At 40.9% G+C, this 288,358-nt stretch overlaps 3 protein-coding genes, 1 long non-coding RNA gene and 1 other non-coding gene across 8 annotated transcripts; 3 read left to right on the top strand and 2 right to left on the bottom strand.

Annotated features, from left to right (window-relative positions):
* Nucleotides 1–10,967: 10,967 nt before the first annotated feature.
* Nucleotides 10,968–27,220, bottom strand: LOC150041602 (uncharacterized). Its single transcript, XR_016533855.1, has 3 exons — nt 27,008–27,220; nt 26,278–26,337; nt 10,968–11,003 (listed from the first exon to the last, which is right to left on the bottom strand). It is a non-coding gene; the product is annotated as an uncharacterized LOC150041602 (long non-coding RNA).
* A 23,506-nt stretch (nt 27,221–50,726) lies between these two features.
* Rbmx (RNA binding motif protein X-linked) lies at nt 50,727–55,902 on the top strand. Its single transcript, XM_090326658.1, has 10 exons — nt 50,727–50,911; nt 51,630–51,784; nt 52,114–52,245; nt 52,448–52,554; nt 53,177–53,348; nt 54,008–54,160; nt 54,345–54,459; nt 54,542–54,667; nt 54,755–54,837; nt 55,502–55,902. The coding sequence occupies exons 2-10, from the start codon at nt 51,754–51,756 to the stop codon at nt 55,810–55,812; spliced, it is 1,230 nt and encodes a 409-aa protein (XP_090182784.1). The 5' UTR covers nt 50,727–50,911; nt 51,630–51,753; the 3' UTR covers nt 55,813–55,902.
* Nucleotides 52,295–52,367, top strand: LOC150041601 (small nucleolar RNA SNORD61). The gene has a single exon (XR_016533938.1). It is a non-coding gene; the product is annotated as a small nucleolar RNA SNORD61 (small nucleolar RNA).
* A 40,335-nt stretch (nt 55,903–96,237) lies between the features above and the next one.
* Arhgef6 (Rac/Cdc42 guanine nucleotide exchange factor 6) lies at nt 96,238–225,520 on the top strand. Of its 4 annotated transcripts, XM_090326542.1 has the most exons (21): nt 96,238–96,316; nt 133,809–133,893; nt 136,669–136,790; nt 138,258–138,459; nt 150,879–150,949; nt 170,941–171,035; nt 177,987–178,082; nt 180,540–180,662; nt 198,206–198,344; nt 202,477–202,536; nt 205,839–205,985; nt 208,866–208,952; nt 209,731–209,809; nt 210,977–211,122; nt 213,088–213,213; nt 214,733–214,753; nt 216,220–216,313; nt 217,367–217,444; nt 221,031–221,130; nt 224,033–224,087; nt 225,302–225,520. In XM_090326542.1, exons 4-21 carry the CDS (start codon nt 138,261–138,263, stop codon nt 225,440–225,442), a joined length of 1,857 nt encoding a protein of 618 aa, XP_090182668.1. In that variant the 5' UTR covers nt 96,238–96,316; nt 133,809–133,893; nt 136,669–136,790; nt 138,258–138,260; the 3' UTR covers nt 225,443–225,520. The 4 variants fall into 4 exon arrangements, 3 of the variants coding, with proteins under 3 accessions (XP_090182668.1, XP_090182669.1, XP_090182667.1); XM_090326543.1 differs by lacking the exon at nt 214,733–214,753; XR_016533839.1 differs by lacking the exons at nt 96,238–96,316; nt 133,809–133,893 and adding an exon at nt 223,310–223,365 and having other exon boundaries at nt 136,714–136,790; nt 225,302–225,332.
* Nucleotides 225,521–238,086: 12,566 nt separating this feature from the next.
* Nucleotides 238,087–251,825, bottom strand: Cd40lg (CD40 ligand). The gene is made up of 5 exons (XM_090325691.1): nt 251,628–251,825; nt 249,491–249,622; nt 244,530–244,587; nt 242,028–242,090; nt 238,087–238,963 (listed from the first exon to the last, which is right to left on the bottom strand). The coding sequence occupies exons 1-5, from the start codon at nt 251,781–251,783 to the stop codon at nt 238,587–238,589; spliced, it is 786 nt and encodes a 261-aa protein (XP_090181817.1). The 5' UTR covers nt 251,784–251,825; the 3' UTR covers nt 238,087–238,586.
* Between the last annotated feature and the right edge of the window lie 36,533 nt (nt 251,826–288,358).

Below are 288,358 nucleotides of genomic sequence, written 5' to 3'. Positions count from 1 at the left end.
GGGTACCAAGACATGTGAAAGGGTATCAATGTATGTGAATTAATGCACCTTCTATCTGGCAAATATCATGTAACCCTTTTACTAATTACAATAAAAAAATAAAAAATAAAATTAAAAAAAAAACCCAAGGACAGTGCTCAGGCCCTGAGCTCATCCCAGGACTGGGGGTGGGGGGAAAGAAGAAGAAAAAAATTTAGTACCATGGCAGATGGTTAAATTGTGCAATCTCTTAAAAGGCAAGTTGCCCAGGCTTTGCATGGTAATTGTTGTTAGGTATTAGTTCCCTCCCTCTCTCCCATGTCCCCCTCCCAAGACTCACCGGACTCTACCTTCAGGCCTGTAGCAAAGAATCCCAGCATTCCAAAGCACAGAACTAAGCCCTTTTTTGCATGTGTGGTTCTTCACCGCAACCATGGAGGGTTGACATTTCATCGCAATAAAGAAATCTAGATGTACGTGTGATACGGAGGCACAGAAAAAAAAACTCATTCTGGTTGGTCATCAAGTCTGAAAAATCTCTCCAAGATGCTGTGTACAAACCCGTCTCTGGGCTTCTTACCCCAACAGGGGTTCCAATGAAGAGAATATGACCAGGAGAAAGAGGTTCACTGATGACATAATCGCCAGCTTCTCGTCGGCTTCTAAGGAAGAGTCAGTTCAGAAGCAGAAAGAGAAATGACGTGTCAAGAATGTGCATCTGGCCAATCGGGGTGAAGGGGCGGGAACATACATGTGCGGCAAGCAAGCGCGGCACTTCCTTCGTAATATACCTTAAGAAGAAAATGTATATATCCTGCCAAGAAAATATGGAGATCCTTGAGATCATTTGTGGCAAGCTATAACTGGACGAAGCTCCAAGTCTTGCTGTACCCTTCTCGTGGCCTCCTCAGCAATCACAACTAAACAGCCACCCTCCTCTGCTTCCTGTACCACTGCAGCCATCACAATAGAAAACAATACTTTGCACATACCAGCACCCACCAGCAGAGGGCACAATATGTCAATCCACCTCCTCTAGCTCCTTGAGGAAACAGATCCTTTCTCTTTCCAGCCACCGACTATGCCCTACCTACTCTCTTACCTACTTCCATAGGTCCTCTACCCCCCATGGCTCACCAACTACCTTCCATACCACCCCTCTTCAGCAGCCACTAGAGCTGCCCATCAAGGTTTATCAAACTACCTGCACATACCATTATTCATTAGTAGATGGCAAAAGAAGACTGTTCATACAACTCTTGCAGCCACTTGTTTTTTTGCATATTGTTTTGCTGTTACTTTTCTTTTCCCAGCCTTGAACTCAGGGCCTGAGCCCTATCCTTGGGCTTTCTCAAGGCTAGAGCTCTACCACTTGAGCCACAGCCCGACTTCTAGCTTTTTTGCTAGGTATGTGTTACCAAGAAATCAAACCCTGTACTTTGTGCATGCTAAGTGAGCAACAACCCCTTCCACTTAAGTTTAAAAAAAAAAAAAAAGAAGGGGCTGGGAGTGCGATCTACATGGTACAGTGCTTACCTGGCATGTACGATGACCTGGGTTTGATTCCTCAGTACCACATATATACAAAAAGCCAGAAGTGGTGCTGTGGCTCAAGTGGTAGAACACTAGTCTTGAAAAAGTCCAAGGACAGTACTCACGCCCTGAGTTCAGTCCCCAGGACTGAGAAGAAGAAGAGAAATACCAGACTGTGGCCCAGTGTTGAGTGTTCACCTAGCATGCACAAGGCCCTAACTTTGATTCCTTCATACCACATACACAGAAAAAGCCAGAAGTGGTTCTGTGGCTCCAGTGGTAGTATGGAATCCTTAAGAAAAAGTGCTCAAGGACAATGTCCAGGCCCTACTTTAAAGCCCCAGAAATGTCCAAAAAAAAAAAGATGGGGCTGGGAGTTTGGCCAATGGTTAAAGTGCTTGCCTAGCATGCACAAAGACCTGGGTTCAATTCCTCGGTACCACATACATAAAAAAAAAAGCCGGAAGTGGTGCTGAGGCTCAAGTGGTAGAGCTCTAGCCTTGACAAAGTCCAAGGACAGTGCTCAGGTCCTGAGCTCAAGCCCAGGACTGGCAAAAAAAGAAATAAAAAGAAAAAAAATAAAGAGAAAGAGAGAAAGAAAACTTTTTCTTCTTTACCCTCACTCTATTTTCTTCTATACCCTTCTCAATTTCCAGTCCTGCCATAACTTTCTATGGTTTCTACCAAAGTAGGTTGAAGTGACCTACCACATTACTCCCCCTACTACCTCTTCAACAAGCAGTGAGGACATCACATCAATAAACTAAAACTTACAAATTGGAGACCAATGGTCCACACAAGTAATCCTATATACTGAGAAGACTTAGGTCTAAGAATCACAGTTGGACTCCAGTCCACGCAGTAAAGTCTTGGAGAGCCTTATTAGGCTGTCCAATTAACCACAAGTTAAGCAGTAAGCTGGTAGCTCACATCTGTAATCCTAGCAACTGAAGTGATGATTCTAGTTAAAAGCCAACCTATGCAGGAAAGTCTGTGAGACTCTTATCTCCACATAACAACCAAAAAACAGGAAATAGAGCTGTAGATCAAAGTGGTAGAGTGCTAGCCTTAAGGAAAAGAACACAGGGACAGAACTCAGGTCCTAAGTTCAAGCACCACAAAATAAATAATGGAAGTGAAGCTGTGCCTCAAGTAAAACAACATTCATCTTGAGCAAAAACAGCTAAGATTATAAGACCCTGAGCACAAAATAAAATTCTCACATATTAACTAGCCATCATGCTGAAAGGCAGATGTCGAGAGAGCAGATTGGTCAGGCTAACATTCTGTACGTCTAAGAAATTCCTAGCCCCAGACCACAAATGAAAAGCACTGCTCTAGGGGCCGGGAGTTTCCTTACCGGTAGAGTGCTTGCCTAGTGTGCAAGAAGACCTAGGTTTGATTCCTTGGTACCACATACATAGAAAAAGTCAGAAGTGGTGCTGGGGGTCAAGTGTTAGGGTTCTAGCCTTGAGAAACTCAAGGACAGTGCTCAGGCCCTGAGCTCAAACCCAGGATTAGCGAAAGGAAGAAAGAAAGAAAGAAAGAAAGAAAGAAAGAAAGAAAGAAAGAAAGAAAGAAAGAAAGAAAGAAAGAAAGAAGGAAGGAAGAAAAAAGAAAGAAGGGAGGAAGGAAGGAAAGAAAGAAGAGGGAAAGAAAGAGGGAAAGGAAGGAAGGAAGAAGCACTGTTCTAGTACAGAAGACAGAATGCTCTTGACTGCTTTCTGCTGTGCAAGTTAAGGGACAGTATGCAACTACTTTCCCATAGAACTTTGGGGACCATTTTTTTATGCTTATCTCTTTCCTTTCAATTGTTGTGATAATGTATAGAGGGGTTTCAGTTATATTTGTCAAGGAATAGGTGCATTACTCCTCATACATTGATACCCCCCTCTGGTGTTTTGGTTCCCATTTCCCTCCTCCCACGCCCTCCCAATCATCTTGTTTTCCCTTTGGAGACACTTTCATAATAACATTTCTTCTGGGTTGGACTATATCTCCTAAAACAATAAATTGATGACTAAACTCTCAAGAACTGCCTATAAAACTTTGTTGGGAAATGTCTCTACAATAATCATGTTAAGATCAGACAGGTAGAGAAAGCCCTAATCTAATCTGACAAGTGTTTTATGACATGAAGAAGAGAAAAACACCCACAGGGAAAATGCAAGATAACCACTGAGGCAGAGAGATGTGAATGGTGCAACTGCAAACCAACGGATTCCAAAGATGGTAACCGCCAGAAGCAAAAAAACAAACTTGCCACAGAGGGTCTCTCAGTCTTCCACTGAACCAATGATGCTAACACATTCATTCAGACTTCCAGTGTCCAGACTGAACACAAACTCATTTAAGCCTACAGATGGTGGCTCATGTATATAATCCCAGACAGTTGATGAGGCAGATATTAGGAGGATCACAGTTCAAACTCAATGCGTGCAAATAATTTGGAAGATCACCTCTATTTCAGCCCAATAGCTGCATAAAATGTAGTATGCCTGTTATATAGCATTGTGGGAGACTAAAGTCAGGAAGATTACGGTTCCAGGGGAAAAACAAGATTGTCATATCCATCTCAAGAGAAAAAAAAATAAAAAGAGCCATGGTTAAATATTCTTGTCATTCCAACTACACCAGAAGGCATAAAAACAAGGATCACAGTCCAGACTAGATCAGGTAAAAAGGTCTGCAGTCATGGCTCAAGTGGTAGAATGCTTACCTAGCAAATGTAAAACTCTAGGTTAAGTATTTTTAAATGACAGGCACTGGTGACTCACGTCTGTAACCCTAGATACACAAGAGACTGAGATCCAGATAATTTCAGTTCAAAGATAGCCTGGAAAACATTGGTGAGAATGTATGTCAAAATAACAAACAAGCCTGATGCCAGGGGTTCATATCTATAATCCTAGCTACTCAAGAGGTTGAGTTCTAAGGATAGAGGTTCAAAGCCAGCCAGGGCAGAAAAGTCTGTGAGACTCTTACAGTTAATTAACTACTAAGAAAATAAAATTGAGCCAGAAGTTTTGCCTAGTGGTAGAGTGCTTGCCTAGTATGCACAAAGCCCTGGGTTCAATTCCTCAGTACCACATACATAGAAAAAAACTGGAGGTGGTACTGTGGCTCAAGTGGTAGCGTTCTAGCCAAGAGAAAACCCAAGGTCAGTGCTCAGCTGAGCTCATGCACAGGACTGGCTAAGTAAATAAATAAAATAAAGCTGTAAAAGATGTTGTGGCTCCAAGTGGTAGAGTACTAGCTTCCAGCACAAAAGCTCAAAGCCCAGGCACTGTGTTCAAGCTTCAGGACCAACACAAAAAATTACTGAAGGCATGGCTCAAATGGTAGAGTGCCAGCTAATCACACTCAACGTCCTCAGTTCAAACATTAGTACTACAAATACACACATACATATATAAATTTATTTGTTTGTTAAGCTACTCTGTTACTGATATCTTGTTTTGTTACTCCACGTCTGGCAAATGAATACAAAATTAAGAACATAAATTTTGTAAATTGCCATTTCCTGGCTCTAAGAGCATACACAAGTTATTTTGGTTTTTTTGGTTTGTTTTTTTTTTCCAGTACTGGGGCTTAAACTCAGGGCCTGAGCTCTGTCCTTGGGCTTTCGCAAGGCTAGAGCTCTACCACTTGAGCCACAGCACCACTTCCAGCTTTTTCTGTTTATGGGGTGCCAAGGAATCAAACCCAGGTCTTGTGCATGCTAGGCGAGCACTCTACCACTAGGCCAAACTCCCCACCCCATACACAAGTTTGTTTGTTTTTTGTTTTTTTCAAGAAGGAAATCTTTATATACAATCACTGACACTTAGATTTTAGAACATAATTAAAATTAGCTTAAGGGTTTGTATGTCATAGATACATATTAATCTATGTAATAAAACATTATGTCTATAGAGTCATAGGTTTTTATGTCTATGTAGTTGTGTTTATATTTCCAACAACATGTCCATAGCATTGGGTATGCAAATATTGAGTCCTCGCTCTTGTACTGTTTGGATCCAATAGCCACATATTAAGGATACCATGTGCCTTTTGTTCCTTAGGTCTTGACTTGTCTCACTCAACATGATTTGCTCTAGATTCATCGACTTCCCTGGTAATGCCATTATTTTATCTTGCCTGTTGGCTATGTAGAATTCCATGGTGTGTGTATGTATGTGTATATATATATATATATATATATATATATATATGTCACATTTTTTTTGTATCAATTCATCTGCAGTAGGGCATCTGGATTGTTTCCATCGTCTGGCTATTGCCATACACAAGTTTGTTTGTTTGTTTGTTTTTGCTAGTCCTGGGCTTGAGCTCAGGGCCTGAGCACTGTCCTTGGACTTTCTCAAGGATAGAGCTCTACCACTTTAGCTTCAGCACCACTTCCAGCTTTTTTCTATATATGTAGTACTGAGGAATCAAACCCAGGTCTTCGTGCATGCCAGGCAAGCACTCTATCACTAGATCAAACTCCTGGCCCCATACATAAGTTTTTTAAACCACTTTAAGCCTCCAATTCCTCATTCACTTTCTCATTCCAGTTCACTTAATATGAATTGCTGAGATTGAATACAATCATGCATGTAAAGTACATAGTCAACTGCTTTAACAAATGTTTGCTAATGTCATCTTAGCCTTTGGTTCTTAGTCAATTTGACAATGGTTTACTGTGGTAGTAATAATAATGGAATAACCTTAGCTATTCAAAAGGCTGAGAGCTGAGTATCACAGTTTGAAGCACCCTAGACACACAAATCCTTGAGATTCCATCCCCAATTTTCCAAACAAAATACTGCACTGGAGGTATCATTTGAGCAGTAGAGTACCAAGCATGAACCTGAAAGCCGAGGGAATATGAGGACCTGGATTGAAGTCCCAGTGGTAACACACAGAGACAGACAGACAGAGACAGAAACCGAGACCGAGACCGAAAGACAGAGAGGAATACAGATGATCCTGTGGACTGAATCAAAACTAGTTTGGTGCATAGGTCATTCCTACTTACTAAAGCACTGTCTCAAACTGCAAAACTACGAACAGGCAAAAATGTATGTTAGTTAAGTTAAATAAATCATGGCACAAAAAAATAAATAAATAAATCATGGCATAACAAAACGGAGAAATAATATGTAGCTCTAGTAGGTTTATGAAATATACCCATGGATAAATGCTGAGAAAAGAATAATGCAGCGTAGTGGTTAAAGGATATAGCCTCTGAAGTCAGACTGGCCAAGTTCAAAGGTTAGTTATATGCTAATTAAACCTGTGAGACCTTGCCTTGAGAATGCAAGCTCTCAGTATGCCAGGCATCTTTCCTACAACGTAGACATAGTAATAGTAATTATCCTACTGTGGGCTAGAATATCCTACTGTGACACACAATAGTTCTTAGTATAGCATATAAAGAGTTAAAGCCAGGGCTGGGAATGTGGTTTAGTGATAAAAGTCCTAGCCCAGCATACATGAAACCCTAGGTTCAATTCCACAGTAGCACATACACATAAAAGCTGGGCTAGGTGCGGCGGCTCGCGTCTATAATCCTAGGTATTCAGGAGGCTATTATCTGAAAATCAAGGTTCAAAGCTAGCTTGGGCACAAAAGGACCTGAGACTCTTGTCTCCAATTAACCTATAGAAAATAGGAAGTGGGGCTTGGCTCAAGGTTAGGGAGGTAGACTTGAGCTGAAGAGCTCAGGTACAGCTCCCAGGCCTAGTTCCAACCCCAAAATCCACAAAGAAAGAAAGAAAGAAAGAGAGAGAGAGAGAGAGAGAGAGAGAGAGAGAGAGAGAGAGAGAGAGAGAGAGACAGACAGACAGACAGACAGACAGACAGACAGGAAGAAAGGAAGAAAGAAAGGAAGGAAAAAAGAGCCGGAAGTAAAGTTGTAGCTCAATTAATTGTGCTAGCCTTGAGCAAAGTAAACAACTCAGGGACAGTGCCCAGGCCCTGAGTTCAAGCCCCAGGACTGGTGAAAAAAAAGAGAATTAAAGTCCTTGCAGATATGTATGTGCTACTACTGAAGCTTAAACTCAAGGCCTTGAGCATTTCCTTAGCTGTTTGCTTAAAGCTAGAACTCCATGGCTTGATCCAAAGCTCCACTTCCCTGTTTTTTTTTTGGGGGGGGGGATGAGGTTAATTCAAGATAAAAGTCTCTTGAGGGGCCAGGAGTTTGGCCTAGTGGTAGAGTGCTTGCCTAGCATGCACAAAGACCAACATTCGATTCCTCAGTGCCACATACATAGAAAAAAGCCAGAATTGGTGCTGTGGCTAAATTGGTAGAGTACCAGTCTTGAGAAAAAGTCCAAGGAGAGTCCTCAGGCCCTGAGTTCAAGCCCCAAGACTGGCCAAAAATAAAGTTTCTTGAATTTGCGTCCTGGGCTGACTTTAAGCCATAATCCAAATTTCAGCCTCCTTACTAGCTAAGATTATAGTATAAGCATGAGCCTGCAGCACTGGTTCTACCTATTTTCTGAGGCTCAAAGGCCTGGGTGACACATTAGCTAACGTTTACAAAGGGCTCTCAATATTGAACACTGGGGATGCATTACTCTATTTCGTCTTGATCCCTGACATTCCCAGGTGAATGGACATGTATGAGATCTCTACACTGTAACTGAACTGCTGGCCCTGCCATATGGCAGTGCACTTGGTAAAGGGGATCCTGACACAAGTTTGCCGCATGCCACCAAAGACTGCTTGGATGCTGTACTAACCAAGGAAAGAAAAGAAAATTGTGGCCTGGGCCAGGAGTTTTGCCTAGTGGTAGAATGCTTACCTACCATGCACAAAGACCCAGGTTCAATTCCTCGGTACCATATACATAGAAAAGCCGGAAGTGGTGCTGTGGCTCAAGTGGTAGAGCTCTAGCCTTGAGGAAGCCCAAGGACAGTGCTCAGGCCCTGAGTTCAAGCCCCAGGACTGGCAAAAAAAAAGTTATGGCCAGTGGGGAGCAGTGGCTCACGCCTATAACCCTAGCTACTCAGGAGACTGAGATCTAAGGATTGTGGTTCAAAGCCAGCCTGGGCAGTAAAGTCTGTGAGACTCTTATCTCCTATTAGCCACTAGAAAACCAGAAGTGGCTCTGTGGCTCAAGGGGTAGGACGGTAGCCTTGAGCTGAAGAATTCAGGGACAGAGCCCAGGCAAAAAAACCTGTGGCAACAGACCAAGTCTAAAAACAGTATAAAGGGGCCAGGAGTTTGGCCTAGTGGTAGAGTACTTGCTTAGCATGCACAAAGACCTGGGTTCGATTCCTTGGTACTACATACATAGAAAAAAGCCAGATGTGGTGCTGAGGCTCAGGTGGTAGGAGCTCTAGCCTTGAGAAAGTCCAAGGATAATGCTCAGGCCCTGAGCTCAAGCCCAGGACTGGCACCAAAAAAAAAAGTAAAAACAGTATAAAGCATACATTTCTATCAACTCATAGCTCCAGGAATTTTAACTTGAGAATTTCTTTTGAAGATGCTGCAATATCACCTTCTCCAAAGTCATTCTAGAAAAGTCAAAATCCTCTTTACAGAAAATCATTTTGATCCTAGGACTCAAATTATCCTATAATTTTCCAGGAAAATGGACATGTAACAAATCATATAAGACAAAAAAGTTGGGGGCCGGGAGTTCGGCCTAGTGGTAGAGTGCTTGTCTAGCATGCACGAAGACCCGGGTTCGATTCCTTGGTACCACATACATAGAAAAAAGCCAGAAGTAATGCTGAGGCTCAAGTGGTAGAGCTCTGGCCTTGAGAAAGTCCAAGGACAGTGCTCAGGCCCTGAGCTCAAGCCCAGGACTGGCAAAAAAAAAGACAAAAAAATGGGGCTGGGAAAGTGCCTTAGTGGTAGAGTGCTTGCCTAGCATTTATGAAGCCCTCGTTCCATTCCTCAGTACCACATACACAGGAAAACCCAGAAGTGGTGTTGTGGTTCAAGTAGAATGCTAGCCTTCAGCAAACGTAGCTCAGGGTATGGGGCCAGGAGTTTGGCCTAGTGGTAGAATGCTTGCCTAGCATGCACAAAGACCTTGGTTCAATTCCTTAGTACCACATACATAGAAAAAGTCAGAAATGGAGGTGTGGCTCAAGTGGCAGAGTACTAGCCTTGAGGAAAAAGCCTATGGACAGTGCTCAGGTCCTGAGTTCAAGCACCAGAACTGGCAAAAAAATAAAAGGAAAAGAAATAAAAAGAAAGAAAAAATGGCACCATGACCAACCAGGAGAGGGAGCTACAATATTTTAGATACCAAAAAAATGAATATTTCTATTTTTGATGAGGGTAATGGTACAGAGGCTTGAAATCACAACCTATGTGGTACCCTTTAACTTTTTTTCCTAGTCCTGAACTCAGGGCCTGAGCACTGTCCTTGGGCTTTCTCAAGGCTGGAGCTCTACCACTTGAGCCACAGCACCACTTCTGGCTTTTTTCTATGTATGTGGTACCGAGGAATCAAACTCAGGGCTTTATGTATGCTAAGCAAACATTCTACCACTGGGTCACACTCCCAACTCCATGATCCTTAACTTTTTCCACTCAATGATTGCGCTCTACCAGTTGAGCTACTCTTCCATGTCTGGCTTTCTCCTGGTTAACTGGAGATAAGAGTCTCTTGGACTTCCTGCTCTGGCTAGCTTCAAGCCACAATCTTCAGATCTCAGTCTCTTGAGTAGGATTATAGGCATGAGGCTCCAGCACCTGGCTAGAGATAAGATTTTAAATTGAGTATATTTGATGTATTTTTATAGGGCTAGGTGCAGTACTTCAAATGAACATAGGAATTAAATCCTTCATGCAAACCCAAGAATTACAAACACAATAAAATATAGTGACACACACTTGTCAACCAAGCATTCATGCAGTATCACATACACAGAAAAATCCACAAATAGCACTGTGGCTCAAGTTGTAGAGTGCTAGCCTTGAACAAAAGGATGCTCAGAGACAATACCCAGACCCTCAGTTCAAGCCCCAGGACTACCACAGAAAGAAAAAGAAAGAAGCTGGGCAAGGTGGCCAGGAGGATGAGATCTGAGGATTCCAGTTCAAAGCCAGCTTGGGCACTAAAAAGTCGTGAGACTCTTATCTTCAATTAACCACCAGATAACCGGAAATGGATCTGTGGCTCAAGAGGTAGGATGATATAGCCTTGAGCTGAAGAGCTCAGGGACAGTGCCCAGGCCCAGAGTTCAAACCCCATGACCAACATAAAAAAAAGAGTCTGCCTATTGTCTTCAGCTGACATCACAGAATTTAGGCTAGGCACCACAGCAAGTATCTAGAAAGAGCCCTGCAATGTCTCTGAAAAGACCAAATTCAAACTTCAGGGAGGTCAAAAACACTAGAATTTGTGGGACAGAGTATCAGAGAGAAGAGAGTTGTACCCAGAGATGTATTTGGAGATACATACAGGATCTTCTTATCTGATCAGTGTGCCTCTAAGTGACACACTGCCTCTTCTCTCCAAACTCCAAGGCTTTAGTAAATCTCTGAGGAAAATAAATTGGAATGGTATTTTGTCAGTAGAGGGCGCTAGAGGGATACTGTAAAGAACACTTTTGTTTTCCTGTTGCTATGCACTCCCCACAGATTCTTAGGCACACTGCAACCAACAAGGAACAAATGGACGCAAGTATCACAACAAAATGAGAGAGATAAAAAGACATCATGTGATCATGTGCCTCCTAGTGAAAGAACCTTATTTTGTCAAAGAAACCAAACCTGAAATCAAATCAAACTGTTGGATCTAGGTATTAATTTGCAGGCAACAGTTCAATGATGGATTGAACTGAATAGTGCAGGGATGAACAGGTAGAGAGCTGTCTAGTAAATGCAATGCGAAAATGTGTGCCTTTCAATCAAGGTTCTATGTAACAGAGAATTCACTACTGAATTTACTTTCTACTTTTCACTGTACTTGAAAATGCTCTTAATAATATGTGCGTGCACACACACACATATACACAGAGTTAAGTACACTGGGTACATGTGCCTCACACCTGTAATTGTAGCTACACAGGAAGCTGAAATCTGAGGATCACACAGTTCAGGCAAGAAAATCTATGAGCATGTTACCTCCAATTAACCACCAAAAAGCCAGACATGGAGCTGTGCCCCAAGTGATAGAGTGCCGGCCTTGAGCAATGAACCTGAGCAAGAGAATGAGGCACTGACTTCAAGTCCTAATACCAAGATAAAAATTAAAATAAATACTAAATAGCATTTAAAAATTTGTTTATTCTACCTACCAGTTGCACCTGTATGAGTATTTCCTAAGACAAGAATATACAGATTATTCAGGGGCAAGGATTTTGGCCTAGTGGTAAAGTGCTTGCCTAGCAAGGACAAAGACCCAGGTTTGAATCCTTGGTACCACATACACGAAAAAAGGCAGAAATGGTGTTATAGCTCAAATGATACAGTGTTAGCCTTGAAAAATCCCAAGGACAGTGCTCAGGCACTGAGTTCAAGCCCCAAGACTGGCAAAAAAAAAACAATATACAGTTTATTCAATATTGACTATAGTGTATTGAGTGCCTACTAGATATTAAACAGTGCTCTACAAAGTTTATAAGAATTACTTATCTTCTCAACAACCCTGTGTGATATAAACTATTATTAGTTCTATTCTGTCATAATCTTGAGATGTAAAGGGATAGTCAATAAGCAGTAATAAAAAATAATTGAGGCTAGGCAAGGTGGCTCACGCCTATAATCTTAGCTACTCAGGAGGCTACGATCTGAGACTCAAGGATCAAAGCCAGCACAATAGGACCTGAGATTCTTATCTCCAATTAAACTCTAAAAAAAGGGAAGTGGGGCCAGCCCAGTGGCAAATGCCTATAATCCTAGCTACTCAGGAGGCTGAGATCTGAGGATCAAGGTTCAATGCCAGCCCAGGCACACAAAAAAAAAAAACCCGAGACTCTTATCTCCAATTAACCTCTAGAAAACTGGGAAGTGGGGCTTGGGTCAAGGGTAGGGCAGTAGCCTTGAGCTGAAGAGCTCAGGGACAGAGCCCAGGCCGAGTTCAAGCCCCATGAACCCCCCTCGCCCCCCGCCAAAAGAAAATTTGAGAACAGAGATCGTGACTAGACGTTTTAAAAATTATTATCTAAATTAAGCATCAGTTACTCATGCCTATGATCCTAGCTATTCAGGAGGCTGAGATCAAGGATCCAAGTCTGAAACCAATTCAAGTAAGAAAATCTGTGAGATTCTTATCTCAAATTAACCACCACAAAGCCAGCAGTGAAGGTGTGGTTGAAGTGGTACAGAGCTAGCCTTGAACAAAACAAAAACAAAAACCTTCAGGGACATATCTAGGCCCTGATTTCAAGTCCCAAGAACAGCACAAAAAATAAATAATGATCTACATAAACAAGGAATGCTAGAAGGTGTTAAAAAGTACAAGCGTGGCCCGGGTTCAATTCCTCGGTGCCACACATACATAGAAAAAGCCAGAAATGGTGCTGTGGCTCAAGTGGTAGAGCTCAAGCCTTGAGAAAGCCCAAGGACAGTGCTCAGGCCCTGAGTTCAAGCCTAGGACTGGCAAAAAAAAAGTATAAGCATATGGACTGGAGTTTGGCCTAATGGTAGATTGCTTGCGTAGCATTTACAAAGACATGGGTTCGATTCCTTGGTAGCAAATACATAGAAAAAGCAGAAGTAGTGCTGTGGCTCAAGTGGTAGAGTGCTTGCCTTGAGGAAAGCCCGAGGACAGTGCTCAGGCGCTGAGTTCAAGCCCCATAACCAATAATAAATTAATTTATTCATTAAAATAAAACTGGGATGTATTACAGAAAAAGCCTTACTCCCTATACTTTATGTTCCTCACTGTATGGATTTTTACAAACATATTAATTATGGAATTATGAAAATTACAGCGTTAGGCTCAGAATGTGGCTTAGTAATAGAATGCTTGCATAGCATGCATAAAGCCCTAGATTCAATTCCTCAGTACCACATACACAGAAAAGGTGGGAAGTGGCGTTGTGGCTCAAGTGGTAGAGCAGTAGCCTTAAGCACAGAGAGGCTCATGGACAGTGCTCAGGCCCTGAGTTCAAGCTCCAGGATGGGTGGGGAGAGGTGCTAGGTGTTTCCATGGTTAGGAGGTGAGTTGAGGGGAATCTGAAGATAGAGATAACATAGCCCCACAGGGTTTGTTAATACTAAAAGTAAGTCCTGTTAGTTATGGGCTTAGCAATCTTAGCATCTCAAATCCAGAAACAATACATTTCCATAGGCAAAAGATATGAGCAGTGAGTTTTTAAAAGGAGATAGCGGAAGGCACAGGTGGCTCATGACTGTATTCTTTGCTACTCAGAAATCTGAGATCCAGAGGCTCAAGTTTCAAGGTCAGCCCTGGTAGAAAAGTCCTTAGACTCCATCTCAAAAAAAAAACCCTAAATTTTTATGGACTTTTAAATCTCTTTCCCAGCACGTTACTTGACTCTCTTGTACTTTTTTTTTTCAGTAGTTCTTCAAGATATTATTTTAAAACATGACATTTAGCATCTTAAAACAAGAAAAGTAGCCAGGCACAGTGGCTCATGCCTATAATCCTAGCTACTCAGGAGGCTGAGATCTGAAGATCCAGGTTCAAAGCCATCCCAGGCACTAAAGACTGTGAGACTCTTATCTCCAGTTAACCACTGGAAAACCAGAAGCGTTGCTGGGGCTCACGGGGTAGGGTGGTAACCCTGAGCTGAAGACAGGGACAACGCCAAGGCCCAGCATTCAAGCCCCACAACTGGGGGAAAAAAAGTAGAAAAAAAAGAAGAGTTTTACCATTAAATTGTGATTGGTGCTAAATGTCCTATGTTTCATTCGTGATGGTTGTAAAACAATATGAGCATGACTATGGAATTTAAAATCAAATGCCCCATATTCTGAAATAACTTTTAAACCTCGAGCTGATTCATAGTTCTAATCAACAGTCCTAACATGATTTTGAACCTTGAAAAACTTATTAAGGCTCATGAAGAGCTTATCTTTATGAAATACATCTAGCTATATTTACTGCGAGAGAACTTAAAATGAAATTACCTTTAAAACAGAAGAACATAGCAGTAGGGGGGATTATTCTGATTGGAACATAAATACATACCTGTATAAAATGCCATGTGAAGCTTGTTGGTACAATTAATATACACACAAAAAAATAAGAGTGGGGAGGGGTGGGAGGAGGAAAAATGGGAGAAAAATATGGGAAGGGGTGACAATTTTTAAAAAGTAATATACCGGGCCAGGAGTTTGGCCTAATGGTTAAAGTGCTTGCCTAGCATGCACGAAGACCCGGGTTCAATTCCTTGGTACCACATACATAGAAAAAGCCGGAAGTGGTGCTGAGGCTCAAGTGGTAGAGCTCTAGCCTTGAGAAAGTCCAAGGACAGTGCTCAGGCCCTGAGGTCAAGCCCAGGACTGGTAAAAAATAAATAAATAAATAAATAAATAAATAAATAAATAAATAAATAAATAGTAATATACCCACTACCTGATGAATGTAACTATAACTCCTCTGTACCTCATCCCAACAATAAAAAAGAAAAGAATGACAGGGCCGGGCGCGGTGGCTCACTCCTAAAATCCTAGCTACTCAGGAGGATGAGATCTGAGGATGAAGGTTCAAAGCCAGCCCAGACACAAAAGAGCCTGAGACTCTTATCTCTAATTAAGCTCTAGAAAAACTGGGAAGTGGCGTTTGGCTCCAGGGTAGGGAGGTAGCCTAGAGCTGAACAATGCTCAGGCCCAGGGGTAGGATGGTAGCCTTCAGCTGAAGAATTCAGGGGCATCAGCCAGGCCAAGTGCAAGCCCCATGAGCCACCAAAAAAATGACAGGGCTGGGAATGTGGCCTACTGGTAGAGTCATTGCCTACCACGCATGAAGCCCTGGAGTTCAATTCCTCAGTACCACATACACAGAAAACAACAGAAGTGGTGCTGTGGCTCAAGTGGTAGAGTGCTATCCTTGAGCCAAAGAAGCTCAGAGTCAGTACCCGGACTGAGTTCAAGCCCCAAGACTGGCAAAACAAATAAATACATACATACACAAATACATAAGTATATAAGTAAATGAAAGAATCACATGGCCGTGAGTTTGGCCTAGTGGTAGAGTGCTTGCCTAGCATGCATAGAGACCTGGGTTCGATTCCTCAGTACCACATACATGGGAAAAAAAGCCGGAAGTGGTGCTGAGGCTCAAGTGGTAGAGCTCTAGCCTTGAGAAAGTCCAGGGACAGTGCTCAGGCCCTGAGCTCAAGACCAGGACTGGCAAAAAAAAAAATGACAGTGGGGCAGGCTCTTTAGGGAGGCAAGAATCAGGGAAAAGGGTAAATGGAAAAGGTAAATGAAGGTGAATGTAGCCCAAGTACGTTCCATGCATACATGAGAAAATAGAACAATGGAAGTTGCAATGTTTTAAGAAACCTCGGTGCAGGGAAAACAAGATGAAGGGGCTGCGAATGGTGGGGTGTGTTGTATGCATGTCAAATGAAACCACCTATCAGCTAAGAAAAACAATCTTAAAAAGGAAACACAGAAGCATACATTTCATTATCCCTCAGAGTAATGACGTCATCACACTTCATGTAACCTTGGAAAATTCCACTGTACACTCATAAAAGAATGAAAGAGAAGCAAGAAGCAGGCAAATAAAAGAACTTGGTGCTATTATAAAAGTAGGCTTGATTCCCAGAGTCCTTCAACATTCAGAGACAACCACTACCACCAACTCCCTCTGAGATTGACTAGTCTACTTATGAGCAACACAATAATGAATGAAACATACTGTAAATGACTTGGCTGAATCTTCCTTTAGTTTTGCAAGGAAAAGTTACCTACATATATAAGGAAAAGAAGATGACAGCAACATTTATCTTACAATGATTAAACTAAACTAAATATACAAAAAAGTATATTTAAGCTGGGCACAGTGGCTCATGCTTGTAATCCCAGCTACTTAGAAGGCTGTGATCTGAGATTCATGGTTCAAAGCCAGCCCAGGCACTAAAGACCATGACTCTTATCTCCAATTAACCACCAGAAAACCAGAGGTGGCGCTGTGGCTCAAGGGGTAGGGTGAAGAGCTTAGGGACAATGCCCAGGACCAGAGTTCAAGTCCCACCACGGACAAAAAAATTAATAATTTAAAAAAATTATACTTCTATTTATAAAAGGGAATCACAAAAGCTAATCTCTGACTGGACTTTACTTTTTACTTAGGCAATTTTAGTTTAAAATCCTACCAATATCAACAAAGTCATTGTGACTCATGCCAACTGGTACTTTCGTCATGTGTGTCTACTATGATATCATATATATATATATATGGATATATGATAGAAATTTAGAGTAGTAAATGAAACCAATTTGTGGTATAGCGTTTCTATATTTACATGAAAGTAAATGAATAAAATCTCAGTAGCTGCAAAGCACTGGTGGTTTCTGCCTGTAATCTTAGCTACTAAGGAGCCTAACATCTGAGGATCATGGTTCAAAGCCAGCCCGGGAAGAAAAGTCCCTCTGAGATTCTTATTTCCAATTAACTGCTAGAAAACTAGAACTGGTGCTGTAGCTCAAATAGTAGCGCACTAGCCCTGAGCACTAAGAGGCTCAGAGACAGAACCCAGGCCCTGAGTTCAAACTTCACAATCAACAAAAAGCTAATCCCCTACAACCTGCAACTTCAGGGAAATTATTTTCTTTACAAATAAACTATTAACACCAGGAGTGTGGCCTACTGATAGAACGCTTGCCTAGCATGCACAAAGCCATGGATTCGATTCCTCGGTACCACATATACAGGAAAAGCCTGAAATGGTGCTGTGGCTCAAGTGGCAGAGTGCTAGCCTTGAGAAAAAAGTGTCTAAGGAACAATGCTGAGGCCCGAGTTTCAAGCCCGAGTAACTGGCAAAAAAAATGTTAACTAAAATAAGATATACATAGGGGAGCATTCCAATAGGGTAACTGCTTTGAACAATTAATTTACAGTTTAACAAAATGAATACCAGGAAGCTGGAACATGTGTTAGTCCTGGGGGTAGTGAGGTCATCAGGAGGAAGATAGATGAATGGAGACAGGAAAGGTTAAGTCAACACAATCACAGTAGTTAAAAGAAACCCAGCATTGCTGCCAGCGGTTCAATAGACTGCCTGAGCCAGCCAGCAGTAAACAGGGATTCCTGACCTTGGGGGTGAAGACTGGGAAAAGAAGAAGACAAAAAAGATGGGGTCGGGAGGACTACAGCCCAAGTCAGCAGCCCATAACTCCAGCTTAAGGCAAGCTTAAGACTGTGGCCGTGAGCTTAAGACTATAGCGCTGTTTAAGTTCCAATCTTAAATACCTTTCTTAAAACCAGGACACTGCCAGGGGTTACATTCATACAAAACAGCGATCAAGGCCAGGAGTTTGGCCTAGTGGTAGAGTGCTTGCCTAGCATGCACGAAGACCCGGGTTCAATTCCTTGGTACCACATACATAGAAAAAAGCTGGAAGTGGGCCGGGAGTTTGGCCTAGTGGTTAAAGTGCTTGCCTAGCATGCATGAAGACCCGGGTTCGATTCCTCGGTACCACATACATAGAAAAAAGCATGAAGTGGTGCTGAGGCTCAAGTGGTAGAGCTCTAGCCTTGAGAAAATCCAAGGACAGTGCTCAGGCCCTGAGCTCAAGCCGAGGACTGGCCAAAAAAAAAAAAAAAAGCCAGAAGTGGTGCTGAGGCTCAAGTGGTAGAGCTCTAGCCTTGAGAAAGTCCAAGGACAGTGCTCAGACCCTGAGCTTAAGCCCAGGACTGGCAAAAAAAAAAAGAAAAAAAAAAGCGATGAAGTCTCAAATAGGTTAAATGAGAAGCGATTAACACAGCCCCAAATCATGATAACAGCTTACTTCCTTGTGTACTCAATTGTGCAGGTCCAAGGTCACTGACCCCATGCTTGGTCCCCAACAATAGGCCTTCAATAGGGCTTCTGTACCTCCAACCGCTTTATTGCTATGTCTCTAGCTACACCCCATCAAATCTCAAGCTTTATGCCATATACTTCCTTAGCTACTCAGTCTCTCAATCAAGCCTGCTGGGGTGTGTGTGTGTGTGTGTGTGTGTGTGTGTGTGTGTGTGTGTGTGTGTGAGAGAGAGAGAGAGAGAGAGAGAGAGAGAGAGAGAGAGAGAGAGAGAGAGAGAGAGAGAGAGAGAGAAAGAATTGTGTGTGTGTATTTGACTATTTGACAATACTGGGACCTTTTCACTCAACGTTGATTCTTTATGTCTCCACTTCTACCACTTCTGCCTTTTGCTAGTAATTTGGAGATAAGAGTATCATGGATTTTCCTGCTCGGGCTGCCTTTGAACTGTGATCCTCAGTTCTCAGCCTCCTGATTAGCGAGGGTTACAATTGTAAGCCGCCAGTGTTCAGCCTAAGTTCTTGATGTCTCATTTTACTACTACATTTAGCAAGCATTTCATACCAAACAATACAAACATCATCTTGCATGTATTTAAGTTCAACATTTTAGTAAAATTCAAGTCAAAAAATCACATACATTTCCACAGATTTATTGAAACTACTTTTAAATTAAACTGTACATTAAGTTGGATGCAAATACCATATCTACCAGTGATAATGGTAATTCAGTTTTATTCCTAACTTCAAAAAGTAAGCTTGGCATGTTGTTACAGTATTTCACTTTGTTATCTGATATATTGGATATATGCGTATTTGATTATTTGAAATTGGATAGCGAAGGGGGGAAAACAAGATGAGGGGTGGGGGTTGGGATGAGGGAAATGGGGACCAAGACATGAGAAAGGGTATCAATGTTTGTGAAGTAATGCACCTTCTATCTGGTGAATATAATGTAACCTTTCTATTAATTACAATAAAAATATATGAAAAAAAAGGAAGCTTGGAAGTGTCAGTGATTGTATATAGAGATTCCCTTCTTGAACACTTGTTTGTTAAACGTGACATTTGAAATATGATATAAAAATCAATGTTAATAAATAATAAAAAAGTAAGGTTGGGGGCCGGGAGTTTGGCCTAGTGGTAGAGTGTTTGCCTAGCATGCACAAAGACCAGGGTTCAATTCCTCGGTACCACATACATAGAAAAAAGCTGGAAGTAGTGCTGTGGCTCAAGCAGTAGAGCTCTAGCCTTGAGAAGGCCCAGGGACAGTGCTCAGGCCCTGAGCTCAAGCCCAGGATTGGCAAGAAAAAAAATAAGCTTGGGGCTGGGAGTTTGGCCTAGTTGTTGAGTGCTTGCCTGGCATGCACAAAAACCCAGGTTCAATTCCACAGAACCATATACAGGGAAAAAGCCAGCAGGGGTGCTGAGGCTCAAGTGGTAGAGCTCTAGCCTTGAGAAAGCCCAAGGACACTGCTCAGGCCCTGAGTTCAAGCTCAGGGACTGGAATGGGAAAAAAAAAGATGGGCCAGGAGTTTGGCTTAGTGGTAGATTGCTTGCCTAGCATGCACAAGGACCCAGGTTTGATTCCTTGGTACCACATACATAGAAAAAAGCTGGAAGTGGTGCTGAGGCTCAAGTGGTAGAGCTCTAGCCTTGAGAAAGTCCAAGGACAGTGCTCAGGCCCTGAGCTCAAGCCCAGGACTGGCAAAAAAAAAGAAAAAAATGTCAGCTTGTGCTAGCCTTGAAGAAAAAAGCTGAGGAACAATGCTGAGGCCCTGAGTTCAACTCCCAGGACTAGCACAAAAAAAGTAGGCTAACTGGGAGTGGTGGCTCACACCTCGCTACTCAGGAGGCTGAGATCTGAGGATCAAGGTTCAAAGCCAGCCTGGGCACAAAAGAACTTGAGACTCTTATCTCCAATTAATCTCTAGAAAACGGGAAGTGGGGCTTGGTTCCAGGGTAAGGCAGTAGCCTTGAGCTGAAGACCTCAGGGACAGCATCCAGGGTGACTTCAAGCCCCATGACCTACCAAAAAAATAAAAAGTAGTCTTGCAGAAATAAAACAACAACAACAAAAAAGTCAGCTTGCATTTTTTTGCTTTATTTTCCAGTTCATAATATTCAACATTAATTTTTTCAAATGTTTGTTTTATTAAAATAAAACTGTAAGGCCAGGAACTGGTGGTTCACACCTGTAATACTAGCAACTAAGGAGGTGAGGATGTGAGGATCACAGTTCAAAGTCAAGCAGGCAGTAGAGACCATAAAACTCTTACCTGCAATTAATCACCAGTAAACCAGAAGTGGTACAAGCTCAAAGTTGTAGACAGTGAGTGAGCCTTGAGCAAAAACGCTCATGGACACTGCCCAGACCCTGAGTTCAAGTCCCATGGATGACAAAAAAATGTAAAGAAGCAATTTAAAATAACAATCAACTTAGTTACATGTTGTAAGTCATATGTCACAAAGTAAGTGACTTACCTCTCAGGTTAATTTTTTCTTCAAAAGTGTGCTAACATTCTCAACATCATCTCCTCTCTGTATGAATTTACAACTGAAATTATTAATCTAGATATACAAAGAAAAATTCTTTCTTCACTAGACAGAATTTCCCTTATTCCATAGTATATGCCATGGTCTGACTATGTTGTTCCTCTAAACTTATGCAAAGTGTGTGTGTGTGTGTGTGTGTGTGTGCGCACGCGCACGCTTGATACTGGGGCTGTAACTGAGGGACTCACACCCTTGCTTAGCTTTGTTGCTCTAAGGCTAGCATCCCACCATTTGTGGCATAACCCCATTTTTGCCTTTTGTGACTATCTCAGGAGGCAGAACCTTTCTCTTACCTGTAATCCTAGCTACTTAGGAGGCTAAAATCTGAGTATCTCCACTCAAAGTCAGCCCTGAGAAGAAAATCTGTGAGACTTTTATCTCTAATTAACCTCCAAAGCCAGAGAGTAATGGAAAGTGTGACATTGTATGAAAAACAGGCATTAATCACCTGACTTATATAACTGTAATCCCTCTGTATGTCACCTTCATAATAACAATTTAAAAAATAGACAAGAGGCTGGGAGCTTGGCCTAATGGTAGAGTACTTGCCTAGCATACATGAAGCCTGGGTTTGATTCCTTGATACCACATACACAGAACAAGCCAGAAGTGGTGCTGTGGGCTCAAGTGGCAGAACATTAGCATTGAGAAAGCTTAAGGACAGTGCCCTGGACCCGAATTCAAGCCCCAGGACTGACAAAAAAAGAAAAATTAATTTCAACATAAACCTCATATCATGTACAAAAATATTAAAATATGGGCAACAGACTTAAATTTATAGGAAAAAATATATTATAAAATGTAGCAGGGAGGCCGGGAGTTTGGCCTAGTGGTTAAAGTGCTTGCCTAGCATGCATGAAGATCCGAGTTCGATTCCTTGGTACCACATATATAGAAAAAAGCCAGAAGTGGTGCTGAGGCTCAAGTGGTAGAGCTCTAACCTTGAGAAAGTCCAAGGACAGGGCTCAGGCCCTGAGCTCAAGCCCAGGACTGGCAAAAAAAAAAAGTAGCAGGGAGTTGGGCCTAGTGGTAGAGTGCTTGCCTAGCATGCACAAAGCCCAGGGTTAATTCCTGGTACCACATACATAGAAAAAGCCAGAAGTGGTACTGTGGATCAAGTGACAGAGCACTAGCCTTGAACAAAAAAAAAGTCCAAGGACAGTCCCCAGGTCCTGAGTTCAAACCCCAGGACTGGTAAAAATAACAAAATAAAATATAGAGAAAACTTTATATGATAAAAAAAGTATACTTTACCTTGGGCACTAATGGCTCACACCATAATCCTAGCTACTCAGGAGGCCGAGATCTGAGGACCAGGATTCAAAGCCAGCCTGGGCATGAAAGTCCATGAAACTCATCTCCAATGAAACACCAGAAAACTAGAAGTGGCACTGTGCTCAATGTGGTAGGGCGCTAGCCTTGAGTTGAAGAGCTTAGAGATAGCGTCCAGGTCCTGATTTCAAGTTTCAAGACTGACAAAACAGAATAATTTATAAATATGTAAGAAAAATAAAAAATAACTAAAAATACTTTAAAAGAAAATCTCCAGGGAAGTGGATCTGTGGCTCCAGGGGTAGGGTGGTAGCCTTGAGGTGAAGAGCTCAGGAACAGCGCCCAGGCCCAGAGTTCAAGCTCCATGACCCACAAAAAAAAATAAATGAAAGAAAAGAAAGAAAGGGCCAAGAGTTTGGCCTAGTGGTAGAGTGCTTGCCTAGCATGCACGAAGACCCAGGTTAGATTCCTTGGTACCACATACATAGAAAAGCTGGAAGTGGTGCTGTGGCTCAAGTGGCAGAATACTAGCCTTGAGGGAAAAAAGCCCAAGGATAGGGTTCAGGCCCTGAGTTCAAGCCCCAAGACAGGCAGGGGAAAAAAAGAAGGAAAACAAAGAAAATGTCCAGGACCTAATGTTGGATTTAACAACAAAAGTTCAATAAATATAGAAAAGGAAGAATTAATAACTAGATTTCATCAAATGTTAGACTCTGTGCTTGGGAGGCCTCTATCAAGAAGGTGAACACAGCCGGGTATGGTGGCTCATGCCTGTAATCTTAGCTACTTAGAAGGCTGAGATCTGAGGATCAATGTTCAAAGCCAGCCTGGGCACAAAAGGACCTGAGACTCTTACGTCTAACCCCTAGAAAACAGAAGTGGGGCTTGGCTCAAGCCAGAAGTGGTGCTGTGGATCAAGTGGTAGAGCTTTAGTCTTTTTTTTGTTCTTACCAGTCCTGGGGCTTGAACTCAGGGCCTGAGCACTCTCCTTGGGCTTTCTCCTTAGGTTAAACTCCCAGACCCTAGAGTTTCAGTCTTGAGAAAGACCAAGGACAGTGCTCAGTCTCTGAGTTCAAGCCAGGACTGGTAAAAAATTAAAAAATCACCTTAGTATCCTCATAAGGAGAAGGTATTATTCCTTTTTTCCTTTTCCAAATAGCACTTGTCCAAACTTTTCAGATCTTTCCTCTCCATAGTCTGGACAGAATTCAAAGCTGACATAGAAAGAGTTCAAGGAAAAATTTAAAATGAAGAATACAAAATCAATCTTGTGTAATTCACCTTGCCTCTGCAGTTACTGCGAATGCTTCTAAAACAGTCACATAGAATGTGTTTACTTGTGACTGTGTCCCTCATTATATATTCATCTTTAAATTAAGCTCTATATTCATTGTTTAAATGGTCTCATTACTACTATTGGGTTTTTTTTTTTTTTTGCCAGTCCTGGGCTTGAGCTCAGGGCCTGAGCACTGTCCTTGGACTTTCTCAAGGCTAGAATTCTACCACTTAAGCCACAGCACCATTTCTGGCTTTTGTCTATGTATGTGGTACTGAGGAATCCAACCCGGGTCTTCATGCATGCTAGGCAAGCACTCTACCACTAGGCCAAACTCCCGGCCCCCTACTATTGATTTTTTTAAAAAATAACTAAACATAGTTCAAATAAAAATGATACTTTCTGCATTAAACTTAAATAAAGATATGTGAGTACTAGTCTTCAGCCTGTACTAATCGTGTGTGTGCACCAATGCTAGAGGCTTGAACAGCCTTCAGCTCTTCGTTGGCTTTTTCACTAAAGGCTGGTGCTTCATCACTTGAACTATGCATCTACTTTTGACTTTTCGCTGGTTAGTTGCAGACAAGAATATAATGCAAGTCTGGCCTTACACTTTGATCTTCTAACCTTAGCCCTCCTCAGTAGCTAAGATTACAGGCATCAGCAACCTTTTTTTTTGTCTGTCGTGGGACTTGAACTCTGGGCCTGGGAGTTGTCCCTGAGCTCTTCAACTTAAGTCTACCTCTTGAAGAGTCTCATGGACTTTAGTGCTGGACTGGTTTTGATCAAGGCTCGTATTATACCATTTGAGCCACAGTGTCACTTCCAGGTTTTGTTTTTCTTTTTTTGGGGGGTGGGGAGGGAGGGGAACATTGGAAACAAGAATCTCATGAGAACTTTTCTGCCCAGACTGGCTTTGAACTGTGATCCTCAGAGCTCACCCTCTTGAGTAGCTAGGACTACAGGGGTGAGCTACCAGCACCTGACAGCAATCTTCCTTTCAAATAAAAACACTCAGCTGGGCACAGTGGCTCACACCTGTAATCCTAGCTACTCAGGAGGCTGAGATCTGAGGATCAAGGTTCAAAGCTGGCCCAAAAGGACCTGAGACTCTTATCTCCAATTAACCTCTAGAAAATAGGAAGTGGGGCTCTGCTCAAGGGTAGGGCGGTAACCTTGAGCTGAAGGGCTCAGGGACAGTGCCCAGGCTGAGTTAAAACCCCATAACCCACAATAAAAAAGAAATGAAAACATTCCAGGAAATGTAAATAATATGTTTTTTCTTTGAAGTTGTTTTCTGCTTGTCTTGTTTATCTGTCTTTGGGAGGTAAAGGGGGGGCACAGAAGGACAAAGGGCGAACAAATGCAGGAATGGTACTCACTAGACACGAAATTGAAAATGGACTATACAACTTGTGGGTGGGAGCTGGGAGCTTGGCCTAGTGGTAGAGTGCTTGCCTTGCATGAATGAAGATCAGGGATCTATTCCTCGGTACCCCATACATAGAAAAAACCCAGCAGTGGTGCTGTGGCTCAAGTGGTAGAGCTCTAGCCTTGAGAAAGTCCAAGGACAGTGCTCAGGCCCTGAGCTCATGTCCCAGGATTGGCAAAAAAAAAACCTTGTGGGTGGAGATGGGGAAAATATAGAAAGGGTGAGGGAAGATTTGATATTATCCCCAAAGAAATGTACTCATAGGGCAGGGAGTTTGGCCTAGTGATAGAGTGCTTTCCTAACACGAAGACTTGTGTTCAATTCCTTGATACCACATACATACAACAAGCTGGAAGTGGTGCTGTGGCTCACGTGGTAGAGCACTAGCCTTGAGAAAACCTAAGGACAGTGTTCAGACCCTGAGTTCAAGTCCCAGAACTGAAAAAAAAGAAAAAAGAAATGTACTCATTACCCGAATTATGTAACTATTTTGTACATCACTTTTTGTGTGTGTGAGAGAGAGTCATGGGGCTTAAACTCTGAGACTGGGTGCTGTCCCTGAGCTCTTCAGCTCAAGGCTAGTGCTCTACCACTTTAGCCACTGCACCACTTCCAGTTTTCTAGTGGTTAATTGAAGATAAAGAGTCTCACAGTATTTAGTGCCTGGTCTGGCTTTGAACTATGATCCTCAGATCTCAGCCTCCTGAGTAGCTAGGATTACAGGTGTGAACCACCATGCTCACTGTACATAACTTTTACAATAACAAAAAAAGGAACGTAAAAGAAATTTAAGAGGGGAGGAGGTGGGGAGAGGGAGATGGGAACAGAAACATGAAAAGGGGTATCAATGTGTGTGAAGTAGGTAATGTACCTTCTATCTGGCGAATAAAACTGTAACCCTTCTATTTAATTACAATAAAAATATATGAGAAAAAAATTAAAAAACAAAACAAGTGAATTAGGATACTGTTTAAACATTAATCATTTTAATAATGTAATCATTTTCCTGCTATATATATGATAAATTACATTTCTTGATATAGCCACAGCTTTTGTTTATTATGTATAAAAACTTAAGTCAGTTTTGGGGCCGGAAGTTTGGCCTAATGATAGAGTCCTTGCCTAGCATGCCCAAAGACCCAGCTTTGATTCCTTGTTACCACATACATAGAAAAAAGCTGGAGATGGTTCTGTGGCTCAAGTGGTAGAACTCTAGCCTTGAGAAAGCCCAAGGACAATGCTTAGGCCCTGAGTTCAAGGCCCAGGACTGGCAAAAAGAAAATGTTAAAAAAAATCTTGTCAGTTTTAACATACTAATATCATGCTATACTTACCTATCATAGTGCAGCAAAGATTCAGGAGTCCAATCTATTCACAGCCATTTCTACTGGGACCTAAGAAGAGGAAAAAAGTATTCATTAATAACACAAAGTCAAATGACACAGAAATTGCACTATGCGTAAAGAAGCAACCAAAAGTTAATTGGATCTACTGCTTCTATCAATTTATAACTGTATACTTAGATATGTATTATTTTATAAAGTTATAAATAACAGTTCTAAATTCATAGTTATAAATATTTCACACAATATCGCTGTAAATTCATAACATTTCATTTACCTAGCATCAGTGGGTTCTCTGCATGCATCAATTTTCAGATACCATTCCTAATCTTTCTTAATTATAGAACCCATTCATAATATGTTCAAAGGTAAGGCTCTTTGTGCTAGAAAAGCAAACACAGTCACCAAGTACTGTGTTTAGTCTTAAGAGTCCTCTGAAGCCCTATCAATCAGATTTAAGGGTTTGATTTCATTAAAGCTCCCACCATACAGTGTATTTCTGGAGTCATTTTAACTATTTTCCTACGATGCATTCTAAAATGCCCTTTATTCTTTTCTAGCATAGACAGAGTACAATGATCATCATTTGACCTTCCTTGATGATTCAGGGTCATGTTGGACATAGATCATTGCATCTGCTTTGGTTCTGTGATATTCTCAGAGTCAAATAAAGTCAGAACAGCTATTTGTTCCAAAACTAAAGGCAACAATAGCAACAAACCAGCTAAGCCCTTGGTGCACACATTCCTCCTTTTACACATAAAGACCGAAATTCCTTTGTGAAATGTCTCTTTCATTCAGTTGTCTGTTGACTCTTCTTCCTTCTTTTTTTTCCTCCCACAATCTTTTGGAGAGCAAGCCTCCTATTTGTGAAACAAATAACCAGATTAATTTAAAGTATGTCTCAACCAGACTCAGGTGGCTCAGCCTGCCGTCTTACTTACTCAGGAAGCAGAGACCTGGAGACTGTCTCTACAAGACAATCCAGTAGACAAATCGTTGAGATTCTTGCTGGAAGTACCTGGGCACCAGTGGCTCATACCTGGAATTGGAGCTACTCAGGAGGCTGAAATCTGAGGATTGCAGTTTAAAGCCAACCAAATATGAAACACCTTGAGACTCTTAGCAACTATTATTAATCACAAAAGGCCAGAAGTAGAGCTGTGTAAAAACCATTGCCCACAAAAGCTCAGGGACAGTGTCCAGGTCCAGAGTTCTAGCCAGGACACCCCCCCCACATACACACATACAAAGCTAGAAGCAGAGGCCTGGCTAAAGTCAAAAGGGTGCTAGCAAGTGATAATAAAAAAGCAAGCTCCAGTAGTAGAATGTATGCGTGCATGCGCGTGTGCATACACATACACATACATACACACACACACACACACACACACACACACACACACACACACACACAGCATGACCATCCTAGCATCTGTTCTGAATCTTCACAGGACAGTTTTGCTTACTTCAGTCGATCTCACCTATATTCCTGGTAGTCGACTAGAATGGAAATTTTCAACCACAAAACCAACAAAACTTGGGTAAATACTTTATCCTTCCTCCAAATTCCATACTCTGCTTTCAAAAATAAACATCTGCTATCAGTTTTACCATATGGTTAGTTTTTTTTTCTAACGAAGTAGATTTAGAAAAGTATCAAATTTGGAAACAAATATAAATAGCCTTACTTTGACTCTGTAAAACAAGAGAATTTTAACTGCATTTCATGCAATCTAATCAGAAATTTGCAATTAGTGCAATCTAAACAGAAATTTGCAACAGCAACATAAATCAGTTCTACTTTTATAAATGCCAATAGGCAAAAGTTTTGGGTTTTTTGCCAGCCCTGGGGCTTGAAATCAGGGCCTGGGCAATGTCCTTGAACTTTCTCAAGGCTAGGGCTCTACCACTTGAGCCACACCACTTACGATCTTTCTGTATATGTGGTACCAAGGATTCGAACCCAGGACTTTGTGCATGCTAGGCATGCACTCTACCACTAGGCCATACTCCCAGGCAAAAGTTTCTAAAAGAGGTTGGAGGGGCCGGGAGTTTGGCCTAGTGGTTAAAGTGCTTGCCTCTCATGCATGAAGACCCGGGTTCGATTCCTCGGTACCACATACATAGAAAAAAGCCGGAAGTGGTGCTGAGGCTCAAGTGGTAGAGCTCTAGCCTTGAGAAAGTCCAAGGACAGTGCTCAGGCCCTGAGCTCAAGCCCAGGACTGGCAAAAAAAAGAGGTTGGAGGCATGGTTCAAGTGGTAGAGCATTAGCCAAGCAGGCAAACCATGCAAGTGGATGGCCCTGAGGGTAAGTCCCAGTACCACCAAAAGCAATGTGCCTAAATGGAAAAAAACAAGCATGTCCATCAATTTTTCATCACTGTGACAAACATACTTGCCATGAACAAACTTAAAGGAGGAAGGATTTATGCTGTTCATAGTGCACAGACCATGGTTCTGTAGATTCACATGGAAAAAGTATTTGATGCACCTCAACATTTTTGTAGAAGTCAATACATACTTCAAATTACTTTTCAAAGGTCCACTTTAACCATTAACACAATCTAAACATGATCACCAAGGAAAAAGCAGAAAAAGGCTTGAAGACAGAAATTCCACAGAACAAACAGATTACTCCCTTTAATAAAACTTCTAAAGGCAAAAAAGCCAGTTAAAGATTATCTAGAGCTGGTGTGGTGACTCACAGCTTTAATCCTAGTTATTCTGGAGGCTGAGATCTAAGGACTGAGATTTGAAGCCAGTCCCTCACTAAAGTCCCTAAAGTCTGAGACTTTTTTTTTGTATTTTTTATTTTTTATTGTAATTAATAAAAGGGTTACATGATATTTGCCATATAGAAGGTGCATTAATTCACATACATTGATACCCTTTCACATGTCTTGGTACCCTTTACCCTCCCCCCCACTCCCCCCAAGTCTGAGACTCTTATCTCCAGTTATCCACTAGAAAATCAGAAGTGGTGCTGTGGCTCAAAGGGCCTTGAGCTGAAGAGCTTCAGGACAGCACCAGGCCCAGAGTTAACGTCCCATGACTGACAAAAAAAAATGTTATCTAGGGGGCATAATCATGGGTAAGAATTTTAACAACCTTTTAATAGGGGTAGAGATTTTCCAGAGTTTAACAGACCAGGGACAGTGCCCCAGAAGACACATGCACATACTTGAAGAAATACCTAAATCAGACAACTCCGTCCAACCGGTCAGGGTAAATGCAAGACCCTATAAGAAAAAAATTGTAGGGCCGGGAGTTTGGCCTAGTGGTTAAAGTGCTTGCCTAGCATGCACGAATACCTGGGTTTATTCCTCGGTACCACATACATAGAAAAAAGCCGGAGTGGTGCTGAGGCTCAAGTGGTAGAGCTCTAGCCTTGAGAAAGTCCAAGGACAGTGCTCAGGCCCTGAGCTTAAGCCCAGGACTGGCCAAAAAAAAAAAAACACGCAAAAAAACAGAAGCAGTGCTGTGGCTTAAACGTCGTTGAATGCTAACCTTGAGCAAAAGGAGTATGCCCAGACAGCATTAAAGCCACAAAACAGAGATGGGGGGGGGGGTCTTGGCACTAGTGGTCACACCAGTAGTAGTTCTAGGTAGTCAAGGAGATGAGATGTTACTATGGCAGTTCGAAGTCATATATATAGGCAGCAAAGCCCTTGAGATTAAATGAGTGTAGTTGCACCTCAAGTGATAGAGTGCTAGCCTTGTGCAAAACAGGTCAGGGGCAAATTAGGCCCAGAGTTCAAACTCCACGATCTGCACAAGAAGCTGGAAGAACTGTGGCAAAGCATCATCACTGAGTATCCAGGACATCGATTCAAGTCCCAGTACCATGTCCTTAAAAGGTGGAAGGGGGCCAGGATTTTGGCCTGGTGGTAGAGTGCTTGCCTAGCATGCACGAAGACCCGGATTCAATTTCTTGGTATCACATACATAGAAAAAAGCCAGAAGTGCTGTGACAGAAGGGGTAGAGCTGTAGCCTAGAGAATGTCCAAGGGACAGTGCCCAGGCCCTGAGTTCATGGCCCAGGACTGGGGAAAAAAATGGAAGGGTCAAAGTATAAAGCTATAAGAGAGAGGGGAGAAACAAGTCAAGGAGCATGTGCATAAGAAAACCTACAATGAGTGTATGTTCAGAAAGGGAGATGATGTAAGGGGGACAGGAAGGGACGGTTGGCAGAATCTCTGAGACAGAAAGGAGTTTAGGGAGGGAAGGGGATGTAGGATCAGCCAATGAGGGGAGAAGTCAGAGGTATGATGAGAGGACAGCAGAGGGAAGACACAGGGAAAGGTGGCTAGGCAGGCCTGGGGATACAGGAGTGAAAACTCAAGAGGGCGATCAAAAGGAAAAGGAACCAAAAGGATTGAAGAAAAAGAATGACCTTAGAAGCAAAGGCGGAAATCGAAGGGGGGAAAAGGGAGGGGGAGGCGAAGCTGCTCAGAGGATGTTGGCCGTGGGAGAGGAAGGGGTGGGGTCAGAAGCGAAGTAGGAGAGGGGAAAGGCAAAAGCCCCAGGAGAGAAGGGGCGGGCCCAAAGAGGAGGAGGAGGAGGAGCCTAGAGGGGTGGGTCTGGGAAGGAGGAAGAGCTGGAGTTGGGAAGTTAAGAGTGAGAGCCCATCACCCTGCAATGGGAGAATTTAAGGCCTGGGTGGGAGCCAAGAGGCACAGAAAGGGAAATCAAGTGAAAGGCTCACAAACTGAGAAAGCCGGAAACACACCCTCAAAGAGAATATTTGTATATCAAGACCGAGTGCTCAAATTCTAAACTCTGCCTTCCGCGCTGACCCCTACATCCAACCCGCGTCCCCTTTCTCATTCCCCTCAGGTCCTCACCTGATAGGATCCAGTCTGTCGACCCGCCTCATCGAAGTTAGTCATGGCCACTTTGGGGGGGTGGGGGTGGGGATATAGAAAAATCCTTGCAGCCTGCATCTTGAAACCCCAATAGCAGCCCCAACAACCATCTCAGCCTAGGGTCGGGGAGCAGGAGCGCCCACTTGTTCTTTTGCACACACACACACACACACACACACACACACACACACACAAAGCAACGTTTTCGGGGCCGCCTCTGACGCTCGCTGACAAGCACCTGAGCAAGATTGAGAGCGGGGAAGGGGAGGAACAGTTGTCAGGGCTTTCACCCTGGGCAGTTAATAGCCTCCATCCATTTGTGGCGCTAGAAGTCCCGGGAAGAAAAGCCTAGTAACCTGGTTGCTAGGGTGTCTTGTAGTTTGCGGACATGCGGAGTGCGCATGTGTGGAAATCCCCGCGCGCCGTTTGGCGCCACCCTCCCTATCCGTCCCCCATTCCCCACCCCCACCTTCCCATGTACTTTCCCGCGATTTGAGAAAGGCTAGGAGCTTGCAGCCAGCGCTGCATTGCTGAGTGGAGGAAGCAGGCTGTCCTGAGGTTTTAACATCCGGCGGCAGCGAGGTCGGATGTCAATCTCACGAGGGGTACTATTACCCCCACTCCGATCTTCTTTCTGCCGGGGTGGGGGGATGGGAGTTTGTGATCGGAGCACAGTAGCTATTGAAACGCATCTCCTCTGAATTCCATGTTCTGTAAATTAAAACGCACTCAGACTTTCAAACACAAAATGTCAGATATTTAGATGTTTCCATACTTGTGCTAAAGACATTGCAATACTTTAACATTAAATAACTTTGTGTTCTTCCTTTCTTGTGGGCTAGTCCTGAGGCTTAAACTCAGGGCCTTGGCACCTCCCTGAAGGTTGGAGATAAAAGTCTCCTGGGGCTAGGAATGTGGCTTTGTAGTAGAGTGCTTGCCTAGCAAACTTGAACACCTGGTTGGATTCCTCACTAACAGAAAAGGCCTGAAGTACGGCTGAGGCTGAGTGGTAGCGTTGAACAAAAGAAACTCAAAGACATTGACAGGCCCTGAGTTCAAGCCACAGGACTGGCAAAAAAAAAAGTCTCCTGAACTTTCCGGCCTGGGCTGGCTTTCAACAATGATCCTCCACTCTCTGCCTACATCATACATAGAATTGCAGGCATGAGCCACCAGCCCCTGCCTTGTTGTTTTATTTTTTCTTTGTGAGCTCACACAATTTTTTAGCATCAATTACTTGTACAAAACAGTTTGACTTTAGCATGCCCATTTATGGATACAATGCTGAATACCTTCGCCCTCTCCCACTCATCCTTCCAAACCACTCTCATCGTGTTTCCTTGTTCCATTTTCACACATATATATGTATATATGCATATATACATAATGACTATATCCACCCTCTTTACTCATCTCTGCTCTTCCTACTAGTCCTTATACTCCAATCCAGACATGGTTCAATTTCTTGATTTTCTTAAACTATATCCATCACCATAGCATCTCATACTTGCATATACCACTTTAATCAGGTGTATGAGGGTACATGGTTGTGTTTGTGCAGCTTGAATTATATTTCTATTAGCACTGATCTGGAGAATTGAAGAAGGAAAGCAGGGGAAAAGACCAAAGAAAAGGGATTTGCTTTAAGACCTAGGAAGAAAGTAAGAACTTTATCTTGAGACCTCTGTAAGAGTTCTTATCATCCTGACCCTTCTACTCCTCATAGTGTACTATGATGTTGAGGGCTTACATTTGAACTGAGGGTACTGAAGGTTTTTTAGGACAAAGATAGTAGAAGAGCTTAATGGTTTTCGCCCTTGTACCTCAAGAGCTTTGCAGAACAAGAGATCATTTGTTCAGGCTGAGACGTGAGCCTTTCTCCAAGTGCCTTTCCTTCCAAGTTCCCACTCTCAAGAGGTCTGCAGTTCCTGGTGATTGGCAGGAGGTGATTCAAAACAGAACAAAGCATCCAGCTGGCCCTTAACATGCAGACATGTAGAAATGGAGTGAGTTAACTCTTGGATTACACACATAGAAAAAGCAGCAGGAGAAATGAAAGAAAATGTAAGAACAATCAGAAATAGGGGAATTGTGAAACTGAAAAGATTGCTCTTGAGTAATAGAATTGGAGCAGTTCATATAAAGATTCTCAGGTCCAGACAAGAGTTTTAGAAGGACTGCCTTTGTAAAGAGGGAAAAAAAAACAGAAACTAGGGAGCTTGGAAGTAAGTAGTTACAATTGTAAAAAAAAAAAAAAAAAGCACAAATAAAGTCTGTGTTTCATTACTGTATAATCACTAATCACTAATCACTTGGCCTGTCACTGGATGGAAATGTGTGTGTGTGTGTGTGTGTGTGTGTGTGTGTAAGTGTACACATACATGTATTTTTTTTGCCAGGCCTGGGGCTTGAATTCAGGGCCTGCGCACTGTGGCTTTATGCATGTTAGGCAAGTACTTTACCAGTAAGCCACCTTCCAAGCCTATACGTGTATGTGTGTGCACATTTTTTTATGTCGGTTGTGGGGCTTGAACTCTGGGCTTGCGCTGTTTCTAAGCTCTTCAGCTCAAGACTATTGGTCTACAACTTGAGCCACAGCACCACTTCTGGTTTTCTGGTGGTTATTTGGAGATAAGAGTCTCACAGACTCTAGTTCCCAGGCTGGCTTTGAACCATGATCCTCAGATATCCGCCTCATGAGTAGTTAGGATTACAGGCATGAACCACCAGCGCCCAGCTTACATGTTGGTAGAGTGCTTATCTAGCATGCATGAATTCCCGGGTTCAATTTCTCGGTACCACATACATACAAAAAAGCCAGAAGTGGTGCTTTGGCTCAAGTGGTAGAGCTCTAGCCTTGAGAAAAAAAATCCAAGGACAGTGCTCATGTCTTGAGCCCAGGACTGGCAATAAAGAAATAAATAAATGGCTCTTGCTAACATTTCTGGCCTGGGCTAGGACCAGGGTAAGATACTTGAGCTGATCATTAAGCCCTACAAACTGCAAAGGATCTGTGACCCCTCCCTCCTTGTAGCTCTTCACACAGCTGCATTGGCCAGTCTGTAACCCTCTTCTACAAGAGAAAATCATCCTGGTGTCACCAGCAGTCCACACCTGGAAGCCCCAGGAACAGACCCAGTTCAACCAGGGGAGGGCCAAGGCAGGCCAAAGCCTGATGAATGAATGGCCACCACAGATTACTCACCTGATGTGAGCAATTACACAAACTTTCAGGAGTGTGGTGGCCCATTGCAGCATATTCTATGTAGTGGATAGCTCTAGGAATTTTCCTCCTTACCCTGCAGCAAGATGCTGAAACCTCAGGGCAGCTTTGTGTGTCATCACTGGGCCTATGAGAACAGCAAATACAAATTCTGGCCAATTTGCCAGCTGCTTCCAGTGCACCTTATGTTGCATACAATTAAGGACAGTTTGATTTCCTTGCCAATTAATATGTGTCTGTTGTTTTCCAGTGTGTTTGGGTTTTGTTTTTTGGTTGTTGTTTTTTTTTTCCAATTTTTGGTGCTTTGTTGTGCAATCCTGAATAGAAGGATAATAGTGGGTTTCCTTACCTTGTTCCCCAGTCTTAAGGGAAATATATTCTGTCTTCTACCACTAAATGTGATATAAACTGTGGGATTTTTCCCCAGTTCTGGCCTTGAACTCAGGGCCTGAGCACTGTCCATGGGCTTTCTCAAAGCTAGAGCTCTACCACTTAAAAGCCACAACACCACTTCCAGCTTTTTCTATGTATGTGGTACTGAGGAATCAAACCCAGGTCTTCACATATGCTAGGCAAGCACTCTACCACTAGGCCAAACTCCTGGCCCCGTGGCTTTTTTAAAAATTGCTGTCCTTTATCACATTAAGCTCACTTTTCTTCTCAGTTTGCAAGAGTCAGCGTTCTTTGGCTGTGACAAAATACCTGAGATAAATGACTTAAAGAATGAAAGACTTCAACTCGATAGGCTGAGATCTGAGGATCATAGTTCAAAGCCAGCCTGGGCACTAAAGTCCATGAGACTCTTACCTCCAATTAATCCCTAGAAAATGGGAAGTGGGACTGTGGCCCAAGGCGTAGGGCAGTAGCCTTGAGCTGAACAGCTCAGGGAGAGCCCAGGCCCAGAGTTCAAGTCCCATGACCCACAAAAAAAAGAATGAATGAAAGACTTATTTTGTAGCCCTTGCTTTTAAGAAATTTCACTCTATTCTCACTTGGGTCTGTGTTTCTGAGCCTATGGTAAGGCGGTTGGTATACTTTAGTGGAAAGGTATGAGTGCATTACAAAGCAGAGGAAAGCTGTTTACCTCATTTGAGCCAAGAAGCAGAGAGCAGGAAAGGGGCCAGGAATAAGATACGTCCTCTAGGGCATATCCCCTGTAACTAGGCCCTACTTCCTAGATTCTACCAGCAGCTGCAAGTACAATAACATTATGAATCAATTGAGTCAGGTGCCTGTAGTTAATACCTGTAATCCTAGCTACTCACAAGGCTGAGTTCTTAAGATCTCAGTTCAAAGCCACCCTAAACAGAAAAGCCTATGACTCTTATCTCCAATTAACCAGAAAAAAAAGCATGAACTAGGGCCGGGAATTTGGCCTAGTGGTTAAAGTGCTTGCCCAGCATGCATGAAGACCGGGTTCCATTCCTTGGTACCACATATATAGAAAAAGCCGGAAGTGGTGCTGAGGCTCAAGTGGTAGAGTTCTAGCCTTGAGAAAGTCCAAGGACAGTGCTCAGGCCCTGAGTGCAAGCCCAGGACTGGCAAAAAAAAGCCTGAACTATAGCTGTGGTTCAAGTGGTAGAACAGTACCCTTGAATGAAAATCTAAGGAACTAAAATAATGAGAATCTGCTTTTTATTGCCAGTCCTGGGGATTGAACTCAGGGACTGAGCTCTATCCTTAAGCTTTCTCAAGGGCAGCACTCTACCACTTGAGCCACAGCAGCACTTCCAACTTTTTCTATGTATGTAGTACCAAAGAATTGAACCTGGATCTTCATGCATGCTAGGCAAGCACTCTACCATTAGGCCAAATTCCAGGCCCCAAGAATCTGCTTTGTTCTCATAACTCACTACTGCTCCTATGGCTTGGCCCACCTTCAACCCTTCCCCTGGGGAATCTTCTTGAAATTTTCCAGCTCAAGTCTCCAGCCTAGAATCTTAATCTAAATATGAAAGCCCACACTCTCCTGCCCTCTCCCACAGAAGTCTGAGAAGGCAGGAGATTTGCTCAAACAATAAGTTCCTCAAGCAAGAGGCCTATAACATAAACTTGCCAAACTCTTTGAGCTGGAGGCAGTGACTCATGCATTATTACCCTGTCCCCTACCATGATCCTACTTAAATCTATCGACCCAACCCCTTTATGCCTCAAGTCTCCTGACTCTCCTTAGATCACCATAGTTTCCCTCTTCAATTTTTTTATTAAAGTTGATCTGTTCTGTTGAGGTTATTTACTGCTCTTTCTTTATTCTAATAACTTCTCTACTTGGTTTCCTAACAGGAAGGTGCCTCGGTACGAACAAAAAATAATTGTGAGTCTACTGGTTGATAATCCCCTGACAAAGTCACAACCTTTGTGATCTAATCATTTTCCAAAAGGCTATCTCCTTGTTACCAAACCTTTAACACATTATTAGCCTTTAGGGTAGGGATACTTCATGTTCAATCCACTGCTTTGATTAACATACCAACTATTATTTCATGTCACATTCCTAAGGACCATATCAGGTATGCAAAGTAGTTCCTGATCTTACTTAATTTGTGTTTGCTCACACCTAGAAAAATGATATGATATGTAATAATTGTCAAATTTAACAGTAGTAAAAGGAAGTATAAAGTGAATGGTGATTGTGTGAGGTGCCAATGGCTGATGTCTGTAATCCTAGCTACTCAAGAGGATTCTCAGGACTGCTGCAATCTGAGGATAACACTTCAAAACCAGGCCTCCACCAAAGTCTATGAAACTCTTATCTCCTATTAACCACCAGAAAACCAGCAGTGGCACTGAGGTCAAACCCCACAAAGGACAAAAATGAGTGAATGTTAATAAAAAAGAGGGCCAGTAGTGTGGCCTAGTGTTAAAGTGCTTGTCTAGCATGCATGAAGCCCTAGGTTCAATTCCCCGGTACCACATACACACACAAAAAAATCTAGAAATGGGGCCGGGAGTTTGGCCTAGTTGTAGAGTGCTTGCCTAGCATGCACGAAGACCTGGGTTCGATTCCTTGGTACCACATACTTAGAAAAAGCCAGAAGTGGTGCTGAGGCTCAAGTGGAAGAGTTCTAGCCTTGAGAAAAAATCCAAGGACAGTGCTCAGGCCCTGAGCTTAAGCCCAGGACTGGCAAAAAAAAAATCTAGAAATGGCGCTGTGACTCAAGTGGAAGAGCACTACCCTTGAGAAAGCCCAAGGACAGTGCCCAGGCCCTCAGTTCAAGCCCCAGGACTGGCAAAAATAAAATAAAATAAAAAGATCCAGGTAAGGGGGCTGGGAGTTTGGCCTAGTGGTTAAAGTGCTTGCCTAGCATGCATGAAGACCCGGGTTCAATTCCTCGGTACCACATACATAGAAAAAAGCCGGAAGTGGTGCTAAGGCTCAAGTGGTAGAGCTCTAGCCTTGAGAAAGTCCAAGGACAGTGCTCAGGCCCTGAGCTCAAGCCCAGGACTGGCAAAAAAGAAAAAAGATCCAGGTAAGGTGGCTCATGCCTGTATTCCTAGCTACTCAGGAGGTTGACATCTGAGGCTCAAGGTTCAAAGCCTCCTGGCACAAAAAGACCTGAGACTCTTATCTCCAATTAACCTCTGGAAAATGGGAAGTGGGGCTTGGCTCAAGGGTAGGGCAGTAGTCTTGAGCTGAAGAGCACAGGGACCATGCCCAGGCCCAGTTTAAGCCCTAAGCCCCACCCAAAAAAATAATAATAAAAAAATAAATAAAATAAATTTTTTGGGAATATGGCTTAGTGGGTAGGGAGCTTGCCAAGCATGCATGAAACCCTGGGTTTTATTCCTCAGTACCACATAAACAGAAAAAGCCGGAAGTGGTGCTCAAGTGGTAGAGTGCTAGCTAAGGGACAATGTTAAGGCCCTAAGTTCAAGCCCCAGGACTGCCAAAATTTTTCCTTTTATGATGCAGCTATTAAGTTTCCAGCTGCATCAATTAAAGAATTCTTCAGAAACCAGCAAATAAATGACTGTGTAAATAAAATATGGGAATGTCTGGGGAGGAGCTATCTTTGGGAATGGTACCCAGAGATAATAAAATATGAAACTGGTAAGCCAGGTGTGGTAGCTCACACCAGTAGTAATCCTAGCTACTCAGGAGGCTGAGATTTGAGGGATCAAGGTTCAAAGCCAGCCCAAGCACTAAAAGACTTTAAAACTCTTATCTCCAATTAACCAGTAGAAAAACGGTGCTATGGCTCAAGGCTATGGTCACAGCCTTGAGCTGAGGAGCTCAAGGACAACACCCAGGCCCATGGGCAGGGCGGTAGCCTTGATGTAAAGAGCTCAAGGACATAGTGCAGGCCCAGAGTTCAAGCCCCAGGACTAACAACAAAAAAAAATGGAAAACTGGTCATGTGTTGAGTTTAACAAGTTTACAAAGGAACAAAGAGTGATAATTTATGAAAGCACAAAGAACAATGAAACCTCTCTTGTACAACTAATGTATGCTAATTAAAAATCACTTTCATGTGACAAACCAACACTGGTGACTCATGCCTGTACTCCTAGGTACTCAAGGTTGAGGTCCATGAGCATGGATGGAAGCCAGCCTGTGCAGGAAAGGCTAAAAATTCCTATCCAATTAACCACCAAAAGGCCAGAAGTGAGTTGTGGCAGAGTGCTAAATTTGAATGAAAAAAGGGACAAAGCCCTGAATTCAAGCTCAAGAAAATTTACTAAAAAACATAGTCCCGGACTGGGAGTTTGCTGAGTCTCAAGTGGTAGAACGCTAGCCTTGAGGAAGCCCAAGGACAGTGCTCAGGCCCTGAGCTCAAGCCCGGACTGGCAAAAACAAACAAACAAACAAACAAACAAACAAACATAGTCCCACACTGGCATAGCGTGGTGGCTCACGCCTGTAATCCTACCTACTCAGGAGACTGAGATCTGAGGATCCTGGTTCAAAGCCAGACCAGGTACAAAAGGACCTGAGACTCTTATCTCCAATTAACCTGTAGAAAAGGGAAGTGGGGGGCTTGTTTTACAACCAACCGAGAAAAGAAAGAGAAAACCTGGAAGTGAAGATGTGGCTTAAAGTGGTAGAGTGGTAGCCTTGAACAAAAGAATTGAGGGACAGGAGCTGGGAATATGATTTAGTGGTAGAGTGCTTGCCTAGTATGCATGAAGCATTCGGTTCAAAACCTCAGTACCACATAAAAAGGAAAAGCTAGAAGTGGTGCTTGGCTCAAGTGGTAAAGTGTTAGCCTTAAACAAAAGAAGCTCAGGGGCCAGGAATTTGGCCTAGTGGTAGAGTGCTTTCCTAGCATGCACAAAGACCTGGGTTTGAGTCCTCAGAACCACATACATAGAAAAAGTTGGTGTTGTGGCTCAAGTGGCCTTGAGAAAGCCCAAGGACAGCACCCAGGCTCTGAGTTTAAGCACAACTACTGAGAAGAAAAATAGGGAAAGGAGCCGGGAATGTGGCTCAGTGGTAGAGTGCTTGCCTAGCATGCATGAAACACTGGGTTCAATTCCTCGCTACCACATAAACAACCCAGGAATGGCAAAAAAAAAAGAAAGAAAGAAAGAAAAGAAACTGGAGTAGCAGTAGGGGGAAGGTGTCCCTTGGTGATAGAACATATGGCTAGCATGCCTGAGGCCCTGATTTCTATCCACAACACTATAGAAAAGAGAAAAAAAGGGTAGGGGTTGCTGAGAGTATGGCCTAGTGGTAGAGTGCTTACCTAGAATGCATGAAGCCCTGCATTCAATTCCTTGGTACATGTACAGAAGAAACTGGAAGTTCAAGTTGCAGGATGCTAGCATTGAACAAAAGTGCTCAGGAACTGTGCCCAGGGCCTGATTTCAAGCCCCAGAACTGGCAAAAATTAATAAATAGGAAAAATAAGTTAATGATTTGCTATACTGAAAGGTATTGAAGGCAAAGACTGGAAGCCCAAGCCTATAATCCTGGTACTCAGGAGACTGTGTTTTGTTTTGTTTTGCCAGTCTTGGGGCTTGAACTCAGGGCCTGAGCACTGTCCTTGAGCTTTCTCAAGGCTAGCACTCTACCACTTGAGCCACAGCACCACTTCCGGCTTTTTCTGTATATGTTTCAGAAGAATCAAACCCAAGCCTTCATGCATGCTAGGCAAGCACTCTACAACTAGGCCACATTCCCAGCCCTAAGTATTGAAGCTAGGATGGGCAGGAAGTCAATTCAAATCCTCCAGACTCTTCTCTTCAATTAACTTGCAAAAAGTCTGAAGTGGAGCTGTTGCTCAGATGGTAGCAAACATAAAACAGCCTTCAGGGAAAAAGCTAAGCCACGTCACCCAGCTCCTGAGTTCAAATCCCAGTACCCCAAAAGGTATTGAATCTGGGTGCAGTGGCTCACCCTTAGTTACTCAGGCGGCTGAGATCTGAGAATCCAAGTTCAAAGCCAGCCCAGGCACTAAAGTCTGTGAGACTCTTATCTCCAATTAACCACCAAAAAACTGGAAGTGGTTCTGTGGTTCAAGGAGTAGGGCAGTACCCTTGAGCTGAAGAGCTCAGAGACAGCACCCAGGCCCAGAGTTCAAGTCCCACAACTGACCAAAAAAAAAAGTATTCAAGTCCTAATGTTAACCATGAGAATATGGCTCTATTTAGTGTAGGGTGTGTGTGTGTGTGTGTGTGTGTGTGTGTGTGTGTGTGTGTGTGTGTGTGCATTCAGGTCCCACTACTAATCCCAGTAGCTAGGATTACAGGCATGAACCCACTAGTGTCTGTCTTAAGTGCTTGAATGTATTAGGTTCAAAAAGGAGAAAAAGAGTAGACACAGCACAGGTTTATTAGAAAAATTCTGCAAGGGAAGTACCTCCAGCCAAAGTTAGATGACAATCTGAAGTATTTATAGTAGGCCTAAAAGAATGCTACAATTGTCCAGTGGGGGGTGGCTCAAAAGTAACTAATGGCAAAAACAATTGGTGGGAACCAAGTTCCCAGCTGGGGGTAGGAAGGGAGAATATTACCAATGTTTATTCCAGGTCCAAACTGGGAGTTAATTTTGGACTGGTGCTTGCTGCTGTAGTTGCCTGGTCTGGAAGAGAGGATAACGGGGGAAGAGGCTTAGGGAATCAAGACACTGCTGTGTGGGGCCTCAAAATAAATAAGGACATCTGGCCATTTGGACCTAACAACATTTGTATTTGTATTGGTGTCTTTTAAGACATCTTTTTTTTTTTTTTTTTTTTTTTTGCCGGTCCTGGGCTTGAGCTCAGGGCCTGAGCACTGTCCTTGGACTTTCTCAAGGCTAGAGCTCTACACTTGAGCCTCAGCACCACTTCCGGCTTTTTTCTATATGTGGTAACGAGGAATCGAACCCGGGTCTTCATGCATACTAGGCAAGCACTTTAACCACTAGGCCAAACTCCCGGCCCAAGACATCTTTTCATAGTTATCACAGGCCAGCCCTTTCCAGGATGGCAGCTGGCAGGTGCAGCTCTTGAATTGACACTTAGTGGAGATGATTAGAGAGGAAGGAGATAAAAGGATAGCCCCACCTCTGAGGGAAAAGGGAAATCAAAAGCTGCTCCTGGTTTAGCCTTTCAGAGTCCAGAAGCCATGCACAGCTACAGAGGAAAAAAGTTTCCCTTGTTCTTTTCTACAAGAAAGCAGTGGAACCTCCCAGGAAGCCTTTTTAAAAATCTTTGTTGCCAGTTCTGGGACTTGAACGCTGGGTCTGGGCTCTGTTCTTGATCATTTCTACCCAAGGCTAGTGTCACATCTCCAGCTTTTTGCTGGTTAATTGGAGATGAGAGTCTCAGGTAGTTTCCTGCCAGGGCTTGCTTTGTCAAAGTGTAATCCTCAAATCTCAACTTCCTGAGTAGCTAGGATTACAAACATGAGCCACTGGTGCCTGACTGTCATGTCTGCTTTATAACAATATACGGCTCCAATTCCTCTGTAAAATAGAATTTGAGGCACAATGGTTCAAGCTCATGTTGTAAGGTGAGAATAGAAGCCACATTTTTTAGGGTTCGAATCTTGGAGTTTTTATTAAAAGGCCAGGAACTGCATGGTGGACTCTTGTCTCAAAGACCAGCAGCCAGAAAGTACACTTAACACAATGAGGAAACAGGCCGGAGAGGAAAGAAACAACAAAAACAATAGCAACAAGCCAATTCAGCTCTGATGGGGAGCTGAGTTGGAACTTCATGGTGACCAGACAACATCCAGGAGACAGGACACAGGACGTGAACTTGGAGACACGTGGTGTGGCATCCTGGCGCCTAAGCTGTCTGGGCCTAAATTGGGTCAGGGCAGGGGGCAGGGTTACAGGAAGCTCCTTGTCTCAGGCACTGGTCCCACAGTTGGAGTAACCTATCAGCCAAGTGCTCACCAGGCAGGGGGGGAGGGGGGTGGGGAGAGCTTCACCTTCCCCCTCAGGCCTTGAAGACCTGCATTCTCCATATGCATTTCTCTGAAGCAGAGTCTTCATCTGCATTTAATGAATAGCCTTTCATCTCTGGGCTTCTCTGCTCTGGGTAGAGAATTCCCTCCCAGTGAGAGAGGGCCCCAGGATGGCTGAGAGAAGTTAACTTAGGCTCAGCTTCCTTCTTTCACTTACAAGCTCAGCACTCAAGAGGCTTGGAACAGGAGCATGATGAGCTCTGGGCCAGTTTGGGCTTGGACAGTGAGTTCCAATCCAGCTTGACTATATAATAACCTGAAAAGAGCAGACATAGAGACTGATCTGAGGTTTGAACTCAGGACCTGTGCTTACTAAGCAGGTACTCTACCACTTGATCCACAGTTGCACTTTATGCCTGTGACAGTCTGAGGACAGGTGCAGTCCACCACTCCTTTTTATTGGTACAAATGGGGTCTTACAAGCATTACTTTTGACCAGTCTGGCTTTAAACTGATCCTTTTTATATTTACACCCCCCTCTTTTTTGCCAGCCTTGGGGCTTGAACTCAGGGCCTAGGCACTGTCCTTGGGCTTTGTCAAGGCTAGCTCTCTACCACTTGAGCCACAGTGCCATTTCCAGCTTTTTCTGTGTATGTGGGAACAAGGGCTTCATGCTTGTACTGCCAAGCCACACTCCTCCTGGCCCCTGATATTTACTTTTCAAATGAGTGGGGAAAAAATGTCCTAAGTGACTACAGAAATAAGAGAGTAAAACTGGATGCCAGCGACTTATATTTTTAAATTTACCTGCTCACATGGCTGAGATCCGGATGATTGTAGTTTAAACCTAGAGCCCATCTGCAAAGTAGCCAGCCTAGCAAACATGAAGCCCTCGGTTCAAACCATATCATGACACAAAATAATAATAACTGAATTGACCAACATGTGAATATAGAACTCTGACAATACAAAATTTTCATTTGGTATTGTTATGGGGTCAGGAGGAGGGGATTCCACATCCCTCCAAGTGGGGATTCCACATCTCGCCAGAGTCCACCACACAGAGACAGTCTCATATAAAAAGGTGAATTTATTGAGGAAGTAGATGGTGAACTGACCAGCCAGGGACGCAGTGCAGACTCGGGAGCTGACACTGTGACCCCGAGCAACTCTCACGCTGGGTTTTTAAGGGCAAAACCCATGCGGTCAAGCCTGGTGGGATATAGGTGGCTGATGGGATTGGTACATACACAGAAGGGCCATAGAGCCAGCTCCAGCCACACACAGTAGCCAATAGGGTTACAGCCTAGTGTTTGAATTTACCTATCACCTTAGTTGGAGTTGGCGCGCAAATTGGGCAGGTCTCCACACAAAGCAGGCCCCCCCTCCACCCAAGTGCATATCCCTCCTCATGGGGGGGTGGGGATGAGGTCAAGGTTGCCCCTCCCTAGAAGGGCAAAGGTGGTTGGGCTGCTTTACCATTGTTGACCTTCCACAATGGAGTGGGGAACTCTTAGGCATTCGGGATGGTGCCAGTCCCTGCTCCCCTTAACAGTATTTATGATCATGAATTTTACAATAGACTCTATGTACCCAACTGTGTTGTTCCAACAAACAGATAAGGTGAGCTAACAACTTCATTCAAGTCTGAGTTTTGCCACCTTAGAATCTCAAAAAGCTATCAAGAATCCCATACCAAATCCCCTGTCACATGTCATTCATAACATCAGCATTAATAGCTAACAATTATAGTCCTCACTATGTTCTAGGAATTGCTCTAAATGACTTGTAAATATTACTTGTTTAATGTTCATTCTCCCTATATATACTTTTATTTTGGCTTTTTAATGGTAAAGAGGTTTGAATTCAGAACCTTGTACTTGGCTAGGCTGGTGTTTAACATTTGACCCATGCTCCCAGTCCCTTTATGTTTTAGTTATTTTTCAGATAAGGCATCATATTTTTACCCAGGCAGGGCTGACTTTGATATTCTTACATACCTTCCTCCATAGGTGGGATGACAATCAAGTACCATTATAAGCATTTTTAAAATTTATTTTTATTTTTTATTGTAATGTATAGAGAGGTTACAGTTATATTCGCCAGATAGTAGGTGCATTACTTCTCACACATTGATACCCCTTCTCATGTTAAGCAGTTTATTTGTTGAGATTGAGTTTTGTTAATCCCCCCCCCACATTGGCCACCAAGTGTGATCCTCTTAATCCTGTGGATCCTGCCGAATAACTAGGGAGGATTGTCATGAGCCATTTTGTCCTGCCCTATAAATACTATTGTTATCCTGGGGCACCAAGAAATCACGGATTGCCCCATTTTTCTTCCAACTAGAATGTAGCGGAGCCAGACACTGAGTTCTTCATCACGTCGGCATGCTAAGCATATTTTTGTTGCAATTCAGAACCCGAGCTCCATCCCTGAACTTCTTTGAACAAGGCTATCACTACTGCTTTGAGCCACTCTACTATTTTTGAGTGGTCAATTGGAGGTAAGAATCTTACAGAGACTTTTCTGCCCAGGGCTGGCTTGGAACTGAAATCCTCAGATCTCAATGTCCTGAGTACTTAGGATTACAGATATGAGCCGCCAGTGCCTAGATCTAAACACATTTCAGATCTATTCACTTCTCCATCTTCAGGATCATTATCTTATACCAAGGGAAAAAAAGTCAATTTCGCTAAAAAGTTTAAATTTAGTGATGGGAATCTGTTTTGCTCTCATCACACAATATTGATCTCGCTAAACTTTCCCCCAGGGGATCTTCCTGAAATTCTCCAGGCTAGAATCTTAATCTAAATATGAAAAGTCACTCCTCCTGAAATTCTCCAGGCTAGATTCGTAATCTAAATATGAAAACTCACTCCTCTACCCTTTTACCCACTCTGGAGATAGGCTCTTGAGAGACTTAGCAGGAGACTTGCTCAAACAATAAATTCCTGGAGACAGAAGGGCAGCATCAAATGGAACCCCCTAACTACTTGTGACTCTGCCTCAAATGACTCCCTGCTGAACTTCCTCCACCCCTGCCCCCATTATGCCTCCTGTCTCCTGACTCTCTCAGTTTACTGTGATGTCCTTCTTCAACTTGGCCTTAAAATTTATTTTGACTGTTCAGTTTGCTTTCTGCTGTTCCTTTATTCTAATACATTCATGATTCAAGTTTACAAACAGGACTTAGGGACCCCTTTAGAACATCTTACAGGGCTGCGAATGTGGCTTAGTGGTAGTGTGCTTGCCTAGCATGCATGAAGCTGAGTTAGATTCCTCAGTACCACACACACAGAAAAAAAATGGAAATAAAAACATTAAAAATAAAATAAAAAGAGGGGGGGTGCTGTGAGCTTGACTAAGTGGTAGAGTGCTAGGCTAGCATGCATGAAGGGGAGGAGAGAGAGAGAGAGAGAGAGAGAGAGAGAGAGAGAGAGAGAGAGAGAGAGAGAGAGAGAGAGAGTAAGAGTAATAAGCAAGCAAGCAAGCAAAGAAGAAAAAACATTTTACTGGAGAAGACATTGCTGGCTTGGCAAGCTGAAACCAGCCTTTGAAAATAAAGATGTCCGGGAGTGTGGCCTAGTGGTATAGCACTTTAAAAAAAAAAAAGCTCAAGGATAGTGCCCAGGCCCTGAGTTCAAGCCTATTCCCAGGACTGACAAAATAAAATGAAATGCCCTGCCACCTCCTCACAAGCTTAGTTGGTATAGTGGGTATTGTGATGTCAGTGACAGACTTAACTGAGAATGACACATTCAGGTGGGACTCAGAAGGCCTTCTTTGATGGAGTAGTTGTTCTATACTTCATTTGCATAGGGCAAACAATAAGAGCACAGCTCCTGACATAAAATCCCCTACTCCAGCTACAAAGGAGAGAGTGGCAACAGCTTTCCATCGAGTTACATCTTTTTTGAATAAAGTTCTTCCCATTCACAGGTGGCTCTCACCCAACTATTGCCAAAAACAGTAATTTTTATTATATATATATATGTCAGTTGTGGGACTTGGACATTGGGCCTGGGTATTGTCTCTGCTCTTCAGCTCAAGGCTACGGCCCTACCGTTGAGACAGCCCCGCTTCCTGTTTTCTAGTGGTTAACTGGAGATAAGAGTCTCAAGGACTTTAGTGCCTGACTGGCTTGACTGGCTTTGAACCTTGATCCTCAGATCTCAGTCTCCTGAGTACCTAGGATTACAGGCATGAGCCACCATGCTGGCTTTTTATTATTATTATTATTTTTTTTTGCCAGTCCTAGGGCTTGAGCTCAGGCCCTGAGCCCTGTCCTTGGATTTTCTCAAGGCTAGAGCTCTATCACTTGAGCCTCAGCACCACTTCCGGCTTTTTTCTATGTATGTGGTATCAAGGAATCGAACCCGGATCTTCATGCATGCTAGGCAAGCACTTTAACCAGAAGGCCAAACTCCCGGCCCCTTTATTATTATTTTTATTTATTACTTTATTGTTGTTTTAGAGGTGATACACAGCCCAGTTACCTTTACATCAGGTGATAAATGCATGTATTTCCTTTTAACAATATTTTTTTAAAAAAACTTCATTATGGAGAAATAAGTAGTAAAATTCTATTTTATTTAGTCAGACAGATCCAATCTAGACACTGTACCAGCCATGGTGATAAAAGAAAAAAAGTTTAATTTCTTGCTATTGTAGCTAAGTAGGCTAATCTGGTGGACAGTTACTTAGAGTGTTTCTTGCTTTTTGTAGCTACGTCGGCTATCTTCTGAACAGTAGCTTACTTAAAGTGGTTTGGATAGTTTCCCAATCTCTAATCACACATATTCTTTTTCTCTTCTCCTCCTTTGTGCTTCACATGAGATAAACTTTTAAAGAGTGCATTGGAGGGTTATCTTTCCATAGTTGGGAGAAGAGGCCTAACACTACATCTTTTTCATGGAAAATAGCCAGTATGATGGGGGAACTTGAATTTACTCATCTTAAATTGATCCTAGTTTACTTAAGGATGGGTTATTTCTCTAAATGGAACTAAATGAAGCTTTTATAACTATGGAGGTTTGGTTTTCTTAAAAAAATTTAGTAAAAATTGTGTTTTTAAGTTGCACTTTCAAACAAAGATACCAGTATTCATTGAATACCTAACTCTGTGCCCATGCCCATCTCATGCTAACATAGGAACTTGGTGGTCAATCAATGGGCATTTATTTAGCATGGATTTTATTGTAAGCTTACTTAGTTGTGAAGCAATATTGCTTAACTCAATCTATCAATCACTGAGAGGACATCTACATAGAAACAATGAACCGAAGGGAAAAATTATCATAAAGAAAATCTGACTACAGGGCTGGGAATTTGGCCTAGAGCTAGAGTGCTTGCCTAGCATGTACCTTGAGAAAGCCCAAGGACAGTGCTCAGGCCCTGTGTTTAAGCCTCAGGACTGGCAAAAAAAAAAGAAAGAAAAGAAAAATCTGACTACATTTAATAGCAACTCACAGGTATGAGTAGAAGTAGCCAAGGAAAATTCTTGAAGATCCCTGGAGAGGATAGATGGGATTCAGAGATAACTTGGGGGGCCATTGTGAGATTTATTTATTCACGTTCCTATTGGTTCCACTGGCAAGTAATTGTCATTCTAGAGAATTTGTCCATGTATTTCACTGCCTAGCCCAATATAAATTAGTAACATTTTGCCAAATTTCCTACTAGTTATTTTCTCTCCATATTTAATATGTTTATATTGTGTGATGTCAAGCCATTTCTTCTCACCTGATACTAATCATCTCATTCATTGTGATAGATTTTTATTACTGTCTCTAAAGTGACAATATAGCAAACAGGTCTGGGACCAGGAGCGTGGCCCCAGTGGTAGTGTACTTAGCTAGCGTGCACGAAACCCTGGTTTTGATTCTTCACTACCATATGCACAGAAAAAGCCTGAAGTGGTACTGTGCCTCAAGTGATAGAAAACTAGCCTTGAGGAAAGCCCAAGTGCTCAGTCCCTGAGATCAAGCCCCAGGACTGGCAGAAAAAGGAAAGAAAGAAAAAAGATCTGAAAATATGTGTACTCAAAAACAAAGAAGAGCCAACTCAACTGTGAGAATCAGGTGTTCTCTGTCCTCACATGTCGAACTTGCTCCTTCACAGCTGGTTTAGTAAGTGGTTATTACTATCTGTCCAGTAATACCAGATGCATTTGTGTTTTTCTTCAATTCCTCCCCAGGTACATCCTGTCTGTCCTAACCCATTCGTGCCATTATAAGAAAATACATTTAACAGTATGCCTTATAAACCACATCAATTTAGAATTTCTTTCTCATATTTCTAGAGGGTGGAGGTACAAGCTCAAACAACCAGCACTCTTTTCTTGGCTTACAGATGGTTTCTTAATGCTGGCACTTTTATAAGGGATCTGTTGATGTAATCCTTTCCATAGATACCACCTCCTAATATGGTCAATTGGGGCTATAAGATTATTAACAAAGGGGCCGAGAGCATAGCCTAGTGATAAGAGTACTTGGGTAGAGTGGACAAAGCCCTAGGTTCCATTCCTCATTACCGCATACTAAGAAAAAGCAAGAAGTAGTGCTGTGGCTCAAGTGGCAGAGCAAAAAGTGTCCAAGGACAGTGCCCAGGCCCTGAGTTCAAGCCCCAGAACTGCTGAAAAAAGTTTTTAACAAAGAAATGATGGGGGAGGGATATAGATACCTACAAGATAACACTACATGAATCATTATCAAATTTAGCAATTTTGTCTCCACTCTCCCGGTTGTCCACGGCTAGCATCGTAGTTCAAGTTAGTGTCTGCTATATCTGGTCTTCTTCCATGGTTTTGTGGGTGTGTGTCCTGGATTTCACACTTATCTCCTTAAGACATTTTAATAGGCTCTCGGGTCTTGTTTAACTGCTTGCTCATTTTATGTTCGGTAAATCCCTTGGGCCCTGGCCCTCTTTCTGTCACTGGGTACACCAAGGTTTTTCCCTTAACTCTGGGTTTAGAGCTCTCTTGAAGCAAAATTCCCTCAGCTGTTCCCAAGGTGTCTTCTTTTCCTTCAGCTGAGTTTCCCGGCACCTTTTCAGTTATGTATTTCGGGATCTAAACTAATTCAGTTTTCCTAATTTTTGCTCAGTAAGTGTTGTAGTTTACTTTTTCCTTGGTAGTGGGTGTTATCTGCAATTATTCTGTTCATTTATGGTATTTTTTAGCTAATATTTAAAGAAATATATTTTTAAAATTCATTTTCTCCCATCCAGTGTAGTAGCATGGGAAGAGTTTAAAAAAAAAAACAAATAAAAAAAGAAATGTCTACTTTTAAATTTGATTTTCAGGGAAACAACTTTTCATGCATGTTTGGAACAGACACTAAAAGAACTACTCATCATTTGGCATTTAAAGGGAACTGGCATCCTGTGCTTTTATTTGGTAAACCTGAAAGCCTTAGGAAGGTGCACCTGGCACTTATCTGACTTGTTTTGGTTGCTATTCGCAACATTTAGGTACAGTTTGTCATCTAGTAATTATTCAGCATATTGTTTTGTAAAATGAACTCTGCATGCTGTTTCCTAAGTTTTGTTCTTAGTGGGAGGTTTTTCTTGGGGAGGGGGGAAGAATTCTCCTGGTTTATTAAAATTTCTTAAGATCATTTTGGTTAAAACTTCTTTTGTTTTCTATTTGTGCAAAAGTGGCAGAGTGCTGTTTACCCTATTGCTCTTACCCTTTATGGAAAAGTCCAAAGTAAAGTTTTGCAGCTTTCCGGGTTCACTTGGACGTTTGATACATTTTACTTTTTAAGCTCGTGCACCATTTTAGCGGAAAGCAAAATCGCGCCTTTGGGGAGAATAGGTGGGGGGCAGGGAAGACGGTTAGAATTGGGCGCCGGCTTAGACCGCTCTAGAGTCCTGGGAAATGGGAGGGGTCAATGGTGAGTGACATAAAGGTCCGCCAATGAGGAGGCTGGGAACGACTCCCCCCTCCCTTCGTGTTTCAAATTCTAAGCTTCGTTTCCATCCGGGTTCTTCAGCCTCGTTCCCGGGTAGTATAAAGTTTGCTGTCTCCTTTGTTCGCCCTCGTTGCGCAGTAGTCCTAGCGGCATCTCCGTTCGGTTCCGGGTCTCGGCAGCTGCCATAAAAAGAAAACATTTTCTTTTTTTTTGATACCGTGTTGCTTGGAAGGTCCGGTAGGCGAGCCCGTAGGAGCTTGAGCCCGTCGCCACCCCCTCTGGTACGTGTCTCGTTTCTTTGGTGTGTTTCTCGCGTACTTGCCACGTTACAGCTTTAGATTATCTCCGTGGAGATGGGGGTGGCGGGCGCCATTTTAAGAGACCCGAAGGTGCCGACCTATAGAAAGGTGAGCTGGTGAGGAGAAGGCACTAGGGGGTTCCGTTGAGGGGCGTGCCTGGTGAAAGTTTGTGTGTCGCCTGCGGGAGTAGGGGCGGAGGTCAGCGCTTTGTGGGCTTGGCGTGGGAGCGACCGCGCCACCGGCTTATCTGGCCGGGTTAGTGCGGCCGCCCGCGTGGGGCGTGCGGATTTGGCGGCAGATTCCCCGGGTCAGTGGCGGCACCCGAGAAGAAGCCTTTTCACTCTTCTCGATCAGTGTTGGTTTAAAAAAAAATACAAAAAAAAACTTAGTTTCTTGATTGGTTGTGGGTTCTGGGTTGAATCCAAGTGTCGCCATTTTGTCTTCCACGCGGTTTTTATACAGGAGTCTTAATTAGGTTCCGCTGCGGTTGGGGGTGCGTTTGAGAATTGGAAACGCGCGTTTGCGTTTGGATACTTAATGGGAAGGAATGCTTTTAATTTTTCAGTGTGGCACTAATCCGTCTGTGGGAGTGGGAGGGGGTGGCGGCGGCGGTGGTGGTGGCGGCGGCGGCGGCGGGGGGGGGGGGGTTGTTTGGAAAAGATGAGGCAGAACTTGGCTCAAACTTCGGATCTTTGCTTAGACTTCCTAGGAAATCGTGTGGAGAAAAAGGAGAGCCTTGAGAAAAGGGGCTTGGTGTTAAGTTGCTGCATCTGGCCAGTGACCTTGAATGAGTCCGTAGTCTTTTAAAACCCATCACTGCAGGAATGAGGTGGGGTTGGGCGAGCGAGACTTTTGGTGAGTAAGTAACTAAATAACGAAATCTAGGCTGGAGAGGAAAATGTACGCTTTTAAATGTTACATGGCTGTTAATGCTAACCTTTTTATAAAAAAAAAAAAGCCGCGGGGAATTTCAGGGTAAGGGTAAATTTACAACGACGCGTGCAATCTACTTGAATGTAAAGTCGCTAATGTAATTTTAAATGCGTTCCTCAACTATGTTTGAGGACTATTGCTATCTTTGTTGTAAAGGGTTTTTTTTAGTACAACAGGAGCTACTATTAAATTGTTGAATAACCTCCAAAGAACTTTTCCCCGGGATTCAATAATGTTCTTTTTTAAAACAGAGTATTACTCACCAGGGAAAAAAATGGTTGAAGCAGATCGCCCAGGAAAACTCTTCATTGGTGGGCTTAATACAGAAACAAATGAAAAAGCCCTTGAAGCAGTATTTGGCAAATATGGGCGGATAGTGGAAGGTGAGTTAATCTAAAGTATATTGTAGGTTATTATAACAATTAAAAGATAGCTATGATGAATATAAATGCACTGATCTAATCTGACGTGATAAAGTATTTGTCCTCTAAGAAGTTCTGAGCTTTCTCTCTACAGATTTACTTTTGTTACTTGTTTAAATTATTACAGTTTAACCGCTTTTTTTTAAACTTAATTTGTTTTTAGTACTTTTGATGAAAGATCGAGAAACAAACAAATCAAGAGGATTTGCTTTTGTCACATTTGAGAGTCCAGCAGATGCTAAGGATGCAGCCAGAGATATGAATGGAAAGGTGAGAATTATCTCCTTAATGAGTAGCACTGCTTATCTCCAAAAAGTTTTGTCCTGGGTTTTAAATGTTCCAGAGCCATTCATAATAGCTACTTCTACTATTTTGTAATTCGAGAAACAAATTTAGTATCCAGAGTTAGGAATTATACTCCTGAGTCTTTAAGCTTCAAGATAGTCTACACTTAACTAGACTATCTTGGTATCTATAATATAACTTAGATTTTGGCTTATTACTTTCAATGACAACGTCATTACCTGTGTGGCCTGGTTTTAATTTTTATGAACAGTACAATAAATCCACCTATTGCTGTTGAGGTCATTTTTTTTTTTGCCATGCTTGGGGCTTGAACCCAGGGCCTGGGCACTGTTCTGATAGCTTCCTTTACTCAAGGCTAGCATTTTACCGCTTGAGCCACAGTGCCACTTCCAACTTTATTTGTGTGTATATGGTACTGAGGAACAGAACCCAGGGTAGGCTTCATGCACGCTAGGCACACTTTGCCTACAACTAAGCCACATTCTCATCCTCAATTTAACCCACTCAATAAGTATTTTAGGAGCCAACATAGGTCATAGAGTCTACAAAGTCCTTTTTTAAGACTTAATATTTAATTTTTTTAAAGTCCTTAGATGGAAAAGCCATCAAGGTGGAACAAGCCACCAAACCATCATTTGAAAGTGGTAGACGAGGACCACTTCCACCGCCAAGAAGCAGAGGTCCTCCCAGAGGTCTCAGAGGAGGAAGAGGAGGAAGTGGTGGAACTAGAGGACCTCCCTCACGTGGAGGACACATGGGTAATGACTTGTGGGGCTGGGGGTTAGGGAACTGAAACTATTCTAGTGTGCATACTTTTTAAAAAGTCACCCTTGAAAATTAAGAACATATGCCTCATCTATTAAAATGTTTGTGGATTAGGAAAAACAACATGATAAGCCCCGAAATCAGTGTTAGTTTATATACTATTACTGAAAGTATGTTTTGTAAGGAAAGTTTCTTTTTTTTTTGCCAGTCCTGGGCTTGAGCTCAGGGCCTGAGCGCTGTCCTTGGACTTTCTCAAGGCTAGAGTTCTACCACTTGAGCCTCAGCAGCACTTCCGGCTTTTTTCTATGTATGTGGTACCGAGGAATTGAACTCGGGTCTTCATGCATGCTAGGCAAGCACTTTAACCACTAGGCCAAACTCCCGGCCCCGGAAAGTTTCTTTTGAGGAGTCATAGGTGTTAATATAAGAAAACTGAAATGGTTTTATGTCTTGGTCATAACATTAGGAGTGCCTTTATTCCATTTGGGGCTAGAAATCAAGCCCTGTGCTTTGTTATTATAAAATTTTTCCCAATTTATAGTGACTTCATATTTAGTCTTATAATCAGTTGTAAGTACCACTGCAGAAAAGAATTTTTTTAGTAGTGTTCTGGATTCTTGTGACAATGTATATATTTTTTATTCTAATGTAGATGATGGTGGCTATTCCATGAATTTCAACATGAGTTCCTCCAGGGGACCTCTTCCAGTAAAGAGAGGACCACCACCACGAAGTGGGGGTCCTCCTCCTAAAAGATCAGCACCTTCGGGACCAGTTCGCAGCAGCAGTGGAATGGGAGGGAGAGGTAAGTATTTGAAGTAATACATGCTGCCACTAACAACAAAAAAAGTGCTGTTGCATTGAAAAATTGATTCCAGGTAGTGCAGTTAATGAGCACCAAGAGGATGATGTTAGTAGGAAATTTAGAGAAGAAAATTCCTTATTCTGGCTTTTGCCTTTAACTAAAGTTTATAAAATTCCCTCCCAAGCCCCTGTATCACGTGGAAGAGATAGTTATGGAGGCCCACCTCGAAGGGAGCCTCTGCCTTCGCGAAGAGATGTTTATTTGTCCCCAAGAGACGATGGGTATTCTACTAAGGACAGGTAAGAACATACTACCTTTTACTAAGAACGTTGATGGTTGCCTCATCCCCAAACATAAATCAAATTACTTTTGATTCTGTAGCTATTCAAGTAGAGATTACCCAAGTTCTCGAGACACAAGAGATTATGCACCACCACCAAGAGATTATACTTACCGTGACTATGGTCATTCCAGTTCACGTGATGATTATCCATCCAGAGGCTATAGGTAAGTGGTTGGTTCCATGCTTGATTGTAAAATTACCATCAGAAAGAAAGATGGTCTGCTACTTAAAACCTTTTGTTTCCAATTTAGTGATAGAGATGGATATGGTCGGGATCGTGATTATTCAGATCATCCAAGTGGAGGCTCCTACAGAGATTCATATGAGAGTTATGGTAAGATACTGTTTAAGGGTCTTGAATATCACCAGCTTGAGATTTTAGGTTCATGAGCTGGTTTTTTTGTTTTGTTTTTTTGTTTTTTTTAGGCTGCGTGGTGCTTGCATTTAAAGGGACCTTTGCTTGCATTTAAAGGAATAACTTTATCAGCTGGGCTTTTCCTAGTTTTGTGAAGGGCTTTGATTTTTTTCCACTTTATTTTATTTTTAATTTATTTTTTCCTTTGAGGCTGTTCGCTTGCTTTGGAGGGGATTTTGCTTGCTTAAGTTGGCAGCCTTATATGTTTTCCCCCAACAGTGAAAAGACAATTAAAAACATTTTTATTAACAAGATGAAATGTTTACCATTGCAATGACGGAAACTCTACAGTTCACAATTGCAACTTATCACTGGAAAGTGGCTGAGTGTCTACTGTAAAATAACAAGCTGTCTGGAATATCCTCTTGAAATACACCGTCTTCAGTCTTTTCAAACAAACATTAAAATCCATTTCCATGTCTCAGCAGATGAGCAAATCCCCGTTATGGCCAGCAATGGTAGAGTTTAAAACGTCCCAGTTAAGAAAGTAAACTTAGAATACAAGAATTCTGTAAATTCAGTTTAAATGTTGTATATATACAATTTATAGTGTTGCCATATTACCTGACCATTGACCCTGCAGGTAACTCACGTAGTGCTCCACCTACACGAGGGCCCCCGCCATCTTATGGTGGAAGCAGTCGCTATGATGATTACAGCAGCTCACGAGACGGATATGGTGGAAGTCGAGACAGTTACTCAAGCAGCCGAAGTGATCTCTACTCAAGTGGTCGTGATCGGGTTGGCAGACAAGAACGAGGGCTTCCCCCTTCTATGGAAAGGGGGTACCCTCCTCCACGTGATTCCTACAGCAGTTCAAGCCGTGGAGCCCCAAGAGGTGGTGGCCGTGGAGGAAGCCGATCTGATAGAGGGGGAGGCAGAAGCAGATACTAGAAACAAACAGAACTTTGGACCAAAATCCCCCCGTTCAAAGAAACAAAACAAAAAGTGGAAACTATTCTGTCATAACCACCCAAGGACTACTAAAAGGAAAAAAAATTGTGTTAGCTTTTAAAATTTTTCCTGTTAAGTTACCCTTCATAATTTTTATGTTCTTGTGAGGAAAAACAGTTAAACATGTTTAATTTTATTTGTTATTACAAGTTGCTTTCAATAAGCAAATGTTAAGTGTGTTTAAGACTTGTGCTAGTATTGTAATTTTCCAACTTAAAGGCCACATCCTATCTACTTTTCCCAGTAAGTGAGGCAAGCAATTCTCAGATCTTCCGCAAACATCTAGTAGCCACCTAGATGTACATTGGTCTCTATTGAGAGATGAATCATCCTGCCTATACAGATAAGCTAGCTCTTAGAGGGTGGTCGGGGTACACTCCTCTTAGGATTTCAGGGTGTCTTCCAACTGAAATCTCAAATGTTCTCAGTATGAAAAACTTGAGATCAGGTACCTATGTTAGCAAAGTGCTACTCTCCCAGTAAACCCCCCCCCCCAAAAAAAGAAACAAACCAACAATGGATAATGCTGGCCATATAGTGTCTTTTGACATTTCCTTAGGAATCTGCAAGAGCCTCCCTTTCCCCTCCCCCAGTAAGACCATTTAAGTGTGTGTTAAACAACTACAGAATACTAAATAAAAAGTTTGGCCAAAACCAACCATGAAGCTGCAAACGATGCTTGCTCTTACTGTTTCAAATTTTTGCAACTCTGTAGTGTCTCACTTTTAAAGGAACAGCTTGATTGCAAAGGAGAAAATAGATAAGCAATGACGTTATCTCCAACTTCCTAAAGGCTTATGACTTCTAAAAAGTGAATCTATCAGCATTCCACATCAGATTTAAAGCATCAAATGCCTGTGAAACAGCAAAGATGGTAAGCAAAGCAAACTAGTTTTTCCGTCTAAGTCAAAATTGAACACTTAACCTTCCTCATAGTACAGTGAAACATACTGTACTTCATGGCAATGGAAATGCCTTCTAGATTTAAAAAACTTTTGGAAAAGGAAATGTTCAATAGCATATTAGAAGTCCTCCCAATTCAACACTTGGATTTTTAAAAAAGCATGTATGACACTTAAAGGCCTTAATACAGCTGTTTACCAATAACACTTGGGATTGGGAGGGGGTATTTTTCAAAAGTATTTTCAGTGAAGACATTTAAACATGCTTCATGTATTTTACACTTTTTGTTTCAAATTAGTCTTTTAGCCAATATAAGAAATGGCTTAAGTTTGGGGTCTCCTTCACTACCCCTAAAAAGCCATTGCAAACTTGACCTTTAGTTGGATGCCTGACTTGTTTTTAGTTCTCTGAAACTACAGTGTATGGAGAAAATGTATTTCAAGTGGTCTTTAAAAAGCAAAACCTGAGGCAGCATGACCCAGGTCCAGCCATGAAGTTGAAAAAGATGCTCTTGAATATAATAAACTTGAAGACCTCCAACTAAAAATCCTTAATACTGCACTTCCTTCAAATAATGTTTTTTCCGTTCAACTTATGGATTTAACATGGCAGTGCACCATTGGAACAGAATGAGAATCCATAAGCCATGCAACTTAACCATTTAAGCCATTCCAGTCCATCCCAAGCCAGTGAATCTTCCACCACTTAAGAGAAGTAGTAGAACATGAAGTAATGCATTAAGCTGCAAGTCTGAACATAGCTTTCCTTTCTGGAAAAGATGGGAGTTCTAGGCAAATGTTAAAGCATTTCCTTAAGAGAAATAACTATTTTGTATTTAATGTTTGCAGGTTGAACCTTATAGGCATTTTGGTCATGGAGTGCTGGTTTATTCACAGTAGATAAAGCTGGCAGCAGGAGAAATGAAATGCTAAGGTATGGTTAGAAGAGATTGTCCTTGATTTTATTTAGTGCTCTGTCCCACTCAGTAGCTGAGATGTTGGTAACCTCTTTGTTTTTGTCATGGGGCTTGAACTTGTTCCTATGCACTGCACTGTCTGAATTTTTTCCTCTCAAGGCTAGTGCTCTACTTTGAGCCACAGCACCACTTCCAGTATGGGAGTGGTTGGTTAATTGGAGTTAGGAGTCACAAACATGCCTGTCTAGGCTGGCTTCAAACTGCAATCCTATCTTTTTTTGGTGGGGGGATGGATCATGGGGCTTGAGAACTGGGCCTGGGCACTGTCCCTGAGCTCTTCAGCTCAAAGCTACCACCCTACCCCTAGGCTTGGGCGCTCCACCTTTGCTCTACAGTTCAAGTCTACCCACCCTACCCTTGAGCCAAGCCCTTCCTGTTTTTTTTCTAGGGGATAGTTTTAGGTCTCAAGGTCCTTTTTCTGGCTTTAAACCTTGATCCTCAGATCTCAGCCTCCTCAGTAGGTAGGATTACAGGCGTGGCTCACAGCCGCCCTACATCATATCCACTAAATGCCTGGCTTTGTATTTTTTTGTAGTATCCTTTGTTGCAAGGGAATTATGGCCAGGATACCCCTGGCTCACGCCTGCAGTCCTAGCTGCTCAGGAGGCCGAGATCTGTGGATCGCATTTCAAAGCCAGCCTAGTTTAAGTCCATGAGAGACTCATTTCCAGTTAACCACCAGAAAACCAGAAGTAGCAGTGTGGCTCAAGTGATAGAACAGTGACCTTAAGCTGAAGAGCTCAGGGACAGTGCCCAAGCCCAGACAGAGTTCAGGGCCACATGAAGTTCTTTTAGCTTGTCAATTTTGATTGCAGTGAGGTTACTTATATTTCCATTTGTGTACCAGTCATCCAATATTCTTAGCTGTTTGTAAACCTATTGCTAATATCTTCATAATGTGACGGTATTTTTGGACTGGAGCTGTGTAGTTAATGCTTTGGTAGAGAGGACATTCTTGCTCCCAGGCACACTAACAGTGCCTGTTCTTTTGCACAGCCACAATCTGAACTGACTAATTACTCTTAGTTATTGCAGGTTCCAAGTTTGAGTCAGGTAATTTTACTGACATAATTTTAATATTACAGAGTTGGTGCTTAAGTACCAAGTATGGCTGCCTTTTTTTCTAAAATCTTCTGAGCACATACTTTTGTTCACAGTTGAAGCAACAAATTTAAGAATGGAGGGTGTGGGGGACTTGGCCAGATAGAATACCTTGTAACCTGATCTTGTGCTTTTTTACAGAGTTGTTGAAGCAGAAGAATGCTGATAATCCCAACAGCTGCAAAACAGTGTTCATCACAGTTGGTTTGGTGCAGGCAATAGATTTTATTTTTGTCTTTGAGGGTTCTTGTGGATCTGAGGGAGGCATCTGTGTTGATTAACACTCAACTAGGGAGTGGTACTTAAGATTAAGTGGAGGAAGGGTAACAAAGAAGTTGGTAAGTGGAGGTACCCAGGAAATTTATGTGGCTCTTCATGACAGTTTTTAAAGCTTTCATTTTCATTTTGTTAAAGTTAAGGAGTCAACTCTACTATCCAAAACTAATTACCATTGCATATCAGAATGTTGAATTATGTGCTGGGGCTATATATTTTATGTGTCTAACCATACTGAAGCACTCTGGGTTTATTAACCACCAGCACTGCCAAAAAAAGTTGATATGCCTATCAGAAAATGGATAAGCTTAAGTGGTATGTTATATCCAGAAGTCTGGTGAAATATTTGGTGTTAGCGTATCAAGAATAAGTAGTTGTACAACAAAACTAAAGAGGGAGGAATAATGAGAAAAGAAACTCAACTGGAAACATTGCTGAGATGATAGAAAGCACACTTGAAACTGGAAAGAATATCAGTCCATTTGTTTATTGTTTCATAACCTTACTTTATCTCCAACTCCCAGTCACAGAAAGAAATTGTTAGGGAGAACAGTTCCAGTTAATACATTGAAAAATAGTCACTAATGTTAAGTGCTAATGTACTCGAAAGGGAACATTTGAGTTGCTGAGTTAAAGGAGGAAGCAACTCAGCTTTGAAAATTTTTTGCATAGCAATTTAAATAACTGTCACATTTTTAACATTTGTGATTGGGAAATAATGCAAAAAATTTAACCCTCATTGGTCATCGGGCTGTGAGGGTATTGACCAATTTCAGCAGTTGTGCTTAAATTGCTATCTTAGCTCAAGCCTTCTGTAATCTTGATTACTTGAGTTAGATGCTTCTAGGAGGACCTTTTGGCTCTTGAGATTTTATTTAGAGGTAGATTATTTAGATTTCTTATAGTGTAAAATAGAAAAACTAATTGTAGTAAGTGTGAATACTAAATTCACAGCAAACAGTATGCTTAAACAACTGATCAGTGGTTTACTGATCCAACAGGCTTGATTAATTCTCCCATTGGGGAAAGAATTGGATCTTTTTGCTGGTGTAAAGGAATGATAAATGTTTTCCTTGTTTAGTAGTTAAACATAAAACTTAGGTATTATATAAGTCACTTTTTGGAATGTTTTTGTATTGAAACCTAATAAAACTTTTAACATGTATTTTGTGGCAATGGATTTTTTATTTTTGAATTTTCTGAAATGATAAATATATAGGCTTTTACTTTCAATAAGTCCTTTCTCTTGCTGGCCCTTCATTGGTGGTATGGGGACCTGGTCATTGCCTGTGACTAGGTTTTATTGGAGAAAGAACTTAACATATGTTAGTAATGGATTATGGTTTCAATGAATAGTCCTAGTACAAAGGAAAGGATAGCATTCCCAGAGTCTCACATAGTGGTTTTATCTCTTTTTAAAAGCTGCTTTTTTATTACTAGTCCTTAAACTCAGGCCTGTGCACTGTCCTTGGGATTTCTCAAGGCTAGAGCCAAAGCACCACTGCTGGCTTTGTGTATGTGGTACCAAGGAATGGAACTTGGCTTCATGAATGCTAGGTAGGTCCTTCTACCACTAGGTCAGGCTCCCTGCTTTAAATGCTTATTTCTTTAGGAACCAGGAAAGATGACAAAAGTATGTTTACTTAATACAGTGACTTTGTCTTTCACTGAAGCTGTTGGTACCACTCATAATGTCCTTTTATTTAATACCTGCATACAGTCTTGTTTTTTTTAATCTGTAGTTGTACAGAGGGACTTCATGTGAACATATTGTCTCCATTTTTGCCAAAAAGTTGGATTTTTCTACCACCAGAATGCAGGTGTGTGCCACTCATGGCACCTAGTTATTTAGTGCTTTTTTTAGATTTTAGCTATAAACAAAGATATGAATGCTAAGTCACTATGTAAAGCAGGTATAGACTTGCTTGATTGGAGAAAGTAGTTGTAATTGATTCAGCAGTTCATGCTTTAAGGTTACCATTTGGTGACATTTAATCTAGTTCTTGTATGTGGACTTAAATTAGTATTTTTGTGAGGACCAAGGATGAGCAATGCTTTGAGAGGGTATAATGAATACAGAATTAGATGCTAAATTATGGTGAACAGCATAGACCTTGTGTGTCATTTACTCAGCCTTGAGAATGGCTTATATCGGGACACTTTTTGGTTGGTTATGGGACGAGCTCTTCAGCTCAAGGCTACCTACCCTTGAGCCAAGCCCCACTTGCCAATTTTTCTAGGGGTTAGTTGGGGATAAGAGTCTTAGGGGTCCTTTTGTGCCTGGGCTGGCTTTGAACCTTGTTCCTCAGATCTCAGCCTCCTGAGTAGCTGGAATTATAGGGGTGGTCTGTCTCACTTAGCACTTGCAGCTTTTACTATGTGTGGTAATGAGGATTGAACATGGGTCATCACATGCTAGGAAAGCCATTTGGATACATGCTGTCACATAACATGTTATCCTTCTAGCCAGCTTTTGCTATGTATGTGCTAATGAGGATTCGAACATGGATCATCGCATGCTAGGCAAGCACTCTACCACTAAACTCAGCTCTTTTTTTACATGTATTCTGGATACACCCTGTCAGATAACATGTCATCCTTCTAGTCAGTTGTTGGTGTTGCCTCTTTTGTTTCCCTTGAAGTAAAATGTAATACTATGAAACCTTGAAAATGGCTTAAGGATCAAGACTGTCTATGATCATGTAGATTTCTTTTGGCAGGCATTGGTGGCCCAGGCCTGTAACTTAGCCACTTAGGTTGAGATCTCTGGATTATTATTCGAAGCTAGCTGGTACAGGACTCATGCCCAGTTAACCACATAAAGGCCAAAATTGGAGCTGTTGCTCAAGTGGTATTGTACAAGCCTTGAACAAAAGCTCAGGGAGCCAGGCACTGTTGCTCATGCCTGTAATCCCTAGCTACTCAAGAGGCTGAGATCTGAGGATCACAGTTCAAAACCAGCCTGGGCATAAAAGGCAATTAACCTGTAGAAAACAGGAAGTGGGTCTTGGCTCAAGGGTAGCTAAAGAACTCGGGGACAGTGCCCAGGCCCAGTTTAAGCCCTGTTACCTACCAAAAACAAAACCCCCAAAACTTAGGGACAATACATCCCTGAAATGGAGCCCCGTTTTTGGTACACAAAAGCTTTTCTTTAAACATTTGTCGTTTGAATTCATGGTAGGACTCAATCCGTTTTGAATCCCATTTTTTTTTTTTTGCCAGTCCTGGGCTTGAGCTCAGGGCCTGAGCACTGCCCTTGGACTTTCTCAAGGCTAGAGCTCTACCACTTGAGCCTCAGCACCACTTCCGGCTTTTCTGTATGTATGTGGTACCAAGGAATTGAACCCGGGTCTTCGTGCGTGCTAGGCAAGCACTTTAACCACTAGGCCAAACTCCCAGCCCCTTGAATCCCATTTTTATAATGTGGCCAGGAATGGAAATTTGTTTTTAAATACAGAAAGCCATTTGTGGGATTTTTTTCATTTTTCCTGGAATTCATTTCAATAAGTATAAGATGAGGTATTTCACCTTTATGTTCCTCCCCTAAGTAGTGGAAACACTACCACTAGGCCAAACTCTGGCCCCTAACACTGATATTTTTTACATTGTAATTCAAATGTCATGTTTAACAAATAAGTATTCAAGAAGGGGATCTATATGCAATCACTGGCACATAAATATAAGAACAATTAAGCTATGTCTGTCATAGATACATGTTGATCTATATATCAATATATCTATAAACATCCCATCATAGAATTATATGTCCACGTAGCTATACCAAGTCATATCAGTGACCTTGAGTACCGGAGTATGGAGTCATGGCTCTTGTATTCTTTGGCTCTGATATCCACATATCAAGGAGACCATGCCTGGCCTATTCACTTTTATTTTAATACGTACTTTTTTCTGTTTTGGGGGGTTTAGGGCCGGAACAATTGTCCTTGTGCTTTCTCAAGGCTAGAGCTTGACCACTTGATTCTGTACCACTTCTGGCTTTTTTATGTTTGTGGCACCAAGGAATCGTTTGTGCATAGTAGGCAAGCACACTACCACTAGGCCAAACTCCTGGTCCCTTTTTTCTTTTTAGGTGTGTTTGTGACCACCTACAGCATGCTGAAACTTGACCCTATGTAGAATTCTAATGGCAAGTAATGGTGATTGTAGAACTGTGGGAAGCTTAGTCTTTCAAGGAATTGCTCCAGGCAAGGTTGTGCCAGGGTTTATGAGTAGGCAGCTCTAGACATTGTAAGAAGAGCTGCTTCTGTGAAGAGGGGTGACTTAGAATGATGTGAGATTCAAGATAAACAGTTGCTTCTGTAGCCCTACTTCTGTCTCTACAAAGTTTTATTGCCATTCCTCATCAACACGTGCCTTAGTTTCCTTGTGAGAGCCCTGCATAGACTCGACTGTTATTGTGAGTGCTGTTCACAGCTATTCTTTACTATTACCGCTAATTATGACTAAAAGAAACAGGACTTTTTCTGGGCCTGTCTTTGAAATGCTCTTATTCTGATGGACTTGTGCAGAGACTTAATAGACCTAAGTTTGTAATCCTTTTCTCTGTAAACAGTCAAATGAACTTAAAAGAATACTAGTCTATGTGGTTGCCATTATTGTATTAAGTACCTCAGTCACTTGAGGTCTTCAGGCATGTATTTCAGTTGGCATTTTATGAAGCACAAGAGACAGTGGTTGGATGTGATGTTCCATTATGCCAGAGATCACAAGAGGGCATTTCATATGTGCAAAGAATATTGTGCTCAAGTCCAAAAGCACGAGTAAACCAGAGTCAATGTTTTTTTTGGGTGGGGGGCTTAAACTGAGGGCCTGGGCACTGTTACTTAGCTTTTTCCCCTAAGTCTTGAACACTACATTTAAGCTACAGTTCTGTTACAGCTCTTTGGCAGTTAGAGATGAACCTGTCTGGTTTCAGACCATGATCCTTAGATCTCAGTCTCCTGAGTAACTAGGATTACAGGCATGAGGCACTGGTTCCTGGCTCTCTTAACATATTTTTGTGGGGTTGTATGTTTAGGTGACTTTCTTCTGACTGTTCTGTAAATACCAACTCAGTATCAAGTCTGCGTTCAAGCAGAAGAGAGAAACCACCTCATATTTTTTGTGGGGGGGGAGTGGGTCTTGGGGCTTGAACTCTGGGCATGGGTGCTATCTCTAAGCTCTTAAGCTCAAGGCTACTGCCCTACCCCTGGGCCTGGGTGCTTTCCTTGAGCTCAGTCAGGGCTGGGAATGTGGCTTAGTGGTAGAGTGCTTGTCTAGCATGCATGAAGCCCTGGATTTGATTCCTTAGTACCACATAAACCAAAAAAGCTCGAAGTGGTGTGGCTCCCAGCTTTAAATAGTGAATTTTTTTCTTTTTAATTTTTTTATTGTGATTAATAGAAGGGTTACATTATATTCAAGCAGATAGAAGGTGCATAACTTCACAAACATTGATACCCTTTCTCATGACATGGTCTCCATTTCCCTCCCACCCTCTCCCTGATCATCTTAACTAGTGAATTCTTTCCAGGCTTTTAGGAGTCTGACTCCATTACCTCCAATATCTACAACTACTACTTCCCTTCTTATCACCACTCCTTTCTGAAAGCAGTACTGCTGTTCTGGTTTGTGTGTATGTGCAGTGTGTCTATTCTTTCATGATTCAAGCACTTTCTTGTTCTAAAAGCTTTGTGTTTCTTCAGCATGGAAAATTTCTCAGATACCCATTTAATCAGCTCCCTCTCTTTCAATTTTTTGCTCTTATTTGCCACAGTGACACTGACATTACCTCATTTAAAAGTGTAGTCTAGGGCCGGGAGTTTGGCCTAGTGGTAGAGTGCTTTCCTAGAATGCACGAAGACCCGGGTTCAACTCCTTGGCACCACATACATAGAAAAAAGCCGGAAGTGGCGCTGAGGCTCAAGTGGTAGAGCTCTAGCCTTGAGAAAGTCCAAGGACAGTGCTCAGGCCCTGAGCTCAAGCCCAGGACTGGCAAAAAAAAAAAAAAGTAGTCTAGGCCAGGAGTTTGGCCTAGTGGTAGAGTGCTTGCCTAGCATGCTCAAAGACCCAAGTTCGATTCCTCGGTATCACATACATAGAAAAAAAGTCAAGTGGTGCTGAGGCTCAAGTTGTAGAGCTCTAGCCTTGAGAAAGTCCAATGACAGTGCCCAGGCCCTGAGTCCAAGCCCACGACTGGCAATAAAAAATAAAATAAAAAAAGTGTAGTTTACTTGTCCTACATCTACCATGTCTCAATTCCATTGTCCTACTCTTTTTTTTTTTGCCAGTCCTGGGACTTGAACTCAGGGCCTGGGCATAGTCCTTTGATACTTTTTGCTCAAGGCTAGGGAACTACCTCTTGAACTGCAGTGCCATTTCTGGCTCCTTTTTGGGGGGTGGGGTAGGGGAGGACTTGAACTCTGGGCCTAGGCACTGTCCCTGAACTCTTCGGCTCAATGCTCTCACCGTATCCCTTGAGCTATCCTGTGACTTCGAGCTTTCTAGTGGATATTTGGAGTCTCACAAACTTTAGTGTCTGGGCTGGCTTTGAAACGAGATCCTCAGTTCTCAACTTCCTGAGTAGGATTATAGGAGTGAGTTCCCACACCTGGCTTACTTGGCTCTTTCTGTGTATGTGGTACCGAGGAATCAAACCCAGGGCTTCATGCATACTAGGCTATGCTCTGGCCCCTCTGCTCTATTTTCTCCTGTAAATCTTGCCCCCCTCCGTTTTTTTTTTTAGCTAGTCCTGGGGTGTGAACTCAGGGCTGGCCTGAGCATTGTCCTTGGGTATTCTCAAGGACAGAGCTCGAACACTTGAGCCACAGTACCACTTCTGGCTTTTTCTGTGTATGTGGTGCTGAGGAATTGAATCCCTGTCTTGGTGCATACTAGGCAAGCACTCTACCACTAGGCCAAACTCCCGGCCTCATTGCCCTTTTTTATATAACATATGCTTAAATGTGACTTGAGTATATCCTTCAGCTGTTCAGGCCCTGAGCTCATGCCCAGGACTAGCAAAAAAAAATTTAAAAAAATAGTCATACAAAATCTGCATGAGTATAAAATTTATGAGAATGTGTGGCCATAAGGTACATAAAAAGAACTGTATAAGGCCTTGAATTAGGGCCCCAGTACCAGTACAGAAAAATCTGAAAAAACAAAAACGAAATGGGAGCCCATGACTGCTGGCTCATGTGTATAATCTGGGTAATTAAAGAGAAATGAGATTTGAGGTCCATGGCTCAAAAGGCAGCCCAGGCAGGAAGGCCCATAATACTTTTATTGACAGTTCACCATCAAAAAGTTGCAAGTAAGTCGGGTGCCTTGATTCACGCTTGTAATCCTAGCTACGCAGGAGGCTGAGATCTGGGGATCAAGGTTCAAAGCCAGCCCACGCACTAAAGTCAGTGGGACTCTTATGTCCAGTTAACCACTGGAAAACAGGAAGTGGCCCTGTGGTCAAGGGGTAGGCCAGTAACCTTGAGCTAAATAACTAGGGCCAGGGCCCAGGCCAAGAGTTCAAGCCTAAGAAGAATGACAAAGTTGCAACTGAAGATATGGCTCAAGTGGTAAAGGACTAGCCTTAAACAGAAAACACTAAGGGACAGGGCCCAAACCTTGGCCCAACCTCAATAGCAGCACACACAAAATTCCTTAGTGTAAGATTTGTGACAATTTTATTTTTTTCCTAGTCCTGGGGCTTGAACTCCTGACCTGGGCACTGTCCTTGGACACTTTTCCCTCAAGACTAGGCTAGCACTCTGCCACTTGAGCCACAGTGCCACTTATGGCTTTTTTTTCTGTGTATGTGGTTTCGGGGAATTGAATCCAGGTACTGCTAGGTCACAATCTTGGCCCATTTTTTCAGTAGTAGGGCTGGAACTCAGGGCCTCTGCATTTCCCCTGAGCTTCTTGATGCTCAAGGCTAGCACACTACCACTTGAGCCACAACACGACTTCTGGTTTTTCAGTGGTTAAGTGGAGATAAGGGACAGTCAGGGCTGTCTTTGAATCAAGATCCTCAAATCTCAGCCTCTGATTAGCTTAGATTATAGGCATAAGCCATATGCACCTGGCAATTTGTGCCTTTTATAAAATTAATTCCCAATAGATCTAATTTAATATAAAATGGAAATAATGTCACACTTTTAGAAGTGTGACAAAAATGTTCTGGATCAGGCCCTGGAGTGTGGCCCAGTGGTAGAGTGCTTGCCTAGCATGCACTGAGACCCGTGTTTGATTCCTTGGTACCACATACATAGAAAAGCCGGAAGTGGCTCAACTGGTAGAGCTCCATCCTTGAGGAAACAGTGCTCGGGCCCTGAGCTCAAGCCTGGGATGGGCAAAAAAAAATCTTTTGGATCAAAGGCTAGGCAAAGAGCTGTGTGTGTGTGTGTGTGTGTGTGTGTGTGTGTGTGATGTTGGTCGTGGGGCTTGGACTCTGGGCCTCGGTGCTGTCCCTGAGGTCTTCAACTCAAGGCTACTGCCCTACCTCTTGAGCCACAGCACTGCTTCTGGTTTTCTAGTGGTTAATTGAACATAAGAGTCTCACTGACTTTAGTGCATGGGCTGGCTTTGTACCATGATCCTCAGATCTCAGCATCCTGACTAGCTGAAATTACGGGCATGAGCCACTGAGACTGGCCCAAATGTGTTTTAATAGATGAATGATTAAACAGAATATACCCATCTAATTTAATGTTACATAGGAATAAGGATAAATAAGAATGAATTGATATAGCTACCTTTAAAAATGTCCCAAGGTTTATGTTGAGTAAACAAAAAAGCCTTAAAAGTCTGCTTAAGATATGATTTCATGACTGAGCAGTGGTAATTTACACCTGTAATCCCAGGTATTCAGGAGGCTGAGATCTGAGGATCTTGGCTGAAAGCAAGCTTGTGCAGGAAACACCATGAAACTCCTATATCCAATTAAGCATCCAAATGCCAGTAGTGAAGGTACGGATTAAGTGGTAGAGTGCTAGCCTCAGTAATGTTATGCACACACATTCACACATGCACATGCCTGCACACAAAGAAAAATCACTGAAATATTTTTGTGGTACTAGAGTTTGAACTCAGGACCTTGTACTTTATGGACATTTTATCTGCTGCCTTTTTTTCTGACAATTCTGGGGCTTGGACTCAGGGCCTAGGTGCTGTCCCTGAGCTTCTTTGTGCTCAAGGCTAGTCCTCTACCACTTGAGCTGCAATGCCACTGCCAGCTTTTTCTGAATAGTTTATTGGAGATAAGAGTGTCAGGGACTTGGTTTCGGGAGTTTGGCCTAGTGCTTGCCTGGTATGCACGAAGCCCTGGGTTTGATTCCTTAGTACCACATACATAGAAAAAAGCTGGAAGTGGTGCTGAAGCTCAAGTGGTAGAGCTCTAGCCTTGAGAAAGTCCAAGGACAGTGCTCAGGCCCTGAGCCCCAGCCCAAGACTGGCAAAGAAAAAGAGTCTCAGGGACTTTTCTGCCTGGGTTGGCTTGGAATGGCAATCCTCAGATCTCAGCCTCCTAAGTAGCTAGGTAGCTAAGCAAAGCCTAGCTACCCTTTTCTTTAGGTTTCTTTTAGAATGGGTCTTGCTTATTGCCAGGGCTGGCCAGGGACCTTGATTTGAAGCTGGGTCCCCATGCCTCATGCCTATAATACTAGCTTCTCAGGGGCCTGAAAGAAGGATGAGAGTACATACCAGCTTGAAGAGAAAAGTTTATAAGACTATATCTCCAAAATAACACAGGAAAAAAACAGGGCTGGGGGTATAGTTCAAGTGGTAAATTACTAGCCTAACAAATACACAGTCCTGAGTTCAAATCCCAGTACTGTGCACATAAACTCCACATCAACGCAAATATTACACTGGAGCAAGTAAATGATACCAGTTATCTGAAACCTCAGGATAAATTCAGTAGGGTTTGGGAATGTGGCTTGGTGGTAGAGAGCTTGCTTAGCATACATGAAGCCCTGGGTTAGATTCCTCAGTACCACATACACAGGAAAAGTCACAAGTGGTGCTGTGGCTCAAGTAGTAGAGCACTAGCCTAGGTCCAAAGTTCAAGCCCTAAGGCTCACACACACAAAAAAGATATTTGCCGGGAGTTTGGCCTAGTGGTTAGAGTGCTTGCCTAGCATGAAAAGACCTGGGTTAGATTCCTCAGTACCACATACATAGAAAAAAGCTGGAAGTGATTCTGTGGCTCAAGTGGTAGAGCTCTAGACTTGAGGAAAGCCCAAGGACGATGCTCAGGCCTTGAGTTCAAGCCCCAGAACTAGCAAAAAAAGATAGGCCTTAAAAAAATTGAGAAATCATGCTGGGTGCTGGTGGCTCATGCTTGTAATCCTTTCTATGCAGGAGATTGAGATCTAAATATTACAGTTCAGAGCGAGCTTGGGCAGGAAAGTCTATGAGAATTTTTTTGTGTTTTCTTTTTTTGGTAAGAGATCGAACCCAAAGCCCTGCACTCGCTAGGCAAGTGCTTTGTCACTGAGCTACATCCCAGCCCCATTGAGACTAGAAGTGGCATTGTGGCTCAAAGTGGTTGAGTGCTCATCTTGAGTCATAGAGCTCAGGGACAGTGCCCAGGCCCTGAGTTCAAGCCCCATGACTGGCCAAAAAAGAAACTGAGAAATTATTCAATAAAGAATTTAAAAGCTACACTAGAAAATGCATTCTGTGTGAAAGAAGGCATTAAAAGAGGTCAGTTTAAAAAAAAGTAAAAGAGGAACAGAAAAACAAGAACAAGACAAAAATATTAACAAAACAGCAAACATATGTCTAACCATACCAGTAATAGTGGACTTTAAAGGAATAAAACATGTAATTAAAGGAATATAGTGCCAGAAAAAAAAGCTAAAATCTAAGTGCTTGCTGTCTTTAAGAGATATACATTAAATCAAAGACACAAAGAATTTTTTTGCCAGTCCTGGGCTTGAGCTCAGGGCCTCAGCACTGTCCTTGGGTTTTCTCAAGGCCAGAGCTCTACCACTTGAGCCTCAGCACCACTTCCGGCTTTTTTCTATGTATGTGGCACTGAGGAATCGAACCTGGGTGCTTGTGCATGCTAGGCAAGCACTCTACCACTAGGCCAAACTTCCAGCCCCAAAGACATAGAGAAGTTGAGATTAAGAGGATGAAAAAAGCTGGGCACCAGTGGCTCACACATCTAATCATAGGTACTCAGGAGGCCGAGGATCAAGGTTCAAAGTCACCCAGGGCAGGAACGTCCATGAAACTCATCCCTAAGAACTAGACCTGTGGTCAAATGCTAGGCTTGAGTGAAAAAGATAGGCAGCATAACCCAGGGCTTGTGTTCGAGCTCTAGTACCAGCACACACACACAGAAAATGATGAAAAAGGTATTATATGTAAATAAGCATACTAATATTCCTTTTTTTTGTCAGTTGTGGGACTTGAACTCTGGGTCTGGGTGCTGTCCCTGAGCTCTTCAGCTCAAGGCTAGCTCTCTACCACTTGTGAGCCACTGTGCCACTTTCAGTTTTCTGGTGGTTAGTTGGAGATTAGACTCTCACAGGCTTTCTTGCCTGGGCTGGCTTTGAACTCCAATCCTTAGATCTCAGTCTCCTGAGTAGCTAGCATTACAGGCGTGAGCCACCAGTACCCTACACATACTAATATTTCAATGTAAATTCAAGACAAAAATTTTATTAGACACAAAGGATATTTAATAATAAAGGTCAATTTATTAGGAATATATTATAAACATATAAATAAATGTATATATACATAGTCAACCATAGAACCCCCCAAATACAAGAAATCTGACAAAGATAAAAATATACTGCTTAAAAAGATTTTTTTTTATCACTCAGTAATGGCTAGAACAAAAATACTGAAAACAAGTAGCTGATAGTATCAGCCAATTTTTTTTTTGCCAGTCCTGGGCTAGCTCAGGGCCTGAGCACTGTCCTTGCAGTTTGTCAAGGCTAGAGCCCTACCACTTGAGCCTCAGCACCACTTCCAGCTTTTTTTTTCTATGCATGTGGTACCAAGGAATCGAACCCGGGTCTTCATATATGCCAGGCAAGCACTCTACCACTAGGCCAAACTCCTGGCCACTCAACCAATTCTTTCTAAGTAGAATTTTATATATACTTCTCAAGTGTACCTGGAACTTTCTCAATGAAACTTTCAAATAGGTAAATGGGCACATGAAAATATATCCAACATTTGCTAGGGGCATGAAAATTAAATTCAAATTGTAATAAAGTAGAGAAGTTGGAACCCTCAGACAGTACTGATGGAAAAGAGTACAGCCTCTGAAAAAGTTTTGGCAGTTTTTCAAAACTTTATAAAGTGACCATATGACTCAGCAGTTCCATTCTAGAGAAATTAAACAATGTGCTCACTGACAGTTTATGTGAATAGCTGTGCTTTGCACCTGAAAGCTCCTCTAAAGGCCTATATAGTAAATGGTCCCTATCCCTGGTAGTTGATGGAACCTTTAAGAGGCGGGGTCTAGCAGGCAGTCTTCTGTTCTTTGGGGAAATGCCCTTGAAAGGGGATATTCAGGCCTCAGTTCTTTCCTCTTTGGCTTTCCTTTCTTAAAAGGAGGTGAATGGTTTTGTCACAAGCTGCAGCACAGGCTCACAAGTAACAAGGCAACTAATGTCCTACAGATACCTTCAAAACTATGAGCCAAAACAAACCTTTACTTTTCTCAAATATAATTTTTATTAAGGTGTTGTAGTACAGAGAGTTTACAATTCTATAAGTCAAGAAACAGTTCTTTCTGGACAATTCATGAGTTTTTTTTTTCTTTTTTAGCCAGTCCGGGGCTTGAGCTCAGGAACTGAGCACTATCTTTGGACTTTCCTCAAGGCTAGAGCTCTATCACTTGAGTTATAGCACCACTTCTTGCTTTCCTATATATGTGGTACTGAGGAATGTAACCCCGGTCTTCGTGCACGCTAGCCAGGCACTCTTACCACTAGGACAAACTCCCAGCCCACTCACTACTTTTTTTTGCACTGATTTAAGTATGTGATATAGTACCAGAAAGTTAACATGCAGATGGCCACATCATCCGTTGTTTTTTTTTTGGGGGGGTCATGAGGCTTGAACTCTGGTCTGGACGCTGTCCCTGAGCTCTTCAGCTCAAGGCTACCACCCTACCCTTGAGCCACAGCCCCACATCCCTTTTCTAGTGATTAATTGGAGATAAGTTTCTCATGGCTTTGTAGTGACCCAGCTAGCTTTCAACTGCCATTCTCAGCTCTCAGCCTCCTGAGTAGCTAGGATTACAGAATTACAGGCGTGATCCACCTTGCCTGGCTTTTTATTTTTTTTTATTCTTTTAAATAAAAGCCAACCATTAGAAATGACCAAAATGTCCATTAACTGGTAACTGAATAAACAAAATATTATAGCCATATCCCCAGTAGGATATTATTTATTAGTGAAAGAAACTATAGAGGGATGGGGAGCGTGGCCTAGTGGGAGAGTACTTGCTTAGCATACACTAGGCCCTGGGTTCAATGTCTCAGTACTGCATACACAGAAAAAGCTGGAAGTGGTGCTGTGGCTCAAGTGGTAGAGTGCTAGCCTTGAGAAAGCCCATGGTCAATGCCTAGGCCCCAAGTTTAAGTCCAAGGACTGGCCAAAAAAAGACAAGAAAAGAAACTATAGATACACACTAGCACAGATGAAATTCAAACATATTCAGAAGCCTGTAGCAAAGACTCCATATTTTATAATTCTGTTTATATTAAGTGTGTAGAAAAGATGAAAACAGACTGATTATTGCCTAGGCTTAGGGCAGTGGAGATTAATTATAAACAGACATGAGCTATGTCAGGTTGGTAGGAAGTTTGTGGTGGATTATTATGATGACTATATAGCCCTGTAAATTTATTTAAAAAATTTACTTGAGTAGTTAGCATAGTGAATTTTATAGTTATGTAAATTATACTTCAACAAAGCTATTCTTTTTTGCTGTTGTGGTACCTGGCAATATAAAGCTATTTTTAAAAACAGCTGGAGAACATGCAAATATGATCAATATCACTATTATGGAAATGCAAATTAAGATAATAATTTCATTTCCTTTGCCTATATACCCAGAGGCAGGATTGCTGGATTTTATAGTCATTTTATTTTTTGTGGAACTACCATACCATTTTTCCATAATGGTTTTACTAATTTACTTTCCCATCAATTGTGTTAAAAGAGTTCCTGTTTCTACACATACTCACTACCATCTGGTATTTTTTTTGCCTTTTTGCCATTCTAACTGGGGTGAAATCTTATTGTAATATTTATTTGCATCTCCTTGAAAGTTAGTGATGTTAACTGTTTTTACATATATCTATGAGGGGGAAGACATCATACAATGTCTTTTTTTTTGGTCAGTCCTGGCCGTGAGCTCAGGGCCTGAGCACTGTCCTTGGACTTTCTCAAGGCTAGAGCTCTACCACTTGATCCTCAGCACCACTTCCAGCTTTTTTCTATGTATGTAGTACCGAGGAATTGAACCCGGGTATTCGTGCATGCTAGGCAAGCACTCTACCACTAGGTCAAACTCCCAGCCCCTCACCTTGCTGAACTTTTACACTAGAAATTCAATATTGCTTTTTAACTTAAAGTTTCCATGTCCAAGATACTCTTAGCTTAACAGAAATATAAAACATTTATCTCCTGCAAGATCTTAAATACAGTTCATGCTACCAATATTTTTGTCAGCAGGGCTGGAGAATCTATTTTCTGTAAAAGTACATTCGGATATTTGTAGCAAAGATTTTTAAGTAATGCACTTTCTATCTGGTGAATATAATGTAACCCTTCTATCAATCACAATAATTTTTTTTTGCCAGTCCTGGGCTTGAGCTCAGGGCCTGAGCACTGTCCTTGGACTTTCTCAAGGTTAGAGCTCTACCACTTGAGCTTCAGCACCACTTTTGGCTTTTTTTTTTTCCTATGTATGCGGTGCCAAGGAATTGAACCCGGGTCTTCGTGCATGCTAGGCAAGCACTCTACCACTAGGCCAAAGTCCTGACCCCAATAAAATTTTTTTTAAATATTAAAAAAAAGTGAGGCGAGGAGGAAGAAAATTAAAGGCTCTTTTTTTTTTCCTGTGTGCCTTGAACTCTGGGCCGGGGCACTTTTCCTGAGCCCTTCGGTTCAAATCTACCCCCCCTACATTTGAGCCACAGTGCCACTTCCAGTTTTTCAGTGGTCTCACGGATTTTAGTGTCCAGGCTGGCTTTGAACTCAGATCTCAGCCTCTGAGAAGCTAGGATTACAGGTGTGAGCTACTGCACCCGGCTAAAAGCTTTCTTTAAAAATTGATTATTTGAGGTTTTCTTTAAATTTTGTATTTTGGGGGGGGTTATTGGTTTGTTTGAACTCCTTATAAATTCTAGATTTATTTATTTATTTAGCCAGGCTGGAGGGTTTGAATTCAGGGTCTGGGCATTGTTCTTGAGCGTTCTCAAGGCTAGTATTGTGCCATTTGAACCACAGTACAGTTTTTGGCTTTTTCTGTTTGTGTGGTACTGAGGAATCTTACCCAGGGCTTCATGCATTCTAGGCAAGCACTCTATCACTAGGCCACATTCCCAGCCTGTGGTTTCTCGTATTTTGTACTGTTTCTCTTTATTGTGCTGGATGTTGCCTTTGTAAAAAGTTCTAAACACCCAAGGTTAATTATTTTTATGTAATCCACTTCCCTATTTTTGGTTTGTTTCTTGTGCTATGGTATTGTGTGTATGTGCATGTGTGCATGCGTGTATGCATGTGCATATGTATGTGTGTTCATGTACCAGTACCATGGATTGAACTCAGGGCCTCAAGTTTGTTTGTTTTATTATGATTAAGTGTGACAGTTATTCTTAGCAATTATCACAATCGCTTTTTTCTTTTTTGCCAGTCCTTAGCCTTGAACTCAGGGCCTGAGTACTGTTTTTGGGCTTTCTCAAGGCTAGAGCTCTACCACTTGATCCACAGCACCATTTCTGGCTTTTTCTATGTATATGTGGCACCGAGGAATTGAACCCTGGTCTTCGTGCATGCTAGGCAAGCACTCTAACTAGGCCAAACTCCCAGCTCCCATAATCACTTTTTTTTACTTTTATCATACTAAGCATCATTCTAGTCTACAAAATTTATAGATGTTGGAATTTGCAAAACTCTCTAGACTTACATAGAACAAAATTTTAACTCATTGAATATTGGCAATGAAACCAATTGGATGTTATATACATGTTTGTTTGTTTTTTGGTCGGTTGGGGGGCTTGAACTCAGGGTCTGGATGCTGGCCCTGGGATCTTCTGCTCAAGGCTAGCACTCTATCACTTTGAGCAACAGTTTCACTTGAGGATTTGAGTGGTTAGAGCCCCCAGTAGGGGGAGAAGGGAGTTGGGGCGAGGACAATTGGAGAAAAATGAAGGATTGGGTTAACTATGTTAGACAAGAGATTAACTCATTATTTTATGTATGCAAGTGTAACTCTTCTGTATATCACCCTGACAATACAATTAAAAATTTTTAAATGAACCACTAGTTTGGCCTAGTGGTAGAGTGCTTGCATAACAAGCATGAAGACCCGAGTTTGCTTCCTTTGTTCCACATAAATGGAAAAGCTGGAAGTGGCCCCGTGGCTCAAGTGGTAGAGCTCTAGTCTGGAGAAAGCCCAAGGGCAGTGCTCAGACCCTGAGTTCAAGACCCAGGAGTGGCAAAAAAAAGTCTGTCCCTGAGCATTTCAGCTCAAGGCTACTGCCCTATCCCTGGAGCTAGGAGGGTAGCACCCTAGCCCTTGAGCCAGTGTCACTTCTGGTTTTCTAGTAGTTAATTGCCCAGGCTGGCTTTGAACCTCGATTCTCAGCTATCAGCCTCCTGAGTAGCTTGGATTACAGGCGTGAGCTATGGCACCCAGTCATATTCTTCTATTTTATGAAATATCCACAATAGGTGAATTCAGAGAGACAAAGTGATTGATTGCATGGCCCTTATGTTTGATAGAAGGGGTTCCAATAAATTAGTTCTCATGGAGCAACAAAAATATTCTGAGGGGGGCCGGGAGTTTGGCCTAGTGGTAGAGTGCTTGCCTAGCATGCATGAAGACCCGGGTTCGATTCCTCGGTACCACATATATAGAAAAAAAAAGCCAGAAATGGTGCTGAGGCTCAAGTGGTAGAGCTCTAACCTTGAGAAAGCCCAAGGACAGTGCTTAGGCCCTGAGCTCAAGCCCAGGACTGGCAAAAAAAAATATTCTGAGGGCCGAGAGTATGGCTTAGTGGTAGTGGTAGAATGCTTGCCTAGCATGCATGACTCCCTGGGTTCGATTTTTCAGTACTACTACGTAAACAAAAATCTGGAGGTGGTGCTGTGGTTCAAGTCGTGGACTACTAGCCTAGGCCTCTGAGTTCAAGCCCCAAGACTGGTCAAAAATAATCCTGAAACAGATTCATGCTGGTAGTTACACCAGTTGGTAAATTGACTAAAACAAAAGGCAATGAAATTATAGACTTGAAATGGATGCATTATATGCATCAAGTTGAGAAAACAAACTTGTAGTGACAGTTAAGAGCCTATATGGTTAGTGTTGTTTGTTCACATTCCCTTTAACAATGTCTGTGGTTGCGTGGCTTTGGAGAATATTTTCTTTGAAAGGCCTGCAACTTTGTCCCTCTGACTCTTACAGAGAAGACTGCTTTCAGGCTAATGAAGCTGCTTAGCTTGTACATACAAAGAGCTGACAAGGCCTGCAATTTCCATTTACCAGTAACCAACCGTGCCACCCTTACCCAAAAGCTCTGGACAGTAATTGGTATAATTTTCCAAATCCGGATTTATGATCTGCCTTATAAATCTAGCATCCTTATATTCTTGCTGTTCTCACTTATAAACATCAGCTTCTACAAATCCTTTTGTATATAATTCCTCTCCTCCTTTAGCATGTCAAATACTTTTCCAATCATTCCATATTGAAGTTTGACCATATTTTGGTTGTGGTTGCCAGGAAAAGAGGTGACAGAAACTGAGAAGGGTAGGCATTGACAATGGTTCATTGGAGTTCCTTTTATGATTTTTAATCAAGTATGAACTGTTTTCCTCTGAAAATTGTAGAACTTACAGAGACATAGAATTATCTGGAGGATGTTAAGATTCCAGGACTCTCCATGCCTCCACCCTAGTTCAAGAATCAGGGCCCTACAATTTCATCAGGTCTCTGATTTTGAGGTGGGACCCAGTGGAACTGAAATCTTGATTTTCTCTGCTTTTTCTTTTTCCTCTTTTGATTTGCTGCTCAGTCTAAATTTTAGCTCAGTCATTTATCTGGCCACAAAAGATAAGAGCATGTTTAAACTCTGCCAAGACTTCTGGCATCCAACTTTAATTTTGGTTGCACTGGAAAAGGATCAACAAGGGAAGGAGACGTGTGTGTGTGTGTGTGTGTGTGTGTGTGTGTGTGTGTGTGTGTTATGTGTATCACCAAAGCATCAGCTACCCAATAAATGCTGCAGTCTACATAATTACTACTTACTCATACGTTTCATTTGCTAGGCTAATACACCCTTATTTACTTGTATCCTACTTTAGTTCACCACAGGTGAAAGTCTTAATAATTATACAACCAGAGAAGGCAAGGAACCATCTTGGTGACAGTAGAGCCAAAACATAAAAGAAAGGAGAAATGTTTATTACCTACATGTAAGGAGAGCATGGACTTATGTTCATAAAACACAGACATTTTATTCAGGAGGTCCTGTAAGTCTTCATATAGGAAAACATGTTTCCAAATGTACCCATTCCAAGTATGCTTAGGTTAAAGTTGTAATTTCGAACGGAATGATGGCAGATACAGGAAGTTTTATGTTTTTGCTTTGTGTCAGTCCTACGTCTTGCACTCAGGTCCTGAGCACTGTCTCTGAGCATTTTTACTCAAGCCAGCTCCATTTCTGGCTTTCTGATGCTTTATTAGAGATACGAGTCTCGTGGACTTTCCTACACAGGCTGGCTTTGAACTGCAATCCTCAGATCTCAGCCTCCTGAGTAGCTAGGATTACAGACAGGTGTGAGCCACAGAAAGTTTTTGACTGAAAATATAAGGACACTGAGAAGGAAGTTTTCTGTAGGATTTTAGTCCTTAAATGTTCCTCTTTGTTTTGTAGCTAACTTACCAAACACTCCAACTACTACTAGTAATGGAATCATCAGTGTCAAGAGATGATCAGATAACTCAATTCTGGAATCTTATCATTTTGTTCATTAAATGAAGACACACACCAAACTGGCATAGAAGAGAGAAAAAGAGAAAGGAGAAAGAGCTTTTCATTGAAGGGGACCAGCATGTGCCAGTTAGGTGCCTGAAGAGCCAGTACACAGTTGGTACATTGTAGGGATTAGGGATTGTGACTTGGCAGTTTTTTGGAAGGGATCTGAGCATGCACTATGTTGCCACCTGTGGGTGAGTGTGAAATGTAACCCGTAGGTATGAAACCTTTAGTAGGAATTCATTGTAGAAAGGTCAGGCTAAGGGCACATACTTCTTGACAGGTGCTTCATTTTGGTTAGAACTGATCCCTAGAGAAAAGTCTTATATGTAATCTGACCACTAATCCCCCCCCAAGGGAGGAGATAGAAACTCAACTCTGTCTAGCATTCTTTCCCTGCAGCAAACTTACATTACTTTGTTTTTACTTACTGGGCCCATTTTCCAAGTATCTTGTCTGAGCTCTGAAGTATATATTTTTTTGATCAGTCCTGGGACTTGGAGTCAGGGGCTGGGCGCTATCCCTGAGCTTCTTTCACTCAAGGCTAGCACTCTACTACTTATGCCACAGCACCACTTGCTGCTTTCTCTGGTTGTGTGGTACTGAGGTATAGAATGCAGGGCTTTATGCATGCTAGGCAAGCACTCTACCATTAAGTCACATTCCCAGTCCCATATTACTTATTTTTTTTGCCAGTCTTGGTCTTAAGCTCAGGGTCTGAGCACTGTCCTTGGACTTTCTCAAGGTTAGAGCTCTACCACTTGAGCCTCAGCACCACTTCCAGCTTTTTTCTATGTATGTGGTACCGAGGAATCGAACCCGGGTATTCGTGCATTCTAGGCAAGCACTCTACCACTAGGCCAAACTCCTGGCCCATATTACTTATTTTTGAATGCATGCTTGTAGTGAGTTGTTCCTTTGTGTCTACAGGGGAATTAGATTCTGTTCTGTGATATGTATCAGATTCTGCTTTCAATAATGAAACTTTCCTTTTCTCTTTTATTCTTTTGGTCGTTGTTGGTTATGGGGCTTGAACTCTGGGCCTGGCCGTGGTGCCTGAGCTCTTCAGCTTAAGGCTACCACCCTGTCCCTTGAACCACAGCCTCACTTCCCATTTCTTTTTTTTTTTGCCAGTCCTGGGCTTGAGCTCAGGGATTGAGCACTGTCCTTGGACTTTCTCAAGGGTAGAGCTCTACCACTTGAGCCTCAGCGCCACTTCCGGCTTTTTTCTATGTATGTGGTACCGAGGAATGGAACCCGGGTCTTCATGCATGCTAGGCAAGCACTTTAACCACTAGGCCAAACTCCCAGCCCCTCACTTCCCATTTCTTAGTGGTTAGTTGGAGATGAGAGTCTCATGGTCTTTAGTGTCTGGACTGGCTTTGAAACTCGATCCTTACATCTCAGCCTCCTGAATAACTAGGATTACAGGCGTGAGCCACTGGAAACTTTTCTTTTTCTTTCTTTTTTTTTGGTGCTAATACTAGGGCATTAGGACAGTGTAGGCACTGTCCTTTAGCACAATTTGCTTAAAGTTGGCACTCTACCACTTGAGCCATGTCTCTACTTCTGTTTTTTGCTAGTTAATTAGCGATAAGAGTTACAAGGACTTTTCTGCCAGATCTCATCCTCCTGAGTAGCTAGGATTATTGGCATAAACTGACAAGTTCTGACCAGATTACTTGTTGAGATGGGGTCTTGCTAAGTTGTGCCTGGGTTTAGCTTCAAATTTGGGTTCCCCTAGTCTCTACTTCTTAACCTCATGATCCTCTCCATCTCAGAGATGGGTTTATCAGTATGTGCTACTATGCCTGGCCCCTTTAGTGAATTATGTTTATGTCATTAGGGATAGAACGAGGGCCTTGCACATGCTAGGCAAGTGAATTGTGTCCTCAGCCTTTGAGTCAGGATCTCACTAGGTAGCACATGTTGGCCTTAAACTTGTAATCCTCCCTCTGCCTCCTGAGTGCAAATGTGAGGGCGGGATCCAGGTGTATAAGTTGATTTGGATAAATTAACACATGATTGCAGTTTCTCAGAAGAGTAATCCTAAAAGGATGTGGATAGACAGAAGCAGAGAAAAATAAAGGAAATAGGAGAATTAAAGACACTTTCTCTTGTATGGAAATATCCCCACTCCGGTCTCTGCTCTGCACGCTCCCTTCTACATGTCCTCATCTCTCTCTGCCTACAAGTGACACTCCCCCTCTCTCCTCCTTCTTGCTTCCTTCTGCTTGCCTTTTCTACTTCCCTTTATCTCTTCCTTTTTCTCTTCTTTCTCTTCTTGCTTAATTTTGGTTAAGAAAGTTGGCAGGCTAAAGTGGACACCAGTGGCTCATGTCTGTAATCCTAGGAACTTAGGAGGCTGAGATCTGAGGATCCCGGTTCAGAGCCTGCCTGGGTCTGTGAGATTCTTATCTCCAGTTAATCACAAGAAAACCAGAAGTGGCGCTGTGGCTCAAGTGGTAGGGCAGTAGTCTTGAGCTCAAGAGCTCAGGGACAGTGCCTAGACCCAGAGTTCAAGTCCCATGAGTAAAAAACAAACAAAAAGAATGCTATATAAGTGAATCACACAGTGTATACACTTTTTTGATACTGCTTTTTCCCTTCTCAGCACAATTGGTTTGTTATCCATCCATTCCTGTTTGTTGTTGAATAGCATTGCATGATGAGGCTGTAGTGCCGTTTGTTTACTAATGGAGGAACATTTAGGTTATTCCTAGTTTTGGGCTGTCACAAATGAAGTTGCTATGAATATTCATGTGCAGTTTTCTATGCAAGAATGTTAAAAATGTAATTACTAGGTTATGCAGTCCTTCTATTCCTTCTTCCCTTCCTCCTTTTGCCCTTCCTCTTTGTATTCTTCAGTGCCTGCCTTTTTTTCTGTACTCTGGGTTGGAATTCAGGTTTAGGCAGGCATGCTACTACTTGAATGATAATTCCAGCCTTTTGTGCTATTGTAATTTTCTTTGTGTGTCAGTACTGGAGCTTGGAATCAAGACCTCACACTCTTGCTTTGCTTTCCTGCTCATGGCTGGCACTATACCACTTGAATCAGCTCTCCAGTTTAGCATTGAACTTGTTAGTTGGAGATGGAATGTCTCAGATTTGTCTGCCTAGGGTAGCTTTGAACAGTCAATCTCTCTAGTTCTCCTCCTTTTTTCTTTTTTTACCAGTCCTAGGGCTTGAACTCAGGACCTGGGCACTGTCACTGGGCTTATATTCCCACCAGTAATATGAGAGTCCAGTTTCTCTGCAGTCTCACCAGTTCCTTGAGTTGTTACACAAACTCTTGGTAGGACGATAAACTAGCAAAATCACTATGGAAATTGGTATGGAAATCTCTCAAAATCTCAAAGAACTACCCTATGATCCAGGGATATCACGTGTGGACAGTGACTGAAGGGTCTGTAAGTTAGTATACAAAAGAAGCGCTTGAGGCTTGGAGTTTGGCCTAGTGGTAGAGTGCTTGCCTAGCATGCACAAAGACCTGGGTTCGATTCTTTGGTACCACATACATAGAAAAGCTGGAAGTGGTGCTGAGGCTCAATTGGCAGAGCGCCAGCCTTGAAGGAAAAGCCCAAGGACAGTGCTCAGGCCCTGAGTTCAAGCCCCAGGACTGGCAAAATAAAAAGTGCTTGAACACCATACTCATTGTGTTAGGAAGAACATGGGATGTTGGGGGTATCATGTAGTAATGACACTAACTTGAAAGGAATTCAGCACGGCAAAGTTTATTTCTACATAAGGGTACACCATCAGCCAAAAATCTGCAAACATGCAGACAGTGCAAGTAGGCAAGCAGCACCCTCGTGTTTTTTTGTTTGTTTGTTTGTTTGTTTTTTGTGAGTAATGGGGCTTGAACTGGGCCTGAGCACTGTCCCTGAGCTACCACACTACCCTTGAGCCAAGCCCCACTTCTTGTTTTCTGAGATAAGAGTCTCAGGTCCCTCTTTATTCCCCTACGAAGCAGGCTCCACCCCTCTGCTCACATTGGCTAAGCTTAGGTTCACATCTGTAAAAGGATGTGGCTTAACTAACAGGAAATAATTAAAATCCAGGGGCTTCTAACTGGAAGTCTTACTTAAAAAAGTGCTCTGGTATGTATACCTATAGGACCGTGTTGAGGTGATTAGAAAGGAGGAAGGAAAAGAGAATGTTAAAGGGTGAACAGTACTAAAGTACATTTCGTATGTAAATGAGACAAAACTGGTGTTTGGTGTCTGGTGTTTGCTTACCAGTAGAGTGCTTGCCTAGCATTCACAAAGACCCGGGACTGATTCCTCCGTACCACATACATAGAAAATGCCAGAAGTGGTGCTGTAGTTCAAGTGGTAGAGTGCTAACCTGGAGGAAAGCGAACGGACAGTGCTCAGGCCCTGAGTTCAAGCCCCAGGACTGGCAAAAAAAAGAAAAACTTGCTGAGAGCTGCTAACTAGTAGGGGGGAGGGAAATTGATTAAAATATGGTATATGTATATATGAAATATCATGGTGGAGTCCCTTAGAACAATTAGCATATACTTTTATTTTTGGCCAGTCCTGGGGCTTGAACTCAGGGCCTGGGCACTGTCCTTGGGCTTTCTCAAAGCTAGCACTCTACCACTAGAGCTGCAACACCATTTCTGGCTTTTTACTTCCGGCTTTTTCTGTGTATGTGGTAATGAGGAATCAAACGCAGGGTTTTCATGCTAGGCAAGTACTCTGCCACTAGGCCACATTCCCATCCTTAGCATGTATTTTAACAAAAATGAATGTTAAGAAAGTGAAACAGCTGAGTACTAATGGGAGAAAGGGTAGGGTGAATATGGAGGATGAAGGAGGGCAAATTCAGTCAAAATACTTCATGTACATGTGTGAAAATGGAGCAGGGAAGCTAGTTGAGAATGTGTTGGGAAAGAGACAAGAACAAGCATGACAAGGAGTGAGTCTGCTCAGAGTACAGTGAATGCATATATGGATATCTCAAAATGAAAACCTCTTGTACAACTAATGGTTAAGAAAAACTCAGGTTTATTGAGAGGTAATTCACATAGTCCACAATTAAGCTATTTTAAGCGTATGATTCCATGGCCTTTTGTATTTGCAAGTGTTACACAACCACAGCCAAATCAGTTTTAGAACATTCTTGCCACTCTTCCTCCCCCCAGCTCCTACACACAAAACCCCCTTGGACCCCTGGGCAATCCCTCCTTATTCTCCTCAGTTCTCATGACACTCCTCACAAATTCTTGTTTCACCTTCCATCTCTATGGTTTGCCTAGTCTCAGCTTGTGAAATAGGTAAACTCACTAAGCAGTGTCTTGTGTCGAGCTTTTATCACATGATATAACATTTTCAGGCCTTTTCCATGGTGTAGTGTACTTGTATCTGTACTTTATTTTGTGTGACTAGTATTATAACAGCTCATATTTTCATTAGTACCTGAGGAGCATTTGAGTGACTTATAAATTTTTGCTGTTATTGATAATGCTGTTTTTTTTCTTTTGTGCTGATCCTAGGGCTTGAATTCTGAGCCTGGGTTCTGTCCCTGAGCTTTTGTGCTCAGGGCTAGCATCCTATCACTTTGAGCCACAGCTCTCCTTCCAGCTTTTCTATCTTAATTTTTTTTGGTGTTTAATTAGAGGTAAGGGTCTCACATACTTTCCTGCCTAGACTGGCTTCCAACTGCAATCCTCAGATTTTGGTCACCTGAGTAGTTTGGATGATAGGTGTGAGCAACTCGCACCAGGATCATGATGGTTTGAATACTGGTACATAGTTTTCTGTGAACATATTTCTATTTCTTTGTGTTTTTATTATTATTATTATTTTATTTTTACTTTAAAGATGTTGTCCAGAGGGGTTATCATAAGTGAAGATAAAAGTACATTTCTTTTTGGACAATGTTACCCTTCTCTTGCTCCACAATTTTTTTTCTTTTTTTTAATTGATTGTGGGACTTGAACTCTTCTGGTAGCTCAGGACTGTAATTCTAGCTACTCTGGAGGCTGAGATTTGAGGATCAAGGTTCAAAGCTAGCCCGGGCACAAAAGGACTTGAGACTCTTATCTTCAATTAACCTCTACAAAATGGAAAGTGGGGCGTGGCTCAAGGGTAGGGAGGTAACTGAGCTGAAGAGCTCGGGGACAACACCCAGGCCCAGGGGTAGGGCGGTAGCCTTGCGCTGAAGAGCTCAGGGACAGTGCCCAGGCCGAGTTTAAGCCCCATGACCCACAAAAAATAAAATAAAATAAAATATTCTCATGGACTTTACTGCCCAGGCTGGCTTTGAATCCCAGCCTCCTGGGTAGTTAGGATTACATGAGTGAGCCACTGCATCTGGCTAACATTTTATTTCTTTTGAAGTAGAATTGGTAGACCAGAAGATAGATAACTCTACATTTTTAGGACATACGAAAGTTTTCTACAGCAGCCTCGTCATTTTACATCTCCACGAGCCAAGTAGGGGGGTTCTAATTTCTCCCTGTCCTCACCATTACTAGTTATTATCTGTCCTCTTGATTACAGCCATCTAATGAGTGTGAAGTGGAATCCGGTTGTGGTTTTGATTTGTATTTCCTTGATTGCTAATGATGTTGAACTTCTTTTCATTTGAAGAAATATCTGTTCAGTTTGCTCATTTATATAGCCATTTACTATGAATTCTTTAGATTTTGTGAATGTAAGTCTTTTTTTTTTTTGGCCATTCCTGGGCTTGAGCTCAGGGCCTGAGCACTGTCCTTGGACTTTCTCAAGGCTAGAGCTCTACCACTTGAGTCTCAGCACCACTTCTGGCTTTTTTCTATGTATGTGGTACCGAGGAATCGAACCCGGGTCTTCGTGCAAGCTAGGCAAGCACTTTAACCACTAGGCCAAACTCCAGCCCCAAATGTAAGTCTTTTATCATAAGGTATATGATTTGCAAATGTTTAAATATTTTCTTCCCATTCTGTGAATGGTCTTTTAATTTTATTTTAATTAATTACTTGATTATTAATTTATTCAGGTTCTGATTCTTGAACTCAGGGCCTGGGTGTACTCCCTTTTCTTTTTTTGTTATATGATTTTGGTCGAGGCTAGACCATTATAACTTGAGCCACAGGTCTACTTCTGGCTTTTTGGTAGTTACGTTGAATAAGACTTTCTTTCCCAAGCTGGCTTCAAACCACAATTCTCAGATCTCAGCCTCCTGAGTAGCTAATATTACAGGTATGAGTCACCAGCAGGGGCTATTAATTAATTAGTTAATTAATTAATTTATGTTAGCTCTCTGTGTGTGTGAGCTCAATTGCATGAGTGCATGCATGTGCCAATACTAAGGCTTGAACTCAGGGCCTGCAAACTATGCCATAACTGTTTTGTTTAGAGTTGTCACTCTACCACTATGAAATGTTGCCATGTAATTAATTAGAGATAAGTGCCTTTTTTTGGTGGGTCTTAGAGCTTGTGCTCGGCCTGGGTACTGTCCCTGAACTCTTCAGCTCAAGGCTACCGCCCTACCCTTGAGCCAAGCCCCATTTCCCATTTTCTAGAGGTTAATCGGAGGTAAGAGTCTCAGGTCCTTTTGTGCCCAGTCTGGCTTTGAACCTTGATCCTTAGATCTCAGCCTCCTGAGTAGCTAGGATTACAGGTGTGAGCCACTGCGCCCAGCTGAAGATAAGAGTCTTACAACTTTTCTGCCTTTGTAGCCACAGTACCACTCCCAGCTTTTTCTATGTATGTGATACCTAGGAATCGAACCCAAGTCTTCGTGCATGGTAGGCAAGCACTCCACCACTAGGCTAGGTTCCTGGCCCCTCTAGTTATTATCTTTAGTTAAGTAGCTATTATAATTCACTGGCATCTAGCTATTATTTTTTTGGTCGGGTCAGGGGCCCTACCCCTTGAGCCACAGCCCCACTTTCCATTTTCTAGAGGTTAATTGGAGTCTCTTGTACTTTAGTGCCAGGGCTGGCTTTGAACCTGGATCCTAAGATCTCAGCCTCCTGAGTACCTAGGATTATAGGCATGAGCCACCGTGCTGGGCCAGCTATTATCTTTAAATGGTTAAGAAAGGCATATGAGTTCAACATGTCAATTTATGTGTACAGCACATCTTGATCAACATCACCCCTTCCATTTTTTTCTTCTATCTATCCCAATCTTACCTGTACCTCCAAATTTCCTGCTTCCATTTTTCACAAATACATATTGAGTATTGTAACTATACTTTCCCTGGCATTCCTCTCTCCATTCATCTGTCCCCTCCCCTCCATGTCCTACCTGCTGAGCTAAGACATGAATGGAGTAACTGAACAAGTGAGTAGGAAAGATGCTTGTCTAGTAAACAAGATTTTTGGGTTCATAATGGAGGCAGCAGAGAATTTAGGCTGATGACAACATATAAAGTGTACCCTTGCTGCTGATTTGCTATAGTGTAGAGGAAGTGCTTTTGGAAGATAACAAAATGTGTCAATTTCAGTTCAAGACAGAAGCCACATAGAAATTTAAACAGAGAAAGTTTAAGGAATTAACAAAAACAGGAGACTGAAGTGTTGAGGGATGGGTTAGTGAGAAGAAAAGGGAAGTATGAAGGAATGGGGAGTGAGAGCAGATGTAAGGTAGAATAGCTGGTAACATGGCGATTCTGTGTAACATTTCATACTCCTAAGCTGTAATAATCCTCCTGTCCATCCAGGCCTGAAATCCAGGTCTTGTTAGAGAAGTTGTATAATGCTAAGTCAGTGGAACTTCCTGGAAATAAATTCCTCTGCTCTGCTCTTCTCTGCACAAGGGAATTGTCTAAATAGAGACCACTTGACTCCAGCACCCTGGTATTGCCAGGGAAGGTTGCTGTCTGGTGTGCTTTGGGGAAGCCAGTGCAGCACAAAAATCACGCAAGGAAAGCTGGGAGCTCAGCGAGAGCTTTGTGGAGGGACCATACCAGAAACAGGAAGTGAAGGTTCTTCTTCCTTTATTATCTCGCCACTAGAAGTTGTTGATAAAATTAAACATTGTAAGCCGGGTGGGGTGGGTCATACCAGTAATCCTAGCTACTCAGGAGGCTGAGCTCAGGATCCCATTCAAAGCCACGCAGAACACTAAAGACCTTGTGACTCTTATCTGCAATTCACCACCAGAAAACTGAAAGTGGCCCTGTGGCTCAAGGGGTAGTGCGGTAGCCTTGAGCTGAAGAGCTCAGGGACAGTGCCCAGGCCCAGAGTTCAAGTCCCATGACTGCCAAAAAGAGTTTAACAGTCCACCAGGGTACTAGTGGCTCATGCCTGTGTAATCCTAGCAACTCAGGAGGCTGAGATATAATCATGGATGTTCAAAGCCAGCTTGGGCAGGAATAGTTGAAGAGACTCTTATCTCTAATGAACCGCAAAAATCCAGAAGGTGAGCTTTGGCTCAAGTGGTAGAATGCTAACCTTCAGCAAAAAAGCTCAGAGACAGTACCCAGAGCTGAGGTCAAACCCCAGGAGACACGCACACACACACACACACACACACACACACACACACACACACACACACACATATATACACACACACACTTTTACATTGCATCAACTAAGAAAGCTTTTTTCTTTTTTAAATTAAAGGTCATGTTCACAGAACAGGCATAAACATGATCTAAGAGGTAATAAAATTGTAGGCATAGGAGGCTAGAGAACTAACTGGACTTGGTGTTCGTTTGGTTTTCATGTGGATGTTAAAATGAACTAGAAAACTTGGTGCCAGTGACTCACACATAGTACTCAAGAGGAAGATCATGGTTTAAAGGCAGCCATAGCAGACAAGTTCATGAGACTTATCTCCATTTAACTACCAAAACAAAAATCCAGAGTGGTGAGGCTGGAAAAGTACCTTAGTGGTAGAGTGCATGCATAGCCTGCAGGAAGCCCTAGGTTCCATTAACAAGTACCACATAAACAGAAAAGGCCAGAAGTGCCACTGTGGCTCAAATGGTGGAGCACATAGCCTTGAGCAAGAAAAAAGCTTAGAGATAATGCTCAAGCCCCGAGTTCAAGCCCAGCACAAGCAAAAAAAATCCAGAGTGGAAATGTACCTCAAGTGGGAAAGTGCCAGCCTTCAGCAAGGCCCATGTTTAGCACCCAAGCTGAGTTCAAGCTCCAGTATTAGCACCAAAAATAATGAACTAGATATTGGCAGAAAGTGGATTAGAATAGAAGGTTATAAATCAAAGCATTTCTGTAAATATGACTTTAGTGTATATTCAACAGAATCAAGTGGGGGACCATTAAATTTTTCTTCTTATTATACAGGTGATGTACAGAGGGATTACAGTTATATAAATAAGTTAGGTAAAGAGTACATTTCATTTTCTTCACTTTTCCCCAGTTTTTCCTTTCCTATTCTACCCATAAGGATATTTTTATTGTTATCGTTGTTGTCCTAGGGCTTGAACTCAGGGCCTGAGCACTGTCCTTGGACTTTCTCAAGGCTAGTGTTCTACCACTTGAGCAGCAGCATCACTTCCAACTTTTTCTATGTATGTGGTACCAAGGAATTGAACCTGGAACTTCATGCATGCTAGGCAAGCACTCTACCACTAGGCCAAACTCCTGGCCCCCCCACCCATAAGTTTTTTTTTAATTAAAGAATTTATTAATATTGATTTTTGCATCATATTCCAAATGACATGTTTAACAAACAAGTATTCAAGAAGAGAATCTATATATACAATCACTAGCACTTAGATTTTAGAACATAATCAAAATTAGGCTGAGCCCACCCATAAATTTTTTTTCATATATTTTTTATTGTAATTAATAGAAGGGTTACATTATATTCGCCAGATAGAAGGTGCATTACTTCACAAACATTGATACCCTTTCACATGTCTTGGTCCCCATTTCCCTTCCCCCCACCCCCACCCCTCATCTTGTTTTCCCCCCTTCCCTATCCAATTTCAAATAACCAAATACGCATATATCCAGTATATCAGATAACAAAGTGAAATACAATATGAGATAACCAAGGGACAGCAAAAGAGATGAGAGATAACATAGTACATTAAGGATAAGAATCACTCATTATATGGCTTTTGTTTCTGTATCCTAGAGGTCCTTTCATTTAGCATCATACTGTATGGCCTTATGTATCTAGGTTTTGCTCTACTGCAAATCTCTGCTTGGAGAGCCCAAGGTTTCTACTGATTATGACAAATGAGGGAAACCATTGAGCCTAAGTTCCTTTGAGTCTGGCTTACTTCACTTAATATGATTTTTTCTAAGTCTTTCCATTTCCTAACAAATGGGCGATGTCATTCTTTCTGACAGCAGCCTAGAATTCCATTGAGTACAAATACCACAACTTGTTGATCCACTCATCAACTGAGGGACATCTGCCCACCCATAAGTTTTATGATTCGTTTTCACATAGTGTCTAGTAAGTACCATTGCTGCATTTGTTCACCCCCCCACCAGTTTTCTGGGGGACTTTTTTTTTTTGCCAGTACTGGGGCTTGAACTCAGAGCCTACGCAATGTCCTTGAGTTTTCTCTAGGTTAGCGTTCTACCACTTGAGCCATAGCATCACTTTCAGTATTTTCTGTGTATGTGGTATTGGGCAATTAAACCTAGGGTTTCGTGGATGCCAGAAGAGCACTCTACCACTAGGTCACGTTCCCAGCCTCTCTGGGGGACTTTTATAAGTACAGATTTCACCTCTCTGCTAAAGAACTTCTGCACGAGAGACCTGGGAATTGAGCCTTAAAATCTTCTTTTAAGAAGTGTGCTCTAGGGGCTGGGAGTTTGGCCTAGTGGTTAAAGTGCTTGCCTAGCATGCATGAAGACCCGGGTTCGATTCCTCGGTACCACATACATAGATAAAAGCCAGAAATGGTGCTGAGGCTCAAGCGGTAGAGCTCTAGCCTTGAGAAAGTCCAAGGACAGTGCTCAGGCCCTGAGCTCAAGCCCAGGACTGGCAAAAAAAAAAAAAAGAAGTGTGCTCTAGCAGATTTGAAATTTAAAAATGAATCAATTATGAACATTTTAAATACATAAAAGTAGATAGTATAACAGGTCCCAGTGTACCCAACATCCAGGTTTAACCTTATTTCCCGAGGAGCTTCTTGTTTTGAACAAAGTGTTACCTTTTTAGCTCAAGTTCCACTTTCATTCCTTTCTTCTGTGTCACTCCCAGGAGGTGAGCATGATGAATATTCTTGTTTGTCAGTTGGTGCTTTAGGCAATGAAGAGCTTTTGAGGGGGTTCCAAGCAAGAATATTAACACTACAGGTGTTTGGAGAAAACACCTCACCCAGACTCTATGCTAGAGATTTAATTAGGAGAGACAGCAAGAGGAGGAAGGTTCAGTGGCTCTGAGGGTGTATAGTCTTATACTTTTGTTATTTTTTCCCATAATTTTCTGCTATCTATCTATCTATCTATCTATTTATCTATCTATCTATTTATCTATCGGTATCATCTGTCTATTTATTTATGTACTTCACTCTTGGGTCTTGATCTCAGGACCTTGATACTGTCCTTGAGCTTTTACAAGGCTAGTGCTCTACCATTTTTTTGCCAGTCCTGGGCTTGAGCTCAGGGCCTGAGCACTGTCCTTGGACTTTCTCAAGGCTAGAGCTCTACCACTTGAGCCTCAGCACCACTTCCGGCTTTTTTCTATGTATGTGGTACCAAGGAATCGAACCCGGGTCTTTGTGCATGCTAGGCAAGCACTTTAACCACTAGGCCAAACTCCAGGCCCAGCTCTACCATTTGAGTCACAACACCCCTTCCAGCTTTTTCTGTGTATGTGGTACTGAGGAATTGAACCCAGGGCTTCGTGTGTGCTAGGCGAGCACTCTACGACTAGGCCATGCTCCTGGCCCTTATTTTTTTTTCTTGTAGGTCATGGGGCTTGAACTCGGTCTGAGTGCTATCCCTGAGCTCTTCAACTCAAGGCTACCACCCTACCCTTGAGCCAAGTCCCACTTCCCATTTTCTTTTCTTTTCTTCTTTTTTTTTTGCCAGTCATGGGGCTTGAACTCAGGGCCTAAGCACTGTCCTTGGACTTTCTCAAGGCAAGAGCTCTGCCACTTGAGCCACAACACCACTTCCAGCTTTTTGCTATGTATGTGATATCGAGAGGAATTGAACCCAGGTTTGTGTGCATGCTAGGCAAGTACTCTACCACTAGGCCAAACTCCCGGCCCCCCACTTCCCATCTTCTAGAGGTTAATTGGAGATAAGAATCTCAGGTGCTTTTATGCTTGAGCTAGCTTTGAACCAGGATCCTCAAATCTCAGTCTCCTGAGTAGCTGGGATTACAGGCGTGAGCCACCGCGCTGGCCTCCTTTCTATTTTTTTAGTGGTCCTGGGGCTTGAACTCAGGGCCTAGGGAATGTCCTTTAGCTTTTTCTGCTTTAGTCACACCTGCAGTTTCAACTTTTTCGTGGTTAATTGGAGATAAGAGTTTCAAGGACTTTTCCTCCCCTGATTGTCTTGAGGCCATGATCCTTAGGTTTCAGCCTCTTGAGTAGCAAGGATTGTAGATAGGAGTGAGCCAAGAGTGCCCGGGAAAGCCTGCTCTTTATGTTCCTCTGATCTCTACTATTTATTCCACTTTATTTCCCTAGTTATCAGTTACTATCCATCCTTACTTGCTTCACAAGCCAGGTCCATTTTGAGTCATTTCAATTAGATGCTTGGCATTACCCTGGAATCCTTTGCTCTCTCTCTCTCCCCCTCCCCCTCCTCCCCTCTCTCTCCTTAGTTGTGGGGCTTGATCTTTGGGCCCTGGCGCTGCCCTTGAGCACTTCAGCTCAAGACTAGCACTCTACCACTTGACCCAAAGCACCACTTCTGGTTTTCTGGTGATTATTGAAGGTAAAAGTCTCATGGACTTTTTTTTCTTGGCCATTCCTGGGCTTGAGCTCAGGGCCTGAGCACTGTCCTTCAGTTTATCTAGATTATGTGTGTTATATCAAAAGTGTAGGCTGGGAGTTTGGTCTAGTGGTTGAGTGCTCGCCTAGCATGCATGAAGACCCAGGTTCGATTACTTGGTATCACATACGTAGAAAAAGCTGGATGTGGTGCAGTGGCTCAAGTGATAGAGTTCTAGAATTGAGACAGTCCAACGACAGTACCCAAGCCCTGAGTTCAAGCCCAGGACTGGCAAAAAAAAGTGTATGTTTGATCAAAATCTATTGAATGAATGGAAGCACGGGCCGGTGAAGCCTGTAATCCTGACTACATAGGACACTGAGAACTAAGGATCACAGTTTGAAACCAGTCTAGGCACAAATGTCTGTGAGACTCATCTCCAGTCAGAAAGCTGGAAGTGGTTGTATGGCTCAAGTGGTACAGCACCAACCTTAGATGGAAAAAGTCAAGCAAAAACTTGAGGGCCTGAGTTCAAACCCCAGTACTGGCCAACAACAACAACAAAACAAATCAATGAACTCATACGTTTTAAGTGTGTGCCATTCACTATGTATCAATTTCATCTCGACAAAGTCATAACAATCATTTGCAAGGGAAATGTCTATTTGGCTGCCGTAATAACAAGCAAACAAAAAGTGACTGTTATGATCAGGTAATATCTATATCAGGAACATCATCTGAATACATTCATTGTTTTCATTTATTACCTCTGAACATGTTCAGTACGTACCAGACACTGCTTGGTGCCCAAGACAGACAAGAGGCTTGCTGTAGGAAGCTTCTACTGTGATGGGACAGATAGATCCATAAATAATATCAGTAAAATGTCAGAGGTTGGTATGACAGAGCAAAATGGGATAGTGTTGAAAATGTTTAGTAAGATTCTAGGAGCTGAGTGTTTTGTAGTAGATGCCTGCAGCTGTATTAAAAAGGTATTGACAAGGCCGGGAGTTTAGCCGAGTGGTAGAGTGCTTGCCTAGCATGCATGAAGACCCGGGTTCAATTCCTTGGAACCACGTACATAGAAAAAAGCCAGGAGTGGTGCTAAGGCTCAAGTGGTAGAGCTCTAGCCTTGAGAAAGTCCAAGGACAGGGCTCAGGCCCTGAGCTCAAGCCCAGGACTGGCAAATAAATAAATAAATAAATAAATAAATACATATATAAATAATATATATATTTAAAAAAAGGTCCTGACAAGTGAGGAGAAGGTAAGAGGTGGCACTGAGACCATCAATAACCCTCCTCCATCATGTACAGAAGTCTTCCCCCATGCATTCTCTTTTTCTCAGCTTTATGACTTTAAAAAGTACACCAAAAGAATAACTAACCTAATTAAGAATGGGCAAATGAATAGTTTTCAAAATGAATGACAAAAAAAAGTCCTGACACTTAGCAACAAAGAGCTGTGACTGTTTGGATGGCTTCCATATATCAGGATAGGTAACCATAAAACCACTATGTATTTATCCACATAAGGAAGTATTATGGAAGTTGGCCTTATTATAAATGTCTCAATAGTATGACTATTTTAACTGGTGCAGAAAATGTTTGAGAATAATAGAGAATTCTTGTTATAGACTAGTTTTATTTCCAAGCAGCATTTTAATTGCAAAGTGTTTTTTGTTGGGAAACATAAACCATCCAGTTTGTAGTGTAGACAAAGGACAAGTACTCTTTTGTTCACAAGTATTCTGTTTCGAGTGTATTTTATTCACTTTATGTGACTGTGTCTGAGCCTTTGCTTAGGATACTGCAGCTGGATTGTGTAGTGGAACCAGGTCCAGAAAAAGAATTGCTAAAGAATGCAAGTAAACAGGATGTCAGATGTTATCCTTAGCCTATTTCCCTAAACATAGCTTTTTGGCTGCAAACTAAAATGCCGTTCTCCTAGCTTCTGATTCTACACAATGATGGCTGACAGCAGGCACAATCTCATTTGCCTGGCACATTGTCACCATGCGACTCAATGTGTTTTGCAAGGAGGGATGGTGACACATACATATCTCTGTGTCTGAAGACATCCGGCCTTTTCTTGGGGGAATTATCATAGTCTCCCTAAGTCTTCGAGCTTTCTTTTGCCAGCATGTTTCCTGAGAAGCTTAGATCTAACAAGTGCCAATTGGCATGTTTTTCCTAACAGAAGCCAGATTATCACTGGGGCTAGACTGTATTGACAGCATTTTCCCAGACTGACCCATGACTATCTCATTTCCAAGGTCCCCTGAAGTGTTGGCCCACCTCTGTTTTCCATAAGCACTGGCTTCCTTTTCTCTCCTTCCTCCTCAGCATCCTCCTCACTTCCTTTATAGCTTCTTGTACTGTTTGGACTTCTGAGGCTGTGCTTTGGTGTGTGTGTGTGTGTGTGTGTGTGTGTGTGTGTGTGTGTGTGTGTGTGTGTGTGTTCCTTTTTATTTTTTTTAAATCCTCATGAATTTATTTTTCAGTCTTTGAACATAAAAATCAATGTTATCCTGGAGTTTTATGTCGGTTTTTATCTCTGTCTACATCTTTGATTAAAAAAAGCCCTCATTCTGAGTGGGTCTTACGGTTGTTCAAGAAAAGTTTTTTTTTTAAGCCTTTGCTGTGCAAGTATCAGAAGAGAACTCATAAAAAGGAAGAGAAGAGCAGATGCAATCACGGATGTGGCTTCGTACTTGCAACTGCCCCAGATAGTTTGTCCTAAGAGAGTAGACTAGCCTCCGGAATGAATCCAGAAGAGCGAATCGTGACATGGTTGATATCTTTGGGAGTTTTGGATTCCCCCAAAAAGACCATCTGTGATCCGGAAGAGTTCTTGATGTCTTCACTGAAAAATGGGGTAGTGCTTTGCAAACTGCTCAACAGACTTCAGCCTGGCTTGGTAGAAAAGGTAAGGCTAATTTTGCAGAATCTTTGGGGTTGTTTATTGCAAAGCAGCAGTAATGAAACTCTTTAAGATGTTTTTCTGTTATCCAACTAATGGAAATTGTCTGCTTTACTCTCTTTCTAAGCGTTGGACCTTCTTCCTGTATTTGTAGGTCAAAAATATCAGAAAAATTAAATGTTAGTCACTGCCCTACCCCTGAATGCTACTACAATTTTATACCACTGTTAAACCACTGGCAACAGAGAAACGGAAAGTACTCATATGACAAGTGTGCTGGGTTGTGGAGATACATGTTACATTTCTCCATGTCACAGACATGTTTGGAACTTGAAGTGTACATGAGTCTGTATAACAGTTTGCCTAATAATATCATTTTTGTCTTAAAAAAAGTTGAACTATTGAGGAAGGAACCAGTTAGGAACAAGAAGAAAGAATCCAAAATGTCACACATGGTTTACTGAGAGACAGAGCCAGACAGATCAAATATAGGTGTTAAATGCAGCATGCATTCAAAATGAAACTAACCTTGGTCTCAAAGAAAGTCGAATATTGATATTGTAAGCCCATCATCTCAACAATGGATAACTTCTACAGTGGGTACTTTAGGTAAGCTTAAAAACAGTCCTACTATTATTTTCTTACACACTACAAAATGTGACTGTGATTCGAGCACTTCTTGCCTTCTTGCATTGGTTTCTACTTTTTTTTATTGATGAACTAGATTTACTTATAATGTTTAAACTTGAGAAACAGATAAATTAGTGATCGAATGGCGCAAACAGCCCAAATGAAAAAAAATATCATCAATAAATTATCACGGGGAGGGGAGAGGAAGGTAATAAATATTGCTTTCTTGCTTAAAAGTGAGAATGAAGCTAAAAAATAGTATCTAGTTCTCTGTAATTGGCTAGCACCACACTTGGCTGAAGGTATGAGAAAACATTTATGATAGCTTGGTGGCATTTGAAACAAAAACCAACCGTTTAGCCAGTTACATCACTTCCTTTAGTGGTTATTTCTCTTCCTGGATTAACCGTGCTTCCCTCTAGTTATGAGCAAATGGTAACTTACAGTTTGCTTTGACATAGGATGACCATCTCCAAGTGACATTTGACTATGTTTCTCTAGTACTGTCTGGAGCCCCAAACTGAAGCCAGCTGCCTCAGCAACATCAATGAATTCCTCAAAGGATGTGTCTCTCTGCAAGTGGAGGTGAGCCTACTCAATTGGCTTGCTTTTTTTGCTCTCCTTAAACTCTGGACAAATGAGAGTTGAGATTAACGGTTCACAGTGGTGGGTGCTTGTGTCTGTCTTTTCTAAAAACCAGTTCCAAGGAAAACACAATCAAAATCAAACATAATGTCTTTTACCTAGGTGCCTGTGGCTCATGCCCATAATCTTATTATTCAAAAGGCTAGGATGTAGAGAATTGAGGTTCAAAGGTAGCCCTGGCAGAAAAGTAGGCAAGATTCCATCTTTAATTAAGTAGCACAAAAAGCCGGGCTACAGGTATGGCTCAAGTGGTAGAATACCACTTATGAGCAAAAAAGCTGAACTGGCAAGGGTCTGAGTTCACCCCCACCACCACATTTTAAGTACAGCATCCAAGCCCTGAAAGCAGGCTTCAGGTGACAGATCTTTTGTAAGTATACTTCCCTAATAAGGAGAACCCCAAAATGGGCCACTGGCTGCTACAAAGGCTTACTGTGATACCCCTGAGTTGGGACGTGAGGAAAGGGTTTTTGTTACTCTTTACCATTAACACCTCTAAATAAAGGCCTTAGAAAACTAAAAGAAGGCTTGGCATTGGTGGCTTATACCTGTAATCCTAGTAGTAGTAGTATTTTGAGCAGGGATTCAAGCCTTAAATTTCTTGTTTCAATCTCAGTTTCCACTCATGAGTGGCTTCGTGATGTTAGGCATGTTATTTAAATACACTTCTATACCTTGATCTCCCCATCTGTAAAAGAAGATTAATGCATGGAATTCACATGCTCTTTTATTTATCTATTTTTTTCTGGCTATTGCTGATGCTTGAACTCACTCTCTGGGCACTGTCCCTGACTTTTTTTTTTTGCTCAAGGTTAGCATTCCACTACTTGAGCCACAGGGTCACTTAAAGCTTTTTCGGAGTAGTTTATTGGAGCTAAGAGTCTCATGACCTTTTTTGCCTAGGCTAGCATTGAACTGTGATCCTCAGTTCTCAGCCTACTAAGTAGCTAGGATTGTAGATATGAGCTACTTTTTGCTTGGCTTCTGGATTTTTTTGTCTGTTACAGGGCTTGAACTCTGGGCCTGGGCACTGTCCCTGAGCTCTTCAGCTTAAGGCTAGCACTCTACCACTTGAGCCACAGTGTCACTTCCAGTTTTCTGGTGGTTAATTGGAGATAAGAGTCTCAGGGATGGGCCTGGAATTTGGCCTAGTGGTTAAAGTGCTTGCCTAGCATGCATGAAGACCCGGGTTCGATTCCTTGGTACCACATATATAGAAAAAAAAAGCTGGAAGTGGTGCTGAGGTCAAGTGGTAGAGCTCTAGCCTTGAGAAAGTCCAAGGACAGTGCTCACACCCTGAGCTCAAGCCCAGGACTGCCAAAAAAAAAAAGAGTCTCAGGGACTTTGTTGCCTAGGCTGACTTTGAACCGCAATTCTCAGATCTCAGCCTTCTATGTAACTAGGATTATAGGAATGAGCCGTTAGTACCTGGCTCCTTCTGGATTAAAAAAAATAAGCATTTTAAAATTGCTATTATAAAGGAGATGTTACCATTTTGTAAGTCACGTAATGAGTAAATTTCTTTTTGGACAATGTCACCCCTTTGTTCTCGCCTAATTTTTCTGTCCCTATACTTCTGGTTTTCTGGTGGCTTATTTGGTAAGTGTCTCACTGATTTTCTTGCTCAAGCTGGCTTTTTCCAGGAGTCTCAGATTTCAGCCTCCTGAACAGCCTCCTGGCATGAATTCTCCCATTTTTAAGTCCTCACAAGAGTGTTTATAACATACAAAGTGTTCTTCTAATTGTAGTTATTTATTACTTCTACCAGTAGCCATAGTTTCTTTACCCCTGATAAAATTGCCTTCCTTCCCAGTTTTTCCTAGTTAGCCCTAGTATCAAGCTATACCTGTCTCAGAATATCTTATTCTAGCCTTCCTTGTTGTCCAATCTGAGAGTGCTCTGTCTCTCTGAATCTCTATATATTTCTCAGTCTTTGGGAGTGGATGTGGCTTCAAACTATTTTTTTTGCCAGTCCTGGGGCTTGAAATTAGAGCCTGAGCACTGTCCTTGGGCTTTTTTTTTTCTCAAGGCTAGTGGTCTGCCACTAGAGCCACAGCACCACTTCCAGCTTTTTTTTCATATTTTTTATTGTAATTAATAGAAGGGTTACATGATATTTGCCAGATAGATGGTGCATTAATTCCCATACACTGATACCCTTTCACATGTCTTGGTCCCCATTTCCCTCCCCCCACCCCCACCCCTCATCTTGTTTTCCCCCCTTCCCTATCCAATTTCTATGCATGTGGAACCAAGGACTTGAACCTGGGTCTTCATGTATGCTAGGCAAGCATTCTAACACTAAGCCAAACTCCCGGCCCCTTCAAATTATTTTATATCACATAGAGAATGATGTCTATTATGAAACATATTTAGTCTTTTCTTTTTAAAGAATTCAAATAAAAACATAATGAAGTTTCAAGTGATTTCTGTGTTTGGAATCTTGCAGAAGGTACACTGAACTTTACAGTGCTAAGAATACTAGATGAAACAGAAGTAGCATCTGGGGGCTGGTATCGTTGAGGATTTTTCTGATAATTAAAGCTTACTCATTTAAGCACAAATGCTGAAAATGTTTTCATCCACTTTGGGTAGAAATTTTACTAAAAATGTTTTCATCCACTTTGGATAGGAATCTTACTGAAAAGTGTATCATGATTTTCATTCTTAAAAATATGCACTGAGCCGGGCACAGTGGCTCCCGCCTGTCATCCTAGCTACTTAGGAGGCTGAGATCTGAGAGGATCAAGGTTCAAAATCAGCCGCACAAAAGGACCTGACACTCTTATCTCCAATTAACCCCTAGAAAATGAGAAATGGGGCTTTGCTCAAGGGTAGGCTGATAGCCTTAAGCTAACAAAGCTCAAGGACAACGCCCAGGCCCAGGGGTAGGGTGGTAGCCTTGAACTGAAGAGCTCAGGGACAGCACCCAGGTCGAGTTCAAGCCCCATGACCCACAAAAATATGCACTGAGCATATTTTTATCTTTCTGTGTCCCTATCCCTCTTTCTGTCTCTGACTCTCCCTCTCCCTCCTCTCTCCCTCCCCTCTCCCTCCTCTCTCCCTCCCCTCTCCCTCCCCTCTCCCTCCCTCCTTCCCTCCTTCCCTCCCTCCCTCCCTCCCTCCCTCCCTCCCTCCCTCCCTCCCTCTCCTCTCTCTCTCTCTCTCTCTCTCTCTCTCTCTCTCTCTCTCTCTCTCTCTCTCTCTCTCTCTCTCTCTCTCTCTCTCTCTCTCTCCCTCCCCCCCCCTCCTAATTTGGGTCGACCAAACATGATAAGAACGTTGGAGTAAGGCAGTATGTGGTACTGTGTTTACACACATGACTTCTTTAGATTGATAGATGTGAGATAGAGTTGTAGCTTGGTCATTTACAGACTGTGTGACTGTAATAGTTACTTGGCATGTGTATGATACTGTTTCCACATCTGGATAAAGGAGACATAACATCTACTGCGGGGATGGGGGGTATTATTTTTTCTGGTTGTGGGACTTGAACTCTGAGCCTGGGTGTTGTCCCTGAGATCTTCAGCTCAAGACTACTGCCCTACCCCTTGGGCCACAGCCACACTTCCCATTTTCTAGTGGTTAATTGGAGATAAGAGACTCAAGGTCTTTAGTGCCCAGGGTGGCTTTGACCTGGGATCCTCAAATCTCAGCCTCCTGAGTAGCTAGGATTACAGGCGTGAGCCACCGGGAGTTATTTTAAGGATCAAATTAAAGGATGCATCTAAAGCACTTAATAAATCACGGTATATAAATATGTACACTAGCTGATTACTGGTACATGATTACTAAGCCTTCTTTGTACTACTGTTCAAAAAACTATGCCTGTAAGGAATATATAGTACCCAGAACCCTGAATGAGAGCTCATTAAGGTCTGTAGCTGAAAAGTGAACTGGGAAACTCCGAGTAGGCAGGTGTGTTGAATAGGCAGTGTCAGGTTTCCAGGTAGGTAGGAAACAGAGCTAAGTACAAGAGAGTGTTGGAACCTTTCCTGAGAGTGTATGCTTCAGCCCAAAGTGCCTAGCTTAGTGCCCTGCATAGGACATACCGATTGCACTCCTGTTGACTCTATCAAACTCTAAATGTACGAAGCCAGGTGCCAGTGGCTCACGCCTGTAATTCTAGCTACTCAGGAGGCTGAGATCTGAGGATTGCAATTCAAAGCCAGCCCAGGCAGGAAAGTCTGAGAAACTCTTACCTCCAATTAACTACCAGACAACTGGAAGTGGTGCTGTGGCTTAAGTGGTAGAGTACTAGTACTGAGCAGAAGAGCTCAGGGGCAGTGCCAGGGCCCAAACTTCAAGCCCCACAGCCAACATAAAAAAGCACACAAAAATGGGCTGGGAGTGTAGCCTAGTGGTAGTGCTTGCCTAACATGCATGAAGCCCTTGGTTACACATTCACAGAAAAAAGCCAGAAGTGGGGCCATGGCTCAAGTTGCAGAGTACTAGCCTTGAGCAAAATGTATCCAAGGCAGTGTCCATGCCCTGAGTTCAAGCCCAGGACTGGCAAAAACAAAATCAAAAACAAAAACAAAAAAATATACACACAAAACAAAACAAATAAACTCCCTTAAATATATGAAAAGCAAGAAAAACAGATGGACTCTCTACAACACAGACCACAAGATTAGATGTCTAAGAAAAACTGCCAGCTTGAGGCTGGGGTCATGGTTCAAGTAGTAGAGCAAGTTTCCTAGCAAGTATGAAGTTCAAATCCCAGTACCACATACAAAAAAAGATTACCAGGTTAAAATGATCTCTTTGGAAACACAGAACTGAGTCACAGATAAAGAACCATACTGACAAATTAAAGGTTGCACTGTGGGACTTGAACACACTAAAATTTTCCACCCACTGAGTGGCCTTTGGCCTTTTCCAAATGAGCTCCATCTGTGTGTGGGCTATGGCTGAAATGGGACTCCAGAGTTCACATAGATAGTAACAGACAAGGGAAGTCAGTTGAAATAACTGATCTTTAAAATACTTCTCTACTTTGTCTCTCTCTCTCTTTCTTTTCTCTTTTCTTTCTTTCTTTTTTTGTGCCAGTCCTGAGGCTTGAACTCATAGTCTTGGTACTGTCCCTGAGCTTCTTTTGTTAAAGGCCAGCACTACTATTTGAGCCACAATGCTACTTCTGGCTTGTCCGTTTATGTGGTAGTACTAAGGAATCAAACCCAGGGCTTCATGCATGCTAGGTAAGCACTCTACTGCTAAGCTACATTCTCAGCCCTATCTTTATCTTTTGAAATACAAGTTGTTGTTGTTGTTGTTGTTGTTGGTGGTGGTGGTGGTGGTGGTGGTGTGTGTGTGTGTGTGTGTGTGTGTGTGTGCTGGTACTAAGGCTTGAACTCAGAGCCTGGGCACTGCCCCTTACCTTTATCTGCTCAAGTCTGGTGCTCTATTACTTGAACCACAGATCTGCTTCTGTTTTCTGTTTTTTTTTTAATTGATTAGCTGTAGATAAGAGTCTCAAGGGAGACATTTGTGCCTAGGGTGATTTTGAACTGTGACCCTTAGATTTCAACTTACTTAGTAGCTAGTATTATAGGCACGAATACCAGTGCTTTACCCAAGTTTTTCAATTTTGATGAAGTCACATTCAACTATTTTTTGTTTCGTTGCTTATACTTTTGGTATTATCTAATAACCCCTTTCCTAATTAAATGTAGTGAAGGCTTACTCCTGTTTTCTTTTCTTCCTTCTTTTCTTTCTTTCTTTCTTTCCTTTTTTTTTTTGTTTTCACCAGTCCTGGTTCTTAAACTCAGGGCCTGGGCACTGCCCCTGAGCTTCATTTGCTGAAGGCTAGTACTTTACCATTTGAGCCACAGTGCCACTTCTGGCTTTTTCTGTGTACGTGGTACTGAGGAATGGAATCCAGGGCTTCATGCATGCTAGGCAAACACTCTACCTCTAAGCCACATTCCCAGCCTCATCTGTTTTTTGTTCTTTCCTTTTTCTTTTTCTTTTTCTTTTTGCCAGTCCTGGGGAAACTCCTCAGGCCAAGGTAGGGTGGTAGCTTTGAGCTGAAGAGTTCAGGGACAATGCCCAAGCCCAGAGTTCAAGTCCCACGACTGACAAAAAAAGCCAGGTAAGCGGAAATCTTAACAGGGATTGTATTCAATCAGTAGGAGAACATAGCCATCTTAATTTCATTGGATCTTTGACTCTACAAATATTGAATGTCTTTCCCTTTATTTAGGTTTTCTTTAGTTTCATTCAGCCACGTTCTGTAGTATTTTTTTGGCCAGTCCTGGGGCTTGAACTCAGGGCCTGAGCACTGTTCTTGATCTTTCCTCAAGGCTAGTGCTCTATAACTTGAGCCACAGTACTACTTCAGGTTTTTTTTCTGTATATGTGGTGCTGAGGAATCAAACCCGGGTCTTTGTGCATGCTAGGCAAGCATTCTACCACTATGCGAAGCTCCTGGCCCCAAAATTATTTTCTTAATTTTTTATTTTTCCTTTCCATGGTACAAAATACAATTGATTAAAATTATTAATATATGTTGGTTGTTCAAGGAGGTTTTATTGTCCACTTCTGTCCATATACCCAATGCATTCTAATCACGCAACCCCTTCACAATCTCCCTTTTTTTCTTCTTAAAAAAAAACAATTTTAGCAAGTTTCATTATTCTATTTTCATATATACTTGTAAAGTGTTTTTCCCATATTTACCCTTCTTTACCTTCTCTGTTGCTCTTTTCTGGCATCTACCCCAGACCCCAGTCCTGGGCTTCAGCTCAGGGCCTGAGCACTGTCCTTGGACTTTCTCAAGGCTAGAGCTCTTACCACTTGAGCTATAGCACCACTTATAGCTTTTTTCTATGTATGTAGTGTGGAGGAATCAAACTTGGGTCTTTGTGCATGCTAGGCCAAACTTCTGGCCCCCAGCAGAGGTTTTTATACTTTACTATCATTTATTTTTTCACATTTCAGTATATATTAATTGTACAAATGAATTAACTTCTCTCTACCCATCCTCCTTAACCCCATATTGTTCAATAACTTCAATGGGTCTCTTTATGCTATCTTCATATAGACACAGTGTAATTTGATATTATTCACCTTCCATCATTCTGTTTCTTTTTCCCCCAATCCTCCAGTCACACAGCTACACTCAGATTACAACTCACTCACACAGACACAGACACACACACACACAGACACACCCACATGCACATGCACACATATCTAATATGTGCATATATCTATGCATAACAAATTATGCACATTTGCTATTATTCTTTTTTCTTTTTATTAAAGAAATGATTAACATTGATTTTTATATCATATTTGAAATGACGTATTTAACAAACAAGTATTCAGGAAGGGAATCTCTATATACAATCACTGGCTGTTAGATTTTAGATCATAATTAAAATTAGGCTGAGGGTTTGTATGTCATAGATACATATTAATCTATGTAATAAAACATTATGTCTATAGAGTCATATATTTTTATTTCTATGTAGCTGTGTTTATATTTTTAATACCATGTCCAAAGCATTGGGTATGCAAATATTGTGTCCTCGCTCTTGTACTCTTTGGATCTAATAGTCACATATTAAGGATACCATGCACCTTTTGTTCCTTTGGTCTTGACTTGTCTCACTCAACATGATTCACTCTAGATTCATCCTCTTCCCTGCAAATGCCATTATTTTGTTTTGTCTGTTGGCTATGTAGAATTCCATTGTATATATATATATATATATATATCACATTCTCTGTATCCATTCATCTGCAGTAGGGCATCTGGATTGTTTCCATCGCCTGGCTATTGTGAATAGTGCAAAAATGAACATAGCTGAGCAGGTGTCCTTATCATATCCTGGGTCATGCTGTTCAGGATAGATGCCCAGGAGTTGTATGGCAGAATCGTAGGTAAGGTCTATTTTCAGTTCTTTAAGAAACCTCCACACTACTTTCCAGAATGGCTGAACTTGCTTACAATCCCACCAACAATGCAGTAGGGTTCCTTTTTCTCCACAACCCCACCAGCATCTGTCATTGTCTGAGTTCAAAATCTTGGCCATTCTTGTTGGGGTAAGGTGGTATCTTAGGGTTGTTTTTATTTGCATTTCCTTTATGACCATGGATGATGAGCATTTTCTCCTATGCTTTTCTGGCATTTTAATCTCTTTTTTTGATAAGTCTCTCTTTAATTCCCTTGCCCATTTAGTGATTGGTTTGTTGGGTTTGGGGGAGATTAGTTTCTTGAGTTCCCTGTAGATACTGGATATTAAGCATCTGTCTGATGTATTATTGGTAAATATCTTTTCCCAGTTGGTTGCCTGTCTTTCTACTTTAGTAGCTATGCTTTTATCTGTGCAGAAACTTTCTATTTTTAAATAGTCCCATTTATTGAGTCTCTCTCCAATCTGTTGTGACCCTGGAATTCTGTTCAGGAAGTTTTTGCCTGTGCCTATGAGTTCCAGTGTCTCTCCAACTCTATCCTGTAGCAGTTTCAAAGTTTCCGGTCTGATATTGATGTCTTTGATCCATTTTGAATTAATGCTTGTGCATGGCGAAAGGCTAGGGTCAATTTTTAGTTTTCTGCATGTGGCTGCCCAGTTTTCCCAGCACCAACAATTGAATAGGCTGTGTTTTTTCCACTGTGTATCTTTGACTCCTTTGTCAAATACAAGTTGACTATAGGTGTATGGTTTTATTTCTCGATCTTCTGTTCTGTTCCACTGGTCTTCTGGTCTGTTTTTTTGCCAGTACTATGCTGTTTTTGTTATTATGGATTTATAGTAGAGTTTGAAGTCTGGTATTGTAATACCACCTGCATTGCTCTTTTTGTCTAGAATTGTTTTGGCTATTCTAGGTCTTTTCTTGTTCCATATGAACCTTTGGATTATATCTTCTATTTTAGTAAGAATGTCTTTGGGATTTTGATGGGGATTGCATTGAATTTGTATATCAATTTTGGCAGTATGGCCATTTTCAGTATATTGATTTTCCCTACCCATTAGCTTGGGATGTCTTTCCATTTCCTGGTATCCTCTTTAATTTCTTTTATTAGGCTTTTATAGTTCTCATTAAATAATTCCTTTACATCTTTAGTTAATTCCTAAGTATTTTATTCTTTTGGGGACTATTGCAAATGGGATCATTTTCTTGATTTGGTCTTCTGTTTGTGTATTGTTGGTGTACATGAAGGCTACTGACTTTTTTTTTGCCAGTCCTGGGCTTGAGCTCAGGGCCTGAGCACTGTCCTTGGGCTTTCTCAAGGCTAGAGCTCTACCACTTGAGCCTCAGCACCACTTCCGGCTTTTTTGTATGTATGTGGTACCGAGGAATCGAACCCAGGTCTTCCCGTTTTTTAGAGGTTAATTGGAGATAAGAGTCTTAGGTTCTTTTGTTCTGGGGCTGGCTTTGAACCTTGATCCTCAGATGTCAGCTTCCTGAGTAACTAGGATTACAGGCGTGAGCCATGGCATCCAGCTTCTGATCTGATTTTGTCCTCGTCAACATCCCATTGAATTTTCTCATGTTCTTTTTCTTGCTTTTATTTTTGAATCTTCTTTTGTTGTAGAAATGGAATTATTGTGTTAAATTTTTTAATTAAAAAATAGAAATGATTTTATTTATTTTATTGTAAAGGCCATTGAAGAGGCAGTTACAGTTATATAAGTAAGGTAATGAGTACATTTACTTTTTTTATTCTTTTTTTCTTTTCTTATTGTAATTAATAGAAGGGTTACATTATTTTCCCTAGATAGAAGGTACATTACTTCACAAACATTGATACCCTTTCTCATGTTTTGGTCCCTATTTCCCTCCCCCCACCCCCACCCCTCTATTGTGTCGAATTTTGATAGATAATGTCAAATTCCCCTACAAAAATGGTATTCTGAGTTTCAATCCCATTAGTAGTGTAGAAAATGACTTCTTTCTTAGGCCTTTGGCAATATTATTATGTTTAATGTTTACTAAATATTAAATGGTACTCTTTTGTATGTTTTGTCTTACATGTCATGATTTCGAATGAATTTGGATGTCCTCTCCTTTATAACCTATTTCTAGTTTGTCAACTCTTCATATCATTCCTGTTTTCTTACAGAATGGAGAAGTAGGGAAAATGTTCTGTCCTCAAGCAACAACTTCCTAGAAGTTTTTTATGGAGCTGCCCTTATTTCTAGGTAGTAGTATTAATGTGACCAGGAAGTCTTTCTAGTACAGCTATAGTTTTCCTTGGTGTGTGTTGCCTTTCGATTTAGTGGAAATAGGGGGCCCATGCAGTTCTCATTTATTGGTTATATCTGGTGATGTACATTTCTGCCTGCTATGTTTTGGCAGCAGCCACCTGACTGGGTCTGGGTCAGTTCTAGTCCTTGGGGTTTTCTTCCACTTTGCAGTTAGTACTGCCTTCCCATTGTCAGGAGCATTTTACCATCTCCTATGCTGCTTCTGGGCCTAGGTAACTTTGTAAAAAGATGTTTTGTTCATGAAAGGTCTATTGAATGAATCTGAGATTCAACATATAAGATTCCCCTGTGTCTGTCTGTCTCTCTTCGTCTTCTTCCTTCTTTCCTTCCTTCCAATACCAGCTGGTAGCAGTATGGGATATTTTTTCTGTGCCCCCACCCCCTCACTCCCTCCTGTCTCCCTGAGTCACTCCATCTGCCTTGTCACAGGAACAGCATGGGTGCACTCCCTAAATTGAGTCCTCTGGGACAGATGATTTGCCATTTCCCAGGGGCTGCTTAGCAGGGAGGCATTCTGGAAGTAAGACAGCTCTGCTGATAATCATGAGTCAAGTGTAACTTACTCTCCTAGCCAATTCCCGTTCTTAGAGAGCTGGCCTCCTTGGAGGCCAGGTACACAGGCCAGGTGACCAACAGTTTCAGTAGACTCCCATCAAGCCCAATAGCTGCCATTAGTGTGAAATCATAGTCGTCAACTCTAGGCCTCAGTCAACTCATCTGTAAAATGACAAGCCTAGAGTAGGGATTGTGAAATGTCTAATGGTCTCTACAGTGCTCTTGATTGGCCTATTTCCATTAGTTTCTGCTGGCTAAAGCTTTGCATATTTAGCTGCTCAATTTGACTAGTGAGTAGACTAAAGAGGATTTTGATAAGTTATTTTCTTCTTGTTGAGTAAATCCCACACCCCTAATGGAATTTCCAGGAGCTAATTAAATGTTATCATGACTCTGGCCACCAGTCTTTTACTGACTGCATTATATTTCTGTAAACACTTGACTTCATAGCAGGTGACAAATATCCCTCATTTCTTAGGATGCTTTTTATTGTCTGACAGAATATTTCATTTGGGAGCCTATTGTGAGAGAACCCAGGAAGGGAAAGAGAGCCATGTGAAGGGCTATGGAGTGACTTTCTGCTTAGGTGTCACCTCCCCATTAGGCAGCTTGCACACGAATGGAGGAAGAGGAAATTGGCCACCACCGGGATCAGCTAGTGTGCGTGTCTGGGTTTTGCGCCTGAGGCTTTGGCAGGCCAGGTGCCCATAGCCCTGGACATGGGACTGAACTGGGCGGCAGCCACATGCGCAGTGGGGCTGCCGTCTCTCCACCGCAGCTTTTGCTGCTGCCACGGATACCCTGGGCTGTCGCTTCTGCTGCTGCTGCTGCTTCTGTTGCTTTGCCCTGCGCCACTGTCACTTCCAGTTCCTACTTCTGCGATCCAGGTCCGGGTCACTGCTTCCTCACTGTTGGCTGGGTCCCTCCAGGCCCTTCTCTCTCCCAGGCAGTGCCTCGAAGCTGGAGGAGGTCAGAGCAGACAGCTGAGAGGGGTCGGGAGGAGCCTCAGGGACAGGCTCTGTGGGGAGCGACTCCCCTCCATTAGTCGCCTTGAGTGCCCTCACTTGGCTCCCCGCACCCCCAGATTGGATTCTGTGGTTCCTTCACCCTCTGCTTGATCAGCTTCAGCAGAAAGAACTTGAGAGCAAGAATCTCTCTTAAATAAAAAAAACAACAACAACAAAAAGCGATTCCCTGGACTGGAGAGGTTGCTGGCGCGGCCAGGCGCTGTGCAGAGTTTGGAGACGGGCGCCCCCTCTTCGCTTGCGTCCAGGAGCAAAGTTGCAGCCGCCCCTCCCCGCTGGGGCGAGCCAAGCTCAGCTCTCCAGTTTCGCTCTGGTGGCGGCTGTGCGTAGGGAAAGGGTCCCAGCTCTGGCTCGGAGGGGAGATCAGCTCCTGCAGCCTTGGCACAGGCTAACCTTTCCGCTCGGACCCTGTGACACCGAAGGGCGAGCCGCTTCTTCCAGGAGCTGGTGGCAGCGGCGGCCGGCTGGAGGGAGCAAGCAGCGGAGGACAGACAGGAGGGTAGCAGCTGAGCCAGGTGACCTGTCTGGGGACTTGGGGTCAGGGGAAACGGGAGCCTGGGACTGGGTGCCAGAAGCCCCCCCCCCCCCCCCGAGAGCTGTCCTGCCTCCTCATTGCAGTGATTCGCAGACCCAGCCATGGGGTCCATTCTCTGTAGGGCCTCTCTGGTTCCTTGAGCTCCTGGGAGCTGGTGGGGGGGGGGTGTTAAGGGGCCGAGGATGCAAAGCTACGACATGCCAAACTTAGGGGTGAGTTGTCCAGTTCCGGCTTCAAGGTTTGCATCAGACCAGATGCTGATTTCCTGAACCAGAGCAAGACTTAATGGCACTATTTCTAAAACCAAAAGGATGCCCGTCCAAGCCCAGACATTCACGCATTTGGGGATGTTTTACCCAGGTCTGTCGCAGAGATGGTTTGTGGATGGAAAAGAACTGTACTTTTTCAGTGTTCCAAAGTGTTCTAGTTAATGTGTACTTTTCATTTTGCAGTCATTTAGGAACCCAACAGGTATTCTAGCTATTTTGTTTCTTAGCTTTACAATAGAGAACCCTAAAGTTTATTTGGCTCTTAAAATTCTTTCTATTTTTATTTCTGCTGTTTGGGGATGTAAAGGTGATTTATATGATTTTTCCCCTTAATAAGTCATTGGAATAAAAATATAATCAAGGAATTTATTTTTTCAATGCAAAGAATGCATATCATTTGATCAGTACAAAGCTCATATTAACAAAAAAAGAACCTCATAGAATAGACTGCTTTCACTTAGTGGTCTGTAAACTATTAATACTATTTAAAGGTGAGATTGTAAGGTCAGAAGTGCCTTTTCTAACTTACATTTGCCTGGAAAATGAGTTTGCCCTTGAACTTCCTGTCTTAATTTTGACATTGGCTATGGTAAGAGGATCTCCAATGACATCATTGGCTTGGACTTCAGTGGAGGTATTCCCAAGGATTTCTCTTCAGCATTATGTATTGTGGTACATGCCAGGCCATGCTGCAGTTCCTTCTTACATAAGCCAGCTTCGGGCTGTGTAGTCTCAGGGTATGCTCTAAGCAGTTAAAACAAAAGAGTGTCTGTGTCACTTTCTGTGCAGTCTCCATGCTCAGGGAGATGGTTGGAGTTTTGGCCAAAGTCAATTTCCAGCTTGTATTCTCAACTTGCATTTCTTTGGTGCTTAGGTTTTTGAAAGCCTTCTGGAGTTAACTCAAGTTTGTAAAGCTGACCAGTAGTAGAGTCCAGTCGCTCAACCTGGATTTCTTCCGTTCAGCCCAGATTTTTGGGACTTGTTGTTTTCTCTAAAACGTGGCAATTGTGTTCAAAAGTATTTCATCTGGTACATTTTCCAGCCACTAGATCTTCGGAGCTATTAACTCGTTTGGAATTCATTTTGTCAACTCCCATTTTCATCTTGTCTTTGCTTGTACAAGGTTAGTGCTGTTGTGAGGGGCAAGAACAATAGCAAAGCTTTCCCATAGCATCTGTGGTTTGCATTTACCACTATCTGCCTCTTCACTAATCCCACTCAGGAATAGCAGCCAAGGCCCAGACATTTCAGATATTTACTTGACATCATTAGTTTCAGTGTGACATAAACTTCAGTCTTTAAACATTCATTCATTCATTCATTCATTCATTCAGGAGGAGAAATCATGGAGCATGGATTTTGTTCATTTACCATGGCATGTTTGTTGGTCATTGGGCTTAGGAACCTACATGTAAAGGAGGAGGGGTTGAGTAGCTACAGTTTCTCCCTTACTTAATATGTTTCAGGTACTGTACTAGGTGCTTTAACTCCACTACTTTTTTGTTGTTGGTTGTGGGGCTTGAACTCTGGGCCTGGATGCTGTCCCTGAGCTCTTCAGTTCAAGGCAACTGCTTTAGCACTTGATGCACAGTGCCACTTCCAGTTTTCTGGTGATGAATTGGAGATAAGAGTGTCTCGAACTTTTTTGCTCTGACTGGCTTTGAACTGTGATCCTCAGATATCAGCCTCCTGAGTAACTATGATTACAGGCACCAGTGCATGGTCAACGTACTTTCTTTCATCTTCACCATAATCATAGTGAGGAACTGAGGTCTAGGGCTGATCCTGATGAGTGCTTCATATGGCCAGTGATTACACTGTAATCAAGAATGCCCTTCACTCCAGAAAATGGATCTCCTTTGTCAAAGGCCAGATTCCTGCTTGCCAGAAGCTATTGCTGAACCTAGTGTATTGATTTTTCAACATAACTGAATATTACAGTCTGCAAAGGTAGTACCTTTTGGTTCTGGGATTGAACTCAGGACCTCAGACTCTTGTCTAGCTTTCTTGGTCACAGCTATTTTCCCACAGTGTTTTACCACTTGAGCCATGCTTCCAGTCATGCTTTTTCCTGGTTAATGGTAGACTGAGTCCTGTGACTTTTTTTATTCCTACGCTTGCTTTGATATATGTTCCTCCAGGTGTGTTTTCTGAGTAGCTAAGATTACAGGTATAAATTTCTGGTGTTACTGGAGTGTTTAAAAAAAAACACAGTTATCAAGGAATCTCATTATCCAGAGATTCAGGCTTAGTTGTTTTCAGTGAGGCCTAGTCATGGATATATATATATATATTTTTTCTAGATTTGTAATTTGTATTTAGGAAATTGCATGAATAGTAAGTTTGATGAGACTTCATAAATTGAATTTACCCATGTAACCCGTACACAGATGAAGAAACAACAGTAGCAGCATCCAAAACCATCCTGTGTCTCTTCCCATTCACTACCCCTTAATAGGAACTCTGCCAATGTGACTTCGAAAGTGAATTTTTTTCTGTTTTGATCATTTTTGAGAGTGGAATTATATGTAGTTTATTTTATGAGGTTTCTTTCTCTCAGCATTATATTTGGATTAGTTATCCATGCCATTGCAGGTATTAATAGTTCATTCTTTTTTTTTTCAGTCCTGGGCTTGATCTCAGGGCCTGAGAACTATTCTTGGGCTTTCTTCAAAGCTAGTGCTCTACCATTTGAGCCATAGCACCACTGCTGGCTTTTCTATGTAGTGGTACCAAGGAATCGAACCAGGGTCTTCATGCATGCTAGGCAAGCACTTTTTCACTAGGCCAAACTCCTGGCTCAATTCGTTCTTTTTTTATTGCCAAGTAGCATTCTATTGTATGGATATGCCATATTCTGTGTTCTAGTCATGCACTGACAGACATCTTGATTGTTTCCAGGTTTTGTTTTCCATGTTTTGGTTGTTATTAACAATGCTGCTTTAAATGTCCTATGGGTCTTTTACAGAACATACATCCACAGTGATAGCAAATTTATGTGCAGCAGGGAAAGTACTAGGTTATGATGTAATAATAATATATATACATATTCAGTAGGAGGTAACTGCTAGATTATAATGTAATTACACACACACACACACACACACACACACACACACACCCATACACATATGTATTCAGTAGGAGGTACTCCTGGACAGTTTTCCAAAGTTGTTAAGACTTATGATTATGTTTTGAAAGTTCTAATAGTGATAGGGATGTGCATCCAGAATTAAGAATCATTTCCCTGCTTTAAATTTTAGCAATCTATCTACTTCAAATACTGACTATTTGACTGAAAATCATTAAATAGCAAAACAGATACTAGCTTTCTTTTAGCCTCAGACCTTCTAGATAAACTTCCCTTGTGGATCAGGCAGCTGTGTCCATTCCCCCACAATCCTCTGCGTGAAGGATATTCTGCATATTCACAGTTGCTCCGATTATCTGCCCACATTTCTATCTGCTAGTTTGTGGATTTGTCAAAGATAGGAACCAAATTTGGTCATCCTCAGAATTTTAGTGTTGAGTATAGAGTATGACATATAATCAAGTACTCAGAAAATACTTATTAAATCAGTGATTAAATAAATGATTTAGTAATTAGAATCCTGGGCTCAAAAGGTAGAGCCTCTCCTTGCCCCAAGACTTATATGACTTATTAGAGCCTTATTGCTTTTACTTAACTCAGCCTGTTAGCATTATGGGTAATCTGGTTATTTACCCCCAAACTAAATATAAATAGAGAATTAGATTAAATGGCTGGGCGTGGTGGCTCACACCAGTAATCCAGCCACTCAGGAGGCTGAGATCTGAGGATCGTGGTTCAAAGCCAGCCCAGGCACTAAAGTCCGTGAGACTCTTATCTCCAATTAACCACCAGAAAATTGGAAGTGGGGCTATGGCTCAAGGGGTGTGGCGGTAGCCTTGAGCTGAAGAACTCAGAGACAAGGCCCAGGCCCAGAGTTCAAGTCCCATGACTGACAAAGAAGAAAAGAAAATTAGATGAAATGAAGTAAGTATATGGAAATGTCTTGTAAACTGGACATAGCCCTTAAATAGAAGATTGGGGAATATGTATCTATACTTCACATAGAAGAAATGAAACCAATAGCATATTAGATATGTACACAGAAAAACAATAAAAACTGGACCTGAGGTCCTTTCATGTGATGTAAGTGTGTGCTATGTGAGTCTGGGGAACAGAGTTTGTTTCTGACTCTGCCTTGCTCTGCATTTGTTATTCTGAGGTTTTCTTTTTTTGCCAGTTGTGGGGTTTGAACTCAGGGCTTGAGCACTGTACTTGGACTTTTCTCAAGGCTAGAGTTCTACCACCTGAGCCACAGCCCCACTTCCAGCTTTTTTTCTAGGTATGTGGTACCAAGGAATTGAACCCGGGTCTTCATGCATGCTAGGCAAGCAATCTACCACTAGGCCAAACTCCCAGCCCTCTGCATTTGATTCTTAGTCAGAATAACTTGTTTTTGTCCTTGAAAAAGTGAATAAGAGCTTCAGCATTACACTTGGGTTGGGCTGATCCATGTTGGCTACTTAGTAGATACCGGTGAATATCCTAGGTGCTAGTGGTAAGGAATACCACTTACAAGGGAAATAAACTCAAGAGTTAAGTGAAAAAACCAAGTAACGTACTTAACATAGTGCCTGGTACCAAGTGAACTCTCAATAATTGCTAGTTCCCAATTAGACTTTCAATGGACTCCAGTATGCTGTTGCTCATAAGTGGTATTGCATTATCAAGGACAAAAAAGTTTACTTGCTTCAATTATGTTGAGATAATTCCATTTAGTAAGGGAGCCATTGCCTTTTAGATCTCTTCTTGAAATCATAACATTTTAAACAAATTTGCATGCAGGAAAGGATAAGCTGTGGGGTTTCCAAGGCTTCTGAGGTTTTCCATTAGTTCTACTGTGAATTTAGACAGGGTGAGACATGACATTAGAAAATAACCATCCAGCCATCTTGTGTCTCAGTTCCATGCTCTATTTGGCAGAGACTGCTTGTTTTGGGGGAAAAAAAAGCAAAACAAAAAACAACAACAAAAAAATAAAGTCGACACTAAAAGCCCTGCCTAATTTTGAGTCCTTAACGTACCTCTTTGGAAAGCAAAGCAGAGCTGAATGTTTCGGAATTATAAAGGAGTTGTGATGTCAGACTTGGTCCCTGTGATCAGGCTTAACTGCAAAAATTAATCCTTTCATCAGCGTGAGCATCGATCCCTCACTAATTGAAGTGCTTCCCCTCCTCCCCCAACTTAAAATTCTTAGTGCTTGTCATCATAGAAAATAATTTGAATTTAGAGTGGATTGAAACGTGTTTCACATTATTTATATGATCATACTTAATTTGTCCATTGTATCAAGGAGACTACCTAAAGGGTTAAGTTTTAGCAATATAGTAGTTCAATGATATTGATGGAACACAGACTGGAATTTTAGCTGTAGTTTGTGACAGTCCTCAGAGTTTTAAGAGCTAATTGTTGCAGGTCTTGTTTTCTTTCCTGTTTATTGTATTATTGTTACTCTCTCTCAGTGCTCAGCAAGGGCAAAGTTGTAACTGGCAAAAACAATTTATATGCGATTTCTTTAGAACAACCTAGGATTAGAAATATGTTTGGGGATCCAGTTGTAAAGAGGAACTGGGGAAGACAAAGCAACTGAATTCTTCAGAGACTATGAATTATTCAGCTGTTAACCACAGTAACTTCTTTAGCTACCATTTTGTGTTCTAATAATAGAAACAGTTTGGACGGATTCCTCTTGGAGTTGAAAAAAATCAGGAAAGCTTTTCAGTCTTTTCTACTACACACATAAAATAGAAGACTGTGAGAAAAGTAAAATTCTGGTTTCTCATGGATGAAATTAGTTCACCTTTTTGTGTCTTTTAAAATGGACATATTTGGGGCTGGGGGTTTGGCCTAGTGGTAGAGTGCTTGCCTAGTATGCACAAATATGTGGGTTCTACTCCTCAGTACCAGATACATAGAAAAAGCCAGATGTGGTCCTGTGGCTCAAGTGGCAGACCACTAGCCTTGAGAAGCCCACGAACAATGCTCAGGAACAGAGTTCAAACCCCAGGACTGGCAATAAAATAAAATAAAATGGACATATTTATTTTATCATAAGCACATCTCATTGTAACATACTCCAGAGGCCATCCACAAGAATCTAAGAGGTGATGCCCTGTTGGTAGCCCAGGATAAGATATGAAAGTTGGGGTTAGACAAGTCAGAAAAGCTGGGAATGCCTTTTGAATTGCAAATAAAACTGTAAAGGCTCTTGTAAGTTTCTTTCTTTCTTTTTTTGTGCCAGTCCTGATATTTGAACACAGGGCGTGGGTACTGTCCTTGTACAGTTTTTGCTCCGGCTTTTTCTTAGTATGTGGTACCGAGGAATCGAACCTAGGGCTTCGTGTATGTGTAGGCGAGCATTCTACCACTAGGCTACACTCCTAGCCTGTAAGTTTCTTTTCGTATGTGTGTGCTGGTCATGGAGATTGAACTCAGGACCTGAAGGTTGTTCTTGAGTGCTCATGGCTAGCACTCTATCACTTGAGCCAGAGCTTCACTTCGGGCTTTTTGGTGCTTTGTTGGAGATATGAGTCCCATGGGTTTTTCTGCCTAGGCTGTGGTACTCAGCTTCCTAAGTAGCTAAGATTACAGTTCTGAGCCACCAGTTCCCAGCTCACTTTGCAGTTTCTTAAGTCCCTTGCTTCCCAACTTTTTAGAAGGACTGAATGCCCACTCAGACCAGAAGCTACTCTATTCCTGTATTTATTCCTTCCTTTCTTTTCTTCTTTGCCAATCTTGGGGCTTGATGAACTCAGGGCCTGGGCACTATTTTTGGATACATTTCGCTCAAGGCTAGCACTCTACCACTTGAGCCACAGCACCACTTCTGGCCTTTTCTGAGTATGTGGTAATGAGGAAATGGACCAGGGCTTCATGCATGCTAGGCAAGCACTCTACCACTAAGCCACATTCCCAGCCCCATCCCTGTGTTTTAACATTGACACTGCTCCTTTTCCTTGTATGAGCTGCCAGAAAGACTTGGGAGACCATGCTTCTGTTTAATTCCCTCTGGGCCTTGTCAGGCACAGGCAGATTGGACACCACACAGGGAGAAATGTGAATTTAGAAATGTGGTTCTCTGATGACCTTTCTGGTATGATGATGGCTAGAGAGTATATAGTCACACATCATTTATATTTGACTTCTTGCAGAAGATTTACCTTTCTAATTAAGTTCTGCTTAGACAAATAGAGTCCAATCCCACTTTTAGACTTTCTCAGGGACTTGAATATTATTATAGAGATCAGACATGTCAATTGAGGGGTTGAATAGGACGAGAGGGAAAAGAAGGAATTAAATTAAGGTGAGGTGAAACACTGAAGTTCTCAAAGCAGTGAGTAAAACCATTATTAGGAACTCATTTCACCCTAGACAATAACAAAGATATTTTCCTGCTCCTTGGAAGTACAGACATTATTTTAAGAGTCGGCTTTAAGACAGTCAAGCTTATTATATGTTGTGTGTGTGTGTGTGTGTGTGTGTGTGTGTGTTTGAGAGAGAAAAGACAGAGAAGAGAGAGAAGAGAGAGAGGGAGGGAGGGAGGGAGAGAGGGAGAATAAGAGTGTCCTGAGGTATTAGGTATTAACTCTGGGGTCTAGGTGCTGTCTCTTAGCTTCTTTTGCTCAAGGATAGAGCTCTACCACTTGAGCCACAATGCCACTTTGGACCTTTTTTTTTAGGTAGTTTGTTGGAGAGAAGAGTTTCACAGACTTTCCTTCCCTGGGCTGGCTTCAAGCTATGATCCTGCTTGTATGATCTCAGCTTCCTGACTAGCTAGGATTAAAAGTGTGAGCCATCAGTGCCCAGGGGAAATTTTTTTTTTATTTTTTTTCATTCTATTTTTTCTGGTCGTGGGCTTAAATTTTGGGCCTAGGCTCTGTCTCTGATCTCTTCAGCTCAAGGCTAGTGCTATACCACTTGAGTCACAGAAGCACTTTGTTGAGCCACAGCATCATTTCTTTGATTTTTTAAAAAGTCACCTACAAGGAAAGACAACAGAATTGAAGAGTATTTTGAGGGAGTATGGCCTAGTGGTAGAATGCTTGCCTAGCATGAATGGATTCCTGGGTTCTATTCTTATGTAACATATACACAGAAAAGCTGGAAGTGGTACTGTGGCTTAAGTGGTACAGTGGTAGCCTTGAGAAAAGCTCAAGAACAGTGCCCAGGCCCTGAGTTCAAGCACTGGACTGGCAGAAAAAAGATAAAGAGTAGTTTGAGGGTTATTTTACCTGCGAGTGACTTCTTCATTTGCCAGACTTTTTTTTTCCAGTCCTGGGCTTGAGCTCAGGGCTTGAGCACTGTCCTTGGACTTTCTCAAGGCTAGAGCTCTACCACTTGAGCCTCAGCACCACTTCCGGCTTTTTTCTATGTATGTGGTACTGAGGAATTGAACCCAGGTCTTCGTGCATGCTAGGCAAGCACTTTAACCACTAGGCCAAACTCCCAGCCCTTGCCAGACTTTATATAGTGCCTCTTATTTCTCTTTTTTAAAATTTTTTTTATTGTAATTAGTAAAAGGGTTACATGATATTTGCCAGATAGAAGGTGCATTAATTCACATACATTGATACCCTTTCACATGTCTTGGTACCCATTTCCCTCCCCCCCCCCATTTTTTTTTTCAAGTCCTGGGCTTGAGCTCAGGGCCTGAACACTGTCCTTGGACTTTCTCAAGGCTAGAGCTCTACCACTTGAGCCCCAGCACCATTTCCGGCTTTTGTCTATGTATGTGGTACCAAGGAATTGAACCGGGGTCTTCGTGCATGCTAGGCAAGCACTTTAACCACTAGGCCAAACTCCCGGCCCTTATTTCTCTTATTATAACTAATTTATGTATTCATGATTGAAATATGTCAGCAAATAGTAAAAATGTTTTGAATTGCAAATAAGTGGACTTTTGGTAGAAACAAAGTTTTAAAATTTCCTCTTAGATAGCTTATTTTTTTGTCATTTATGGGAGCCTTGGCATTGCCCCTGACCTCTTTTGCTCAAGGCTGTACCACTTAAGCCACTTTCAGTGTTTTTCTTGGTTAATTGAAGATAAGAGTCTCACAGACTTTCCTGCTTGGGGTGGCTTCAAATCATGATAATCAGATTTTAGCCTCCTGAGTAGCTAGGATTACAGGCATGAGCCATGTTGCCTGGCTTGATAGTTTGATTATTAAGAGTTTACTTTTATTCATAGAAATGACTCTTTACTGGGTAGAAATGGAAAAAGAAAGCTAGGTCTCTCCTAATACCACACTACATACATCTTTTTTTTTGCCAGTTCTGGGCTTGAGCTCAGGGCCTGAGCACTGTCCTTGGACTTTCTCAAGGTTCGAGCTCTACCACTTGAGCCTCAGCACCACATCCAGCTTTTTTCTATGTATGTGGTACCAAGGAATCGAACCCAGGTCTTCGTGCATGCTAGGCAAGCACTCTACCACTAGGCTACACTCCCTGACCCTACATATATCTTTTATGCAACGATAAAGTACATGTTTCAAGTTTTAGAAATTATAAAAGGAAAGAAGTTTGAGAGATTGAATTTCATGATGTTATAATGAAGATCTCGGCTTTTCCAATCCCCGGGACACTTTCTTATTTTCTTTTTTCTATTTTTGTCAGTCCTAGGGCTTGAAACCAGGGCCTAGGCACTGACACTGGGCTTTTTTTGTTTGAGGGTAGTACTCTACCATTTAAGCTACAGTTCCTTCTGGCATATTGATTGTAAAGTGGAGATAATAGTCTCACAATTTTTTTCTGTTCAGTTTGGCTTCAGACATCCTCAGATCTTAGCCCCCTGAATAGCTAGGGTTAGAGGCATGAATCACCAGCCCCAAGCCTTAGGCTACTTCTTGTTTCTCTTTATAATTTTAGTTTTACAAAGAAGTTTTAATTCCACAAGTTAGATTATGGATACAATGTATCTTTTTTTCCTAGTCCTGGGGCTTGAGCTCAGGGCCTGGGCATTGTCCTTGAACACTTTTTGCTCAAGGGTAGTGCTCTACCACTTGAGCCACTGCAGCACTTCTGTTTTTTTTCCTGATTATGTGGTACCTAGGAATCGAACCCAGGGCTTCATACATGTTAGGCAAGCACTCTACTCCTGGCCCTAGATACAGTGTATCTTGATCAATGTCACCCCTTTCCATCATTTTCCTTAATCTCTCCCCACCATATTTCTTGTTTTATATTTTACCCAAAGTCTCTTGGTTTCATTGGTTCATTGATATACCCATCCCACAGTATATCTTTGTTTCTGAGGTGCAAATTTTGTTTGTAACAAGGTGGAACAAAATTGATTGATTCAGTAATTAACACCTCAGTGGCTTGATGCCTTTTGGGTATTGATGGGTCTCTGGAAATGTCATATTTTTTTTTGATGGGGATGGCCCTAAATTACAGTCCTCAGATCTCAGCCTCCCGAGTAGCTAGGATTATAGGCATGAGCCACTGGTATCAGGCTCTGGAAGTGACACATTTAAAAAAAAATGTGTAGGCCCTGAGACTTGAATCAGGGCCTGGGCTCTTTCTGTGAGCTTTTGTTTTCCTTCTCTTAAGTCTAGAACTCTATCACTTGAGCCACAGCTCTTTTTTGGCAGTTAATTGGACATAAAAGTCTCATGGACTTTACTGCCTGCTCTGGCTTGAAAGCACAGTCTTAGAGCTCAGCCTCTTGAATAGCTAGGATTACAGGCAGGAGCCACAAGCATCGGCTCTGGAAGTGACATATTCTTTAAAAAGTGAGTCACATGGGTCCAGGAGTGAGGCCTAACCATAGAGTGCTTGCCTAGCATGCGCTCTGGGTTTAATTCCATTGTACCACGTACACAGAAAAAGTCAGAAGTGGCACTGTGGCTCAAGTGGTAGAGTGCTAGCCTTGAAAGCTCAAAGACAGGGGCCGGGAGTTTGGCCTAGTGGTTAAAGTGCTTGCCTAGCATGCATGAAGACCCGGGTTCGATTCCTCGGTACCACATACATAGAAAAAAGCCAGAAGTGGTGCTGAGGCTCAAGTGGTAGAGCTCTAGCCTTGAGAAAGTCCAAGGACAGTGCTCAGGCCCTGAGCTCAAGCCCAGGACTGGCAAAAAAAAAAAAAAAAGCTCAAAGACAGTGCCTAGGCCCTGAGTTCAAGCCCCAGGACTGGCAAAAAAGGGGGGGGGGTCACAGAAAGACATGAGCAAGAAATATCAAAAGCTTTGTCAAACGGATTATGGAAAGGTGATCTCTAAATAAAGAAAAATAAATGATAATAACTTCGGCATAACATCCATCCTACCCAGATTAACTGGTGTTTGCAGGACATGGTATGTGAGATGTCATCTTGCAATTGTGTGGTACAGCATTCTTGCTTCTGGGGAGTTATTTTACCATGTCCCATTGTGCTCTGGCTGTCACTTAGAGCTGGTTTTACAGTATAGGTAGGTCCAGTGGGCACAGCTTGTAATGTTGGTCATTTATGATGCTTTGCTATAGAATATAGCCAATTGCAGCCGAGCATCAAAAGCCCACCATTCTTTCCTATTTCCCTTCTCTGTAATACTTAAGGCCATGGTGTTTATGATGGGATTTGAAGGGACTTCTATTTTCTAGGATAGGGCAGCAATTAGGAACATTGCTCATACTTGGCACATGACTCAAAAGATTCATAGCTTTAGAATTTGCAGCACTGGTCATCATATAATCACAGGACCTAATTTTACAGATGAGAAAAGATGTATATCATTTTAGAAAATTGTAGTATGAGCCACCAGCATCTGGCTTACCCCTTACTCTGTTTCTGAGTTTGTTATACTTCCAGAAATAGCTTTTCTTCATCTTTCAGCTTTTATTCATCTTTCGAAGCAAGCATCTGAACTGTCACTAGTGAAAACCAAATGTCTACTGAGATCCTCTTAGGGGACAAGAACTCTTCTAGACACTGAGGATCCAGAAGTAAAAGGAATTTACATTTGTGTAACACTGCTTACATTCTGAACATATTCTTCATGTATGTGCTTCTGACAGAGCAGTGACTATCAAGTCTCTTCTTATATATGTTGAATGTTAGGCTAGGGCATTGGGACTGTTTGAATTCAAAATCTAGATGAAATGAAGACTGCATCCTGGTATGTCACTGAGGGCTTGGGTGTGCAGCATTGTGTAGGGCTGGAGCTGTTCAGAAGAAACATAATGGTAGGTCAGTGGAGAGCTTGATAGAAACTATTATAGGACTTGTGGCTGCTTAAAGCGATTTGTAATAACTCCTTTGTTCATGGCCTTGTTTGTCTCTGATCTTTGTGCAGAGCTCACTTACTAGCATTCTCAGGAATTATTATCTGGAAATCAGATCGAAATGATTGTTTCTACTAGGGTTCTAAATCTAATTTACAAGGGTACTAATAAAGCCAAAGCTAAGGAAACCTGCTCTTCAAAGGTGATCCTCTTCCCTAACTCTCATGCAGGTAGGATGGACCTGTTGATGACTGATACTAGTGAGGAGATTCATGTCTTTAAATTGGATCTCTTATCACAGAAAGTTCTAAAATAAATAGGACTCTGAGTGTCTATGGTATTTGTCAATGCTGTGTAGGAAAGAAGAAGGAAAAAAACCTGAAGGATATTAGACATTTTGTTTTGTGTGTGGGTCATGCATGGGGCTTGAACTCTAGGCCTGGGCGCTGTTCTCAGCTTTTCAGCTCAAGGCTACCACCCTACCCCAGGGCCTGGGTGGTATCCCTGAGCTCTTCAGCTCAAGGCTATCTTTGAGCCAAGCCCCACTTCCTGTTTTCTAGAGGTTAATTGGAGATAAGAGTCTCAGATTCTTTTGTGTCCGAGATGGCCACAAAACCCATGAACCTTGATCCTCAGATCTCAGCCTCCTGAGTAGCTAGGATTATAGGCATGAGCCATGACACCTAGCTAGGATATTAGACATTTGTCAACACAAGTCTGGATACTCTAAAGAGTTAAAATCTATTATTGAATGAAGTGTGTTACTAAAATATTAAAAAAATGAGTTACTTTTAAAAATTCACTTTTAAGTTGTTGTTAGGAGCACAGAAAACATTTGCCCATAGAAACAATGTTTTACATCATGATTATGTTTTCCTAGCTGGCCCATAACAGCATGTTTAATACTTAATGTGGCTAAACTATAGAACACACTGTCTAAGTAGCAGGTGCAGTGCTAAGTCTCTGGGAAAATGTGTTTGGCATTCCAGTTTGGAACACTAGGAAGTCAGCCTCCCTCCCTGCCTCCCTCCCTCCCTCCATCTCTCCCTCCCTCCCTCAGTCCCTCCCTCCTTCCCTTCTCCCCTGTCCTCCCCTCCCCTACTCCTGTCTACTTCCTCCTTCCCCTCCCCCTCTCTCTGAAGGGAGAGTTATTTGGGGGAGAGCACCCCTAGCTCTGGTGTGCAGACAGCTGAGGCATTACCAAATACCGTACCCTTGAAAACACTTAGGAGGAAAGGGAGCTACAGTGGCTGGCTGACTGTGAGACAGCTGGTTCCAGGCCTCCTGCTTCCTGTCCTTGCTTTGGCAAACGTTACTGCCAAGAGAAATTTCATCTTTTCCTTTCTTTCACGCCTTTCCACTTCTTAATGAGATTATCCAAAACCAGTTGTTCTCTTTTGTGCTTTCTTTTTTAATCCTGTAATTTCTCCCACCAGATGCCTATATCATTCCTTGTCTGTTCCCCTGTTTCCTGAACACTTGATCCTCATTGGGAGAGAAATCTCTATTGTGAAGAAAATAGTTTTCTGTAAAGGCATGCGGACAGGAAGGAGTGGAGGGTGGAAGGAAGGATGCGCTGATGCTGAGATAGGCATTGTGGAATAGATTTGGTGAATAGAAATGAAGAGTTAACAGTGAAGGATTCAGCCAGATCTTGGCTCCTATCCTAGGAATTCGATGGTGCTTGAATTTCCTGCCTCTGGATTCTGTGAGGTCCCAGTCATCAAGGACTCTTACTATTTACACAGAGTAACTCTACAGAAATCCTGCAATACCCCCATACTCCTATGTTCTGATCATGTACTATCTGGCTTATTTCTAATTATAAGTCAGCTTGCTATGTGTCCTCCTATATGGAGAAAGAAGTGCTCTGACCATAAAATGGAGTCATCTACTTATCTTAGTACTTCAATTTAGTAAAAAGTAAGACATGCTAGCCAGGGGGCATGGTGGCTCATGCCTATAATCCTAGCTACTCAGGAGGCTGAGATCTGAGGATTGTGGTTCAAAGCCAGCCTAGGCACTAAAGGACCTGAAACTCTTATCTCCAAGAAAATGGGGAATAGGGCTGTGTTGCCAGGGAGCTGAAGAGCTCAGGGATAGTGCCCAGGCTCAGAGTTCAAGCCCCATGACCCACAAAAAAAAGAAAAGAAAAAGGAAAGTAAAGACATGCCACTGTGGTTTGTACATTGGCCTTTGATGTGTTTGGCTAGGGTGAGTCCATTCGCAAGAACATTGAGAAGTGAAGATCAGACTACTGTCTTTGGAAGCCTTTGTCCATATAGTGAACCTTGAGGATTCCCGTTGCCCTCCTGTACTCAAAGACAGCTCTCACTTTCCACATGTGAGAGGCACAGAAAACTGGTGTTGCCTCCCCAAGATCCTCATAAGTGCCCAAAAGTGACAGAGATCAGGTTGAGTGAAGGTTTTCTGACCCTTAGCTCTTTTCAGTACACCTCATGCTGTTGTAGCTAGAGGTACAGATCGGGTCTTGTTCCCAAACTGCTGAAATGCTTTGACATGGAGATAGAAGTAAAAGTGAAATTAACTATAGGGTTTGCTGCTTTAAGCTTGTTGCACATCACTTTAAAATAGTTATCAGACTGTGGCTTTTGTCTGTAAACTTAACTACTCTGGAGATTGAGATCTGAGGATTATGGTTCAAAGCCAACCTGGGCTGGCTTTTATCTCTAATTAACTACACAAAAGCCAGAAGTGGAGCTGTGAGTCAAGTGGTAAAACATTAGCCTTGAGGGAAAAATCTCAGGGACAGTATTCAGACCCTGGGTTCAAGCCCCAGGACAGGTACAAAAAAATAGTTATGTGGCTTAAGTAGTAGAGCTCGCACCTTGAGTGAAAACACCAACTGAGAGCATGACATGCTGAGTTCAAGCCCTAGTACTGGCACAGAACAAAGCAACCCAACCCCCTTCCCCAAACCAGGCACTAGTGACTTGTGTATATCTAGCTACTTGGGTACCTGAGTTCTGAGGATTGAAATTCAAATCTAGCCTAGACAAGAAAGTCCATGAATTGGGAGGGGTTGGGGGAGGAAAAGGGGGACAAAAACATGAAAAAGGTATCAAGTTTTGAAAAGTAATATACCCATTATCTGATGAATGAAAAATTACCCCAACAATAAAATACAATAAAAAAAGAAAAGGGAAAACAGTTGGCACAAGGGATATAAAAGTCTGGGGAAAAACTGAATGATAGACTTTTATATTTAAAAATAAAATTAAAAACACTGAGCATGTAATCAATTAATAAATCCAACATCAGTTGTGTATGAAATATCAAAAAAAGAAAGTCCATAAGAGTCTTCTTTCCCATTAATGACTAAAAAGCCAGAAGTGGAGTTGAGGCTCAAGTGGTAGAATGCCAATCTTGTGTCCATTAGGCCCTGAGTTCAAGCCCCAAGACTGGCACAGAAAAAGAAGTTCTGAGAAGTAGAACAGTGGCTCACGTGGCAAAGTACCATCCTTGAGTGCAAAAGCTAAGAAATAGTGCCCAGGATCTGAGTTTAAGTCCTACTACCTGCACCTAGACACAGAAAAGAAGAATAGTTATTATTTTCAAACTGGGCAAGGTGCAATTACCATCCACTATGTTCTACTAAGTGAAATACTAGTGGTTATTGAGTTTAGTTTCTGATCTAAGAGCATTATTTTCTGGGGACTTGGTAAGGGCTTCAAATAGGAGTGATGTGGAAGTATTTTAGGTTGCATTCAAGAGCCAGGGCAGTACCACCCAGTGAAAGCTGACTAAACAGCTGAGATTTGTTTTTTCTATTGTAGTGTGTGATGACATTTCCTCCAGTGTCCAGGGGCTAATAGAGGCAGTGTACTCAGCTCTGAGAATTAGAGAATGCAATTCAATATGAGCTTAAGTTAATTTAAGATGTTGTTATAGGAACAGGAAGATCAAGGAAGATCTGGAATGTTCCAAAATATTCAGAACATTTTTTTATATGCGCATGAGACATAAACTCTATGCCCTTGTGGTTTCATTGAATCACATGTTTTTCAGTTGATTCAATTTTTAAAGGTGACTGGTGGAGAGCCGGGAGTTTGGCCTAGTGGTAGAGTGCTTGCTTAGCATGCATGAAGACCTGGGTTTGATTCCTCGGTACCACATACATAAAAAAAAGCCAGAAGTGGTGCTGAGGCTCAAGTGGTAGAGCTCTAGCCTTGAGAAAGCCCAAGGATAGTGCTCAAACCCTGAGCTTAAGCTCAGGACTGGCAAAAAAAAAAGGTTTAGTAGTAGAGCCTATTGTGAGGACCCCAAACCCTAAATTAACTTTCAGTGGAGTTTGATTGGGTGTTAGTGAAGTCACTGTGATATTAAAGGCATTACCAGTTCTGAACTACAGTATGGCATGGCTTCCTTTCCTAAGCAGGGTGCGGTTGTGTTACTGTGTCTGGTTAGCTCAGGTCATTATAGCATGATGTTGAGGAAAGGAAAGGGATGATAGTCACTGTGAATGATCCAGAGGGATTTGCATAGTCCTGTAACCATAAGCTGACCCCCTCTCCCCTGCCAACTAAACCCTCATGAGATACAGATTATACAGCTCTCCCCTGTTTGTAGAAAGTGTGAGCAAGTGTCTGCTAGAAAAGATCTGTCCCCTGAAATGAGAAGGGCAGTGTGGGAATTAGGCAAGGCTCCTTCAGAGACAGTCTAGTCATACAGGGAGACTTTCTCTTTGCCACAATTTGTTGCATTAGTCCTTTTAGAGCTTGTAACAAATTTATTCCAGATGATACAGATGCTACTTGTATAGGCAAGAGCAAGAAATTTCTTTTCTTTTTTCTTTCCTTTTTTTTTGCCAGTCCTGGGGCTTGAGCTCAGGGCCTGAGCACTGTCCTTGAGCTTTCTCACAGCTAGAGCTCTAGCACTTGAGCCATAGCACCACTTCCAGCTTTTTTTCTATGTATGTAGTATGGAGGAATTGAACCTGGTCCTTCATGCATGCTAGACAAGCATTCTACCTCTAGGCAAAATTTCCTGCCCCCAGGAAGTTATTTCTGTGAGCAAACCCATGCATTACTTTTCTAAGTTTTTCTATGGAAACATAAAATGTGCATACAGAGCTGAAAGACCATTAGAGAATTTACTTATGGTGTGTGTGTGTGTGTGTGTGTGTGTGTGTGTGTGTGTTTATGTCTATGTGTCTATGTCAATATCAGTGTGTCTATGGTGTCTATGTGTCTGAGTGTATGTCGGTCATGGGGCTTGAACTCAGGTCCCTGGCCCTGTTCTTGAGCGTTTTGGTTCAAGGATAGCATTCTATCACTTGAGCCACATGTCCACTTCTGGTTTTTGAGTGGTTCATTGTAGATAAGTGTCTTTTAGAGTTTCCTTCCTGGGTTACAATCTTCAGATCTTGGCTTCCTGAGTAGCTAGGATTACAAGTGTGAGCCACCAGGTCCAAGCTTACTTGTGGAATTTTACTGGCTCCAATACTTTCTTGTTCTGTGACTTAACTATTCTGAGTCTTAGTTTGTTCACATCAAGAAATGGGGGTAACTGAACGTCAGTGGATCACACCTGTCTTCCTAGCTACTCAGGAGACTGAGATCTGAGGATAGTGGTTCCAAGCCAGCCCTTGCAGGAAAAGCCATAAGACTCTTTTTTTGGTTGGTCATGGGGCTTGAACTCTGGGTCTGGGCATTGTCTCTGAGCGCTTCAGCTCAAGGCTACCACTTACCCTGTAGCTAAGCCCCACTTCCTGTTTTCTAGAGGTTAATTGGAGATAAGAGTCTCAGGTCCTTTTGTGCCCGGGCTAGCTTTGAACCTTGAGCTTCTTGAGTAGCACAGATTACAGCTACATAGCTTACAGCCATAAGCCATTGGGCCCATCTTCTGTAAGATTCTTATCTCCAACAAACTACTCACAAAAAAACCCCCACAAAAAAACTAGTAGGTGCTGTGGTTCAAGTGGTAGAGTGCTTACGTACCTTGAACAAAAGAAGCTCAGGAACTGTACCTAGGCCCAAAGTTCAAACCCCAGGACCAACAGAAAAAAAAGAAAAAAAAACAGAAAGAAAAAGAAATGGGGGAAATGATTGTACTTCTAGGAGAATAAAATGTAGTGAAAAGAAAAAAAATTACAGTAGTTGGGCTGCGATAACAAAATATCATGAATTAGGTAGCATGCAAACAACAGAAATGTATATCTGGTTTAGGAGACTGTAAAGTCCAAGATCAAGGCTGATGTGTAGTGATTGTGCCTCCTATGTCCTCAAATGGTAGAAGAGACAAACTAGTTCCTTGATGTCCTTTTTATTAGGCTACTAAACTCATCCATGAGACGTCCATTCTCATGGCCTAATCATTTTTCAATGGTCATGCTTCCAACTCCCATCATGTCAGGGATTCACATTTGAATTTTGAAGCTCACAAACATTCCAGTCACAGCAAGATTTATGACATCTACAAACCTGATGGCAGGTATGTGGCAGCGACTCTGGAAACCAGTAATAGGAAATACAAGACTAGTGAAGGAATGGAAACAAGGATTGGGAATACTTCTTACTATGTGGTTTTTGCTCAGGTCAGTTCAGGGCAAATGCCAGAAAATAGCATATATATTGAAATTGACAACTACTCCAAGAGAATCTATTTGTAAAGTCATACAAATATCAACTTGGGCAAAAATTGGTACTGGCAGATTCCCCAACATTTCCAAATTAACACCTGGTGTTTAGTGCATGCAAATAGGCTTTAACAATGTCATTGTGTGGCTATCCAGGATGGAAAATATGCGGGGGAAACTTGTAAAAATGAAGTTCCTTGTCTGGTTTCATCTATCAACTTAGGATTGGATGTTTGGTTGATAATGAAGGAATACTTACCAGTTCTTAGTGACGTTTGATCTATCTCTTCTCTTGCTTGCCCTGGACAAGTGTTTTGTTGTTTAACTTGAACCTTGTTTCATGCAGTTGGAAGTAGTTATCTTGAAGCCATCTAGCAGTAACCTAAGAAGTAATTCTCTTTTTCTAGTCTGCGTCACAGTAGTGGCAAAATGAATGGAGGGCGGGAACCTACTGTTTATCTGACCTTTACAGATCCAGTTGGAACTCACCAGTTTATTTCTGGACAAAAGCTACTTAGAAAAAAGCAGAAAAAAAAGTACAGCTGGAAGCCAGCACGGTGGCTCACGCCTATAATCTAGCTACTCAGGAGGCTGAGATTTGAGGATCGCAGTTCAAAGCCAGCCTGGGCACTAAAGAACTTAAAGAACGTGTGACTCTTATATCCAATTAATCACTAGAAAATGGGAAGTGGGGGCTATGGTTCCAGGGGTAAGGAGGTAGCCTTGAGCTGAAGAGCTCAGGGACATTGCCCAGGCCCAGAGTTCAAGCCCCATGACTGACAAAAAAAAGTAGAGCTGATGTGTGACTCAGACATTTACTAGAGACACTGAACAGGTGAGTGAGGCTCATGCAGAACATAAGAAGATGATACCAGTGTGATCTTGTCATGATTTGAGTTTGAGTTTTGAAAGGTGCTTTAGGTTTTCGAGTGTGCTAGGCAAGCACTGTACCACTAGGCCAAACTCCCAGCCCTTTTTTCATCTCTTTGTTTGGTCTTATATATATCCCATTTACACTGATATATCATGGCCAATAATGGCTGAAAGTGATATATTCTCTGCTACTAATACTTCCACTTGCAAGGGGGCTCAATCTCAAGTTCATGATAAAAAAAGATCAAGTAGAACATGTGTGCATGTGTGTATGTGTGTGTGTGTGTGAGTGTGTGCAAAAAACTGGAGCTTGAACTCAGGGCCTGGGTGGTGTCTCTAAACTTTTTCACTCAAGGCACTCTACCACTTCAGCTACAGCTTCGTATCCAGGTTTTTGCTAGTTCATTGGAGATTAAGAGTCTCACGGGTGAGGGGATTGTGGCCTAGTAGTAGAATGCTTGCACAGAGCCCTGGGTTTGATTCCTTGGTACCACATAAACAGATAAAGCCAGAAGTGGTGCTGTGGCTCAAGTGATAGAGGGCTAGCCTTGAAAGAGATCAAGGACAGTGCCCAGGCCTTTTTAAGCCTCAAGACTGGCCAAAAAAAAAAATGAGTCTCATGGACTTTCCTGCCCGTACTGGCTTTGAATTGCCGTCCTTAGAGCTTAGTCTCCCGATTAGTTAGGATTGCAGACTAATGCCTGTCTACAGTACAACTTTCAGTGTCACTTGGTTTGGAGCTTGAACTTTTCTTTTTTTGTAGCACTGGGAATTGAATCAATGACCTTGTGCATGTGAGGCAAGCACTCTACCACTGATCTCCATGCTTAGCCCACAATATGGTATTTTAGAAGGTGCTGGTGATTCTGTCTGCTCTCCCAATTGCTCAGAAATAACAATCTATATGCATTGTCTTTTCTACCAAATCCCACAGATCCCTCTTGCTGTTCCTTCTTGTGTAGATTCTAATGCTATAGAATAGGTTTGCCATAAGTGCCTCAATGTCTGGATAAACTCAAGTATATTTTAGTTTTCTCAAAAGGGAACTGTGTCAAGTCTAAGAAACATCCCTGAGGTAGACGAAATCACTTTTGTTGATGAACATTTCATTTTATGATCAGCTTATTTGCTCTGAAATTCGGCCAAATGAGAAATTTTGGCATTACCACAAAAAGGCACTCGATTAACCTGAGTAAGGAACAACTCAAACAAAGGGGGAGATTTTTTTTATCCCTGCTTTTGCTCTTACTTAGTAATTTGTTAATTTCTTTTTACTTGGTGATTCTTTTAGCGTAGATGTCATTCACTTTCTCACTTTGTTGGCTCTAAGGGGGATTTAGGTTTTGACAAACTAAAATAGAACTGTCAGTTCATTCCTGAAGACTTTGTATTTTATGCTGTTGCACTGAGAAATATATTTAGATGGTAGTGTCCATTATCTCTTAGTAATATTAACATTACCCTTTTACTCAAAGCATGTCAGTGTCTCATTTTTAGATGTAATTGGGCTCATTAGTCGTTTTTGCTTTGAGTACAAGCCATTCATGGATTACATTTATAGTAGAGTTGTGAATTCCAGAACAGGTGGCTTTATGTAGGCTCACATGTGCACATATCTGCATTGCAATATGAATTATTACATACTTTGATTTTAGAAATGAATTTTACGTATTCAAGAATATGTGCAAAAAGAAGATAAATGTTTATCTTGACACAGCTCCCAGAAAAAATGCAGATGAAAAATGGAGCAAATGGCTCTCCCTAATGGGAAGATACATTCCTTAAAAATCAATGTTAATCCTGTCTCATAGGTAAAGGCATATTTTATTCCCACTATATTTGGGGAAAATGGATGCCATTTGTTTTCTTCAAGAGTCTTGGGAACATCTTGGGAGGAAATGTTTCAGGACAGAGCATTTCATTCTGAAGATGAGCATCTGGTTACCTAGAGATATGTGTCGTAGATTTTTTTTGTTAAGATTTTTTTTTATTAAGGGAAGCATGGCAAGAAGCTAGGTAGATGAGCATAGCACTGTTTTTGCTACTCTTCAGGCTCTTGCTACACCCACTTTTACTGTTCCAATATGGGGTTGGGACAGGTTTTTACAGGGTTAGTGGGGATTTTTGTCTCTAGGTTCACTCTGTTTGTAGAATGTCATGATTGGCTGTCTCTTTCTCGGATCATGGTTCAAATTTTATGGGCACAGAAGCATCTTGAGAGCCCGGTTTTCATATCTGCACTCCATCTGACCCATTTTGAAAGCTTCCTTACTTCCTCATTCCACCTGGCTTGTTTTCTGTATTCTGGGTTCCCCTACATTTTAAGTGGACCTTGCAATCTTTTTGTGTGTGCCATGTCTTGTTAAATGGGAGCCTCCTTTGTAGCACCTATATTTACACTGGTGACTGGTAAATGAATACATGGTTCTGAATATAAGAACACTCATTTCAAACAAACCTGGTTGAGACTATAAGAACTCTCAATTTATGGCTGGTAGCATGGCCTACTGGTAGAATGCCTGCCAAGCATGCTTGAAGCCCTGGGTTAGATACCTTGGTACTACATACACAGAAAAAGCCAGAAGTGGTGGTGTAGCTCAAGTAGTAGAGCGCTAGACTTGAGAAAGCTCAAGGACAGTGCCCAGGACCTGAGTTCAAGCCCCAGGACTGGCAAAAAAAGAATTCTCAATGTATTTGTTTGCATTTATTTATTTATTTATTTATTTGTTTGTTTGTTTGTTTGTTTGTTTGTTTGTGGTAGGGCTTGAAGTTAGGGCCTGAACGCTAGCCCTGAACTTTTTTTTGTGGGTCGTGACGCTTGAACTCGGCCTGGGCATTGTCTCTGAGTTCTTCAGCTCAAGGCTACCACCCTACCCTTGAGCCAAGTCCCACCTCCCATGTTTTCTAGGGGTTAAGTGGAGATGAGAGTCTCAAGTCTTTTTGTGCTCGGGCGGGCTCTGAATCTTGATCCTCATATCTCAGCCTCCTGAGTAGCTAGGTTTACAGGTGTGAGCCACCGTGCCCAGATAACTTTTTTAAAAAAATTGATTGCAGAGCTTGGACTCAGGGACTGAGTGCTCTCCCTGAACACTCTTTTCTCAAGACTAGAGCTCTACCACTTTGAGGTACAGCACCAATTCCAGTTTTCTGGTGGTTAATTGGAGATAAGAGTCTCATGGAAGATGGGCACTGGTGGCTCATGCCTGTAATCCTAGCTATTCAGGAGACTGAGATCTGAGGATTTGGGTTCAAAGCCAAGCTGGCACAGAAGTCACAAAAGTTCTTGAGACTCTTATCTAAGATCTAAGGATTGTGGTTCAAAGTCAGCCTGGGCATGAAAATCCTTATCTCCAATTAGCCAACAGAAAACCGGAAGTGGTGCTGTAGCTCCAAGTGGTAGAGTGGTAGCTTTGAGCTGAAGAACTCAGGGTCAGCGTACAGGCCCAGAGTTCAAACCCCATGACCGACCCCCTCCCCATAAAAACCCAATGATAGGTAATTGGTGTCTTCACTAGGGATAGTAGCATATCAGAATCGTCGCTGAGACTGACAAAGAAAATTTGCATTTCTATGACCCAGTAATTCCACTACTTGGCACTTACCCAATCGTCCAGAAACAAGAACATACTAAATCCACTAGCACAACAATGTTCATTGCAGCACTATTTACCATAGCAAAGATATGGAACCAACCCAGATGTCCCTCACTTGATGAGTGGATCAACAAGATGTGGTATTTATACACAATGCAGTTCTATGCTGCTGTCAGAAAGAATTACATTGCCACACTTGTAAGGAAATGGAAAGACTTGGAAAAAATCATATTAAGTGAAGTAAGCCAGACCCAAAGGAACATAGGCTCTGTGGTTTCCTTCATTTGTAATAATTACTACAAACCTAGGACTATCCTAGAAGAGGATTACAATAGCTCAAAACCTAGATACATAAGGCCATATAGGATGAGGCTAAATGAAATGATCTCCAGGATATGGAAACATGAGTTTGTATTGTGTGATTGTTGTTCTTAATGTACTGTTATTTCTCTACTCTTTTGTTGCCCTTTGGTTAATCTCATATTGTTTCTGTATCTGACTTTGTTACCCTGGTATATTGTATATATGTTTATTTGAAATAGGAAAGGGAAGGGGGAAAACAAGATGACTGAGAGGGAGTAGAGAGAGGGAAGTGGGGACAAAAACATAAGAAGGGGTATCAATGTGTGAGAAGTAATACACCCTCTATCTGGTGAATATAAATGTAATCCCTCTATACATTAAAAAAATAAAGTTTCAAAACTATTGAAAAAGAAATTTGTCTTGCTGAGAAATGAGTCCTGTTTAGGAGGCCAAAGGTCTTATGTGAAAAAGTCATTTAAGGCCAGGAAGCACTCATAACTGGGAAAGACAAAGGTTCACATCTTTCCAGTTAACCAAGAAAGGCGTAGACAAGCAATTGAAGCCAAGAACTGAGGCTGGGAGCAAAAGGCAGACCTGCGCAGTTAGTTTGGCGATATGCAGTGGTCATCCTAGGGAGTTTGGATACAGTGGGCCTCAGCAAGGAGGAAGGGGAGGAGAGGAGGAAGGTACTTTTGGCAGTGCCTTTACTGAGTCCACTGAACAAATACACAAGAAGAAAATGGGTCAAAGAGCCTCCACTTACTTATTTGCAGACTGTTGGGGACTTTCTGTAGGTGACCGGAATTAACTGTGACCCACATGTATGAGCTGCCGGTAAGTGACCTGACAATATTGATATGTTCAGGTCAGAAGAGTGGGTCTGAGTATGCAGTGTGCATTTCCTGGGTGGTGGTGTGGGGAGGAGCGGAAGGGGTGGCTGTCTTCTCAGCTGGCCTCTCATTTCCCATTACTGATTTGCTCTGACTCACTGATGGCCCGCCACATGTCATTAGGCAGCTCAGCTGCCGCTCTCATTTCTCCCAAAGGTATAGAGATTTGCGTCTTGGCTTTGACAGTTTTTTTTTTCTCCTGAGAGCTGGAGGAAGTGGCCTTTTCACAGTTTTGTTTGTTGAGTACTGACAGTATCTGATACTTTCAATTTTCCTTTTTCATAGGGATTTAATCCTGATGACCTTTATTCAGGGGTCAATTTCTCCAAGGTTCTGACTACTCTTTTAGCTGTTAACAAAGCAACCGAAGGTAAGGAGGTTTGTGATGTATGTCTTTTGGGCTCCATGGTATTGCTTTTTTTTATTATTGTGTGTGTGTGTGTGTGTGCGCGCGCGCGTGTGCAGTTCCTGGTGCTCAAACTCAGGGCTTTTTTATTGTTTAAGGCTAATACTACCACTTGAGCTTCACTTTTCTGGTGCTTAATTGGTCATATGAGTCTTATGGACTTTCCTGCCTGGATTGGCTTTGAGCTGAAGACCTCAGATCTCAGCCACCTGAGTAGCTAGGATTATAGGTATAAGCCCAACAGTATATATGGCATTTCTAATTACCCTAGTGGCCAACTATGGTTAGGTTTGTTTAGTTGGTAGAAAATTTTCCTCCCATGCCCCCAAATAAACCCAAATGAGTATCAAATACTTCAATTTTCATGGCTTTAAACACATTTATCATAGTGTTATTCTAATCACAGTTATGCTAATGCCCATAGTAATGTAACAACAAAATTGTTTCATTTAAAATTTTTGCATAGTTGAGTGAATAATGAAATAAAATAGAAAGGAAAAAAGTTAGTTCCTTTTTTAAAATAAAACTTATAAAACACAACTATCACTTCCTTTTCTCCTCCACAGATGTATTTTTATCATTGATTTTTTATATGTCTTTGATTTTTTTGTATGTCTTTGGTCATGTAAAGAAACTCCAGGGCTGGGCTAGAAGTTTGGCCTAGTGGTAGAGTGTTTGCCTACCATGCGTGAAGATCCGGATTCAATTCCTCAGTACCACATACATAGAAAAGCCGGAAGTGGTGCTGTGGCTCAAGAGGCAGAGTGCTAGCCTTCAGAAAGCCCAAGGACAGTGCTCAGGCCCTGAGTTCAAGCCCCAGGACTGGCAAAAAAAAGAAACTCCACATTAGCTTTACACTGGAAATAAAACTTAGGCTTCAGAGTGAATGAAAAGACTATTTTAATTAAAGGTTTAACACCCATCACTCTAGAAGCTATTAAATATGAATCAGAGTAAATTTGAAGAAAATAACAGTAAACTTAGCTGTATCTTTATATACCAGTGATCTTAGTTCAAATGCTTTCAACTCTTTCCCTGAGTCTAGGCTATCCGAAGAGAGATTTGCATTCTCATTCAATGTTAGAAACATTCTAGGGATGCGCTGTGAGTAGGGCCTATTGGTAGTATGATAGCACTGGGGCTGTGGTTCAAGTGGTAGAGCGCTAGCCTACCACTAAAGCTAAAGGACAGTGCCCAGGCCCTGAGTTCAAGCCCCAGGACTGGCAAAAATAAACCACTCTAAAGAATAGATATGATGATGATGATGATAATAATGATAATGTCCACATTACAGATAAGGGATGTCAAGCCCACAGTGACTCAACTAGAACTGGAATTCAAATCTGTGTCTCACAAGTTCTAGAGTCCTTGTTCCCAAACATGAGTCATGCTTTTCAATGAGTTGAAGAGCTAAGAGGCTGTGTGCCCAACACTGCCAGGTGCTACAAAGGAAGTAGAAGATAAGGTCTCCACCCTGGAGAAAATTACCATCTATTTAGGGAGACTCAACTTACCCACGTGAAACAATTAGAGAACAAGAGCAGGCAATATAATCAAATGCCAACCAGGATGGAGCATCTACGCAGCTATCAAGTAATTATAGTTTTAGTCAAAAAATGCTGTATATAATAGCAAGACATGTAAAAATACTTCTTCAAAGTTGTTCTTTTGCGATTTGGAAAAAATACTTTGGAGCAAGTCATATAGCAGAAAGTACAGCTAATTCAAGCAACTATATTTAACCCACATGACAACTATCCAGTTCTGGGCAAGGAGGATCGTATAATTCTAACATTATGCCACACAAATTATATGTTCCTTTGCCAAACTCTCCCAGCAAGCTTTATAGTCTCTTCCCTTACCGCAGATATTTATAAAAACACAAGGAGGTGAAAGTTAAAATCCCATACCATCAAGGAAATTACTTGGGTACTGAGCTTGTCGCCTAGGGAATGTTTGGGCTTTCGACTTTTTCAGTTTATATCTTTTAAAAATAAATGGAGAGGAAAAGAAGCCTCATTTGAATTTGTCAAGAAGCCAGTGTCTCTCTTTACTGCACTCTCAGCATACTGAAAACACTCAGCTCAGCTCTGGCCCGATCAAATTTCACAAAGGTTTTAAGAAAGACTAGAATCATGAGTCTGATCTTAAAACAAACGAAGACAAAACCTACATCAACCCCAAACCTCAATTATTTGTCTATTAAAATTACATCTATCTCAGACATACCCTCCTTCTCATTCTCTACCCCTTTCTCCCTTTCCCCAATACATATTACATTATATACACCACACGTATTATTCCATATAAGAAAAGAACCACTAAGCTATGAGCCAAAAACAAAGTGAGTAATTTGAAATATTTGAAAGTAATAAGAGCCACAAACAGCTGCTAGGTACCCGATTTAGTTCTGCGTTGGATAGCAGGGCTGACTGTTACAACTAGTTCAGCCAGGAGGAGTTGGAGAGAAATGGGTTGAGAGAAAATGTGGTTCTGTCGCTGTTTTTCATTCTACTGGAGAGCAATTGCCAGTAAAGTTAAGAAGTTGGCCACCAAAAAGGGACTTGGGGGTGGGGGAGGGGAGGAGGGTGGGGACGACCAAGATATACTTGGCTTGTTTAAATTAGAGAACAGAATCAATAGCTAAGAGGCCTTTCACCAGGCCTGTGAAAGATAATGTATTGTAGATGATTTCTGACACGAATGGTTTCTTTACCATGCCTTTCCCTCTTCTTACAGATCAGCTATCAGAAAGATCATGTGGACATTCTTCTCTTAGTGCTGCTAATACTTCTCAGACGAACCCAGAGGGAGCAGTTTGTAGCACAGCTCCAGGGCCGCAAAGGCAGTCAAAGGCGGTGGTGAGTATATTCCCCAATTCCCCCAGCAGGTTTAAAAATCTCAACCAAATCACATGAATGGTGAGCCGAATTTCCCTGTAGGGTGAGATAGCTGTTGTCTTTTGTTGTGGGTATCACCCAAAAAAAGGAGTGATAAGAACCAGTTCTGGCAGTCTCAATGGAATAGATCATGTCTCTGGGGCCCAATGTCATAAAGGGTTAAAGCCTCAACTCTGTTGATTACTAGAGTCCAGTAAGTCACTTAAATGAGAATGCTATGCAAATGGAAGTCTTTATAGCTTCTTCTGATTGCAATTTGATTTTTTTCTGTCCCCTGATTTATCAGTATGAAATAGTACTTAGTAGGCAATCAGTAAATACTCATTGCTGTTCTTATCATTATTGTCATCTTTATTTCTCTTTGATTTCCTGTTAAGCAAGACTCAGTTTTAAATATCAGCCTGTGATGAACTTCTGTGTTGGGATCTTCCAGTTGTCTTTGCATATGCTCTTTTTTTTGTTTGTTTATTTTTGTAGGTCATGGGGCTTAACCTCTGCACCTGGGTGCTGACCCTGAGCTTTTCAGCCCAAAGCTACCGCTCTACCACTTTAGCCACAGCACCACTTGCACTTTTCTGGTTCTTAATTGGAGATTACCGTCTCATGGACTTTTGTGCCTAGACTGGCTTTGAACCGAGATCCTCAGATCTTAGCCTCCTGAGTAGCTAGTATTACAGGCATGATCCACTGGAGCCTGGCTTGCATATATTCTTATAAGTCTTTTTGCCAGGCCTGGAGCTTGAACTCAGAGCCTGGACAGTGTTCTTGGAAATTTTGCTCAAGGCTTGTACTCTACCACTTTTGCAAAAGTGTCACTTCTGGCTTTTTCTGTTTATGTGGTAGGTACTAAGGACTCAAACCCAGGGCTTCATGCATGCAAGTACTCTACCACTAAGCCGTATTCGAGGCCTTATTATTCTCAGACTTATTATTCTTATTAGGAGCTTGTATTTGAAAGAAAATTCCCCATCTTTTGCCCTTTAGGTCAAAATCTTTCGATCCTATTGATAAAGCCACCTACTTACTGCATATAGGCTCTGTAGGTAGGTTCTATGTGCTATTTTGTTTCCAAAGCACTTTAAATAGGTAGTTTTTAATCCTTTTCAGAAGATCATGAACACCCTTTAGCCCTCTTAAATTGGGTACAAAATCTCATGAGTATTAACTCCATTGATCAGAATCCATTTTGCTGATCACTTTCTCAAATGCATCTGTGACCCTCACAGACTGAATCCTAATCTATATAAGGCAGGTTAAGAATTGATTTAGGTAATGAGGTGAGCGGTGGGATACTTGATATTGAATACATTATAACTAAATGAACACATTCTTTTTTTAAAAAAAATGTTCTCTTTTACTCCACTTTATTTGCCTGGATCTATGTAATTTCTACCCATGCTTTAATCTGATATGACTTTTTTTTTCTAGGAGATGACAGAGAATGGAAGTCACCAGTTGATAGTGAAGGCAAGATTCAACTTTAAGCAGACTAATGAAGATGAACTATCTGTCTGTAAAGGCGACATCATTTATGTCACTCGAGTTGAAGAAGGAGGCTGGTGGGAAGGCACATTAAATGGGAGAACAGGCTGGTTCCCTAGTAATTATGTTCGAGAAATTAAAGCCAGTGGTAAGTGAAGTGTTTCCCCCCACCCCCAGTCTCTCCTGGGGCTTGATCTTGGGACCTCGATCCTGTACCTCGGCTCTTTTTGTTCAAGGCTAGCCCTCCACCACTTTTAGACAGAGCCCACTTCTGCTTTTCTGGTGGTTAATTTGAGACAAGAGTTTCAGGGACTTTCCTGCCCTGGCTGGCTTTAAACTGTGATCCCCAGATCTCAGCCTCCTGAGAAGCTAGGATTACAGTTATGAGCCACTAGCACCCAGCAAACTGAAAGGTTTTTTTAAAGTTTTTTTAAAAAATTTATTTAAAACAAAACATGGCTCTTATAGTTTCTTGGTATTCTTACTGAAAATCTTGTACTCTTAATTGACTAACAGAAACTGTTTACATTTGTATGTGTATGTCAAAAAATAAAACTAGAAAAGAACTGGGAGAAATCTGTGACGAGATATTTTGAAATGAAGTTTATTTAGATGACATCAAGGTAGCAGAAAATTAAAAAAGCACAGAATTGAAAGCACAGACAACTGTTCCACCTTACCTATGTTTCTTTTTTTTTGCCAGTTTTGGGCTTGAGCTCAGGGCCTGAGCACTGTCCTTGGACTTACTCAAGGCTAGAGCTCTACCACTTGAGCCTCAGCACCACTTCTGGCTTTTTTTCTATGTATATGGTACTGAGGAATCGAACCCGGGTCTTCATACATGCGAGGCAAGCACTCTATCACTAGGCCAAACTCCCAGCCCCTTACCTATGTTTCTTTGACAGTCAATTCTAGCCCATATAATACAGGCCACAGTCTTCCCTGTTACCCTAAGTAACATCATGGCAAATACTTTAATAAGAGAGGCCAAGTGCTAACTTTCTTTTTTATCCTTAGGCCCTTTAAGACCAGATGCCTTAGGGGGGGAGGGAAATGGGTGCCAAGACATGTGAAAGGGTATCAATGTATGTGAATTAATGCACCTTCTATCTGGCAAATATCATGTAACCCTTTTACTAATTACAATAAAAAAAATTAAAAAAAAAAAAGACCAGATGCCTGAGGGCTCTCCATGTGAAATAACTATCTGTGGGTTGCTGGAAACTGTCTAGCTGCTTTTTATGAACAAGATTGTCCTTAACTCATTGGACACCACTAACCACTTAGCCTTTCCCCTAATCACATCCAGACAGTGAATTCTAATTGCTCTTGAGAGGCCTTTCTTGGAGTTTTTTTTTTTTCTAATCCTAGACTTTAAGCTTAGGGCCTGAGCACTGTCCTTGGACTTTCTCAAGGCTAGAGCTCTACCACTTGAGCCTCAGCACCACTTCTGGCTTTTTTCTATGTATGTGGTACTGAGGAATCAAACCCAGGTCTTCATGCGTGCTAGGCAAGTACTCAACCACTAGGCCAAACTCCCGGCCGAGTTTTTTTTTTAACTCCTTTTCCCTTCTTGATTAAGAAGGTAGTTTCTGCTTATAAAACTCCACCCCCCAAAACAATTAAAAACAAAAATCCAAACAGCAAGTATACCCTCAACCTAAAAAAAAAGTCAAAACAAAAACTCCTCCATATTCTAGTACATAAAAGTAAGTCATGGGCTGGGAATGTGGCCTAGTGGTAGAGTACTTGGCTACCATGCATGAAGCCCTGGGTTCAATTCCTTGGTACTATGTAAACAGAGAAAGCTGGAAGTGGTGCTGTGCCTTAAGGGAAGAGTTCTAGCCTCAAGAAAGCTCAAGGACAGTGCCTAGGTCCTGAGTTCAAGCCCCAGGACTGGAAAAAAAAGTCACAATACAGATAAAACATTGTTCTTTTTTTGAATTTTCTGGTCTCAGGGCTTGAACTCTGGGCCTGGGCATTGCCCCTGAGCTCTTCAGTTCAAGGCTACTGCCCTACCCCTTGTGCCACAGCTCTCAGTTTGCTGGTGGACTTAGTGCATGGGCTGGCTTTGAACAGAGACTCTCAGATCTCAGCCTCCTAGATAGAATTACAGTGTGAGCTACTGGTGCTCAACTTTCATTACCCTTTTTAATATCTCAAAATTTATAGTGTCAATAAAATCAGAAATCTACAAAGTATTATACGAAGAAAGTGGAGATAATAAGCCTTTTCTTCCTCTGTCTCTTCCTATAATTAATATCAAAAACTTTTCTTCAAGTGAGACAGAATGATGAAAGGGCTCACACTGCCGAAGATGCACTATATTCATAAAGTGAAATGATCAACTGAAACCTTTTCATATAACTACCTAAAGATAATAAAATCTTTTTTTCTAAAGGATTTAAGATAAAAAAATTGGGCATTCTGGAATGAGTTAAAAGAAATATCTCATTTAATAGGATGTGTTTACTAGCACATTTATGGTTATTATGTATGGATGGATTTCTCTGCATTTTTTGTGGTGTTGGAAATGCAACCCAGAGCACTGTGCAGGCTAGGTAAGCACTCTATCACTGAGCTACATCCCTAGCCCATATGGTTTTAATTACTGGAAATTGAGAAGTTTCTGTTAGTCCTTGAAGTGTTTTCACAGGCATTATTTGGCATTTTCTTGGGTTTGATGATTTTCACAGCTGATCTCTACCCTTTGCTACATCTTTCCACTGACAGAATCTGTTTCTCAGGCTCCCTAAACCATTTTCCAGATTCCATTGTGTCGTTGTTCCTCATGTCTTCATCTGCAAAAATCAGAGGAACAGCTCTTACTGCCTTGTTTGGGAATTCCAAGTATTATTGCTGGAGGAACAAATAGTACATGTTCGCATTGGTAGCCATTATTATAATGTCCCTCACTGTGACGCCTTATGGCAATCTCATGACTACTTCAAAAACTACCTTAGACTGCTTGCCTTGGGCTTTAGGCCCTTCCCTTCAAGTTTTTTCCTGTACTTTGGTTTAGAACTCAATTTAGGACTCATCTGGGGAGATTTGGCTCTGGCCTATATAGTCCTTAGAGACGTCTAAGCTAAATATTAAGGATAGGCCTATGCTTCAGGGGCCCGAAAGCCTGCTAGCTGAGGAAAGCAGAGGACTAGAAGTACAGGAGACAGTATCTCTCATTTAGCTTATTGCAGTAGATTCTTTTTAAATTTTTATTGTTATTATGAAGGTGATGTACAGAGGAGGTACAGTTACACAAGTCAGGTAAAGAGTCTGTTTCTTTTTGGACAATGTCTCCCTTCCGTTGATTTCTCCCATGTAGTAGTCTCTCTCTCTCTCTCTCTCTCTCTCTCTCTCTCTCTCTCTCTCTCTCTCTCTCTCTCTCTCTCTCTCTCTCTCTCCCTCCCTCCCTCCCTCTCTCCCCCCTCCCTCTCTCTCTCTCTCTCTCTCTCTCTCCCTCCCTCCCTCTCCCCCCCCCCTCTCTCTCTCACCAGTCCTGGGGCTTGAACTCATGGCCTGGGCACTGTCCTTGAGCTAGCACTCTATCACTTGAGCCACAGCACCACTTTGTGTTTTTCTTTTATCTTTCTTTTTCTTTCTCTTTCTTTCCTTTTTTCTTTTTAATTTTTTTATTGTTGGGATAATGTATAGAAGGGTTATAGTTACATTTGTCAGGTAGTAGGTGCATTACTTCTCACACATTGATACCCGTTCTCATGTTTTTGTCCCTGTTTCCCTCTCCCCACACCCCTCCCAATCATCTTGTTTCCCCCCTTCCCTTTCCTATTTCAAATAATCAAATAAATATATATACAATATACTAGGTAACAAAGTCACATACAGTAACAATATGAGATTAACCATAAGGGCAAAAACAGAAGAGAGATAACATAGTACATTAAGAACAGCAATCACACAATATAAACCTCTTCTTTCCACACCCTGGAGTTCATTTCACTGGATGATACTAATATCATCCAGTATGACCTTATGTATATTGGTTTTGAGCTATTGTACACTTCGTGTTTTTCTGTGTATGTCGTATTGAGGAATTGAACCCACAGCTTCGTGCATGCTAGACAAGCACTCTACCACAAGGCCACACTTCAGGCCTGATGTAGTAATTTCTTAATTGATACCTTATTCCTACCCTTGTCACTTCTGTAATCTAATCTAAACCCAGGAGCTAGAGTAATGCTTTCAAAATATAGGATTATGGGGCTGGGACTTTGGCCTAGTGGTAGAGTGCTTGCCTGTCATGCACGAAGGCCCGGGTTCGATTCCTCGATACCATATACATAGAAAAAAATCTGGAAGTGGTGCTGAGACTCAAATAATAGAGTTCTAGCCTTGAGAAAGTCCAAGGACAGTGCTCAGGCCCTGAGCTCAAGCCCAGGACTGGCAAAAAAAAATGTAGGATTATGCTACTCATCTGCGAAAATATAAATGCCAAAGTTACCACAATAGCTGACAAGGTCTTTTTTTTTTTTAAAGAAAAGGGTCAAATTGTTTTTATTTCTTTGAAAGAATGAGTATGGTCCATGAAGAACCATGAAATTAAGACTGACATGAGGAGGAAATGTTAAATCTGTAGGAAGAAAAAAAGCTGTGTTATAACATGCACATTACAAATCACTTTAAGTTTTTGTCTCTACAAGCTAAAACAATTAAAAGGCTCTGAAAAAAAATGGTCTGGTTTTCCTGCTAAAAGAATTACTTAACACATATTCTTAATTTCCTAGACAAGTTTGCTCTCCTGGGGGACTGATACATAGGGATAAGTTGGAAGTCATTCTATTAGGCTCACATAATTTACTTATACACAGAATAGCAACGTTTAAACCATATACATATTTTAATGATTATTATTGTTGTTGTTGGTATTGTTATTATTATTGTGCTGATCCTGAGGCTTGAACTCAGGGCCTAGGTGCTGTCCCTCAGCTTCTTTTGTTCGACTAGTGCAATAGCACTTGAGCTACAGCTCTTCCTAGTACCGTTCCCAGTACCGTTCTCCCAAGACATCAGTAGTTCTGCTACCTCACCTTCTTTAACTCTGCTCACATGCCCACTTCACAGAAGGGCTTTTTGTTATCACCCACTGCCTCTATCCACTTGCTTTACTTTTATTCCTTATTATTTCCCTCCATCTAACTACTATATATTTTATATTCATTTTTTATTGCCTGTATTTTATTAAAAGTTAAAACACCCCATGAATAAAGATTTTTGAGGGGAGGGTTGGTTTAAACTCATTAGGTATTTATAAAATGAATAAATATTGGGAAGTAATTAAAGTCTGTTCATATTAGTCACCTCTTAGGTATTTGGGTGTGTCTATAACTATCCATTCTTCATGAATTCTACCCTTTAGGACCTTCCAGGCTAATAATTAAAACTTAAGTGTGCAAAATTAACTGTAAGAGGCTAGGATAAAGTGGCATAGTCAATGATCTAAGTAAGGTTTTGTTAGAGCAGTAGAAGGATTTGAGCCAGGCGCAGTGGCTCACACCTATAATCCTAGCTACTCAGGAGGCTGAGATCTGAGGATCGAGATTCAGAGCCAGCCCAGTCACTAAAGAATGAGAGACTCTTACTCCAATTAACAAGTAGAAAATGGGAAATGAGGCTGGGACTATAGGGGTATGGTGGTAGCCTTGAGCTGAAGAGCTTAGGGACAATGTCCAGGCCCAGGGGTAGGGCAGTAGCCTTGAACTGAAGAGCTCAGGGACAGTGCCCAGGCCCAGAGTTCAAGCACCATGACCCCCACACAAAAAAAGGATTTGATTAACAATAACCTAAGCTGAGGGCTCTTACATTGGGTTTTATAAGATTCTGACTGGGTAGAGACTTAGAGGGAGCAAGTGAGAGTATGGAAATAGGAAATGTAGGTGATAGGGGTTGAAATTAGGTACATGATAATAAAGATTAGAACCTTAGAGAGGGAGTGTGGCCTAGTGGTAGCCTGCTCGCCTAGCATGCACAAAGCCCTGGGTTCGATTCCCCAGATACACATACACAGAAAAAGCTAGAAGTGGTACTGTGGCTCAATTATTAGAGCGCTACCTTTGAGCAAAAAGTGTCCAACAAATTCTTAATTTTTTTTCAAATGCATATCACGAGATGGAAATGCTTAATAATTATTAATGGGTACAAAATATGTAGCATTCCAAGCTAATTATTAATAGTTTATAAAATAGAAGTTTGAAAGAATAGATCTTCTCTTAATGGTAAATATAAAGTATTTCCTCAGTAATTATCAATAAAATAGCTATTTTTGCCAAAAAAAGTGTCCAACAACAGTGCCTAGGCCATGAATTCAAGCCCCAGGACTGGCAAAAGAAAAAGAAAAAAAGAAAGACTAGAACCTTGAGGTAGAGATCTGTGAAGATGATAAAAATGGAAAGATAGCATGTATTTTAGGATTTTTTTCCTAGTGATTGTGTCTGTTTGGATTTCAGAAAGTGATGACCACAATTGTCAGGTATGTTGAGAAACCAGCAAATGGCTCTTTTTCAGGCCCAGGCATTGTAGGTAATGGTGGGAACTATTCTAGTTAATACTGGAGGAGGAGACGTAGATGGATGCTGTAGATACTGTTGAAATGATATTGAAGATTTATCAGTCATTAGTTATGAGGACAAGAGAAGAAGTGACTAGATACTAGGGGTTGAGCTTGCTTGTAACCTCCTCTGGTCATGTACTTCCACATACCTAGCCATCCAACCACAATTGATTTCTCAGGATTACTACCTTAGTTCCTGTCCTGAAAACTGGCCAAGCAAAGAAGCATAAAGAATGACTCTTACCCTCATGGCACTTGTCGTTCAGTGGAGGAAGGGAACATTAAAATGCACTATGTTTGTATACTGACAGAGCTAAATACAAAGTACTAGGGAGAGCGCCTCAGTCATGCAGACACAGAATTCAAGCAGGGACTCATTCAGCTCTAAGCACCTTTCTATCTCTAAAGTGCCGCCACAGTGCTTTAGCTATAGAAGACACTTGACACAGCTGTCTATGGTTTGGAAATGATGGGAGTGTGTCTTCTAAAGGTTCCCTTGCTAAGAGCTTTGTCCCCAGAGTGAAAGTATGGAGGAATGTCTAAGAAATGGAGTCTAGTAAGAGATGAATGATTCATGGTCATTTCCTCCAAAGAGATTAATATTGTCCCTAAGAGATACCAATTCATTTTTTTGCCATCTTGCGACTTGAACTCAGGACCTGGGCACTGTCCTTGAGCTTCTTTTGCTCAAGGCTAGCACTGTACCACTTGAGCCATGACAGCACTTATAGCTTTTTCTATTTTTTTTTTTTGCCAGTCGCAGGCCTTGAGCTCAGGGCCTGTCCTTGGACTTTCTCAAAGCTAGAACTCTACCACTTGAGCCACAACATCACTTCTGGCTTTTTCTCTGTATATAGTTCTGTAGAATTGAACTTGGGTCTTTGTGCATGCTAGGCAAGCACTCTATCCCTAGGCCCCTGGATTTTTCTATTTTGTGATACTGAAGAATTGAACCTAGAGCTTCGTGCATGCTAGGCAAGCACTCTATCACTAACTCACATTCCCAGCCTACCAATCTATTTTTGTGGAGAGTAGGTTATAAAAGACCAAATATAGTCCCTAAATCTCACTGACTTCCTCTCCCACCATTTTAGCTTCCCATTTGTGCTTGTCTAATTCCCTTCCCATTTTTTTCTGCCATATTGTGACAGCTAATAAAGCTGTTCCCAGAGAACAAGCAGAAGAGATCAGCCACTTTTGGACTCTTTCAGCTTCAAAAGCTGTGAGCTTGATAAACCTCTTTTCATTATGAGTACCCAACTTCAAATATTTAGAATAACAGAAAATTAACTAAGAAAATCCTGAACTCCATTACTTGTTGTATGCATATATCTGTATGTGTATATTTGGGGGATTGATCATAGCTGATACTAAAGATGATGAATTATTAATTGGAAATATAGTAAGTCGTAGTTCCTGAAGATTTCCAGCAAATAGTTAGGATATAGGACACAAGAAGGGACAAAAATTAAAGATGGGAAAGAGAAATGATAATATATGGTAGTGAATACTGAAGTGTAAAATATATAGCAGATCGTCAATGTAATCAAGGGATTAAGGTTATAAAGGATGAACAATGGCATAGAACTTGAGCTTGACAAATCTCTAAGTCATGGTGATTGATCAGAGAAAACAAAAACCAGGGCACTTTTTTTGTGAGTAGACTCAGTAGAATTAGCTTGGAAGTTAGCAGAACACATTTTTTTTTCTTTGTTGGTTATGGGGTTGAACTCTGGGCCTGGGCCCTGTCTCTGAGCTCTTCAGCTCAAGGCTAGCGCTCTAACACTTGAGCCACAGCACCATTTCCAGGTTTTTTTTTGCCAGTCCTGGGCTTGAGCTCAGGGTCTCAGCACTGTCCTTAGACTTTCTCAAGGCTAGAACTCTACCACTTGAGCCTCAGCACCACTTCCGGCTTTTTCTATATATGTGGTATCAAGGAATCAAACCCGGGTCTTCGTGCATGCTAGGCAAGCACTTTAACCACTAGGCCAAACTCCAGGCCCATCCATTTCCAGTTTTTTTGGCGGTTAATTTGATATAAAAAAGTCTCATGAACTTTTTGTACCTGAGCTGGCTTTGAACCTTGACCTTCACATCTCAGCCTCCAGAGTGGGTAGGATTACAGGTGTGAGCCACCTGTAACTGTCTCAGATCATCTTGATATAATGAAAATATCTTGTTTGGAATTAGACAAACATGCAATCTTTGCTGACCTGAATTCTTTCCCACTCCAACTTTTGCCACCTCCACAAAAGTAGGAGGAAGCCAAACCCTATCTAGAATGCTACCTCGGAATATTATATGCTTCATGCTTATTACATGTTTGGTATAGAAAATCCTGACAATATTTCATTTCTTTCCATGAATTCCCCACTGATGGAGAAGCTCAGATAAGAAAATTTTTCTTCAAAGAGTTTGCAAAAAGGATTCCTAGATGAAATACATATTTTGTAGAAATAAGAATTTCAATTTAATGTTTTTAAATACCATGACCATAGAATTTCATGGGCCATTTATGAAGTTGAATCAGGAATGAAACTGAAGAACTTCGGTAATCACTGTCTGCTATTTATTGGTCAAAGTGAGACATTGTGGTCACTACAGTGGTACTTCTGATAGTTCATCCTGACAGCCTGGGCACAGTAGTACACAGCTTTCTGTAATGTTCTAAAAGCAGAATAAAGCAAGCCCAGAATCATAGACCTCTTGCCCTGCAGAATGCTGGGCCACGAGAGTGCTGTGCATTATTTTCCTCCCTGGAGTCTGTCATGGACAAGAACACTTTGTACTCTGCTAAATTTGCCTGCAGGGAGTGGAGTTACAAGTTTTGGATTCCAGTATAGCTCTTCTCTTGAGATAACTGGCAAAAGCCCTGGAGGTAGCTTCTTTTCACTCTTTAAGAGTATGCTGATTACAGACATTTTCAGCATGAAAAAGTCATCTGTCATATACTACAGAAAGTAAAAGTATGAACTATTTTATTTATTTATTTATTTATTTATTTATTTATTTGCCAGTTCTGGGCTTGAGCTCAGGGCCTGAGCACTGTCCTTGGACTTTCTCAAGGCTAGAGCTCTACCACTTGAGCCTCAGCACCACGTCCAGCTTTTTTCTATGTATGTGGTACCGAGGAATCGAACCCGGGTCTTCATGCATGCTAGGCAAGCACTTTAACCACTAGGCCAAACTCCCGGCCCCATGAACTATTTTAATATTAAGTATAAACCTATAATCTCACCCAATCACAGGTTAAAAATGCATTAGAGGGGCTAGAAGTGTTGCCTAGTGGTAGTGTACTTTGCTGGCATGCATGAATCCCTGGGTTCAGTTCCTCAGTACCTACTAACAGGGAAAATGCTGGAAGCAGTCATGTGGCTCAAGTCGTAGAATATTAGTCTTGAGCAAAGAAGCTCAGGGACAGTGACCAGACCCCAAGTTTAAGCCCTAGGACTGGAAAATAAAATATAACTGAATTCTGTGACCATGATGATAAAAAAAAACATCTCACCAAGGATGACAGATTAAACATTGGTGATATCAAGAAGCCATGTTTCTAGTTTTCCTTGCCTCTTTTTTGGTTTCCTATTATTTGAGAAAAACCCTATTTGGAGTTTCATTGAAGAAGCATTGTACTCATTATTTATTCAATTGTAACCCCTTTGAATAACTAATTAAAATAATATACAAAATAGAAAAACTCTATTTTGAGCAAAAATACTTTCTTCAAAAGTTTTATTTCTTGGGCCGGGAGTTTGGCCTAGTGGTAGAGTGCTTGCCTAGCCTGCACGAAGACCTGGGTTCAATTCCTTGATACCAGATACATAGTTCAAGTGGCAGAGTGCTAGCTTTGAGGAAAAAGCCCAAGGACAGTACTCAGGCCCTGAGTTCAAGCCCCAGGACTGGCACACAAAAAAGTTTTATTTCCTAAATTTGCATATATTGATACCTTAGTCGTTATGTAAGCCACTAGAGATCTATTGAAGGTCTTTGCACTTGTATTTCATTGGAGTCCCATGCATTATAATAAGGAAACTAGTCATTTATACAATTTCCAATTCTCTTTTTAACTCACTCATGGCCTATAAATCAATCTACTATTTGTACATCCAAGTAATAGCCCCCAGTGCAATGTACCAGTAACATAGTAAACTGTATTTTTTTCATTTTTATCTTTGCATTGTGACCTAGAAAGGCTAAGGATTTTGGCTGGACTTTAACTTTCTCTGTACTTGGTATGGTGTACTTCTAACATTCTGAAGGTCGAGACAGGAGGACTGGCAGTTCTATTCCAGTCTTGGCTGCAGAGTAAGACCCTATCTCCAACAACAACAACCTTTTCTGGGCAAAATTTCCATGTCAAGAAAGATGTGATTGAAGATAGTATTTAAACAAATTCTGTGTTTTTTTAACTGATTCTGTTAAAGGTTATTAAATCCTCTAAAAACATCTTATTATAAGGCAAATATAATGGCCCTCTCATTCCTGTAATTCTAGCTGCTCAGGAGGCTGAGATGTGAGGATTGCATTTTGAAACCAGCCGGGGCAGGAAAGTCCGTAAGACTGTTTGTGTGTGTGTGTGTGTGTGTGTGTGTGTGTGTGTGTGTGTGTGTGTGTGTGTGTGTTGGTCGTGGGACTTGAACTCTGGGCCTGGGCACTGTCTCTGAGCATTTCAGCTCAAGGCTAGAGCACTACTCCTTGAGCTAAAGCACCACTTCTGATTATCTGGTGGTTAATTGGAGATAAGAGTCTCATGGACTCCCGTGCTCAGGCTGGTTTTGACTCAGGATCCTCAGATCTCTGCCTCCAAGTTGCTAGGATTACTGGTGTGAGCCACTGTCACATTAGGCTCTTAGCTGCAATAAACTACTCAGAAAAACAGGAAGTGTTGCTGCTAGCCTTGAACACAACACTTAGGTTGAGTTCAAGCCCAGGACTGGCAAAAAAAAAAGAAGGTGACTAATACAATTTGTTGTAAGGCACATTAAGAAATCAACCCTTCTGTTCATTATAAACCAAATGTAGGATGGAGCTTTTAGACTTCCTGTTTTAATTCTTTGGGTGTATCACATAAATACTTTATGTTCGTAAAGAAAATGATTGGCATTAAATTTCTTTTTGTCTTGTCACCATCAACAAGCAATAGGAATATAAATGCTAGCATAAAAAGAGGACAGAATCAAGTGAATTGGAAAGGGGTCTTTAACGTGTTTGAGTTAGTAGGCATTCTCATGTTTATGTCTGTGCAACTCTGCTGTTTATTTTATGCCAAACAATCTATGCAATGTCTTCTTGATATTGACTACTTCTGGCCCATTAATGCAATTGAACAATCTTTTTAGTGCCTTACAAACACTATAGAAAAGGTCTATGTTTTCGTGAGTGTGTGTGTACCAGTACAAAAGTCAGCTCGAGCACTGTCCCTTAACTTTACTCAAGGCTAGTGGTTAATTGGAGATGCAAGTCTCAGGGCTTTCTTGCCTGATTTGGCTTTAAATCATGATCCTCAGATCTCTCAGCCTTCTGAGAGGCATGAGCCATCAGGCATGAGCCATCAGTGCCTGGTTTTTCTTTTCTCTTTTTTTTCTTCCCTTCTTCTCTGTTTTCTCCTCTCCCTTCCTTCGTTTCCCTCTTTCTAAAGGCAAACTAGAGCAAAGAAACCCTTACTGAGAGTGATGCTCTTACACTAACCCTGCCACTTATGTGCTATGGCTGAATTCCTTGGCCTATTTTTTGGTTCATGGGGCTTGAACTCTTCAGCTCAAGGCTATCACCTTACCCCTTGAGCCATAGCCCCACTTCCCTTCTTGGCCTTTTCTCTCATTAAAATTGAAGGGTCTATATGAGAAGAACTTTGACTTATAGTTTAGTAAAATGGCAATTTCACTTGTTTAGCAACGCACATTTCCCTGGATCCTTACATTTAGGATCATCACAGGATGTTATACAATGTTCTTTACAGAGTTAAGTGATATTCACATTATTTAATATCTGTTTCACAGAGAGACCTCTCTCCCCCAAGGCTGGCAAAGGATTTGAAACGGCTCCACTTACCAAGAATTATTATACTGTGGTGAGTGTTTATTTACTTATTTATTTTGTTGGTAGTAGGGCTTGAACTCTGGGTCTGGGTGTGGTGAGTGTTTAGATGCTAAACAAAAATTTCTTTTTTAAAATGAATGATCAAATATACTTTATTAAGGATAAAATGTAGAAAACAATATTAGTGATATCCATGATAGGTTCCTGTAAAGTTGTATGTAAAGAGAAACTTATTAAATATATGCTTTGTTTTTCTGTGGAATCAAGCACTACTCTGTAGTTAATTTTTTCTCTCCAGTGCCTTCCAAATGTTAACACAGTTAATATCACCTTATCAATAATAAACTAGCTTCTAATGATTGTATATAAGCTGTGTGTATGTGTGTGTGTGTGTGTGTGTGTGTGTGTGTGTTGTTCAGGTGATTGGGAAGTATTTTAATGAATTTCTTTAAATTTTAATCCTTGATTATATTGCCAGATTCAAAATAACTGAGGGCTTCCTGCTGTCCCCACAAAGAAATGAACAGCAGACTGTAATTTTTAGGTATAATTATAAGTATCTTGACCAGATAATCCCTGTAGCCATCAAAACACCAGACTGAACAGTGCTGAATTTATTTGCATGTCAGAATTTCCCATGTCAGCCAATCTAGTCAACACCCACCCCCATTTATATTTGGAGCCTAGGGGAAAAAAAACTGTCCTGGGGCCTGCTGCATGCTTGAACAAAAACCTCAGTTTCTCTGGCAGCATCAGTTCCACTTTATCAAGGATCCAGTGGTAGTTGGTGCACAGGACTTGCGTACCAGTGGCGGCATTTTGGCTGCCTACTGGTGGTGGACAGCTTGTGGGAGTGTTGCAGTTTCCTCCTCCACAGCTGGCAATGAAAGGTAACTCATCAAATCTCGAATATATTGAGGTGACACAAAGGGAAAGACTGGATAAAACTGTATTACAAATGGATTTGCATTATAATGGAACTCTTCAACATTGTCATTTGTTTTTTCCACATATATATGCTGGGTATGGCGGTAGCAGGACTTGAACTCAGTGTCTGTCTGTCTGTCTGTCTGTCTGTCTGTCTCTGCTCTTTTTGCTCCTGGCTGGCACAATCCTACTTGAGACATGTTTGCAGTCAGGCTTTTTTTCTTGGTTAATTGGAAATAAGAGTTTCAACTTTTCTGCTTGGGCTACTTTTCAACATTGAATCTCACATCTCAGGTTGCTGAATAGTAGTCCTTTTTTTTTCGCCAGTCCTGGGTTTTAAACTCGGGGCCTAGGCACTGTCCTTAGGCTTTCTCAAGGCTAGCACTCTACCACGTGAGCCAAAGCACCACTTTCAGCTTTTTCTGTTCATGTGGTACTGAGGAATCAAACCTAGGGCTTCATGCATGTAAGATAAGAACTCTACAAGTAGGCCACACTCTCAGCTCCTTAATAGCACTTTTTTTTGGTCTGTCATGAGGCTTGAACTCAGGGCCTGGGCACTGTCCCTGAGCTCATCAGCTCAAGGCTAGTGCTCTACCACTTGCGCTACAGCACCGCTTCCCGTTTTCAGGTGGTTAATTGGAGATAAGAGTCTCATGGACTTTTCCTTCTTGGACTGGGTTTAAACCGTGATCCTCAGATCTCAGCCTCCTGAGTAGGTAGGATTACAGGTGTGAGCCACCAGCACTGGGCTCCCTGAATAGCATTCTTAAGGACGCCTGGAAGTTTTATATCTACTCTACTGACAAATCCAAAGGTATCATAAAGATTCAGAGCAAGGCCTATAAGGCAGCAGTGAAAGTGAAATTGTTTGATATGCAGGTACTATGGTGAAATCCAAAAGTTAGACCTAGCTTTAGCAGATTTTTAAAGACAAATCCCCAACTTCCTGTAATATGGTAAATATTGAGTGATTGTGCTCTGTGATTTTACTTTAGAACTAATCAATACATTCTATCCTCTGGAATATTATCAACTCTTTTTTTTTGCCAGTCCTGGGGATTGATCTTAGGGCCTGAGCACTGTCCTTGGACTTTTCCTGAAAACTAGTGTTCTACCACTTGAGCCACAGCACCACTTCTGGCTTTTTCTATGTATGCGGTACTGAGGAATCGAACCCGGATCTTTGTGCATGCTAGGCAAGCACTCTACCACTAGGCTAAACTCCTGGCCTCTATTTTTGAGGAGAACCCAAAGGAAAGACTGTCCTTTGGCATGGACAGTGGAATAGAATGTCTCTGGCTTGAACACAGCTCAGTCAGACTCTATTAGCTATAAATAGGGGATGTGTAGTACTCAAAATAAAGTTCCTGTTTGAAAAAGAAATCATATCATTTTCCTTAATGTATGCTCTGCTTTTTTTCATGTCTCCTTTCCAGACTTAGCCCAGTCACTAATGAAAAGGTCAAGTCATCATTATCTCTAAGTTGCCTTGTCTTATAGCCTCATTATCTTCCTCACACCCCTATGGAAATACAGCTTCAGCTTTTAACCAGGGTTTTGTGCATGGTAGCAGTGCACATTCATTTCATTTCACTTTGTGCATGGGTAATCTATACAGCTAGAGAAATGTCATTTGGTTTCAAAAAATTGAATTTCGTTCTTCAGTGAACTTGTTCCGTAATGATAACACAAGCAATAGGCAGTAAGAAAAGTCAAGAAGGAACTTTATAGGTAATGTGGGCAATAATTACAGAAGAACTATTTTGTCAGAATGTTTTTAAATATTTGGGTTAAAATCCTTGATCCAGTAGAGTTAAGCAACCTTTTATCTTCCTTTCTGGGAACTCATTTTAGCCTTCAGGTAAATGCAGTTAAGTTTTTAAATGAATGTGCTCTGGTACTTTACTAATCGATTTATCATTAAGGAAAGGATGAAGTTGAATGATGGATGAAACTGTTGCCGTGACTTTTTCTCCACTGAGATCGGGCATACCATCAACTTCTCTTTGGATCTCTCTGTGTGTATCCGAGCCTGAAAATGTTGCGGATTTGGTAGTGGAGCTCAGTGGTTGACACTTGTCTCACATGTCTCAGGCCCTGGGTTCTCTCCCTAGCCCTGCAAAGAAATATTGCTGGGATTATTGAAGGCAGAATAACTTATGTGATTCTTACATGCTTTATATAAATCTTATATATGCTATTTATAAACTCTGCATATACTACTTTTTGTATGGCACACATATTTGTTTTTTGCGAGTCTTGGGGCTTGAACTCAGGGCCAGAGCACTACTGTCCTTGGGGTTTTCTCAAGGCTAGATCTCTACCACTTGAGCCACAGCATCACTTCGGGCTTCTTCTGTATATATGGTACTGGGGAATCGAACCTGGGTCTTTGTGCATGGATCTTAGGCAAGCACTAACACTAGGCCAAACTCCCAGCCCCTATGGCACACATCTTTTAGAATTTTTTTTTATTGTAAGGGTGATGTACAGAGGGGTTACACTTATATAACTAAGTCAATGAATACATTTTTTTTGACGATTGTGGGGTTTGAACTGTGGGCCTGAGTATTGTCCCTGAGCTCTTCAGCTCAAGGCTACCGCCCTACACCTTGAGCCACAGAATCACTTTGGGTTTTCTAGTGGTTAATTGGAGATAAGAGTCTTACGGACTTTAGTGCCCAGGCTGGGGCTGTCTTTCAACTGCGATCCTCAGATCTCAGCCCCTTGAGTAGCCAGGATTATAGGTGTGAGCCACCATGTTTGGATAATTTTTTTTATAGGTCATGGGGCTTGAACTCAGCCTGGACGCTGTCCCTGAGCTCTTCAGCTCAGGGCTGCCAACCTACCCTTGAGCCAAGCCCCACTTCTAGTTTTGTAGAAGTTAATTGGAGATAAGAGTCTCAGGTCCTTTTGTGCCCAGGCTGGCTTTGAATCTTGATCCTCAGATCTCAGCCTCTTGAATAGCTAGGATTACAGATGTGAGCCACCCGCGCTCCCCCTCCCCTGCCCGGCTACATTTCTTTTTAAACAGTATTATCCCCGCCTTCATTTTCTCCCACTCCCCTCCCTACTCCCCTCCCTGCCATGTTGTAAACTTCATTTCCAACATAGTGTCCAGTAAGTATCACTGTTGCATTGGTTCACCCTCCATCCCATTGTTTCTGTTATTTCCCCTTTCCTTCCCCAAATCAAATATGCTTATATACATGACAAGGGGTATAGCAACAAAGTACAGTGACAACAGGGAATAAACCATAGGAGAATAAGGAAATAACTGAAAACAGCACACTAAAAAGCCCTCCTTTCCATTTCTTGAAGTTCATTTTGATAAGCATCATTTATATGTCATATGCCCATAGCTTATTTTGATAAGCATCATTTTATATGGTAATACACACATAGCTTATTGAACCATTGTGATCCTTTGCTAAGAATGTCCTAGATATTCTAGTTATTTCAAATGAAGGAAATTATAAGGCTATTTTTTTAGGTTTGGCTTGCTTTGCTTAATATAATTTTTCTAAGTTTTTTTTCATTTCCTTATGAGTGGGTCAATGTCATTATTTCTGATGGAAGCATAGAATTCCATTGTGTATATATACCACATTTTAAAAATTGTATTTCATTGTTGGGGTAATGTATAGAGGGGTTACAGTTACAGTCATCAGGTAGTGGGTGCATTGCTTCTCAAACATTGATAACCCTTTTCATGTTTTTGTTCCCTTTCCCTCCCCACACCCCCTCCCAGTCATCTTGTTCTCCCTTTCCCTTCTGTGTCTCCAATAAACAAATAAATGTACACAATGTACCAGCTTGCACAGTCAGATACAGTAACCACATGAGATTAACCATAAGAGCAAAAAAGAGAAAAGAAATAACTGCAGATAGTGCATTAAGAACAACAATTACAAAGATAAACCTCCTTTATCCATATACTAGAGTTCATTTTGTTTAGTCTCATCTTATATGACCATATGTACATAGCTTTTGAGCTATTGTGATCCTCTGCTTGCAGAGTCCTGGACGTGTACTACTTATTACAATTGAGGGAAGCCATGGAGCCTATCTATGTTCCTTTGGGTCTGGCTTACTTCACTTAATATGAGTTTTTCTTTACAAATGGGGTGATATTATTCTTTCTGATGGCAGCATAGAATTCCATTGTGTACAAGTACCATATGTTCTTGACCCACTCATCTACTGAGGGGTATCTGGGTTGATTTCATATCTTAGGTATGGTAAACAATTTTGCAATGAACATTGTTGTGCTAGTGGATTTAGTATATCCTTGTTTCTGGACATCTGGGTAAATGCCAAGGAGTGGAATTGCTGGGTCAGAGGGGTCTATGTTTAGTCTTTTGAGGAACCGCCATACTGCTTTCCATAGTGGTTGAACGAGTTTACACTCCCACCAACCGTGTAGTAGTGATCTCTTCTGGCCACATCCACGCCAACATCTTTTATTATTAGATTTCTTGATCATGGCCATTCCAACTGGAGTGAGGTGGAATCTCAAAGTTGTTTTGATTTGCATTTCTTTTATGGCCAGGTATGTTGAGCATTTCTTCATATGTCTATAGGCTAACTTTTATTTTTTAAAAGAATTTATTAACATAGATTTTTACATCATATTTCAAATTATAGGCCATTTTTATTTCCTTACCAGCAAAGTTTCTCTTTACGTCTTTAGCCCACCTTTTCTTTTTCTTTTATGAACTTAATTTTTTTTTTGCCAGTCCTGGGCTTAAGCTCAAGGCCTGAGCACTGTCCTTGGACTTTCTCAAGGCTAGAGCTCTACCACTTGAGCCTCTGCACCACTTCCGGTTTTTTCTATATGTGTTACCGAGGATTTGAACCCGGGTCTTCATGCATGCTAGGCAAGCACTTTAACCACTAGGCCAAACTCCCGGCCCCATGATCTTAAATTTTATTAAATATTCTTGTTTTGGTCTTTCAGTGACTGATGAACTCTTAAACTCAAGCCATCAGGTATGCATTTAAAAGTTAGATAGTATAGATGGGCATGGTGGCTCACACCTATAATCCTACTACTCAGGAGGCTGAGATCTGAGGATCCAGGTTCAAAGCCATTCCAGGCACTAAAGTTCATGAGGCTCTTATCTCCAATTTACCGCTAGAAAACTGGAAGTGGTGCTGTGGCTCAAGGGGTAGGGTGGTAGCCTTGAGCTGAAGAACTCAGGGACAACAGAGTTCAAGCCCCACGTCTAACCAAAAAAAAGTTATATAATGTGCACTGTCCAGAAAAATGGGGCAGTCTAGAAATTCAGCCAGTAGAAATTGACAGAGGGCAATACCCCTTCACAAAAAAAAAAATCTTGCCGCTTTAATGAACTATGAATCCATTGACCACAATAATGGCTTCTCTCTTCTGCTGAAGTTAGCTTTGAAGATGCATAGATGAGAATTGGACTGCCAGTGTGTCCGTTAAGACACTGATGACTTAGCCCACCTTTTCATGGGATGGTTGTTTCTTTGAGGATTTGTTTTGGAGAGATTCAATTTTTTGAGCTGTAGATGTATTTTAGATATGAGGCCCTCTCTCTTATTTTTATTAGTACATATTAATGACAGTACATATGTATGTGCTATTCACATACATGCATATAATATACTTTGGTCAATTTCATACCACCTCACTGTTTATCTTTCCCCTTATAAAACAATTTTTAATGGTTTTTGTTGTTTAGTTTTCATACTCATGTTGTACTTCTTTTATGTCTGTAAGAGTCTGTATAGGGAATTTTATATTCTCAGTCAATTGCTTCTCTCCACTGGCATTCTTTGCCCATTGAAACTTGGTGTTGTGTGCCAGGAAAAGTTAAAATAAGGAACAGAGAAGAAATGTGTAGAGCTTCATGCACAGGCAGTATTTGGTTCATGTTCTACCTGGGCTTGGGAGCACAGGACAGAGATGATTGCACCAGCCACATAACAGAGACTAACTAGTATGAAGGCGTAAGGAAGAGCATTCCCGAACTGAAGTTGAAAAGCACTGAGAGAGCTTGTTAAAACTGCAGACATCTTGGTGCCACAGCTAACTTGGTACATCACAATCTCTGGCCATAGATGCAAAGAAACATTCTAAACAAGTCTCTTTGACCCTTCTCGATGATTCTTCATCATTATATAAGTGATTTTAGTGCTCACATAAATATGTATGTGTGCATATATGTGCATGTGCTGATCCTGGGTCTTGAACCCAGGGCCTGGGTGCTGTCGCTGAGCTCTTTTGCTCTACTACTTTGAGACACAGTGCCACTTCCAGTTTTCTGGTGGCTAATTGGAGATAAGAGTCTCATGGATTTTCCTGTTCCAACTGGCTTCAAACTGTTTCCCATATCTCAGTCTCCTAGGTGTGTGCCACTGGTGCTTGGCTGTTCACTGTCACTTTTATCCCACCAGTTTCAAAGGCCTTACAGAGCTATCCATTGATTCTCTTCTCTATTTTTCCCTATTATTTTTCATCTATCCTTTCTCTTAACTCCTGGAGTTGATGGGTCTAGGTGCTAATAATGAGAAGTAGTGCTGCTTGTTTTGTAAAAGCAAACAACCTGGGGACACAATATCAAATATTGCCCTTAAAGATGACACATATTTCCCCAGACATATATGTCAAATATAAGACATACACAGTAATAATTCAGTTTCAGAGACATTTCCCATTGTTAACTCATTTTACAGGCACCATAATTATCTCAGAATTTCTACAATGTAGTTTCGCTTTGATTCCCTGAGGCCATTGTAGTCTCCTTTTATTACCAGCCATTTCAAAATATCTCTATTTGGAGATATTACTTATGCATTTTAACCTCTTAAAACAATTTCTTCACATTTCTATGACTGTTCCCCATTGGGAAACAAAGTTATAAAGATGAACCCACTGGCAAGCCTTTACAGGAACTGTAGGAAATTTATTTTACTGGAAAATCCATAGCTAGAATGGAGGCACAAAGGATTTCTACTTTTTTTTCCCTATGGCTTCTTGCCATCCTTTCTCTTCAGAACTCAGGCAGAGGTTAATTGAGCAAAAGGAAGCTCCGTTGTCCTGGCGTAGAGAGTTGGGCGGGGGGGAAGGCCGAGTCTGAATGCAGTCCATTTGACTAAGTTCCACTGGACTTCATGTCAATCCATTGCACTGCTGTGAAGTTGATTGGCCTGCCAACCCCCTTTCCCTCTGACTCACCACTGAAGCCTTCTGTTTGGGAACACATAGCCGCCTCTGTCTGATTCCCTTCTGATGCTTCTACATTAGGTGGCCTGTGGCCTGAAAAAGAGTCAGTATCCATTCATCAGTTGTTCTTTTGAGGCAGAAGAAAGCAATAAAAGTCCAAGGGAACTTGGGAAAGAATCTCAAGCATTCACCTTGGTGAGCAGTTCTGTTAATCAACGCACAGCAATGGCTCTTTTTAGCATATTCCCATTTAGGTGGGGTTTGGAGGACCTCAGTTGATGACAAAACTTGTGAATCATCTTTTGCCATTATAATTTTATGAAATAAACATTCTGTTACATTTTTTTTTTTTGGCGTGGGGCTTGAACTTGGCCTGGGCGCTGTCCCTGAGCTCTTCAGCTCAAGGCTAGTGCTCTACCCCTGAGCCACAGTGCCACTTTTGATTTCTTGGTGGTTAATTAGAGATGAGAGTCTCACAGACTTAGCCAGGTACAGTGGCTCACGCCTGTAATCCTAGCTACTCAGGAGGCTGAGATCTGAGGATCCAGGTTTGAAGCCAGACCAGGCACTAAAATGTGAGACTCATCTCCAATTAGTAACTAGAAAAGGGGAAGTGGGGCTGTGGCTCAAGGGGTAGGGTGATAGCCATGAGTCTGAGAGCTCAGGGATAGTGCCCAGGCCCAGAGTTCAAGCCTTACAATCGACAGAAAAAAGTTCCACATGCCAGTGTGTCATTTTGTTTTACTTTGCGTTATTTGTTGTTTATTTTCTTTGATGTGGGATTTCACTATGTGACCTGGGTTGGCCTTGACTTTATTTATTCATTTATGTAGCCTTTTGTGGGGCTTGAACTCCAACTCCAGGCCTGGGTACTGTCCCTGAGCTCTTTTGCTCAAGGCTAGCACTTTACCACATTGAGCCACAGTGCTAATTCCAGTCTTTTAGAGGTTAGTTGCTGGTAAGTTTCATTGACTTAACTTACTATGCTGGCTTTGAACCTCTGTCTTTAGTTCTTAACCTCCTGAATAGCTTGGATTACAGGTTTGAGCCACTGGTTCCCGGCTTAGTCTTGAAGGGGTGTGTGTGTGTGTGTGTGTGTGTGTGTGTGTGTGTGTGTGTGTGTGTGTGTGTGTGATGGTTCTGGTGATTGAACTTAGGCTTGCACACTGTCCCTTAGGTTTTGTTTGTGTGTGTGTGTGTGTGTGTGTGTGTGTGTGTGTGTGTGTATCATGGGGCTTGAACTCTGGGCCTGTGTACTGTCCCTGAGCTTTTCAGCTCAAGGCTACTACCTTGCCCCTGGACTTACACATTGTCCCTAAGCTCTTTAGGGATACTGCCTTACCCCTTGAGCCACAGCGCCACCTCAGATTTTCTAGTGATTTATTGGAGATAAGAGTCTCATGTTCTTTAGTGCCCCAGTTGACTTTGAATTATGATCCTCTGATTTCAGCCTCTTGAGTTGATAGATTACAGGTGTGAGCTACTGTGCCCAGCTTTTTGTCCCTTAGCTTTTGAACTCAAGGCTGGTATTCTGCCACTTGAGCTATATCTCTGCTTCTGGGTTTTTTTTTCCAGCCCTGGGCTTGAGCTCAGGGCCTGAGCATTGTCCTTGGACTTTCTCAAGGCTAGAGCTCTACCACTTGAGCCTCAGCACCACTTCTGGCTTTTTTTTTCTATGTATGTGGTACCGAGGAATTGAACCCGGGTCTTCATGCATGCTAGGCAAACACTCTACCACTAGGCCAAACTCCCGGCCACTGCTTCTTGTTTTTTGCTGGTTAGTTGTAGATAAGAGTCTCATGGACTTTCCTGCCTGGGCTCACTTTGAAAAGTGATCCTCAGATCTCAGCCTCTGGAGTAACTAGAATTACATTTGCCTAGCTGGCCTTTAACTATTGAGCTCCTGTCTTGACCTCTTTGCACATCCAGCTGACAGTATTAAAAAGAAGTAGAAATCATAAGCTGTTTCAATGCAGAGAGGGAGATTGCATTTTATGAACCATGGAATTAATGTTGAATTGTTTTATAATCACATTTTATTATGAAAATAATATCTGTAATCTTTCTAATAAAAACTTCCCTTTGGGAATAGAGATGGATCTCAGTGGTGGACTGCTTGCTTAGCATGCACCAGGCCCTGGGTTTTATCTCCGATACTCCCTCACACACCCTCAAACAATGACTTTTCTCTTTTCTTCTCTATGTCTATAATTCAGGTGGAACAATAGTTATAGACAACAGTACGTAAAGGGATGGTAAGAATGTGATATGACTCATTATCAAACATGGTCTTAAAAAAAGTACAAATAGGTGCTAGGAGTTTAGCCTAGCGGTAGATTGCTTGCCTAGCATGCGCGAAGAACCGGGTTCGATACCTCAGTCGGTACCACATAGATAGAAATAAGAAGCTGGAAATGGTGCTGTGGCTCAAGTGGTAGAGCTCTAACCTTGAGAAAGTCCAAGGACAGTGTTCAGGCCCTGAGCTCAAACCCAGGACTGGCAAAAAAAAAAAGTACAGATAAAAAAGTATTAGAAGATTTTATTCCATATTGAATTTGAGGGAAGGTACACCACCATACTTTTTAAAAAAAATTCTTTATTGTTTAGAGGTGATACACAGAGACATTGTCTTTACATACGTCAGGTAGTAAGTACATTTCCTTCCTTTTGTATAGTGTCCTCTGTTCCCTCATTCTCTCCCATTGCTTCCCTCCCATTTCTGCCCAGGAAATATGTGGTTTCACTTTCATCGATGTCCAGTGCAGCCAGTGGGCTCCGCTGCTGCATGTTTTTAAACCTGTTTCCCACTATTCTATGCCCTCCCACACCTTCCCTCAGAGGTACATGCAACACCGTATTTTTTGAGGTCATAATGCAAAGTATATAGGTAACTGATTCAGTGTTTTCAATAAAACAGTCTGCAGTTTGTTAAGCATGACATTTGAAATATGATGTAAAAACACAGTGTTAATGAAATCTTTTAATAAAAAAACAATCTGCATGAGTCTTGCTACCTAATAAAATATACTACCCATGAATCTGAGGGCAATTCTCTCCATTTCTATGAATAAACAGCAATAACATGGCTGAGCATGATGTAAGTCATTAAGTTGAATTATTGTAGTAAGCAATAGCTCAGTTAAGGTAATGATGATGATGATGATGATGATGATGATGATGATGATGTTGATGATAGGCAAACTTGAGCTTCAGATATTACATGACACTGGATAATGACTAGGAAACAGAAAAGTCAGAGGAGTTTTTATTAACAGATATGCAGTCTGCTTTGACTTAAAAATTGCTTTACTGAGATATAATTCAAATACCATAAAATAAATCATTTCACTGTTTTCTTAAATAAGTTAACACTTACGCCATGATCACCATTCTATACTCTTATGTTTTCTTTTGTTGGTCATGTTGCATTAACTTGGGGGCCTGGGCACTTTCCGTGAGCACTGTTTTTTATTGTAATGTATAGAGGGGTTATAGTTATATTTGCCAGATAGTAGGTGCATTGCTTCTCACAATTTGTCCCTAAGCATTTTTGCTGGAGTCTAGAGCTCTACCACTTTGAGCCATAGCACTACTTCCACTTTCTGGTGGTTAATTGGAGATTAAAGTCTCATGGACTTTCATAATTAGGCTGGTTTGGAATTTTGATTCTCTTGGTCTCCTGATAATTACACGCATGAGCCACTGGTGCCTGGCTTTCTACTCTAATTTTATATAATTTTTGTTATTTCACTATGAAATCTCAGTAGAAATCCCTGTTTCTTTCATGCTCTGTTAACTATTTCCTTTCTGTTTCTTGCATGTTGTCTGTTCTGGAAGTTTCATATCAATGAAATTCTATAATAATTGGCATTTTATGTGGTGCTTCTTTCACTTAGCATAATAATTACAAAGTTCATCCATTTGCTCATCCATTTCCTTTTTATGGCTGAATAACATTCCATTATATGTATTTTACCACTTAGCAGTTATTGGACCATTCAATAATGTTACTGTCCATTAACATGCAATTTTTTTTGCCCTTGAACTCAGGGCCTGAGCACTATCGTTGGACTTTCTCAGGGCTAGCGCTCTACCACTTGAGCGAGGGGACCACTTTTGGCTTTTCCTGTGTATGTGGTACTGAGGAATTGAACCCAGGGCTTCCTGCATGCTATGCAAGCATTTTGCCACTAGGCTATTCTTCCCGCCCTATATTTGACTTTATTTTTTTTTTGCCAGTCCTGGGCTTGAGCTCAGGGACTGAGCTCTGACCTTGGGATTTCTCAAGGCTCCATCTCTACCACTTGAGCCTCAGCACCACTTCCGGCTTTTTCCTATGTGTATGGTACCAAGGAATCGAACTTGGGGTCTTCGTGCATGCTAGGCAAGCACTCTACCACTAGGCCAAACTCCCAGCCCTATATTTGAGTTTTTGATGACTGTATGTAGCTAAAGGTTTGTGAATTTTACTGATCTTTACTAAGAATTAAATTTCCTCACTTTTTCTTATTTTTCTACGCTCTATATCATCAAATTCTAGTTCTTTTTACCCCTTTCTTGTATTTAATCTTCTTTTTCTAGTTTATTGAGATGAAAGTTAAAGTTAATAGTTAAATTGATTAACAGTAATTAATAGTTAAAGTTGTAACAGACTATTTTTAGAGCAGTTTTAGATTCACAGCAAAACTGATTAGAAAGGCTGGGAGCATGGCCTAGTGGTAGCATGCTTGCCTAGCATGCACAAAGTCCTGAGTTTGATTCCTTGATGTCACATACATAGAAAAACCCTGACGTGGTGCTGTGGCTCAAGTGGTAGAGCTATAGCCTTGAGAAAGCCTAAGGACAGTGCCTGGGCCCTGAGTTCAAGCCCTAAGACTGGCAAAAAAAAAGTGAGTAGAAAGTATAGGTAATTTCCTACCACCATAATGCACAATTTCTCCTACTATAAGCATCGAACAACCCAGTGGTTATATTTGCTACAACTAATGGACAACAATAACTTGTCATTATCATCCATAGGCCATAGTTTACCACAGTCCACTTTTGGTTTGTAAAATATATAGGTTGTAGAATCTATAGATAAATGTACATGATATGTATAGTGGCACTTAGCCACAATCATGGTATCATATGGAATAGTTTCACTACCATAAAAAATTCTTTCTGTTTTATCTCTTCATTCTACTAATATTTTCAGAGTCTTCCTATGACTTTTTTTGCCAGTCCTGGGCTTGAACTCAGGGCCTGAGCACTGTTCTTGGGCTTTCCTCAAGGTTAGTGTTCTACCCTGAGCCACCGCACCATTTCTGGCTTTTTCTATGTAAGTGGTACTGAGGAATCGAACCCAGGTCTTCGTGCATGCTAGGCAGGCACTCTACCACTAGGCCAAACTCCCAGCCCCTTCCTATGACTTTTTATAAGTGTCATCTAGTTGGAATTAGACATTTTGTAGGCTTTTCCTTTTGGTTTTGATAATGGGACTTTGACTCGGAGCACAATGTCCCTTAAGTGGTTTTTTTCCCCCCTAATCCAGGGGTTGAACTCAGGGACTGGGTACTGTCCCTGAGCTTCTTTTGTTCAAGGCCAGCACTCTACCACTTGAGACACAGTGCCACTTCTGGCTTTTTCTGTCTATGTGTACTGAGGAATCAAACCAGGGCTTTATGCATGCTAGGCAAGCACTCTACCACTAAGCTACATACCCAGCCAACACACTCCATTTTATAAAGCAGTAGTATTGACTTAAGCCATTCCACTTTGAGTGTAAGTACCAAAATACAATGACTTCATATCTTATTTGTTAATTTTTTTGTGCCAGTCCTCAGGTTTGAACTTAGGGCCTGGGTGCTGTCCCTTAGCTTTTTTGCTCAAGGCTGGTGCTCTATCAGTGCTCTATCTAGAGCCACAGCTCTAGTTCCTACTCATTGGTGGTTAGAGATTTTCCTGTTGGAGTTGGCTTCAAACTTTGATCTTCACACCTCATCCGCCTGAGTAGCTAGGATTATTGATGTGAGCCACCAGCACCCAGCTACATCTTGCTTACACAAGTAAGCAACTACCATCTGGACAGATGGATAAATAATTTAATTAACAAACACAGGAATGTATAGGAATATCCCACCTATATCAGAAAAGCAATACACTTGAAGTTCTCCAAAATATCAGGCTCAGTGGTTGATGCATCTCCTTACCTGAGTCATGGAAAAGGAAGGACATGGAAGTCTGGGATGAGTTAGCATACACTGTCCTGTCATACACCTCCTCCCTCTGTATGCAGCAAGAATTGACAGACAACTCCTGACTCTGTCCCTGGAACTTCAGTTCAGCGAATTCACTTCTTTGATGGGCTTGTTTACCATCCATCTGTATCCATTAAGCCCCAAAGTCATTTCTTCACTTAAACTTTGTGCCTGAAATCAAAATACTCAGCATTTTGAGCTAGCATTGTGTCTCAGAGGACTTTAGATTTTGACATCCAGGATCTGTGTGGCTGGATTTATTACTTATTTGGCCACCAACAGGGCCTCCCCTGCTACAGGCAAAGCCTCCTAGAACTCTTTGACCACTGCTTTAACCCTTTGAAAAGCATTATATAATCTCTATATTATTGTGAAGTATAATGTGTGATCTGAGACTAAATATTACCAATTCAGGTTGGACTAACAGAACGCGTGTTGCTGGTTGCTGACAGCATGGGGGGTGGTGGAATATATTTGATTTTTCAGGAACCATGTAAGCAGGAAGATTGTACAGTGGAATGTTTGAAATATTGTTCACCTCCCAACTGTGAATTCAATATTCTGCTTCTTCACTCTGTGAGTGAATTTTTTTCTCTAGTATAGTTTGAACTCAGGGCTTTATATTTAGGACCTTTCTACATGAGCCATATCTCTAGCCCCTTTGATTTCTTTTTCGTGGGTCATGGGACTTGAACACAGCCTGGGTACTGTCCCTAAGCTCTTCACCTCAAGGCTAATGCCCTATCCTTGAGCCAAGCCTCATTCCTCTCCTCTCTCTGTGCATACTGGTACTAGAGCTTTAACTCAAAGCCTGTGTCTTTCCTTTGGCATTTCAAGTCTGGTGCTTTACGAGTTGAGTTATAACTCCACTTCTGGCATTTTCCTGAATAATTAGAGATAAGAGCCTCACAGGCTTTCCTAACTTGGATGACTTCAATCCCACAATCCTCTGATTTCAGCCTCCTGAAGTAGCTAGGATTATACACATAACCCACCAGTACCTGGCTTCCATAAGTTTTGTTTTGTATTTCATTTTATTTCATCTTGAAATACTTTTCTAGCATCCTGTGTTCTATTTGGCCTTTTTATAGGGAAATATCACTGGATTAAATTCCAAAGTGCATCAGGACTTTCAGACCTTTAGATTTACCGTTTTATTTTTAATTCATTTAAACAATTGAGGACAGGGTCTCACTATGTACTGCAGGCTGGCCTCAAATCTGTGATTCTCCTGCCTCAGTGTTTTAAGTGCTAGATATAGCTTTACAGAATAGTTTCTGAGAAATAAAGGAATTGAAAGTAGACATAAGTGTCTGGGAGTAGTGGCTATAATTTCGTTATTAGCTTTGGAAGCTACCCTGTGGATTTTGGCCCATGGCTACAAGTCGGATGATATTGCCCTTCAGGTAATATTTGACAATATCTGGATACATTTTTGGTTGTTGTAACTGAACAGTGTGAATGAATGCAGCTGGAATCTAGTGGAAAGAGAATATGGATGCTGCTAAACATGCCATAATTCACAGGACATTCCCCTGTGACAAAAGTCATCTCTCTAGTATGAACCATCAAGTCTGATGCTATTGAGAAACACTGTTTGAACCTCTGAACTTGGTCAAACTGTTTCCCACCCACCAGTATCTGCCTGGGTAGTATCTCACTACCTAGTCACAATGGTCTCTGACACAGCTCACATGTCATAATCTGACATGTCATGATCTGTTGAGCCTTAAAACCAAAGTAACCTGCCAAGTGGTGGCAGAGTCAAGACAACCACCCTCCGGACCAGCTGTTTCCCAGTAAGACCAGTTCCTCGGTCTTCCACTTGTCCCAGCAAAACATTGATCATCATGCATTGCCTTGTGAGTACAGCCAGCCTTTGATATTGACAAAGAATCAGTACTAGGACTCCAGTGACTAGTAAAATCCGGGACTGACCTTATGTAAGGAGAAGGAAGTGGCACAGAAAATAGGCATACTGTTTTATATGTGTACTGTTTTATATATGCATACTGGGTTTTTTTGTTGTTGTCGTTGGTGGTCGTGGGATTTGAACTCTGGGCCTGGGTATTGTCCCTGAGCTCTTCAGCTCAAGGGTACTGCTCTACCCCTGGATCTACAGGGCTACTTCCAGTTTTCTAGTGGTTAATTGGAGATGAGTCTCACGGACTTTTGTGCCCAGGCTGGCTTTGAACTGCGATCCTCAGATCTCAGCCTCCCGAGTAGTTAGGATTACAGGTATGAGCCACCATGCCTGGCATGCTTACTGTTTTATATAAACATATATATATATATTTACCTATAGTAATTAACAAATAACAAATGAACAGTTGCTGAACTGTTTTATTTAGGGAATAATGGCAAGAAAAAATTATATATATATATATCTTCAATGCAAATGTAATTCTATTTATTTAAATTTCTAGTTTTAATAATACTTTTTCTTAGTCAATGAAGCTGAAGATTTCTGTCTTACAAAATCTTGTCAAAGAACCAGCTTTGATTTTATTTAGGTTTTGTTGCTTAAGATCACAATCCCTACTTTTAACTGACAAATCAAATTGTATATCATTATCATGTACAATATGTTTTTAATTGTAAAATGGCTACCTTGAATTAATTAGTATATATTTTATTTCATGTACTTCTCATTTTTGTGATAAGAACACTTAAAAATCTACTCAGTAATTATTTTTTCTGTATATGTGGTACCAAAGAATCAAACCTGGGTCTTTGTGCATGCTAGGCAAGCACTCTACCACTAGGCCAAACTCCTGGTCCCTGTTCTCAGTAATTTTGAAGACATTGTAATTAACTATAGTTCTATAGTTATCATGTTATACATTCTTTGAGCTTATTCCTCCTCATTGAAATTTGTATTCTTTTTTTTTTACCAGGCCTGGGCTTGGGCTCAGGGTTTGAACACTGTCCCTGGATTTTCTCAAGGCTAGGGCTCTACCACTTGAGCCACAGCACCACTTCTGGCTTTTTGCTATGTATGTGGTACCGAGGAATCGAACCCGGGTCCTCGTGTATGCTAGGCAAGCACTCTACCACTAGGCCAAACTCCCAGCCCCATGTATTCTTTTTTTTTTGTATTTGTCAGTCCTGGTCTTTGAACTCAGGGACTGGACGTTGTCCCTGAGCTCTTCAGATCAAGACTACTCCCCCTACTCTGAGGCTCTGAGGCTCTAGGCTACCTCCCTACTCCGTGAGTCACAGTGTCATTTCTAGTTTTCTTGAGGTTAACTGGAGATAAGAGTCTGACAGATTTTATTGATGGGGGTGGGGGGGTTGGCTTTGAACCATACTTTCAGTTCTTGCTTTTTGCTGGTAATCAGAGATAAGAGGCTTCTAAATTTGTCTGCCTGGGATGACTTTAATCTCAGATCTCACCTTCCTGAGTAGTTAGGATTATAGATGGGAACCACTAACCATTGGAACCAATGTATTTTTGTTTTTTTACAAATTTACTTTATTGTTATTATAGAGTTTATGTTCAGAAGGATTACAATTACATGAGTCAAGTAATGAGTATATTTCCTTTTGTAAGTGTCTTCTGTTCCCTCATTTTCTCCCAGTCCCTCCCACTAATGTAATTTTTAAAAGCTGTTTTCAACCTGAGGTTGGTTGGATCTTGAGAATATGGACACAGAAACAAAGAAATATGTTTTAATCAATCCTGGAGACTTGAATTCAGAGCCTAAGCACTGTCCCTTATGTTTTTCACTCAAGGCTACCTCTCTACCACTTGAAACACAGCTTCACTCAGCTTTTTGTTATTGGTTGTGGGGCTTGAATTCAAGGCCTGGGTGCTGTCCTTGAGTTCTTTCACTCAAGGCTAGCATTCTACCGTTTTGAGCCACAGCACCACTTCTGGCTTTCTGGTGGTTAATTGCATATAAGATTCTCATGAACTTTCTTGCCCAGGTTGGCTTTCAATTGCTATCCTCATATCTCAGCCTCCTGAGTTGTTAGGATTATAGGCATGAGCACCAGTACTCAACAAACAACTTCCAGCTTTTTGCTAGTTAATTGGACATAAGAATTGGGTGGCATTTCTTACCTGGGCTGTTTTTTTTTGCCAGTCCTGGAGCTTGAACTCAGGGCCTGGGCACTGTCCTTGGACTTTCTCAAGGCTTGAGCCCTACCACTTAGCCACAGCAACACTTCTGGCCTTTTCTATGTATGTGGTAGTAAGGAATCGAACCCTGGTCTTCATAGATGCTAGGCAAGCACTCTACCATTAGGCCAAACTCCTCGCCTTGGGTTGGCTTTTAACTGCAATCCTTAGATCTCAGTTTCCTTGGTAGCTAGAATTACAGGCCTAAGTCACTTGGGCCTGGCTGAACCCATCCAATATGAAGCCACAGATTCATTAAGTCAACTGTGATGTCTGGGATTTGGGGACACTCATGGGCTTTTCCTGACAATAATTCGTCATCCTTTTATGGCATAAGGAAACTCTATGGGAAACATAGCAATTGGCTCTGAGTATTTTTAATATGATTTTTATTGTTATTATTAGGGTATTTTGCAGAGGTTACCATTTCAAAATTCAGTTTATGCATACATTTCTCTTTTGCACAATGTTACCCATTTCTTTGCTCCTGCCTACATAGTTCATTGTCCAAAAATATATACTGAATACCACAATTACATTTGTTTACCTTTCCTCTCTCCCTTTTTGTGCCCCCTTCCCTCCCCTAAGATGCATAAAAAGCAAACAATAAACAGAAGAGTACACACAGCTAAAACAATAACTGGCTCTTCATAATTTTGACTGAGTGACAACATATAAAAAAATACTTGCTCAAAATGTTAACTTCATCGCGAGCAATGGCTCACACCTGTAATCCTAGCTACACAGGAGGCTGAGATATGAGGATTATGGTTCAAAGCCAGCCCGGGCACTAAAGAACGTGAGACTCTTATGTCCAATTAACCAGCAGAAAACTGGAGGTGGTGCTACGGATCAAGGGGTAGGGCGGTAGCCTTGAGCTGAAGAGCTCAGGGATGGTGCCCAGGCTCAGAGTTCAAGACCCATGACCAACAACAACAAAAAATATTAACTTGGCCATATCTAACGGCTTGAAATAAAGGCTTATATGCCTGTATACCAGGCTGGGAAATGGGACATGACCCTACAATTTTTGTGCAAGAAAAATTATTAGCTCATACATTATTTTGTGTATAGAATTTTATCATACCAATAAGTACAATATTATTTCCCTTGAATTCCTCACAGTTTTCCTTTTTTCTGTTTGCATTTATCATATTCCAAGATTAGTTGTTATAATCCTGCTTAGAAATTCCCTGTATATCCAGTATGGCTTTTTCCAATTGAAACCTTTCCTCAGGATAAAAGTATAAAAAATGGGAGAATTTTGAACAATACTATGTAAAGGACAGGTCTTCCAGTTCTGGGTAACTGAAAACTTGTGGGAAATTTTGTGTTTATGTGAGTTACACAGCCAGATCAATTGACATACAATTATGAAAGTACTTTGCTAGACTAAACTAAAGTGCATTCAGCTTTTGTGCTACTAGCTTGAGTGGATAGGACTGCTTTTCCTAGTAATTTGGTTACAATATCTAAAGCTGTATTTGAAGTTTCACTCTTGACAATTAAAATACTTGACCTTTATTTTCCTACAGGTGTTACAGAACATCTTGGACACAGAGAAAGAATATGCTAAAGAGCTTCAGTCTCTGCTTGTTACTTACCTAAGACCGCTGCAGTCCAATAACAAGTAAGATTTTAATTTTAAACCTCTAGTCGAATAAAGCCAGATAATGTCAGCATATGGAGTCATTGCTCTTATGTCACTGAATAATTGATTTTGCCCTTTAGAAGAATTTCCACAGATCATAGGTTGCCAAGAACATGGTCAGGGCAACAGAAATTGTGCAAGATGTTGCTTTTGGAAAGCTTAGGAGGCTTTTTTGAGGGAGGGATGAACAAATCTGGATTTCTGCATGTTATAATTTTTATCTTGTATATTTCTTCCTATTGTCCACTTACAATGTTAGAAAAGTCAAAATTTTAAGCACACTAATTTTCCATATTGGTGAGATATGCGATACTTTAATTTCAGTGTGTAATGATCAGATCAGTTAATTGGTATGTCCACCACCTCAAACATATACTGTTTCTTTTTCGTGTTGGGAACATTAAAAATCCTTTCCTGGCTGGGAGTTTGGCCTCGTGGTAGAGTACTTGCCTAGCATGCACAAAGACTGGAGTTTGATTCCTTGGTACCACATACATAGAAAAAAGCTGGAAGTGGTGCTGAGGCTCAAAGGGTCCGGCTCTAGCCTTGAGAAAGCCCAAGGACAGTGCTTAGGCCCTGAGTTCAAGCCTCAGGACTTGCAAAAAAAATCCTTTCCGCCAGCTATGTTAACATATACAACAAATTGTTGTCAACTGCAGATACCCTGTTGTGTTATAGAGCATTCGATGTTATATTTCCTATCAAGCTGTACCCTCAGGCCTGTTTATATCCTTTCTCCATCCTTTCTTGTTTATTTTTATTTATTATTTTTGCCAGTCCTGGGGCTTAAACTCAGGGCCTGAGCACTGTCTTGGACTTTTTTTCTCAAGGCTAGAGCTCTACCACTTGAGCCTCAGCACCACTTCCGGCTTTTTCTAAGTATGTGGTACCAAGGAATCGAACCCGGGTCTTCGTGCATGCTAGGCAAGCACTCTACCACTAGACCAAACTCCCGGCCCCTATCCTTGACATTTCTTAAGGCTAGCACTCTACCACTTGAGCCACAGAGCCACTTCCAGGTTTTTCAGTGCATATGATACTGAGTAATTGAACCCAGGGCTTCATGCATGCTTGGCAAGCACTGTTCTACTAGGCCACATCCCTAGCCCAATCCATCCTCTCTATCCCTTCCCTTCCAGCTCAGACTCTCTTAACCTCTATTCCACTCTACTTTTCTTTTTTTTGTGGGTCTTGGTGCTTGAACTTGGCCTGGGCTGGGCGCTGTTCCTGAGCTCTTCAGCTCAAAGTTACCACCCTACCCCCGGGCCTGAGTGCTGTTGCTGTGCTCTTCAGCTCCAAGCCACTGCCCTACCCTTGAGCCAGGGCTCACTTCTTATTTTCTAAAGGTTAATTATAGATAAGAGTCTCAGGTCCTTTTGTGTTGGGGCTGATTTTGAACCTGATTCTCCTGAGTAGCTAGGATTTTTAGTTTGCGCATAAACTCAGGGCCTAGGTGCTGTCCCTTAATTATATTGCTCAAGGATAGTGCTCTGCCATTTGAGCCACAGCTCCACTTCTTTTTGTGGGGTAGTTCATTGGAGATATGAGTCTCATGGACTTTCCTCCGTGGACTGGTTTAGAATTATGATCCTCCAAACTCACCCTTTTGAATAGATAGGATTCAAAGTGTGAGACACTAGTGCTCACCCCTATCTTGTACATTTTAAAGTGATGTGTCTGTCCAGTTTTGTCATAGAGAAAAAGGACTTCCTTGTGTTTTTATTCAGAAAGCACATAGAAATTCTCATGCTCATTCTGACCTTAGCTTGCCAAAGCAGAACCTCTTTCCCATGCTCTGAGAATGGACAGAGTATGGCATTTTGTGAATGTTCTTGAGAGCAGTTCAAGCGTGTTTCACTGACAAATTGTGAATGACAATTCGATGTGAAAGTCTTTTAAAGAACACAAAAGGGTCAAAACTTGTTTTGATATAAAGCCTGAATTGAAAAGCTTAGTTTTTACTCAAGAAATATATTGACCACACATTTTTGATACTTGTAGACACTGACTCTTTGGCATTTAATTTGCTATTTGTATTGATTCCATTTTATTAGCAATGATCTAAGTCGAGTAGAAAATTCATGAGTCACACCATACAGAGGAGGGCAAAGCTTCTTCTCCAGTTGGATAAGAGCTGACTTTCGTTGGACTACCAACTTTAGACTTATGTGGGTTTAATACATTTTACTATTTCCATTCCTTTTGCCAGGTCTTATTTGTGTATGTACAATGTCTTGCTGAATTTCTTTTTTTCTTTCCTCTTTTTGTGGGTCATGGGGCTTGAACTCAGCCTGGGCGTTGTCCTGGAGCTCTTCAGCTCAAGACTACCACCTTACCACTTAAGCCAAGCCTCGCTTCCCCATTTTCTAGAGGTTCATTGAAGATAAGAGTCTCAGGTTCTTTTTGGTCGGCTGATTTTGAACCCTGATCCTCACATCTCAGCCTCCTGAGTAGCTAGGATTACAGATGTGAGCCACACTGTGCCTGGCGTTAGTGATTCTTATTTCTTGTGTTGCTCCTAAGGTTTGAACTCAGGGCATGGGTACTGTCCCTGTGCTGGATTGCTAAAGGCTAATGCTCTACCAAGTTGAGCCACAGCTCCATTTTCAGCTCTTTTGGTGGTTAATTAGCAATGAGTCTCACAGACATTCCTACCTGAGCTGGCTTTGAACTACAGTCCTCAGATTTCAGCCCCCTGAGCAGCTAGGATCACAGGCATGGAGCTACCAGCACTGGGCTGATTAAGTGAGTTTTATGGCACTACAGGAATCCTTTTTTCAGTAGGCAAGGATTTTGTGTTACTTTGTTTTAAGAGTTTGGATGTGATCAACAACGAAGAGTTTTGTTATTGTGCATAGTATGCAGTGTTCTCTGAATCATGTAGGCTTGCCTGGGATCTCCCAGGGTTGCCTGGGAGAAATGGCTATCTCCACTGAAAAGAGGTAAGTCCATTTGAGTGCTGATGGCTTATGTCTGTAGTCCTAGCTACTCAGGAGGCTGAGATCTGAGGATCCCGGTTTGAAGCCTCCCCAGACAGAAAAGTATGAGACTCTCATCTCCAATTACCCAGCTAAGAGCTGTAACTGCAGAGGTGGCTCAAGTGGTGGACCACCAGCCATGAGAAGAAAAGCGAAAAGCTGAGGTTAAGCAGCACACACACACACACACACACACACACCCCAAACAAAAATAAAAAGAAAATGAAATTAAGAGATGTTGACTGCCTTGCTGATCACATAGCCACTAGAAGTAGACAGACTAAAGCCACCAAGTGTCTTTCCACTAAGTACAGTGACAAATAAGAAAGTAAAATGGTAATCCTGGGAGGAAAGATGGTAAGATTTCAAATGGGAAGGAGACTGGTTAGCAATCAAGAAACAGGGGGGAAAGGAAAACGAGGCTGGGCAGAAGAGGTGAGAGACCAGAGTCAGACCTGGACTGTTCCACTTTGCATTGAGAATGCAGTTACAGTAAGTTTCCATTTGTTTTAAATGTCTCATCATCCCCCAGATCATTTGGACAAAATAGAATGTTGACTGTCTTATTGAGAAGCTACCAGTCAGGCTTAGGTAAGCTTCTGATTGAGGTTGTCAGACAACCAGGATGGCTGTCTGGCAGTTTTGCTTTGTTCCTCATAATGGGAGTTTTTTTTTAGCTTATGGTTCAAGACAGTATTATAGCAGAGGAACTAGGAGCTTTTTTATACTTCAGGAGTTTCTGGTAATGTTTGTTTGAGTTTTTCCTGTTTTATTGGTCAGCATAAATTGTTCTCTTGGGAAATATCCACCTCATATTATATATTCTTATTTTTTTCAAGGCTTATATACTGGGGAACACAAATATTTTTTTGCAAGTCCTGGGACTTGAACTCTGGGCTTGAGTACTGTCCCTGAGCCTTTGTGCTCGAGCTCTACCACTTGAGCACAGCTACTTTTGTACTTTATTGGAGATAATCTCACCGACACTCCTGTTTGGGCTGGCTTCCAACTATGATCCTCAGATCTCAGCCTCTTGTGTAGCTAGGATTCAGGCATGAGCCACCAGCACCTGGCTAGTCATGGGATTATATATTCTTTTTTATGCCAGTCCTGGAAGCTTGAACTCAGGGCCTGGGCACTATCCTTGAGCTTTCTCAGGGCTAGAGCTCTACCACTTGAACCTCACCACTACTCGTGGCTTTTTCTATATATGTGGTACCCAGGAATCGAACCTGGGTCTTCGTGCATGCTGGGCAAGCACTCTACCACTAGGCCAAACTCACGGCCCCGAGATTATATATTCTTAAGGAAAAAGAATGTGTATAATAGGTGTAGCTAGGATTACAGGCATGAGCCACCAGCACCTGGATAGTTACATGATTATGTATTCTTAAGAGGAAAGAATGTGTATAATAGCATGCCAGTAAAGCAGATCTGAAAAGTTTTTCCCCAAAAGTGAGGTTAAATCCCTGCTCTATGGAGCTAGATTATTTGGGCTCATTTTCTTTCTTTGTCATTCATTGGTTTGTAACTTTGGGTGACTTAAGTAAGTTCTCTGTACCAACTTCTCACCTGTGAAATGTAGATGGCAGTGGTGCTGTCTTATGAGGTCTTATTTGTAAAATGCTTGTGTAAGTAAGTGTTCAGCACTCTCTGATAAGGGCTGTCTCTTATTCTTATCACTTATTGTTTGGTATGAGAAGTGTACAAAAGAGCATTCTTTATATAAAGGCTTCAGATAAAATGGTTCAACTTGATTTAACTCTATTTCACTTCAAAAACAAATATCAAAAAAACGTGAGCGTTATTTTTCTTCCCTTTTATTTCTTTTCTTGAATCTTTTAATGGTATCTGAGCATTTTAGTGCAGGCGAAAGATGGTTTTACTACTATTTTTGCCAGTCCTGGGCTTGAACTCAGGGCTTAAGCATTGTTCTTGGACTTTTCTCAAGTATCAACACCCCTTCAAGCTTTTTTTTCTATGTATGTGGTGCTGAGGAATGGAACCCGGGTCTTCATGCATGCTAGGCAAGCACTTTAACCACTAGGCCAAACTCCTGGCCCTGGTTTTACTACTTTTTTCTGTACATTATTTGAGTGCATATAAATTTTAGCTTACTTTTCTAGATCCTGTACTGGAAAATACCCAAACATTTGTGTGTGTGTGTGTGTGTGTGTGTGTGTATTGGTTGTGAGGCTTGAACTCAGGGGCTGGGTGCTATACAACAGTTTCTACCATTTGAGTTACAGCCTCACTTTTCTTTATTTTCCATATATTTTTATTGTAATTAATAGAAGGGTTACATTATGTTCACCAGATAGAAGGTGCATTATTTCACATACATTGGTACCCTTTCTCATGTCTTGGTCCACATTTCCCTCCCCCCACCTCGGCTCCTCATCTTGTTTCCCCTTTCCCTATCTACTTCAAATAACCAAATACACATATATACAATGTATCAAACAACAAGATGAAATACTGTAACAATATGAGATAACCATGGGACAGCAAAAGAGATGAGAGATAGCATAGTATATTAAGGACAACAATCACTCATTATATGGCTTTGGTTTCTATATCCTGGAGGTCCTTTCATTTAGCGTCATTCTATATGGCCGGATATATCTAGATTTTGTTCTATTGCAAATCTCTGCTAGTAGAGCCCAAGGTTTCTACTGATTATGACGAATGAGGGAAACCATTGAGTCTATGTTCCTTTGAGTCTGGCTTACCACTTATAGTTTTTCTGTGATTAATTGGAGTTAAGTGTCTCACAGACTTTCCTTCCTGGGCTGGCTTTGAACCACAATCCTCAGATTTCAGTTTCCTGAGTAGAGGGGATTATAGCATTACAGGCATGAGAATCCTGCACCCAGCCTCACAAAGGTTTTTTTTTAAATGCCTATACCCAGCTATAGTCTATTTTTATCTATTTAGATAGTTACCTATTGAGTACTTATTAATATTTCTTACAGCTTTATAAAATTAAAAAAGCCAGGTGGAGTGGCTCACGCCTGTTATCCTAGCTACTCAGGAGTCTGAGATCTGTGGATGGAAGTTCAAAGCCAGCCCAGGCACTAAAGAATGCGATATACTTATCTCCAATTAACCACTAGAAAATGGGAAGTGGTGCTGTGGCTCAAGGGGTAGGGTGGTAGCCTTGAGCTGAAGAACTCAGGGACAGTGTCCAGAGTTCAAGCCCCATGACCAACAAAAAAATAATAAATAAAATACCAAAAAATGCCCAAGTGTCTCTTTTTTTATTTTTTTATTTTTTTTATTCTAAGTGTCTCTTTATGTTAACTGGTTATCTTTAGGATCATTATTCATATTGTAGAAAATGGAAATCAAGGAGAAAAGCATAAGGAGATTGTCTAAAGCCATAGATTTGGTGACAATTAAAACAAAAGTTAAAATACAGAGATTGTCTCCCCCTATTTGTCAGATATTAGGGCTCTATCAGCAAACTATACCATGATAACATACTTAAAGTTATCCTTAAAAAAATTAACTGAGCTGGCCAGGAGTTTGGCCTAGTGGTAGAGTGCTTGCCTAGCATGTACGAAGACCCAGGTTCAATACCTTGGTACCACATACATAGAAAAAAAGCCAGAAGTGGTGCTTTGGCTCAGGTGGTAGAGTTCTAGCCTTGAGAAAGCCCAAGGACAGTGCTCAGGCCCTGAGCTCAAGCCCAGGACTGGGAAAAAAATGACTCAACTGGGGCCAGGAATTTAGCCTAGTGGTAACAGAGTGTTTGCCTAGCCTATACAAAGTCCTGGGTTCAATTCCTTGTTACCACATACACAGAAAAAACAAGAATTGGTGTTGTGGCTCAAGTGGCAGAGCGCCAGCCTTGAGCAAAGTGTCCAAGGACAGTGCTCAGGCCTTGAGTTCAAGCCCCAGGACTGGCAAAAAAAAAAAGAACTAAACCTACATGTATTTTTTTTTTCAGTCTGAGTTCTGTGGAGTTTACATCTTTACTGGGAAACTTTGAGGAAGTATGTACATTTCAACAGACACTCTGCCAGGCCTTGGAAGACTGTTCCAAGTAAGTGAGTCATATTTGTTAGGATGGCCAGCTGAGAGTCATTTTGAGAGGTTTGTTTGTTTTTAACCCTAACCCTAACCACATGCCTTGAAAAAGGGCATTTGATATTTAGCATTTACTCTAGTTTTGATCCATTGTTTCAGAACCTAGTGACAATACAGAGAAAATGCACTAGGTGGTGGTGTTCACAATAAATATCAAAGTACTAGATGTGTATCAGGCCTCAACATCTGGTAAATGTATATGTGACAACAATGAAAACTCATTAATTTACTGTTTCTGCTCAGTGTAAAAGTTATGTAAGGTATTATTAATTCATGATGAATGACAACTTTAATATTGGCTAGATATTCATGTATATTACAGATTATTTGGAAAAGTCACTTAGATTATTCTGCTTTACAAGTCCTTCTTCCTTCCCCCACTCCCTCCCTCCTTGATAACTTTCCTCCCTTTGTCTCTCCACACTCTTTCTGTTACAAATTGGATGCAGGGCCTTATGCATTTGAAGGAGGCTCTATACCATTTACCTCTACCTCCAACCTCACTTGATTTTCTTTAATCACTCCTACTATTGTATCTGTTATATTCTATTACATAGTAAGTTGAAGAATGGAAAGTATAGTTTTATGTGAACCACAGTAGGTTTCTGATGGCTGGAGTGCTGATTCTTTTTTTTGGGGGGGGGGCAGTCCTGGGCTTGAACTCAGGACCTGAGCACTGTTGTTGGGCTTTCTCAAGGCTAGAGCTCTACCACTTGAGCCTCAGCGCCACTTCCGGCTTTTTTCTATATATGTGGTACTGAGGAATTGAACCTGGGTCTTCGTGTATGCTAGGCAAGCGCTCTACCACTAGGCCAAACTCCCAGCCAGGAGTGCTGACTCTTGATGTGCTCAACATTATACTACAAAGTGAAGTAGAATTGATCTCCTGGCAATGTATCTCTGTTGCAAGATTAATTTTGCAAACAGAATATTTTGGAGAAATTGATTACTTTTATCTATATTGGAGCTCCCTGGGACATAGGTCATTGTCCAGGGTAGAAGATAAAGAAATCTCACAATACAAATGCCAGAGGAGCAACTTCAAATGCCAGTAGGAATGTAGATAATCAATACTTGCTAAGTGAAAAGGGCAGATTACAAATTAGATTTATGATTAAATTTATTTATTTATTTTTGGTTGTGTGGCTTGAACTCTGGGCCTGGGCACTGACCCTGAGCTCTTCAGCTCAAGGCTAGTACTCTACTCCTTGAGCCACAGCTCCACTTCTGGTTTTTTAATGGCTAATTGGAGATAAGAGTCTCATGGCCTTTAGTGTCCAGGCTGGTTTGAACCACAATACTCATATCTCAGCCTTCTGAGTAGCAAGGACTACAAGCACCGATGCCAGGCCCTTGTTTTTTTTTTATTTTATAGAGAAACACATAGGATAAAAAGCCCATGCAATGTGCCAAAATTGTTATAATAATAATATAATGGAACACTGTGATTTTGAGTATTTTTTTCTTTCTTATGCCTTTCTGATTTCTTTTTTTTTTGAATTTTATTGTTGGGGGTTATGTACAGAGGGACTACAGTTACATTCATGAGGTAGTGGGTACATTTCTTGAATATTGATATCACTTCCCATGTTTTTGTCCCCCTTTCCCTCCCCGACCCCCTTTTTCTGATTTTTTTACAAATGAAAACCAGCAACTTGTAATTTAAAAAAAATTATTAAAAATGATGCGGTCACTCTATGTAGCAACTACTAGGTTAACCACACTATAATAATATTCTTTTGTGGTGTGTTGCTTGTGAATTTACTTAGTTTTACCTGCACTTGAACTTCACATAAATTAACAGTATTTTAGCATGTCAAGCTAAATTTAAATATAACCATCTTAAAAACAAACACCTCTACCAGCTAATTCAAAGTAAGTGTCTGATCCTGCATATTAGAGCGATGTTTGGGGGCTAGAGTTGAAATCAATGGCCAAAAAAATCTGTATTTTCTGGGTAGGATATTTCTAATATAGGATTTTAAAGAAAACAAAACATTCAAAATGTTTCCATGAGCCGGCACCATGGCTCACGCCTGTAATCCTAGCTACTCTGGAGGCTGAAATCTGAGGATTAAGATTCAAAGCCAGCCGGCACAAAAGGACCTCTTATCTTCAGTTAACCTCTAGAAAACAAAATGGGGCTTGGCTCAAGGGTAGGGCAGTAGCGTTGAACTGAAGAGCTCAGGGCCAGCGCCCAGGCGTAGGGGTAGGGAGGCTCAAGGGTAGGGCTGTAGCCTTGAGTTGAAGAGTTCAGGGACAGCGCCCAGGCCCAGAGTCCCAGCCCCATGACCCACAAAAAAAATCCCAAAAAACAAAAAAACCAGTTTCCATGGTTTGAGGGTTAATTGGAATAATCTTTTATCTATTGTTTCTTATTTTACATGTGGTGTTTCACCTGTTTTGCCTACAGATTTCCAGAAAACCAACACAAAGTAGGAGGCTGTCTACTGAACCTCATGCCTCATTTTAAATCTATGTATTTGGCTTACTGTTCCAATCATCCTTCAGCTGTGAATGTGCTCACCCAGCACAGGTAACATTTCTCTCATTATCTCTGTTCTTGATGCCGGAACTATTTTTTTTCTTTTCTTTTTTTCATATATTTTTATTGTAATTAATAGAAGGGTTACATTATATTCACCAGATAGAAGGTGCATTATTTCACATACATTGGTACCCTTTCTCATGTCTTGGTCCCCATTTCCCTCCCCCCACCCCCACCCCTCATCTTGTTTTCCTCCCTTCCCTATCCAATTTCAAATAACCAAGTACAAATATATCCAATATATCAAACAACAAGGTGAAATACTGTAACAATATGAGATAACCATGGGACAGCAAAAGAGATGAGAGATAACATAGTACATTAAGGACAACAATCACTCATTATATGGCTTTTGTTTCTATAGCCTGGAGGCCTTTTCATTTAGCGTCATTCTATATGGCCTTATATATCTAGGTTTTGCTCTATAGTAAATCTCTGCTAGTAGAGCCCAAGTTTTCTACTGATTATGACAAATGAGGGAAACCATTGAGCCTAAGTTCCTTTGAGTCTGGCTTACTTCACTTAATATGATCTTTTCTAAGTCTTTCCATTTCCTAACAAATGGGGCGATGTCATTCTTTCTGACAGCAGCATAGAATTCCACTGTGTACAAATACCACATCTTGTTGATTCACTCACAACTGAGGGGCATCTGGGTTGGTTCCATATCTTTGCTATGGTAAATAGTGCTGCAATGAACATTGTGTTCTAGCGGATTTAGTATGTCCTTGTTTCTGGATGATTGGGTAAATGCCAAGTAGGGGAATTGCTGGGTCATAGGGGAGTTCTATGTTTAGTCTTTTGAGGAACTGCCATACTGCTTTCCATAGTGGTTGAACGAGTTTGCACTCCCACCAACAGTGTAGTAGGGATCCCTCCTGGCCACATCCCCTCCAGCATCTGTTGTTATTAGTTTTCTTGATCCTGGCCATTCTAACTGGAGTGAGGTGGAATCTTAGAGTTGTTTTGATTTGCATTTCTTTTATGGCCAGAGATGTCAAGCATTTCTTCATGTGTCTATAGGCCATTCTTATTTCTTCTTCAGAGAAGACTCTCTTTAAGTCTTTGGCCCATGTTTAATGGGATGGTTGTTTCTTTGGAGATTGGTTTTGGAGTGATACAATTTTTTTTAGCTGTTGATATATTTTAGATATGAGGCCTTTGTCCATTGTATGGTTAGTGAAGATCTTCTCCCACTCTGTAGGCTTTCTAATTAATTTGCCATACAGAAGCTCTGCAGTTTAATGCAGTCTCACTTGTCCAGACTTTCTCTGATTTGTTGTGTTTCTTGGTCCTTATTAAGAAAGTTTTGACCTGTGCCAAGGAGACCTAGTGTATCTCCTGTTTCTTCTTTTAAAGTTTTCAATGTATGTGTTTTACCTCGAGGTCTTTGATCCATTTGGAGTTAATCCTGGTACAGGGTGACAAAGAAGGATCCAACTTTAGTTTTCTACAGATGCTTAAGCAGTTCTGCCAGTACCACTTGTTGAAGAGGCTGTCTTTCAGGAATTAATTTTTTATATGTGTGGATATCCACTAATTGAACAAATAATTGAGAATGCAGGCTTCCTTCATAATTCTTGAGGGAAATACCGATATTCAATGAAACAAGAGAAAGTTACAGAAATAGAACAAAGGATGCTGGGACATTTCAATGTAGTGTTAACATAGTGGGGTGAGGGGTGTGGGAATGGCCTAGGAAGACTTTCCTCAAGTAAAATTCTGTTTGGATCCCATGGGTTAACCTATTGATTACCCTTTCATGTCCCATGAAGTCAGGGCCTGAGCACTGTCATTGGACTTTCTCAAGGCTAGAGCACTTGAGCCTCAGCACCAGTTCCAGCTTTTTTCTATAGGTGGTACTGAGGAATCAAACCCAGGTCTTCATGCATGCTAGGCAACCACTCCCAGTCCTGTTTTTGTTTACTTTAATACCATTACTGGGGCTTGAACTTAGGGTCTTGTACTGTCCTTTAGCTTTTTTCACTCCAGATAGGTGCCCTACCTCTTGACACATATCTTTACTTCTGGCTTTTGGCTGCTAACTTTAGAGATAAGAGTCACTTGGATTTGTCTGTATTGGCTGGCTTTGAACTGTGATCCTCATATCTCAGTCTCCCGAGTAGCTAGAATTACAAGCATGAGCCACTGACATCTGGCCCCAATTAATGTTTTCTTAATCATAAATATTACTGCTTGTTAATTATATGTATTAATTTGTTTCACTGTTATATATCTGTACATGCATATAGCATGCTTATTTTTTGTTTGTTTGGTCAGTCATGGGTCTTGAATTCTGGGCGTAGGTGTTGTCCCTGAGCTCTTCAGCTCAAGGCTAGCGCTTTACCCCTTGAGCCATTGCACCACTTGTGGTTTTCTATTGGTTAATTGGAGATAAGAGTCTCATGGACTGTAGTGTCGGGGCTGGCTTTGAACTGCAATCCTCAGATCTCAGTCTCCTGAGTAACTAGAATTACAGGAGTGAGCCACTGCACCCAGCTAGCTAGCCTGCTTATGTTTTTGGTCAAGAATCAGTTGACTATACATATGTTGATTTCTTTCTGATTTTTATCTTCTATTCCATTCGTATATGTATCTCTTTTTATGTGTCTTTTTGTATTTATTGATTTGTGTGTGTTGAACCATGATGTTTTCGTTACTATGGCTCTGTAATATCTGAAATCAGTTGCTATGAAATTTGTAGCATAAAACTTTCCCCCCTGAGGATTACATGTGTTATTCAGGGTCTGTTTTGATTCTGTATGAATGTTATGATTGCTTATTCTAGTTCTGTGAAGAATGTCATGGATGTTTTGATGGAAATCGCACTGAATCTGTAGATTACATTTGATTTTAAGAACATTAATTCTCCCTATCTATCTATATGTAAGGTATTTATTCTCCCTATCCATCAATATATAAGGTATTTATGTGTTATAGTACCTTCTTAAATTTCTTTTTTCAGTGTTTTATATGTTCTATAACAGATAAATTTACCTCCTTGGTTAGAGTCATTCTTAGTTTTTTGTTTTTGTTTTTGTTTTGTTTTCTGCTAGTCCTGGGGCTTGAACCCAGGGCCTGGGCACTGTCCTAGGACACTTTTTGCTCAAGGCTAGTACTCTGCCACTTGAGTCATAGCTCCACCTCCAGCTTTTTCTGTGTATGTGGTACTAGGGAATCAAACCCAGGGCTTCGTGCATTCTAGGCGAGCACTCTACCACCAGGCTACGCTCCCAATCCTATTCTTAGGTATTTTTTTAAAATATATTTTTTATTGTAATTAATAGAAGGGTTACATGATATTTGCCAGATAGATGGTGCATTAATTCCCACACATTGATACCCTTTCACATGTCTTGGTACCCATTTCCCTTCCCCCCTCCCCCACCCCTCATCTTGTTTTCCCCCGTTCCCTATCCAATTTCAAATAACCAAATACAATTATATCCGATATATCAGATAACAAAGTGAGATAGTGTAACAATATGAGATAACCAAGGGACAGTAGAAGTGATGAGAGATAACATAGTACCTTAAGAACAACAATCATTCATTATATGGCTTATGTTTACATCATATTTTAAATGACAAGTTTAACAAACAATTGTTCAAGGAGGAAGTCTCTACATTCTCTGGGACTTAGTCTTTAGAACTTAATCAAAATTAGGCTAACAGTTTGTATGTCATAGAAACATCAGTTTATGAAATAAAACATTATGATTATAGAGTCATAGGTTTTTTTGTCTATATAGTTATGTTTGTATTTCCATTACCATGTCCATTGCTTTGGGTATGTAGTTATTGAATTCTTAGGTATTTTTAAGGGATTGTTTTCCTGGTTTATTTCTTAGTGATTCATTATTGTTATATAATAAACTTTGAGGGGTTTTTATGTATGTTAATTTTCTGATGTACTTTGCTGAATTGCTGAATTTATTAGTTCTAAGAGACTTTTTTCTCTTTTTGTGGTGTCAGTGATTAATCTCAGGGCCCTGTGTATACTCACCAGGAGCTCTGCCACTGAGCTTCATCCACACAACCTGTTTTTTGGTGGTCTTTGGGTTTGTGTGTATGTGTGGGGTGGTCCTGGGGCTTGAACTCAGGGACTAGGCACTGTCCCTGAGCTTCTTTTTTTTCCACATATTTTGTTGTAATTAATAGAAGAGTTACATTACATTTGCCAGATGGAAGGTGCATTACTTCACATACATTGATACCCTTTCTCATGTCTTGGTCTCCATTTCCCTCCCCCCATCCACAACCCTGAGCTTCTTCTGCTTAAGGTTAGCACTCTACCACCGGAGCCACAGCTCCACTCTAGATTTTTTTTTCTTTTTCTTTTTTGCCAGTCCTGGGCTTGAGCTCAGGGCCTGAGCACTGTCCTTGGACTTTCTCAAGGCTAGAACTCTACCACTTGAGCTTCAGCACCACTTCTGGCTTTTTCTAAGTATGTGGTACGAAGGAATCGAACCCAGGTCTTCGTGCATGCTAGGCAAGCACTCTACCACTAGGCCAAACTCCCAGCCCACTCTAGATTTTTTTGATGGTTAATTGGAGATAAGAGTTTCACAGACTTTTCTAACTGGGCTGACTTAGAACCATAATCATCAGATCAGCTTCTTGAGGAGCTAGAATTATAGGCATGAGCCACCGATGCCTGGTTGTCTTTGGGGGATTTCCTGAGTACAGAATCATATCATCTATAGGCAAAGTGATTATTATTGTTATTTGTGCAGGTCCTGCGGCTTGAACTCAAGGCCTAGTCATTGTCCCTGAGCTTTTGTGCTCAAGGCTGGTGATCTATACTTTGAGCTACAGTGACATTTCTGGCTTTTTTTGTTTGTTTTAGTAGTAAAGTGGAGACAGAAGTCTAATGAATGTTCCTGCCTGGGTTGGCTTTGAACTGTGATCCTCAGATCTCAGCCTTCTGAGTAGCTAGGATTACAGGCATGAGCCACCACACCCAGCTTATTTCAGTTTTTATATACCATATATCTTCAGAAATTTGTCCATCTCTTCTACATTCTCCATACAAATTCTCATATGAAATTTGAAAATATGAGGCAGAAACTAGTGGATCATTTAGATTTCAGTGATATTTGTTATGTCCCCAATTTTATTAATTTATGTTCTTTTGCTCATTTCTTTGGTTAGTTTGTTTTGAGGGTTTTGATTTTGTTTATATTTTCAGTCAACTCTGTTTCACTATATTTTTAATCTCTGTTATTTCTGAGTTGCTGATCAGTAGAGGAAGTCTCACAATTAAAATGGCTAAAAGGCAGGTATTGACTGATAAGGAAAGGTAGAAGCAACCAACACTTGTGAGAACTCTGTGATTAAGACCTTTAGGTAAAGTGATCTAATAATCTTTTTGTGTTTGGGTCATGGGGCTTGAACTGTGGACCTGGGCATTGTCCTTGAGCTCTTCAGCTCTTACCCCCTGAGCCACAGGTCCACTTCCCATTTTCTAGTGGTTAATTGGAGATAAGAATCTCATAGTACCGGGACTGGCTTTTGAACTTCAATTCTCAGATCTCAGCCTCCTGAGTAGCTAGGATTAAAGGCATGGGCCACCACATCCGGCATCAATTAATAGCATCAACTAATAAGATCAACTAATTTTAAGAGTAAGTATTTGTAAAATACCTAGATGAGTGCCACATCTCTCCAAGCATTTCTTAGCGTCTCACTACCCTTCCCTGACATATTTATCACATATTCATCTGGGCCAGAAAATTGGATGAGATGCTCAATATTAGATCTCAACCATTGAAATCATTTTCTAGAAATCCAGGTAGAATAATAGCAAGAACTCTTTTTTTATTTTGCCAGTCCTGGGGCTTGAACTCAGAGCCTGGGCACTGCCCTTGGACTTTCTAAGGGCTAGTGCTCTATTCCTTGAGCCACACCACCACTTTCAGTTTTTTTGTGTATGTGGTACCAAGGAATCAAACCCAGGGCTTTGTGCATGCTAGGGAAGCACTCTACCACTAAGCCAAACTCCCAGTCTCATAGAGGCTCGTTTAACTGATTCAGAACAGATATGGATGCTAAAGATAACTGAAGACTGAAAAGAATATTCTTTTGTTAATCTGGACTAGATTTGAACTCTCATTGCCAGGCTAGATTAGTTTAACATCAGACACTCAGAAGTGATAACACTTTTGACTTTTATCTTATTCTAGAATAGTTTTAGAACTGTTATGTAAGGATATTTAAAAAAGCAGAATTCAAAAGGTCTTATATGAAGGTCAATTTGGTTTGCCTGATCAAAAATTTGAATTCTTAGAAAATAGTAAATATGACAGTTGAGTTTAAAGCAAGAGCCTTATGATGGATTTTGTGAATACATGGTTCAACTGCTTGTAGCTAACATTAGCTAATAATAGTCCTGAAAATGCTCCAGGCACATGATAGGCTAGCTTACAAGGAAGTTACTATTATTATCATCTATGCTTTACAGATAAGACATTGGAAGGCTTAAATTCAGTAATCTGCCCAACAGTTTAGCTGTTATGTGGCTGAGCCAGAATCTAGGTCTGTCAGTCTTCTCAAAATGCTGTTGGTAAAACATGTATTTTCTCAACAAAGAATAATCTAAATGTAAATTTAAAGGATTATAATAAAGTTAGCACCGAGGACCTCATTACTCAGCTTAAGCTGTCAAATGTTATTTCAGTTTTATACAGAAGCTTTATAGGACGTAGTATACATAAACCATGACTTTCACCCATTAAAAGTATACAGTGAATTGATTTGTAGTATAACCACAAATAGTACAACTATGACTATAATCAAGTTTAGGACATTTTCATCACTTTCCAAACAAATCCATACCTATTAATAGGCATTCTTCATTTCTTCCCGATCCCAACAACTAAAGCTAATCCCACAAACATCCTTCATGTCACTATGGATTTGCTTTTGCTGTTTGTTTTTCATTTAAGTAGTGTAACATAACATATACTCCTTTATTTGCCAGTCCTGGGGCTTGAACTCAGAGCCTGGGCACTGTCCCTGGGCTTTCTCATGGCTAGCACTCTACCACTTGAGCAACAGGGCTACTGCTGGCTTTTTCTGTGTATGTGTACTCAGAAATTGAACCCTGGTCTTTGTGCTCTACCACTAGGCCACGCTCCTGGCCCAAACATATACTCTTGTGTCTGGCTTAGCATAATATTTTCAAGCTGCATGTACGTTTGTAGTATGCATCAATGCATCATTTACAAATTGCTAAATATTCAATTGTATGGATACTGCATACTTTTCCTGCTTTCACAAGGTGATGGATTATGAATAGTGCTGTTTTAACACTCGCATGTGTTTGTGTGAACATCTGTTTTCATTTTTTCTTGGGTAGATGCCTAGGAGGAGAATTACTGGATCCTGAGGAGAAGTTTTTGTTAGTACTTTTATTTCTTATATTTTAGCTTTGGAGCAACTGTGAAACTGATTTCTCAATTTTTTTTTACTTTGTAATCAATATATTAAGGAGACATTCATACATTTTAATAAATGTCAAATTTTTGGTTTTGTTTAGTCTTCTTTTTCTAGTTCCTTGAGATGCAATAATAGATTATCAAAAAACTTTCTATTTTATTTTATTTTGCTAGTCCTGGGGACTGAACTCAGGGCCTGAGCACTGTCTCTGGGCTTTCCTCAAGGTTAGTGCTCTACCACTTGAGCCACAGCACCACTTCTGGCTTTTTTGTATGTAGGTGGTACCGAGGAATTGAACCTTGGTCTTTGTGCATGCTAGGCAAGCACTCTACCACTAGGCCAAACTCCCAGCCTCTACTTTATTTTTTGAGACAGCATCATGGTATGTAGAACAGGTAGCCTTATACCGATGATCCTTTCGTATTCTTAAGTACTGGGATTACAGATATGTGCCACCATGCCTAGCTTCTTGTTTTTTTATTGATGTGGACACTGATTATTTTTTTGTCAGTCATGGGACTTGAACTCTGGGCCTGGGTGTTCTTGAGCTCTTCAGCTCAAGGCTACTGCCCTACCTACTGAGCCACAGCACCACTTCTGGTTTTCTGGTGGTTAATTGGAGATAAGAGTCCCAAGGACTTTTTAGTGCCTGGGCTGGCTTTGAACCGCAATCCTCAGATCTCCGCCTCCTGAGTAGCTAGGATTACAGGTGTGAACCACTGCACTGGGCTGACACTGATTACTTATAAATGTCCCTCTAAGAAACGGTATCAATGTTTGTGAAGTAATGGACCTTCTATCTGGTGAATATAATGTAACCTTTCTATTAATTACAATAAAAATATATAAAAAATTAATGTCCCACTTAGTATTGCTTTAGCTGAATCCCATAGATTTTGATATAATGGGTCTCCATTTTCTTTTGTTTCAAGCAACTTTTCAATACCCTAGTTTGGTGAGATACTTCCTATTGTCCCTGTTTCCATCCATCCACCCACCCACCTACCTACTCACGCATCCATCCATCCATCCATCCATCCATCCACTTATTCAGCCAGTACTCTCTCCTCTTTCCTTCTCCTTCTCTCCCTTCCTCCCTTTCCCTCCCTCCCTGACTCTCTCTCTCTCTCTCTCTCTCTCTCTCTCTCTCTCTCTCTCTCTCTCTCTCTCTCTCTCTCTCTCTCTCTCACACACACACACACACACACACACACACACACACACTTTGCTTGACCTGGGACTTGAAGGAGCTGGGCACTGTCTCTGAGCCTCTTTTACACAAGGCTAGTGCACTACCACTTGAGCCACAGCTCTAGTTCCAGCCTTTTCTGTTTATGTGGTACTGGGAGATCAAACCCAAGCCACATTCCTGGCTTGCTCCTTTTCCCTCGCTTCCTCCCTCCCTCCCTCCCTTCCTTCCCCTCCCTCCCTCCCTTCCTTCCTTCCTTTCTTTCTCTCTCTCACTTTCAGTCTCTTTATTTTTCTTTCTCTTTCATTGTCTCTTTCTTCCTTTCATTCTTTTATTCTTTCTATTTTTGTCTTTCTCTCTTTTATTCTTTCTTCTTTCTTTCTCTTTGTCTCTTTCATTATCTTTCCCTCCCTCCCTTCCTCCCCCCCTTCCTTCCTTCTTTCTTTCTTTCTTTCTTTCTTTCTTTCTTTCTTTCTTTCTTTCTCTCTCTTTCTTTGTTTCTCTCTCTTTCTTTCTCTTTGTCTCTTTTTCCCTTTCATTCTTTCATTCTCTGTCTCTTTCATTCTTTCTCTCCTTCCTTCCTTCCCTCTCTGTCTTTCTTTATCTCTTTTTCCCTTTCATTCTTTCTCTTTTTCATTATCACTTTCATTGTCTCTTTTTTCATTCTTTCTCTTTCATTCTCTCCTTCCTTCTTTCCTTCCTTCCTTCCTTCTTTCCTTCCTTCCTTCCTTCCTTCCTTCCTCCCTTCTTTTCCTTTCCTTATTTATTTTTTTCCTTCACATCCTGAGGTTTGAGCTAAGGGATTGTGTGCTGTCCCTGAAGTGTTTTTTTTTCTCAAGGCTAGTGCTCTACCACTTGTTTTTAGTCGTTTATTGGAAATAAGAATCTTACAGATTTTTCTTTCCTGGGCTGACTTCAAACCACAATCCTCAGATCTCAGACTCCTGAGTAGTTAGGATTACAGGCATGAGTCACTGGTAACCAGTGAATTCTTTCTTAATCTATGTGTTACTTGATTTACATGTGTTCACATATTTCCCAAAGCTTTTCTTGGTTTCCAGTTTTCTTACTGCCCCATGGATACAGCTTTGTTGCTGTTAAGAGGAACACTAACATCTCGATTTTTTTCTTTTTCTTTTTCTTTTTTCTTTTTTCTTTTTTTGCCGGATCCCTTAAGCTTGACTATATCCACATTCTTCTTCAAACCAGTTCCTTTCAGGGGAGCTTCACTTTTTTCTTGTTTCTGTTTCTACTCTTTGGAACTATTCTGGCTGGTGTGGGGTGAGTTTCTGATCTTCTTTTAGCTTGCCTCTTTTGACATAGGACCTTTGTCCAAGTGAACTGGGGGAAGGAGAGGGTGAATTGAACTTTCTGTTTTCAGTCTTCCAGCCCTGGGATAAAGCTTCAGCTCTAAGAGTAGGTGCTGGGTGAAGGGACCATCCTAGGTATCAGCCACATTTACTGGGAATTTTAGTCTCTTTTAGTCAGAGTTGAAAGGGATGACATGTAATGATGACCCATCCCTTTTGGTGAGCTCTATTGATTGAAAGCTGAGGTATGAGTAGGTCTCTTTTCTTTTCTTTTCTTTTGTGTGGGTCATGGGTCTTGAACTCTGGGCCTGGACACTGTTCCTGAGCTCTCCAGTTCAAGTCTACCTCACTACGCCTTGAGCCACAGCCCCACTTCCCATTTTATGGTGATTAATTGGAGCTAAGAGTCTTGAGTGCCCAGGCTGGCTTTGAACCATGATTCCTCATTTCTCAGCCTCCTGAGTAGCTAGGATTACAGGTGTGATCTACTGTGCCTGGCTAATAGGCCTGTTGTCTTGACCGCGTTTTCCTGGAGTGGAATCAGTCATACTGAGCCAGGAAGAAGGGAGTAAAGGATGCAGGAAGTCATGGCTCAGATGCCTCAGACTCCTGTTCTTCATGAGTTTAGCATATTTCCTTGAACAAATGTTTCTTGGCCAAATGCAATTAGGAACCTTTTTAGCTATTATAAATGTTTTTTTTCTTCATGTTTCTACCAATTGTTCTTACTAGTTTGATGAACATCTGATGCTATCATGCCATAAGTGGAACTGTTGACAATTTTCTTTTAAGTCATTATGGACCCCAACCTGGTCTGAGATTAAGTGTCTTACCACTTTTATTGTGTGCTGGTCCTAGGGCTGGAACTCAGGGACTGAGTGCATCCATGAGCTTTTTTGCTCAAGACTAGCAAGCACCATGACCAGCATAAACACACACACACACACACACACACACACACACACACACACACACACACACACACACCCCAGTAGAGATTCTTTCAACCATTATGATTTTTTTATCACACAATTAATTTGATGATTTTTGAATGCCTTTGAGAATAATACCCTTTCTTGATTGTGGTTAGGGACGTTCATTCCAGAATTTTATAACTTTTAAAATAATGAAAGACTTACTGGAGTCATCACAGAATTAAATTCTCAGTGTTTTAACTTATTTACATGTAAAGAATGCCAATTCAAGTGGAATATTGACATATTCCTCAGCTGTGCTTCTAACATGATCTTTTGCTATTTTGCATCTCTGGATCTTTTGCCATTACCTGTTAGAGGCAAAACCTAGTTGAGTGAATTTTATAGAAATTTCAGGGGGCCAGGAGTTTGGCTTAGTGGTAGAGTGCTTGCTAGCATACACTCAAAGACCTAGGTTCAATTCCTCCGTACCACATACATAGAAAAAAGCCGGAATTGGTGCTAAGGCTCAAACAGTAGAGCTCTAGCCTTGAGAAAGTCCAAGGATAGCGCTCAGACCCTGAGCTCAAGCCCAGGACTGGCAAAAAAATTCAGAATAAGATGTATATATATATTTTTTTGCCAGTCGTGGGCTTGGGCTCAGGGCTTGAGCCTTGGACTTTCTTAAGGCTAACACTCTACCACTTGAACCTCAGCACCACTTCCAGCTTTTTGCTATGTATGTGGTACCGAGGAATCGAACCCGGCTCTTCGTGCATGCTAGGCAAGCACTTTAACCACTAGGTCAAACTCCCAGCCCCAGAATAAGATATTTTTGATGATGGCTTCCTCTGAAATAGGGATGTTAGTCTCCTTCTGTTCTTCCCAAGCTAAAGCCCGAATGGTAAGGTGAACTTCTCCCCTTAAGTCTGTAGGTGGCAATGTCAACCCAGAAATCTCAAGAAATGACAATGAGAAGGCATCTGGTGATAAAAATTGTAGATGGAATGGAGGTATCTTAAGAAAAATGCAGTAAATTATCATTTTAATTTGGATATACAACCAGACCCCAACCTTTTCAGGTCCCCATATTTACATACATTTGAATGGTAGTGCCTGTCTTTTGTTATGAAGAAATCTTCTGGGATTTCCCCTCTCTGTCCCCTACTGACTTGCTAAGGTAGCATCTGTCTCTTCCTGGGAAGCATTTTTCTCTTCCACAGTTACGCCATTCTGCAATGCGAGAGAGAGAGAGAGAGAGAGAGAGAGAGAGAGAGAGAGAGAGAGAGAGAGAGAGAGAGAGAGAGAGAGAGAGAGGGGGGGGGGGGGGAGAGGGGGGGGGGAGGAGAGGGGGGGAGGGGAGGGGGAGGGGAGAGGCGAGAGAGGAGAGAGAGAGCTGAGAGAAAAGATATTTGGCAATCAAGCTGGACCTAACTTCCTGCTCTGTTGCAGCAAGCACCACAAACACCCTGTGTACTTTTATTAGTTCTTCATGCCCTGTGTTTTTCATTGTTGCCAGAAAATGATGAGTGTGAGAAAACTATGAAAAGCTGTGTACTTGCTTCAGGGACAAGGAGCATAGGGAAAACAAACAAACAAACCAAAAAACCTAAGTCTCAGTTATGTTTGTTGTTCTCTTTGAGAAACCAAGGAAAGGAGTTAAGTGAAACCAATCACAAATCAAAAGGTAACAGGGATAAGAAAGAAGCAGACAGTCTAAAGGGAAAGTAAAAATCTACTCAATCCAGTGTGAGTAGCAGCTCTTATTTTCTAGTGGCTGAAGGTCAAGACCTCCTAAATCTCCTTGCCAAACTGTAGTAACTCCCAGGAAGGGCTGACAGGGAGTGAATGTGGTAGAGATGGAGGAATGTGATCCTCTGTTACTCAGAGTCATGATCATTCAAGTTAGCATCTACACAATGATTCCACACAAGCACTGGTATATGAGATGATTAAAGGCTGAGATATTATTGTATTGTAGAACAATTTTCTCAATCTTTGCAGCATAACTCAGAATGAAACAGAACCCCATTCACCATATAGTCTATGAAATAAATGTATGTTGAGTTTTAGACAGTATTTATATATTGAGAACTGCATCTAATGTAGTACAATACACATTGAGAACACGTGAACGTCCAAAGGCAAATTTTAACCCATTTCAAACAGGCTATTTAATATTTAATTGGGAAGGCTGGCAGTGTTGCCTAGTGGTAGAGTGTTTGCCTAGCATGCATGAAGAGCTGGGTTCCATTCCTCAGTACCACATACATAGAAAAAAGCCAGAAGTGGTGCTGAGGCTCAAGTGGTAGAGCTCTAGCCTTGAGAAAGTCCAAGGACAGTGCTCAGGCCCTGAGCTCAAGACCAGGACTGGCAAAAAAATCATTTGGAAGATGTAGTGGACTCAGGAGGTTGAGATCTGAAGGACTGAGGTTGGAAGTTGACCTGGGCAGACAAATCAAGAAGACTCCTTTATCTCCAATTAATGGGCCCAAACGTGGAAGTCAGGCTGTTGCTCAAGTAAGTGGTAGAGCATCAGCTTTAAGTGAAAAAGGTAAACAAAAGCAAGGAGCCCTGGGTTCATGCTCACGTACTGGCACGCAAAAAACAAAAACTTATTTCCAATTCTTGCAGTTTATTTCCATAAGCATCATTTTATTTAGTCATGCAGTTCTTTTTCCTTTCTTCCATCCCCCTTTGCTTTATTCCCAGCTGTCACTATCCCTGATTTCTCTACCATTTGTCTTGTATATAAGTGTGTCTGATTTGGAGAAAGGAAGGGGAATCACAGAGATGGTGGGACAAATGAGAACCAATTCAGCCGTCATACTCACTAGACATTATGTTGGAAATGAACTTTATAATTTGTGGGGGGTGAGGGGGATGTGGTTGGGAGACAAAAAAAAGTGCGAGAAAATGAGGAAGTGGTAACATTGTTCAGAAAGAAATGTACTCATTACTTATATAACTCCTCTGTACGTCACCTTTATAATAAAATTTAAATTAAAAAACAAACAAACATAAACTCAGTTGCCTAAGTTACATTTCTTTTAGGCTCAAGTTATGGCAAGAAACAGTGTTTGTAAAAGGCATTTTTTGTTATACTAGTAACATTTTTTGTTGCCTCCACAACCTTTTTTTGCCAGTCCTAGGGTTTGAACTTAGGGCCTGGGCACTGTCCTTGGGCTTACTCAAATCTAATACTCTATCACTTGAGCCACAGCATCACTTTTGGCTTTTTCTGTGTATGTGGGACTGAGTAATCAAACCCAGGGCTTCGTGCATGTTAGCCAAGCACTATAACACTAGGGTACAGTCCCGGTCCAACAACCAATATTTTAATGAAAGACAATGATGTTATGTTGCCTTGATTTTTAAATCATTGCTTTATGGTATTTGACAAACCTAGAAATTAGAATGCTGGATGGAAAACACTTCAAAGCATTCACAGATACTTGATTTTTTTTTGCCAGTCCTGGACTTAAGCTCAGGGCCTGAGCACTGTCCTTGGATTTTTCTCAAGGCTAGAACTCTACCACTTGAGCCTCAGTACCACTTCTGGCATTTTTCTAAGTATGTGGTACCAAGGAATCGAACCCGGGTCTTTGTGCATGCTAGGCAAGCACTCTACCACTAGGCCAAACTCAGGCCAGATACTTGATTTTTAGAGCTACAACTCTTGCATCAGAGTATCAAGGATACAGAATTTAGTCATGGAAAGAAAAGACTTGTTTAACAAAATGGAAAGAAATTAGAAAAGTGATTTCCTTGCCAAATCTAAGATATTTTTCTAGTTATACTTTAGATGTGATGAATTTTAAATCTCTCTATGCAAGTATTCATTTTTCTATAAATTAACATCAAGGCAATATTCATTAAGGTATAAATCACAGGTTCCATTATTTATTTATTTATCTCTTTATGCTAGCACTGGGGCTTGAATGCAGTACATGGGAGCTGTGCCTTAGCTTTTTATTAACTCAGGATTGGTACTTTACCACTTTAGCAATAGCTCTACTTCTAGCTTTTTTTTGCTGGTTAATTGCAGATGAGAACCTCCGACTTTCCTACCTGGGGCTGGCTTTGAACCACAATCATCAGGTCTCAGCCTCTTGAGTAGTTAGGATTATAAGTATGGGCCATAGGTATCTGGCAGTAGTAGTTTTTAAAGATCAGATTCTAGCAAAGTATTTGTCTTAGAATAATAATAATCGTGATAATAACAATGGCAATGACAATATTAACACATATGTTGACTATAGTGTATATGTTCATTGCAGCACTATTTACCATAGCAAAGATATGGAACCAACCTAGATGTCCCTCAGTTGATGAGTGGATCAACAAGTTGTGGTATTTGTACACAATGGAATTCTATGCTGCTGTCAGAAAGAATGACATCGCCCCATTTGTTAGGAAATGGAAAGACTTAGAAAAAATCCTATTAAGTGAAGTAAGCCAGACTCAAAGGAACTTAGGCTCAATGGTTTCCCTCATTCGTCATAATCAGTAGAAACCTTGGGCTCTCCTAGCAGAGATTTACAATAGAACAAAACCTAGATACCTAAGGCCATACAGTATGATGCTAAATGAAAGGACCTCTAGGATACAGAAACAAAAGCCATATAATGAGTGATAGTTGTCCTTAATGTACTATGTTATCGCTCATCTCTTTTGGTGTCCCTTGGTTATCTCATATTGTTACAGTATTTCACCTTGTTATCTGATATATTGTATATATGCTTATTTGATTATTTGAAATAGGATAGGGAAGGGGGAAAACAAGATGGGGGGTGGGGGAGGGAAATGGGGATCAAGACATAAGAAAGGGTATCAATGTATGTGAAGTAATGCACTTCTATCTGGTGATTATAATGTAACCCTTCTATTACAATAAAAATATATGAGAAAAGAAAAAAAAGATTGTAGCATAAAATAGTAGCCTTCCAAATTACACTAGTTGAATCTGTAGCATTTCATTACAAAGAGTATCTTATGTCTTTTATGGAATTATTGGAGGCTCAGTCAACCCATCCAGGCTCTCTAAATACAGGCCACTAATTCTGCCACAGCAGCTTGTACAACTAGACTGGGAAAACTGATGCGGGATGATCACTCAGATGTGATGTTGTTTCTAGGAAACCATTGTCAGGTTTGTTTTTTTTTCCTCTGATGTACACATGCTACTGTGTATGTTACTTGAAACTCCATCCTTGGCTACTCACAGAAGCCAAGGAGGGAGAATTTTTTAAAATTCATTTATAGGATTACGTGAAATTCACTCCATCTCCTCCCAGTACTTTATCACCAATGGCAAATTTCACTTCACAAGCTGCTGGCAACTATCACAGTTAGGGACTGTTACCCAAGACAGGATCTAGGGAGGATAAGTAGATCATTTTTCCCAATGTTTTTTTTTCTTCTGTGTGGTGGAAGGGGGTAATAAGAAAGATGGGTGCAGCCCGTAGACATATAAAATAATAAAATTTGACCTTGTAGGCACTATAAGTTCTAGAGTAGGAAAACATTGGTGGTTTGCATGATACTCTGTAGACAAGAGTGTTTGGAAACCAAGAAACAAGTTTGGCTTTTTGAAATGAGCCAGATAGTTTGCAAACAAGTCAGTAACCATAGGAATGGAGAGTATTAAACAGACCTAAAGGAGATTTGGAGCCAACTAGATGCACAGAAGCAACCAAGGAGGTCCATGTGGTAAAGAGAGAAAGCAAACATTTCCAGATTGCTTGTCATTTAAGCAGTGGGTTTCTTTTCATTTTCTTTCTTTTTTTTGCCAGTCCTGGGGCTTGAACTCAGGGCCTGGGCATTGTCCTTGGACACTTTTTACTCAAGACTAGTGCTCTGCCACTTGAGCCAGAGCACCACTTCTGGCTTTTTCTGTGTATGTGGTACTGAGGAATGGAACCCAGGGCTTTGTACATGCTAGGCAAGCACTCTACCACTAGCCTACACTCCTACTCCTGAAGCAGTAGGTTTCTTTCTTTGATTACACTTCTCTTACATGTATATTAAAATGCCCCCAGGACTCAACACCACTATGGATAGCAAGGAAACAAATTGGAAGAATGCTAAAAGGTAGAGAAAACAGCAGCTGAGAATTACGAATTTATAGTACATAATAAGTGAAATATCCTCTCCCCTCACCATGTTTCTGCCTTCTGGAAGCATTCAAGCAACCTGCAGCACTACATTGAGATTTTAGGTAGCCTGTTCCTTGAATGTAGCACTTGGGTGACAGAGGGAACAGTTAACTTGAGTATCTGAGTAGCAAATAATCATTATGTAATATGTGACTCAGAAAAGAAGTAAAGCTGAAGTTGAGATCATTTGATAGTCTCAACATTCTATTCCTGTGGTGCAGATACCTTAAGGGTATTTTTGTTTTGTTCTCTGCTAAGGCCTCAGGAGAGAACAGTGCCTGTCACTTAGTAGGTACACAATGAGTCAGGGCTAAATGAGTAAATAACAGTAGGAATTACAAATGTCTGGCTCACTGAATACAAGTTTGTTGAACCAAGTTGAAATTCATTGAATAGCATTTAGGCTGCGAAGCAGTTTTATTTGAGTTTTTATGTGTGTGAAATATAGTAAAATGGTGTCCGCTAACTCTTTGCATGAGATTTTCAGTAGTAATTTAAACCATACTCCTTCTTTTGCTAGTGATGCTCTGGAGCAATTCATGGAAAATCAAGGCGCATCCAGTCCAGGTATCCTAATTTTAACAACAAGTCTGAGCAAACCATTCATGCGCCTAGAAAAATACGTTACCCTTCTCCAAGAGTTGGAACGGCATATGGAGGTAAGGGGCGGTGGGTGACCAATTTTTTTAAGCTCTTGAACCAAATTATGTTCCTGTGCTCTGGAGGAAAACAGCCAGTCTGCCTCTGGATATTAGGGATCCCGAAAATGTCTTCATTTCAGAGTTTACTTAGATCTTTTTTTTTTCCTTAGACTTCTGGTTTCTTTCCTTATACAATAAAATAAGATCCTTATTCTTTTCTACCAGTGGGTCACAATCATCCACCCCCTCTTTCTTATCTTATAATCCTCAATTCTATTGCATCCTTCAAGCCTATGCCTGTTTGTTGACATATATTTTCCTGCTTCTCTTCTTCCTTTTGTCTTGCTCAAGCCCTCCCTCAGCTTTTATCTTTATGAATAAGGTTCTAGTACTTGAGCCACACCTCTAATTCTATGCCTTTTTTATTAAAGAATTTATTAACATTGATTTTTACATCATATTTTAAATGACAAGTTTAACAAACAAGTGTTCAAGGAGGGAATTTGTTTACAATCACTGGGACTTAGTATTTAGAACTTAATCAAAAATTTCTATGCCTTTTTATTTGGTGATACTAGGATTTAAACTTGGGACCGCAAGTTTAATATACAGTTCCTCTACCACTTAATCCATGCCCAAGCTCTCCTTTGCTTTAGTTATTTTTCAGATAAGGTCTCAAAATTTTTGTGTGTAGGGTCAGCCTCAGATTGCAATCCTCTTATGGCCTCATGAACTGCTAGGATCACAAGTTTGCATCACCACAGCCAGTTTATGGACTGAAATGGAGTCACACTAACTTTCTTTCTACAATGACTTTGAACCATCCTCTTGATATTTGCCTCCTGAGTAGCTGGGCAGTAGCCAATGTGACTACAACTTTGATGATGGTTCAATAATAACTAAACCTAGACATCTCTTTTTTTGGGGGCTTATTAACTGTTGTTGGAGGTAAAACAGATATCTGAAGTAGAAAATATTCACTGTAAACAGGATTATTTTTTAGAACACTGTGACCATTCAGTATTCTGACTCAGGATTACACTGGGAGATTCTGGGATTCCTGAAAGATGAATATACATTGAACCAATATTAGCATATCTGTGCATATAGCAATAGATTTACATCCAAGTACCCTCACATTTTTGTTTGTGAAATTATAGTTTACTTGTAACAGTTGTAGTATAGCTATACTCTTTTAAGTATTGCAATTTACAGCAAGATCTGATAACTGAGTATTTTTTCGAGATCAAAATCGTGTTGTGATTAAAAGCCAGTTGGCAGGGACAGCTCCCTGAGCTGTTCTTCCACCATTGTGCTATGCGTGGGGCATGGCGGTGTGGGCGGGAGAGGCTGTTTACCCTAGTTGCTCTTCCTGTGTCTGGGGAAAGGGTTTTGAGGTTTTAAAAGGGTTGATTATCTTTAAAGAAAAAGTTTGCACACTGCTAGCAGCAGTTTGCAAGGATTCAAAGCATCTACTCTGAGTGAAACCATGTTCTCAGGGTATTTGACCTGCTTAATAGTTGAAGGGTAGTGGGGAATGGGTGAGTAAAAGCCTGCTGGGATTAAGTTCCAGTTGAGGCTCAGAAAGATATTGATTTCGGGATGCTAAACCAGTTCACTGAACCTTTTGAGCTTTGCTCCCATTGCTTATCACTAAAATCCAGAAAGTAATGAGCTTGGTTTGTTACTTCTCAGGATTGATGTACAAAGATCATATTTCATTTGGAGAGAATGTCTTCACTGTCCAGCAGTAGATGCATTCCTTACCAGAATTTTGATCTCAGCCTCCCTTGGCACCGGAACCAATTTTGAGCCCACCCACCACTTTGTCCCATTGGTGTTGGCGGCCTTCCATTTCCCACCATCACATAGCACACCTCCTCAGGATACCAATGCATGAGACATTTTATCCAGGTTAATGAATGCTTGGCATGATTTCTGCCTAAAAGCATAGTAAAACCTGAAATTCTTTTTTTTGCCAGTCCTGGGACTTGAACTTAGGGCTTGGGCATTGTCTTTGAGCTTTCTCAAGGCCAGCACTCCACCACTTGGGCCATGGCATCACTTCTGGCTTTTTCTGTGTATTTGGTATCAAGGAATTGAACCCAGGGCTTCATGCATGCTAGGCAAGCACTCTATCACTAGGCCACACTCCAAAACTGGAAATTCTTTTTTTTCTTTTTTGCCAGTCCTGGGCTTGAGCTTAGAGCCAGAGCACTGTCTTTGGACTTTTCTCAAGGCTAGAGCTCTACCACTTGAGCCTCAGCACCACTTCCAGCTATGGTCTATGGTACCAAGGAATTGAACCTAGGTCTTCATGCCTGCTAGGCAAGCACTCTACCACTAGGCCAAACTCTCAGCCCCAAACCTGAAATTCTTAATTGTCAACTCATTTGGGTAAAGAGACATTTTTCCATAGGGTATGACATAGTGACTTTTCAGGAGCGTGCCAGTTCTTGGTGTGGATCAGACCCTTAGCCTGTTCAAACCTTGGGTTTTCTCCTGAGACTGGTTGAACAGAAGTGGCCTTCTCATGACTCCAGTGGAGTTCCTGGGAGTACATTTCCATATATTCCTAAGGGAGGTATACCTGCACATCCCATACTTCTTATTATACTTGTCAATGGAATATTTATTATCTAAACCATAACAGCAAAAAAGAAAATGGGAACTCTTACCTCAACAGCTGTACTTGTTACTAAACTCATGCTATGTCTTCAAGGTCAATCATACTTGTGTGCTGACTGAAGGACAGAAAAGAGACTAGGGCGGGTGAGCAAATGCAGACGTGGTATTCGGTATACACAATGTAGAAATTAACTGCAACATGTAGGCAGAGAAGGGAGGGAGAAACTGGGGGAAAGTGAAGGAAGGAGTGGCATTATTCAAAATCAAACATACTCATGACTTGACTTATGGAATGGTTACCCCTCTGAATAACACCTTAATAATAACAGTAACATGAAAAACAGGCCCGCACTTGGGATCTCAGTACTTCTAATAATTACATAATTAAGTTTTCTTTAGGCTCACAGTTCTAGTTTGAACACAAGTACAGATTCACACAATTACCATCAGAGTCAAGATATAGAATAATTTAGAATTCCCTCATGTTGTTCTTTTGCAGCTGCATCTTCCTTCTATCCCTAACCTTTGGCAACTATTACCATCCATTTACTTTTAATATCGTGTCCTCCCCACACCCTCTAGGTGCCAGACCTAGGGCTTGAACTCAGGGCCTACATGCTGCCCCTGAGCTTTATTGCTAAAGGCTGATTGCCGTATCATTTGTGTCACAGCAGCTTTTCTGACTTTTTACTCCTTAATTGGAGATAAGAATCTCCCACTCTTTCTTGTCTGGACTGGATTTGAACTGTGATTCTCAGATATCAGCCTTCTGAGTAGCTAGGATTATAGATGTAAGCTACAAGTATTGTAAGGTGAGAATACAGAGAAGCCACATTTTGAGGGTCGAATCTTAGAGTCTGTATTAAAAGGCCAGTGACTGCATGGTGGACTCTTGTCTCAAAGACCAGCAGCCAGAAAGTACACTTAACACAATGAGGAAACAGTCCAGAGAGGAAAGAAACAACAAAAACAATAGCAACAAGCCAATTGAGTTCTGATGGGGAGCTGAGTTGGAACTTCATGGTGACCAGACAACATCCAGGAGACAGGACGTGAACTTGGAGACACGTGGTGTGGCATCCTGGCACCTAAGCTGTCTGGGCCTAAATTGGGTCATGGCAGGGGGCAGGGTCACAGCAAGCTCTTGATCCCAGGCAGTGCAATGGGAAGTCTACTAACCTATGGGTCGGGTGCCCAAGCCTGTCTCCAGAGATTCAGGTACACCTGTCATCTTGGGGGGAGGGGAGGAAGAGAGCTTCTCCTTCCCCATTTTGAAGATAAGATGCCAGACCTTCATTCTCCATATGCAAAGCTTTCTTAAGGCTATGTTATCTGCATTTCTCCAAAGCAAACCTTCATGTGCATTCAAACAATAGCCTCTCTCATCTCTAGCCTTTTCAGTACTCATTCCCTCCACTCAATTAGAGGCACTGGGCTAGCTGTTAGAAGTTACTTAGGCTCAGCCTCCTTACTTCACCAGCACCCAATTCTAATATTGTTTTCTACCATATTCCTTCAATAGGATACTCATCCCGACCATCAGGATATGTTGAAAGCAATTGTAGCATTCAAAATGCTCATGGTAAGTTATGATAATTTCTATATTTTGGTGGTGAAAGGTAATTTGTGTGTCATGTTAAGCCAATTTTCTTTCTTTTTAAAGTTATTGTTGGGGTGATGTATAGAGAGGTTGCAGTTACATTCGTCAGGTAGTGGGTGCATTACTTCTTGAACATTGATACCCCTTCTCATGTTTTTGTCTCCCTTTCCCTCCCTCTACCCTCCCCCCCATTGTTCTTTCTCGTGTATGTGTGTGTGTGTGTGTGTGTGTGTGTGTGTGTGTGTGTGTGTGTGTGTGTGTGTTGAAACCAGGGCTTTAAGTCAAGTCATCATGCTCTCACTTGGCCTTTCTGTTCAAGGCTGGTACTCTTACAAGTTGAGTGACACATCTACATTTAGCTTTTTTGCTGGTTAGTTGGAGATCACAGTGTCCCAGACTTTCCCACTCAGGTGTGATTTGAACTATTACCCTCAGATCTCAACGCCCAGCTTCCTAGCTAGGAGTACAGGTGTGAGACACCAGTGTGGGGCACTTGTGTACAACATTTTCTTCCTTATGCAAAGGTCATTAGAGTGCAAACAATAAGCTTTCATGAAAGTATTGCAGTGATTGTTTCATTTTGGCCTCCACAAATCATGCTTACCTATGAAAGGTTACCAGGCTGAGGGTATAAAGCAATCACATCTGAAGTCTTGGCCACATTAAGCATTGGTGTGTAGGTGGGGGGTTTCCTTTAGTCTCTTTATCTTTACCTCCATTGCTCACCCCCCATGGTATAACTCATGCAATTGTCATTTACGGATTGGGTGAAATACTGGATTCAACTACGAATAGCAAAAGATATGAGTTTGTTCTTTTGCACATGAAAAAGAAATCTTTCATGAAAGGAAGAAGCATTATGCCAAAATTCACTCAGTTTATAGAGAATACTACTAAAGGCACCTGTAATCTTGTGTATCGTGATTAATGTGTCTTTTTGAACCCTAGGATGTAAAACCACTTGGTGCCATTTGAGAAGGAAAGAAAGCTTTGTTTTGGGTGATTAAGTTTAGCTTCAATTTTAACATTTCTATTAGCAATATGAATGACTTGGACCGGTGTGCAGTTATTGATTCTTGATGTAACATTATGATGTACCATTCATCATCTCCTTTTACTGCTTTTGAAATATTAGGAGTTGGAGAAGCAATAGGTAACAAGTTTATAGTTAAACAACAAGTTCAATAACAGTTAGGTATTGGTCTAAAAGTGCTGTTGCTGTAGGTCTATGACAGTCAACTACTGAATCTTTACATGGCTCAACCTAATTGAAGAGTCTAAGACATTTGTATAATAATTTGTATATTTTTCCTATATAGAGAAAATGAGGAATGTCTCTATTATTCTTTTTTTTTGCCAGTCCTGGGCTTGAGCTCAGGGCCTGAGCACTGTCCTTGGACTTTCTCAAGGCTACAGCTCTACCACTTGAGCCTCAGCACCATTTCTGGCTTTTTTTCTATGTATGTGGTACCGAGGAATTGAACCTGGGTCTTCATGCATGCTAGGCAAGCACTTTAACCACTAGGCCAAACTCCCGGCCCTCTCTATTATTCTTTCTGATCATGTTATAAACTTTTGGTGTTTATAGTGTATTCCCATTATATGTGCTTTCTGTAATTTTCCTTCAAATATTCATTTAGCTGAATGAGGTAGCAAAGATTTTACAGAAAAATTACTTTCAAAAAACTATTACATTACATTCATTTGCAAATAGTAACAACTAAACATGTTTGTGTGTGTGTGTGTGTGTGTGTTCATTTTGGAATGAATGTTATTAATTTATTCCAAGATAACTCACACTTTCTGAAGCAGGGCTATACATACCCTCATACACCTAAACATGCATGCATAGTGTTTATGCTTCACTTAGAGTTGACAAGCTAGAAATAGTTTCTTGGTAGAAATTTTGAGTTTGTCATAATGAAATTCAACAGGATCACTATTTTTTTTCTGTAGCGGTCCTGGGGCTTGAGCTCAGGGCCTGGAAAGTCCTTCAGCACCACTTTCAGCCTTTTCTGTGGATGTGGAACCAAGGAATCAAACTCATAGCTTGCATGCTACTTAAGCACTCTACTATTGCTACTGTTGGCCACCCTACCACCTGGCCCCCAGTATCACTTTTCCTCTAATTTTTTTGTCAGTCATGGGGCTTGAACTCTGGGACTGGGTGTGGTCCCTGAGCTGTTCAGCTCAAGGCTACCACCCTACCCCTTTGAGCCATAGTGCCACTTCAGTTTTCTAGTGGTTAATTGGAAATAAGAGTCTCACGGTCTTTAGTGCCCCGGCTTGCTCTGAACCACGATCCTCAGATCTCAGCCTCCTGGGTAGCTAGGATTACAAGCATGAGCCACCGTGCACAGCTCTCCAATTCTTTTAGAAATAAAAATTAACTATTTTTTATGGAAATCTACTTTGGCTTCCTCAACACAAAATACAGGACAGTGGATAATTTTCATCCAAATTTGGTTTAATTCACTGTGGCATAAAAATGATTTTGTTTTTGTTTTATAAGTCTCTAATAATTTTTGGCATCTTTCTGGTTTTGTTTTTATTATTGTTGTCATGGTATTACCTTTTTAGAAAGCGAGTCTAAGTCAGAAAACTAAAATTGCTTTGTAACTTATGCCCTTCTTACTCAAAGATAGGCAAGTAGGCTGGTTGCCAGCAGCTTCTAAAGATGCTGAGATATGAGGACCATGGTTCAAAGCCAGCCTGGGCAGGAAAGACAGTGGGGCGTTTCCAAGTAACCACCATAAAACCAGAAGTGGTGTTGAGTTTCGAAGTGGTAGAGCACTAAGCCTTGAGCAAAAGAGCTCAGTGACAGCACCCAAGCCCTGAGTTCCTGCTTCATTACTGAAAAAAAAAAAGATAGGCAAGTAGACAGGATCAAGAGAACAGGTACCAACCATATTTGAAACTACTTGTTGCTGGCCTGGGTTTGCTTCAGGGGATTTTGCAGCTTGTCTTTCCAGATTCCTCATTGGGAGAGAAGAACAAGCTCTTTCTGTTTTATTTTATTTGTTTTTTGAGGCTTTGAAAAGATGAACAATATCTCATCCTCATACAAGCTTTAGAAGCTCAAGACTAGTGACTTAGTCGATTAGATTTTTTTTATATATGTAGGGAATGTGACTGGTTATAGGATTTCAAGGAGAGAAATAAAGGGACCCAAAGGGAATCTGAGAGTCAAAAGACATCTTTTGATCTTGTGTTGGGTCTCCTGGATTTCACACATGTATTTTGTAAGAATTCCTATTCTGTTCTGTTTGGTTTTGCTTTTGTAGGGACAGTGCCAAGATCTGAGGAAGAGAAAACAACTAGAGTTGCAGATACTTTCCGAACCTATTCAGGCATGGGAAGGGGAGGACATTAAAACCTTGGGAAATGTAATCTTTATGTCACAGGTGATGGTACAGTATGGAACTTGTGAGGTAAGGTGCTTCACATTTCAACCTTGTTCCTTCCATCTTGCATCTTGTACAATTTTCTTTCTTTGATTTGTTCTTCAAGGTTAAATGATCAAACATTCATATCAGAAACAGTACCAATTCTTTGACCCCCAACTCTTCAGATATTGTGACCGTGGAGGGAAAGACTGCTCCTGGCTTCCAAAGAATTCATTCACATAAACTAAAATACAGGTTCAAACCTGGAAACAAACTAAACAGTGTTTACTAATGCAGTCTCATCAGTAAGCTCCATACAAAATCTGAGAAGGGAGAGACTAGCAAGACCTCAGGGAGATAGGAATCGAGATTAGTATCCGATGAGACCACAAGAATGGGGCTTTTCGATGAGACCACAAGAATGGGGCTTTTATTTCCCTGCAGGACAATAAGGAAGTGAGACTGCGGGAAACTAAAGGAGCACTTCAGATATAATGAGAGGAAAGACTGCCTGAACCTGGTTATATTGGATCTTGCACTTCCAGGAGCTAGAGTAGTTTAGATGGATGCAGCAAGCAAGAAGAAACAATGAACAAGTCCCAACAAGCACAAAATCGTGGGAAAGGGCCATTTGTGGATGACATCTAACAATGATGTATCAGATGGGGTTGAGACTAGAAATAAGGTGGTGGGAGAGGGAATGGATCATAAGGCAAAGGAAAGTAAGACACATGCTTAGATGGGAAAGTCAATGAGAAGGGCTAAAGAAGATGACAAATGCCATTCTGCCTAGGGTACTTTAAATGGACTGTAACCATCTAGTTGGAGATGTTCTGTAGGCAGCTGGTAAAGCACTATGGAAATGGGGGTGAGAGGGTGGAGTAGCAACAGAGATTTGGATGTCCTTGACAGATGTGCCTTCCTAGGAAGTAAATATGTAAAGAGAAGCACTGGGGATGAAGATAGATTATTTCTTTTAGGAAGGGGCCAGGGGAGGGGAGAAAGGTTGATTATGTTACCTGGTGTGATTTATCTACCTGCTGTGATTTATCGGGTGTTGAGTTGTTTTTCTTCTCCCCAAACATCTTACTATACTCTCTGACATGTCTGTGGCAGAGATTCATTACTTTGAGTTAATAAGTAATCTCACTGAAAATGCAGAGACCCTGGGGAAGGTTAATGCTCTGAGGCTAACTATTAGTCATTCACATGTTTGGGATAAATACCCCGTTGGGTGAAAGGAGGAGGAACCAGTGCCAGGAGGGAAAGAAAACAAAGACAAATGGGAGGATTGAAAAGAATTGGGGGTCATGGTGTCATGGAATTCCTAGAGGAATACTTGAAAGGGACCAGCAAGCTGAGTGCTGCAGGAGATTCAGAGGTCAAGGAGTGTGAAGACCAAAAAGAAACCTTTGGATTTGGCCAGAAGGCAGTTATTGATGACTTTGAGAGAGCAGTAGGGGAGTGCAGTCAAGCAAGGATCAATGAGAAGTAAATGAAGGCAGCGAGTAATTCGGCAATAAAATGTCAAGAAATGAGATATTATGTAGAAGGGGCCACATGGGGAAAACAAGGCCTTTTAGAATAGGAGATGCACATACATTAAAGGCAAAATAGGAAAAGTGATAGCTCTAAAAGGAAGTGAAAGATTTGACAGGATACCGAGCACTTTGCAATGAACATATGCAAAAATTCCATTTGGCACAATTGTCCTGGTGCCCATCTCCTCTTCCCTTTTGATTGCAATATTTGTTTAAGGGACTCTGTGCTAAGGTTTCTTCAGTGCCACCCAAAAACAATCTTGCCTTATATAGTGCGCTATAAAGTGCCAAAAGAGGATTTTGAATGTGCTCACTGTAAATAAATGAAACAAATTTAAGATTATATGTGCAAATTACTCTGCTTTGATTATTAAAGTATGTTTGCATGAACTAAAACTTCATATTGTACCCTGTAAATACATACAATTCTTTTTTTTTTGCCAGTTCTGGGTCTTGAACTCAAGGCCTGAGCACTGTCCTTGGACTTTTTTTTTTTTTTTTGCCAGTCCTGGGCTTGAGCTCAGGGCCTGAGCACTGTCCTTGGACTTTCTCAAGGCTAGAGCTCTACCACTTGAGCCTCAGCACCACTTCCAGCTTTTTTCTATGTATGTGGTACCGAGGAATCGAACCCGGGTCTTTGTGCATGCTAGGCAAGCACTCTACCACTAGGCCAAACTCCCGGCCCCGTCCTTGGACTTTTTCAAGGCTAGCATTTTTTCGGTGAATGTGATACTGAGGAATCAAACCTAGGGCTTTGTGCATGATAGGTATATACTCTACCATGAGGTCACATGCCTGGCTCAATATATACAATTATTATATGTCAATTGTCAAAAAAATAACTCATAAAATTGGTCTGGTAGTGTTGCCTAGTGGTAGAGTATGGGCTTGGCATGCATGAGGCACACACAAATAAAACCACACAATAAAAACAACTGTTTACTATTTTGTTTTACATACATACAATAGCTATCCTGGTTATTAGTCCTTACATTAATTTTACGAATAAAATTTATTCTGCATATTAGTAACTAATTTGTTTCCTGTCTTTGGAAAACACTTAATTGGATACTTCTCATAGGAAAATGGTATTGTTTTGGGAACCTACAAATTTCTTTTGTGCCTAGGATGTATGCTGTAAAAACTGTCACTTCTCAGGAAGGAGAGAGAGGTGGCACATATATTTCTATTTCAAAGTAAAATTTAACTAGCTTCATGCTTTGGGGTTGAATTTCTTTCTCTTTTTTATTGACTTTCTCTTAAAAATTAACTTTTATCCTTTTGGTTGATTAAGGTCTGTGTTACAAAGCAATGATTCCAGAAATTTCTAAGCAAAAATGTGTTCAATTTTTATTTTCTATTTACTCTTTTCATTCTACCTTAGGACAAAGAGGAGCGGTACCTTTTGCTGTTTTCAAATGTCCTGATAATGTTATCTGCGAGTCATCGGATGAGTGGTTTCATCTATCAGGTTGGTAGATTTCATATAAAGCAAGTAGCAGGAATCTTTTGAAAATAGGCATCTGTCCAGGTGTGATATCTCCAGTATGACATTAAAAGCTCTCACCAGCAAAGGCAGAATGCCCTGACCCTTTTTAAAAAATTAAACAGCTTATAAGGACATATGTTCCTTAAATCAAAAACCTCATATTGGTATCAGTTTGTTTTGAATCTGTGCCTACAAGCTATGTTTTGAATGTGTAAATAGGAATCTAAGTCTACTATTGAATAAATTGGCAGCAACTTTTGGCAGGTTCATATAATTTATAGCTGAGACAATAGAAAACTGACACTTTCTACAATTGTCTTATTTCAGCCACATCATATTGTTTTGAGTTTCCAACATTCAAGTCACTAAAGTCCTCAGGAAATTACACTTCCTTCTGTTTTTGTCCAGGATATAGAGTATTATGACAATATTGCCTGTTGTACCAAGGCTTGGCCTTTATTAATTTCCATGAAATCTGAGCTTTTCCTTTGCTTGCTGATTCATGTAAAAATATGTAAGAAAAATAAACTGTCTTGAAAATCTTGATCTTATGGTTTAGGATGTGTTAGCTGGTTACAACCCATAATTCCCCTCCTCCACCCCGTTGCCTTCTTTTCTGGCTAAAATTCACAATAGGAATATTATTGATAGACTTGACAAACATGTCTAGTCCTAATTTAGCAGTGATTCCTGAGAGGGTCAAAAGTCTTAGAGAAATGTGTTTTATCACAGAATTAATGGGAATGTTCTTTTCTCATAGGGAAAAATACCAATAGCAGGAATAGCAGTGAGTAGATTAGATGACATCGAAGGAAATGACTGGGCATTTGAAATCACAGGTAGGCAATTTTCTCTTTTTTTTTTTCATGTAGCTACTTCAAATCACTTTTGGAATGAATTGAAGTTTAAATAAGTAAATGCTATTATTTTCTCTTATATAATCCATGAGCAAGTTTTATATGGAAATGGTAAAGTTGTATTACATTGCCTGGAATAAGTAGGGTACAGAACATTGAAGTCTCTGGGTCATTTAAAGGCCTCAGCTTTGCCATTTGTTTCAATACTCTCTTGAGTAAGAGCTGCATGTGAGAGCTAAAGAATAACAAAATGGTGGGTATAAATGTGATTTTTTTGTCTTCCTCTCTGTCATCTAGTCCATGGACTTCTATCAGCAATCTTATCAACGTATGCATTAGCAAGACTTGGTTTGGTTTCTAAAAAGGCTGAAAAGTACATTCTTCACAAATTCAACAAAATTCCATGGCTTGATAAGGCTCCCTGATATTTTGGACTATTATTCCTTTTGCCAGGCCTGTTAAGGTTGACATGTAATAGTAACACTTTTTTTGCAGTGATATGGCACACTAGTGAGGTCTGGGCTAATGGCGCTGACTTCCTATTGGCACGTGTGTTTCTCGATAAGAAGCTTAAGGTTTTTCTATTTGCCTGTAGATTGTAGATGGCTTTACTTGGGTCTTGTTCTGACTTTGATACCTGGAGAACTAGTACAATATTCTCATTTGAAGCTATGAACTAGCTAGAAAACATATTTAACATTTCATATATGTATTAACACAGCTTATCTGTTCCTAACCTAAAAGTTTGAAAAGGATATTCTATAGGTAGGCAGATGCCTAAAACTAAATATCCAAGTCGTAGTTGCTCAAAATGTATTTGTTTTTGTCAGTTGTAGATCTTGAACTCAGGACCTAGGTGCTGTCCCCAAGTCTCTGTGCTCAATGCTAACACTTTCCCAGTTGAGCCACAGCACCAGCTTTTGTTTTTCAGTGGTTAATTGGAGATAAGAGCTTTTATGGGGACTTTTCTACCTGGGATGGCATCAAACTATGCTCCTTACATCTCAGCCTTCTAAGGAGCTAGGATTATAGGCCTGAGCCCCGGCGCCCAGCTCAAAATGTATTTGAATGAAAGAAACTCAATGGTTTGTCTTACCCTTTGTTCCTCGTCTTGTATTTTGAAATGTTCGCATTCATTGGGTGATACAGGTAACGTAATAGAGAGAATTGTGGTCCATTGCAACAACAACCAGGACTTCCAGGACTGGTTAGAGCACCTGAACAGACTAACCAGAGGACCCACCTCTTGCAGTTCATTATCGAAAACCTCATCATCATCGTGTAGTGCTCATTCTGTAAGTAGTCCATTTGTACAGCCTGTGAATTATTGAGGCTCACAAATGACAAGAAGCTACAAGCATGTCCTTTGATGTTGAGTAGTCTATATTTGTATATTCTGAAGTACAGTTAAACCTCATTAATTCTGATTTGTCATTGGGAAGCCCATTCAAATTCATAACAAATCTTGTAATTAAGGGTATAGTTTACAAATAGACCATTGGCCTTCCATATTCAAGGCCCTGGGTTCTATCCCCAAGCCCCTCCTTTTTTTTCCCCTTAGAAATAGTCAATTCTAGCCAGGTGTGGTGGCTCATGCTTGTAATCCTAGCTACTCAGGAGGCTGAGATCTGAGGATTACGGTTCAAAGCCAGCCTGGGAAGGAAAGTCTGTGAGACTCTTATTGCCAATTAACTACCAGAAAACCAGAGGTGGCGCTGTGGCTCCAGGGGTAGGGTGCTAGCCTTGGGCTGAAGAACTCAGAGAGAGCACCCAGGGCAAGAGTTCAAGTCCCAAGTCCCATGACTGACCAAAAAAAAAAAAAGAAATATTCAATTCTATTTGATAGCATTCAGATAGTCAAACTAAGTGCTATCCAAGTATTTTTTTGGCCAGTCCTGGGGCTTGAACTCAGGGCCTGGGCACTGTCCTTGGCCTTTCTCAAGGCTAGCATTCTACCCCTGAGCCACAGAACCAGTCTGGGTCTTTCTGTATATATGGTACTAAGGAATCAAACCCAGGGCTTCCTGCATGCTAAGCAAGCACTCTACCACGAGGCCACATTCCCAGCCCCTGTCCAAGTATTTCTAACCAGAAATTCTGCTAAGATATTTTACAAATAAATGAGATTCATTCAGTGGCTATTAATTCTCATATTCATAACGTGCTCAGAGTTTGTTCCTTCTCTGAGTGTTTACACATCTCCACGTATTTCCCTCATGCTGTCGCATTCCCAAGGTTACTAAGGTTACTTTCTAAGGTTCTGTTAACATTGCTTTTCTCTGAGTTTTTACCAATTTAGAATTAATTGTATTTGAATTGATGAGATTTTACTGTGCTTATTAAGAGAACTGGACGATATGCTGTGTTCTCTCTCTTAGCACTCCAACCAGTGATGCCAAAATTCCTGTTTTGAGTGTTGTGTGGTGTGGGGGAAATAGGGACTTGGACATAAAATCTCTGTTTACTTCTTTGTCAATGACTTGCTAGTTACTTCACTTTGCTAAGTTGATGTTGGGGATTTTTTTTTCTCCTCATGAAATAGCTTCTATTTGAGCATCCAACGGAGTTCTGAACACCGTTAGACTTAGATGTTACCTAGTACTCCATTTTCCTCCCTTATAGAGGAAAAAGGAAATCTGACTTGAATGAAATTCACAAAAAAAGAGAGAGGGAGGGGCTGGGAGTTTGGCCTAGTGGTAGAGTGCTTGCCTAGCATGCATGAAGACCCGGGTTCGATTCCTTGGTACCACATACATAGAAAAAAGCTGGAAGTGGTGCTGAGGCTCAAGTGGTAGAGCTCTAGCCTTGAGAAAGCCCAAGGACAGTGCTCAGGCCCTGAGCTCAAGCCCAAGACTGGCAAAAAGAAAAAAGAGAGAGGGAGGGAAGGAAGGGAGGGGGGGTGGAGGGAACGTGAATGGGCCTATTCTCAAACTGGAGATTCTTGCCATCTTTTTCTTCCTATGGCTGAGTTTTCTTTCTTTCTTTTTTTTGCCAGCCCTAGGGCTTGAACTCAGGGCCTAAGCACTACTCCTGAGCTTTTTCAGGGCTAACGCTCTACTATTTGAGCCACAGCATCACTGCTGGCTTTTTTTTTTTTGGATATGTGGTACCAAGGAATTAAACCCAGGACTTCCTGCATGCTAGGCAAGCACTCTACCACTAGGCCAAACTCCTGGCCCAATGGCTGAGTTTTCTCTTACTGTAGTTTAAGGTTGGATTCAGACAGCAGATTGCCAACATCTCATCAGATATTTTCTCAGTCTTTTAGCTCCACTGGACAACTTCGAGGACCCTTGGAACCTCCTCAAATTATAAAGCCATGGAGTTTAAGCTGTCTACGACCTGCACCTCCACTTAGACCATCAGCAGCACTAGGTTATAAAGAGGTAATTTTGTTATACGTGGTATAAAGTTGTGTAGCTCATTGCAAATAGTTCATTAAGAGTGCACTAGAATTCCTGATAGGTGGTATATGTGAATAATTTCTGAATTGCTAGATGTAGTGACTTTTGTTTTGTTTCTTCCCCATTGCCCAGCTACAATTCTTTATTGAATATTCACTAACTGCATTTCCTTGTCTCTTCCTAAAGTGCCTCTGCTTTAAATTTACATGATTATATTCCTTCTTTAAATTAGTGAACCATGCAAATATACCTAAAACAAGAACCATTTTATTAAGAGTTGAATTTCCCCTCAAACTGATCCAATTCTGCATTTTGGAGCATTTTGGTCTATTAAACCAAATTAATAATGTGATATGAGACTGAGCTATGCGTTTAAATTGTGAAACTGATATTTGCTACAAGGAAAGGGAAAACAAGGAATTTCCTGAAAGGAATGTCTTTTTTGTCGTTTGTTTTTGTTTTGTTTTTTTAAAGAAAGCCTTTTCAGCTGCAACCTTGTAGAACGTTTGCTATTTTGGTAGTGTGGATTTTTCTTAGTATTGTGGTTTTAAGGTAGTCGTTTATTTTCTTTAGAAATTGCAGTCAAGAAATATCAGCGGCTTCCAAAACTATGTAGTGTTGGCATTTCCATGTAGTGTATTTTTTTATATTTGATTGTTACAGATTTCAGAAAAGTGGCTCAAATATTAAAAGCTTCTCTTTAAATGGGTCTTGTTGCATGAAGACTAAGTTGGTGATGGTTACGTAATGAGCCTTAGAATTTTGGCTCAAAATCAGGATATGATACTGTAGCAAAAATATGTTTTGATAATGTAGGCATTGCTGAATTTTGAGTCTGGTTTGCTTTAAATCATCATGTGTCTGCTGTGATAGTTTCCTCCATGCTGTAGTGGAGTAAAGATAGAATAATTGGTCACTGGAGAATTTTTTGATTCTTTCAACCTGATATTGTAGGAGATTTGATGTATGAGGTAGAGTTCTATTAGATACTTCTATTCAGAATTTGGCCAGGAAATAGTCCCAAGATTTGCTCTTAGAAATCAGTGTGAAATTCCTGTAATCATCCAGTTTTCTTCTTTGATTATTTAATCCAGGAATGCTAATTCATTGTTATCCCTTTTTAATGATGATGATGAATATTTTGTGATGTCAGTTGCTAAATTCAAATTGGGGTTAGTGTTAAAGGATAAAGATGATTTAATTCCTCACTTCACTGATCTGAAACATAAGACTTGGGAATAGAGTGATTACTGTGTTCTTACTATGTAGTATGTATTTCAGTATTTGTTACCATGTGCAGAATTAATTGTATTCTTTGAATTTTTGCATGATGATATTGCATCTGAAACAAATGTGGGAAATGTGATGATATTCTTTCTGTGTCATTTATGATAACACTAACATGTCAAATGTTGTTTTAGAATTATTGATAAATGGATTTGGTCATTATAACCATCGATCTCTCACGTTCATCTTCTCTTTCTTTACATATTCATTTTAGAGGATGTCTTATATCTTAAAGGTAAGGGTAGAATGATATATTTGGCTTACAGTGACATTATGTTGTGCTGTAACCTTTTTTGTTTTATTGTCGGGGTGTTATAAAGAGGGGTTACAGTTATATTCATCAGGTAGTGGGTACATTACTTCTTGAACATTGTTACCCCTTCCCATGTTTTTCCTTTCCTTCTCCCTACCCCCTACCACTCATCTTGGTTCTGTAACCTTTTGAATGGAGCTTTTCCTTATTGTCTTGTCCCTTGTTGTAACTAGTGGCTTAAATATGAAGATACAATTTTGACATGTAAGTACTTTCTTCAAAAGGCAGGCTTGTGTGAGATATATATATATAAATGCCATTGTATATGAACTACCTTAAAATGCCAATTTTCCTATTTTAAAAATCCTATTTTTGGTCCATTTTTGTCACTTGTGAGTTTTTCATGTCTTGTCTGTTTTCAAGTCTGAGTGTATCACTGTGGCTAAGTGAAGGATATTGCATTCTTTGTTTCATATACATTTTTGATTTGGGGACTTGAACTCAGGGCTTGGGCTCTGTCCCTGAGCTCTTTTCCCTCAAGGCTAGTGCTCTACTACTTTGAGCTATAGCTCCATATCCATATTTGAGTGGTTAATTGGAGATAAAAGTCTCAGGGGACTTTTCTGTCCAAGATGGCTAAGAACTGAAATCCTCAGATCTTAGCCTCCTGAGTAGTATGATTACAGGCCTGAAACACTGGTACCCAGCTTATTTCATATATATTTTAAGGTACTAATTATTATCTGCTTATCCCATATATAGATTGTATAGAAGACTAGAACAAAGAAGCATGAGGGTTTTTTCCTAAGTGTAAAATTCTGATATGTTTATTTGAATGTTGACAATGAACATATTTTTTAAATTTGGTGTTTATTCGTATGGAAAAAGCAAATTAATTTCCATTTCTATGGTCTGTTAATTAAAAACTATGGTTTATACATATATACATAAGGTTAGCTATGGTTATGTTCTTAACCACAAATTATTTATCAAGAAATTCTTTCCTTTGACTTTGGTTTCTCTGCCTTAATTTTCCCATCTGACACACAGAAATTAAATTTTTTGTGGGAATGCTATAAAGAAATCTCATTTAAATAGTTTTGAAGCTCTTAGAAAAGGAGATAAATACAATGTTAGTTACAAACGTTATTTAATTTCCATAAAGATATATCAGTGGTTAACAAAGTAAGAACTAGGATTCTAAGATTGGTATCTAATACTTTCTTTGCAGAAAGTACCCTAAGACATTCTTATTCCATCTCTGTAGGATTAGCTGAATTTTTTAACATTTCTAGAGTTTATTGGATCCATTTTATTGTGTATAGTACTAAGTTTTGATATGTTCTTAACTGTCAACATAACAAAGAAGCATTTTATTTAATTTCATTGGTTCTATTTCAATTCATAATTGGAGGACACTTTCAATTTTAAAAACTTTATTCTTACAGGAGTCTAGTAAAAGCCCCAAAACAATGAAGAAGTTTCTTCATAAAAGGAAGACTGAGAGAAAAACATCTGAGGAGGAATATGTGATTAGGAAAAGTATGTGCTTTGTACTTTCTGAAAGTTATTTATGGATGAACTACCATGAGCATTTTTTTAAAAGCAGATAATTAGAGCAATTTGTTCTCAGCATCATCTGTTGGGAAGACACATGGAAAAGTCTGGTCACCTCTAAGATTTTTGAATAGGCTGCCTCCCGCTGTACTTCCTGTCATTTTAGGCATTTTCATGATGCAGAACATTTCAACCCCCTACTAATTTAGAATCACTGAGGGTATCCATTTGCTATAGATACATTTTCTCCTTCTTTCTGAGGCCTAAGATATTTTCCTGAGCAGAAACAGATTTAGACTGGAAGGCTGAAATCCTTCTGGAAGTGTAATGCTCATTAGATTCTCATCTAGCCAAGCAACGGGCCTGCCGACTTCTGAAAGTAAAGCTTTATTTAGGGCTGTCTGACTTTGCATATGTATTTTACTCTAAAACTGTGAATAATGTACCTTGGGACATATGTAGTCAGTGACGTCTTGTAAAGAGGGGTCAGGACTGTGTATATGACTGAAAAATAGTTTGGATAAATCTTTGTTGAACTGCAACTTTTGCACCCCATTCATACTTGAGGGTGTCCATATGAACTTATTAATGGAATGCTACCATCCAGTCAGTTCGAGACTGAGTTGGGGAAGGGATAAGGGAAGAGAAAGAAGTAGGAAGCAGTACTGGCTGGAAAGATGGGCGTGATTAATGGGGATGTAAAGAAGATGAACCTTGAAACAGAGAGGAGAAGAAGGCAATGGTGTACTGAATAAGAGCTGACACCAGACCCGAACCCAGTGTTTTGATATTGGCCTCCAAGAGATGACTCACAGGATCCCTGTTCAGAGCTGTGGTACTCAGAATCATGCCCCAATTTGGGCTGAGTTTACTGAGGTTTCTCACAGAGCTGTTGCAGGGTTGCCATTTTGAGCCTTAAGTAGCTCTTTCGCCTGCCTCTCACAAACTCGGCTAGGAAAAGGTAGTGCAGTGTACTGCATTATTTGGAAAGTACGAGCTGGATATCTGTGAAAAGCCATTGCTAATTCCATTTGACAGGTACGGCTGCTCTGGAAGAAGATGCTCAGATCCTTAAGGTGATCGAAGCCTACTGCACCAGCGCCAATTTCCAACCAGGTAATGGCTCAAGTAGGCACCCTCAGACCGCTTTCTCTAATGTATGCTGTGTCTTCATCACTGCTCATTTGCCTCTTGGAAAAAGTAAAGCAGTACAAACAGGATTTCGGGGTGTAGAAAGCAGATGACTTGGTACAAGGAACAGTATAACCCTGCAGCTTTCAGATAAGGTGGTTTTTTTTTTTTTTTTTTTTTTTTAGCGAACAACGGTTTATTTACCCACTGTTGCATTTCACCCAGAAAGAGATGCAAGAGGAAAAAAAGTTGGAGGTGATAAAAATGAAAACAGGTTTAAAAAGTCATTCTTTTTTGAAGTACATAGATACTTTCAGCAGCACTAGTTAAGAATGAAAGAACCCAGAGAGTTCCTGTGTCTGTGAACTGATGCTAATCTTCTTATAGGCAGATTTGGAAAGGAAGTCAAAATACTATCTTTGATCAGTTGCATATTTAAGCGAGCAATGTTTTACCAGACTCAGTTTCAAAGTTGCTCTGAAAATCTGGAAATGTAGCTGTAGAGCAGAGGTTATTTAAAATGTCTGAAATTTTATTTTTCAATTGTCAAGGTGATGTACAGAGAGGTTATAGTTACATACATAAGGTAGTGAGTACATTTCTTCTTAAATATTGTTACCCATCCCTTGTTTTCCTCCTACTTTCCCTTCCCCCAACCCCACCCAAGATGTAAAGATCATTTCCAACATATTGTCTTGTGAATATTGCTGTTGCACTGGTTCACCCTTTGTCTCATCAGTTTGTTGTTCCTCTTCCCTTTCCCAAATCAGATAAGCATACATACAAGACACAGGGTACCAAAACCAATTACAGTGACTGACAGGGGATAAATAATGACAGTGAAAGAAAGCCAGGCACAGTGGCTCACGCCTGTAATCCTAGCTAGATTTGAGATCTGTGGATCACGGTTCAAAGCCAGGGCACTCTGTGAGACTCTTATCTCCAATTAACCACTAGAAAATGGGAAGTTGGACTGTGGTTCAAGGGTAGGGCGGTAGCCTTGAAATGAAGAGCTCAGGGACAACGCTCAGCCCACAGAGTTCAAGCCCCATGACCGGAAGGGAAAGAAAATAAAAAGAAAAAAAAAGAAATAAGTTCACAAGCACATTAAGAACAACAAAGAAAAGTTGATTTCATTTAGCATCATCTTATATGATCACATGGACATAGCTATTGACCACTGTGATCCTCTGCTAGGACTATTTTAGAAAAATGTCTGAAATTTATCACAGGGCTCTTATGTGAGGATGTTTTCGCCCAAGTGACTTGAGAGCTAGATAATGTCTCCTGGTGAAATCTTGAGTGTTTGAAAAACCAAGGCACCTGACTTATGTCTTCCATTTTCCCAGACATTCAGAATGCCATATTTTTTGTGAGATTTTTATGTTGAGGGTCATGGGGCTTAAACTCGGGGCCTGGGTGCTTTTCCTAAACTTCTTTCGCTTAAGGCTAGTGCTCTACCACTTTGAGCCACAGCTCTACTTAACTAGTTTTCTGTGATTTATGCAGATAAGAGTCTCATAGCCTTCCTGCCAGGGCTAGCTTCAAATTATAATCCCCAGATCTCTGCTTCCTTATTTGGTAAGATTACAGGGGTGATCCATCAGTGCTCGGCTATGAGATTTTTTTTTACACATCTGGATAAGACACAAATACCACATCATGCTTTCCTTGGAATAGCCACTGACCAATCACTTAGTTCGGAAAGGAATTCCCAAGTGACTGCCTTGACATACTCTTCCAAAGCAGTACGTCTGTCAGATCACCAGGATCAAAAGTGTCCCATGTGGAAGCCAATATGTTTTACCATGAAGAGGGGACACTTAACTGTTTCACACACAAAACCTAGCTGTGGCTTCAGGTATCACAGTGCTGATTATAAGCTACAAGGAGTCAAGAGAGGAAAATGACAACAGTTTTATTTTCTTTATCATGAAAGCTAGGAACAAGGAGGCGACAGGAGACATCAGAGGCAGCAGCCCTCATACAAAAAAATCTAACCTCGACTCTCCTCAGCATTATTCTCCACCTCAGTAGAATCCATACTTCTACTTAGTGGAGACAAGACAGAGTATACATTCTGGCATAAAGAGACATGAATGCTTTTGCTCCTCCTCCCTTGCCTCATTTTTGCATATGACAAGTATCTAATACCATGTGGGCAGGCACATGGCAGACTATTTCCCTTCAGCCAAAATTTTGCCTTCCTCCAGAATTGAATGTCTTGGCTCTTGCTACACTCACTTGAGTCAGTCAGTCTTCTGTCCACTCGTTAAGTGCCAGTGTTAGTGCTAGTCCCTGGGGAAAGTGAAGACAACACTTGACCTCAGGAAAGAAGTGATCAGATGAAAGGCAATGAGTGTGTACACCTCTGAAGGACATTGGCCTAGGAGAGATTAGTCCAGGGACTCTGGAGAACCAAGGATTGGGCCCTTAGAGACACTTAGAGACAGTCTGAGAAGAGAATGGTGAAGGCCTATGTTGTTTTCTGGTTTTGGATTTTTGCCGGTTCTAAGGCTTGAACTCAGGGCCTGGGCACTGTCCCTGTGATTCTTTTGGTCAAGGCTAGTGCTCTACCACTAAAGCCACAAATCCAATTATGACATTTTTGTCAGTTAATAGGAGATAAGGGTTTCATAGACTTTCCTGCCCCGGTTGGCTTTGATCTGTGATCCTCAAATCTCAGCCTCCTGAGTAGCTAGGATTGCAGGTGTGAGCCACTGGCACCCGGCTAGCCCTGTGGTTTTGATAATTTTCTAACCACACTCTAGTGGACGTCAAAACTTTTCAGTTACCTTCCATGCCCTTAGAGGAAAATAAAGAGAACAAATAAGCAAGAATGATGCTTTGGAAGCCTTTTCAGCCTTGATGGCTCCTAAGCTTGTGCTACCTTCAACCTGATCCCTACTAATAATGGAAAAGCAGAGCCTGGGATAGTGTGTCACTCCCTGAGGCTTGCAGACACAGTACAATCACTGGTCAGCACTTTGCTCTGAATAAGGCAAAATGGAGAAGGATTGGATCTTGAGATTGAGGGCAGCCAGTTGCTGGCCTTGTTACATTAAAATTTCTTGTGTCAGGAAAATGTCATCAACATATATTCTTAGCCAACTAACTACTGAATATAAGGCTGCAGCACTCTAGGCAGAAAGTCCCTGTGATATCCTGTGTGATTGTTGTTCTTAAAGTACTATGTGATTTCTCTTCTCTTTTTTTTTTGCCCTCATATTTTTAGTCTCATATTTTTTATTGTATCCGACTTTGTTACCTGGTATATTATATATATGTATATATATATGTTTATTTGTTTATTTGAAATAGGAAAGGAAAGAGGGGGAAGTAAGATGGTTGGGAAGAAGTGGGGGAAGGGAAACGGGGACACAAACATGAGAAAGGGAATCAATGTGTGAGAAGTAATGCACCTACTACTTGACGAATGTAACTGTAACCCCTCTATACATTATCCTGACCAAAAAAAAAAGGTCCTGCGATAATGGTAGTGGAAAGGAACAGATCCGAGTTTTGATAGTCTATGCTAGTAACTCCCCTGTTGTCTTGCAACCCTCTGCAGGTGCCCGCAAAGATTCTGTTCCACAAGTCTTACTCCCGGAGGAAGAAAAACTCATCATCGAGGAAACCAAAAGCAATGGCCAGACTGTCATTGAGGAAAAGTGAGTAGAGCAGATGATCCTTTTCCTTGGCCTGTCTAGGGGACTGCATTGGAGGTCTCATAGGGCACACATGAATGACGTCTTCTTTGCAAAGCATGTGATTGGACCTGCAGCACAGAGAAGGGGGATGGGAAGCGAAGCAGTGGGCCAGAGTGGTGCAGAGTAGCCAGTTCCCCTGTAGCATACGCAGCTGAGGAACATCTGCCAACACCGCTGCTCTGGATGGGTTTCTAATGGCTAGGAAGGCGAGAATGCTGATTTCCCACCCACAAGAGCCAATGTCTCCCACATTTTCCCCATTGGTCTGTGTTTCATAGTAATGTGTGTGACCTAAGGGGGAAAATCAAGGTGAAATACCTATGACTTACAAAACAAACACAAAGCAGCAAATAATTCATTTGCCTCAACTTGAGTCATTTCTGAAGTCAGGGCTGAGTCTGCATAGGCTAGCACGTTTCACAGTGCTTGGCATCATCAATGTATTTTTACATCCGATGTGTGAAGTGAGATGCCAAAATTGTAAAGTACTTGGGTACAAGAGAAGAACGGGCCTGGTTTAGCTCTCAGTTCCACTACTTCTTCTCTATATGATCTGCACCCTGAGCCTGTTTCCTCATCCATCAAATGGCAGTCATACTCTCATGACTGTGGTATGATCCAATATAGTAAGTATACACTGCAATAGTGACAGATACCATTATAGAATTAGTTATATAATTATGCTATTATTGATACTGAGCTTCACAATTTGTGAGAGCTTCAGGAAATGTGGTGTTAGCCTGCTGGCATTTATTTATTTATTTATTTATTTATTTATTTATATTTATGTATTTAGCCAGTCCTGGGGCTTGAACCCAAGCCCTAGATGCTTTCCTTCAGCCTGTTTGTGCTCTCTCACTTGAACCACAGCATCACTTCTGGCTTTTTCTGAGTAGTTTATTAGAGATAAGAACCTCATGAACCTTCCAAGTTGGCTTCATACTTCCATCCTCACAGTTTAGCTCCCTGAGTAGCTAGGATTATAGGTATGAGCTACCAGTACCTGGATTTTATCCTCCTTTTCTATGCAAGAAAACCAGGATCAAGAGAGGAAATAGAAACTTGTCAGAAGATGAGGAAGCAGAGCCTAGCTCTATACACTGTGTTTTGAAAGAGCTGCTGAGGAAACACTTTCACAACATGGCCAAGGCACTGTATCCCTTGTTGGCTGTGTGTGTGTGTGTGTGTGTGTGCATGATGGTACTGGGGTTTGGGTCTTCCACTCAAATTTGGCAGCCACATTTCCACATCCAGCTTTTGGATGCTTGGTTGGGGACAAGAGTTTCACACTAACAGTACCCAGTTCCTCTGTCGTTTTCTCCGGTGGTATATGAGATTTTCAGAAATAATTCCTTGACGTTGTGTCATGTGAAGTCATATGGGGTCAGAGAGTGTGACATGTCTTAAGGCCTTGCCTGTACAACAGTCTCATTACCATGAAATAATACTTATCCTGCACTAAAGCTACAGAAATAAAAAGGTTAGGATGCAAAGAAATCTTAAGAAATTGAAATCATAAAAAGGGAAAGTAAAGGAAAGACGAGATGAGTGGGAGGGGGTGGGAGAGGAAAAGGGAAGTTAAACATGGGAAAGGTGAACAATGTTCAAGAAGTAATGTACCTACTACCTGATAAATACAACTATAACCCCTGTGTACATCATCCCTACAATAAAATCAAAAAATTCAAATCATAGAAGCAGTGTACAGTGATGTTTTCCTGAGGCTGAGAGAGGATGGAGGAAATTAGGCTGTATTGGTCAAAGGGCACAATGTTTTGCTTATGCAAAGTGAACACATTTTTGGAGATGTAATTATAATAAGTAACTATAGTGAATTATGTCCTACATGTTTAGAATTTGCTCAGAGAGGTTTTTAAAGTGCTCTCAGCACATGCGCACACAAAACAGTTACACACACACACAGACATACAAAATGGTGACTATGAGGTTACTAATGATGAATTAGGTGTATTGTGGGCACTACTTCATGCTGTAAAATATATTAAAACATCATGCTTTATACTGTAAATGTATAGCTTTTTAAAAATCAGTATATGTTAAGCTAAAAAAGCAAAGTTTTTTATGGCCCATGTCTCTTGCTTTCTTTTTTCTTTTCTTTTCTTTTTATTTTTTGAGCCAGTTACTAGTGCTTGACTGCAGGGCCTGGATGCTATGTCTGAGCTTTCTCCACTCAAGGTTGGTGCTCTGTCACTTGAACCACAACTCCATTTGTAGCTTTTTGCTAGTTAATGAGAGATAAGAGTCTTATAGACTTTCCTGCCTGAGATGACTTCAAATCACAATCCTTAGGTCTCAGCCTTCTGAGTGGCTAGGATTACAGGTGTGCGCCACTCACACTTGGCTCCAAGTCTTTTGTTTTTGTTTTTGTTGGCCACACAGCTGGAGGGAAGACTTAAAGGAGAAGGGAGGTGGAGAAAGGGACCATGCCATGGCATGGAATGAGGCTGGGTGGTGGTTGTTCTCCCCTGACTGCTGAGCAAGTGAGGAACATTCAGTGCAGTACCATTTCCCATCAGCTAGAAAATCCACAGCTTTCCAGGATCTGCACTTGTTTTTGCTTTTGCTGGTCCAGGGGCTTGAGCTCTGGGCCTGAGTGGTGTCCATGGGCTCCTTCTGCTCAAGGCTAGCACTTGAGAGCCACAACGCCCATATTTGGCCATTTCTCTGATTAATTAGAGTCTCATGGACTTCCCTACTTGGGCTGGTTTGAACCTTGGTACTCATAGCTCAGCCTCCTCAGAAGCTAGGATTACAGGTGTGAGCCAGCAGCGCTGCGCCAGGATCTGCACTTTTACAAAGTTAAATGTTAGCCATTCATCTCTGAATTTTCTTTTTGTTCTAGGACCCTTGTTGATACTGTTTATGCCCTGAAGGATGAAGTCAAAGAATTGAAGCAGGTAAGAAATACAGACATTTTCTCAGATGACACAACCACTCTGTGTTCCTCACCTCCCTGTTGGGAAATGATATCAGGAAAGATCCAGGAGCAGGGTGATGAGGACAGACTGGTATTTCCCTTGTGTCCTCGAGGTACCTTTTTATTGATTTTTTAAAAAAAATCATCTGCCCTTGGCCAGGAGTTTGGCCTAGTGGTTAAAGTGCTTGCCTAGCATGCATGAAGACCCGGGTTCGATTCCTTGGTACCACATACATAGAAAAAAGCCGGAAGTGGTGCTGAGGCTCAAGTGGTAGAGCTCTAGCCTTGAGAAAGTCCAAGGACAGGGCTCAGGCCCTGAGCTCAAGCCCAGGACTGGCAAAAAAAAATCATCTGCCCTTGAGTTTAAAATTACCAAGGCTTGCTATTTAGCATTTTGCAATAGGATCCAAAGTTTGTTCTGATTTTCCCCTGCCTTTGGCATCTATAACCCAAATATAGGAAAAGCAAGACATTCATAAGTCTGTAAATGTAAAGAGAATTTAAGTCATGCTTTGTGGATCCACTGGGGATGAGGCCTCAGTGTTCCTGAATGCCCACTCTGTGTGGATGCAAAGACTGAGTACTTGGTGATGAAGAGCAGGATGGACAGGGGTGAGAAATCAAGCAATTTCTAGTGGAGGCACTGTGGGTTTCTAAATCCAGGTTGGCCATTGAGGCTATGGAAAAGAGAGTGGATGTAAAGGAAGGCATGTTACACAGTTGGCACCTGTCAGGGAGAGCAAGCATTAAAGACAAATCTACTTCCCTGGATAGTGTAGTTGTTATGATAGTCTTCACAGGGATTAGGAAATGTAGAAGGAGGTTTAGGGATGATGGAGGAGATGCTGAGTTTATTTTAGGATTTAATGACTTTGAGGTACTTAGTTCAATCTGTTTAGATTGAACTAGGTAGCTCCCATTGGGACTGTGGGCTCAGGGGATGACATTAGTACTGGAGAATACCATTAATAGACCCTTGTATTGAAAGAAAAGTGGAAGTGGAAGGCCCTGCTCCAGAGAAGGCTCACATTTCACAGAAGAATCCAAAGGCTGGTCAGAGTTAGGCAGGAGAATCAAGTGGGTGACTTGTCTTCAAACCGGAAGGAAGGATTTCAAGGGAGGAAAGTATAGTTCATTAGCAGTGAAAGTGGCCAAGAGAAGGAGCAGGAAGTGATCAAATCTTTTCCATCACAGGAGAATAAAAGAATGAAGCAATGCCTGGAAGAAGAACTGAAGTCAAGAAGGGACCTAGAAAAGTTGGTTCGGAGACTGTTAAAGCAAGCAGATGAGTGCATTCGAGCTGAATCCAGTAGCAAGACTTCTGTTCTTCCATAACGAACTCTGTGTCGCTGGGCAGTGTGCCTTCAGCCCATCTTGAAATGTCCAGTTGAATGATTTGACTCAATTTGCTCACTTCTTTTGGCCTTTGTTTTTTTTTTTTTTGTTGTTGTTGTAGTTGTTTGACTCTCACCCACTCTGTTAGTGTGAGTGTGTGTGTGTGTGTGTGTGTATGTGTGTGTGCGTGCACATACATATGTGTGTTTGCTTAGTTATGTGTTGTCATTTGGTTATTGGTTATCATTCGTTTGTTTTTCAGCCTAGAGGACAAAGCAAAAAGTGGTGGTCGAAGAAGCCTCAAAATCTTTGCCAGTAACTCAGAGCAGGAAAGCCAAAGCTTTCAGATGGCCTTCCTTTCATGGTTTTTGTTGTAGTTGCAGTTATTTTTTTTTTGGCTTTTTTCCCTTTTTTTTGTAATAGCCATTGCCCTTGGTCATGTGTGTTGGGCTGGCTATTGTCTTAAAGCAGCTGGCTATGGTATATTAAATATGAACCCAAGTTTCCCTCTATGTTTTCCTGTACCCAGAAACCCCTTAGCCCTTCTTACGGTACCTACTTGATGGAAGACAAATCTTCCTGAGTTATGACTATGTAGGTGAAATATTAATACCTTTATCAAATGTCCACATGTCCTACTCTGGACAGGCACACACCACCCTTCAGTGATACGTCCAAAAGAAATTGCTACCCCATTTATTAAGACTCTGAAAAGTGTACATTTCACCTCGGTGGGGCAGAAGCTCTGGCCATTGGTACTGAACCCCAATCCACCAGTGAATTGCATTGGGCAGTCCTCCCCTTCAGTAGCAGAGCTGAGCCGTCCTTCCCGGTGCATGACCCTTTGCCTTCTGCCTAAGTGTGTAAGTTTTCTATTTCCCCAGTACTTTTAGCCAACCATACCAAATGGTGTGTAGATTAGTATGTATGTGCTTTGCTTACTGTTGAAAAACGCATAGACTGTGAGCAGTTACTTTACATGACGTATTCCAATGGCAACCTTTCTGCCTTCCGTACCACTTGCATTGAGAGGATTATTGTGCCCCAAAAGACAGCATCCATTCACTTTTGCTTTCCCCCTCCATTCACTTTTGCTTTCCCCCTTATGCTGTGAGAAGTTAGGAGAATCATTATAATCAACATCTTTCAAGGAGGACTCAGCATTATTGGAAACAAATATGCTGTTCTCCAGTTTTTGAAAATATACAAAATGAAATGGCTCTTATGGCCACTAATTATTTGGAGGGGATGGTTTGCTCAAGTTGCTTACTGACCATCTACTTTGTAAGTATCTCAGAAATGAGAACTCTGAGAAATCATGTTTAGGCAAGTGTCACATCCAAAACCTTAGCACAATTCAGGATGAGTCAAGACTGTAGGACAGAAGTACAGCCAGCCCACTCCTCCTCCCCCAAAAGGGGACATGGGGCCAGATGGAGAACATCACTACAGATGCAGAAAGTCAATAAGCAGATACACGTTATCTTACAGATGTATTTGATGGGTGCTGGTAGATGTTGGGGTTAGTGGGCTTTTTTTAGAACCACATTTGGAGCTTGAAACCTTCAGCTTGCTGAAGAGCCTTTTCTTTTCTTTCTGGTACTGAGGATCTTGAGGGTTCATAACTTCATGGCATGGGTTAAGTCTGCCTCCTGTGCAGCAAATGTTTCAGCATCCACAGCAAATAAATAGTTCCTGCAGTTCAAAAGCAGCCAATCACACACAGCCATCTTTGAAAGAGGATTTCTAAGAACAGCTATTCTGTTTAGATACAACATCTCTTGCCTAACAATTAAAAAAAATGCTATCCAGATCGTTGTATCTTCCCTGTATGTGTGGTTTAGTCAATAGCTTGCAATAAATGTACAAACTATATCCATAGGAAACATTTTTTGTGTGATTACAGTACTTTAGTTGATTGCTTATGATAGTGAAAGGTCATTATTTTAAAGTCATATGTACATATGCATGTTTCTGGAACTTGGCCCTTTTGATGAGAGGCCCTAGGTACTCGGTATTGAAGCTTGTGCAGAGTGCTGTCTGCGCTTACACACTAAAAATAATATAAAGGAAATGAAGCCATGTTAACCGACAGCAGCGTCTCCATAGTTGTGTTGTTTACAGTACTCTATAAATGAGTTCCTGTTACTCTGTAATTAAACTGCTACCCTTAGAGGCCTTTCCGTTTCTTCTCTGTCATGTTCCTTCTTACACGAGTTCAAATTTTCTAACTTGTTTTTATTTTAAATACTTTTAAAATGGACATTTTCAATAAACAAAATAAACAGTGCTTTATAAAATAAGTCCTTTGCTTCTGTTTTGCTAGCTACTATGTAGGAAGAACTTTTTTTAAAAGCTGAGTTTTATTTAAAGTACACATGGCATACAATGTTATATACATACATAGTGATATATGTATGTCACATACATATACATATATTTAATGATTATGGGCTAGTTGGTGAATTCATCATGTCAATTATGTATATCTCTGGAGTAAGAGCACTTAAATTATTTTGAAATATTCAATGAGTTATTATTAATTATATTCACTTCATTGTGCAATAGATCTCACAGATTTATACCTCCTTTCTACCTGAAACAATATCCTTTGATAAAAAAATCTTTCCCTGTCTATATCACTGGTCACCACTACTCTACTCTCTATTCTTGTAAGTTTGACTTTTTTAGATTCTACATGTGAATGAGATCATACAGGATTGGGTGTTCTGTGCCTGACTTCTTCATATAACATACTGATCTCCAATTCATCTGTGTTGATGCAAATGACAGGATTTTCTTTTTTTTTAAAGACTAGATAGCATTCCACATCATTTCTGTCCATCCATTATTGATATTAGGTTAATCAAATATCTTGACTATAGTGATTGGTACTGTAGTGAACACGAGAATGTAGATCACTCTTTGACATACTAATTTCATTCCTTTTGGAGTGCAGCCTCACCGGCACTCAGGTAAGGTTCTCTTTCAGAGGATATATCTCTGTCAAGATGTGAACAAATGTCATCAGCCCATGAAGTAAAAATCATTCTTGCCTTCTCTATGTCTCTGGCCCCAACTTGTAAGCTATTTATACTGCCTTCTCAATTTCCATTCCAATGTTAGGCAAAGATACATTGATTTTCCTTTTGAAGCTCGTCGTCTGATTTGTAGTGTTGTTCTCATCTCTCTTTAATTTTTTTTTCTCTCTTTAATTTTTATAGGCCTCTGTCCATCTCTGAGATTCTCAGTGTTGGCTGCAGATGGAGTGCTGGTATCAAATCACGAAATATTTGATGTCAAGGTAGATGGACTAGTTTTTACCACTGAGCATCTATTCCTATCCATCTTTTATACTTGCCACTGAAAGCATATAGGCTAACAATTACCTTTTCCAGATTCCCTTGCCTCTCTAGGGATTTGATACATTTTCAGTTCCTTCAATGTTTTTTTTTTTTGATGCTTAATTAGGTAGAGACTATCTATCTTCTTTGGGGCATTGTGGCCTGTAGAAAACTAGAAAGAATGTTTGTACCTTTTTGTAGTCTCTATTCCAGTGTGTCTAACTTTGTGGATTAGAGGATGTGGTGGTGGGAAGTTGTAGCGATGACAGTTTTCTAACATTTGGATGACAAATACAGATCACATTAGTCCACTGTAAGTCTGCTGGCTCCCGTTTCTGTAGCCCCATGCTTTTCTTTTGTGGGTCATGAGGCTTGTACTCAGCCTGGGTGTTGTCCTTGAGCTCTTCAGTTCAAAGCTACCACCCTACCCTTGAGCCAAGCCCCACTTCCTGTTTTTTAGAGGTTAATTAATTGGAGATAAAAGTCACAGGTCCTTTTGTGCCTGGGCTGGCTTTGAACCTTGATCCTCAGATCTCAGCCTCCTGAGTAGCTAGGATTACAGGCATGAGCCATTGTGCCCAGCCCTGTGCTTTTGTAGACATCTCATTACCTTTATGCATAAAATATCTGTGGCTCACATTTCCTGTTCTGAACCAATAGATATATTATTGAACTTCCCAGTGCTCAGCATTTTATACTAAGTGGTTTACGCAGTTAGGTTTGTGCAAGTTCCAAACAACCACATGAGGTTTTCACTGCTATTAGTTCTAGCTTACAAATGAACAGAGGTACACAAAAGTTGAACAATCTAACAATCGTTCCTGGTGGAGCTGGAATTTGGGCCTGTCTATGTCTTGGACTCAAGCTCTCTCTACCATATTTCCTCCTCTGTGCTTGGTATCCTGTAACTAAGCCCTCTGTCTCAGGTACGTACTCTTGTGAAGTTACAAATGAGTGCCTTCCTTTGGGCATACAAACATTGAAGCTAGAGGCCTTGTCTGCTAGGTAGATGCTATATCACTTGAATCACACCTTCAGACTCCTCCTTTTTTTCTTTTCACTTATTTTTTTTTTGCCAGTCCTTGGGCTTAAACTCAGAGCCTGGGCACTGTCCTTGATATTTCTCAAGGCTACCACTCTACCACTTGTGCCATAGCGCCACGTTCGGTGTTTTCTGTGTATGGAGTTCCGAGGAATCAACCTCAGGGCTTTGTGCATACTCGGTAAGCACTCTACCAGTAGGCCATGCTTCTGGCCCTTCTTTGCAATTATGTTTAAAATGGGCTATCAAGTAATTGCCAGCATTATCCTGGATGATAATCCTCTTCTTTGTGTTTTCTGTGTAGCTGGGATGACAGCCATATGCCATTCCATTGGGTTTTTCTTTTTTTAATATATTTTTTATTGTAATTAATAAAAGGGTACATGATATTTGCCAGATAGAAGATGCATTAATTCACATACATTGATACCCTTTCACATGTCTTGGTCCCCACTACCCTCCCCCACACCCCCACCCCTCATCTTGTTTTCCCCCCTTCCCTATCCGATTTCAAATAACCAAATACAAATATATCCAATATATCAGATAACAAAGTGAGATACTGTAACAGTATGTGATAACCAAGGGACAGCAAAAGAGCTGAGAGATAACATAGTACGTTAAGGACAACAATAATTCACTATATGGCTTATGTTTCTGTATCCTGGAGGTCTTTTCAATTAGCTTCATACTATATGGCCTTATGTATCAAGGTTTTGCTGTATTGCAAATCTCTGCTAGGAGAGCCCAAGGTTTCTACTGATTATGACAAATGAGGAAAATCATTGAGCCTAAGTTCCTTTGAGTCTGGCTTACTTCACTTAATATGATTTTTTCTAAGTCTTTCCATTTCCTAACAAATGGGGTGATGTCATTCTTTCTGACAGCAGCATAGAATTCCATTGTGTACAAATACCACAACTTGTTGATCCACTCATCAACTGAGGGACATCTAGGTTGGTTCCATATCTTTGCTATGGTGAATAGTGATGCAATGAACATTGTTGTGCTAGTGGGTTTAGTATGCCTTTGTTTCTGGATGATTGGGTAAATGCCAAGTAGTGGAATTGCTGGGTCATAGGGGAGCTCTATGTTTAGTCTTTTGAGGAACTGCCATACTGCTTTCCATAGTGGTTGAACGAGTTTGCACTCCCACCAACAGTGTAGTAGTGATCCCTCCTGGCCACATCCCCTCTAGCATCTGTTGTTATTAGTTTTCCTGATCCTGGCCATTCTAACTGGAGTGAGGTGGAATCTTAGGGTTGTTTTGATTTGCATTTCTTTTATGACCAGAGATGTTGAGCATTTCTTCATGTGTCTATAGGCCATTTTTGTTTCTTCTTCAGAGAAGACTCTCTTTAAGTCTTTGGCCCATCTTTTTTTTATTTTTTCATATATTTTATTGTAATTAATAGAAGGGTTACATTATATTCACCAGATAGAAGGTACATTACTTCACATACATTGATACCCTTTCTCATGTCTTGGTCCCCATTTCCCTCCCCTCACCCACACTTCTCATCTTGTTTTCCCCCTTCCCTATCCAATTTCAAATAACTAAATACACATTTATCCAATATATCAGATAACGAGGTGAAATACTGTAACAATGTGAGATAACCAAGGGATGGCAAAAGAGATGAGCAGTAACATAGTACATTAAGGACAACAATTACTCATTATATGGTTTTTGTTTTTATATCCTAGAGGTCCTTTCATTTAGCATCATACTGTATGGCCTTATGTATCTAGGTTTTTCTCTATTGCAAATCTCTGGTAGGAGAGACCATGGTTTCTACTAATTATGACAAATGAGGGAAACCATTGAGCCTATGTTCCTTTGAGTCTTGCTTACTTCACTTAATATGATTTTTTCTAAATCTTTCCCTTTCCTTACAAATGGGGTGATGTAGTTCTTTCTTACAGCAGCATAGAATTCCATTGTGTATAAATACCACATCTTGTTGATCCACTCATCAACTGAGAGACATCTGTGGCCCATCTTTTAATGGGATGGTTGTTACTTTAGAGATTAGTTTTGGAGTGATTCAATTTTTTGAGTTGTTGATATATTTTATATATGAGGCCTTTGTCCGTTGTTTGGTTGGTGAAGATCTTCTCCCACTCTGTAGGCTTCCTGATTAGTTTACTAGCTATGTCCTTTTCCATACAAAAGCTCTGCAGTTTAATGCAGTCCCACTTATCCAGCCTTTCTCTGATTTGTTGTGATTCTTGATCCTTATTAAGAAAGTTTCGACCTAGTGTGTCTCCTATTCCTCGGGTATTTCTTAAGATGTCTATCTCATGAAATTCTTGCTCTGATTGGCTGAACACCGGGATTCTCCCAAGCTCCACTTGTTGGGTAAGTAGAATTACAAATGTGAACCACCATGCCTTCACAGAGGAACTCTTACCTCACAAACACAGGGACCTTCTTTTTAATACTGATTTTCACCTCACTCTAGTATTTGATCTTGACCTTTTTTCAATTAAAATTTTGAGATGAGAATCACACTAAGAAGCCCAGGCTTGCCTTGAAGATGTGACACCCCCTGCCCCTCCCTTAGCCTCTCTAGTGGCCCGGTCACTGTACCTGGTCGAACTATGCCTATTTCATAGCACTTCTAACTTCTTGGCTTTCATTTCATGCTTCTATGTACTTCATTTAACCTTCCTATCCTACTCCTAATTTCCTTTGCTGGGCCTGCCTCCTTCACCTAACTCTTAGACATTGCTGATCTTTTCTTCCTTCCTTCCTTCCTTTCTTTCTTTCTTTCTTTCTTTCTTTCTTTCTTTCTTTCTTTCTTTCTTTCTTTCTCTCTCTCTCTCTTTCCTTCCTTCCTTCCTTCTTTCTTTCTTTGTTTCTTTCTTTCTTTCTTTCTTTCTTTCTTTCTTTTTTTCTTTCTCCCTTCCTTCCTTCCTTCCTTCCTTCCTTCCTTCCTTCCTTCCTTCCTTCCTTCCTTCCTTTCTTCCTTCCTTCCTTCCTGTCTTTCTTCCTTTCTTCCTTTCTTTCTTTCTTTCTTTCTTTCTTTCTTTCTTTCTTTCTTTCTTTCTTTCTCTCTCTCTCTCTCTCTCTCTCTCTCTCTCTCTCTCTCTCTCTCTCTCTTTCTTTCTTTCTTTCTTTCTTTCTTCCTTTCTTTCTTTCTTTCTGTTGTGGATGTCCCTGAGCTCTTCAGCTCAAGGCTACCACTTTACCCCTTGAACCACAGCCACTTCTGATTTTCTGGTGGTTAATTGGAGATAAGAGTCTCATGGACTTTAGTGCCCAGGCTGGCTTTGAACTGGGATCCTCAGATCTCAGCTTCCTGAGTAGCTAGGATTACAGGTGTGAGCCACGGTGCCTGTCTTGTGCTGATCTTTAACGCTCTTACTTTCCATTCTTTTCAGCCCTTTCCCAGACAACCTTGACTACTATAACTCATTTATTAAAATGCAAATAGCATCTATATCTATACTTTTCTATTTTGAAAGATATTCAATTCTGTTTATGTATATTTTTTCCGTAATTAACCCTTGCCCTGCCTTTTTTCTTTTCTTCTTTCTTTCTTTTTTTTACCTTTTTTTTTGCCAGTCGCGGGATTTGAACTCTGGGCCTGGGGGTTGTCCCTGAGCTCTTCAGCTCAAGGGTACCGCCCTACCCCTTGAACCACAGCGCCATTTCCCCTTTCTTTTTTTTCTCTACCTCCCTCTGCCCCTTCCTCCATTCCTTCACTGTTTACTTTGCTCTGCACTGGGTGTAATCTTTGGTCTGCTGCATGGACAAGGCGTTTGCATATGTACCTGGTCTACCAGACATTCTTGGAGTCAGAAGTTTAAACTATTGTAAGGTGCAATCCGATCCATTTGTCCACTGACTAGATGGTGCTGGGAACCATGCAGGTACTCATGTCAGTGCTCTTCCTCAGCTGGTCTTGAGACATCAGGGCCTCAGCCAAGGCCTTTCTGAAGATCATTTCACTGAATCATTATGAACCCTGCAAAAATACTATTTTTTACTATTTCATTTTTCAGTTGAGGTCACTGTGACCTACTTCGGTCCACATTTGTCTGTGGTTACAATGTTGGTAAATAGTGGTAAGATTATCTGTCTGGCTCCATACTTAACCATCAAACTATAACAATATTTCTGATATTTAAAAAAATGTGTAGGGCCGGGAGTTTGGCCTAGTGGTTAAAGTGCTTGCCTAGCATGCATGAAGACCCGGGTTCGATTCCTCGGTACCACATATAGAAAAAAGCCAGAAGTGGCGCTGAGGCTCAAGTGGTATAGCTCTAGCCTTGAGGAAGTCCAAGGACAGTGCTCAGGCCCTGAGCTCAAGCCCAGGACTGGCAAAAAAAATTTAAAAAAATGTGTAATATGGTTTGCAAAGAAAAAGTAACAAAAAAATCATACCGAGCTCTATGTTTCTGTATCAGAGTGTTTCAGATTGCTTTAAAGACTTATGGCAGGGTTACTTTCAAGACAATGGTATCAAGTGTTATATAAATTGTTAAATATGGCACAAAATACGTTCATTTCTGAAGCCCAGGAATCTGTGTTGTTTCCCTACTTACAGCAGGAAATAGCACATCGTTTACATCACAGTCACTTGCTTTTTAATTAAAGGACAATGACAGTAATGTTTTATATTTTGTTCATTTTCTGTTTATCTAGAAAGAAAAGATTATTGGGCATTGCCTCACCTATAGGTTGAATACAGAAGTACCAGGTTTAGAAACATAGAATTAAATTAGCTAACTTAGAAACACAATATTACAGAAAGGTTAAACATTCTCAAATCATTATCATTTATTGGAACAACTTTTAAATGTGTTTAAGCAAATTTTCAGGATATATCCTGTACTTTTAAAATATTGTGAGATTATAAGAATACTGTTACCTATTTTATTGACAGTATAACTTTCATGTTCTCTCTAGTCCATAAAAATGTGGACTTTTTCAGATAGATATTTTTTGCCTAATGAATGTTTTTATACTGAAGTTTTGCTTCAAATGAAATACAGAACTATTTCATGGATTTGTGAATTATACATCACTGTATTTATTCATTCATTTATCTCTTACACAATAGAGAGCCAGGCTATGCCAATTCTATGCCAGGCTTTTCTGTCAACAATGCAGTTACCATGGTAAACAGGACAGGCCTTGGTTCTCGAGAAGCTCATGACATGATAGGGCAAATGTTACCCAAAATAAGTACCCTTAAGTCTTTGCTAAGTGTAGCATGCACTGAAGAAAGAGAATTGATCTCATGAGCAGAGAAAACAGCATGCAAAAGTTCTAATTTAGGAAAGCATTTCTCATCTTGCTTACATGGTCTAACATAAGAGACTGTGAAACTGTGTTGGGAGAATTTAAAATTAATTATTTTGTCTGTTTTAATGTCAACAACAAGAGCCTGAAAGGTGCCAGGGGCTCCTAACTGTAATCGTAGCTATTCCAGAGGCTGACACCTGAGGACTGGGTTTCAAAGTCAGCCTGCCAAGAAAGTCGATGTAGCTCCTGTTCCCAATTAGCCACCATAAAACTGGAAACTGTGTTTCTCAAGTGCTTTAAGCAAACAGAAGACCTCAGGAAGAAGCAATGTTATTGGACTAAGGGCAGTTGTCTTTGTTAGGCAGAAGCTTGGTAAAATGTCCTGGGCTAGAGGCTAGAGATATATGCTTGGGGTGGCATTTACAGGACAGCAGAGATTTTTGGGAGAAGGGGAGATGGCCTAAAAAAATATAGAGCATTTAATACCATGCATGGTGGTACTTGGAATTGCACTCATGGCTAGCAAGCACTCTACCACTTAAGTCATGCTACCAGCCCTCAGTCACATACTGTTCTACATACTAGAAGTAGAGATAATCTGGAGATAATGATTCTCCAAAAATAAGGGAGGGATGAAATGCAATGGCAATATTTAAACCCAAAGAAGGCACAAGTGTATGAAGATTACTTAAAGAAAATCTTCACAGGATATAGAAACAAAAGCCATATAATGAGTGATTGTTGTCCTTAATGTACTATGTAATCTCTCATCTCTTTTGCTGTGCTTTGGTTATCTCATATTGTTACAATATTTCACATTATCTGATATATTTTATATATGCGTATTTGGTTATTTGAAATTGGATAGTGAAGGGGGGAATCAAGATGAGCAGGGGGAGGGGCGGAGGGAAATGGGGACCATGACATGAGAAAGGGTATCAATGTATGTGAAGTAATGCACCTTCTAGCTGGTGAATATAATGTAACCCTTCTATTAATTACAATAAAATATGTGACAAAAATCTTCACAGGGCTGGGAGTTTGGCCTAGTGGTACAGTGCTTGCTTAGCATGCATGAAGACGCAGGTTTGATTCCTTGGTACCACATACATAGAAAAAAAAAGCCAGAAGTGTTGCTGAGGCTCAAGTGGTAGAGCTCTAGCCTTGAGAAAGTCCAAAGACAGTGCTCAGGCCCTGAGTTCAAGCCCAAGACTGGCAAAAAAATCTTCATAGGTAGACAAGGATTGTCCCCTTTAAGGTATATGCATAGCGCATGCTATTTGTTTATTTTGCAGTGCTGAAGACCTTGCACCTGCTATGCAAGTGCTCTTCCACTGAGCTATATCCCCAGCATACAAATCCCCTTTTGCTAAAGTCTACCGTTGCTTCTTGCTCACCCATTGTCTTACCTAGGCAAGTTGCTTAAGTGTAACAATGCTACCAAGAGGGCACTTAGCTACTACTGTAAGAGAAAGGGAGCCATGCTCCATGAGTTCTTCTCCACTCCCCAATGGGTTAAGGCTTGTTGTCAACTAGGCTGAAGATTCTGGCCTTCCTAAAAAAGAAATACCTATCCACATCTGTAAGACCATCATGGCAAATGTCAGGAGATCCATCAGCAGCTTCCATCGATGCTAGTCCATCTTGTTCAATTCCCTTTTGTGGCGGCGAACACGGCCCAAGAATCTTTGCTTATGGAGGATAAGAAGGCACTGTGGGCAGATCCCTTGCGCATGCCAGATTTCTTTCGAGGCAGCGTGCAGCCACGCAAGTCTGTGTGGCATAGTTCAGCATTGTAGTAGATATTTATGCTGTGGGGCTTCCGTCACAAAGGGGCTTTGCTACTCACAGTGAAGACGAGTTCTACAGTAATATTTTGAGTTTGAATATGTGGTACTTCCTTTGTTTCATGAGTATATATTAACTTGTACAAAGGGGTTTCATTGTACTATTTCCATACATGTAATATACTAGAATAACAGTTTCCTTCTCTATTATTCTTTCTTTTCTTCCCTTTTCTCCTCCCTTTTATACTATTTTTCCCACATGCTTATAATGTTCTTGGATTGTATTCTCTGCTGTATCAGACTCTCCTTTGGGTGTTTATCTTAAACAAGGCACTCCATCAATGATGATAAAGTTGTCATTCATGTGGATGTGACTTCAACTATTCAGTTGGTGGTGATGACATATGATTCACTTGCTTTAGTGGAAGACGCTGGGGCCAATACTTACCATCAGGCTGTCAGCTGTTCTTCTTGCCTAGGGTGGAAACACCTACTACTCTTCTTATTTAAGAACCTCCAGCCTCACATGGCTGTGATTGATTTAAAAATGTCCATCTCCTGCAAGCTGTTTAGAGCAAGCTGGAAATAAAGACTCAGATTGCCTTTCAAGGAATATAGGGTTCCATGTCATTCATCAAAGACTATGATGCCATTAGGAGGTTTTGTGTGTTGACCGGTAAACCTAAGTTTATAAAAACAGTGCAAAGGTTGGCAACATTTCCTTCAAATACTTCCTTTCTCTTTCCCCAATCCTAATAGGAAATGACCACAATAATATTCAGGAATCTTTATTATTCAAAAATAAATAACAAGAGAATCACAGGTTCACTCTAGAAACAGTGCAGAGTGTAGGGAGATACAATAGATTTCCTTTAAATACAGTCATTTTTATGAGGAGAGGGCACGCTCAGAGCTGTTCTCTGTAGTCCCCCCTCCCATCTATAGTGCTGTAGGTAGGGAAAGGGGAAATAAAACTAGTTAGCAACAGCTTGCCACTGTGTGTGTGTGCGTGCATGCGTGTGTGTGTGTGTGTGTGTGTGTGTGTGTGTGTGTGCGCGAAAGAGAGTGAGTGTGTATGAGAGAGCCAGAGAATGAGAGATGCAGAGAGCTAGCAAGTGAGAGAGAATGAATGAGGAGAGAGAGTGAGTGAGAGAGAGAGAGAGAAAGAGAGAGAAAGAAAGAGAGAGAGAAAGAGAGAGAGACACACAGAGAGAGAGACAGAGAGAGAGACAGAAAGAGAGAGAGGGAATGAGTGAAGGTGATTATTTATGGGTAGTCTTTCTACAGCCTGTCCTGGCTTCCTCTAGGAGGAACCAGAGTGAATAACAATAGAATGTGAGGAGAAGCTTCCAGTTTCCCTTCTGTATCTTCAGTGAAAGACAGTATGTGTAAAGAAGTAAGACTGTACTTGGCTAATTATCTGTGCATTCTGGCCTTGGCTTTTCATAGGGTCCTCTGCACATGCGCATCAGTGGGAGCTGCTGTTTCAGAAAAAAAAAAAGCTCATATGGAGCAGAGTCTCTTAGAGTTACACCCAGCCTGTAATTCACTTATTCCAGCCCTATGTGCCTTGGGGATACATAATAAATAGTTCTCTGTGAGGAAGGTCCTAGGATTATAAATAGGCAGTTCAACAGGAGGTGGCCCTAAGTGCTTTGCTCTGTTAGGAAGTCTGCCAGCTTCACTCCCCTGCAGCCCGGGAGCTTGCCACTCTTCAGAGTTTGAGTAAGCCAAACGATGTGAAGCCAGTCCCATGGTTCACTTGGCTTGGATCAGTCACATTGACAAACACGGAAGCACCTGCTTGCAACTCAAATACTCCTCCCAGGTGAATGGATTGTTGCCCACAAGGCTTGGGGGAACTGTTGCTGTTTGCTGCTTTGAGTAAGATTCTCTCCGATCCACTGGTGGACTTCAGGCAGAGGCTGACTATAAATGGAGTTTGATTTGAAGGGCCTCTATTGGAACAGAAGGTGACTTGGGTGTAGATGTAATAGAATCCTTTTCTTTCAATGGTCAACTGTTTTCCATTTTTAAGGGTCACCAAGTTGTTGCTCATGGTATAGTATCCTTTCTTGGCCCACTGTAGAACTGTAACAAAAAAGGAAATTGGTGAGGAAGAGAAGCAGAGAATAGTGCACATTCTTTTTTGTGGGTTGTGGGGCTTGAACTCTGGGTCTGAATGCTGTCCCTGTTCCACCCTACCCCTTGAGGTCACAGCCCCATGGCCCCTTATCTAGTGATTAATTGGAGATAAGAGTCTCACATTCTTTAGTACCCGGGCTGGCTTTGAACCATGATCCTCAGATCTCAGCCTCCTGAGTAGCTAGGATTATAGGCATGAGCCACTGTGCCTGGCTAATAGAGCACATTCTAAAAGGAAATAGTACGAATTGATTCTTAAGGCCCTTTCTCATCCTCAGAGTCAAAGAGGTGTTACAGATAACAAATTAGCCTAGATTTTTGAGTCAGAGACATGTTCAGTTCCGGGCTTTCTTCAAGCACTTTTCTGACACTTGGGAAGATTAAATAAAGAAACATCACAAAGAAACAGATCATGCTGTGTTTCTCTCTTGAGAGTTTTTTTCTTTTTATTGGGGGGAGTGTTGCTAGTCCTGGGGCTTGGAAACTCAGGACCATGGCCACTGTCTTTGACTTTTTCTTGTTCAAGGCTAGCACTCTACCACTTGAGTCACAGCTCCACTTGGAGCCTTTTGGTGATTCATTGGAGATCAGAGTCTCATGGACTTTCCGCCTGGGCTGGCTTCCCTTTTACATTCAGAAAAGAAATTTGTCTTTGAATGAAGAAAGTGTAAATTATTTCAACATTCCATATAATTACAGAGACCAAATTATTCAGATCAAAGTCCTTTCTAATAATTTACATAAATATCTTGCCTTGAATTTTACTAAGTTGTCAGCCTACCCAGCGTAGTTTCGGCACAAAGAAAAGACCCCAATGTCTTCCCACTTGATTGTGCAGTTGTAAATTCAATCTGCCTCCCTCAGCAAAGCCTAAAATTAAGCAAGGAAGTGTGAAAATAAACCGTGTTCATTTTACTGTGTGTTTTGATCCGCCACTGTAGTGGGCGCCACCAACTTGAAAGTACCTGCATTCTTGTGGCTGAGCCTGAGTACCCACCAACAGTGAGCCATTTTCTCAGCTGACATGTTGAGTGGGTTCAAAGTGGTATGTGTATCTGATTACAAATCTCAGCTTACACAGAGAGCTTGATTGACTGCTGGGGTGGGGGAGGAGTTGAGAGAATTGAAAGTATTGATGTGTTTGTTCCCTTGAGCTTTGTGAAAATTATTATTCAATGGTGCTAGGGCTATCCAGGCAGATGATCCTGTTAAGCTGCATCACTTAGTAATGGGTGGTATCTCGACACACTAGATGTTTCTCTGCCCACTCCCCCACCCCCAGCCATTCCAGAAAGGATGCTTCCTTGGTTACATTTCCACTTTTAGGCCTTTTGGTTCTATATATTAGTCTTTTATGTTTATGATCTTAATTCCTGATCTGAAGTTCTTGCTATGGGATACAGGTGAAATTTGAAGCAGTGGAATCAGATAAATTTTGAGAGATTTGGGGCTGAGTTTTAGATAGGGAATATTATTATCTTCCCATCTATCCTCTGCATATCTACTGACTATAGAGCACACAATATTATAGGGCCAATATCATTTATTAAACCCTTTTGGAGAGCCTGAATTTATGAAGCATATCTAAGCACAAAAGTTTAGGCACATGTGGGTAAAGACAATTGGGGAGTTGATTCTGGATACATTCATGTCATCCAAAGCAGAGGAGAATTTCAGTGTCATGTGAATGGATGCCATGGACAAGTCAATATAACAGTGATGTGCTCCTGTAAATATATTTTCTGAGAAAAAGGAGTATATGACAGAATTATTAAATACTCTAGGAATAACGGATCTCAATAAGGAGCTTTATGTCACTCTTGACACATAAATCCAAGCGAAGTAAAATAGGTAGTGGCACCTTTACTGATATAGTTTAACTTAACTGATATAATTTACCTTTCTTCCACATTAGCTGATTTCATACTCAAAGTTACCCTATGAAGTAGGTGAGGCAGGAAACTATTTCATAGTTAAAATAACTTCCCTTAAGTCACTCAGTAAGTGGCTCATGGTTCTTGAATCACAGTGTTTGAAGACTCCCTATCCAGTGCTCTTATTTCCATACCATGATTCATGATAACCATGTATATGCTACATACACTGAAGCCCAAGCTATGTTAGAGATGAGCTTCTTCTTTTTTTTGTTCCTCTCCATCTCTCTGTCTCTGTCTCTGTCTCTCTGTATGTGAGAGAGGCAGACAGAAAGACACAGAAACAAAGACAGAGACAGAAAAAGAAAATACCAAGCTCCATTCCAGATCACTCTGCTGAATTTTTCAAAAGCTGCTTTGATGGTTTTGCCTTTATGCAAATGAGGGCTGTTAGGCGAGCGTACATGTTTCCATCCTCTTAGAGGATGCGACACATTCTCCAGCCCTAGGTTTTGCCAGCTACAGATTGGGGGAGGGACGGGGAATATAAGGCTTAGAATGATGGCAGAACATGTATGGAAATAAAATCTTTCAGCGTTGAAAAGATCACAGTATGTCGTCTGTGTTACTTCATTGGAAAATCTAACGTCTTGGCACCTATTGATCTTTACAGAATGATTTTACCTTTAATTTCCCCAAGGCTGGCCCCAGTGAGGTTGAGGTTAATCAGACATGGATTGACACGCGACAGATCAGACCCCCTGAGGCTCATTTTTACACAGTGAAAAGGGGTTAGGGGGACAGAGGCTCTCAGTGAGGAGGGCACTGCCTGCCACCTCTTCTCTGCTATCAGAATAATGGTCTCTCTACCTAGTAATTCATCATTAAAATCAGCCATTGTGCAAGAACCTAGTGAAAACACTGGCATTGCTTCCCACCTCCTTTTGTCCTCCTCAGTCCTGTCTGTGCATTTGTGCCACTTCGAAGACAACAGCCAACCTCTGGGAGATGTTATAAGGAAGTGTGGATGTTGGTCCCCAGAGAAGGAGAGGAGCCTGGTCATTAGGTTGCATTGATTGACTGTCCCTTCCCTCCCCAGCTGGTGAAGGAGAGTCAGATGCTATAACAGGACTTACCAGAGGTTGTTTTATTACCGGCCTCACTTATGACATGTGCCACAATTTGAGGATCTTGATCACCTGAAATTAAACCAAAACAAATCTGTCAGGCTAAGGAACTACAAAATTGCTCACGAGACTATTTGGTCTAGTTCTACAATTGTGTACAGAGTGTGCTGAAGTAGCTTAGGTTTGAGGAGGGTTAAAATGGTCACAAGTCCTTCCTACTGTGGAAAAAGCTCAGTTTCTATTATGGTCACAATTGAATTGGCTGTTTCCATAGATTATATTATTATATTATTATATTCACCTGATTATTGTTCAATACGCAGTTCCAGTTTACATACGTCAATACAGGCTAAAACACTTGATGTCATCAAACTTACCTTAAACCTTGATTTTAGGGCAACTCCTATACATTGGTAATCTTATTGAAGTCCAAAGCTATGTCCATACACTGAGCTAGTAAAGATACTAAGCAAAATTTGGCCAGACTATTATTGTATTTATCACTAATCATCTCTCTTGTAAAAGACTTGTTCCTTAATCAGATGTGCTGATCTTCAAAGGGTAGAGATTGTAAGGTAGAGATTTTTTAATTCCATTTATGAGGGTGTTACTGAGAACTTTTAGGTGCACAATACAACACAAATGAAAACACAAGTTGACCTCATCTCATGTCACCCCTTTGAAAGTAAATAATAGTTGTATGCAACGCTTTCTAGACTGAAAAGCTAGAAATGCTAGGAAAGAAATTTGTTTTCTTTGCATAAATCAGGAAAAAAATTAAAGCTGTTATATGGGAGTTCTTTAATTTCAACACAGGAAGTGAGCTGAATTTTGATAAACTTACAATCTACCTGGGGTATTAAATCTATGAGAGTTTATAGTTCAACATGTGTACAAAGGCGCCCTTCTAGCCCTTTCCACATTCATTAGTTATGAAACTTTGTAAGCCATCCTTGTAACATTACAACCATGGTTTGTTGCACTATTTTAATAAACATTTACAGTACAATATATGTTTTCTTAGGTGAATCAAAATATACTGCTTAAAGTTCATGTTACCTTCTTTAGCAGCATTTGATCGAGGACCCTTTATACATTAGTATTAGATAAAATAAACCAGATTGTAGTGTGTGTGTGTGTGTGTGTGTGTGTGTGTGTGTGTGTGTGTGTGTGTGTGTGTGTGTGCCTGTCTTGGGGCTTAGAACATAGGACGTAGGATGTGTCCCTGGGCTTCTTTTTGCTCAAGGCTAGCTTTCTATCACTTGAACCACAGCACTTCTGATCTCACAAACTTTCTTGCCCAGGCTGGCTTTGAACTGCAATCCTCAGATCTCAGCCTCTTGAGCTAGGATTACAGGTTGGGAGCTAATAGTACAAGGCAAGAATTATTCTTTATTTGGTAAGGCCACCAAGACCAGAACTAGAACCAGTAAGTGGAGATTACAGAATAAAATTTGAGTTAAGTGCAAAAGACTTCTGTGGAGAAATGTAATAGTTTTATTACAATTATTAGAGTTGTTCCTAGATTAACCAGAATATCTTACATGGTTAAAGGTACCTCATCTCCAGACATATTGAGAAGAGGCCAGATGGCGAATACTGTTCTAAAGAATATTGTATTGAATTTGCGAACCATCAAGTTCATTTCCTTTTTTTAATTCAAGTTCATTTTCTAACGTGAAGATGTTTCAGATACTGCCTTCAAGTCCAGGCAATAATTAGAACATTATCACATAGTCACATACTGATTGCAGAGACTCTACCAGGCAGTGTTCTTATGAAAAGTTGACAAAAGATAGTTCTAATAAATGGTGGCTTTTTTATGTCATCCTCTGAAGATGCTGTCAGACTGTATGATCATTTAAAATGCTTAATATACTGACATTTCTTTATAACTGGAATTATTAGCATTAGAGGAGTGGAGCTTTCACTATAAATATGGGCATATAAATGAATCATAGGGATTCATTTGAATCATTCAATCATTCTCGATCATAGAGATCAGAGAAATTATTCTTTTTATTTTTTTCGTGGGTTGTAGGGCTTGAATTCTGGGCCTGGGTGTTTTCCCTGAGCATTTCCGCTCAAGGCCAGCACTCTACCACTTGAGCCACAGTACCACTTCCTGTTTTCTGGTGGTTAATTGGAGATAAGAGTTTCACACAGTTTCATGCCTGTGCTGGCTTTGAACTGCGATCATCACATCTCAGCCTCCTGAGTAGCTAGGATTACAGGTGTGAGCTACTGGCTCCGGCAAAAGTATCCATTGGACAATTGCCTTTCTATTTTATTTCTAGGACTAAAAGTATAATAACATGGTTATTGAATATAATCAGCTCAAAGCTTATTTTTTCCATTTTAATTTCCTTTTAAGTTTTGGCAAGGATTTCTTTTAGTACAATAGTTAAAATAGCAATAAAGAACATTTCTTGCTTAGGAAATGGGAGTTAAAGACTCTTTCCCTCCCTTCATGTTTTAAGCATGCATAGAAATGGACAAATAGCAACCTACCTTTTTGCATTTCAAAGCTGTTTTCTTTTTCTGTCTCCTTTTTGTTTAGCATTATATCCTGAAAGAATAATCATTGCAAAAGGTCATTTTGATAAGTGCTCTGTTAGGGTGTTTTAGAGGTAATATTCTTGTGGCATCTGTCATTACTGTGTTGGATATTGGTAGGGAAGATCATCGCAGAGATTAAGGGTGCTGTCACTAATTATGTCATTTGCATTGGAAAGCCATAGATCTGACAGATGACTGATGACCCCAAAAGCACAGGGGAGAATATGGAAACAAAATTCAGCCCTTATTATCTCTATTCCAGTGCTTTCTCCAGACCCTTCCCGTGACCTCCACCTCCCTGGCTTTGGTTTTGACAGGTATTGACAAACAATGCTGAATGGGGAAATGTTTCTATCCTGGGAATTGATATATAAAATGTTCCTAAACATAAGCATACTACATGTGTCCTAGAATTAAATTGCTTTGTAAATGTAAGTTGGATCTTGGGAAAGAAATTTCACACTATGAAAATCCCCTTTCTGGGCACGGTGGTTCACACCTGTAATCCTAGCTACTCAGGAAGCTGAGATCTGAAGATCATGGTTCAAAGCCAGCCTGGGCAATACAAAAGCCACAAAAGCTGTGAGACTCTTATCTCCAATTAATCACCAGAAAATGGGATGTGGGGCTGTGGCTCAAGGGTAGGGTGATAACCTTGAGCTGAAGAGCTCAGGGACAGCGCCCAGGCAAGAGTTCAAGCTCCATGAACCCCCCTCCCAAATTGTCCTTTTCAATGTGCTTGAGACATCTTGTTGATGACTGCCCTGAATAGCCTGCTTTTATTGGGAACAATCAGAATTTAGTGAATACAAGTCATATTCCAATGGTACTGATGTTTGAAGGCAAATGCAACACATCTTAAAAAGATTTTACTTATCAACTCAAGAGATATTGAGGGATTTAAAGGAGCTAGAGAGACCTTCTTTAACAAAAATTGAAAGCTGGGGGGCCAGGTGTTTGGCTTAGTGGTAGAGTGCTTGCCTAGCATGCACAAAGACCTGGATTTGATTCCTCGGTACCACATACATAGAAAAAAAACAGAAGTGGTGCTGTGGCTCTAGTGGTAGAGCTCTAGCCTTGAGAAAACCCAAGGACAGTGCTCACGCCCTGAGCTCAAGTCCAGGAATGGCAAAAAAAAGGAAAAAAAATTGAAAGCTGGTAAAGGACTGAGTATCTATAATGCTAGGTACTCAATAAGATGAGATCTCGGGATCACTGTTCAAAGCCAACTGGAGCAGAAAAGTCTGTGAGACCCTTATTTCCAATTAAACTAGCAAAAAAAAAAGAAAGTAGGAGTGTGGCTCAAATGGAAGAGTGCCAGCTCTGAGCAAAAATGCCAAGCAAGAATGAAAGGACTTGTGCACTGGGACAAAAAAAAAAGAGGCTGAACAAAAGGTCTGGAGATCTTAATTGGCTTCCCTCTCAGAGAGGGAAGCTGGAACTGAGACTAGAAAGTAAGCAATTACATTCTTAAGCCTGGTTCAACTTGACCTGTCTTCTATATACTCAACACAAGGAGGAAGACAGCAATACTTCCATATCACCTACTCATTAAAGTCCCGTGTTTCCTTCCATTTCTGAACTCAATTATCTACACCGCCCTCCTTCCCATTCCTCCCCTAGAAGGAATCTATGTTGTAATTGTAGGCTCAGCTCATTTACTAAGTGTGAGGGCGTAAATGACAGAGCCCCACGGGAACCCGAGTCTCAAAATGATTACATGGGCTGCAGAGCTTCAACTTTCCATTTGAGCTGAAGTGGGATGCTATGAAAAGGTGGCCACAGGAAAGTGTTTGTGAGATAGTGAGTAAACAAATGACGCTTTAGAGTCTTTTCAAACCCTAATTCGTGATGATTGAGATAATTTTAAGGCTGAGTGGTTGCATAGGTGTCAAGGCTTGGCCAAAATAAAAAACGTGAAGTCAGCAGTTAATCTTTTATGCAACTAATTTTGACTTTTTGTGAACTTTCCCCCAGCCACCCTCCCTAGAATCTTGTTTTCTTCTTTCTGTCTCCACCTCAATGGAAAGCGTTTTAAATGTGGAGTTTCAGAAAGTCTGGGATGAGTTATTTCTCCTGAGTAGAAAGTCTAGATGTCAGGGATGGACTAGTTCCCTTGAACACGGTATTAAAACGATGCCTCCATATACCCCGACACTAACTCCAAACTCCATCTTCACCTTAGGGTGATAGCTTGTCACTCTCAGGTGCAAACTGGATTCCAGTGTTGGGTGGCCACATGTAGGGATAGTGAGGAGAAGACTGAAGTTCTGTGAATTGAAAATTAGATGTGGGGCCAGGAGTATGGCCAAATGATGGAGTGCTCGTCTAGCATTCGTGAAGCCCTGGGTTTGATTCCTTGGAATCACATAGGCAGAAAAAAAACTGGAGGTGGTTCTATGACGCAAGTGGTAGAGTGCTAGCTTTGAAAAAGCTCAAAGACAGTGCTCAGACTCTGAGTTCAAGCCCCAGGACTGACAAAAAAAGAAAAAAAAAACAAAATAAAAACAAAACAGGAAATTAGATGGGATGATTTCTCAAACCTCGTCAAACCCTGTGATTTCAAACCCTCAAATTTAAACTCAACAATGCTCTGGACTAGTCAGACGGTGACCTAGAAAGGAAGCTTCCTAATATTAGTTAAAAATACACAAATCCAATCTAGATTTATTCTATAGTCACTCGGTTGGATGAAAAACAGAGGTCCCAAGTATTGTTTCAGAGTGGGAAATATGGGGGCAATGGACATGGTCAGTCATGCAAGGAGGAGTAGGTAGCTGGAGAGCTTTATCTCTATGCACTATGCACATGTTAGTGCACATGGCATGGACAGGACTCCTTATCTGCTGTAGAAGATGATTCAAGTCCCCTTGGCCATAAGCTCACTTAGGGATTGTGTGGAAGTGAAGTGCTGTATCGAGTGACTGGAGATCTGAATAAACCAACAAGCGGGTGACATGATGGCAGAATGTCAGAGCTGATAATCCTCTCACAATCTCAAGTCTCTTAAACTATGAGAAAATGGAGGTACACCAAGGTGAAATCATTCAGCCAAGGTTACATGGTCAAACATATTCCATCTTCTAGCTGGTTTATTAGCCGTTGTTTTGAGCAAGACTCTATTCACATTAAAATTTGTACCACTTCTGAATCCTGTAAGAACTGGAGCAACTCAAATTTTTTCTCAAGTTGGCCAGTTTTACAAATAAAAGATTAGGAGTATCATTTGAACCCTTGACTCGTGTAAAGTATGTGAAAACCAGCAGTAATTCTGAGCTGCATTCTATATGCAATAATGACATGGAATAAAGTCTTAGTCTTTGTGAGTGAATTAATTTGTACTATTACACATTGATGACAGTACAGGCAAGTAGGAATAAGTTCGTGCAATGAGATCTTTAGCTCTTTCTTCTTTGTCATACTCTACATTTTCCATGATGAGAACTAATCTCGGTTTATTCAGATGCTCACACACTTGATAGAGCAGTACCCCTGGATAAGCCCTAAGCAAATGAATGGCTAAGGACCTTTGATTCAGTGTTCAGAGAGGGAAATGGACAGTGAGGGTATTTGACGTTCTTAGGAAAGAAAAAAAATTCCATTGACTACACAACCATGATGGCCAAATTAGTGGAAAGGCTCTAGTTTTTTTAAATTTTATTTTACATATCCGTTATAGGGTACAGCCAATAATTACTTGGGCTTTCTCAAGGGTAGAGCTCTACCACTTGAGCCATAGCATTACTTCTGGCTTTTTTCTATATATGTGGTACCAAGGGATCGAACCTGGGTCTTTATGCATGCTAGGCAAGCACTCTACCACTAGGCCAAACTCCTGGCCCCAAGCTTGATGGTTTATAAGGCTTCAAAACTTTTCTGTGTCTGATTAGGTTTGGCTTGAGTGGCTTCCTGAGCAAGTGGTTTTAGAAGGAGTCTGGCTTGGATGACACCGAGAATGCCCATTCCCTATTTCCCGCAGCCCTTGCTCCCAATGAAGGGAAAGATCTCCCTTCCCTAGCATTTGAAATCCCATTACTGGATAAGCACTGAATACTGTGGTGATTGCTGAGTCCTTACTATCCCCACGATAGGCAATGCCTTCACTTGCAGTGATCAACACAGCAGCAGCCAGTCAGCTTCACCACTTTCCCAGCCAGGGAACATCAGACCATGGCAGCACAGTGGGGAGACTTCATAAAGTCTGCATAGACAGACACAGAGCTGGGAAAAAGAAACTTCTGCTTGGTGCTGTGTTGCTCACCTCCAATCCCAATACTCAGGATACTGAGGCAAGAGAATGGTGACTTCTAAGTGAGCCTGTGCTATGTAAGGAGACCTTATCTCAAGAAAAACAAAAAGAAAGCAAGAGAAAACAAACCCCAAATTCCCCCACTCAAAGCGTATTTCTTCTCACCATTTTGGTTAAGATCAAGTATAAAATGTGCCAAATACATACACGCATAAAACCAAACCAAGGTAACTCGGGCTAAAATGGCCACTGATGTGAGTTCATGACTAATTGTGAATGCACCCACAGGGAAGTGGACATTTGCTCCCAGAGAGACACTATTGGGTTCTCTCAAGGTAGGAGTGTGAGCATTTCTGAATTTCCTTTTCAACATAAAGATTTGGCTTCCTTTTTCCTGAGATGCACATGTACACTCAAATTCATGCATATGTTATATATGCATATGCTCACACATAAGTATATACATATATACACACGTGCTCACATATATGCACATACACATGTGTATATGCACATGCACACATATGTATGTACGTGTCTACTCTGCATTTGTATATAACAGCTCAAACATTTACTTTAGATTTACATTCAATTTCAGATTCCTAATCTAAAAACAACATAGTCAAACTTTTCAGTGACTTTTCTAAGTACTTGAGTGCCTTACCTTGACAAAGCCTTCAAACTGGCTTCTAATTTCCTCACAGTTCAACAAGGATAATGATCCTTCTCCTCTGCTGCATCGCTGTATCGTTTTCATGAATACAAAATCCTCATGCAAATTCCTTTCATCTTCTATCTGTTTTGAAATATTCAGGATAAGGAAAATATCATTTTGGAGAATGTGGCTAATGACATTTACCTCCACACCCCCTCCCATGGCACAAGAAGGGGCCTTTGAGAGCATCAATAGGGAGTATTATACATTATTATATCTCCGTTTGGTACTTGCCATTGAAAAGTCTACAAAAGCCAGTGATTAAGGTATCACATTATCTGTATCTCGGGATAGAAATCACAGCTATTCTGATGAACTTTCATCACAAAGTATATATTTCCATGGGCCATAGCTGCAATATTCTGTAATTATCATATTTCCTGTCAGCCTATAAAATACTTCTCTGCTGAGCTAATTTGCCCACTTCATTTTAGAGTTCCTAATATCGTGCTTTCAAAAGAAGGCAATTTGTAACATGCATCCACTAATTTTGAATTTTAATTACACTATTCTCCTTTCTTTAGAATTGGTAGAAGGAGTTTTAAACAAATCACCTCTTATCCCCAGAGTTAATGAGCTATTTTATTTTCCAATGCCTTAGTAATTAATTAAATGTAAGAAAAAGTTATTAACTAATTCCATTCCATTTACTTCTTATAAGAGTAGACTGTTAACATTCAAAAAGAATGTAGAACAGGTAGCCAGCTCTCCTTGAGGGCACATGCAAACCCAGGTCACTATTTCCCCCTCGGAGGCCAGCTAGGCTTTTGGTCTATCGAACCCACTATTCTAAACACAAAATATAAAAAGAGACCACACTCAGAACACATCTCTTCTCAGGACTGAAACCTAAAATTGGATAATGTAGTAAGTGGCTCTCATTCTCATGATCTTGCCTTACTGAGAGAAAATTTCATGACTTTATTTCTGTGTCTGTGTCTCAGGAGAAGACAGTCAAGGAACCTGGACAAAATGCCATTATTGAGATACTTCTGCCTGGCCATAGCTACACCTGCAGACTGCAGACTTTTGGGGACAACCAGATTCTTGGTTCATGTGCTCATAATCATCTCTAATGGGGGTTGGTCAACACAGTAGACAAATGCAAAATGGAAGCAGCGACAACTTCAATGCTATATTATTCTAACACTAGGAAAACCCTGCTAAATTACTCCTTTCTTTTGTTCCTGCAAACCCAGTCCTGTAAGAAGATAAAGCTACTCAGAGTCACACTAAACAGCTGGCATTTGAAGACTTAACCACAAAATACTATCTTTAATAGAAAACTGAATTTAGGGACTTATCTGTGTTTGTCCTAATCGGAAACACTACGGAATTTAAGATCAACTTGATGTATTTCTTTCCTAGGTAGAAATTTAAAAAGTCAAACTCCCCATCAAAAAAACTAATGTTTTACATTTTTTTGTGGGTCATGGGGCTTGAACTTGGCTTGGACGCTGCCCCTGAGCTCTTCGGCTCAAGGGTACCACCCTACTCCTAGGCCTGGGTGTTGTCCTTGAGCTCTTCAACTAAAGGCTATTGCCTACCCTTGAGCCAAGCCCCACTTCCCGTTTTCTAGAGGTTAATTGGAGATAAGAGTCTCAGGTCCTTTTGTGCTCTGGCTGACTTTGAACCTTGATCCTCAGATCTCAGCCTCCTGAGTAGCTAGGATTACAGGCGTGAGCCACCGGCCGGCTAATGTTTAACTTTCGAAGTAGATTATTAGGAAAAAATTACAGATAGAGTTCACGTAACAGTGTGTTCAAGATGCTGTTTTTAAGTGCTTTGCATAGCTAGACTCAATCTATGGCATGGCTACCATTACCAGTTGCATTTACAAATATGGAAACAGAGGCATAGAAATATGTAGTAAATTACTCTGGATCACAGAGTTGGTAGGACCAGAGACTGACTAACCCAGAGCAAGACTGTGAGACCCAACTGACTAGACCATAACTGTTAATGGCATGAACCCCTTCATCTTGAATATCTACCATTGTCTATCTTAGGGCAGAAGTAAAACCAGCCAACTTACCAATCAATAACATCCCTGGTATAATTGATAAATGTTTGATATTCATCTTACCTTGTCCAACCGTCTATGAAGATACACAGCAAAAAGTGCCGATCCAATCATCTGGGTGATAAGGAAAACAGTAAGTAAATACATAAAAATTTTCATGCTAATAGGCAGTCCAGGAGCAACAGACCGAGGAGAAGGTTGGCTGTATGTTTCGATCATTCTGAGTGTAAGTTGAAATAGAGTCTTCTGACTGAGGAGATGACAGAGGCAGCATGAGAAGACTGTCAAAGTTGGCCACCTTACTCAGGATTAGTTAAGAGCGCACAATCGTCACAGCCCACACTTCCTGGAAAATGTGCTTCGTAGTCTTCTCTCCCAGAGAAAAAGTTACGTAAAGGTTTTTTTTCAAAAAAAAATTAACTTACACTCATATCATTGACTTCCAGCCTTTCCCTTTTGTTAGTAAAGAAGAAACTTCTTCCATACATTCATTTTTGCCTTGAAATGTCAGACACTTCTTAAGAGACAATGGAAGTTTTTTTTTTTTCCTATTGCTGTCTAACTTTGGGGGCTCACCAGTTTCAAGGAAAGTGACAAATGAATCCATCAGCAATGAATTTGTTTCAATTTCAATCTTACTAATATAAAACAGGAACATGGTAGAAGGGGAAAAACAAATATTAACCAAAAATTGGATTTTTTTATGACTTGGTGTACTACGAGGTAATTGCCTCTTGAGTTTACTTCTTTTCAACTCAAAACTAAAAGAAATCCAGATAGCTTTCCAAATTAGTGATACATATGTTTAGAGTCCTAGCATTTATTAAATAGAATTTAGCAGAAAAGATAATGTGAGAAAAATAGTATCATTGTTCAAAGGCAAAGCCAAATAGGATCTTTGGGGAAAAAATCAAAAAGCAAGAAGTCTAGGATTGGAGTTATAGTAGATATATTAGCTTGATTTAGCTTTGTGACTTATCTGTAGTGTTCTGATCCTTCATGTAATTGCTGATGTTGATGTAATTGAGGATAGGTTCATAAGGAAAATAGGCTGAAGTAGAGGGAACTGAATTCTAGTCTTGCTCTGCCAATACATTGCTGTGAAATTCAGGCAAATCACATTCCCTCTGTACATTTAAATTTCACTGTAGTCCAAGGGGTAGGTATCTATCTTGTCTAGCACCTAAACGGTTGTAAAGATCAAGTATGTCTAGGAAAGAAATTTGAAACATGTTGAGTAATAAGCAACTTTAATTTCTCTCTCTCTGTATGTATGTATGTATGTATGCATGTATGTATGTGTACTTCTCCTGGTGCTTGAACTCAGCCTGGATACTGTCCCTGAGCTTTTATGCTGAAGGGTAGTGCTCTACTACTTGAGCACAGATCCACTTCTGATTTTCTGGTGGTTAATTGGAGATAATCTCATGGACTTCCTGTTCAGGCTGGCTTTGAACCTTAAACTTCAGATCTCAGCCTTCTGAGTAGCTAGGATTAAGCCACCAGGGCCTAGCTAATACATATTTTTTTTGTAGTTTGTTTAGCCTAAGAAATGAGTTTTCCAAATTATTGCCAGGTCTTGATATACTGATTAAAATAGACAAGTAGTATCCATATTTGTCTCTATTATATATGGAACAGTACAGATATGATCAGCAGATCTAGGGAAATTAGAATACCTCACTATGCTTGATGCAGGGCTGGCCAGGATGAGTTGTGAGCAGAAAAATATGGACAGTGTTCAGTTTGTTTTTCATGGTAAGAATCAAGACCTTATTCTCTAGGCAGGAATCTTCTAGATATGTTCAGGGGAAAAAAATCTCTTTGTGAAGCCCTATGCAGAACAAATACTGATAAATTTAACTTTTCTGTGTGTACCAGAAATAATTTTCATTTCCATATATATATATATACTTTGTATATGTGTGTATATTATTCATAAAACAAATATACAAATACAGCACTTCTGTATTCAAGTAAACAGAAGCACCTTAAGTTGTGACATGGAATTATTGAAGTATGCAGGATCACACATTTCTGAAGGATTTTTGCCTTGTCTTACTAGATTTTGTTAAAACTAAATGAAGCTGTGGGCATATATAACCTTGCATCCCAATTTAATTTAGAAACTGGGATAAGATTACTTTTGTGATTCCTTTAATAAGGTTTTGGGAGTTAAATAAGAAACATGAAAACTACTCTGACAACTATGCTGTCTGTGTAGTTCGTACCTACTTTCTTCCACTCCTACACTGTGGCATCCTGTCCTAGGGGTCCAGGTCTCTGTAGCTTTTCATTGGGTATGCAAATGATGGCCTCGTTGTATGTGACAAACTTCCATCAGTAATCAGAGAGGTTGTTTCTTTGCTGGATGATCTGAGTTCTGCTGAAGCAAAATTATCAGGAGGTTCAAAATGGGCTCAAAGCCTTCTCCAAAGCCAGTTTTGTGCAATTATTGAATGTTAAGGGTTTTTGCTCATCAAAACCTAGAGGGAAAAGATGCTGAAGGAGTCATGGAGATTAAGTCAATGTCAATTTGCTGGTGCGATCAACTTTAAGAAATGGCTTTCCAATCTTTCGGCCTTCCTTTCTTAATCTCCAGCCCCTACCTGTGTGCCATCTGCTCACAGTATACCCCTGAAACTGCTGCTACTGTTATTAATTCAAGAGTAATTTTGGCAAAAACACTTTAGAATGGCTTTTTTTGTCAGTCCCGGTCTTGAACTCAGGACCTGAGCACTGTCCTTGGGCTTTCTCAAGATTAGAGTTCTACCACTTAAACCACAGCACAACTTCGGGCTTTTTTCTATGTAAGTGGTACTGAGGAATCGAACCTGGCTCTTCGTGCATGTTAGGCAAGCACTCTACCACAAGGCCAAACTCCTGGCCCTAGAGTGCCTTTTTAAAAATTAATGGGATTTTGCTCAGGCCTTCATGCTTGCTGTGCAAGGTGTCTACCACTTGAGCCAAATCCACAGCACCTCCCCCCTCTTTTTTTTTTGCTTTTATCGTTACTTTCTATGTAGAATCTTGCATTTTTTTGTCATGGCAGATCTTAGTCCTTGATCTTTCTATTTATGCCTCCCACGTAGCAAAGATGGCAGACATGTACCACCACGTCCAGTTTATTGAGCTTGATAGAGTCTCACTAGCTTTTCCCCCTGAGCTGGCCTCAAACAGCAATCTCTGCCTTCTGAGTAGCTGTGATTACAAGTATTAGCTGGCTTAGAATTCATTGCACTTGCAATGACCTCTCATTCTTTCATCATCTTGATACTGTCTGCTTTTGAATTGTATACCAACATACTGTTTTTTGTTGTTTGTTTGTTTGTTTTTGCCAATTCTAGGGCTTGGACTCAGGGCCTGGGCACTGGGCTTGAACTTTCTCAAGACAAGCGCTTTACCACTTGAACCACAGCCCCGCACCACTTGGGGATTTTTCTATGTATGTGGTACCAAGGAATCGAACCTAGGGCTTTGTGCATGCTAGGTAAACACTCTACCACTAGGCCAAACTCCCGGCCCTCAACATACTGTTTTTTTTTTCTTTTTTTTTTGTCAGTCTTGGGCCTTGAACTCAGGGCCTGGACACTGTCCTTGGGCTTTCTCAAGGCTAGAGCTCTACCACTTGATCCATAGCACCACTTCCAGCTTTTTTTTATGTATGTGGTACTGAGGAATTGAACCCAGGTCTTTGTGCCTGCTAGGCATCCTATACCCTATCTTCTTTCTGCTCTCTCTTCTTTTCCCATCTTCCCCTTTCTCTCCTTTTCTTCTTTCTCCCTCACCTCCTTAAGCGTTAACAATTCAGATTTGAAAATGGTTCTCTATATCTCACTGAATGGTCATATTGTAGAAACCACCCATTATACCCTTCTCTTTCTTAACATAGCTTGCACTTGTGAACTTCCTCCCTTTAGCTTCTTGATGTTCACAACTTCTTACCCCCACCCTGCCAACCTCTGGATCCGTGCCCATACATCCTCCCTTCTGTAGTTTACTGAACTGCACCATCTTAAACAATCTTGCTTTCTTTCCTGCCCCACCCCATCTTCCTTTTGCACTGCTCAAAGAACGCTCATTAAACATTCTCTTTTTCATAGTTTCATTTTTCTACATTTTCAAATTCATTGTCCAGTGTAGGAGATTGTGGTATTCTCATATGTACATATGGTTCCAAATCATTGAAAAGACCATGCTATGCAATCTACTTTGACCCTGGGAGTGAGGCTCTATCTCAGGCTCAACGAAATATGCTGACATGTGGCCTGCCATGTTCAGCATAAATGCTATTAGCTTCAGAATGCTTTGCTTGTCCTTTCACCCTTGATGATCCATCTTCTGCCTTTTTCTGCCTGCTCTTCTAGTTGGAGTCAATCAATGGCTACTTGTACACTTTCCAAATTTCAACTCCATTTTCAGTGTGTTTGTATCAGAAGTCCTCTGTGGCAGGGTCTTCTTTGCTCATCTCTTACCAGCAAGGAGGTGGTTGGCCGTTTTACTAGGCCCTGTTTCAAAATCATCAACTGTGTAGTATATCTAGAAATGACTTTCAAAGTCAGTTTCCAGAGTTTTGTAGAGATGGACTGCAGAAAAGTTCCTGTAGCAAAATCAAATATCGACTATCCTTTTCTTTCCTTTCAGAAAGAATTAAATGCTTGATGTGTATTATTTCATCTTTTTTATTGTTCTTAGATAAAAATTTCTTCAAAGTCCATCATCCTTTTCTGTTATTGTTTCTACCATCTAGTAACTGGTAGCAAATAAGTATGAAGGGACAAATTTCTTTAAATGTATTATACTTTACTAACTTGTTCTGGTACCTTGTTTTTGGTGCAAATTTTCTCCTGGTTGTGATTTCATGTAAATAACCTAGCACAGAGTCATTGTTTCTGCAAGAAAAAATATTTTCTGTGTATACAAAGTTAAATTCATCAATATTTGTTCTGTAAAGGGCTTCATAGATTTTTTTCCCCTCAATATACCTGGAAGATTCATCATAGAAGAAAAGCTTTTGATACTTACCATTACAAACCAAACCCACACTTCTCATCTCATTTCTCCCAACATATTTCTGTCCAGTCTTGTACATTGGATATATGAAGGTAGTCTCATTTCCTAAATGTTGCTAGACTTATTCGCGCTCCTCCCTGTGCATGCATTCTCGATTCTTTCCTCTCCAATCCATTACTGTGGGACTGTAATATTCCATCTCTTAACACAAAAAATCTCTTCCGTGCTTAATCTATCATAGTATTCATAACATCACATCCTATTTGATTTTTCTGACATCTTTTCCATTCACTCTTGAAGGAATAAAATAAATGCCCTCCCCAAATTTTTAGAATCCTTGCCTCTAGACACATTGTAAGGAATTCATGTTTGATAAATTGCTAAATTTTATTTTCATAAAGTAGGCAGGAAGTTATAAAACATTCTAAGCTGGAAGAACAGCATTTGCAAGCCTCGCTGGTGATAGAAATGACAATATATTTATTTTAATTTTTTCAGTTCAATTAATGATTTCTCTTTCCTTTGGAGTCAGTTCCATATTTTGCCCCATGTCCTTCATATTATACTTTTTCTCCAAATGTCTGGCAATATTTAGTGATCTGGCCATACTTGTGAATGGAAGATTGTGTTGGTCATTATGGGTAAATGGTGACATGGGTTTCTTCTGCAGAGTATACTCATCTATTTCCCCTACAAGTCTTTCTCCGGAACAAGAGGCCTGACTTGTGACTTCTGTTTAAGTGGGTAGGGCCTGTCAACAGACAGGTTTCCCTTTAGGTTATGTGGGTGGAGAAGCAGGAAGACCAGGGACCCCCACAACTGATAACATGCAAGGAGGGCTTTTCTCTGGGGGTGGAGACTTGTAGCTTTCACTCTTGACTGATGTTGCTTTTCCTTTTGGTTTTCTCCTCCCATGTGCTTCAGAGGTGTCACCATCCTCCCTAGAGTTAGTTCCTTGCAGACTATTTCAGCCAGAGGGCAAAAGCTAAATGCTGCTACTACCCAAAAGCCCATAGAGGAAACAGAAAGAATGGGTGGAAAGCCCCCTTGACCTAGCTGCTTTTTCTGCAGCTCTTTAAAAAATGACTGTAAAGATTGCCTCCCATTCTATAGCTGCTCTTCACATTTATTGACTGATACAATACTACCTGAAGGAAAACATCTTCTTACCTCTAATCTTGGTATGCCATGTTTTCTGCCACGATTTCTGTTAGTTCAAATCCACTGCCTTTCTCGCTTCCTGATAACCCTCAGAATTTATGTCACATGAATATCAACTTTTTTGAACCCACTGACGTTGTGTTTTCCTTTTTTAAACATTTATTTTTGACTGAGAGTTATATTAACATGGTTAAACATATAAGGGACATAAAATACTATGCTTGGGCAAACTCTTCCACTGTCAACCAGTGTTGTCAGCTTTGTATATATCCTACAGATCCTTTCATGCACATTAAAGGAAACACTTAGGTATTTTTTTCACTCCTTTTTTTTGCCAGTCCTGGGGCTTGACCTCAGCGCCTGGGCACTGTCCCTGAGCTTCTTTTGCTCAAGGCTAGCACTCCACCACTTGAGCCACAGCACCACTTTCCGCTTTTTCTGTATAGGTAGTCCTAAGGAATGGAATCCAGGGCTTCATGCATGCTAGGCAAGCACTCTACCACGAAGCTACATTCCCATCCCTCTTTTTCACTCTTTCACATGCAGTATACAAAACATAGATTGGCTTCATATTTGTGTGTGTGTGTGACTATGTAAGAGAGATTGAGAAAGGGAGACAGTCAGACAGAGATAGAGACAGAGACGGAGAGATTATGTATTGCAAATACTGGGGTTTAAACTCAAGGCCCCTTAGATTTTTTTGCTTAAGACTGGGACGTGATCACTTGAGACACAGCTTCATTGCTAGCTTTTGAAGAGAAGAGCCTATCAGAATCATTTCCCTAGGATGGTTTAGAACTGTGATCCTCAGATCTCAGCTCCCTGGGTAGCTACAATTTCAGGCATGAACTACCAGTGCCTGGCTAGCTCTCCCACACAATTTAATAATACATCTTGGAGACTGTTCCATATCAACAAAATATTTTTAATTGTGTAGTGCACAACTCGGTATTGTTCTGGGCTTCATTTTCCATACCTCATTCAACCATGGTCCAAAAATATTAAACAGAAAATTACAGAAATGATTTGTAGGTTTTAAATGTGTTTATATATTTTATAGTTGTTTTATTTTATTATTAATTATGATTATTAATAGTTATGATTTTTGTTTTTTTGTTTGTAGCACTGGAAATTGAACTGGCCCCTGGCTCAGTTATTTTTATTTTTGTTTTTGTTTTTTGTTTTTGTTTTGGTCAGTTGTGGGACTTGAACTCTGGGCCTGGGTGTTGTTCCTGAGCTCTTCAACTCAAGGGTACTGCCCTACCTGCTGAGCCACAGCACCACTTCCGGTTTTCTGGTGGTTAATTGGAGATAAGAGTCTCATGGAATTTAGTACCTGGGCTGGCTTTGAACCGCAATCCTCAGATCTCAGCCTGCTGAGTAGCTAGGATTATAGGCGTGAGCCACCATGTGCAGCTGCTTCTAGTTGTTTTTCAGATAGAATCTTGCGCTAATTTGAATTGTCCTACCTCTGTCTCCAAGTAGTTCGGAGTATGGGTGTGTAGTGCCATGCTTGATCCAATTTGTCATTTAAACGATCCCATAAGTATGTGTATTTAATACATATAGGTTTGTATGCTGCTATGATTTGAGTGTATTTCTCTTCACTTGTGTATTGAAACTTGAATTTCTCAACACAGTAGTGGTAGAATGTGGAGTCTCCTAGGTGGTGCTGTGGTTGAAGATACGAAGATCTCACAAGTGGATTAAGGCCTTTGTCATATGATGTCCCATGGAGTTGCATTACTTACCTCTGGAGTGGAGTGAAAGAACTATTCTTCATGTTGTTGGTCTTCCACATATACTCACTTGCTCTCCTCCCTTCCCCTCCCCTTCTTTGTCCTCCCCTCATCTTCCCTTCCCTCCTTTCTCCTTCCTTCCCTTCTCTTACCTTTCTCTCTCCTCTCCACCATGTGGGCCCTATTATCCCCAAATGGCATGCGCTGAAGCCTTGCTCCCCAGTTGATGGTGCTGGTGGGAAATAACAGACACATTAGGAATTGAGACTAATTGGAGGAAGTGAGTCATTGTGCACATATCCTTGAAGGATGTGTTTTATCCTCTGGTCCCTCCTCTTTATGTTCCTCAGCCATCATGAAGTGAGCAGCTTCGGTCCAACACACATCCTTTGCCATGAGGAAGATGTTGTACCCCTGTACAACTCCACAATGTAGTCAAGTAACCACTGTTGGCCTAGTTAGGGGTCTTAGGTTTTTTGTTGTTGTTGTTTTTTCCTTGTTGCTTTTTTTTCCCTTTGCATGCCTGAGGACAGAATTCAGGGCCTTACACTTGGCACACTTTTGCTGAGCTAAATCCCCAACTCTTCATCTTTGTTTTGACAATGTATCCGGAATTCTTTATTCTTTTTTTTTTTTGTCAGTCGTGGAACTTGAGCTCTGGGCCTGGGCACTGTTCCTGAGTTCTTCTGCTCAAGGCTAAATGCTCTACCCCTTGAGCTACAGTGCCACTTCTGGTTTTATAGAGGTTAGTTGGAGATAAGAGTCTCACTGACTTTTCTGCCTGGGCTGGTTTTGAACCGTGATCCTCAGAGTTCAGTCTCCTGAGTAGCTAGGATTACAGGCATGAGCTACCATGCCTGGCAAGAATTTGTAATCTCTGTTTCTCTAAGCTGCTTTCAAACATCCCAAATCTCCAAGGTAACCTTTTTCAGTACATGTGCACTCATCATTCCTGACTTGTGGATATTAAAACTCACTATCAATTTCCATAAGAAAAAAGGCTATTTGTATTGATGTTCTTAAATAAAAAGAAATATAGGTAAAAAGTTTTACTTGAAAGTACAACTATGCGTATAGGACAGGTTTTTAGTTTGAAATTTTAATTTCTTGATTGTTATTAAAAAGGTAATATACAGTAGAATTACAGTTATGTAAATCAGGTAGTGAGTACATTTCTTTTGGGATAATGTTACACTTTTCCTCATTGGAGGACAAGTTTTTACTCTTTGCTCTTTACTCTCTGTGGTCTTTGCATTATTTTTTTTTGTAGTACTGTGGTTTGAATTCAAGGCCTTTTTCTGGCCAGGCATACACTCTACCACATGAGCTACACTTCTAGTCTGGGTCCCTTCATTATATTCACAATGCACAATTTTAACTTTATGATTAGTTGCTTCTGACAAAGTTTGTATAGAAGTATACTAATTATAAACTTAGTGAATTTTCATGAAGTTAAACATACTAATTATACATTGTAGACCTGTACTATAGTATCTAAGAAGCCCCTTATCTTGATTCTTTTCAATCACCCCCACTTCTCACAAAGACCACTATACTGTCTTCTATCAAAAACATTATTTTATTGTATTTTACTGTTGGGGTACTGTGTAGGAGGGTACAGTTACATCTGTCAGGTACAAACTTTAGTTTTTATTGGAAGTTCCAATTGCTCTTTTTTTCTAGCACTTAGTATCATTAATATTGGTTACTTAGTCATTCTAATAGGTTTGTAGAATTGTCTCAGTGTGGGTGTAGCTTACATTTTCTGATTGGGTGGTAATATTGACATCTTTGCAAATGCTCATTTGTCCATCCATGTGTCCTTTGGGTGGTAAGATCTTCTATAACTATAGAACACAATCATCATTTCCAAATAGGGCTTGAAAATAATGTTACATGATGAGTAAATCTTGAGTGTAACTAACCATCCTTCTTCGAGACAGATTAGACTGATAGAAATAGCCTGGAAAGTAAGACTCTTGTATTTGCTGTAGAATTCTAAGACAAATTAGCATTTTTTCATATTATTACCTATAATGAGTTGTATAAAAGATTTACCATAAACAAGTCAGATTCTGAATACAATTCTTCTTGATTGATTTAACCCTTTTTTATCATCTCCTTCATCCCTTCCAATCTAATCCCTCCCTTCAATTTTTTTTTGTTGATCCTAGGGCTTGAACTCTGGGCCTGGGAGCCATCCCTGAGTTCTTCAGCTCAAGGCTAGAGCTCTACCACTTGAGCCACAACATCACTTCCGGTTTTCTGATGGTTAATTAGAGATAAGGGTCTCAGGGACTTTTAGTGCTAGGGGTTGACTTTGAACCTTAGTCCTCAGATCTCAGAGGCCCCCTGAGTAGCCAAGATTATAGGTGTGAGCCACCAGTGCCCGGCCCTCCCTTCAATTTTCTTCATTTTATAGGATATGAATTTGAATATTATAACTGCATTCTCCTCTCCTTCCTTTCTTGGTTTGTTGATAAAGCAAGTATAATAATAGTTTCTACTTTATAGAGTTGTCCCAAATATTAGGTGAGAAGATCACATAGAGCTCTCTAATTCAAGTATGTATGTATTCTCTGCCTTCCTGGGAAAGCCTAGACTGAGGATGAAGATGTTCTTCAATCAGTTATTGGTTTCATATCTGAAAGCAAATCTTAAGCTTTAATGAAAAGAAGGCTCCAGTGCTGAGTCTTAGATGCAAGATCCTGTCTCCCGATCAAGATCATACCAAGATCGTACTTCAGAGAGAATTCTTTAAGAAATTTCTAGTTACAACTAAATTCCTGGATGCAGTGGTTCCTTTTCTTTGTCTGTGTCAGGCTTGGGGCTTGAATGGAGGGCCTGGATATTGTCACAGAGCTGTTTTTGCTCAAGACTAGCATTCTATTCTTTGATACATAGCTCCATTTCTTGCTTTTTTGGATGCCGAACTGGAGATAAGAATCTTACAGAGTTTCCTGACCACGATAGCATTGAACTGCAATCCTTAGATCTCAGCCGGTGGAATAGCTAAGGTGACAGGCGTGATCCACTCATACTCAGTGCAGTTGTGCTTTCATGGGACTTGATTATCTACTGCTGTGTGCCTAAGAGAACAATATTTTCCCCTTTGGTATCTTTCTACAAACTCCAAAAGGCTTACCCACTGATGCTTGTCATGGCAAGAATGTTCTAGAAAGCTAGTGGCTGATACCAAGTAGTCAATATCCTTTCAAGTACTTGACCTAGGTTGTATGACAGGTGTGGAGATTCAAAGTGAAAAAGGAAAAGACTGCTAGTTAAGAAAGTTAGAAAAGAAGGAATTTCCCATGATGCAGTGGGCAAGCCCCACAGTACAGAACTACAGTGGGTATGCCATCATGCAGGAGGAAGAGGGGCAGAGTGAAGAAGAGGTGAAAGAAAGGATCAGGGAAGAAGTGACATCAGAGTCCCAAGGAAATATTCTGAGAGAGGGAAGGATGTATTCCAGGGGCAGTGAACAGCATGCAGAAGGAACCGGAGGCTGGAAATTAGGAACTCTTCCAAAGTGAGAGCAAAGCTATAAAAGCTTTGTGTAGCATCCCAGGTTTCCCCAAAGGGCGCCTGGTGTAAAACATGAACTAGCAGGCCCAGGTTAAAAAAACAACTTTCATTCCAGGATTAAGTGTCTCAGGGATCAACTGCCTTGTAAATAGGTACATATTGGCACCCCTTAAAAAATCAACCATTCAAAAACTCATCCCTTGTTTTTCTCAGCCTCACTTGCTGCAGTCTCATCCTTTCTTCTGTATCCTTCTTGGGGCTCCAGAAATCTACTGAGCTATAATCTGCCACTAAAATCTTTGATGGTGGTTTTTGCTTAGTCCTCTGATTCTTTCCAACTCTTTTTTTCTTGGAAGAATTTCATTCTCTCTGTCTCTGTTCTCTCTCTGTCTCATTATCTCTCTGTCTCCCTTCCTCCACACGCTTTGCAGGATGCCACTCTTCATTTCTTACTTTAGGCTCAAGCAGTTGCTCAGAGAATCCTTTTATGGTCCCTTCCTGACAACTTCTGATAGGGAGTTGGCTTCTAAAATGAGCTCTCTGCTCCCAAGCCAGCTGTGAGGGATTCTCACAGGAGACTGTCTTGTTAGTGGGACTGACTCTCTAGTTACCTCCTATTATTTCATAACCAGGGAAACAGGAGCTCAGAAAAAGGGACTGAGTTACCACAGTCAGGAAGCAAATGAATGGTTGAGCATGGAAATTATCCCTGGGCCTCCTGACTTGAAGCCCAGTGCTCTTTTCTGGGAAGCTGGCTCACTTTTTCAGGAGCAAGGCTTGGATCTTCTACACATCCTCAGTGTGATCTCCCACTTACTGATTGACTGCACTATATACCATAACGCTTAGTATCTCCTCAGCCACTTCATTAGAACCAAAGCTGGTCAGTCCAAGATTCTGACTCAGCAGCCTAGCAAAGAACATCCAGCAATATCTGTATATGCTTAAGGAGACATTAAGGGCAGGAAACTTTTTTTTCTGGTTGAGTGTGGATGGGATGCAAAAGGAGGAGGAGAGATTCAATTAAATAGTAAGGCTTGAATAAAAGACATTTTTTTATAAGATATATCACAAGGAGTATGGATGTACAGTGAAAAGTGGAAAGGTTATATATGGAAGGTTAGGATTCATTGTAAAATAAACTTTGACAAAATGTTTTATTTACTGAGTTACAAGAACGCTTTTTATTACAAACATCATGGTAAAAATAGGATGTTCTGGGGCCAGGAGTTTGGCCTAGTGGTAGGGTGCTTGCCTAGCATGCATAATGACCCAGGTTCAATTCCTCAGTACCACATACATAGAAAATGCCAGAAGTGGTGCTGAGGCTCAAGCGGTAGAGCTCTAGCCTTGTGAAAGCCCAAGGAAAGTGCTCAGGCCCTGAGTTCAAGCCCCAGGATAGGCAAAAAAATAGGATGTCCTCATAGTTCCTCTTCAGTAAGGTAACAGTCATAAAATAAGTTGAGAATGTCTCGAAGTCTGTATCTTAACTGGAAATGATCTAAGTTCCACTCCATTCTATGCATCTATGTTGACTTTTTATTTGAAAAGTAGAAATTATTCCCATGAGATCCCAGAGCTGTAATCGTGAATGGAGTTGAGAAGTCCTGTGTTCCACAGTGTCCCACAGTGAACTGTGCCCTGTCTCTCTCGTAAGTGTCAATGTGAAACATGTTCGCATTGAATTCAACCGGTCTCCACTTGCACATCACACAACTTGTTGATGATTGCTAATTCGTGGAGACCTTTCTTTTGACCCTGAGGAACCAACCACAGGGAATCAAGTTTAAAAAAGCAGTGGAAATGACACTTGCACGTGGTTGAGTAGTAGTCCCCTCCCCATTCAAATCCACCTAGAACACCGACTGTGACTTGCTGGGCAATAGCATTAGCTGATCAAACTACGTAGACACGATGCTGTGGAATTGGATGAAGCATTCTGGGTCACTAGAATGCTTTTGTTCAAGCCAGGATATTGGGCTCTTTCCAAGGCAAAGGCAAGGCTGCTGAAGGAGTCCTGATAGCTCAGTGTGCAAACTTCCTTTTTCTATGACTTTTCCTAACTGCAGGCAAGACATAGCTAATTCCTAAGAATGTCTTCTTATGTAAAGGGTTTGTATGTGGTCGTGGTTCATAGTGGGCCAAGAAAGAGCTCCATGTAGAAACACAGCACTAATTCAGCAAAAGGATCCAGTGGGCCAATGGAAGAGAAGATTGTGTAGATGTTGGAAATTGTCACTCACATAATGGTTTGGTTCGGAGGGAAGGAACAGAACACATTAGGAAATATTCAGAGAGATGGAGAGGTGGAGAGACAAATGATACAAAGTTAGATGGAACAATGTAGGGGTAGAACAAGAGGAAGATATTGCTGAAACAGGAAAACTAGATATGGGTGTATGGCACACAGAAGTGTTTTGTCATTCTCATTTACTTCTTCCATATGGGTGACACCTTCCCAGAAGTCATATCCTCGTCTGCTAGAGTGCAGATATTTGTCCAAAGGGACCAGCTTCTGTCGTATGTCTCCCTTTTCAAGCTCAAACCTTCCTGAGAAAGCCTACTTGGAGAGAACATTTCCCGGAGGTCTAACAGATAGTACTCTTCCCCTGCTCGGGAGGGTTGGGGTGTGTCTAACTCTCGGTGCCACAAAGACTGGGGGTGGGTGCTAGGTGATTCCATGGGGGCAGGGGGCAGGGGGCAGGGAAAAGCATCACTGTCTTAATTAGGAATGATTTGGGGCTAATTCACTTGAAAAGGGAAGGAATATATTTTGATAGCGGAAGAATTTGGGGAGGTCATCCATCTCTACATCTGTGTAGAGTCATGTATATTCTGGCAAGGGAGGTCTTCTAGAACATTTGGGCTGTATGGAGGAGACACAAAAGTGTTTTCCTTGCATGTATCTTTCTCCGGACAACTAGATTTACAGTATTAGTAACAGCACAGCCAGAAACTAAGACTCAGGAGTCAGAAATTGGTGGAAGGAATCAGTTTTAGGTGATGTCATCCCTGATGATGACAGAAGGACGTCTTTCTCACAAATTTTTTATTTGGTTTTTGGTCATGGGGCATGAACTCTGGGCCTGAGCACTGTCCCTCAAGCTCTTTTGCTCAGGGCTAGCGCTCCACCACTCGAGCCACAGCGCGACTTCCTGGTGATTAATTGCAGATAAGAGTTTCATTGGGACTTCTCTGCCCCTAGCTGGCTTTGAACTGTGATCCTCAGATCTCAGCCTCTTGAGCAGCTAGTAGCATGAGCCTCCAGTGCCTGGTTTCACCTCAAAATTTTAATTTCAAGGAGACCCAGGACAATGAAAGACTTTTTTGAGACTAAATGAGCTAATGGGGCTCAACCTGACCTCCTGGGTCCAAGACAGTTACTTTTCTTTAATATAATTCATATCAAATCAAGAGTACAGAAAATGATCTCAGGCCTCCCTTTGGCATTAAAATACCCAGTGAAAAGGAATGGATTGTTAAAACATTATCATGCTGGAAGTTTGGCCTGGTGGTAAGAGTGCTTGCCTAGCATGCACAAAGACTCAGGTTCGATTTCTTAGTACCACATACATAGGAAAAGCCAGAAATGGTGCTGTGGCTCAAGTGGTAGAGCTCTAGCATTGAGAAAGTCCAACCTCAGGTCCTGAGTTCAAGCCCTAGGACCGGCAAAAAAAATAGGAAAAATTTGGAAAAGTGTTATTGAAAGTAACTTTGTTAACACTTTGAACACTTGTTTGTTAAACTTATCATTTAAAATATGATATAAAAATCAACGTTAATAAATTCTCTAATAAAAAAACCTAAAAAAGTCTAATTTTAGTAAACTTTTCACTGCCAAAAAAAAAAAAAAAAAAAACGTGGCCAAACAGGAGAAGAAGAAAGAGAAGACTGGCTGGGCCAAGAGGCGGATGCAGTACAACCGACGCTTTGTTAACATTGTGCCCACCTTTGGCAAGAAGAAGGGCCCCAATGCAAACTCTTAAGTCCTATATAATCTAGACTTTCTGTAATAAAGCTACTTCACCCGTGCAAAAAAAAATATATATAGCTTTCTGAGGGGCCGGAAGTTTGGCCTACTGGTAGAGTGCTTGCCTAGCATACACAAAGACCCGGGTTCAATTCTTCGGTACCATATAAGTAGAAAAAAAAGCCAGAAGTGGTGCTATGGCTCAAGTGGTAGAGTGTTAGCCTTGAGAAAACCCAAGGATAGTGCTCAGGCCCTGAGCCCAAGCCCAGGACTGGCAAAAAAAGAAAAAAAATATAGCTTTCTGAGCCAGGTATTGGTGGCTCAATCTTGTAATCCTAGATATTCAAGAGGATGGTGGTTCAAAGTCAGCCTGGGTAGGACAATCCATGACACTCTTATTTCCAATAAACTACCAAAAAAAAAAAGCTGGAACAAAAGCCATATAATGAATGATTGTTGTCCTTAATGTAGTATGTTGTCTCTCATCTCCTTTTCTGTCCCTTGGTTATCTCATATTGGTATAGTATCTCACTTTGTTATCTGATATATTGAATTTATTTGTATTTGGATATTTGAAATTTGATAGGGAAGGGGGGAAAACCAAGACAGGTGGGGGGTGTGGGGGGGGGAGGGAAACGGGTACCAAGACATGTGAAAGGGTATCAATGTATGTGAATTAATGCACCTTCTATCTGGCAAATATCATGTAACCCTTTTACTAATTACAATAAAAAAAATAAATAAATAAAATAAACTAATTTGAAAAACTGGAAAAAAAAAAAGCTGGAAGTGAGCTGTAGCTGAACTAGTAGGTAGAACACTAGCTTTGAGCAAAAAAGTAAAGCAAGAGCATGAGGCCCTGAGTTTAAATCCCAGTACTGGCGCACACACATACACAAGTGATAAAATTAAAATATTTTCCTGCAGTCATTGCTCTGTTACAGAAAAAAAATTCACTTATATGGAAGAATCCCAAAATTAATACATTTAGTCCATAATCAATGCACCTATTATCATTTTTTTAAACAAAACCCATTCCCAATATGAAGCTGAAATGTCCATTGTCAGTTTCAAATACCTAAGGCATTTTCACTGGTGAGGGGGGATTTGGAAGTATCCATTAAAGACATAGTGTAAAATGATTATATTTTTAGAGTTCTCTGAACCCAGAAATGGGAACAGAGCTGACTTAGTGCTAGTACTTTCTCTTACCCCTATAAGAAAGAGGAAAGACTGCTCAAGTTAGCAATGATGTGTGAAAAACCACAGAAGAGGTTTTTGTGAAGAAGAGCAGTTGTGGCTTTTGCACAGGTTATTCCTAAACCAAGGCTGGGGACAGCATGTAACATGCTTGAAAGCAGCTTCTGGATTGGTGTTTTACTGAAATAAAGATCTCTGAGCAAGGCCGGAAAGCCATACTGTATGTTTCATGACCTCTTTAGGAAAGAAGTAGCTGCATTGTGGAACATTCTCGAGCAGCAGGTTCAAACCATGACTCGGAAGACGAATAGCCCCCCTTTTTATGGTAGCAGGCTACCAGATGGGAAAATTTCATTCCTAATAGAGGTTTATGCTACTTTCCCTCCTAGTTCCCCACCCCCTCACTCAGTTCTACGGGGCCCCAGCTATCTCCTCTAGCAAAAGAGATCTAATTAAATAGTTAAGAAAGAAAAAGTAAACAGAGAAGAAAAATGCATGGCAGTTTTAGGAAGCCCAGAACTTTTAAATTCAAAACATGCCCACAAGTATACTGAATGTACATCAGGTTCCCAACACACATACCATCCTAAAGGGTACTAACACTATTTCAAAAAGAAGCCTAATTTAAACGAGAAGAAAATAAACACACAGATTGTTTGCTAAATTGAGCATGTTTTATGACAGAAAAATGGCTTTGTATGCTGTCATACAATCAATGTTCCCTTGACCATCCCTTTTGCTCCTCTAAATCCTCATCCCAGTACAGGGAGAGGTTTTGTTTGAGCTTCCTTATCTGCTCAAGCAAATCCAATGGCTTTCTAGTCCTCTCTCTGACATTTCATTAGCCAGAGAAAACGAATTCGTATTTCAGGAAGAAAGCCTGAGGAATGTTGTTACATATAGACAGGCTTTACAAAGCTTCTCTTTCTTTATACTCAAATGATGGTCTATTCTCTGGGCCCATTCGCTCCATCTAAAAATCATTTACAATTGCTGCCCGGTGCCTACAGCTCATGTCTGTAATCCCAGCTACTCAGGGGGCTGAGATCTGAGGATCATGGTTCAAAGACAGCCTGGGCAGGAAAGTCTGGGAGACTCGTATCTTCAATTAACTACCAGAAAACCAGAAGTGATACTGTGGCTCAAGGAGTAGGGCAGTTGACTTGAACTGAAGAGCTCAGGGACAGCGCCCAGGTCCAGAGTTCAAGTCCCATGACCCACAACAACAAAAAAAGAATGACTATCTTCTGTCTATCATGAAGTTCCTTAGGCTAGGTTCAACCTTTGTGGAATCAAATAGAAATGTTTCTAAGTAGCCTTCTCTCCTACAAAGTATCAGGCTCTGACAATTTCATAAATACATTTTGTTAAGCTTTCAAATAACATATAATTATGATAATTTATCAAATGTTCTAGAATTGAGATACAGTTTTAGAAAGTACTCTTTCCTATTTTCAAAACCCTGATAAAATTAGTAACAAGACGACAAAAATTATGAAAATTGAGATATCAGTCACACTCATAAATATTTATTCAAAATAACCCAAGTCAAATATTAGTAAATTCAATCCAGCAGTGCAAAACCTGTCATGATTCACCAAGAAGGATCCACTCAAATCATAACAGGTTGGTTTGTGCTTATAAATATATATTAATTCATTTAAGTAAGAGGACAAATTTAAAAACATTATTATGACAAATAATAAAGGATAAATGAAGAAAAAGCAAAAATAAATTAATGCTGATAACTGATGACGATTTTAGGAGAGTAATAGCAATAGTTTTCATTATTACTGTTTCTTGATTCCTCGACATCTCCCTCCTTGAGTCTTATTGTCTTTATATTTTCAGCAAGGATAATAAAATGTACTTCTCATGACTGTAAGTAATCAAAACTATATAAAAAAGTGTTCTTAAGACACACTAACTCCCACACCTTTTCATTCTCTTGTTTTGTAAAGTGTGTAACTTTCTTTAACATTAGGGAAACTATGCTATTGTTTTACTGATTCCAATGCCTTTTCTTTTTAATTGTCGCTAAGGGATGTAGCATACTCCTACTGCGGCTATGGCTTGTGTTCATTCATGCATGCTATTACACGTAAAGTAACACTCTTCCTCATTGCTTACACACTGGGCTTCCTCCATGCTAATGGCTAGACTCCCTTAAAATGACACTGTCTTAAAGTTGCATCTTTGGTCCCAATAACGCAATGGTTTGAAGCTCCAGTTGCACATTAGAATCTCCTGCAAGCACCCCCCCCCCGGTGATCCTATTGTGTTGGGAGAGTTACAAATTTATAGAGGAGCCATTTCATTGCTGTAGTTTAAATGGCTCCATGGTTGGGATTTGATTCTCCTTGAGAGGAGTGAAGAGGATTGAAATGTAATCCAGCAATGACAGTTGGAGGTGGGATCTTGGAGAGTAATTAAAATTAAATGAGGCCAGAAGAGTGGTGGGTCCCTAATCCAGTGAGTCTGTGGCTTTCTAAGAAGTAAAGGAGAGGCCTGGGTAGGCTGCCGTAACATAACATGGACTGCCATGGACTGCAAGAAGGCTGTTAGCAGAAGTTATTGTTAGATCTTCAGTATGGCACAGTCTTCAGAACTGAGAGTCCTATAAACCTTTATTATTTGTGTGTTACACAGTCTGTGGTATTCGATAACGAAAATTGGACTAAGGTGCTAGATCTACTCATATTATGTGCATGTTATTCTGAAGTCTATTTTGATTCATTACTGCAAATTGATAGAAAACTTCATCAAGTTCAAAAAGATTACTTAGTAGAATGGACACACTCTTGTGAAGAAAGTGAAAAGATAAAAGCAGCAAGTAACCAAGTCATGGGGAGAAATCTCTGAATTAGGTAAAAGTTAAAGAAAAAAAAGTGAAGCGGGGATGGGAAGGGGATCAAAAGAACCAGGATTGGGACGTATAGAATGGAGTCAAAAGACACTAACCTTGGATTTGTTGTTTCTTGGTAAGCATCCCCACCAAGGGAATGTTTATTGCTGGGTAAATTAATGAAGTATGATTGCAGAACCAAAATTATTCTGCTCGTGTTCCAACACCAGCCTCACCATTCTTGGGAACACACCAATGACAAGTAATTGGACTTGCTGAGCCTTCATCTTATCACCAATGAAATGGGAGAACTCTGATTCTAAGGCTACTGTGGGGCCTAAATAAGCTCTATATCTGAGAGAGCCCATACAACTTCCCACTAAGCTGTAGGAAGCCAGAAAGGTTATGCTTCTGTGAATATCCAGACTGAAGCCATCTTTTGATCCTGTCCTATTGCCCAGAGGCAATGGTGGTACAGGTAGCACCTGTGCTGGCTCTAGCAGTCCCCCCCTCCCCCAGGGTCTATGCACACCCAGCCCTTGTTGCTTGCCAATACCTAGAACTTGACACCTGGCACTCCAAACACAGAGGCACCATGTGATCATAACTGTTTATGAAGAGATCAAGGGCATCCTGAGTGAGGGAAGGAGAGGGGGATGGTATCAAGGCCAAACTTATAAACTTCAGAGGATGAGTTTAACACGATGTCAGAGGTACCTGGCTTTTTTTCTCTCACTTGACTATATGAAGTATCCCACTTGCTTAGTGATCTGTACTGGGCATTCATTTATTGCTTTGCACTTTAACCAGCTCAGTGAATGAAGTGGATATGATGAAATCCTGTCCCAGTGAATGAGCCCCTATTCTGAGCCAGGACCCAAAATAGGTGTGCTCAGGGCTTGTTGTTGTAGTATTGGTAGTTTTTTTTTCTTTCTTTAAGGCAGGGTCTTTTCATGTACCACAGTCTGGCCATAAACTTGTTATTCTCCTGACTCAGCATGTACCAGCATCACTCAGTACTTTTTGTTTTGAGATATTATTCCTTTACCACAAGACTCAGTGTAAGATTTAATAATTCCAGTGTAAGATTTAATAATTCGTAGTATACTCACAGAAACCATGAGATAATTGCTAGCATCTAATTCTACAAGATCTTCATTAACTTCCATTCTTAGTCTTGTCCCTCCCTTTCCCTTTACCACTCAGATTTAATTAAGAGAAGATCTTCATCCTCAGTCTCTGTCTATTGAAACATGCCTGGGGCGGGGTAGGAGGTGGGGAGAAGGGGTCAGAAGATTAAAGCTGAAGTCCTGGTTTTGCTTCTGAACAGCTATGTGCTAGTTTGGCCTTCTTTCTATGGTTCTTGATTTTTTTTCTCTTAGATATAAAAATGGAGGAGTAGATCATAGAGATATCATTGTTCCTATATTCTGGAATATTTCCTTTTCTTTTTCTAACTTTTTTTTGTTATCTTTAAGCAGTTGTAAAAGGAGTTTGGATTCTTTTCTTGTATTTTATACTGGCAAGTATAGACATTCGACTCACAAATTACTGCGGTAAAGTCTTAGTTTAGTACAATCACACAGAATTCTTGTTGACTTCGTTGTGCCTTTAATTTTGTTCAGCTCTCTTGTAATGCCTTCCATTTATTCAAAACTCTCTCCAGCTTTACCTCTTCCTGGAAGTCCCATATGGATCACTCCCTTATTTAAATTCCTATGGCAACTCAGTTGTCTGCCATACCTTTTTTATATATAGATGTATGTGCTTCTTGTTTCCAGAATACTATCCCACAGTTGCATCCTATTTCTTCAAGCTGTGCTTCATTGTAGTGGAGTGTATGTGTGTGTTTCTTATTTGACACTTGCGAAGTACCATAGTACTTCCTAGTATGAACTGGGATTGGGAAGGAAATATTAGAAGGCTAATAGGTCTTAGGTACTTATATTTCCAGTCCAGGTGAAAGATTGGTGATGCTATAACTTGTTTGTGGCCCTTAGCAGTAACTTCTGAGGTGGAATTAAAGCTGGCAAGGGTCATATTACTTTTGGAGCCAGTAAACAACTAAAGAAGATGAAAATCCAGGTTTGTCTGATGGTTATGTTTATGATTTTAACCCCTATGTTGCTATGACTTTTACTGCATTAGGATATTTCTACAGAGACCCTCAGCTCCTAATCACTCAGACTTTAGGTAGTCTGTTAAGGCATTAAGATAGGAGGGTAAAGCTGGCGTGGTGGCTCACACCTGCAATCCTAGTGCTCAGGAGGCTGAGACCTGAGGATCAAGGTTCAGAGCCAGCCTGGGCACAAAAGGACCTGAGACTCTTATCTCCAATTAACCTCTAGAAAACAGGAAGTGGGGCTTGGCCAAGAGTAGGGTGGTAGCGTTGAGCTAAAGAGCTCAGGGATAGCTCCGAGGCCGAGTTCAAGTCTCATGACCCACAAAGAAAAAAAAAGATATGAGGATAAATTTGGGGAAGACATGGCTACTCCTTGATTCTTGATGAGAGCAAAATTCATCTCCAAGTGGCCAGACTGTTGTTCAAGAATTCATTTGCAATTGGCCAGAGAGCTCTTTCAAATTATTCTTAAACCATTTTTTAGTATTATCACAAAGAGCTCTGCTTTTAAGAATGCTTCACTAACCAATGCCTAATAGCATTCTGGTTTTCTGATGAGAAAAGTGATAAGCATTCATTGTGGGAAACTTGAAAATGCAGAAAAATATAAAGAAGGAAACAAAAAGTACCCACAACCAAGAGATAATCACTGATAACATTTTGGAGTGTTTCCTTCGAGACTCACCAGCTTGGTGTCCCCCCCACACCTCTCTCTCTTGCTCTTTCTTGTCTTTAACCATTTTTTCTATTTGTGTCTGTATTTGCTCCTATTAGAAACTGATTTTGTAAATGAATAATTTAAGTACTGAAAGCCTTTCCACAATGACCAAATACTGACTCCTAATAAATGTGTGAATAGTGCTCCAAATCCTAGAAGGTAGCAGAGTTCTCTCCAGAAGTTGTTCAGGTAGCATAGGAACTCTCTTCTAAATATGTGGCACTTCATTATGTAGCCCTAGGCAATGATGCATAGCTATCTCTTGTCCTCACACCTAGTTTTGTGAAATGTAGAAGAGATATGAGCTACTAACGCTTCTTTAGTTCTCTGAACATCCACAAATAATTCCAGAATGATTCCAAACATTATGTTTGAGGTTTTTTTTGGGGGGGGGTCTAAGATTTAGTAAGCAGCTCCCTTCCTCCCCAACATTTCGTGACTTAAGTGGCAAGTCTTAGCCACAAAAGTCAGCCTCTTTCCCAGGAAGTGTAGGTACCATCTTGTTCTAGCCCATTCTTTCCCCTCTTCTGCCTTTAGTTCTATCCACACTGAGCAGAATGCAGGTATTGTCCCTTCTCTTTGATATTCAGCCTGTGAAAGCACTTTTGTAGACATATGGAAGAATATGTTGCACTAGATCTTCCACTTAAAGGAAGAGATGTGGAAGAGGCTGATGACTTTTGTTCTGGGTGACTCAGAGTTTCTTTGGGGCTAGACACAGAGAGCTAAGAGCCCAGGTGAGCTACTTTCCTAGGCAACCTTTTTTAGGATGAAGAATTGCTTGCCCTGCTGAGAGTCTCAGTTTCCAGAAGGTTGGGTTAGACAAGGGGAAAAATCAACTCACACTTTCAACCTGAAAACTTAACACTGCACAGAAATAGCACTTTTCTGCAAAATTCAGAAAGAATATAAAGTAAGTTGATGCAATGCTAAACAAAAGAAGACAAAGGGAGTGTGATTATTCAGACATCTTGTAGCATAACCATTGTTTTCACATATCCTTCTAGTCTTTCATTCAAATGCTTTTTTAGTTGCAGTTACAGAATCTATGTAATGTTCTCATCCTGCTTGCTTTTTTTTACATTATGACAAAAAGTATTATGAACAGCATTTTCAAAACAGAACACTATTAGTCAAAACAAACATGGTAACAGAGATTCAGATCAGCTGATAATACACCATTTTAAACAAATGCATTGTTATTACTAAGATGCTCAGAGGGGTTACCATTTCACAATTCAGGTAATACATGCATTTGTCTTTAAGACAATGTCACCTCTTTCTTTGCTTCCCCAGTTTCTCCCTCCATCTCCAACCACATGTTGCACACTTCATTTTCCACATAGTATATACTGACTATAATGATTGCATTATATGTATACTTCTCCCCTCCCTTTCTGTACCTGCTTTGTCTCTCCCCCCAGGAAGCAGAAAAAGAAACACACACACACACACACACACACACACACACACACACACACACACACTCCAACTCTACCACTACCAATAACATAAATAATCCATGCTTCTGTTTCCTAGACACATCTTTATAATTCACACAGTTACCTGCGTTCCTGGGAAACTGTTATTGAAAATTATTGGCCCACTGTGAAGGATGACCTCTACTCTCCCACAAATGAGAATCAACACCTGCCTCAGTTCCCTTGAAAAGTATTATGTTTGTATACTATACTTTAAGAAGTAAGGCAATCAGCAGGTTTTAGCACCATAGAGTATTTTATTCTGTACCCAGTAAATTTATTTGAAGTTTTGATACTTGGGAAGGCTCTTCAGTCAGAAAAGAAGCCACAACAGTAAGGAGACTGTATTTTTGTAGTACAGGCTTCTTGGTGTTGTCTTTGCTTAACATCTTGATTACTTAGCATCTTAATTGTTTACCATGTTGATTGTGAGTTTCCCAATAAACTGAAATAACTCTTACCCTGATGGATGAATTAGGCAGAGTAAATGTGCCTCTAATGTAGGTGAATTTCAGAACTTTAAAGGTGAGAAGAATAACCTAGGTACTGATAGTTCACCCCTGTAATCCTAGCTGCTCAGAAGTCTATGATCTGAGGATCACGGTTTGAAGGCAGCCCAGGCAAGAAATCTGTGAGTCTGTAAAAAATTTTATTATTATAAAAGTGATGTATATATGGGGCCGGGAGTTTGGCCTAGTGGTTAAAGTGCTTGCCTAGCATGCATGAAGACCCGGGTTCAATTCCTCGGTACCACATACATAGAAAAAAGCTAGAAGTGGTGCTGAGGCTCAAGTGGTAGAGCTCTAGCCTTGAGAAAGTCCAAGGACAGTGCTCAGGCACTGAGCTCAAGCCCAGGACTGGCAAAAAAAGTGATGTATAGAGGGATTACAGTTATATAGGTCAGAAAAGATTATATTTCTTTTTAAGCAATGTCACCCCTTCCCTCAGTCTTTCCCACTTTTCTTTTTCCATTCCTACCAACAAGTAGAATACTTTATTTTCAACATAATGTCTAGTGACATAATGTCTCTTGCATTTGCTCATTCTTTGTCCCTCTATTTCTGTGCCCTCCTTACCTTCCTTAAGGTAGATAATGAACAAACAAGATTAAAGGAAAAGAAAACAAGAACATCATCATCAACAACAACAAAACTCCTTATTTCCAGGGTCAGGAGCATGGCCTAGTAGTAGAGTGCTTGCCTAGCAAGCATGAAGCCTGGGTGCAATTCCCTAGAACCACATACATAGAAAAAGCCACAAGTGGTGCTGTGGCCCAAGTGGTAGAGCTCTAGCCTTGAGAAAGCCCAAGGACAATACCCCAGACCAGATTTCAAGCCCCAGGACTGGCAGAAACAAACAAAACACAAGAAACAACCTCATCCTCCATTTCCTAGAATTCATTTTGATAAATACAATTTTTATAGGTTCAGATGCAAATAGCTATTGTGCCTTTGTGATTCTCTCTTAAGACTAACGTCCTTTGTGGTCAGGAATATAGCCCAGTGGTAACGTGCTTGGCTAGCATGAGTGAAGCCTTGGGTTTGATTCTTCGGTACGACACACACAGAAAAAGCTGGAAATGGAGCTATGGCTCAAGTGGTAAAGCACTAGCCCTGAGCAAAAAAGTGTCCAAGAACAGTTCCCAGGCTCTGATTTCAAGCCCCAGGACTGGAAAAATAAAAGAATATCCTCCATTGGTCTGTGAGATTCTTATCTCCAATAAACTACTCAAAAAATGTCAAAAGTGGAGCTGTGACTCAAGGAGTAGAGCACAAGCATTGAGCAAGAGAATGTCAGGGACAGCATGCAGGCACTAGTTCAAGCCCCAGGACTGGTAAATGCACAAAAACTACAAGAATTAGACAGAGTGAGGTAGAAGATGGGCATGACTAGGATGGGATAACACTACTGTTTGTGCAGAAAAAGAAAAGAAATTTCGTTTTCAAACTCAAAAACCTTAACTATATCCTTGAATGATAATATGAATGCTTTCTATATTATTTTTAAAGGTAATATATGGCTTTTGAGTGTTATTTTACATAAATAATGCAGATGACAGGATACTATCATTACTAGTTGAGCCAATAAGTTGACAGCGTTACTGAACTTGTTTCCGAATTAAACACAACAATATTTTTTCGATTTTACAAGTTATATCATAAACAGGGCTAGGAGTAGTAGTAAAGTTCTTACTTAGCATGCATGAAGACCCGGGTTTGATTCCTTGGTACCCCATACCTAGAAAAAGCCAGCAGTGGTGCTGTGGCTCAAGTGGTAGAGCTCTAGCCTTGAGAAAGCCCAAGGATAGCGCTCAGGCCCTGAGTTCAAGCCCAGGACTGGCAAAAAAGGGGAAGTTATATCATAATTGTTATATAGAAGTTGAATCTCAGAGAGGAGTTAATCAAGTTATAAATTCGAAGACTTAAAAATTTAAGTGCTTTCTCCTAGTGAAGTTGATATGTTATTTGTGATGATAAATCACAACACTATTGGTATGCTCTAATAATTCAGTGACTAATACATAAGTGGGCTATTCCAAGAAAATTATCTATCTATTAGACATTTAGGAATAATTAATTTACTATTGTGATTTTTCTTAATGAAACTATAGAAAATAACCTTATTTAAAGGGCAAGTAAAACATTGACAGCCATCTTCCCCAGTACATTAACAAAAAAAGAAACAATAAAAAGCTATGATATCCCTGTTAAATAATCAATCCTGTATATATTTCATCCTTTTTTTTGCCAGTCCTGGGCTTGGGCTCAGGGCTTGAGCACTGTCCTTGGGCTTTCTCAAGGCTAGAGCTCTACCACTTGAGCCTCAGCACCACTTCCGGCTTTTTGCCATGTATGTGGTACCGAGGAATTGAACCCGGGTCTTCATGCATGCTAGGCAAGCACTTTAACCACTAGGCCAAACTCCCGGCCCATATTTCATCCTTAAAAAAAAAGAAACCTTTACTTTAAAATCGCAATAGGCATTTCCTTATTATAGAGAAAGAGCCTACTCACTATTCTCTACTCACACAATGAAATGAGTGATTTTGAGGTTCTTACTTGGCTGTGAATTTGAACAAAGTTTTCATATCTAGTACAGTGGATGGTTTGAAAAAGAATGTATAGCTGGGTGCCACTGGCTCAAGCATGTAATCCTAGCTATTCAGAAAGCTGATATCTGAGGATCACAGTTCAAATCCAGCCAGGGCAGAAAAGTCCCGATGAGCTCCTACCTCCAATAAACTACCCCCCCACAAAAAAACCCAAAGCGGAAGTGGTGCTTTGGCTCAAGAAAAAGCATTAGCCTTGAACACAAAGAGGCTCAGTGACAGTGCCCAGGACCTGAGTTCAGGCCCCAGGATAGGAAAAAAAAGAAAGAAAGAAAAAGTGGGGGAAGAGGGGGGAGAGGGAAGAGAGAGAGAGAGAGAGAGAGAGAGAGAGAGAGAGAGAGAGAGAGAGAGAGAGAGAGAGAGAGAGAGAGAGAGAGAGAGAGAGAGAAGGAATGTATACATGGGCCTGGTGCTAATCTAAAAGGTGATTTTGATGTGAATTGGGAAAGGCTTTCAGTGCCTCAAGATCTTTAATTGCTAAGAGTCAGAAAATTGTGATAAATAGCATACCAGTATGTATGGCTTCCTTGGGACTGATGGTATTAGCTGAGTTGTAGAGCAAGGCCTTAGGTTCGGTTCCTAGCACCTCAAAAAGAAATTTAAGTAAATGGACTCACTGAGTTGCAGTTACAAGCAGAATTCTCTCATGATTTCCCCCTTTTGTTAGCTTCTGCTCCTGTGTATCCTAATAAAATCTTAATAAATTTGGAGTTGTCTTAAGGCAACTTCTGGGAGCTCAACAAAACTTTCCATTTGATGGAAACAGTGTTAAGGTCATGAATATGTCATTTATAACAATGACAAGAATACACTTTCAACACGGTCCCTAATCCTTTTACAAGGATGGTTGATTTTGTGATCATTAATAGATCAACCTTTCTCTTTCAAACATAAATAGTTTAACTGACAGAAATACAGAAAACTTAAAATATTTGTTAAGAATATATGTGCAGGCCAGGAGTGTGACCTAATGGTAGAGTGCTTGTCTAGTACGCACAAAATCCTGGGTTTGAGTCTTCAGTACCACATACACAGAAAAAGCCAGAAGTGGTGCTGTGGCTCAAGTGGGAGAGTGCTAGCCTTGAGAAAACTCAAGGACCATGCCTAGGCCCTAATTTCAAGCCCCTCTATGTGTGTATGTGTGCAGTGTACACTTATGCTTATTAAAATACTAATTCATGGTTAGAGAATAAAATAACTGGATATTCAATTCTAAACTGTTCAGATAAGGCATGTATAGATGACCCTGGCAGTTTTTGCAGAAATCAGAATTAAAGGTGAGAACAGTACCAGTACCTAGAAATGCTCTTAGCTGCATCAGAGAACCATTATCTCAGAAGCAAAGGCTAATGATTATTCTTTCTGATCGAGTAAAGATCAATATAAGTAGATATATTGTCAGCTGACTACATTGTCATTGTTGAAAATTGTTAGAATTCCACAAATTCATGGTGACTTACAGCCTCCAAAATTCAAGAATTTGAATTTCCTAAACCAAACACCATCTGATAGTAAAAGACATTGTTCAGTTTAAGACCTTTGCCACAATTCTGAGACTATTGTTCTGAAATAAAAGGTATAAACAACTGAAACTAAACCAGCAATATTCTGTCTTACAAGAGACTCAATGACTCAAGGCCAAACACATGAAAAGGAAAACTTCCCGTTTAAAAAAATGAAAAGGAGGAAGAGGAGGAGGAGGAGGAGGCGGAGCACTAATTCAAGCACTGATGGCTTATATGTGTAATCTTAGCTATCCTGGAGGTTGAATCTAGAGGACTATGGTTCAAATACAAACTGGGTAGAAAAGCCCACACGACTATATCTCCAAAATATTCAGGAAAAAGCCAGGATGGAGGCATGGCTCAAGCGGTAGGGTTCTAGTCAAGCAAACAAGCTTTGTACTGAAAAAAGCTCAGTACGGAAAAAAAATTCTGAGGAATACTTCCTATGAATGAAAATGCAACCTTTTTGGATTAGTGTTTTCTACTTCATCTCATTAGTTTGTCTATATCTGGAAATCAGAAAGGTTGCATTCTATTTACAATAGCTCTTGTTATGACATTTGATGGCCTTTTGCCACTCAATAAATTCATCAAGAAGACCAGGCTACTATCTTCAGCATAGTTAATTGTACCATGGACCATTTGGCTGCATTAGAATATATTGTGTGCCATTTATATTTGTTCAAAACATGGCATTTTGATTGCTTCAAGTCTTGAAAAAGTACTGAAATACATGTCCATGTCCTCCCACACACAAGCCAACATAGATTTAGTATATCAATACCAAGGCTTCTCTGATCTCCATCCCTTACAAAAGTCATAGGCATATGTATATACCTTCTTTTCTGGTGGTATTAGAGCTTGAACCCAGAGGATCCCCCCTTTTCTCTCTTTCTCTTTCTCTTTCTCTCTCTCTCTCTTTCTCTCTCTCTCTCTCTCTCTCTCTCTCTCTCTCTCTCTCTCTCTCTCTCTCTCTCTCTCTCTCTCTCTCTCTCTCTCTCTCTCTCTCTCCTCTCTCTCTCTCTCTCTGCTATTTTGCTAAAGGCTAGTATGCTACATTTGAGACACAGCTCCACTTCTGGATTTTTTCTTTTTTTCTGATTAATTTGAGATAAGAGATTTTCCTTCTCAGATGATGTTTAGATCTCAGTCTTTTAAGTAGTTAAAATTGCAGGAATGAAATAGCATCTATCATTTCTGGATAATTACATTGTAATGGTATCCTTTCTTTACTTAACATTTCTAGTAAGACTTTTCCTAGCAATGAAAATATTGTTCCATATTTTTGTGTCAATCTTTGTGTTTGAACTCAGAGCCTGGGTGCTGTTCTTGAGCTTTTTTGCTCAACTTAGCACCCTACCACTTGAGACATGACTCCACTTCTGGATTGTCTGGTAGTTAATTGGAGGTAAGAGTTTCATGGAGTTTCCTACCTGAGCTGGTTTTGAACTGGGGTTCTCAGATCTCACCCTCTTGACTAGCTAGGAATACAATCATGAGCCACCAACACCCAGGGAATCTTTCTTTTTTTAATGAGGTATTACTGTGATCCTGTTTATTTGTTGTCAGATATTTCTCTGCAAAACATTGGGTTAGAATGATTATGATATGGCTTAAGCAATGTCAAACAGGGTTCATATTTCTAGCAAAGATAGAAATGTCTGTAATTTCTTCTTTAACCCTTATGTTGGAGTCCCCCAAACAGGAGTAGTGCCAAAATCAGGACAGTCTTAACAACCCATGAACAAAATGGAGCATGTATGAGTACAACTATAGTTGTTTTCAGTGACCTGAGACTATCACCCTCAAGCTCAGTGTTTTTGTTGGCACCTACATGATGTACTCCTAGCTAAAGAAGTAGCCTTGATGTGGGAATTGTATGTATATAACACTGTCTCACACCCCTTTAATCTGGTTGGTTTAGCGGAGAGTGTGTTCTGGTGGGTTTACACTCCACCCCCATGGTAACCAAATGAGAAGATTATAACATCTTAAAGTGCATTCAGTCTTAAGGTGAAAAGCAGAGTCTTTGCTGTTCTGTGTAGTAGAGTTAATGGAGGTGTTATGGTTTATTGTGTTTTACCATCCTATCAATAACTTCTAGTCCTATGTTTTATAGAGTCCTAGAAACATTCAGGAAACTTAAAATCTATAATTTCTATTTGTTGATTTGTACGAGCATGACTGATCTAAATTATTTAGAAACTCTGTTTATTATTATCGTTATTAATATTATTACTATTATTGTTGGTTTGGAGATTCAACTCTGGGCCTGGGTGATGTCTCTGAGCTTTTCAGCAAAAGCCTCGTTCTCTACCAGTTGAGCCACAGCACTACTTCCATTTTTTAAAAAACATAATTTCTTCTTTTCTTTTCTTTTTTTTGCCAGTCCTGGGAGCTCAGGGCCTGGGCACTGTCCTTGAGCTTTCTGTATGCTAGCACTATACCACTTGAGCCACAGCACCACTTCTGACTTTTTCTGTGTATGTGGTACCAAGGAATTGAACCCAGGGACTCTGTGCATGCTAGGCAAGCACTGTACCACTAGGCTGCCACGCTCCCAGCCCCACTTCTTTTTATGTGTATGGAGACACTGTATTATTTCAGATTCTATGAAGAAAGCATATTCATTTTTTTTTATTGTGGATTTTCGAGTCGGGGCCTGGCATTGTCCCTGAGCTCTTCATCTCAAGGCTACTGCCCTACCCCTCCAATCTACAGAGCTGGGTTTTCACGAGTTTAATTGGAGACAAGAGTCTCATGCACTTTAATGCCTACGCTGGCTTTGAACCTTGATCCTCAGATCTCAGCCTCTTAAGTGGCTAGGATTACAGGTGTGAGCCACCTTGCCTGACTAGAAAGCATATTCTTGATACAAGGAAATCTCCAAAACTAGCTTCCAAAGCCAACTACCAACACCAATGTATCCTCAAGTGAAAAGAGTCATTTAGTAATTTTCTCTTTTAAACAGCGTACTTTTCCTTAATGTAACACTCACTTTGGTTCAACATGATTTTTTTGACTTTTCCAGTTAACTCTATAGTGTATTTTTATACTGAGCCCAAGAGCTTATGTGTCTGTGAAATTATTGACTTTTGATCATTAGTCTCCTCGATTGGTGGAAATAAGTAGATCTCCCTGAAGTACCACCCACGCACTAGAATGTGGCACTGTCACCTCATCTGAAAATAAAAATTTATACCTTGAATAGTGGAAAGATAATGAAAAACCATGTTGCACAAAGGCTCGGGAATGCGAACTTGTGGAGGCTTTAAGAGTAGTTTCTGGGTAGTTCTCCATTTAAGGGTAGCACATTGTCCTCGGCCATTGCAAAAAAAAAAAAGCTATTTACCTAGATTCCTCAATGAAATATTTCAGTAGCTTTGTCCACAGCCCTTATACTTCCTCTAATTGCTCTGAGTCAAATAAAGACTGACTTTGTGGTTGGAAATTTTGTAACATTACCAAGAAAGCTCAGTCAGTACCAGGACTCTTCTCAAACTCCTGTTTGCAAACCCAAGGAAAGATCTTTAGCAGGAAAGGGCAAAATAAAGATATGCAAAGCAATTGTATATTGCTTGGTTAGAACTCAAATGTTTAGCAGTCCTACCCTTCTCTCTGTTGCTTTTTTGGTCAAAGGAACTAGTTCAAGGAAAATTTTAGTGAGGCTACCTACTGAGCATTTGTGTTTATGAGGGACAAACAGGTTCTGGAAAATTAAAAGCCAGGCAATATCAAAAGTTTATGTTAAGCTACAAGTTTCAATATTATTCCCCACAAAACTTTTATTTTTTATTTTCTCCTTGCTGTGGGGTATCTTTTTTCTGGAAATAAAAAAAATATGGCTTTTATAGCTTGAAAACACTTGAAGATATTGCCAGTAGCACTAGACAATCAAAACTAGAAGCTAAGATTATAAAAGGAGGCTCAGAGAAGAAAGTGATCTTACAGAGGTTGAAGACAAAGTAGGCTGGATAATAGAACATAAAGTTATGAATGAGACCTTATAGCAATGGAATATGTTCAAGAGTATATTCCAAGACCAGAGATCTGACCTAGTGGATATGGGCCAAAAACAATGACCATAGATGATGATGCAAGGAGTCTATGATGAACCACTTGACAAACTACTAAATACATCCATAAGAAAGGGATACAACTCATTCATTTTATAGGCAAAGGAAAAGAACCCCTCAGAAGTCAGGTCATTTGCTTAAAGAGCTTCAGAGCACAATTGAGAAGCCAGCTTTCTCATCTTGATGCCTTTTCTTCTCTATGGTGGTCATGGAGCAGACCACAGACTTCTCTGGGGATTATAGTGCCCATGTATAAGGGCATAATATAGTCTCTAGTGGCCAAAACAGACAACTATTTCATATTTGACTACATAACTGAACACCCAGGGCCTGGAATTAAGTTGGTCTGTTGAGGATTTTTCTCAGGAGATCTGGCCTCTTTGACATATTTTAGGCCACTAAAAACTTTGGTGTCTTATCACCTTTCGCAATCAGAAAGAATAATGTTGATTAGGTACATATTATATATTCCATTTGTTAGTTCTACCATAACAAGGTAGGACAAAGTAAAACATGATTCAAGCAACAGAAATGTATTGTGTCATAATTATAGAGGCTAGAAATTCAAAATCATGATGTCAGCAGTGTTGATTCTTTTGGGGGGATACTAATGGAGGAACTATTACTTTCTTTCTGAACTTTAGTGGTTTACTGATAATCCTTGATGTCTCTTGGTTTGACAATAAATAATCTCAGCTTCTCCTTTTATCTTTACATTGCATTTTGTGTGTATGTGTGACTGTGTCTGCCCCCATTTCCTATTTTTTCATAAGTATGACAGATATATTGGTTCAAGAGCCTTGCATACTCCAGCGACACCTCTTGTTAACTAATTACATCATCAACAACCTTATTTCAAGATAAGGTTATATTTTGAAGGGCTGGGAATCAACATTTCAATTTGGTAAATTTCATAAGACAAGATTCAATTCCTCACATGTTCTTTTTATTTCTATAATAAATAGGAGTAAGCAACTAATGAAAGAGTGGTGGTTATATAGTAGAGAAAAGAACAAGAGAATGGCATTAAACCTCAGCCCTGGGCTGTCTTGTGAAGAAAGTATTTGTTAAGAGAACACAGATAAAATTAGAAATACTGATCATCTAATCTACCTAGCAGCGGTACTGGGGCTTGAACTCAGAGCCTGGTATTCTTTTTTGCCAGTCCTGGAGGTTGAACTCAGGGCATGGGCACTATTCTTGGTCTTTCTCAAGACCAGGGCTCTACCACTTGAGCCACAGCATCACTTCTGGATTTTTCTTTTTTTGTTCTTTTTGGCAGTCCTGGGGCTTGAACTTAGAGCCTGAGCACTGTCCTTGTGCTTTTTTTCTCAAGGCTAGAGCTCTATCACTTGAGCCATGGCACCACTTCCGGCTTTTTTCTATGTATGTGTTACCAAGGAATTGAACCCGGGTCTTCATGCATGCTAGGTAAGAACTGTTACCACTAGGCCAAACTCCTGGTCCCACTTCTGGCTTTTTCTGTGTATGTGGTACCAAGAAATCGAACTCAGGGATTCTTGCATGCTAGGTAAGCACTCTACCACCATGTCAGACTTCTTGCCAAGATCCTGGTACACTTGTCCAGCTTCTTGCTCACAACTAGTGCTCTACTGCTTGAGTCACACCACTAGTCCAGCATTTTACTGGTTAATTGGAAATGGAGTCTCTTGGATTGTGCTGCTCTAGGTGGTTTCAAACCAAGATCCTCTGATCTTAGCTTCCTGAACAGCTAGGATTATAGGTGTGAGATACAGTGTACAACCATGTATTCTTTTGGTTTGCTTCGCCAGTTGTGGGTTTGAACTCAGGGTATCTGGGTTCTATTCCTGATCTTTTTCAAGGCTAGCATTCTAGCATTTGAGCCACAGCTCTACTTTCTGCTTTTTGGTGATTAATTGGAGATAAGATTCTCTAGCCCTGCTCTGGATAGCTTCGAACCACAACCCTCAGATCTCAAGTTTACTGAGTAGCTAGGATTACAGGAATGAGCAACTAGCACCTGACTTTCATATATTCTTATTTGTGGTAAATTTAACATAATATAAGAACAGATGGAGTTTTCATGAAAACTTTCCATATACACAAATTCATGTTGTATTTTACTGGTAAAATACGATCTTCTGAGTCAAGAAAAGACAACCATGCTCTTATTTAATTCTTGACTCTTTGTAGTAGAAGAATTCCCCAAATCCCCCCTTTTTGTCGCTCATGGGGATTGAACTTTGGGCCTGGGCGTTGTCCCTGAGCTCTTCAGTTCAAGGCTAGCACTATACCACTTGAGTCACACCGCCACTTCTGGTTTTCTGGTGGTTAATTGGAGATAAGTGTCTCACGGACTTGGACTTTCGTGCCCAGGCTGGCTTTAAATCATGATCCTGAGATCTCAGCCTCCTGATTAGCTAGGATTATAGGTGTGAGCCACCAGTGCTCAGCTCTGAATCTCTTAAATTTAGTAATGTTATCTTAAAAATAGTAATGCATTATCTTAGACATAAACACATATGTTACAAACTTCTTGTTTAGATAATCCCAATATAAACAGGTATGAAACAATCCTCTTGTTTAGATAATCCGAAGTAAGATGTGGTTTATTATGGCTAGCTGAAAAATAGCTTGAACATAGCGCTGTGAAAGAAGAAAAGGTGAGGGGGGGAAAACCAGTCCGGCACAAAATTGTCTTGAATCAATCTTATGAGACTGTACACAAACACTAGGAAGCACCTTTAAATAGAGACTTATTTGTTTTATGAATACAACCTTAGGCCGTTGGAGTGGTTTCTGCTCAATTAGAAACCCATTGGGTGAAAAAACAAAAGAAGAAATCCATTGGGGGAAGTCTTGGAGTCATAAGCCACCAGTCTGAGAGCACCGAATACATCCAGGATGACCATAAAGTCTAAGTACCTAGGAGAATCTGAAGAGGGACTTGTTGAAGAGAGGTGAGAGGGTAAGTACTATTTTTTGGGGGGGGATATCATGGGACTTGAACTCTGGGCCTGGATGCTGTCCCTGAGCTCTTCAGCTCAAGGCTACTGCTCTACTCTTGAACCACACCCCCACTTCCCCTTTTCTAGTGATTATTTGGAGGTAAGAGTCTCTTGGGCGTTGTAGTGCCCAGCTGGCTTTGATGCAAGATCCTCAAATCTCAGCCTCCTGAATAGCTAGGATTACAAGTGTGAGCTACTGCGCCGCCTGGTCAACCACTTTTGTGGTTCAGGCTAGCTTCAGCTTTAGGGTACCATGGAAAGTGAGTGCTGAGTCACTTACTCAAAGTTCCTAGAAGACAGGTGGGCACAGCTGGGTTTTGGTGGTCACAGGGTGTGGCTTCTGGTGGGCCACAAGTGAACTGCTGTAGAGTTCAAAAGAAAACAAAGGAAAGAGGAAAAAGAATTACTTGCTGCATTGAAATTGTAATTTATAGGCTTGATCCACTTGTTGCTTTTACATTGTCCTTCTGCTGGCCTGTGCATGGGGCTGTTTATCACGACAGGATCATTTCGTACTTGAAACTGCAGAATAACTTAGGTAATGTTTCTTATTTTATAGGTTGCGTTTTAAATACTGTGCAAATAATACCTCACTTAATTCATGCAACAGATGAAGTAGAGCTACCACAATATAGATCAACTTGCCTATGATGATGCTGTGAGTTTGGTACAATGTCATGATGAACATCCCAGCAATCAGACTTGAGACTATGTGTACATCCTCACCATAGCTAAATCTTGCTTAGTCAATACCCATGAAAGAAAGTCATAGGACACAAGCAAGCCCACTCTCTGTAATCATCAGAGAACACTTTTGCAGAAGAGCTTGTTTTCCATCGAGTTGAGAGTCAGCCCTTTTCATGTGGGAGCTTACAAAGTACATCTATTTGTGTATTGCAATCTTCCTAAATTGATATTTCATCATGGAAACTCTTCACACGTGGTCACGTTTTTCTTGATGAGTAAATGGCTTTGTTGCAAATATAATTCATGCATGCACTTTACATTTGTTGAATGTTCCTGCTGTTCATGTCGTTGTAGATACCAATGTGGAGGTCTCTATCCAAATAAGTCCCACGATCTGTGTAGACCATGAGTGTCCATAATTTATGCTCTGCTGAATGCAGAAACTGAGATACTTGAGGTTGGCTCAAAGGTGATTCACTGATCAAATGGCTATACCACTTACAAGCTTTGTGGCCCAGACCAAGTCAATAAGCTTTAGTTTATTGATCTTTTGAGGGGGAACAAACATATTTTCTGCTTCAAGGGTTGAAAAGACTAACTAAGCAATAAGATAATAAAAAAGAAGCATGACATTTATTTATGTATTTTATTGT

The sequence above is a fragment of the Megascapheus bottae genome, chromosome X, assembly GCF_031878675.1.
Source record: "Megascapheus bottae isolate mThoBot1 chromosome X, mThoBot2.hap1, whole genome shotgun sequence".
In the NCBI taxonomy this organism is placed as follows: Eukaryota; Metazoa; Chordata; class Mammalia; order Rodentia; family Geomyidae; genus Megascapheus; species Megascapheus bottae.
The sequence above is the reverse complement of the archived record's forward strand: the minus strand, read 5'-3'. Positions and strand labels throughout refer to the sequence as shown.

Excerpts from the sequence above, each read along its gene's own strand:
- Rbmx (XM_090326658.1), top strand. The coding sequence starts at position 51,754 with ATGAGGTGGGGTTGGGCGAGCGAGACTTTTG. Across the intron at positions 53,349-54,007 it reads CTCACGTGGAGGACACATGG|ATGATGGTGGCTATTCCATG; the intron begins GTAATGACTTGT and ends ATTCTAATGTAG. Across the intron at positions 54,161-54,344 it reads CAGTGGAATGGGAGGGAGAG|CCCCTGTATCACGTGGAAGA; the intron begins GTAAGTATTTGA and ends TTCCCTCCCAAG.
- Arhgef6 (XM_090326542.1), top strand. The coding sequence starts at position 138,261 with ATGACAGAGAATGGAAGTCACCAGTTGATAGTGAAGGCAAGATTCAAC. Across the intron at positions 198,345-202,476 it reads AGTTGGAACGGCATATGGAG|GATACTCATCCCGACCATCA; the intron begins GTAAGGGGCGGT and ends TTCCTTCAATAG. Across the intron at positions 202,537-205,838 it reads TAGCATTCAAAATGCTCATG|GGACAGTGCCAAGATCTGAG; the intron begins GTAAGTTATGAT and ends TTGCTTTTGTAG.
- Cd40lg (XM_090325691.1), bottom strand. The coding sequence starts at position 251,783 with ATGATCGAAACATACAGCCAACCTTCTCCTCGGTCTGTTGCTCCTGGA. Across the intron at positions 249,623-251,627 it reads TTCATAGACGGTTGGACAAG|ATAGAAGATGAAAGGAATTT; the intron begins GTAAGATGAATA and ends ATTTCAAAACAG. Across the intron at positions 244,588-249,490 it reads AGTTTGAAGGCTTTGTCAAG|GATATAATGCTAAACAAAAA; the intron begins GTAAGGCACTCA and ends TTATTCTTTCAG.